General features: G+C 32.1%; 1 protein-coding gene across 1 annotated transcript; it reads right to left on the reverse strand.

The window, feature by feature from the left end:
- Window positions 1–104,312: 104,312 nt before the first annotated feature.
- On the reverse strand, window positions 104,313–243,362 carry LOC142319664 (uncharacterized). The gene is made up of 16 exons (XM_075357217.1): window positions 242,543–243,362; window positions 163,738–163,883; window positions 159,623–159,802; window positions 153,740–154,030; window positions 142,838–143,012; window positions 138,651–139,545; window positions 134,959–135,176; window positions 132,845–133,024; window positions 126,785–126,965; window positions 123,512–123,616; window positions 121,998–122,071; window positions 119,168–119,319; window positions 117,679–117,873; window positions 113,424–113,561; window positions 110,317–110,449; window positions 104,313–107,762 (listed from the first exon to the last, which is right to left on the reverse strand). Exons 1-16 carry the CDS (start codon window positions 243,294–243,296, stop codon window positions 104,644–104,646), a joined length of 6,936 nt encoding a protein of 2,311 aa, XP_075213332.1. The 5' UTR covers window positions 243,297–243,362; the 3' UTR covers window positions 104,313–104,643.
- Window positions 243,363–264,373: the final 21,011 nt, after the last annotated feature.

Genomic DNA, 264,373 nt, shown 5'->3' on the forward strand with positions numbered 1-264,373 from the left:
AGACGACAATTTTGAATTTAAAAGTTTGATATACAGTACAGAAATTTTATCGCGCCCATCATTTATTGAGATGAGCATACTGGATAATGTGTCTTTTAGTGATTAAGCATTACCGGTTACATCAATAGTCAGAACAAGAGATAGATATTGGTCAACACAAAATCCACACACCTAACATGAATCGATACTGCCCTTACTGAAGGTAAGGGTTTGATGTGCAATTTCTCGACGATGAATAATGGTCCCGATTTTTTTTTTTTACGAAACACTTGACAGTCACCAGGATATAATTATGCAGTTTGTAGCTCTTCTAAACGCCTTGTGAACGCTATTGTTACCTGCAACAAGACGGGGTAACTTGTCATACATCCAAAAACACCATGGAATTTTTGAAAGAAATATTTGGCGATCCCATGATCTCAAAAAGTCTGTGGCCCCCTCAATCCGCTGACTTATCGTCACCAGACTTCTTTCTCTGGGTTTTTTGAAAGGACATGTATATCGAGCAAACCCACATACTCTACAAGAACTGGAGCAAGCCATTACTGCAGAGATGAATTCCATTAGCTCTGATCTCCAACGGAGGGTGTCAAAAAATATGGTGCAAAGGGTTTGGACCTGCTTTCAGGTAAATAGTAGACATTTGCAACACTTTATGCAAGATATTACCATTTCTGCATAACTACATTTCATGAATCAAATCAAACGTGAGAATTATGTTTCTTGTATTATATATAGTCTATAGTGGAATTATAGTACACACTATTATGATGTGCATGATAAAACGATCGCACTGTGTAAGTAATATGAAATTTAATAAAAACACCATTAAAAGATTTAATTTGTAATTCAAAGTAATAAAATTTACTTTTAATTTTTTTAAATTTATTTAAAAATTAGTATACATACAAATAATAAATCTATAAGTAATCAAATTATTTACAAAACAAAATTAAACATATTGAAAACTTCGATTTAAAAATTTCTGCAGAATACTGATTTCGTATATGAAATAATTAGAAACTTACATTTAAATAAACCCACCGGATTGGTCTAGTGGTAAACTCGTCGTCGTAAATTAGCTGATTTCGAAATCGAGAATCTCAGGTTCAAATCCTAACAAAGGTAGTTGCTTTTATCCGAATTTGAGCATTATATCGTAGATATCGGTGTCCTTTGGTGGTTGAGTTTCGATTAACCACACTTCTCAGGAATGGTCGATCTAAGTTTGTACAAGTCCACACATTAACCGGTAGAGTTAAATTTCATTAATAAGCCGGTAATGACTTTAATTGTTGATGCGACTATAAAAAAAAAATATTAAAAAAAAATTAAACTACCGAAAAATATTTATTATAAAAACCTTTTTATTAATTTTTTTTATTTATTTGTTATTAGAGAATTATTTGAATTTGTTCGGTCCAGAAAATGCAAGACTATATCAGAAATCATGTATACCTTTTGTTTTCTTATTAAAAATATATTATTAGTAAGTACAAAAATTAAATTTTTATAAGCCCAAATTCTGTAAATAAATATTATGAAAGTAAAATTTTTTTATTACCATTTATTTTGTTTTAGTCCTTCTTTAATCGCTTTACTCTATTTTATTAACAGCATTCTACGTAAATCTCAGATTTTTTAGTGTCTAAGAAAACCAAATTTGGGGGTCGTAAATTTATCTATAGCCAGACAAGAGAAGTCGTGTTTAATGTTTTTAACTTTATGACAAAGGAAGCACAAGGTGGACCGACCCTCCTTAAACACGTTTAGAAACCTTTAGCCCAAGCTAAGGAATTTCACTCAGTATTGTTCAAAAAAATTTAAACAAGGCAAAAATAATCCCGATAAAGACTTTAGCACTCATAAAAAAATTAACACTAAAAAAAATAAAATTTAACACTATCAAAAAAAAAAAACCTCGTGGATACTTTGTGTCATATCGTGGATAAAAATTATCATTTGTGAAACGATTTATAATTTTCATTTTTATAATTTTATAATTCATAAAGATGATCGCATTACTCTTCGACTGCTACTACCGGTCGTAAAAGAGAAAATCAATTTTCAAGGAACCCTTTGGTCTTTATGGCGCATTATCAAAAGACATGAAGGCACTAAGGTTGTACCTGTCTATCCAGTTTGAAAAATCGATCAACCGTCTAAATTTAGTACCAATAAACATTGGAATAAAGCGTAAAAATAAGAAGGATTTAGATGTAAGCCTGGAAAAAATAATAGAAGATTAAATGGACAGAAAAAGTATAAAAATGAAGTAATCAGGAGAGTGAAAGAAACTAGATTAGAACATTTGAACATTTGAGAATAGGCTGGGATATATCATAAGAGGAGATAGGTTGAACGAATTAAAATCGTCTCACAGAATTAATAAAAACTGTAAAACTAGAGAGGGTGGAAAAGAATAAAAACTGTTGCAATTTTTAATGGAATTGGGAACCATTAAGAAATAAAAATTCTTTCTGGAAATAGAAGGGAATGGAAACGAATATGGTGCAAGGAACGTGCTTCAGGATAGTAACATATAATGATGATATTATTAAAAAAACCAATAAAAGAAAATTTTAAAATATTTATTTTCATTTAAATAGATATAAATAAATAAATATTTTATGAAATTAATGAATAGAAAAATATAAAACAGAGATCACAGTTATTATAACTACTTTAAATATAAAAAAATTAAAAAATGAATAATAATAAATAAATAAATGAAAAATAAAAAAGTGGATTGCTTAATTTTACATAACCTATAAAATGTTATTGTTACAAGTACTTAAGATATAACAGTAAAATGTAAATTTTTAAGACATCTTTAAATTTTATACAGTTCTTTTTGAATAATATTTTATTAGGAAATGTTTAAAATTAGTATTTATAATATTCAGCAATCCTCTGCATTGTTTTATTAACAATGCATAATCTTTGAGAGTTTAGTGCTTGAATTTTATGATCACAGTTTAATGTAATATGTAAAATGCTTACTATATACAAAATAGTGATTTTTATTACTTCTAATAAAATGGTTCTTTTTGCGACCTTATTTTTAATAATTCATCACTCTTTTTAATATTTTAATTACAAAATTTGCATTTAGTACCAATTAAATTATACCTACAACCTACTAAATAGTATAGATTATATACATATACATTAATAGCCTTAACATAAAAAAGTTCGACTAATCTAGAAATTGTCTTGAAAAATTAATGTATAACTGTAACTGTGGGTAAAGAATTCAATGTGAAACTCCTTCTCCCTGTTTTTCTTATAAACGAACCTTGCGATGTGAACAAACCTAAACCACCCTTTTTTTGGAAATGTTTATTAAAATTTCGAGGATGTCATGTCTTATTATCATATTAAAATGTCTTATTATCTTATCACATTAAAATTTCTGTTATATATCATGTCACACGAGTAGTAGTGTTAAGTACCTAATATACGTACTTTACTTATATATTATTAAACTAACCGGTCATGGCGAGCGAAACTCGCTCTTCCCTTCTAGCCAGGGGGATCTTCACTGTGTCCCTTATCCTCAAAGTTGTGAGAATAATACTGATAAAATTTCTAAACCAAGTCATTTCAAAGGAGCAGTTGTAGGCTCTTATATTGTTAAAATATCTTTGGATTTAGGATCGTTTCCATTCAACAGCGCTACAAGTACCTTCGGCGGTTATTAAATTGGAGGTAAATGAATTTTTTCTGACGCACAACATATCCCTTTTGGTTTCCTTTCCCATTTTCAAGCATAACAACACGAACACACTTTTATCATGGCAACAATACGTCCATGATCGGCGTACTTAATGTGTACATTATAGATAAAGCCACTTCTATCCTTTTGTGATCATGGTAGCTCTTCAATGACATCAGTATGAACTCGTGAGGAATTTAAGTGCAAATTTATTTCCACACGAATCTGGGCATATCGCTCTAGGTCAGCAGCAAACCGAGAATCACGCACTTTAGCTATTTAAGAATACCGAGATACTCTCATTCTTTTAGCAGACTTTGAATAATAAGAAAAGTTACTTTTCTTTCTTGAAGGCATATTTTTTTAACTTTTGACAATCCAGTATCGATAACCAAAATAAGCAATCAAAAACCATAAAAGTTCGTTAAATTTGCTAATATAAAAATATTAAATTTGCAACAATAAAAATAATAATTCTATAATAATCATATATTAAAATATTTAAAAATATATAGATCTGAACTCATAGATCTTTTTCTTTTACAGTAACAGAAATGTAATGAATAAAATGATTAATCTTTTTTCTTTAAAGAATATCTTTAACATCTTAATCCGCATTAGAAATATCGTGATAATTCTAACTGGCCACGCCTCTGAGGTATAGATTTGTTTAGATTTATTAAAATCTGTCCAGTAGTTTTTGAATGATGGACGCACTGCATCGAGACTTCTTATCATTTTATTATATGTGTAGATTTAAAAACATTTTGTATTTTACAAGTACCTACTTTTTATAACATACCTAATGTAATTCACCATTCCGTGTCTTCGCTAAAATAGTATATTAATTTTAAATACATATATAATAAAGTTTATAATATAATAAATGTATTGTGGTGAAGGAAAAATAAAGTAAAGAATATAATAAAAGCATTTCATGATTACCAAAAGAACGACCAGTTTAACTGAACACCCAGTCTTTTGTCTCGAGGTAAAAATCGGCTTAAAACTGTAAAACTGAGTAATATACTCTTTATAACTAAGAATCTTTTTTAATAATATTGTATAAGGTTTCCAAACAAGCTCATTATCTATCTGATCCTATTTTTATCTATAACATAAAACCATTTAACTACTTAATAATCCTTTTAGAATACTATACAATTTCTCTCCCTTTAATAATTAAATGAGTAATAACAAAATAATTAGCATGAGATTAGCTTAATCTCACATCAGTTTTATTTATTTATTTAGTTTATTAAATATAATTAACGTGTTGTGTAATACTATCTTGTTATTATAGTCAGTACGTTTCCAAATTACTTATAAGAAAACTGGGTGCTCTTCCATTAACTGTTATATGTTTCTATTTTCGTAAACGCAACGTAATCAATATAAATGTCTTATTTGTTCATCTAGTTATATATTCATAAAAATATTAATATTCTACATTTTTACTTTCGTGGCATCATAGCTCTAGAGCTATGCTGCAAGAAGTATGGTAATCAGTCAAAAAATGGTATATAATTTGCTTTGCATTTCTCGACGTTTAATGATCCAGGGACCCCAAAAGAAAAAAAAAGGGGAGGGTAATGTTCGTACGTGAATATTCCTTCGTATTTCAGCTACATTTCAACCCTCTATTGCAAGGATTTCCTGTATTTGTGCACTTTTATGTTTTCAATTTTTTTTTTGTTTGTAATTAAACAGAGTGTTCCGGAAGGTGCTACCCAAACATCAAAATAAAAGAAGGTTTAGGTAGATAAAATTCTTGCTTTATTTCCTCTCTGTACACCATTTTGTTTTATTTTTAGTAAAAATTTATATTTTAAGAACCGATTTTGGAATTTTTAAAAGTAAAATTTTAAACTTATTTTTTCTGTAGATGTTAGGTAAATTTATTTATTATATTTATGTAATACCTGATTTCAGAGTAGCACAACTCAGTGACTGATTTGTCAGTATTCTGCAGATATGAAGGCATTTGTACGCAATCTGGGGTGTAAGTGTAAATGTACAGGTAAATGTTATTTGAAGAAACTCAGGTTGGCCATTGCTGAGACGTCTGGTTAATTGAACCCCAACCACAAAATAACCCAGGTATATACACGATCTGGTATCCAATTTTGTACAAAAGCAATTACCTTTACTAAGATTTGAACCTTAGAACTCTCAACATTGAAATAAGCTGATTTACGATGACGAGTTTTCCACTAAAGAATCTTAATAGATTAATATAAAAATATATAAACAACCAAATTTAATTAAAATATTTAAATCCGTTCCTACAATACAAATTAAAAAAGGAGAAAAAACTGTAAATGGGATGAAGAGGTAAAACGAAGAACTTTTTTTCTATTTTGATGTCCTATACCGTTAAGTTGGTTACACCCTCTGATACACTCTGTATAAGCTTTTAATATTACTTACAGGCGTTACCTATGATCTATGATATCGGGTCGATATTACTCACAAGTCATTCCAAAAAAGCCATTCTCAAGAGTAACATGATTCTCATACCAGGCTTATTATAAAAAATGAGGTTTAGAGTGGTTTCCCTTTGCCTTTCTCACTTAGCTGAATAGAATATTAGTAGAATTGCAAATGATACTCAAGCTTACAAACTGCTCCTTTTTTTCCTTAGAACTGACTATATAATGAAAATTATTACTCTTAGAAAAACAAATTTTGATAGTGTTTCTTGTATCTCAGATCAGATCCGTTTAATGAATCAGTCATTAGAATAATTGGGGTAATCGTGCGAAGAAATAAATTAACTTACTTCTTTCTTGTGTGAAGTAATTCTTAATTATTTGGTTAGTAACAGAATGTTTTTAAAAATTATAATATAAATATTATTAAACTATTATAAAGTATAAAATTAATTACTACTATAATTTTATATAATAAAAAATCACTACATACAATTTTTCAATTATTGTTTCTTATTTCAAAAAATTATTTTAAGAATACTCCAAACTTATTAAAAAGCCGTATTCGAGAGTGAAACAAATTTTTTGTAAATATATCAGGAATTATTAATTCATAATTCAAAATATTTAAAATTAATCATAACATTATTGTGGAAAACATTAATGTAATTCATTTTGTAAACCTCAACTGTTTTCTCACCTTTCAATTTAAAAAAAATCACAAAAATAATAATTTAGTAACCATATAGCAGAATAAATGAAATTTAGTCTACGCTTAAAATATGAACCTTTTATTCTACCTGAAAAGAACGGGTTGGTGTGAAATACTGTTATTAGCTTAGAATAGTCTTTATTTTTTAATCGTAATTTGATACAGAAGAAAACTTCTTGGTGGGTCCTTTCTGTTCATCATACAATATCCCCTCTGTCTATTTACACTAACATAACCTACTAAGATAATGGATCGCGACCTGTTATCTATATCCTACCGGAAGTATAGTTCTGTACTTTACAATTCTACTCAGATTTTATAACTGAATAAAAACAAAACAAACGTCTTAAGAAAGACATTACTTCTACTTCCTTCATTTCAAATAAACAATTTAAGAGAAATATAAAATAAATTACTTTACTCTATCTCAGTACGTATTTTATATTTTTCATCAATTTAAGTGTAATTTTCTCATTTATTATTTCACTATTTTTCAGTACTTCCTGTTTAGCTGATTCTCGATCTAATTTCCTTATACATGAGTATTTAAACTACAAATTTATTTCTTTATATATAAAATTTGTCACAACTATCTCTTATTCCATTGACATATCGATCTCTTTAAATTTTCTTCTTTCAGTTACCTTGCTTGAATAGACCAAATTTCTGATTTTTATATCGGTGATATTTGTAGAAAATATAACTATTAGTAAAATTTTTATCGATTATGCGACCATAAAAACTCAAACTAGCACTATTTATATATAAAATACTTGTCGATTAGTTTTCGTGCACTAATAAGAAGTAAATAAAATTTTGCTTATGAAAATTGTTTTATTTTGGTCGACTAGCTGTGTTACTTCCTTATAAATATTCTTTTTTGACAGAGGACATTCTTTGTCATAAGGTTTGTCTCTGAAGCCACCGTTAAGTATTGCTTCAGAAGATGAGATGTAATGACAATTTTGTAGCATGTGAAAATGCTATGCCTCACCCTCCTGAAGAAAGGCCAACGTTACCGCTCGTGACATGGAGGAGGGCTTTTCGTAGGTTGGTGTCATTGTTCTTGTTTATGGACTTAGTGATGTAGATAATTTCGGCTGTTTCTACTTTGGTTGATTTTGGTTGTGACCATTTTTTGAATAGCCACGTACGGTGCATTTTACATTTATGTAATTTAAAATATCTTTTTATTTTGATCTTTTACTATAATAAATGAATAACAATATATATAAAACATGTCATGAGTGATTGCTAATCAATGCCCAGCAAAAACTACTGAAGATAAATTAATTAAAATTTTTATACACGTTTTTCTTAGGCGTAAGCGCACACTATGAAAGGAGTTTTTAAAATTCCGAGTATAAAGGCTTAAATTGGAGTAACAATGAAATTTATTACATTTTTAATTTTTCGATAACAAATTAAAACACATCATTCTGATTTTTTACGTGTGTAATCTTCGTGCGAATATCTAAAAAAAATTTATATTTTTCGAAATTCAACCTTGAAAGGGTTGAAGAAAGGAAAAATAATTTCAAACAATGATAGCAAATTCTTTCATTTCCTACTATAGTAGAGATATTCAGTCAATTTGAACCTGCAATACTCTTATATTTTAATATTTTAAGCGTGTTTTTTTTTTTACATTTTTAGCGTTTTATGCTGCCGCTATTGAATCAATCTTTATGAGATTTGGTAACATTGACATGGTAATTTACGTTTGTAATTTTGATTATGAATTTCGCGAGCGAAGCCGAGACGGAAATTTAAAAACCAATTAGTGGGTCCTGTGCTGATCAAATTGTTGCTCTGAAGAAATAACAATGTACTACAAGTTTTTATAAACTGAACAGGCTTTAATTTTTATTTATCATCATTATACTCACAAACATGAATTTAATGAACAGAGGGTTGTCTAGGGGGATGAACCCTCTGTCTAGGCGGAAAGGGAAAGCCAAGCGAGTCCGGTCCGTGACGGGGATACTAGCATAAATATAGAAGTATTACTGTAGATAATTACTAATGTTTTAATGGAAAGATTTGTGATTTTACAATTTCCTAACCTATTTCAACTCTCTGTGCAATCTGTATTTTCCATTTTGTCAAGGAGACCTTTCTAATGCATCCATAATCATCAGACTGCAACGTTTTTAGTCTATTACCAAGAAGATAATTAATATTCTTGGTTATTAATAAGTTATTTATATAAATATAAAACTAAAAAGAAAGAAGAAAGCTTCACAATTTCAACAACATAAAACTAAAACAAAGTTAAAGATATTAAAGAAAATATATGTAAAGAATTTTCTTAAGTGCTAACATTAAGGGGTTGTAAGTAGATTACCCTGAAATGAAAATAATGGTCAAGAAGATGGATATAAAAATAAAACATTTGGAAATTTAATTGACAAAATAAATATAATTACAAATACAGAAGAAGACTTAAAAACAAAATTAAAACGGGTGTAAAACTCCTCAATTTCCATTAAATTACCCAATCTAAAAAAAAGGAAATATTAAAAAAACATATTTTTTTTAATTTTCGATACTTACTGCCTGGCAAAGAATTAAAATGTTATTTTTCAATGTATTAGTAGGTATTTATTTCCAATGCAAATAGCTGGACAAATCGGTCCAAACAAAAATCATTATGATTCTTGGAACAAGAATAAGTTCTGATTATTTGAGGTCACTACTATCCATAAAAATATTAAATAAATTTCTTCTTTTTTCTAGTAAAAGGTGGAACCTGATTTCCGGCCTAGAGGATACCACTGTCAGAAATCATATGATTGTTTCCATTAAGCATTTATCAACAACAGAATATTTTACTTTATTTTTCTACATGTGGGCTGATTTAATTAAATAAAAATTATCACCTATAATAGGTTTTTCATATTTACAGCCAATTTTAGCCCGTAAAATAACGTAATTTAATAATTTTTATTATTAATTATTTATTATGTATTATTACTACTTATTTTATTTGTTATAATTCATATATATTATTACATTACTGGAAAATATTTTACCTTAAACATTGCTACTGCTTGTAAGATTCTTGAATTCATGTTTTGTGCTTTCAAAAAAAACTTCTTCCTTCATAAAACTTTGTGAAAGAATAGTAAAATTAATTTTTCATAAAGTTAGCTGACCATGTAGACGAAATTGTATCGTTTAAACTGAGATTTCTGGTTCGATTCTTGGCTTAACGTTACCCGAGAATTTTAAATGTATTGCCATTCATTAAGAACGGAAGTGATAAAACTCAATTAGGAATTGTTCAAAAAAATGTGTCTCTAGAGTATAAACGTTCTTACGAGAACTTTAGAAAAAAGTCTTATTTTAAAATAATAAAAAAAAAGTAATTTATTGAATAATGTGTTGTATTGTAATGTGTAATGGACATGAATAAAATGTTTAAAATAATTAAAACATATGATTTTCGTTCAGAGTGTGTTTAAGTGATAAGCTTTTAATTTGTTACGAGTATACATATTATAATTAATTATACATATTAATTATATCGTTCAATAAATTATATAATTACTATTACATAATAAATTAGCTTCTAATTATAATTTAGTTCAAAGAAAGCGTATAAAACTATTTCATAGAGTTTAGTAATACACAGCAATTTAAAAAACTGTTTTTTTTTTTTTAATTTTCAGGGGAAAACCAGATTCCCGTATCAAATAAAGATAAGAATTACACACACATTAGTCTACAACTACATACATGATGTTAGTTTTTTAACTATATAATCATTAGTCTAAATAAATAGATTAATATATAAATCTTAGGTATATTATTGTGGAGGGGGTATTTCTTTAAAATACTAACAAGAAAAAATAAATTGTAAAAATCACTTAAGAAAATATCGCAATAAAAAGTAAATTATAATAAATAAATTATAAAGTATTTTTTTTTTTGAAAAAAAATACCATATTCAAAACAGACCTACTTTCGAAAAAATAAAAACTAAGAATGAGGTAAAAGATTTATTACTTATAAAATGGAAACCGAAATTAAAATAAAATAATCTGGTTACAAGTTATAATTAAAACTTATTTTTGTGCCATAACTAAACAAAAAATGAATTTTGTGTAATTACGGCGGTGAATTAAAGGGTTCCTAATTATATTTAAGTAAAAGTTATATGTGGAAATATACGGAAAACTTAAATGAAAAAAGCTTAAAAGATGAATAAAACTAAGTGTTTTCCTTAATGAAAAACTTCGATTCAAGGATCAATTTCAATATGCTTCCAAAAAGGCATATTCTGCTTTCTTCGGTGTTTGGAGTGCAGTTCACCCTGATTGGGAACTTAATTTCAAAATATAGGTGTTCCATATAAATGTGTTTGCGAAGCTATAATACTGTAAGCTGCCCCTATCTGAGCTCATCGAATGAAGAACAAATGCTAGAGGAATTGTTATCTGTGACTGGTGCGTATGGGAGGACTGTCTCTCGTGAGGCGGTCGATTGATATCCTTGCGACTGAGCGCCAATTAAGTCATCATCATAAGAATTTAAGCCAATTTACCTCTAGGCGCATAAAAGAAATAGACGACCAAGGTTTCCATTTACTGCAGGTAGGTGGACTGAATTGTCTGTTGGCCTTATACGCATGGAATTTTTCCTGATGTGAGAAATATACAAGTAGTTACGTGGATTTCCCCCAATCGGCATATAAACGGTTTCTTTCTAGACATAGTGATTTTCGAGATAGGTTGGCCAGATTTGATTTGATTAATTCAGGCTTGTGTAGGGCCATTGCTGATGTGCGCCATGTCTTATATGTCTGCTCCAGGTAACGTACCAAAGTAGCCAGAAAGCTTGCGAGGATCAATTTTGGATTTGATCTACAAGTTAAGTGGAAAACCGATAGTTGTTGGTTTCCTTTGATTCTTAGCCCTGCGGAGGATGGCTAAGGGGGTCTGACGCTGTTATTGATGCACAGATAGAATAACAACTGAGTAGCTAGGAGCCCACCTGGGTGCTTACTTTGCCAAGGTAGGCGTTTTGACATCGAGCCCCGATTAACTGAGATATTCCCTGTTAGGATGACAATGGGTGTGTGAAGAACTCTGTGATGGAGCTGCGTTGTGGAAGAGTAGCCATTAAGTTCCCTCTCGAGAGAGGACCAGAGCAGAAAGAAATAGGGTATGTTTGCATTAGAGACTTATTAAATTTGTGAATCTGTTTCTTGATATTTAAGTAAATCAAGAGACTTTGAAAACTGGTAGAACAAAATTGTCGTTGCGATTTAACACTTGTTTAGTTGACATGAGGACAGTATTTATGGCAGCATTTAAAGACTCAATAAATTAATAATCTGATGCATAACAGTAAGAAGAACCTTTGTAGGAAACCTTCGGTGTTAGATGACGGCGCAGGAACGGCGCTTCAGCGAATCGCTTAATTTTATTGTTGAGGGTCGTAAATTATGATAGGTGGTCGTGATTGGAAGAGGCCATACGAAGACGATAGTAGGTTGTGTAAATACACTGATAGAAATTTCTGCAGACGCATTTGCAGTGGTGGCATCCTTATACAGGCCAAACTGATGACTGTTATCAAGTTTAGAGGGCCTAAAAGACGACCTCCGGTAAAACCCATCAGAGTTGGTGTGGCGACCGGGATCGTCATAAATCGGATATCTTCCTGTACTGGGTTCAGGGTGTGAGTAAAGTTGACTTTAAAACACACAAAAAAATACAACTTTATTCTTTTTACATTCTTCTTTAAATTTATATTTTTTAACTCGGCACTAAACTAAAAGCTAAAAAATACTAAAACTATTTTATTTTCCACCGTTTTCGAAGTGTCAAAATTTTAATAATAACTGAAAAAGGATATATATTTGTCACAGTGAATAACTTTTGACGTTAGTTTGTTTATTTTTAAATTTGTATTATGAAATCGTTTTTCTAATTACAGCAAAAGGCGAGAATTTTGCTTCTAAAAAAAAAATGAAAACAAAAAATATTCACAAAAAAATAAACGTGAATTAATATTCTGATAGGTAAAAACATTATTTAATATCTTAAGTCTCTACTCGTAGATTCATATAAAATGTAAAGTCAAAAGAGTGTTTTTGAAATGTACTTTTAATTAAAACAAAATTTAAGGATTTTGAAGCTTTTGTTGTAAACGTTTTTTTGTTGTTAGTACGCTAAATTCATGAACGTTATTTAATTAAAATTGGTAAAAACATTTAATAAAATCATATGTCATGAAATATAAACCATGTAGCATTATCGCAGTAGGCCCGCCCCTTTTTTCTAGTATTAAATATTAAAATAATATCAGGCTATATTATTATTTGTACCGGTACGCTATAATAATCTAGTACTAAGCAACTATGACAACCAACAGATGACAAACATGTATTTTATTATTTGAAAAAGCTTTCTTTTAAATAAGCAGGATGGCTTATTGCAGAACTATCAAGAGAGGTCTGAAATAATAATAAAAAGAGTTGCATCGAAACCGGTACATTTATTAAAATTAAGGCTTTAATATTTTTAAGTGTATTTATATACAGGTAGAGAGAGATGTAAAATAATAAAAATAAATTCTTTAAAAATAATACCTTCGCATATATTTATTTTATTCTATGATTTAATATTTTCTATAAATTCTGAACGGTCGTAATAAATGTATTACTACAATAAATTAATTACATTAATAAAATTAAAAAAAAAAACTATAATTGCCTCTAGTGAGATGAGATAACCTCCCAAAATAATTTCAGTTTGTGGTACGGTGTTCCTTATTAATTTTTTTTGTTGAATAATTATATATTCCACCATTATTGATTATTAAATCCATTGAACTTTTTTCCCATGGCTTGTTTATATTGGAATGGATTTTCAGGAATATATGTGATTACGTAGATCTCCATTCTGTAGTATATGGTATAATATTATATCCAGAAGCAATATGATTTCAACTTTATTGTATCTTTTTTATTAAACAATAACGGGACAAAGCTAATATCTGTCTAGTAGCAGGTATATCAAGGTGGTCTAAAACTTATAACAACGGAAGCTAGTGAATTAATAGAAAATTGTGGAAGTGGATGTATTTTTCAGTGTCATTTGGAGAACACACAATGAAATAGGGTATACACTTGTAGAAGTGAGAGGGTTGATCGATATGGGTGGCCGACTAAGGGTTGTGTCCCCGGATTAATTGTACAATATTCATTAAAGTGCCATCAGACGAAGGGTTGAACCGCTATTCTATGTAACGCAGCCCTTTATTAATTGTTTCTTATGTATGTAATTATATCCTCGTCAAAATTTTCTTGTTATTATCTCATCTGTTTTACAAAAACTAGAAAGTTTTCAAACAAAATAATGAAAATTATACTTTTAAGCTTGCATGAACTAATAGAAACGCCCTGCATTAATGTTGTATTTCAGTACAGTAGTAAACTATTATGACAAATTTTTTTTACTTAATATATATTATTTAATTACCTTTCTTGAACGCTTTCGAAAATGATTATTATTTACTAAAATGATACGAGTAGTAAAAATCGGTTATCAATTTCATCGATAGTCTTCTATTCAGGTATGTAAATCGTTATCTGGTAATATTTTATTCTTAGGTGAAAAGAAGTACATCGAATAATAGTAAATCAATCGAATGATAGTACACACCACACTTAGTATATATTACCAATATTACGAAGGCGTTAGTTAGTTTACAGATTTTGTTTAACACTATCTGTACCAGTTTTGGAACTGTGACACACATAAAACGCCAAAAAGAAGCAGAACTAGTTGCTTTGTGTAATGGTCATAACTATGTGCTCAGAACCCTGTAATAACCAGATGTAATTTTTAAAGCTAATCGCCTTTATTTATATGAGTTTACCAGGGTACTGTGCTGTAACATATAAGGCTCTCCGCTATTAGTTAACTGGCATTTCTTTCTCCCGCCAACACCCCAATCGGTCGCCCTAGAGCATAGACCAAATGTCAGTGCCAAGATACGGCTACTGTGCCTCTAAAACAGTTTAGCGACCTCGTTACCTAAAAGCACCTAGTGAACTACCTATCAGCGTGAGCGGATTAAGCAGGGTGCTATTCACCACCCGCTTATGCGTCCCAACCGCTCACTTGACAAAGTAAATATAGATCGGAGAGGCGCACCCCTTGTTACTAATTACTAAAAGTCATTAAATTTAATAAAAAAAGACAGCAATTTAGGCTGTCACGCCTCGGTCGCTGTATGACAGTTAGTACCTGTCCACCATTTAAAGCGCTTGGAGCTTGTATCTGGCTGGTGGCCAGCCATTATCTCAGGAAAAACTTCCCACAGCGGCGCTATAGGAATCAGTATAACCCAGATTAATTAAAAAACTCTAGCGACGACGGTTGAACTTCGCATCCTCATCGAGGAACTCCCACACGGTCCGAGAATGCGGCTCTCGCCACACTGACTTGCCGTTTATGAGCGGCCAGTTTTCCCCCTGACCTCAAAGTTCCAGGGTGGCCCGGTCTCTAGCTCCCCCAAGAGCAGGGCAGTCGAACATCATATGCTCGTTCGACTGGACCTCCCCGCAGACACACAACTCATCAGCCGGTAGGCGAAACCGAAACAGATATTGTTTAAAATCCACATGGTTGGTGAACACTTGGACACCCGCTCCCCTTAAAAATGAATACCATCCCCACAGATGGTATGCCATCCCCCCAGTTTCCTGTTTAAACCTATACAAGGATCTTCCCTTAATCGTGGTGTGCCATTCAAGCTGCCATGCCTCCATCACGAGGCTCCGCAGGCGGGAAATGGGCAACTGAACGAAAGTTAGATCCGGTGCATTGTGATCGCCGTTCGGCTCCGGTTCTAGCCCGGCTCAAAACCGCATCCCAAATGCATCGGCTTCCCGACCTCTTCACAACTTCCACATGGCTGCCCGAACTTTCACCACTAAATGGATTGGGAAAGTCTTTTCCAATACGGTAGTAGCTTCGTAGGAGGTTGTTTTAAAAACACCAGTGCATACTATCAAGGCTCTGCGCTGGGCACTCCTTAAATTTTGAAGCAGCGCTCTATTTATATCCAACCTATGCACCTATACTCGCATACGCGGCAAGTATGATCGCCGCGTATGCGATCATACTCTCGAACACACCTCGGTGCACCAAGTACATTTGACGGCCCGACAGCCCATAATCCTTCCGAGCAATCCTTCTAAGTTTGTGCATCACAGAGACGACGTCCGCTGCAACCTGCTTAATGTGGTTACTAAAAAGCAACTTGTCATCAAACAAAACACCTAGGTACTTACAAACCCTTACTCGGCTGATTACACAGCCTTTATACTTAATGTGGGGGTTACGACTGCTTGATAATTTGTCTGTACCCTTCAGAAGCATAAACTGCGTCATGGTCAAAGAAATCGTAAAATTTTGCATGACCATCCAGCCCTCGACGGTTGACAAAGTCGCCTGCGCCCTATTCTCTAGCTGCGGTCGTGAATTACCACGAACTAAAAGCAGACAGTCATCGGCGACAGCCTGGGTCGTGACCCCTTCTGGGAATGTCAACCCCAGAAATCCATCAAACACCAGGTTCCACAGCAGGGGACCGAGAACGGAACCCTGCGGTCTTTCCCTGGTGACGGATTTTTCCACAACTAGGTACGCATCCTTAAACGCGGTTAGACAAATAGTCTCTTACCACGGCTGCAGGGCTTCGGGAACATTGCAGCGTTCCAATTCATAGGGGACAGAACTCCAACACAAGGAAGGAAATGCTGCCTCAATATCAATAAAAATTGCCAAAACGTATTTGCAGTCGGCGCTTTCCACCTCGGCAAGAGCATTTAAGATGCAATCCTCGGTGCCAACCCCTTCCATGAAGCCATATTGGCCTCGATTTAGAAAACAGTTCATATCGATGCTTTCCCAGAGCCGTTCCACAACCAGCCTTTCCAGCAACTTGCAGAGGACCGGCAAGAGGCTGATAACTGCTGATCTCACCAGGATCCTTTCCAGGTTTTAAAAGCACCCTCACCAAAGGCTCCTTCCAGCAAGCCGGAAAGCAGCCCCAGCTTAGGCACCCCGAGAACAGTCTGCAAAGCGGCTCTCTTATGACAGGCAGCAGATTGTAAAAAATATCCGGGTGAAGTTGGTCAATCCCGGTCCTTTCTTCAATGCCATTCGAGAAACCACTCGGTCTATATCTTCGGGTTCCACGGTCCGAACGCCAGGGATCGCGTTTCAACTCGCGCATGGAGTCCTTTCAAAACTTGAGTTTGGCTTCCTTGATGGCGTGAACGTATTCATTACGGGCACGCCGGTAGATCCGAAGACGCTCAGCGCGCACGTGGTTAACGATGGTCCGCAATGGCTTCGACTTGTAATAAGTCTTTGCGAGCTGCCAGGGATCGCGTTGCAACTCGCGCATGGAGTCCTTTCAAAACTTGAGTTTGGCTTCCTTGATGGCGTGAACGTATTCATTACGGGCACCCCGGTAGATCCGAAGACGCTCAGCGCGCACGTGGTTAACGATGGTCCACATTAGGGGGCAGCGCTGGTAACTTATCCTCGCGGACCTCACTCTTGCGCGCAGCACGCTAAGGTCAGAGGACCGCCATTTCTTACCGGGCCTCCGTCTGCGTTCCACAGACGGAAGAAGGGGTCATGACCCCCGGAAGAAGGGGTCATGACGGCTCCAGGCACGCTAAGATCAGCGGACTGGCTGTTTATGATGGATCCATCCATTGGCCTAGGCCGCCGTAGGACCACATCACATCTTAATGGCCCGGCCGATTCGCTCCGCTATCAATTCCACCTCCTCACTACTCTCCATGCGCCACTGCAATCCCTGTAAGGCAGCATCGCATACACGCCTCAGCCTGTGTCGATCCAGGCCCCTTAGGTTATAGCGACCTGAATCTGGTGCTCTTAGACCGACTCCGTAAGCAATATCATAGGTTATAAGCCTATAATCGCTCACACTGGCCTCCGGCCAGACAGTCCAACTACTTGTCTTTCGACGCAAGTCGCCCGTCACCAAGGTGAGGTCTATATAACTTTCCCACAGTTCGCTGGAGAAAGTTGGCGGCTGCTCCGCATCATTAATCAAGTAGAGGTTCCTGGCTTCTGCCAACTGTTCGACACCAGCGCCTCTGGGGTCTGTGAGTGGTGAACTCCAGGCGGTAAACTTAGCGTTAGCGTCCAGAGCAACCAACACACTGGTGCCCGGGAGACTGTCCAGAATCCTACCCAACTTCGCCAGCAAGTCATCGATACTCCATCCAAGCTGGAAGTATCCCGTCACCAGTACGACATCGAGCGTACCCCTCGTGATCCGCACGACGGTGAATTGCTCGTCAGACCACTGGGGCATCTAGAAGACACCCAAAGAGTCAGAGTCCACCATGAAATGACGCAGAGAGCGGCCGCCCCCCACGAGAATGAATCACTTTCACCCCTTGGAAGCCGACCACCCTATCCGCGACCGTGTACGGCTCCTGGACCAAGAGGACCTCGAGGTCGTACTCCTCAAGGAGCCGCATGGCTTCACTCGTGGCCGCCCGGGAATGGTGCAGGTTTAGCTGCCCCAGGCGCAGGCGTTCGAATTGGTGAAAGCTGGGCTTCCTGCCGTTCAGGCGTCGCCATAGGCCGTGTTATTTACAGCTCTAGCCCGAGCGATCTCGTACGCCTTACACTGCCTGCCCCCGAACCGGTGTTCAGGATTGCTGCCTTTCACCTAGGTACAGGCGATGCACTTAGCAGGCGACGACTTGGCAGAGCAATTGGTTGCCCTGTGGCCACATATCTCCTTCTGCGCACGGCATCGGAGATAGGTGTGCCCAAAGCCCTGACACTTATAGCATCGGGCTACCTCTACATGGTCGACAACCGTACAGGCAGTCCACCCAAAGAACAATCTTCCACCGGCCACTAAGACCTGCCGGATTTTAGGCGAGGTCTCGAGAACCCAATGGCTCTTCAGGGATTCCTTCCTCTCCAGCTGCCGAACCACCTTGGTCCCCCGAAGGAAGTCCTCGACCGCCATATCCAACACTGGATTTTGGCTGTGGGTCGCCTTGAGGATTTCGGGCTCCTCTACCCTTGTTGTCCTTGGCATGTCGTAAACAAATATATGCGGCTTACGCTCGGCTAAGAGCTGGCCTTCAGCCCGTTCTTGACCAGAAAATCGGTCTCCAGCAGTTACTTAGCCTGCTGCTCACATACGACCTCCAGGACTACTCCATGATCCCTGGTTTTAGTGACCCGGAAAACTTGGTACCTTTCCTTCCGCCGGTCCAGGATCTTCTTGAGGGTTAACTCCATCATCGCAGACGAAGCCCCCTGACCAGGTTTTACAGGCACCACCTTAACAGTTGACTCGCTTACTTTTAGTTGCCGGCGCCTGGGCTGGCGGCGGCGGACCTACCCGCTTAGGCGCAGGCGCGGCGGTTATCGAGGCGAAGGAGACAGGCTTTTTTACCTTCTCCTCCACTCTCTTAATGGACTTGCGGATCGCGCCCAAGGCCTCACCCGTTACCGGCTTGAAGCCCCGAACTCCCTCCACAACCTGGTCGACCTTGCCTGACAGTCGACTGACGACTGAGTCTAGCGCAAGGTTCGCACGCTGGAGGCCTTCACATTTTAATGCCAGACCCGACACCATCAGTGAACATTCGCTCAGGTATGCGTTCACTAACTGACGAAACTCAAGAGCGACTCTTGATTCCTTTTTGGAGGAGATCTTGGACCATTCGGCCCGCATCTCCTCAATCCGCCCTATGCTTCCAGCCCCAGAGGACACCTGCTTTTCAACAGGCTTCCCTTCCGGGACCTTAGGCCCAGAAGCGGATTTAGCGCTTCCGCTTTCCGCCTTTCTCTACTTTGATGGGAGGCGTACTTCGGACTTGGCGCTCCCCTCAGTGCCATGCCCTTGCTGCACGGGTCCGACTTTCGCCTTTACCGCGCCGCTCGAGGTTGAGGTATCTCGTAGGTTTTTCTGCGATGCCACTTCGCTCGGGCGCTCCACTACCCGAGGGGTTTCCGAGACTTCCTTTGTGGAAGACCGGGGCCGCGGCGGCGACCTGCCGATTGACCTTAGTAGCATGAAGGGGTCACCGAAGACCAGGTCCTTGGCCAATCCAACCAAGTCTTCCAAACAACCTCCTCTCGGTTGCTCCATCGCTAAACTAGAAAAAACTACACCAGCTGTATCGCCAAGCGCTACGATCACAGCTTGTACGAAACTACCACCTGACACAAGACCAGGTGAGCGTCTAATTAGATCTTCCTCGACCGGACCGTCCGTTCCGCAGTCCACTCGAGGAGTCAAAAGTAAAAAAAACCTATTGACCACCGGCGAGGTCGGAGCGAAATCGCTTCCCGAACCTGCCAGAGGATCCAAAACTTATCTGGCCTCACCAACTACGTAAAGAGGACACCGACAATGCAAAGGAAACGTCCTTATTCAGCGGACGGTGGTACTACTGCAAAACACTCCGCTGCTACTTTGTTTTAAAAAATGTTGCAGCAACGTAGGTTGACTAACAGCCACCGATCGTTGTACAGCCCCGACGACGGGTACGTTGGACACTGTTATTGGAGAAATATCACTGGTAATATGCGTGCAATTTCCAGTACGGGGCCAGAAGCCGAGAAGAGATCATATATATAAGGCTCAGTAAAGTTGACAAATAAGGACCTATACATTTCTCATTTTTAGTATTATAACTAGTTGCTGAGGCGTGCCGTAGGCACGTCCTCCGCAGCTAGGACCTCCGGGCCTGTTGCCCTGGCGGGCGAGGTCTCGAAATGGAATTATTAGGTGTCCAAAATTGATTACCTATTATGTAAATTTTTTTTTTTCTAATTTATGAAAATTGATATAATGAAAGTTTAATTAGAAATTTAACTCTAAAAATTGATACTAAGGAATCGGGATTTTCTGCTAGTGATCGTTACATTCTTGTGCCTACTATTTGGTTATAGTTCATTATTCTATGAAGAAAAACAATCATATAAATAAAAAAAATATATTAATATATACTTCGCATATATACCGATATATTATAATATTACAAGTATACACCTGACCACCACAACACATGTACTAACGAATCGGGATTTTCCGCTATTGATCGGTACATTCCGGTGTTAAGCTAAGGGGGACGGACACACACACAGACACACATACAAATGTTCTTTAGTAGGGTAGGATTGGAGTGGAAGCTGTTGCTTCTAAAAAATAAGTAATTATTTTCTATTCCGAAAATAGTTAGTCTATACTATTTTCGAGAATGTCTTGTTCATAACGCCAGTTAGTCTACAGCTGTATCAGTTATGACTCATGCTCTACATTTTCTATAGTTCCCATCAGTCTAAATTAAAGGATCATTACTGGTCCGAGCATCATCAATATGATGATGAAGCAGCGTGAAGGGAACAGTAACAGCAATAAGTAAAATGAATGGATTAAAAGAATAGACGTCCTATCCATAAAATAATCGGTGTAACCGTGATCAAGAACTAAAACAAAGAGTGCCACCCAGAGGATATCAAGGCATCCTCCGGCAGTAAGCCTCATTCTGCCAAAAATTCCTCGTGAGCACAAAGGTTTGGATTTACACATTAACGATCAAGAATTTTTGTTCAGATTAAATTCATATTCAAAAAAATGTCTCTTCCTGCAGAAATTAAAACGCCCCTTGAGCAAAGATAAAGAAGTTCCTAGAGGAACACCATTGCCAACCCCTGGAATTGTGTGGTATATGGAATTCTACACATAGTTTATAAATTCTGTTGGATATTTTCCAACTGAACTATATATCATTTAGTCAAATCCCTGTTAACTGGAGGTAAGGAGATTTGCTTTCTTCAAAGCCATGGTCCTTCTTCCATACTTCTAACTGTATGAACGTTTCACCTTCTAAAGGGAGCTATCTTTTTTTTTATTTTTGATTATGTAGAAAAGAAGACTACCCGTATTAACATAAATAATAAATTTTATGATTTACATGTAATTAAAATCAGATTAAAAATTTTTAATGTTCTTAGAAATATAATTCCATCGAATGATGTAACGTTTTATGACACCGATACTCATAACAAGCTTTTATACATATATAAAATTTATAATATAGTAAGTTATTGACTCATCACATTCCAGTTTGCCTCGTGTGTCCGGCTGTCATTAATTTCCTAGAGATCATTTCACATCATTGATCATTGATAATTGATATAATTCCAATTAATAGTCATTAATTTTCTGGAAATAATTACTTTCAGTAATGTGTTGTAGTTGCATCCTTTGTCTTAATAATATAATTTTTATTCAATATCATTTAAGATCTCTCCGTGTACGGACGTAATATTGTACTCATTCAATACAATAGTATTGCCTTATTTTAAGTTAGAATGTAAGCATAACTTAATTTATTTTAGTTGTACAGGTAAATGTATATTATTTGTAACATTGAAAGTCATTTTTTAGAAAAGAAGGCTTCATTGTGTATTGACATTGCATATATATATATATATATATGTGTGTGTGTTTGTGTGTGTGTGTGTGTGTGTGTGTGTGTGTGTGTGTGTGTGTGTGTGTGTGTGTGTGTGTGTGTGCGCGTGTCTGTGTGTTTTAATATCATGGAATACTTTTAAAAAATATTTGGGTTGATAAAGTTTGAAATGAAAAACTTCGACAAAATAAAATAGGATAAACTTTGAAAAATTATGATTAGAATTGAGGGTTGTATATGAAATAAGACGCAAGACATTACTTAACTGGATGAAAAAGCTGTTGCAAATTATAAAAGCTGAAAGATATTAAATGCATAATACATGAATCTGTAATTTGTGATGTATAAATTTGAAAAATAAGTTGACATAAAATGTAATGCAGAACAAAAAGTAACAAAAATGTGTTATAAATCAATTAAAATATTAAAGAAGAAAATTTTTATTAATATTCTCAGGAAGAAAATATTATTAAAATATAGTCCGTGTAGAGCTGTATGTTTCTGGATTCGAATTCTAACTTGAACTTAGCTTTCTTCGTTAAAAAAAAATACTGGTATACAGTTAAGAATATGGCAGTTTTAAAATATTATATCTTTTGGATGAGATATAATATAGGGTTGATTTAAGGTTAGAGTCAATGATGGACAGTTTTAGTTGTGCACATGGCTGTAGATTGATTCCTTATCTTTCCGCTTGACAGCGCTGATAGCAAAGATAGCGACTCCTGAACAGAGAGAATGCTGTGTTTTGCAGGTTGCTAGTTGTTCTGTAGTTACAGTTCAGCGTATGTTGCGTAGAAAGTTTAATCGTGATCCTGGAAGTGACAATAACATTCGTCGATGGCATAATCAGTTTGAAACCACTGGATATCTGTCTAAAGGAAAGAGTACGGGGCGACCGAATTATCTAAAGAAACTGTTTAACGTTTCTGCATAATCCTAAACAATCTGTTAGGAAGGCCGTTCGCAAACTACCCTCCTATGGCAATACCTCTGATGACTGTCTGAAATGGTTTTAGGAAAAGCTTATAAATGCGTACATACTGTTTATAACTGAACCTACCGATTGCACTGTGTGTGCCAACTTCGCGAACAAAATAAGTTTCTTGATCGTATTCTGTTTAGTGATGAGTCAACATTTCATCTTAGTGGAAAAGTTAACATACATGATATCCATATCTGAGGGTCTGAAAATTTCTAGGTACTTTTACAATGCGAAAAAGACTCCCAAAACTTAAATGTTTTCTGTGTAATATCCTGACGCCCGACGGCAACTTTACGAGCCGTTCTTTGAATCTACCCAATTTCAGGCACAGAATATCTGCAGTCACTTCCATTACTCCATAGATGTTGGTTAAACCAAAGAACGAATTCTCCTATCAGTTGGATGTCTGCTAAGTGACGAAAGGTTCATATTAAACAGTTGTAAGGAAAAACTTTGAGTTAGTTATTCATTTTTTTTTTTTGTGATTCATTACCGAAAATTAAAGTTAATAGATATTAATTAGCTAAAAAATTGTGATATTCTTTTTTCGAAATTCTATAGCGTAGAAATCCCTGAAAGATGATAATTTTACAATTTTAGATACTAATTCTACATTTTTGATACTTAATCTGAGAAATTAATATTTACTTAATTTTATTAATTCATTTCCCAGTTTTTTTAGTTTAAAACGAAAAGAATGTTGAATAATACTAAAATAACTATCCTTATTGACGCTATCTAGTAGAAAATGCCAGGATATACAGTTCATGAGGCTATATTTAATTATTTTTACGATCATTAAAAGTTTTCTTTTTTCATGAAAAATATAAAAATAACAATTTTTAGAATTACATGGTATATTTAAAATCATAAGATTTATGTAACTAACTAAATATATTAGTATATATTCTACCATATAGTTAGTGACGCCTCTGTTAATTACCTAAACATTTATATGAAAATAAAAGAATACTCTAATGCTGTTTTTATAATATTAAAATATTTTTCTTTTTCACTGTAGAAAATTTGAAAAGGACGAAAACTTAATTAACAAATAATGATAAAATTAGTCAAAAAAAAATTCTGAAGACATTAAAATTTGAATGATAGAAATCGTTTCATTAATTATTGAGCTATTCGGGATTGAACAGCAAAAAAATTTGAATAAAAATAGACTAAAATCTTAATAATTAATTATATTGGATGAAAAAGATATAAAATAATTTTTAGAACTGTATTATTCCTATTAAATAAATCATTATCTATTTCTTTCTCCAGTAAATTTTTTAAGTTATAAAAAGTAAAACACTCGGGAATTTAAATGCAAAGTTGATAAATATATACAATCATAACGAAAAGAAAACTTAGATTTTGAAAATCAGGTCACGGGTTTAAGAGTTTCAAAATGTTAAAGAAATAATTAGTTCACTTACTTTCATTGAAGACAAAAATTTTGATCTTTATAATTTTTTCTTGAAATTTAAAATATTACTGAAATAAAATCAAAGTAGAAATAAAATTAAAAAAAATTAGCTAAAAATAATAAAGAGGAAGATCAAACAAAATGAGATTCTGCTAATAATAATAATAATAAAAAAGATATTCTTCTGATTTATTATCACATTTCTGTTGTATTATCAAGAATTAAAAAAAAAATCATCAGTTTCGTATAAGAAGAAGAAAAAGGTTAAAAGCGATTTGACATAGCTCAATTTATCAATGTAAATCAAAATTTAAAAAAAAGCGCAGAAATGCGTGACGAAAGATTTACACGGCTTTTAAAACTACATTCGAAAAATATGAGGAGTTTATAAGCTTTAAAATAACTCTTCATTCAGGTATATTGTGAACATTTTTTATGTTGTGCGTAAAAAATATTTTTATAAAAACAGCTACAAATACAAAATAATTATTTCAAAACGATTTTAACGAAACTAAATCTAAATTTCATAGAGCTATCCAACTAAGTAATTTAATCCATTTCTCTTCTAAATTAATTTACATTTCATTTTATATAACTTAATTTCACTTTAAAAGGAAAACTGAGGTAGAATTGCTGTAATGCATTTTATACAAAACAAATGTAGTCGTATATACAGAATGATTTAGGAGAAAAGGGATATAATTTAGGAACTGATGCTAGAACTTGAAATAAGGAAAAAAGTTCATATCAACATAAGTTCGAAAACGTTTTCTTATTGAGTTACTACTAGCGAAAAATTTCGCCCAGATCCAGTTCCGGCGGTGAAATGAGGTTATACTGATACATTAAAGGAGTTATATAAGGGGTAAACTGAATGGTATCTATGGTTTTTTGACCTGAAAAATCAAATAAAGCAGATCCCAGAACTGCAACCCCCGTAGTTTTCGTGATAACGTAAAACAGAAAAAATTCATTGACGAAAACAGATTTTTTAGGTTTGAAGTACAATAACTTTGTTAAATGAATCATAAGTCGGTAAATTATATTACTAAAACTGGTAGAGAATTTAATTCTGAAAAAAATTAATATAATAAAATATGTTAAAAACAAAAAAAAAAAAAACATTATTAAAAGCAAAACTTAACAGAAAAGTGTTATGATTTTGAAAAAAATAAAAACAGCTATAATTAATAGGCCCTTTCATACTAGAACAAGCTGTTACGTTGGAGAAATTATCTGGAATTCTTAAACAATAAATATTTATTTAATGAAATCTTATGGTGGAACACATTTAGACGAAAAAAAGAGTATTCAATTACCGCCTTACAAGAGCTAGAAGATACGTTGAATATGCCTTTGGAATCTTAACCAATAAATGGAGAATATTACATGGCCTTTAAATGTGGATGTTGATACAGCTATTTGGATTGTTAAAGCTTGGACAGTATTGCAAAACTTTTTCCGTGAAAAGGATGGTTTCAATTCGAATGTCTCCTGTCCAGAACAAGAGAAAAAAATTTTCGTAATTTAACAAATGCACAAACTAGGCGGAGAGGTAAAAAAGCTAATTCCGTAAGGACAACATTCGCTGACTATTTTGTTTCTGAAGCTGGATCACTTCTTTGGAAATATGAAGTTGTCGGTCACAATAATATTGTTCGTAGTAATCGCAATAGTTTGTGTTAATTATATTTCCATTTGTAGATTTCGTTGAAACATATCACACTACAGTCACTGTTTTTCGTGAAACCTCAATTTTAATGTAGAGAAATTAACTTAATACTGTATGCTTATGTAAAAGTATTGTAATTAGGTAAAAAAAATAAAAAATTCAACTTACAATATTGTTGTCTTTGCTATTGCTTTAGAGCCTGAAACACTTCATTCAACGCGATACATATTTCCCTCCACGATGGTTCTTTAATATGTTTGTCCTTATAGTATTCTAAGGACTTATCCCATATTGCAGGTCGTTCTCGTACCAAATCAATCAAAAGTTCCGTATTTATATTATGAATATCTTCCATAGTATATAATGGATATTTTTACTCAGAACTATAAAATGAAGCAACACTTGAAAGGAGGGATGGTTACTGGACAGGAATGATCAATACAATACAAAACACCGACTGGTCTGTCCTTACCGGGCAGTACAAAAACTGTCGTCTGAACAGCGGCACTACGATACAAGCCCCACTATCGACCGAATCGGTAAATACGGTTTCTGGTGGCGAAGCCACCAGAAACCGTATTCTCAGAAATGATGAGTTGGAATTTTTCAAACATTTCCGAATGTCTCAGGCTTCATTTGATTACCTATTAAGTAGAGTAGGGAAGGATCTAACGAGGCAAGATACGACTATGAGAAGGAGCATATCTGCTCCTGGGAAGAAAGATTTTCGATATGTTTAAGGTAAGATTTTTTAATTATTCTCTTCATCAATACAAATTTTATTTCTTAAAGTTGATAACTTACATGTAAACAAAGCGATAAGAAAACCCCAAATTAATTTAAATAATAAAAATCAAGAAAAATATAATCATTTAGAATTAGAAAATAAAATAATCGGATAAGTGCATGAAAAAAATTACAACGAAGATAAATCAATATCCGAATAATTAGTGTCTTGAGTCGTGCTAGACTGCGGTGATGACGCTGACGGCGAGTTACGACTATCAGTTACTGCAGTATTTGACTGAGGTAAAGATGGTTACACGGCTCAGTAAAATAACCTACATTTTACCAACCGCAATAGTTCATATTTTGTTGGTTTTGTAAGTTTGAGGTTGTGAAGAAGTTTGCGGTTGAGAAATATTCGATTGTGACATTGTGCTTCTTTTGATTCTTTGTAACAAACTTACAACAACTGACTGAAATTCCAAAATCTGGTCATCAGTAAGTGACGACAAGGAAGGCAAAAGGCTAGTAAAAAATGATAAATGGCGGTCACTTTGTATTTTAATTGTACCTTTAGTTGAAAGATTCATTCGATGTTCCATGAATTTTATCATTTTAGAATCCAATTCATAGTTCAGCATCGTCCTCCTTTTCTTTGTTACACCAGAGGAAACAGGTTTGGTTGTTGGTTGGTGGTCAGTTTCGCAGTTTTCTTCGTTTTCGGGATATTCGCGCACCTCATTGCTTTCTTCGTTTTTGTTGTCTGTACTTGTGGGTGGCTGTTCTATTATTTAAAACATTCATTTGTTCATGGTATATATAAAAACGTGATGGTTTTGAAGCAGAACCGGTAGTTATTTGTTGGTTTTGTTTTTTTATGGATTTCATCTAAGAATCTCTTGTTTGTGTCCACTTTTTGATAATTAGTTTGCCTATAATAAAATAGATTGACTGTAAAACAATATTACATTACTGTGTTTTAGTTTACAGTAATTTGGTATTAAAAGCGATTCAATTTTTTTTATTTTTTGCAGATATTTGGCGTCTGGTTGTTCATTTAAAGATCTTCAGTATTACTATAGAGTCGATGTTTCAACTATCAGCAACATTGTGAAGGAAGTAACGAAAGTACTATGGAACAATCTGCACAGCGAATTTGTGCGATTACCAGATACATCTGAATCATGGGAGGAAATATCAAACGGATTTCAGACGAAAGCAAATTTTCCACATTGCCTTGGTGCCGTTGACGGGAAACATATCAGGATTAAAAAACTTCCATTCAGTGGCTCAATGTATTTTAATTACAAGAACTATTATTTCTCAATTGTATTGTTAGCGGTTGTAGATTCAGATTATTGTTTTATATATACAAATGTTGGAGCGTATGGTACAGACTGCGATTCTTCAGTCTTTAAAACGACTACTTTTTGGCAGCTGTTAACCGAAAATAATTTGCATACTCCGACAGCAAGGCCTTTGAACGAACACTGAAATACCGATGTTCCGTATGTGCTAGTTGGAGATGAGGGTTTTGCATTACACAAATACTTAATGAAACCTTATAGTGGAACACATTTAGACGTGAAGAAAAGAATATTCAATTACTGCCTAACAAGAGCTAGAAGATACGTAGAATGTGCCTTTGGAATCTTAGCCAATAAATGGAGAATATTTCATAGGCCTTTAGATGTGGATGTTGAGACAGCTATTTGGATTGTTAAAGCTCGCATAGTATTACATAACTTTGTCCGTGAAATAGATGGTTTAAATTTGAATGCCTCCTATCCAGAACAAGAGAAAAATAATCTGCGTAGTTTGACAAATACACAAACTAGACGGGGAGACAAAGATACTAATTCAGTAAGGGCAATATTTTCTGACTATTTTGTTTCTGAATCTGGGTCACTTCCTTGGCAATATGAAGTTATCAAGTCATATTAATAATAATGATCACGTTATTATGAAGTTGTCATAATAATGATATTATTCGTAGTAATCACGCTATTTTTTGTGGAACTATGATTATTTAATGTCGAAAAAGAAAGTTTTTAGTATTATAAAGGCTTATGTAAAATTGTTGTAATTTAGTAAAAAGAATAAAAAACTTCAACTTGCAATATTGTTGTCTTTCCTGTTGCTCCATAGCCTTGAACCCTTCATGCAACGCCATACATATTTCCCGCCAAGCTGATTCTTTAATATGTTTGTCTTTATAGGATTCTAAAAACTTATCCCATATTCAGGTCGTTCTCATACCAGATCAATCAACATTTCGGTATTTACATTATTAATATCTTCCATACTATAAAATGGATACTATTACATAAAACTAATGAAGCAGGAGTGATCAAACTGCATCAACACAATGCAAAACGCCAACTAGTCTGTCCTTGCCGTACAGTACAGAGACTGTGGTGTGAACAGCGCTACTGAGATACAAGTTCCACTATCAAACGATTCGGTTATTTCACCGAATCGGTGAATACGGTTTCTGTTGGCAAAACGGAATGTTAATTCCACCGTATACGATGATTTTTACCGTATACAGTTAACAACCGAATCGTGTGAACGTGCTCATGCTTAATACATGCGCCACTACTATAGACCCTGAAAAAACCTATACGGGAAAACTACCGAAACCGTATCGTGTGAACTAACACTAAGCCAAAATGTGGACATGTGATGAACTGATCACTCGCATTCTCAATGCTGCTGCCCTCATCAAGGAACGCGGAAATGTCAGGTTGGCGACAGAAAATGTAAGAAAACGAGTTGAAAAGTGCATCAATATCAATGGTGAAAATTTTGAATATTTACTGAAAATTATAATACAGTATACACCACAGTGAGTATTATTTTTAAACTAAAAGTATTGTAACATGACCAGTATAAATGACAAAGGTAACGATTTCTTCCAATTAAGAAGAAATAAAGGGAAAATAATAATGAAAAGAAGAATCCAGAAGAAACTAAAAGAGATCGTTTTCTTAGAGTAACGGATCTATTTAACAATTTGTTCTTTGTAATACAAACAACGTTACCTCCAAAAGCTGTTGTTCACCAGAAGGATTACCGGAACGGAATAAGAATTTAATAGAATTTAAATTTGTAAGGACGTAGACGATGAAAATGATTACGCTTCAACAACAAAAGGGATGAGGCGGGTACTGGTTCTGCAGGCCAAGGGATATAAATACTGCCAGAGACCAGCGGAAAGAGTCAATAGTTCTGCGAGACCATGTTCGGCGCAGTCATGATAACAAGCGATAACAGTGAGTAGTTTCGTCAGTCCGAGTTCGAAAGGTTTGCGGTGACGGTGATATCAGCAATCGTGTGGTAAAAACGAGTGAAGAGTACGTCAGGAGTATGCTAGCGTGGACAGTGGGTGAATGTAGGAAGTTGTTCGGTGAGTTAATAGTTAAGAGCAGTGAAAGTGACAATATTCTACACATTCATAAAGTGTAGGGTAGTTCTACTGTAAACAGTAAAAGTAATAATACTTGCAGAAAGTGAATTGTATACTTCAGACTGTTCTATTATCATCTTGTTGTTAATGCAATATTAGTTATGAATTACTATTCTGTAAGTTATATTTATTTAATATTATTATAATTATTATTATTACCCTCTTGAATCACTCTGTATAACTTCAATTAATGTTACCATTACAACACTACAAGTATTACAACAAATGTATTAGGGAAATATAATATATTAATGTCTAATTTAATATTTACTCTCATAAGTTCATGGTATTTTTAATTGATCTTAAGAAAGATAATAGGATCTTGATCGAACTTCTCTTTAGCATAGAAATGTAAAATAATTTTAATGATTCTTCTTTTATTTTACCGCGAAAGTCTTGCTGGTGATCCAAAATACGTTTCTTCCTCCGAATAACGATAATAAAAGTGGAAAATATGCTGATTTTAAGGTATTATTTGTTTATCATCTTTACTGCTTAGTACTAAATTTTAATAGCGTAATATATTCATCGTCATATCATTCTGAAGAACCAGACGTTGTAAATAGTTGTACTTAGTGTTTTTGATTAATATAATTCTAATAAGACTTGACTTTATCTTATATGAATTTATTTCATATAAATTAAATGATAAAAATCAATAAATAATAAAAATATTTTTTTATTATATGCAGTCATCAGCATTTTAGATGATGGATTACACATAATTCCAAAAGGAAATTCAGTATTTGTAATTTTATGTCTATTTATTTTCCCATATATTGTATTAAAACAACGTAATTTTATTTAAAATACGACTGTTTTTATTTCAAGATTCTTAAAAATCCTCCAAATATCTTACACCAGAAAGTGAGCAAATCGGACAATTAAATATTTCAGTTAATGACATTTTTAGTGCGATAATTTTTTTTTTGTAATAAAAGAATTGGACTTGATAAAATTACGGAACGGAACGCAAGAATGGCGGGAGTTTCAATATTTCCCCCTACAGATCGCAGAGCTTGCTGCTGGATCTTTCTATTATCGAGCGGGTTTCATGGGTTATTTAGTGGCGGTTATAAATTTTAAGTTTTATTTATGGACGGATTTGGTAATTTGCGTTCTTATCCGTATGGACCACCGTGAAATTTATTTACCGGGTCTGACCGTGGGAGACTAAGCTTTTAAGCCTTGTATTCCGGCGTGATTCACCTTCAGTCCATCCGCTGAAGTCCTTTCGGTAGCAGCACCTTATGGTATAGCAGGAATACGCCTACCAGGGTCTTAGTTATTTGGAGGGAGCAATGCACCCCCTTCTCCGGAGGGAGTCGCATATGCAGACTGAATTAAATTGTGATCTCTTCGTGGGACGGTGTGGGGTGTTGTCTAGGTTTCTATAAACTTAACAAAATTGTGAAAATGGCCACTTTTGCGGCCGGAAGTTTCGCGCGGTTTCCATTTATAGGTTAGCGATATAGAGGCTCCTAAGCCTGGTTTGTTTTTGACTACCGTGCCGCCTCTTCAAGGTGGTTCATCTAATACGGCATGAGGCAGTTTTCTTATACCCTGTAGAGTAGGATTCTCTCGGCAGATGTCCCGGAGATGGTCGTGTTCGGACACGGCCGCTCTCCCGAACAGTCTGCGTGCCTGCGTCACTCCAACCTACAGTCCCGCATACGGTGTCACCCTCACATACGGTGTTTAGTCCCGCATCGTGGCGAAGAGTGACGTTTCTGACGAGCCAGGGTGCTTCAAATATTCTCCGCAACGCTATGTTTTGCCGTGTCGTATCTGTACAGAGCTGTTTTGACTCCTTCCGACAGCGACATATCGTTGACTTAGGCCGTGTACAAGAACGGCGAAAGCACTGCTCTTTCGAGACTCCAGCGGCTATGACTCTGGTGGAGGAGATTGTTCCCCCTACACGTACAACAAATTGTCGGTCTAGTAAATAAGACCGTATTAATCTGACACAGCGACTTTCAGCTTTTTCAGGGAATCGTCGTATGCGCGAATTTATATAGCAAGCCACCATGCCAAACTTTGTCAAAGGCTTTAGCCACATCTAGGAAAATGGTTGCAGTTACCGCTTTGGTATTTAGGCCTTGATAATATTAGAATAATTTCTCTTTTTATACAATACATTCGGAAAATTTCTGTGCACTGGAATTATGGTAATGTAATGATGAGATTGTCTTAATTATTAATTTGCGTCTTTATTTCATTATTCTGTAGAAACGGATATTACAATAACAGAAATAGTTCACAAAAGGTATTGAAATTACCTCTTCTAACATCAATACAACACTGCAAACGTCTCAATCTGTTTTCAAACACTTTAACCATTTGATGTACTAGAATGTCTAGTTTGAATGACGTTACTACGGTTTTTTGTTCGTCAGTCGTGCGTGGTGTGTTGCGATACACTGCTAGTTTCGGTTCCCCCCATAGAAAGTAATCTGGGGGTGTCAGGTAGGGTGATCGTGCAGGTCACGAATTGTGACCTATCGTGCAGGCCAACTTACGCATTGACTTTGGCGGACTTTCAGCCATAGCATCCGAAATATCAAGCAGCATCTGTTCGTTTAGTTTAGGTGGTCTTCCATTTCGATCCGTGTTTTCGGCCTGTTACCCGAAATTTTTCGATAAGAGTTGAAACTGCATTGCGGTGAGGAACAGGAGTATCTAGAAACTTCTCAGAAAATTTGTGTTTCACTAAATCAGTATACGTGTCAGTTTCATGAAAGATGTTTTCAACAAGAAAAATGCGTTTCTCTACCGAAAGAACCATTATGTTTCTCGCAACTATTGGTTCCGATAAACGAAACGAAACGAAGCACCTTGAATCACAGCTCAACAACTAACGTCTTGGTTTATTACTGAGCAATGTCCAATGAACCCACAGGGTAATCAACCTAATGCCGAAAGAACAGAATGCACCACATAATTCTAAAGCATACTGCACAGCGACTTTTCAAACCAACTGTACTATTTAAAAATATTTAATATAGCTCATTTAATGTTTTTTGTCAAATTAAATAAATAACTTATATAATCAACATAAATTAGCATATCTGCAAAATTCAGTTAAATAATTATTTTTTTTTTTTTTTAGCTTCAACACCGACAGATTTCCCACTGGACAAATCCCATCTCCAGCTAAATTAGAATTATTAAAAACATATTTTTGGAACAAAAGGGATTAATAAATATAATTAATAAAATAAAATTAAATCTTACATAAACAAAGAGAGTGACTGATATTTCCCTATTAGTGACTGGAAGTAGTGCAAAATCACCAAAAATATGCTTAATTCTTTACTTGAACGCCCGCCATATAATTTCGTCAAAAGTTAACTTTTGGCGTCTGTTCAGAAAGTAAGTGTTGCACGTTGTATACAGAATTCTTCTTAGATTACAGTTACAGAATTCTTCTAAAGATAATTTAAATTCGATCCTTTTATCAGAGCTTATTAAATCACATTATGTTTGATAAATAAAGACAATAATAATAATTGATCACAAAATCACCAAAAATAGACATTAACGTTACTTCAGTTACTGAAATATATTCAAACTGCAGAGTTATGATTTCAAGCCACCAGTCAGACGTTTAAAGTATCATTAATATGGGTTTTCCATTTTACAAAATTCTGTTTACTTTTTCGTTTTTTGTACGATTGTTTCGTAATTCTGTTGCAACCAAAAGAAAGATTTATTTGCGAATATATTTTTAAAATATCAAAAGTAAGTGTCAACCTTACTCGTAATATTTCGGACCGTAGTGTATAAATAAAATAATTTATATTTTTTACCAAGAAGTACCGTTATCACCAAAATGTATATTCCTATCAATTAATAATCTTCTGATTTTACTTAATTCTTCGTTTATTTCAACGTATACATTTTTTCTTTAATTATTTATCCAATTTTTCCTCTTCATTCTCTTGTACTTCATCTTCTGTTTTTATTTACTTTCTCATTCCATTACCGTCTTCTATTAACTCTTCTTCTTTTTATCCTTATTTATTCTTTATTTTCTTATCTTTCTTATATATTTTTTTTTTTCATTCTCCCATCTCCACGTTCATCAACTCCTCTCTCAGCTCCTTTATCATAATCTTTTTCTTTCTTCCTTTCTCCTTCACCACTCATCCTTTTATCTTTACCACTTTCATTTTTTTAACCTCCGGGTCTTACCGTTAGGCATTGCTTCAGAGGATGAGATGAATGATTTGTAACGTGTGTGAAAATGATTATGATAAATCTTTACCACCTGTTCTTCTTTTTCTTTCAGATGCTTTTTCACCTTCTTAAAATGAGTTGTTTAAAAATAAAGCTCACATTTAATTTCAAATTACCCGTTAGAAGAGGAATGTAAGCTTTTCTGAGGGCTTCCAATATCCTTATTTCTCTTTCCTTTTAGACTAAAAAAAAATCTGAAGAAATATAAGTACTTCAACACTGCAGTAACATCCTGAATATCTGAATACGAGATCCGTTTTAAAATAAACAACATAACACGTTATATATAAAACAGAGTGATGCAAACGAAAATAATAAAATGTATAAATTATATAAGTTATTTATAAAATTAAATTTATTGGCTTAAAGCCGTGGAGTGCCATAAATTCGAGACGTTACCACTCCATCACTTCGTGGCGGAGTGGTTTACATATACCACCGACAAGCTTAAGTTTTCGCGGCGAAATCATCAAGCCAAAAAACAATGTAATTGAAAAACCATTACATATTAAATATCACTTGAAATGAGTTAATATACTAAGTGTAAAAAAAATAATTACACTCCGGTAATTTCATGAAATAAACACTTTAATTTAAATAAAATTATTAAATGAAAATAAGTTTAAATATACGTAAATTATAAAGATAGTTATGAATTTTTTTTATTACAATAAAAAAATGCCATCGATGTGTAAATTTATAACACTTCAGTGATTAAATTAAGGTGAAATTTGATTCGATGATACAAAGGGTTGAGTTCCCGGAAGCGTATCCACACGATACCGTCACTTCCCTTTCCTTCCTTATTTTACGTATATTAGTGATAAGTTAAACTTATTATGAAGGTAACTGTAAATTTATATATGAGACCCTAATTGTTCTACAATTACTTCTTAGTATTCACATTTATAGTAAAAATATAAACCTGCTTCCTTTAAAAATAATTGTTGGTGAATATACTGTTACACTTTTACTTGAATTAATATAATTATGAGACTGAAATAAAGTTATTACGTTTTAAACTTTTACACAGTTAGCGTTAAAAAAGATAATTCATTTTTTAAGCCTAATTTTAATTAACCGGCCTTCCTACCGGTACGAACTAGTACAGATCAGAAAGAAGGTCTAATTCAAATGTACAAAACATGCATTTATGGCCCGATTTGGCTCACATTCAGAATATATATTAGTTACGTGAAAGGAAAACGTACTGCAAAAACTATACCCGCTAGATGGCGCCGGTGTCGATATATTTACGAAACTAACAAACAAATATATAAACAGACTTTCTTCTTTTATATATATGAAATCCTATGATCGTATGTTCGTCCGCTATAGACTAAAAGAGTATTGGACCGATTTACGCGCGGGTTTTTGCAAAAGAGTCCGCGTTGTCCGAAGAAGATTTAAAGCTATTGAAATTATCGATCTGACCAATAGAAAGAAAGTTAAAGGGAATTTTGAACCGACTCTGTGTTTAGAGAGTAGTTTATCATATATATTATGATAAAATAATAAAGTGACTAGAAAAATTAATTAAAGTACTTTAATAATATTAACTTGGAATCTAAACTAGTTTTAATTAAATAACATCTTATGTATTTTTGATTATAATCATCTATATTAAACTGATAATATTTTCAGTCGGCCTAGTACCGTGCCAAATGTTTGCTGAATGCTAGTATGCTAGTACTTTTTTGTGCAACTTATGTGCCGATAGTTTTACCTGTCTTCAAAACTGAATAATTGCACTGATTACGTAGTATAACAAAATCCCGTCTGTCTTAGATATTTAAAAATTTATTATTATTTGCAAAAAAAAAACACAACATCCAAATAGTTTTTTTAATTATTTCTATTAATAGAGACTATTCTAAAATATACTGTGCAATTGAGCTACCTTTGTACAGTTTCCTAGCCTTAAACTGTCACGTGTCAGCATCTCTAAATTTCCCACACTATTCATTTATTAACTGATAGAGTGATAGAAATAAAAATATAATTTTGATTTCAGTGTAACACAAATAGCTTCAAAAGAATCTCATCCATAAATTTAGATAGTTTCTAGACTATCTCGTTTTTCAAGTGACGGATTCATTCAATCATTCTATTAAAATAGAACTTTGTTCTGATAGAAAAATAAATTCTGTAAAGAACAATAATTTTTATTTTCAAAGAGTATCATTGATATTATTCCTCAACCCTTTTGCAAAATTAGATTCAATAACTTACGCTGTTTATGATTTTTTTTTAAAATAATACATTGCTTTGATTGCATGCCAGTTTTGTGATATGTTTGATTTATTTCTTGTAAGCGTTATGTTCTTATCTAGAGATTTGAAGTTGGTTCAATTCTTATCTAAGAAAGCCTAATTACGTGACAGAAAATGGGAAACTCAAGAAATTTGAAAAAAAATTATTTCGGTGAATCCATAAAGAACACTCCCTGAAAACCTATTGAAAACTTCAAAATTGTTTTTTTTTTTAAATAAATTTTACAGTGAGAATTGGGAAAAAGGCGTTTACCTGATCTAACACAATTTATCCAAAAAATTATGAAAGTACATGATAATATATATTACTTAAAACGTTAATATTGTTATTTGTTTTAGTAATGAGGACGACTAAAATCAAATATTAACTGATGATAAAATCGTATTTGAAGTATGTCAAATTTTTTTTCTATAATAGTCTTAATTTAATTATGTAATAATTTTGTAATTTTAAATAATGTAATTTTTTTTACATTTTTTATTCAACAACTGAACTATAACGTAAAATAAAATGCGAAATTCAAAATATATATTTACCAATTTCATTCAACTCTTAAAACGTTTACGTCAAATCGTTTAGAGCATTTCTTTTTTAAATAACAGGATTTACATATTGTTATTTAAAAAAATAAATATTCCAAACGATTTGAGTAATATAACTTGACGTAATATATGCAGTGATATACTTATGACTGCATTTCACCTGTTTAACCTATAATTTCAAGTATTACTAAATTCTAATTCATACAACGTTCTCACATCGTCTAATTGGTTGGAATACCTAAAATTCTTTACGGTGTTCATTTATTTATAAATCTAAATAAATAAATTTTAATAATATTAAAGAATTATGTAAATAAGTTGAATTTGTGTGAAACTTAATAAAGCGTAAAATTATAAATGAAATATTACGTTATGTTGTGGTATGGAATTGCATAGTAATTTTGATGTAGTAATAATTAGTGTTTGTTAATTAATAGATTAGTTAATAATAACTTTTATAAAAATATTTTATGTTTTGTTATTTTTCTGGCATCATAGCATAGCCCCTCTAAAGCTATTATGCAAGAAGAAAAGTATGCTAATCAGTTAAAAAATGTGGTATGGGTATTTTGCATTTTTCGATGTTTCATGACAGAGGACCCCAAAAAACAAAAAAAAAACATCCAGTGGGGGTAATTTTCCTACTTAGGTATGTACATGTGTTGGCTTGTTTGAAGTTTAATAACTTTTGATTGGATAAACCGATTTTAATGAAATTTTGTACTAATACTCGTACATCTGAGACAATTTGTAGGTAAAACTTTGGGGTTGATATGTTCAGGTGATGGGGTAGGTAATTCCTTTGGTGTCAATTTTCTCAAAATTTGCAAGCATAATCCACTTTATATTGAGCTCTACACGCCTTATCTTACTATTTAAAAAAATGTTTGCCCTCATATTACATCCATATTCCCTTCCCCAAAAATCGAAAAACGCTATCTTTTATCTATTGTATATTTTTTAACCGAAATTTTGTATGTTTTCTTAAGCTTAGTAGTAGTGAAAATAGTCCCAAAAATATACGTTGGGGCAATATTTGGGGTGGGGATGTCGGTCAGATTTAAAAAATACAACTTTTTTTAGTTTATCTAAACTTTTAATAACAATCTTATATATAGGTGCGAAAGTTTGTATGTTTGCAACAGCATCACACGAGATCCAATCGATTGATTGCTTTCAAATTTTCAGGAAGGTTTTAAGACATAGGTACCCTAGTCCCCTTGAGGGTGAAGTTGTAAAATTAAAATTATTTATTAAAGAGAAGCTACACTTTTTACTTCATTATATTTCTGTCACCATGATTACAAAAATAAAATGAATTAAAATGACTATTCTTTTTTTGTATTTTGTAAAGTCTGTAAACTTCCTTCTTTGTCATTTCGTCGTCCCTATTCTTTTCTTGTACACAACTTCCCCTTTCATTACTCATATTTCTTTTTCTTCCTTCTGTGTAGTTTTTCAATCTTTTTCATTGAAGTCCACTAATCCATACAACGTTCTCACATCATCTAATTGGTTGGAATACCTAAAATTCTTTATGGCGTTCATTTATAAATTTTTTATGGCGTTCACTTTTTAAATTTATTATAGCAATATTGTACATAATATATAAATGCGAAAGTTTCTCACAATCATGAGAATAACTAACGCGTCGGGGGTTCAGGGGGTTGAACTCTTGGCTGGATGATCGGGCGAGCTTCGCTCGCCCGATCATCCAGCCAAGACTCGTACATCCAGCCCTTACCTTAACCGGCTAGTATTACAATAAATATTCATAATATTTCACCCCTTATTCCAAAAAATAAATCTTAGGAACTTTTTAGATTCGTTGTACATTTTTCAGGAGAATGTTTTTCGTTTCTTCCGTTTAACATAGTAAACGTAGACAAATTAAAAGATTTTCTTCAAGATGATTTTAGGGACGGAACAGAAAAAAAAATATATAGATTTTTTTTTAATGATTTTGTAAACTTTTTTCATGTATATCTATTTTTCCGTTGTTTAAGAATAAATAACCAATGCCAGGAAAGTATAACAACTTTGTTGTTAGCTTTTTTGTATATTTATTCCAATTTTAACAAATTTGAGGATAGAAAATTGTGCTATTTTACTCTGTTTTAGTATGAATTTTGAAAAATTCATTCAAAATTAGAGCCGAAAAATTAATTTTTACATATACGTAGTTATAGTATATATATATATATATATATAGTAAGTAGTTATAGTATATATATATATATATATATATAGTAAGTAGTTATAGTATATATATATATATATATATATATATATATATATATATATATAGTAAGTAGTTATAGTATATATATATATAGTAATTTTGAATATTCTTAGTCACCAGATTTTCATAGTAGAATTAAACTGTAACGAGATTTTCATTGAAATCTCCTTACAAAATCCTAATCTCCTTACTGCATTCTATTTTCTCAAGTATTTTGACATATCGTTATTAAAATCAAAGTTTATATCTTTAGAAATAATTTTAAATACCATACCATTCCCTCTCAAAAAAAAAAACAATAATTTTTTACACAGCCTGAAAATAAATAAAATCAATTACAGTGCACATTACTGCTTATAAAAGTGAAAACAAAAAAAAATAACACGAAAAATAAATTAACATAAAAAGAAATTGGGTAGTCATTTCACTTAAAATGAATTTAACGGTTTGATGGTGATGGACGCCATTTTACCTGCCAGTGGACGGAAGTAAAAGCACCTGCACGTGCGCGCGCACGCTTCTCACACCATTATATTATAGAAAAGTGTTACTTACATTTCCTTCCAACCGTAATTTAATCCCCTCTTTTTCCTATGAGGCCTCCCTCCTTGGTACTACTATTCATTGTTCTACATAACTTGTCATTGAACCAACTCTATGTGTATTATATAGATATAAATATCTCCACCCACCTTACTGGTTAACCACATAAAGATGATATTGTACAGCACTGCTTTAATTTGAATGGTTACATTACGAATAAAAAATTGCAATAATTATTTTGCAACAACATTGTATAAAAAAATACACATTATAGCTATTCCAGGGACGTAGGCAATTTCTGCTCACTGTAGACTAGACATGTTTTAGTTAGATTACAATATTATTCCGTATAGAGAGCGGCCCGTTCTGTATCGTTCCCCTATCATACGATTCGATCCCAAAGATGTATTATTATGGGAAAATAAGATATTTTATTTAATTTTTAATAACTTTTATTTAATTTCTTCAGTGGTTGGTAATATGCAAAATATTATTTAAAATTCTAATAAGAATGAACCATAATTATCGAAATTGAAGTCATTTCTTGGTGGAGAAATGATTAAATGTAGATAAATAAATTAAACGTTAAATGGCTGACTTCGTAACTGAGTTGGTAGCGACTCGACATTTCATGCGAAGGTCCCGAGTTCTAATCCCGGTCAGACATGGCATCTTCTCATACGCTATCAATTTCCACCGGGCTAATTACCGTAGCTATTGATCTCCGCGCTTCATAACAAAAAAATGTAAACAAAAAACTTGAAATGTAAATAAATTTTAATTGATTTGTTGTAAGAAGGAGATCTTAATTTGATTGGACTATATTTTTTTCTTACATTTTATATGTTCAAGGCTTTTCAGATAATGGATTTTAAAGGTTCTTATTTATTTTCTAAAGGAAAATGTTCTGTTTAAAATTTTTCCCAGATAAATTAAAACTGAATATATTTTAAAAGAAAAATTACATTGCCTACGTAAACGATATGAAGATATCTTAAATGTTTTTGCGGTCGTTATTACTTAGTATTGGATTGATAAAAAATATTCTCTGGAAAATTTAAGATCCCTTGATAAGATCAGGGTAAAAATATAACCCTACTTCGATAATCTAAAGAACTTTGAATAGATTGGAAATAGTACCTTCAAGTTTTTTCTACAGTTTTCTTATTTTTATTACGATTAATGTTTTTGTTATATTTTGTCATACGAGGAGAATATTTTGTAGGCCTGCCCATATTTTAAATTTAAACAAAATTTAATAAAACAACCTTTTTTAAAAAATAAACTATTACGTAAAAATAAAAAAAATAAGTAAAAATTGTAATAACAATGTTTCAATTATTTTTTTTAATTTTCATTTTTTTCAAGTTTTTTGTAGTTGTTTTTACTCTCTACTTTCGCCGACTTTCGAAAGTCAAAATTTAAAGAAGAATTGAAAATAAATATAATCACATCATCATCATCATCATTATCATTATTATTTATTATTATTATTATTATTATTATTATTATTATAATTATTATTATTATTATTATTATTATTATTATATCATTATTATTACTTAAAAATACGTATTATTGCTGTTCTAATTATTTATTTTTTATTAATAATTATTAACTATTTTATAGTTTAGCATACTATTTTATACTTGAGAATATCTGAAGAAATTTTTGTAGTCATCCAATTATTAAAACATGAATTTTTAAATATTTTTAAAAGTAAAAACTATAATAAATTATAAAACTATTGTAAAATAACAAAATTCCTGGAGTAGATATCAAAATTTATTTAAATAAATAAGAATAAAAAGAAAACGAATCACTCTGTAAATGCATCAATAAAATTTGATTTTATTATAATGTGTAAATAAGGTACTAGAATGTGTTCCTTATGCTTGCGAGTGAATATGAGTCCAGTCTGCCCAATTTAGTAATTTATCTAATCACAGTGGTTTAACATTCTCCTGGACTGTAGTGTTTTTCTCTCTAGGGTTATAGTTTTTTTTATTATTTTATTATATGTTCTTCGGTATTATTAACCTATTTATCGTTAAAAAATTAAGAAAACTCTTACAAAAGAACTTTTGTAAATAGCTTTTTGACTATTCTGTTCTCATTGTCACTTTATTCTAATAACCGTTTAATAAGCTCATTCTTCGTATAAATATTACTTTTTCTGTTTTATTTGATATTCCACCAGTATAGCAGCATAGGAAGAGTATAGAGACCGGCGAAAGTTTTCGCTGATCTCTATACTTTCCAGAATCGGCTTTTTTTGCAAATATAAAGAAACATTATTTTATAGAAATTTTCAGAAGATGGAATATATGTAAGTATGTGAGGGCTATATTTTGATTAATATCTCCGGACTAATGGCTTAACATAAATTCTTCGAAAATAGTTTGAAACATTTCTACATAGAGGAGTTAATGGCATTAAAATTTGGGAACTAAACTAATAAAATTATTTATTTTTTTTTTTTCTATTTTTTGTATAATATATTTGTAAAAAAATGAGCCTCAATACGATGAAACGTACTTATTAAACTCTTTAAAAAATTCTAGTTTTATGTCCATCGGATTACAGTTTCGGCCTGATTCTCGGCCTCATTGGATAATTACGGTACCAGTATTTATCTTTTTTAATAAACTAAAATTTTTTTAGCCTTGTTGAATAATGCAAAATTAAACCGGGCCAACTTATTGAAGTAAATTATTATTCAAATGAACAAACTTAAGTCGAAAAAACAAGAGCTGAGTATGATCTGCACCAAAAAACAATCAAATCTTTTTAAAACATTATTTTTCAGAAGTTGAAAATTCAACAGCATCTATATTAACGTAGACAACGTAGGAACTTTTAAAAATTTGGGACTTACAGGATTTAAGAACTTGGTCCTTTTTTTTGGAATTTTTTATAATTAGGAATAATATATTATTTTTTTATTTTTTAAAAATTTTATCTGTTTTTTAAGCTCTGGCTGTTAATAAAAATGTTTTATGAGGTAGCTGTTAAGCTAAGGGGTAAAATGGGACCCAAAATATTTTTATTACAATTTAACTTTCCCGTCTAGTAGCGCTGTAGCAGAGCTATACATCTAGAAGGGAAAGTATTGTAATCAGTCCAATTTGGGCATATGCGGTTTTCACCGGATCTTACGTTTTGGCACGTAAGAACCCAAAAAACCGGGTAGAAATTTTCCGGAGTTATATTTTAAATTAGGCTGACTGTTCAACAAAATTAATAAGAAAATTAGTTTATTATTAAAGCAGTAATATTCGTCTACTTAACATAAACTTTAAATGATATATTTTAGAACACAATTTAATTTGATGTTTATTAATTTGTCATTCAAAATCTCGTATATTAACTTAGCGATCATTCAATGTTGTATAATTAAATTCATTATCAAAGCGCGCGCGCGTGTGTGTGTATTGATACCATTAAATTTTCAACTTAAAAGGTCAAGGAAGTGAGCCTGTAGAGCAAGATCACCTTCAGTATCTCGATATTTTGCCTGATTAAGGTCATATTTTTCTTAGGTACATTTATTAACAATTAAAAAATAACAATATCTGCAAAAAAGAACATTATTTTTGCTAACTCAACCCCCCCCCCCCCGCCCAAAAAAAAGTACGTTGTAGTCAGTCGTCTGCTATGTTGTGATATCACAGATGAGCGGTAGAATTAAATAAATGAATAATATTTCAAATGTAAAAAAGTAACCCAATCTGGCTGGGTCTCGAACTCGATCGCCCGGTTGACTAGGTACCTGGTGCGTTAAGCCTCGAAGTCGCTAGACCGCCACACCCACGCAAATTAAAACGGTATACGCGCGCTTTAGTTAAAATCATCGAATTAAATAAACGAAAAAATATTATATTTAAATAAAATGATAAATATTTTAAATTAAGTTGTGTATGTAAGTAGCGTATCAGAAACAGCCCACAGTTGTCAGCTTTTTATATTTTTCAGCTATTATACTCTCATTTTGATTATAAAAATCTCATTTCCCCAAGTCAACTGGCAATGAACATTTTTTTCACTAAGAATTTTGATTTTGTATTCTTAATTATACCTTATACAATAATTTTTAAGGCGGACATTATTTTTTTTAAGTGAATCAAATCGGGCCCAAATTTATACAATGAACACTTTGATCTTTTTCGCAAAATTACTCCTAATATTACATAATTAATTCATTAATATTTAAAAATCCATGGCGTATTTAAAATAAAAATTTGTCAAGGACAAACCCGAGAAAGATATTCAACCTTTTGCTAACTTTTGGTATATATATTTTTAATTACCTTTGTAAATCACCCCGGAAAACTATTCTCTCGCGCGTGCTCAGACACCCACAGAGATAATACTAGAAGAAACTCAACAAATTTGAACAGAAAGAAATTTACAAAATACATTCTAAATCTTACAAAACAACGTATTCAACAGAAAAATACCCCAAAAATCATAGTACTATTAGACTACATACGCGTCCTGAATATTTCTCAACCGCTTCAAGAATTTCATTAACAAAATCTTTATCACCACACCAAAAGATTTAGTTAATGTTATTTAGATTTTTATTTCAGAAAGATCTCTTAAAACAATAATTTTATTTATTATATTAAGAATGTCAATCCTTTTATCGATTTTTTTTTAAAATCAAAATTGTATCTTTCCTACTGATATAATCAAAATGTATAATTCGTTGTTTCACACAAATATATCATCTCTCACAGATCTATCTCTCTTTGTGAAACAACGCAGGGAGATGACTGTTACATCAACCTTCAAACCATCTGTCCTAATTTTCACTATGTCTGTGGCCCATGTTAAGCAAGTGATGTACAAAATATAACAAACATGTACAGTTGTTTTCCCTGAGAATAATGATGTTCATTGCACATCAAGTTTCTGTAGGGAACAGAAGTGTTATCATTCCTGTTACAAGCAGTGAAGTGTAGGATGTGGTTGCTTTTCATGATAATACAAAATAGTAATTCTGCTCAATGTAGAAGAAAAATAGAAACCACTTCTCTCTATATTTTCCCCTAATGAGCCTGGCATGTGATTCTTGTTACTCTTGAGAAAGCTTACGTTATTTTTTCGAGTAATGGATTACTCATGTCAGATAAAATCATTTATCTGACAAATAAAATCATTTATATATATATATTTTTTTTTTTTTTTTTTTTTTTAGATTTAGTAGCATCGACTGCTGCTGCTGTGATCATTAGCTCCTTTCCACATCAAAAAAAGAAATAAAAAAAGAAAATATTTTTTCATACGCAGAAAAAACAGCGACGTAGGCAGAAGATTAGTCTTGTCAAAAAAAATCATCCAGAAATAGACTTTGTCGAAGGATATAAAAAACCCTAAATAAACACAAGGTGAGAAGGGTGTAAAGGGCACTTTCCACTTAAAAACACTAAAATAACGCATAAAAACACTTCAAAACACATAAAAAAACAGTTAAAACACAAAAACTATTTCTAATAAAATGCTTTCACGATATGATAATAAATTAAAACATTAAATCAATAACTAAGTTAAAAATATATAAAAACTAAATTCTTCTTAAAATCTATCGCCTAGGTTTACCCTTAGATCATCCTTTCTTTCTTCTTTTTTCCATCTTTTGGAAGGATTCGATGTCGAATTCCAGGGTGTCAGAGGCCTTGGAGATGGATTCTTCTTATCGTCCGCAGTTAAGTCATGGAAGATCTCCTAGTGACGACGGCATCAGATGATACCGACTCTGATTGTTGTAACCAGTGTATCAGACTTGAGACTCGATGCGCTCCCCACTAAAGCTTGTGGGGTGGCTAAAGTTCCCACCCTTTCATTTAAAGACCTCCGAGCTTTCGGAGGTTTCATTGTACGTCGTTCAAAGTCTTACTCTAATGTAAGTCTTTACTTCGGATCTCTCAATTCCCTTGGTGGGGATTTTCTGTATTTCAAGTTTTCCTTTGGTACATTTTGTTTCCTTCTGTGTCCTTTACGTTTTGATTGGTTGAAGGCACATTTCTAGGTTGTGTGACAATCTTTGATTTGGAGTGATTTTCTTTCTTTTACATTGGTTTAGGACTACTTTCTCTAGATGGTCGACTCTTCAATTTTTCATTAATGATGCGTTCGACCACACTAGCCAGAGCTGGTGCCAGTTGCGAAACAACAACTTTTGGTTTAACAGAGCTCAGCAACCTGTGCATAGGACGCAGTCCTTGGTGTTCGGCAAAGTACAATTTTTGTAGCTTCTCAATAGCTGACTTTTTGTACTGCCTTGACCTCTTGAACAGCTACTTCTTGCTTATAGATTGGGCAGTTCCAAGATCTCACCGAATGGTGCCCACCACAACTGACGCAGACAGGTGGATCTCCGCACGGGTCATCAGGATGTAACTTCTCGCCACACACAGATCTGCTTCTTCGTACATGTTGCCGCTGTATGTCAAAATCTCTAACATCCAAAACATAACAGTGGAGTCGGGATAAATGGACGAACTTCCAATCTTTGGAATCCAGCCTTTATTTTCACTGACACTTTGGGCTAATGATAGTTAATACATGTGATGCGGAGTGTGAAACTTCTCCGTAGCGTCGTGTTTTTAGTTGCCGACATGCTACAACTCCTTGATTATGAAGTTTGTCGACGATTTCCTCCTCCGTGCTGTTTAGTAAATGCCTGCACACAACCACTCCTTTTAAGGTGTTTCTTCGATGTCCGTGACTCTTATCTTCGTAGTTTTTAGAAGTCGTAACGATTGTTAATCGATAGCTGTTTCAGCAAATAGTCCGACGCTAGTTTTCCTTGTCTCCTTTACAGGCTCTGCTACAACTTCTGTGATGTTTCCCGTTATCAAGAAAGAACTAATCTTTGAGAACTCTCCTTCTTTTCTTTTGATCACTAAAAGAATTCCTTTTACTTCGGAATTGATCCGATGTCGAAATTTGATTCAATCCATCTTTTCCTAGACTCTCCACTCTTCCACATAGCTGAACTCAACACTCTTCCTTCTCTTTGCTTCCGAAGAAAGAGGTTCTCCAAGATGAAGGTTTATATGTGGACCCCCTCCCATGGAAGTCGTATAATTTGAAGTTCCCGTGGCCTATAATCTCGTCAATCAATATGTCATAAGGTGCGGGCGGAGAGAAGGTTGGGCGTGCCCCGAATCATTGATCCTGCCTGGGTTCCCCCAGTCAGCAGCCTCCCACAAATTTAATCCGGGCCGGGGAGTCAGGTGCTGCCTGACTCAGGATACCAAATTCCCAGAGCTCGCACGTAGGAGTAAGGACTCCGACACCCTTACCCATAACACAATCCCTGTCAAGAGTCAAAGTGACAGACCAAGTTGAGCGGCCCAAGACTTTTGCAGAATTAGGCTCACAGCAGCCCACCCTCAACCTGGTTGCACAACCAAGAAGAGGAATGAGCACTTCCCGTTTGCTCTCCGCCCAGTGTTGGCATAACCAGACCACGGTCATGCCTTTTGCCACCGCTGCAAACAGCAGAATCGAGAAAAAACCTCAACCAGCTCGGGACCGCAAGTCCCGTACTTCACAGGAGAGCTCCCGCACACAACCATTACTCCGTTGGCTAACAAAAGTAATAAGTACCAAAGTACTATGTCGTTGCTCGACCCGGACGTGAGTGCAGATGTTAACGCACGGACCTGGGGTTGGATTTAATCCGGAGCATATATATATACGTTTTTGATTGATTATTTCTAAATATGTAAATTTAGAATTAGTTTTTAAAAAATGTAGAAATTTATTTTTTATTCATTTTTTTTATGGAATGCTAATTTTCCATCTTCATTTTGTTCCATTTATTCTACATCTTTTTTTATTTTTACCTGTTATTTTTTAATAGTACTTAATTGTGTAAATAAACCCATTTAAATGAAGTTTTTAAAATAATTACAATTTATTTATTAAATTATTTTATAAAGATCTGTTTTTTTAACTCTAATTTGTTGTTTGTTTTAGGCTATATTTACTATAAAAGCATTTAATGGTACATAATATGAAAGGTTTTTAAATTATACAAGTTTACGACGATTTTTTCCCCCGATAGAAATAGACCTCTACATAAAAGAATTCTACTGCATTCATTCAATCAATCTTTAAACTTAGTAGGAGGCTGATTATTTTAAGACTTTAACTGACGTTCATATAAATACAAAAGATTTTTTTTATTGTTATGTTTTTTCTAGCTAATATTAATACGTTGCTTTCTTCTGGTGACTGTTGGTGTTGAAAGGATAGGGAATATAAAATAATACTATTTTTTAGGTTTCATCGTAAAATGGTTTATTTTTTCTATATTAAAAATATGCGTATATACGGACTGCGTATTCTAAAATTATATTCCGTATTTAAACACTTATATTATATACAAAAATTTTGCCGTAATTATATTTTTAATTAGGCTGACTGTTCAACAAAATTAATAATAAAATTAGTTTATTATTAAAGCAGTACATTCGTCTACTTAACATAAACTTTAAATGATATATTTTAGAACACAATTTAATTTGATGTTTATTCATTTATCATTTAAAATCTCGTATATTAACTTAGCGATCGTTCAATGTTGTACAATTAAATTCATTATCAATCTGAGACTATGACAGCTGTTCTTTGAAAACTACAATTGAAATCTAATTCCGAATAGTCACTTGATAATCCGTAAATCTCCATTAAATAGTACGCAGCTTTATTTAATCGAATCTCATTTTTACTTTCCTGTCTAGATAGCGCTATAGCAGTAGCTCTAGAAGGAAAAGTATTCTAATCAGTTCTTGGGCATATGCGGTTTTCACCGAATCTCGACGTTTTAACAGCTAAGGAACCCAAAAAACTGGATGGATAATTTCCCGATGTTAATGTTCGTATGTACGTGTGTGTATCCGGTGTCGACCTTTAAATCATCTCATATTTCCAGGACTACTGGACCGATTTTCCCAAACTTGTTCAGATTACTTCTAAATATGGAGCATTGATGCTATTAAATTTTCAACTTAGAAGGTCAAGGGGATGAGACTGTAGAACAAGGTCACCAGTATCTCCAAATTTCGACTAATTAAGGTGATACGTTTCTTAGACACATTTGTTAATATTTAAAAAGTAACAATATTAGCAAAAAAAGTTTGCAAAATCGTACCTCCGTCCCAAAAAATGCTTTAAACTATGAAACTTTTTTGTGATGGCTACGATGGTTGATTTTCATTGTGGTTTCTTTTATTGTCATCTAATTATGCATATAAATTAATCTTTACTAAATTGAGAGTTCCAAATTCTACCGGGTGGCCGGTACCAACCAAAATTCATGCATTTTTTAACACTTTCTTCTTTTCCTTTTTATTGTAACCAAGACTGCTTTAAAAAAAAATTATAAAATTGAACTTTGACTCTCACTTTTAGATTCGCGTAAAAAGTAACAAACATGGTCATGTGAAGTATCAAGTATACATTTTCAAGGGCGCTGTAAACGATTTTAATATCTAAAGTTGTTGAAATAGATGATTTTTTTAGTACTACCAGATTTGAAATTAGCGGTTTTAACCTCAAGCCAATATTATTATCTTCTAATTATAACGTAGGATTTTTTCAACATTCAATTATTACATTTTGTTTATAAATAGCCGTGTGACGGGAAAGTCCTACAACTGTGGTGTCAGCTTTTTAGATGTATAAGCGTTAACTGACAAAATAGATGCTATACTTATGTATAGAAGCTATACTTAAATAGGTATCTAATACTTTGAATTCACTCGACTAGTATACGTTAATTAGAAGGCAATAAGGAATGAGTTCCAGGGAAACAAATAAGAAATCAATAACGTCAAAGTTAAACTTAAACTTTTGCGCTGAACTAATTTGACTTATTTAAATACTGCTGAAGATATTGTCACTTATTATTATGTCTATTTTATTAACTGGGGCTAAATTACGACATTTTATCAGGAACGATCCATCGAAGAATGGATACAATAAAAAAAACTTGAATATAGTTTGAATATAGTAAAACTTGAATATAGTTTACCTGTTATAAAGTGATATAATTTAAATATCTTTATATTTTCAGCGATATTGTTAAACGTTTTCAAAATTCAAAGAAACTCTTAACTTCGAATCAATCTTCCTGAAATAATGTTGAAAATTATCTTTTTCTTTAGAGCCGTAATTGTTTTTTTTTTTCATTTAGTGAAAGTTTGTTTTGAAGATGTTCTAAATTGATTTGTTAAATCAATAAAATTTTATAAAAAATCACAAACGTTTTCCTAACGTTGCCGATTTCATACTGTAATATACCCCAAAGTGGTAAGAATAATTAAATTAAAATAACTATATTAGTATAAGACGATATGAAATATTAATTAATTTAAAAAGTATTTTTTTAGAATAGTTAATGTTTTTTTTTTAGTATTTCATTGATATTAATCTTTTCTGAAAAAAAAAAACAGTGAATTAACAATAATTTATTTAATAAACAATAAATTTTATACTAATATTAATTTTAATAATTTACATTAATTTTTTTCTAAATAGACGATTTTTCAGTGTCGCCCTGCTTCTAAAATTCGAGTTTAGAAAAAAATTAATTACTTCAAATCTTATAACTAAAAATTTATGTAAAAAAAAAATGTTAATATTTTTTTCATCAAAGAAATTAAAAATATTGATAAAAAGTTCTAGGAATTCATTTTCTACTGATAAAAGTACTATTGGTCTAATTTATTACTATAAGTTTTGTCATATTCTACTTGAGTTATAAAATAAAAATGCTAATGCAGAATAAATCTATTTTTTTGTGATGAATAAATTCATCACTGAAGCTAACAGAGAAGCTTATATGTGAGAATATGGAAATGGAATTTTGTAGCCTAAGAAAAACGCCATGCCTTAGCAGAATTCAAACCCGGAACCCCGGAATAAAATACCGAGAAGCTACAACTCTGTCATGGAAATCAGCAAATTAAAATTAATTTTTTTTTCACTTGCTACTTTTGTTTTTTGATTTTTTTTATCTAAATTTAATACATTCATAGAGAATTTTGTTTCATCAGAATTAAAAAAAAAAAAATTAATTAAAAATATAAATTAAAATGACAGAAATGTACGTTTATCATCACAGCCATCGATAACAAATAAACCATTAAGCTAATATTATATTTTTTTGGTGAATATTGAAACTATTTTTCTCATACCTTAACTTAAAAATATAATTTTAAATAAAATGAAATGTATTCTTTTACCAATCCGATTATTTTGTTCAAATTTTAACAGTTCATTAATATATTTACATTGTTATTTTTTTCCAGCTATAGCGATATACCAATACAGCTATAATGGAAAATATACAGATCGGTAAAGTAGAAAAAAAAGTAGTAGAAAATTACAGAAAATTAATTGGAAGATTTAGAATAAGAAAAAAGAATAAAATAATATGTATTACCTCATTCCAGAGGGATTTTATTCACGTTTATATCGATTTTCATTTTCTTATTTTTATCAAAATTCAAGTTTGTTACCGTTGGAAATGTTTTTTTTTTTTTAAATTCGGGCTATTGTACATCTGTCCATGTCTAATATAAAATTAAAATAAATCTTTTAAAACAAGTAAGACAACCTTTACAAAGAAATCTCTCGAAAAAAATTAAACAATAATACTTCTTTAAATCTTTTCCTTTTAGAAATTTCCGTCAACTTAAAGGGTTGTAGATGGTTTTTGTAATCGTTTTTAAATTGGCGACAAATTATATAAGACTAAATCTAATTTAGTTTAATAAATCCAAATTGAATAACGAAATGAAAAAATTCTAGTTTTAAGTTTTAATGCGGCTTCTTTTGAAAAAAATATTAATTAATTAAAAAGTTATTAAATATTTGAAATGAATTATTATTTATTAAATAAATTTAAATAGATAAATTTGTATTAACTTATTAAATATTGTTAAAATTTATCTTTGACTGATTTAAGGGTATCATAAAAATTATTAATAACAGTAAAATATCGCTTTAAAATCGCTTTATGAGGAAGCCTATTTTCCGGCGAATTATTGAAATACTATTTCTAATACAAAATGGGAAAAAATTCCAAAGCAGGGTGTACATGTAGTAACTCTAATGTGGTTACGAAAAGCAATAAACCGCGTATTTTTATTTGAATCGGCTAAAACGTCTTAAGAACGCCAATATGTAGTCTGTTAGAATACTATTGTTAACACATACACACATATGCATGTTATTTACAGTCTTACGATGGGCATGTTGATCGGTGGTACATTGTGCACGCAGCTGCGTGAAGGTGAATGCTAGGAGGCGGTGGTGGAGCACGCGCACACGCCAGTTGGTCGGCGCGCGGCGCCTCTTCCAGCAGAGCGGAACACGCGCGATCAACTCCCCTCTTACCACCACCCAGATAAATTGGGCGACCATAGAAACCAAACCGTACCTGTTGCCTCACCTGCAAGTCATCATTTCAATTCAACAGACCACCTCCTCTAATTACTGCAAATCGGTAATACAAAATGCGTGAACAGAAATTGCTTGAGTAAATATTATTGATCGGTATGAAGCGTTAAGTTTATAGTTTCTGTAGAACGTTGTTTCGAATTTTCAAACTAGAAAAAATTATTTTTATATTTTAATAATATATTTTATATTTTCATATTACGTAGTTGCTTACGTGTGTAATTTATTGCATAATATAATGAAATACTACTTTAGCCGATAGATAGTCCAGTTCTCATATAAAACAAGTTAAGTAATATCGGACATGATGAGTAATTGAAAGTCACCCGTAATTTTATATTATGTAACGCTGACATTACGGAGTAACAAATTAAAAAACAAAGCTATCTGGTCTTAAAAGATTATGACAAAAGAAAGAAGAATCTAGGAAAAAAGGTTTTAGAGAAAAAAAAGAATAATGAATCAATAATTACATAACTACGTTAACTCTAATACCGGTAACTCAAATTTTCATTAATTAAAAGTTTCTTTTTGGTCATTTAAAACGTCTTACAAAACAAAACAATGTAAAAAAAATTCTCAATAATTTGATTGTATTTTTTTGTTTATAATTTAGTCAAAGGGAAATATTTGCTAAAATGTCATCGCATTGAAATGAAATTTGTTCGATGGGAAAATTTCCTAAAAGGTACTTGTTATAATTGCATTCAATTAAAAATAGGGAAAATTCGTATATGTGACAAATATTTCTATGGCTGTAAATTAGTCAGTTTTATAATCTTTCTATAAATCTCAGAAATTTCATTTTATACTACTAAAATACTATGTTAGTGTGAAAGACCAAAATTAGAGAATGACAATATTTTCCGGTGAATGTCGACACATACCAAATACATCGATGAAAGATCGAAATATTTCCTTACATTATTATACATTCGGACCTTCGCCGGTGTATGTCGACAAACACAGATAAGTTCTGGTGGGGGTCGAAATGATTAACTAGAAATTAAAAAATAAAATCACCTAATACCAATCTCTAAGGTATATAGATTACGAGAAACCCTTGTAAAAAACCACAGAAACTATAAACTAATAACAGAAACATAAACGAAGCTCGCTTCGCTCGCTAACCTCATCTAATTAACGTTAAATTTACAAATTATATATATTATTCTGCAACATGGGAGGCAATTAATCAAATTCACGGCATTCAGCATTCACTGATGGTGAAATTTGAATAAAAATATTTTTATAAAAAAATTGAACCAACGGCAAACCATCGACTATCTATCTATTTGCATCATTATCATTCATCCATGCAGTTAATGTATTCTATTTATTCTGATTGGTCCTTTCAATTTATAAACTTCTGAAAATTTGATTAATTTATTTAATGCGGTGAATTTGATTAATCGTTTCCATGTGAAGCGAAGCTAATGTAGGTTACGTTTTGCTTAAATTTAAATTTCTTTTTTTTAAGAAAGTTTCTGGTAATCTATTTAAATTTTTTTATTTTATCTTTTTTTTTAATTTCTAGTTATCATTTCGACCCTACCAGAGCTTATCTGTGTTTATCGACATATACCGGCGAAGGTCCGAATAAACAAGTATTTCGGTCTTTCACCAACGTATTTGGTATGTGTCGACATTCACCGAATAATATCGACATTTAGATATCGGTCTTTCACGGTAACATATAAATATCAAAGTAATTGAAAAACCTTTCACTACGCTTTCTTTTTACTATGTTTTTACGATTTATTTTTATTCCGTTGAAGAAACTGACTTAAAATATACCATCGTTTCACCCTGATATTTTAAAGCACATACAAAATTATCTTTTATTTCAGTTTTTACATTAGATCATTTAGAACTTATTATTTCTTTATTATCAATTACACATTTATCTCGGTCTACTTCCCTATGTGGATAAGAATCAAAAAAATGTTTCTTATTTTAGTCGATTTTTGAAACTAATGATTTTTCTGGACGAAGAAGATTGTTTTGTTAAAAAAGCCAAATTTTTATAATGTAGAGAGGTTTTTCCAATATAAAAGTGAAATGTGGATTGTTTGCAATAAATGCAGATATATTTTGCTATAAAGAATTTTAAGTGATACATAACTGTAGGTTGAAACATTTATTTGTACATTCTTTCGTCCATAGTAGTTTTCATTAGTATTTTTTTTTAATTTCTTTTCTTGCTAAATATTCTATTAATTAAAAATAAATTAAACTTTTAATATGTGAAGTTTGTTTGACAGTAGAAACACATTTTTTTTTTTCTAAAAAGTATGTAATATAGTTTTTTTTTTTTAATAAAAAAATTCAAAAAGTTTAGAAGTTGTATCGGATTTCAAATTAATCTGCTGCAAAAGACATTTGATGAAAAATTAATCTCATTGATAAAAAAAAAAAAAAAATACAAAAAAGATGAAATTTTAATGGAAATAATATGAATCAGTTGCAATAAAATGTTCGGTTTCATAAAAATGTTGTGTTTCAAAAATAATTACAAAGTAAAAAGATGTAGTATTATTGATTGAAAATAGTTATCAGATTAATTAAAAATAATTTTAATGTTAATAATTATAGTACATAGACAATTTAAAATAAAAACTATTATTATTACAATTATATTTTGGGTGTAAAAAATATTACATTAATAAATATGGACTGAATAAAAAGTTTACTAAAATTAAACACTTTTAAATATTCATGAATAAGTTATAAAAATTGCTCACGTCTAAATGACTTATACGAAATGGGCTAATTAATTTATAATAAGTATTATGACGTTATCTTTGTAACGTTCTTACATTTATGTTAGATAGTACAGAAAATGCTAAACGTGATTTCCTTTACTTTTGTAATACAATAAAAATTTTCTGTATCTTATTTCCATTACTGTAAATTACATTCTATGTATAAAGTTGCATACATCTTGCATTAATATCCTTAACACAAGATGTAATTAATAAATTTCCTATGATTCAGAGTTAAAAAATTATTAAGATTTATGAGATCATGAAACAGTTACGAAAAAAAATTTTAGTTTTGAAAAAATAGTGATCATACACTTTGATAGGTTAATAGTATTGCCGGCCTCCGTGGCGCGAGTGGTAGCGTCTCGGCCTTTCACCCGGAGGTCCCGGGTTCGAATCCCGGTCAGGCATGGCATTTTTCACACACGCTACAAATCGTTCATCTCATCCTCTGTACAGTAATGCTTAACTGCGGCCCCGGAGGTTAAACAGAAAAAAAAAAAAAAAAGGTTAATAGTATTACCCAACAGAATCTCTACAAAAATTTGCAAATGTTTCATGAATATGAGATTAGAAATATTTCTTATGAAAACTACCAAAACTTAAGGGAAAATTGTAAATTTAGACCTAATTTATGAAATTATGGAAATTAGTTTAAATTTTATTTCTAAAAAATAGACTGTTTTTTAAAATTAAAATTAATTTTATTTCTAAAAATATTATTTTATAATAATATTTCTTAAAATATTACTCTTAAATAAGTTTTTGTTGTTTTTTTTTTTTCCATTTCGCCTAACTGGAACATTTTTATATAAATGTATATTAATACTGAATTATTTATTAATTTTAAACAGAGTTGTTTTTGATTATTTTCAAATAGTAAATATAAAATACTGAAGATCTGCTTAATACCAACTAACTGTAACAAAATTTATATATTACGGTAATTACGTTTTTAAAAAATTTCATTAAAAATACCTAGTAAAAATGTTTTTATCTAGCAATTTAAATTTAGCAATTTGATAAATTCTTTAAACAAAACCATTCAGAAACGATAAATATCGTAAACTTACCACACAACAGCCCAAAGAGAAGTACAATGTACTTGGGTGTATGTATGTATGTTTGTTTCACCATAGCAGCTCAACGGCTGAACCGATTTAGATGTTTGACCCCGCGTTGGAATTCTTACGTTATCGTTACTGGGAGTGTTATAGGCTAAATTTATTTAAACATATATATGTTTAAATAAATTTTAAAAATTTGAAAAAAAAATTATACTTTATACAAATACTATATAAAAAATTTGATGTAGACAACACATGACTTCCCTGTACGCCTATTAAATTGCAATACACTTTACTTTTTTTTTTTTAAATGAAAAGTACATAAAGTTTTATTTCATTAAAAACTTCTGATTTTTTTTTTTGTTACTATTTCTTATTATTATTTTTTTTTTTAATTCATCGTAAATATTTTTTTACATTGAGAGGTTATAATTGTTACTTAATCAATATATATAAATTAAAAAAAAAAAGTTAAAAAAAAAAAAGATGAAGTCTGATTCGAACCGATGTCCCTTCCCCTTAGGTACAAATATTTCATTAATTAAACTTTTATCTGGCGATAACTCTGGAACTTATGAAAATAAGTTCCACTTATCATGTATCGTTGAAAAGCTCTCAATAAGGGCTTATTATTTCAGTTAAGAAAAAGTCCAAAATCCAAATTGTTTTGGATTTTGGATTTTTTTGAACACTTTTGGCTCAGTCGATTCCAGTCAAAAGGAGAGATGCCCAACTAATTTTACACAGTCCTAAATGTTAACAGTCCTAAATACCTTTCAACATCCTGCGACTATTTTTTTTTTTATTTATGTGAGATACATATATACATACAGACGTCACGCGGAAACTAGTCAAAATGGATTCAGGGGTGGTAAAAATGGATATTTCCGTTGAATCTGGAAACCGCATTAGAGTGTATATTAAAGATAAATAAATCTATCATAATAAAGTAAATAAGAAATCTAAAGGTGCATATGAAATAAAGAGAATACTTGGGTAATACACGATGGGAATAAATTTAAAACTGTATGCTTAATTTAAACTGTGCGCTCTGTTAATAGAATAATGAAATGGTTTTATGCACTTTTCTAAACCAATGAAACGCAATGATTATAATATAGTTAGTTATATATACTCCAAAAATCATTAGGTATTTCAGGAAAAAAGTTTCAGAATATTACTCTTATTACAAAAATATGGAGAAAGTCAGTGTTTTAAAGTAGCAAAACATATTAAAAAAGGAAATATTTAATTGATATAAGTAATAGTTTAGAAATATTATAAATAAAATACTAAAAAAAATTAATATATTTATAAATTTAAAAATCAAAATCAGTAAACAACAGAAATTAGATAAAATACATAATTTGGCAGGACTGATATAAATTAAATAATCAGATAATAGGTGTAAAACTTGTATTATGGACGTTTGATAACAAGTAATAAACAACAACAAAAAACTTGAGAATGTGAATACTGATATTTTTTTAACATTATATATATTTAATTTAATTATATCGTTGAAGCGCATGAATAAATTATTTTGACATACATATTCTGACCTATGTTATAGAGGTTTCGAAAAAAATATTTGAAATAATGCATGAGAAACACAGTGGATTAATATATTTGAATATATGTACAAATACAGAGTAATATTATAAACATGGAACCAACTTCATATTTAAAAACTGAGGGATAAATTTTTGTCTTTTTTTTTAATTAGCCATTGCCTTCCTAGACCACCTGAACGCCCCCAATTTTCTGTGGGCCTTCTACCCCTCCCCCCTCTGAAGTTGAAAACGAATGATTTATATCTTTATAAAGTAGACACAAATAAATATTATCTTAAAGATAAAATTACTATTTTTAAATTATAAAAATGGTTTTAAAATATAATACAGTAGAAATTAAAAATGGAAATATTTTAAATAATATTAATATTAATATTAAATTCAGTTCTGGAGCGCATGATAAATTTAGAATCGATTATTATTGAATACTTTACGTTCAATTTCCTATTCAAAATAACAAATATGAATGCTTATCGATTTATGAAATTATATTACCCGCAACGAATTGAAATTAAAAAAATATTTATTTTGATTATGTAATAGACCAATAGAAAAAAATTAAAAAAATTCTTGTCATGTTCCAAATGGAGGCAGAGATGCACATAGGTATTTTATTTTTCTCTTTTTTTTGTTACAAAAAAAAAGAGAAAAATTCTTTCATTACCATTTAACTGTCTACTCTTTGACCTTAAGGGTAATATTTTGTTTTAAAAACAGTCATAATCATAACGAAGACATTTTAAGTTTTCCATTTGTTAGAAGGGGGTGGCCAGCAAAGGGTAGTATGGAAATGGAGAATAAGATTTACAACTTCGGGAACAAATTACTAACTCCTTGATTGGGGTAGTTTGTGCGGACCACCGGGGTTGTCAGTTGTGCAAAACACAACTTGATTCACTTTCACCCCCTTGAACCTGTATAGTGATGACGACATAAACTAACTCTCTTATGTAATTTTGTGGAGGTGTTAGACTCTACGATCAGGTAGGTTATATCTGACCCTTCATGGTAATGCAGAAACAGTCTTTAAAGAACCGCAACATTTAAGTTATTTCTAAAGAAATAAATCATTTTTGTCCATTAGCCCCATGCCACTTCCCATCTAGCATTATCTAACCGTTTTTACAGTAGTAAAGGCCAACTTCTAAATTAGTTCAATATTTCATCTAATATAATAAAGAAATAGAAAGATGCTACCAAACAAATAATTAAGCATGTTTTATTGTTTCTTAATCACTGTGCGAAACGAACGATGGTTTACAAAACCTTTGTACAATCGTCCTCTTTGTTTTGAAAAATTCTTATAATATTTCTACTCAACTTGAATGCTTTATGAAAAAATTATTTTAAAGAAAAATAGGTATTCAATTATTAAAAAAAAAACAGTTGTGTAATTATTATTATCAGTTGTTTTCAATAAAATAACTACCAATAATAATGTAACAAAACGTTAATCAGCATTGTTAAACATAGATGAAAGATACTGAAGTCCCAGCATCACTACAAAAATTATTTTCAGATTTAAAATATTTTATTTTAAATAAAGAAGAAAATAATGAGAAAATATTACAAAAATTTGTAATATCTCCTTTTGATTACTATCAAAAGGAGATATTACAAAAAAATTCAGTAAAAAATTTCAACACCCACTCTTCGCGATTTATACATCTAAGTAAAATAATAGTTAATTTTATGGTTTAATCAAATTTTGTAATAATTTATTAAAAATATAAAAAATATTACTTTAATTAGATTAAAACATTTAATTGTAATCTATTTATTAAAAAAGTGTTTTCGGAGGTTTCTGCTATACTTAATGTAGGAGTAATATATTCTGATGTTAAAAAATAATGAAAAATTGTTACATAAACAAACATCAAAAAATTATTTCTTTTGAATTATAACCAATCAAATGTTCTTAATTATGTTTTTTTTTTTTTTTTCAATAAAAATATAATTGTAATCAGACAACAGGTTATTATTATTAATATGAAGGTTATTTATGTTATAAATTACTTTATATCTAACTAGCCGGTTAGGGCTCACATCGCTCACCCTTGCCGCATAGATAGGAGGCTCGCTCCATGGACCTCTGAAGTGCCTCAAAACAAAATTGAAGTCGGGTTTTTCGCAATATCCCTCACCATAACAGATTGTATAAAAAATATGATCAATATCCTCACCATATATAGAAATATTTGAGCCAATTTGAAGAAAATCAGTTTGGTCAATCCTGAGATACAAAACCAAAAGCAGTGCGGTACACATACGTACACTCATACACACATATGTTTTTTTTGGTCTAGATGAACTAGACGGACCGTAAAACGTAAAAATTTGCAAAGATGTCGATACCCCATTTTTGAATGATCACCGTACCTTTCCGTTGAATATAGTTATTTAAGATCATTTATAAATATATTAGCATCCCCTCGCGGCTTCGCCCGCACTATATGATTACTTTCGTTTCCCGTCGCGGGCAGAGGATGTTTAACCGGTCTGCCTCCTGATAAATAAAAATTAAAGCCTGTCCAATTTATAAAAATTATCATTGTATTGTAATTTCTTCAGAGCAACAGTTTTGTCAGTACAGAACTCGAAAATTTGAGTGATCTGAGCAATACGAGTTTCAAAACAATTGGGGTTTCTTAACAGGTAAAAGTGTATTTTCCCTGTTCTTATCGTTACCTGACAAACAAAAGTAGGAGGTGACCGTACTTCGTTCCTCATTTTTTTTCTTTTTTTTTCTTTTATATTTTTTTAATCAAGTAACCGGAGGCAGGTACAGCCAGTTGCGTTGCATATACAATAACTGGCAGTGGCTCTGTTAGTTCAGCCACTGCGCCGTATATCACCACACCCTTTAGAAGATTTAAATTTAAAAAAAAAAATCGTAAATGATTTTTAGATCAGTAACTCTCTCACAGAGATCAATATCTTTCTCTTTCATCTGAAAGATTCCGGATTTGAATCTTTGTCAGATATTGTGCTTTTTTATAAGCTAAAACATTTCTGTATGATATACCCATGTACAATCTTTTTTTTAAAATAATTTTGGAAACCTTATGTAAAATAAGTAAATAAGCTTTTAAAAAATTTTTAACCATATTATTAATATATTATTTTGCCTTATGGACGTTTAGGTAATTACAGTTATTGAATTTAAGTCAATTAACGCTAAAACGTTCGTCTCTATAACATCCCGCTGATCTATGGAAATTGTCACGAAGTCACAATCGATTGAATCAAAACCGATATTTGATTCAAAATTTTTCTCAATATTGTATCTTCCGACAAGTACCAAAAAGAGCAAACGAAATTACGATTTCCTTCTTTACACATGAACAGATTAACAAATTATGAAAAATGCTTTGTCTGAAGTTGGCTATTGGCAAAAATGTAAGATGTTATTATTATAAATTGAACAATAGATCAAAATTTTAAGTTTCAACTAAATACGATAAAAAAACAATAATTAAATCAAATATAATAAAAAAGTTTAAAAAATGTAAAAATCACCAGATTTTGTTTTCATCCGTTTCAGCTACACATTAAAAGAAAATCAAAGCCAAAAAGATTGTCCTCGTTATTTACAATCTTCTACTTCGTTAGCATAAATAAAAATAAGTAACTGAATTGGTATTTGAAATTAGAAATATTGTAAATAAGTAATAGCAATGTATAAAATTTTGCTTCCAACATCTCGAACAGAGATTCATTATTAAGGGAATTTGATCAATATTGAAGATATCTATCGTTCACGTAAAATTATTCGTGTACATATTGACAGAAGTTTGATCACTCCAGAACACAATCGTTTTTTTTTTTAAATGTGGTAAAATTTATCTTTTTAAAAAAATTTACAAAACCAACTGCATTCAACCTTTGCTATTTGTTATCGTGCATATATTGCGCATATAATATTATATGTTATAATATTTATCTTGAAGTACAGCGTCGTATTAAAAAAAACTACTGACAATTGCCGAATTTCGGATTTCAAAATAATCTAGTGATAACTACTTATGCTAATTCTTTACCTCCTTTACCTGACATACTAAGTCTCACTCTAATCATTCATCTCACCGAGTACCACAAAATAATTTCTTTATTTATCACAGTGATTACAACACATTGAGTGATAATATTAACTGTAATAGTGTAGTTAATTATAATTATAATATTGTTAATAATTGAAATAAAAATTTGCACGTCTATTCAGATCAGCACCAATCAACTGACTCTCCTTTTCGTGGTCTAATTTATTTATTCAACCAGAAAATTTTCATAAGTAACCCTACAGAGATAAATAAAACTACCTGTTTGTATACACTTATAAATTAATAAAAAAAATCTGGTGTGGATACCACATGACTTCCATGTACGCCAATTAAATTACTTATAGAAAATTTTTAAAAGAACATGAAATTTTATTTCACTAATAACGTCTATTTTATTTTATTTATCAAAAACGATTAGCCGTAGGATGTTGAAATTTTGGATTTAAGACTGCTGTAACATCTAGTTGTGCACCTCCCCTTTTGATTGCAATCGACTGAACAATAAATGTCCAAAAATCCAAAAAATTTGGATTTTCAACTTTTTCTTAATTGCAATAATCAGCCCACATTAAGAGCTTTTCAGCGATATATTATAAGTGATACTTATTTCCATTGGTTCCAGAGTTATAACCAAATAAAATTTTAATTAATGAAATATTCGGATCTTACAAGGAAAGGCACATCGGTTCGAATCAGACTTCATCTCCTTTGATTTACTAATTATTATTTATGCATTGATTTATTAATAACTAGCTCTACCCGCCACGCTTCGCTCTGGCACATTGTGGTTGCATGGATGAGAAATGAGGAACAAAACAAAGCATACGTTTCATAGAAGCTTAATTTTGCAATACTTGTGGATATACAATATTTTTTTGTTTTTCCACTGTCTGCGTAGATATAAAGGCTATCTGGTTTGCCGACTCAGGAACACGCAACATACAGTTGCCCATGTGAGAAGCAATCTGCATCTAAATCTAACACACAATTCTAAAGATTGACCTTGAGCTTTATTGATTGTGATTGCAAATGCCAATCGAATTGGGAATTGCAATCTTTTAAATTAAAATGGTGTATCGGTCGGGATTACGGGTATTCGAGGAATGAGGACATCTTTACCTTTGAAAGACCCCGTTAAAATCGTTGCTTCCACTACGTTATTCATCAATTTCTTAACTGCAAGTCGCGTACCGTTGCAGAGTTTTGGCTGATTAATATTCCGCAACAGGATAATTGTCATTTTTTGATCGAACCGTTGCTAGAATCAACTAATGAGGAATGTTTTCCCAGTTCCTCCTGGCGCATCCAAGAAGAAGGTCCCCCCAACTCCGTCATTTATCATTTGCATTATGCGATCATAAATGCCTTTCTGTTCACGCGTTAATTTGGGAATGTTTGATTGGACATATGACTGAAGATCACCAATGTTGTAACTCACGCCGTAAATCCACATCAAATGAAGCAATCGCAGATCGGGTGGGTGCTGGCATTCCCAATTGACTAAGAACTTTATTTGCAATAGCTAAGCACTTGTCTTCAATATTTATCAATGCTTCGTTGTAAATGCCTTCTGTAAATTCCATGGTCATATTGGTATTTTCTAGGCGTACTCTATGCAAAATGTCCTCAGCCATATGCGATCGATATCTTTCCCATAACTCTGTGGGAGATGAAGGGAAGCAAGCGGTCAATATAATTGCGATTAATGTGCGAATTTGGTTTGGATGTGCACTGTTGCACACGTCATTAATACATATATCCCACTGTTGGTCGTTTTCTAATAAATTCAAAGCTTGGTGAAAGGCGCAGCTCAATTACGACACGATCACACAAAAGTACCTCGATTAAAGTGAATATTTAATTCAGATTGTATAATAATCTGAATCAGATGCAAGTGGATACGTTTTTTTTTTTTTTTTTTTTTTTGTTAATAAACAATATAATTGGGAACAGGTATTGTTTCACATATGACTGCGGTTGTCGTTAGCTAGTATGGCGAGTGTTCCCCTCGCTTCCGGCAGATGGCGCGGTCACTGGTACACAGCTGACCGTTAAAAAAACTGTTTTCTCGCGATCGCGGATATGTGACTGTTGCGAAAAATAGATAAAAACAATTTTTGATGCGGGTTATATATCGTGCTAAAATTTGAGCTCAATCGGTGCAGAACATTTTTAGTTTTTGAAGCGTACACAAACGAACTTAACATTTTTATATATAAATATTTGTGGGCTGCGAAAAAAATCCCTTAAGTCGTGCGAAAAAACACATCATTTTAAATGCTTACAAAAGCAGAGTAATGCTTACAAATACCGAATAATCAAACGGCGTTGATTTCAGATGTTTATAAACTGCTAACGTAAGTAGAAGTTGTGCTGCTTCAATGTACAACGTGATTCTCGAGTATGAATCTACTAATGAATTACGGTCTCCAAAGAAAACAAAACCCCGCAGGTCAATTGAGACAAAGGTGAGATTTTGATAAAAACGCGATTCGTAAAAAATTACACGAATTTGAATTATTTAGAAATAGTTTAGCGGTGTATGTCCTTTGGAAGAGAATTCGGTTATTGTCTTCGACAACGCTTCTTATCATTAAACGAAAAGTATTCCAGCCGTGTTATAGAAAAACAATGATATCAAAATGTGGCTTAGTTCAAAAGGAATAATTTTTGAAGAGGTTTAAGTTAATGTTCAATCATTGCAAAGGGTTTCGCGTATTAAAAGTAATTATAGTCCGTATAAAATTGGTTTGACACACAACGCCATATTGGTAAGTCGTGTTTTTATTCGGCTTCTAACGAATATGTTTGCCGGCCTCCGTGGCGCGAGTGGTAACGTCTCGGACTTTAATCCGGTGGTTCCGAGTTGGAATCCCGGTCAGGCATGGCATTTTCATACGCTATAAATCATTCATATCATCATCTGAAGCAATGCATAACGGTGGTTTCGGAGGTTAGAAAAAACAAAAAAAACGAATACTTAGTTGTGTGGTTTCAGTGTTACTATTTGTGAATTTTGTTCTTTGCTTTTACATAGCAAAGAACGCTAAATAACCAAAAAACGATTGTTTGGTCATATATATGTAAAAAAATAACCTAACAAAGGATTTTTTGGTCATTATGTAGGGATATTATTTTCTGTGTATTTGGTTATTTCGACTTTTTTTGTTTGCATAGTCTTAAGTCTATCTGAGCTATAAGAAAGTTGGGTGTTTTAATTTATTTACTGTAATTCATCCTTCTTCGTGGCTTTTCTTTTTGTTTTGGTGTTTTTTTTTTTTTTTTATGCGGGTTATATATCGTGCTAAAATTTGAGCTCAATCGGTGCAGAACATTTTGAGTTTTTGAAGCCGTACACAAACGAACTTAACATTTTTATATATATAGATTATTAACCCATGATTGTAAACAAATTTTTACAATATATAATAATTATTCATTAATAATAATAATAAAATATATGAAAAAATCGGAAGTTATTAGTGAAATAAAATTTTATGTACTTTTAAAAATGTGTATATGTAATTTAACAGGCATTAATACATATGTGTGTATGTAATAGATTTGGGGAAAAATCTGATTATTAATATTAATTGAAAATTATAATTTACAATCGTATTATTTTTGAATTTCTAGTTGAATTTCTGATTAATTTTATCTACATTAACGTTAACTGCAGAGTGACTGAAAAATAGACTCCCACAAGAACAAGTTCAGTTAGAATTAGAATTATTGAATTAAATAAAAGAAAAAATATTATATTTAAATAAAATGATAAATATTTTAAATTAAGTTGTGTGTGTAAACCGTGCATCAGAAACAACCCACTGTCAGCTTTTTTAAATGGGTTTTCATTTAAATATCTAAAATATATACTTTTAACTACATTTTGTAGTACCTGCACAATATGGTTGAATTTACTTGAATGTTTTTATTTAGGTATTCTCTATTACTTTATTTAGATATTAAAGAAATAGGTCAAAAGATCAAAAATGAATTACAATTTTATTATTATTTTTTTTGTTTGTAGTTATAAAAAATACATTTTTAATTTATAAATAATTCATATTTATAAAATTTAAATGTAATAATAGTAGTAACATCTTCAATATTAAGATAAAAAAGTTAAATTTTAAGATCTATACAATTTTTTATAAATTTCTAAAATTTCATTTTTACTACCTCTCCTACACTGACCGTTTAGTGGGTATACGAGTTAGCTGTCATGTAAATGTAGTAGTATCTTTTTTTTAACCTCCGGGACCACCGTTAAGTATTATCTCAGAGAATGAGATCAATGACAAGTAGCGTGTGAAAATGCCATGTCTGACCGTGATTCGAACGTGGGACCTCCGGATGAAAGGCCGAGACACTACCACTCGCGCCACGGAGGCCGGCAAATCTAATGGTATCTCGTTGAACATTTTTTCACCTATCTTTTAATTAATATTCTTGTTAAAATACCACTATATCTGAGATAATAAATAGATAATACTTTTAAAATTATAAAAACAATTTAATAAAGATGTTTTTAAAAATTAAAGAAAAAACTTTTATTTCGTAAATGTGTTTGAATGTCTTTTTATAAATGATTTTTTTAATGTTATTTTGTTATGTTCTTTGATATGAAATGAATTGAGGATGTTAGTTATAGTCAAAAAAATAACCAGTAGCGTACTTCCAGCATTAAATTCCATCTATAGCATAGCACTTATAAAAATATATAAACTATTATTCTTTTCTGTTATTTTTTAAACTTTGTGAATTTTTTTCTTGATGAATTAATTCACCACATAAGCTTAAGCTTGCGCGTAGGAAGATGATGATAGAAATTTTGTAGAATATGAAAAATACCATGCCTGACCGGGATCAAACCAGAGACCTCCTTATGAAAGATCGAGCCGCTACAACTCCGCCACGGAGATCGTAGAAAATTTGGTTGCTCGATATTAAGATAAACTTCATTTTTAAAGATATTTTAAAAATATATTATTTATATTTGTTACTTTACAGTAAATTTATCTTATATTGCTTAAGAAGGGTTACATGACCTTGTTTTGAAGTAGAAAAATATCAAACCGGATAAACTACTGAAGCCCAATTCCGTCCTGTAGTATAATGAACACTATCCTGTTTACCACATAACCCTTACCTGAAAACATGATATTCTACTCTTACAATATACTCACTCATACAGTTCCTTTCAAACAAAAATAAATTAAAACAACCTCATTGTAAAGATGATATTAATTATTATTATTTTTCAGTATTAGTATTTCAATTCAGTAGTTAATCTTTGTTTTTTCATTAGAATGTAGCCTACAATTCTTCTTGGTTGCTTTTTCAAAAGTTTTTTTTCTCTACTGATAACACACTTCATAGGAGCAAAATTTCTAGTTAATGCAACTGGACCCAACTAATCTCAATATGGAACTATTGTAATACGTTTTTGGGAGTTAGCCTTGTAAAAAAGAATATATAGCCTCACAGAACGTCCGAATTGGATATTATTTATACAGGACATTAAAGACAATCAAAATTATTAGTTTTGTCTCATAAAAATTTGTCTTCCAAAACTTAGAAAATGCCGAACTTCGGAAATATTTCCTTGTATGATAAAAATTTTATTGATGTGGTAATTTATTAAAACTAATATTTATTTATTTATTTTCATTCAGTATTAAAATTTAAGAAATGGTCTTCGGATTTCAATGATACACCGTGTGTTTCAAAATTAATATCGGGGTTTTAAAGCTATTTAATATTTCGCTTGCATTAATTAGTTATACATTAAATAAAAGATTAACTCAAATAGTTTTAGTTGTGCGAAGTTCTAGAGTGTACAGATTATGGTTTGCGTGTTAGCTTTGCAAATAAAATGATGCACCGTGACGATGAAGACTTTCTTTGCCGTGTCGTATTCAGTAACGAATCAACATTTCATGTAAATGGAAAAGTAAACACTAATAATTTCCGTATCTGGGGATCAGAAAATGCTGACGAAATATTGCAGTGTGAACGAAACTCCCCAAAACCGAAAGTTTTTGCGATATTTTTTCTTTGTGGAGTTTGTAAAGGATCAAGTGTATCTGCCACAGTTACCGGCTGACCTACCCGACTTGAGACAAAGATTAAAGCAGCTGTCGCATCAATTACTCCATACTTATAGATTAAAGTATGGGATGAACTGTCCTATCGGCTGGACATGTGCCGTGTGACGAATGGTATTCACATTGAACACTTATAGGAAAAACTGTTTGAGTTGCTCTTTCATTTCATGTATAATTTATCAATGTAAGTAAAACTTAAGAAATATTTCATAACTCTAAAACCCCGGTATTCATTTTCAATATATAAAAAGTAGTCGATGAAATTCGTGCGTGCCAGCTCTTGCCAGCAATGAAACCCCAGACGGTTATGTGTAATTACCTAACCATTCCGTCACTGTCCACCAGTTTCCCTCTATCTGTATGCATAGTAACACGTCAAGATATTTTTAGCAGTTAATTAATAAAATCTTTGAATAAACTGAAAAATGATTATTTATAATTTAATACAACTTTAGTCTACAATGTCTTTTTGACCCATCTGCAACTTCTTAACGCAGTTAATATGTATCATCTATTAATCTTTTATTACCACCTGTGCTATATTTTATCTATTATTTAACAACGGGTTGCTAATAGCCCTTTTCCTAATTTCCTTTGTTATATACATGTGCATGTTATATACACATTTATACGATTTTCATAGTTAACAGAAAAATGTAAAGCTACTTCAAAAAAAAATTCGTTTATTTTTATTGCAAGCAGAAATGTTTTTAAAACTAAGAGTAAACGCATTTTCTTTTTTTTTTAAATATCATTCATTTATCTTATTTGATGCTATTCTGTATTTCTTTTTATTTTGTGTTATTCTTTCAATTACAGCGTATTTAATATATTTTATATTCTCAATTACCTAATTTGTATATTATAATCCTTTTTTTCTTTGATAATTATTTACCTTCTACATATATCTGTTATTACATATCTCTACATAACTGTTATTAAATTAATCTAAAGCTGAATGTAAAGAAGAAGTGGTAGATAGCATCTAGGCCTCTCATCCGAGCCGTCCGGGATTTGAATCCCGGTCTTCGGGCCATACGTTACAAAATTCAATTTTTCATTCGCTCAAAAATTCCATTTCCATATTTCCATATTCAAGCTTTAAAGCATCTGTGATAAGTTAATTTATCAAACAAAAGAATAGATATAAATCAATCCATTTGGTGAATGTTTACTTGCTTAAACATAGTCGTACGTAATACAGAAAGAAAAAAGAATCATTAGAAATCGAATTGAGAATCTCTTTCGTTTATAATCTTGGTTAAAATAGAATTTACCGTAATAAAAGTAACACGGTTTTTCAAACGACGGAGTACAGTCAGTTACAAAAGCAATTTTATTAATCAAATACTAGATATATGTAGGTATATGCTGGAAGGATTGCTAGCTATTTAATTATTTAGTGACAAATCACGTAAAAAATAAACAAATAAAAATAAAGTACTGATTTGTTTAGTGAATAAATTGATGACAAACGTAATAAAATGTTAAAACAACTTCTAATAGAAAGTATTTCCTTTCACCGAAAATGTTTAATTCAAATGACAGATACTGTACTAATGTTATGGACTAAAAATTATGGTGGCAGACGATACATATATCTATATTTTTAAATAAATGAATTCTCGTATCAGCTTACTTAAAGTAGTATATGATAATCTAAAATCATACAAATTTTTTTATTGTAATAGTAGCACATCTATATAACCTGGGTGACCTCATGACACCCAGAATTGATCCTCGTAAGCTCTCTAGCTACTTTGGTACGTTCAGCTTCGTACCTGGGGCACACATATAAGACATGGGGCACATTATTAATGGACCTACACTTCGGATACAAGCGTGAATTAATAAAACTGGCTGAATAAACATATTGTTGGACCAATTTGTCCTTAGACCTTCAAATTCAAGAAATACAGTATTACTGAAAACAAAATTACGGTAACAAAAACTTAAAAAAAAAAATTGTGGATGTTCCTTCGTCTTCAGATCCTGTCTACACTATGAAGTTCACCTCTCATTGTCTTAGGAAGAACAAGCTTAGCTGAAATATTACTTACTATAATTTAAATTAGTTCATCAATTATATCTTAAGAATTTTTCGATTCTGAGAAGGTAAAAAAATTAAATCATTTTCATTTTACAGAAGATTCAAATTATACGAATATATAACCTAAAACCTAAAGCAAATAGAACCTAAAACAAATCAATATCTACCAGATCTGAAAAAATGGATTTTTTAGAATGATAGTGAATTTTTTTTAAATTAAAATGTTAATGTTAAATTTATAATTTTTATGTTTTCAAAAAAAGTTTTTCATTCCCTTTTATTTTTATTCTTTTTTAATTTACTACTTTGAAATAATAATAATAATACTGATGAAATTTGCTAAGATTTTTGTTTCATCTTAACAATATACCTATATTTTAACTCTACTTCTGTCGCGGTCGAAATCAAATTAAATTTAATTTGTATAATTTTTAAAAATATTACCTAACTAAAAAAGCAGATATTTCAATATAATTATTATTTATTTTTACTTCTAATTATTTTTGTCGATAATTCTGTTAATGGAAACTATTAAATTACAAAGTCACTAAAAAAAAGATTACATTATTTTATAAAATCTTTTTTTCCACTTAATTTCGATCAGTAGATTCACGTTAATGTTGTGAAATATTTTTTGACAGTTTTTAATAATTTAATTTTAAATTGTGTATGTAAGGAAAGTAAAAGTTAAAGTAAAGTTGTAAAAGAAAGTAAAGTTGTGTATGTAAGTAAAGTTAAAATTACTGAGAAAATTCATTTTATTTGATAAAAGGTTTTATGAAAAAATATTAATCATTATTTTAAGGGGACATACTGTAGTTTTCATCAAATCACGGTACGCCCAGGAAAAGTTGAATAGAATAATTTTTAAAAATATATACATATAAGTCTATGATTTTAACTTATAATTACCTACATAACATGATAATTTTTTTATTATTTTATTTTTTTACTTTTAATAAAGAAAAAACTAATACTTCAAGTAGAATTATTTAAAATTTCAAAAATAATTCCAATTTGAGATCGGTTTGTATAACTTATATCGACTAAATACATTTTTTTTAATAATATTTACTTATGAGGTAATAATCATAAAAAAATCAAGTGTATTATAAAAAAAGTAAAAATATCATAAAAATATATCAGTATATTATCTTCTAAATGTCTACAGAAATCATTAGAATCATTAGAAAAAAGAATTATTAAAAAACTTGGAAATACTTCAACAAACCAATCCTAGTTATTTCATTCTTGCCTTGATTAGATACCATTATGGTTTAGTATTTTATACAGAAAAAAAATGTTACAAAATGGGAATCGCCTAGGGTAGGTGTGAGAACATTATTCATGTCATCATGTAAAATATACATCAACACCTTCTAATGGGGCGGTCTCTTTTGGTCTTTTTTTCCAGAGTTAGTCGCGCTCCTTGGGTAGACAGAAAAACAATAGCAATTGCCTTTGTAAAGAAAACGATTATTACACAGCAGTAGTCCTGAAAAAAAGATTAGATTTTTTTTATAAAATTGTAATTCAATTTTATTTATAACTGGTATACACACTTATCTAATTTTATTTCGATTTTCTTTAAAATTATAAAAACACATTAGTAATATCTTAAGGCAATATTTATTATTTTAATACTTAATATTTAGTATAATACTCTTGGATTGATAAATTATGATTAAAAGAATGCTTAAATAATTAAAATAAATATTATCAAAAGTGCCAAAAATAAAAATTTACTTTATGCATTTCTTTCTGGATTCTGATAAACAAATTAAGCTGTTATGGTTAGGACTGTAATTACAGTTAAAGTTGTTTATTAATTTTTATAATATTCAGCAATTAGTGATTTGTTTTATTTTGTATTTTTTTCGGATAATATTTAAAAATTTAATACAGTCAAGCTATACTTAAAAGGGTATCAAGATCACACTGTAAGCAAACCGTTAGCTAGAGATAATGGTATTTGATGGAAATATGAAAATATTTAAAGAAAATTCAAGATTTCTACTTCTGCTCCAACATAGCCTTTTAATATAAATTTTGATTACTGTTACTTGTGTAAAGTTAAAAATTTCAGTGTTTATAAAAGGTTTACATAACCACCCTTCATGGGGTAGAAAGTTAAAAGAATTTTTGATATTTTACCTCAAAACTATCTCTTGATAAAAAAGAGGGAAAAACTAATGTGAATACTTCGCTTGATGATGTATATTAACTCAATAAACGCTCACACAAAAGACGTTTGATATTAAGGGCGCAAGCTATACTAGAAATAGAAAATTTATCTTAATCTAATTTAAATGTAGATGTCCTACAACAAATATTTTAAAATAAAATCCCGTATTATATAACTTCATGTATAAGTATTATTTTTAATTTTCTATAAAACAAAAATGTTGATTATTCATTTGTTCGACCCCAAATTCACGTTTGTGGCAATTTTAATAGTCTCTGTCAAGTTAAAGATTTTCATCTAAATCAAAATGAAAAGCGTATGATACTAAAATGAATACAAATTAACAAATATTTTTTAGCATGCATATCTTACTCTTTTATAAATTATGAATTATCAAAAATAAAATTTATTCGTATTTTTAATATACTTTATCGACAATGACCAATTCAATTACATTTACTTTCTATTCGTGGTCATTCGATTTTGCTATGCTATAGAGATTTTGGATTTATCGACTTACCGAACGGATGGAATTTGTACTTCTTAACAACACCAAGAATTGATGATATGATCCAGCTTTAAAATTAGATTTACTAAAATATACGTGACCAAAGTAAAAGAAAATCTTTAATTTATTACACGGTAACCGAATTATTATAAAAAGATAATTTTAGGAGATGAATCAACTCTTTCAAGTTTTCTACGATATAAAGGAATAACATTTAAGATAGATGATAACAATTACAAATAAAAGTGTTATAATATAATAGTAGTAAAATTGTTTTTTTTTTGTCTTCAGTCATTTGACTGGTTTGATGCAGCTCTCCAAGATTCCCTATCTAGTGCTAGTCGTTTCATTTCAGTATACCCTCTACATCCTACATCCCTAACAATTTGTTTTACATATTCCAAACGTGGCCTGCCTACACAATGTTTTCCTTCTACCTGTCCTTCCAATATTAAAGCGACTATTCCAGGATGCCTTAGTATGTGGCCTATAAGTCTGTCTCTTCTTTTAACTATATTTTTCTAAATGGTTCTTTCTTCATCTATTTGCCGCAATACCTCTTCATTTGTCACTTTATCCACCCATCTGATTTTTAACATTCTCCTATAGCACCACATTTCAAAAGCTTCTAATATTTTCTTCTCAGATACTCCGATCGTCAAAGTTTCACTTCCATATAAAGCGACACTCCAAACATATACTTTCAAAAATCTTTTCCTGACATTTAAATTAATTTTTGATGTAAACAAATTATATTTCTTACTGAAGGCTCGTTTCGCTTGTGCTATTCGGCATTTTATATCGCTCCTGCTTCGTCCATCTTTAGTAATTCTACTTCCCAAATAACAAAATTCTTCTACCTTCATAATCTTTTCACCTCCTACTTTCACATTCAGTGGTCCATCTTTGTTATTTCTAGTACATTTCATTACTTTTGTTTTGTTCTTGTTTATTTTCATGCGATAGTTCTTGCGTAGGACTTTATCTATACCGTTCATTGTTTCTTCTAAATCCTTTTTATTCTCGGCTAGAATTACTATATCATCAGCACAAATCGTAGCATCTTTATCTTTTCACCTTGTACTGTTACTCCGAATCTAAATTGTTCTTTAACATCATTAACTACTAGTTCCATGTAAAGATTAAAAAGTAACGGAGATAGGGAACATCCTTGTCGGACTCCCTTTCTTACTACGGCTTCTTTCTTATGTTCTTCAATTATTACTGTTGCTGTTTGGTTCCTGTACATGTTAGCAATTGTTCTTCTATCTCTGTATTTGAACCCTAACATTTTTAAAATGCTGAACATTTTATTCCAGTCTACGTTATCGAATGCCTTTTCTAGGTCTATAAACGCCAAGTATGTTGGTTTGTTTTTCTTTAATCTTCCTTCTACTATTAATCTGAGGCCTAAAATTGCTTCCCTTGTCCCTATACTTTTCCTGAAACCAAACTGATCTTCTCCTAACACTTCTTCCACTCTCCTCTCAATTCTTCTGTATAGAATTCTAGTTAAGACTTTTGATACATGACTAGTTAAACTAATTGTTCTGTATTGTTCACATTTATCTGCCCCTGCTTTCTTTGGTATCATGATTATAACACTTTTTTTGAAGTCTGACGGCACTTCGCCTTTTTCATAAATATTACACACCAGTTTGTATAATCTATCAATCGCTTCCTCACCTGCACTGCGCAGTAATTCTACAGGTATTCCGTCTATTCCAGGAGTTTTGCAGTCAACGAGTTGATTTCTAAATCTTTGCTTAACCATGATCTGATACCTTGCAGTATCGCCTGGCTTTTTCCAAGTGTATATTCTTCTATTAGGATTTTTAAATTGGGTGTTGGCAATTACTTAATTATACTTCGTGCAAAACTCTATAAGTCGGTCCCCTTTTTCATTCCTTTTGCCCAGCCCGTATTCACCCACTATATTTCCTTCCTTGCCTTTTCCAATGCTTGCATTCCAATCTCCAACTATTATTAAATTTTCATTTTTCATCTCCTTTTACGTGTTTAATTGCTTCATCAATCTCTTCGTATACACACTCTACCTCATCATCATCATGGGCGCTTATAGGCATATAGACGTTAACAATCGTTGTCGGTTTAGGTTTTGATTTTATCCTTATTACAACGATTCTATCACTATGCGTTTTGAAATACTCTACTCTCTTCCCTATCTTCTTGTTCATTATGAACCCTACTCCTGCCTGCCCATTATTTGAAGCTGAGTTAATTAATCTAAAATCACCTGACCAAAAGTCGCCTTCCTCTTCCCACCGAACCTCACTAATTCCTACTACAGCTACATTTATCCGATCTATTTCCCTTTTTAAATTTTCTAGCCTACCAACCTTTTTTAAACTTCTAACAATCCACGCTCCGACTCGTAGAATGTTATTTTTTAATTTTCTGGTGACCCCTTCCTTAGTAGTCCCCACCCGGAGATCCGAACGGGGGACTAGTTTACCCCCGGAATATTTTACCAAGGAAGGCGCCTCCATCATTGTTATATGAAAATGCAGCGAGCCACATTTTCTTGGAAAAAAAGCAGCTGTAGTTTTCCATTGCTTTCAGCTGCGCAGTACTCAGAGGACTGAGTGATGTTGATATGGCCGTTTAAGTCATTCTGACTCACGCCCCTAACAACTACTGAAAGAGCTGCTGCCCTCTTTCAGGAATCATTCCTTAGTCTGGCTCTCAACGGATACCTCTCCGATATGGTTGCACCTTCGGTCCAGCTACTCTGTATCCCTGAGCACTCAAGCCCCCTCACCAACGGCAAGGTCTCATGATTCATAGAGGAGGTAAAATTGTAGTAAGACAGATCATAAACATTACAGTCTCATCATATATTTTCATTACTTAATTACTTAACTTCAGTTCATTAGTTCCGTAATATAAAATTTAAGCTTGCAGATGTGTATCTATTAATGTAAAAAAAAGCTTTGTAAAAAATTAACTTTTAATTTCTTTTTTTTCTGTTTAGCCTCCGGAACCACCGTAAGGTATTACTTAAGAGCTTGAATAATATGTATGAATGAAGTGTAGTCTTATACAGTCTCAGGTCGACCATTCTAGAGATATGTTGTTAATTGAAACCCAACCACCAAAGAACACCGGCATCCACTACTGTGAACTTTAATCGTACCATTTTACTCAGAATCAAATTCTCTAGAAGTTTTAATTAAAACTTTTATGAGTTAAATACCCATTAAACAAAGTTATTTTTCGACCCCAATAATTTTTTTTTTATTCCAAATTTCTCGAAAACCACTAAAAATACAATCCTGGAACTTTTTTTTAAAATTATTTGGGTTATATTTCATATACAAAGCCAATAAATTTACCCATTAATCTCGTTCCCAAGAATTACAGTCTTTTTTTATTTTTTCGGCTTAAAACACCCCCAAGGCAGCCAGTTCGGAAATTAAGCATCACTCAGTTACCTCAGGGTGTCGTGGCAGCATCCTGCGCTCCCTGTCTAGCCCCTTGCAGGGGCTGTCTATTCGATTGAATCTTTTTCCCATGCGAGGGCAGCAGAAACTATAATGTACAAGATCAATATTTTCAGCCATCTTAGGCAAGTGCCCACCGGGCTAGTTAACTCGTCGTCGCAGATCGGTTATTCAACAGCTATCCCACCGGGTTGGTCTAGTAGTGAATTCGTCATCGAAAATCAGCTGATTTCGAAGTTGTGAGTTCTAAGGTTCAAATCCTAGTAAAGATAGTTACTTTTATACGGATTTGAATACTAGATCATGGATACCGGTGTTCTTTGGTGGTTGGGTTTTAATTAACTATACTTCTCAGGTACGGACGATCTGAGACTGTAAAAGACTACACGTAATTTAGCTTCATACATATCATCCTCATTCATCCTCTGAAGTGATACCTTACGGTGGTTTCGGAGGCTAAACAGAAAAAGAAAAGTTACAGCTGACTTTCGAAGTCGAAAGTTCTGAGGTTCAAATCCTACTAAAGTTTAGTTGCTATTATACGGATTTGAATGCTAGAAAATGGATACTAGTGTACTATTGAGGTTGAGGTTCAATTAGTCACACGTTTCAGGAGTGGTCGGCCTGAGTCTGTAGAAGACTATACCTCATCTTACTGGGCTGTGGGGAGCTTGCTTATTGTTCACTGGTTGAACAGACTGCATTGTATACATTAGAAAATAAATAATAATCTTAGACAAATAGTCGAAATTTGGTAGCTGAGTAATTAGGACGTATTTTATTACGAATGGTGATTTATTTTATTTAAAAATAACGAAAAACTTTGTATTAAATTTTCCGTTAAAAATAGAATAACGTGTAGTAAAATGGTGAATATATGAGTAAAGAAAGGCTTTTGAAGAGGATTTCTCCTCTTCAAACAGAGGAAACATTAAAGATGACAAAATAATTAATTTATACGTCCTAATATATCAACAACCGATGAAAATATCGACAAAATAAAAACTATTGTGATCAAAAATTGTCGAATCACTATTAGAGAAGTTCTTGAACAGATGAGAATGTCTTATAGCTCCTGTGAAACAATTTTGACTGATATTTTTGGTATGAAACGAGCAACAACAAAACTTTTTCAAAACCGTAAAATTTTCAAAAAATACAGCATCGGAAAATATTATCGCAGAACAATTGTTAGTTTTGAGGACTAATATCACTGATAACTCAGGCTTAATTACTAAAGCGTGACATAACGTGATAAAACGTAGGTGTAAGGTAAATATTGAAACGAAAGTCCAATCATCCCAATGGAAGCTTCCTCATGAACCAAGACCGACAAAAGCACTCCGAGTTCGATCGATTTTTAATGTTTTCCTTACTGTTTTTTTCCGATTACAGTAATGTCATCTACTCTAAATACGTACGAATTCTTACCAGAAGGATTTACGGTCAAGAAACAATATTACTTAGCATTTTTACGCCGTTTACGTGAGACAAACTAAGAAAACGACAATGTGTATAAAAATTCTAGGATTTTGCACCACGATACGCTACAGCTCACACTTCATTTAATTTAACTTCACTTCACTTAATTTGTGATTATTTAGCCAAAAATAACATATACTGGGGTCACAGCCTTCATATTCTCCAGTCATGGGGTCCCACAACCTTTTCTTGTTCCTTTTGATTAAGAAAACATCTGCGCCAATAAATCAAATAAATAAAAAATTGTAAGTGAACTGAAGCCTATATCAAAAAACGCTTTCCATTGACTTTTTGAGAATTGGAAGAAACACTGGTATGAGTGCATCTTATCTCTAGGGGACTAGCAGATAAGGGTTCCAGGAAGGGAACCCTTCCCTAGCAGGGAACCAGAAAGGGTTCAATATTAATAGAAGAAGAATAACTAAATTATTTTTGATGAAAATTAAAATTCTCATTATTTTTTTATCACACCTCGGATCATCATTATGGTTATGCCAAGCAGCATGCTTGAAATTTTAATCGAATAGGAATTTTCAGTTGATTGTTAAGATGTTTAGTAAGTGCCAAAAAAAAATATTTATTACAAAGAAAAGAAATTTGTCATAGAAATTTTTCTAGAATATCCAAACCTCATTAACTGCTACCTCTAGTAAGTCATTTCATTATATCCCCGTGATTTTGGTATTCGTTTATATATATATATATATATATATAAGATGTCCAAAGAGAAATCTAGAAAAAAGTTTTTATCGAAAACCAACAAGACATCTCCTCAGGTCAACTTTAGGCTTGAAGATGGTGGAAATCGTAAAATATTTAACATGTAGTCTAGCGAGTCGGTCTGAGAATGGCATGTGATAATAGATCCCATTAAAAGTGAAGAGGAGAAAACATCTTCAGTCTACGACAACGGTGGCTAGACAACAGAAACCTCTTCTTCACCACACCTCTCCTTCATACCCTTTTCGAGGAAAAATAACCGCCATTTTGAAACAGAGAATTTTATAAGAAATCGTTATATATATACATACATATGTACAAGCTGTTTTGCATAATAGGATGGAAGTTAATACAAAATTTTATAAAATTGGTATATGCGTTTGGCTGTAAATTTTTCATAGAGATAAAATTCCAGAAGATCGGGTTAAAAGAGGACCTAGGTATGTACTATAGGACTGATCGTACGCTGAGTAACTTTATTTTATTTTATCTGCTGAATAGGCTTTTTTAATTTATTATTTGCAAGTTAACAAGGTGTTCATTTTTATTATGTTTTTTCTAATAATAGCAATAAGAAGAAGAAGACTTTACTGATTCCATTTACAACTTAAATTATTTAAAGGCCATATTTTAAGAGCAAAACTGTAAATAAAAATTTTACAGAATTCAAAACTACAAATTATTTCAACACTGTTTCTACTTTATATTGAAACCAGGCCTATAATTGAGCATAAGCCTCTCCCATATATTTTCATAATAGTTTATTGTATAACTTGTTTGTAAAAAAAATATTGTTCCCACTTGCTGCATGCTACTTTAACTATGTCATCTTGCTTTATTCTTTTCCCTTTTATCTCCTACCATAAAAGGGGGCCACAAAGTTATATGCTTTATTCATCTTTCATCATCACACCATTTAATAAGTCTACCCTATTTTCACTTGAATCTTTTTATTTTATTTTCTACATCTGAAACTCCTGTACAAGATACTCCTGTTACTCCTAATTTTATATTCTTTTACTTCAACATTCTTACTTACATTGCTCTTTGAGTTGTTTTTAGCTTATTTACCATCTTTTTAGTTAAAGTCCATACTTGTCGTCCACATATTAGCAAAACATTACTCAAGTCTTCAGTATTTTTCCTTTAATATATAATAATATAGATAACGTATAGTTTTTCCAGGCAACCTTACCTTACCTTACAATAACAATATTTTAAACATTTATTTTTAATTCCGATTTACAATCATCCCTATCTAATTATTTATCATTATTTTTACATTTTCAGCATTTCAAGCAAACAACACCAGATCATCAGCCAGTCTAAAATGCGTCGTTTCTTTACGTTAAGAGTAATCCGATATTTATTTTCATTCTATAATATATGTTTTTTAAGTAAGTACCGTTTTGATATATGTTCGCTGCAGCGTGGCTGTTGCCGTTTAGTGTATGTGTACTTAGTAACTAACTACATCTATTAGTTAGATAAGCTATTACAGCTTAGATAAGCTAATCTATTAGATAAGCTAATCTATTAGATAAGCTAATCTATTAGATAAGCTAATCTATTAGATTAGCTAAGTACAGATACCATTATGTGATTGTTAATCTGTTTTCATCTTCCTGTGAATATTAAAAATGCCTAGACTGTGCCGCCGATTGTGAGATACGTACTGTAACTCGTTTCTTAAATGTAAGAGGTATAAAAGCGACTGATTTTCATCGAAAGATTAGTGAAGTATATGGAGATAACGCTATGTCTGATGGAATGGTGAGAAACTGGATTAGGGAATTTAGGGCCATACAAACGTAGACGATCTGGCACGGAGTGGACGACCGTCTATCATTACTGATAATCTGATAACTTTTCCGTTAACATTTTCCATGTTAATGGAAAAGCCCGTAGGAATAGGCGTTTTATGATTTCATCACTATGTAATGAATTTCCGATTTCACGAACTGTTCTTTTTTTTCTTTTAGTTGTGTTGATACGCTTAAATGATCGGAAGTTGGACTCACCCTGGGTACCAAAAATGCTGACTGAGTTGCACAAAAAAACGTTTAGCCAGTGCTTTGAATTTTTCATGATACAGCAATGAAGGCGATTCGTTTTTAAGCCGAATTGTTACTGGTGATAAAACACGGGTGTCTCACATTAAACCTGAATTAAAACGACAGTCTTGGAATGGAAGCACTCAATATCTTCCAAGAAAGTGAAATTCAAGCAAACAATGTCAACCCGGAAAATCCTGTTCATTGTGTTTTGACCACAAATAGATAGGAGCCGTTGCTTATTGATTTTTTCCTCGAGTTGAAACAATAAATACACACACATATTATGAGGCCTTGACTAAACTGCATCACGTAATCCAAAACAGAAGGCGTGCATGCTCAGTACGGTAATCGTGCTGCTTCACAACAATTGTCGGCCACATGCGGCTCATCACCCAAGATCTCATCGCATCATTTGGCTGGAAAAAGATTGATGACCCATAGTATGACCGTAGAGTCCTGATCTGGTGCCCAGAGACTACCACTTGTTCCTGCAAATAAGCAGCACCTTGACAATCAGCGCCACGACGACGATAATGACGTCAAAACAGCTGTTCAGAAATGGTTATCTTTCCAGGCGGCGGCAGATTTCTACGAAGCTGGAATGCAAAAGCTGATCACACGATACGACGAGTGCCTTTATGTAAACGGAAATTATGTAGAACTGTAGATTAAGATCTAGCATTTAGGTGAATATAAATTTTTTCAAAAAATATTTACTTGTTATTTTTTTATATCAAAACGGTACTTATTGAAAAAGCATGTCTCGTACAATTAAACACTTCTTCGAGAGACATTTGAAGAGATCAGGTGATGCTAGATCCCGTTGTTTTATGCCTCTGTATTTTTTAAAAATGGGTCATTTCTTTTCATAACCACTCTAGATCGATTATTTATATAAAACTTAAAAGACTTTGATATTTTATAGTGATATCATAACATTTCAATTCATCAAATTGAAAAGATAAAGTTATTTATAAAGATAATATAAAGTATCTAAAGCCATTTAAAGATGAAGTTAGATAAGGTTATTGAATTAAGATCCACGCTGAAATGGAATATAAAAACTGAGAGAAATTTAAATAAAGAGTTGTATTTCATTTCACACTTTATTCAGATTTCTCTCCGTTTTTATATCCCAGGCAGAAGTTGAAAGAGAAATTAAATAAGAAACAAACGTAGTATTTATTAATAACGATACGGTTGAGAAGTTTATTGTTATCATTACAATGTTGTTTCTTAACTCCTCTTTTAACTTCTGTTATGTTTCATACAAGTTTTAACGGATAAAATACCAAATACAAAGATACAAAAGGAATCAGCAGGTCTTCATACTTACGTAATATAAACTGTATTATTTACCGTTAAAAGGACTTAAATTTTAAAGAGTACTCAAATTACTGAAATTTTACTTTAAAACCTACGACAGAAAATCACCTTCTTTTTTCAAGAAACAAAAAAGAAAAACCAAATTTATTCATAATCATGAGAACTAAACTAATCACATACTAAACTAAGTATGTTTATACAACAAAGTATGTTTATCTAACATGTTTAAAAATATTTATATAAGTATGTTTATCGAATTAATCATTATAAAAATATTAGGATCTATGATCTTTATAATCAGGACATTGTTCTTTCGTCATAGGTTCTAGCAGGCATAACACAACTCAAAAAGTATAGTGTACTATCATATCCTTTACGAAAAAGCCGAAAGAATAATTTTTTCCACTTACGTTCTAAAATCCCATAATTACTCAGCAATATTTTTTTCTTTCTCTTTAAAGTATAACATCAGGAATCTTTTCCAGCTCTCTTAATTTTATGATCGTACTCAGTCTTTCGCCTGCAATATCAGAAGCTAAACCTAAGTCTACCTCATCACAGTCGATTCTTGAGTACTGAATTACGTAGCATGCGATTTTCTGCAATGAAAATTATTCTACCTGCTATTCTAACTCAAATCTATATAGAAACCGGTCTAACACAGTGATATCAGCAGAAAAAAGATATATATATAGGAACTTAGGGTAGTCCGCTATTCTATGCAGAAAATAACTTTTTGAATTGGTGCATGTTTCTATAAACATTACGCAGTCCACCATTAAGTTAAAAAAGAATTATGCTTAAGCGGAATAAAGAATTTTTAAGTTGAACGAAATTTATTTTTGTTCAACATGTTTTTTTTGTTCCTGATTTTTTAACATTTCATTTAGTTTTTTTTAAGTAGCAATTATAATATTAGCACCAGTTTCCATATAGTGACAGTGTTTGTTTGTGAAATGATATTTGGTTTCCTTGGCATTTCTCCCGCCACCACCCGATTCGGTCGCCCTAAAGCAAAAGATCGATTTCTGTGCCACAAACGGCTACTGAGCCTCGAACAGTTTAGATAACAGTGTCCTAAATAGCTCTTAGAGCATACCTAACAGCGTGAGCGGACTAAGCGCGGTAACATACACCACCGGCTTACGTGTCCCAACCGCTGACCGATCATATATTTACTGAAATGGGTAGGCGCACCCCATCAACTACTAAAAATATATATGACATCCACAAATTAAAATTTACTTTGTCAAGATAGCAATTCGCTGCCACGCCTAGGTCGCTGAATGTCAGCAAGTACCTGTCCACCATATTAAGGCGCTTGGAGCCCTAATTGGCTGATGCCCAGCCATAACTCTCGGATAACTTCCCACAGCAGTGAGGTAAGAGTCTCTTCCTTAAATAAACTACTGATGCCGATTGAACAAAGCAACGACATCAAGGAACTCCCACACGGTCCGACAATGCGGCTCTCACCAAATTGACTCGCCGCTTGTGAATGGCCAATTTTCCACTTGACCTCTAAGATCCAAGGTGGCCCGGTCTCTGCCCCCCCCCCCCCAAGAGCAGAGCAGTCAAACCAGTCAAAGGTGTTCATTTGACTGGACCTCTCCGCAGACGCACAGCTCATTAGCTACCAGGCGGAACCGAAACAGGTTCAAATTAACATGATTGGTGAGCACCTGGGCACCCGTGGCCGTTAAAAACGAACTCGAGGCGTACCATCCCTCCAGATCCCGTATAAACTTGTACAGGGATCTTCCCTTAGTCGTGGTGTCCCATTCCAGCTGCCATGCCTCCATCGCGAGGCTCTGCAGCCTCTTCCGCAGGCGGGAGATGGGCAACTGAACGAAATTTAGATCCGGTGCATTTTGATCACCGTTCTGTTCCGGTATTGGTCCGGCCCGAAACCGCATCCCAAATACCTCAGCCTCCCGGCCTCTTCGCAATCTTCACATGGCTGCCCGAACTTTTGCCACTAAATTGATTGGGAGAGCCTTTCCCAATACGGTGCTAGCCTCGTATTGGGAGGAGGTTGTTTTAAAAACATTAGTGCGTACAATTAAGGCTCTGCGCTGGGCACTCCTTAAATTTTGAACAAGTACTCTATTCATATCCAACCTATGCGCCCAAACGGGCGCCGCGTAAGAGATCGTGCTTTCGAAGACACCTCAGTACACCATGTATATTTGACGGCCAGACAACCCATAATCCTTCCGAGCAATCCTCCTAAGTTTGTGCATCACAGAGACGGCGTCCCCCGTTACTTGCCAAATGTGAGAGCCGTACAATTAGACAAATATTCACGTACTACGGCCTGCAGGCCTTCGGGAACATTGCGGCGTTCCAACTCATAGACGACAGAACTCCAACACAAGGAAGGAAATGCTGCCTCTATGTTTATAAAAATTGCTAAAATATATTTCCAGTCAGCGCTTTCCACCTCAGCAAGAGCATTTAAGATGCAATCCTCGGTGCTAACCCCTTACGTGAAGCCATACTGTTTTTTTTTTTTTTTTTTTTTTTTATATATAATATATATATTTATATATATATATATAATATATATATTTATATATATATATAATATATATATTTATATATATATATATAATATATATATTTATATATATATATAATATATATATTTATATATTTTTTATATTTATATATATATTTTTTTTATATATTTTTATATATTTAGAAAACAGTTTACCTCAATGCTTTCCCAGAGCCGTTCCCACACCGTTCAAGCAACTTGCCGATTACTGGCTAGAGGCTAATGGGCGATAACTGCCGACCTCACTAGAATCCTTTCCTGGTTTTAAGAGCACCCTCACCAAAGCCACTTTCTAACAAGTCGGGAAGCAGCCCCAGCTAAGGCACGCGTGAACAGCCTGCCAAGCGGCTCTCTTATGACAGGCAGCAGATGATAGCGTATATCCGGTTCAAGTTGGTCAATCCCCGGTGCCTTTTTCAGTACCATTCGAGAAACCACTCGGTCTATGTCTACGGGATCCAGAGCCCGTACGCCAGAGAAGGGCGTAGCCCCCGCCCCAACGCCGACCTCTGTTTCACCCTCCGGAGCATCTAGAAACAGTGTATCCTTGAATGCCTTGTAAGTCGTCACAGATGTTAAAGTGTGGTCACGACCACCAAACCCGCATTGAACACTGGATAGCACGTGCAATGGCTTTGGCCGGTAACATGATTTTGTCAGCTGCCTGGGGCTGCACCTCAACTCGCGCATGGAGTCTTACCATAACTTGAGTCTGGCTTCCTTCATGGCATGAACATACTCATTACGGGCGCGCCGGTAGATTTGCAGACGCTCAGCGCGCACATCTTCAACGATAATCCCCGTTAGAGGGTGACGCTGGTATCTTCTCCTAGCGGAACTAACTCTTGTGCGCAGTACGCTAAGGTCAGAGGACCACCACTTTTCCCCGGGTTTCCGCCTGCGTTTAACGGACGGCTCCCCGGAAGAAGCGGTCATGACGGCTCCAGGCACTCCCCGATCAGCGGACTGGCTACTACCTAAGGGTCCGTCCATTGGCCAAGGCCGCCGTAGGACCTTATCGCAGCCAGTTTTGATGGCCCGATCGAATTGTTCAGCCATCAATTCTACCTCCACTCTGCTATATGCGCCATTCCTACCCCTGCAAGGCAGCCGCGCACTCACATCACATCCTCTGTTGAACCAGGCCCCTTAGGCTATAGCGTCTCAAATCTGGAGCTCTTAGACCGCCTCCGTAAACGATCTCATAGGTTATAAGCCTATGATCTCTCCACTGGCCTCGGGCCAGACAGTCCAACTACTTGTACTTCGCAGCAAGTCGCCCGTCACCAAAATGACGTCGATGTAACTTTCCCCCAGTTTGGAAGAGAAAGTTGGCAGTTATTCTGCATCATTAATCAAGTAGAGGTTACGGCTTCCACAAACTGTTCGAGACCAGCACCTCTCGGGTCAATGAGTGGTGAACCCCAGGCTGGAAACTTGGCATTAGCGTCCAGAATCCTGCCCAACTTCGCCAGCAAGTCATCGATATTCTATCTAAAATATCTGTTTTTATGAGTGAAGCTACTAATTTTTTACGACTTTTCGAAGAAAAGTATGGTAGGTATACTATATTTCGCGCGGTGGATTGGTGGATTGGTGGTGGGAGGGGGTGAAATTGAATTTTTTTACATTTTGATGTACGAGGAGTACGAAATTCCATTTACTTAAAAAATAATTTCCTTATATATATATATATATATATAAAATTTTAAAAAAGAGCTTACCAAATTCTAGTTTAATTACCTCTAGCGCTTTCGGCTATTCTGCCATCTTCAAGAGGAATATAACTATGATTAAAATTACAAAACTACCATAATTGAATTATATGTATAACAATTGATCGTCATTTTATTATTCGTCAAAAGTTTAAGTTTAAGTCTAAGTTTAAGTCTAATACGTCCGTATTATAATAATAGTTTCTCAATTGTTATTTATAACAATACGTTATAACTGAACAATATAATAGCCTAAAGCGCTCGAAAAAATTAAACCGGAATTTGATAAAATGCTTTTTAAGATTATAGATAATAATTATTATACCAAACGGTGCCATGTTCGAAAAACTAAATATATATATATATATATATATATATATATATATATATATATATATGCATACGTATAAAATGTGTGGCACGAAAATCTCAAAAATAAGTAGATCAATTTCATTAAAATTTAGATATGCTGTAGTAGTGTATCTGAAGTTGTGTATGTGAAAATTTTATGAAGATAGGTTGAGTTGTTCTTCAGTTACGTTCAATTTAAGGTCGACAACAAATAATATAACTTCAATTTGAGGTTACGCTAACTTTGTATTTGGGTATTTTTCACACGCTTATGCAATTTGTCACAGTGGTGGGTCATTTTAAACTTGATGCTTGTGTATAAGGTCTACTCATTATTTTTATTAGTTCATCAAATTACCGTTATAATAGTTTAATTTTCTTATAACAGAAAATATATTTTTATATTAAACAAAAAAAAGAATGTAACCTCTTTTATTTTTCTCATGTAATTTCTATTTTGTATATTTCTTGCGGAAATCGGTATACAAAAAATATTATACAAAATAAAATAATGAAAAGTCGATTTTCTTGGGTGAACTGCACAATTTTTTTTTCTTTTGTTTATATGAGATAATTTTTGTATGTTCAAGATTGCAGAATCATACATTTTTGATAGTTTTATTGTTGAATTCTATTGATTTAAACTATGATGGCATATTGATATTATGGCGTCCTAAGTTCATTTTTTTATTTGACTATGTAAGTTAACATCTGTTACTATAAATTGGATTAAATTTATATAACACTGAATTACATTAACAGTGAAATAATAATAACACTATCCAATCTTTTCATGCGTTGCGTACGTGAAAGTAACAGCAATTCTGACTGACCGTAGTCGGGGTAATTAATTGATAGCAAGGATAGAAGCGCTAGATTGTCTGATAAATTAACTATCGCACTGAAGGATTTATACAAAATTGTCTAGTGTAATTTTTTTTTTTCATTTTATAGAAAAAATGTAATCTGTAATAGTTTTTTTTATTACCTAAAAATTCCTTGAAAGAATAAAAAAATAAACTTTTTAACGTATCTTTGTCATTTTAAATCATTAATATTATGTGTAAAAAAGATTGAATGAATGATTGGTATTTTGATTTTATGAACAGTAACATTTTGTAAGAATGAAATAACTGGAAATTGAGTTAGACGTATTAACCCAATTCATTGTATTATTATTGATGCTGTTACTACATTGTTAATAGGGTTCAATAACAATGACATCGCTGCTGGAGATGGGGTTGGATTATATAATATAAACCACTCCAACAGAGGTAACGGGAACCGACAGTGACAAGCAGCAGTCAAAACATAGCAACAGTACATCTAATAAAGAACACATGGGGTGAACTTTCTTTGTATGTCTCTCTCTCACCTTTCAATCGGATACAGCTCGTTTAGTAGTACCTTCCTATAGCAACTGTTCAGTATACAAAAAGTGTTCGTGAAAAATTGTACTATTATGAAAGAAAAAGAATATTACTAATATTAGTAAATTCTAATGGATAGAGTCTTTCAAATATAACCCATATAATTTAAGTTTTTTTTTCTTTTTAGCTATTCATTTGTATCTGTGACAAATTGCACGCGAGTTAAACTTATTGACTGACATTAAATCTTTTTTTTAAATTCTAATTCTAGTAAAAATTCTTTTGATGGATTATATTTACATTATACAGCACAGCCCAGCTATAACGCGGCTCGATATACCGTGTATACGGATATAACGCGGATTATAACCTGTTCCCCAAAAAATATCTGAATATCTGAAAAAATAAAATAGGACGAAGAAAAAGCTAGTCACTCTACTACTGTATTTCCAACAAAAATATTAGATTCTAAGCGGACACCAAATAAGTCCGGTAAGAAAATGAACAAAGAAAGGGTAACTTTTCTTTTGTGTGCCAATAATTTAGGAAATCATAAATTGAAGCCGTTGCTCATCGGTAAGTATGCCAGCCCATGTTGCTTCAAACACGTTAATATGAATTCATTACCGGTTAAAAATAGTAAAAATGGTGAATGACGTGTAAAATTTTTTTAACGGGATTTAACGACGAATTTGTGCCTTGTGTTAAAAATTATTTACGAGTTTGAAAATTGGAATAAAACGCTTTATTACTTCTCAATTGCCCTGCTCATCCGCTTACTGACTTGCTGAAATCTAAAGATTGGAAAATAATCACAATGTTTTTACCCAAAAACATCACATATTTGATCCAACCATTAGACCGAGGAGTTATTCAGGTATTTAAAGCTTATTACCGACGTGAGCTACAGACCACTATCGTTAACTCAGAATTACAAGTAACAGAATTTCTTAAAACTATGTCATTAAAAAGTGTTGTACACAGCGCTAGAACAGCGTTACAATTAAAGATTGTTGGTCGGTATTGTCACAAAGTAATACAGAAGATATTGAAACAGGAAATGTACATATTTTTACTGACGAACACGCACTGGAATTGTCAAATTCAACCGAGAAACAATTGTGTGTAAGTGATCTCAATGAGTAGGTTCAAGAAGACAATCAAACACCCGTTGCCCATTACATGACCGACGAAGAAATTGTAAACTCCGTTCTACAACCTAACGACAAATTTTTGGAGGAAAAAGGGGAAGGTGCTGCAGAGGTCGCTGTTACGGAGAGATCTACACCCTCAATACAAGACGTTCTGGAAAATATAAATAGTGTAATAACATTGGATGGAGCAAAAAAGTGATAGTGATGATCGTCATTTATTGCATTTACAAAGTGTAAAGTCATATATTATAAAGAATAAACACACAACCGCGAAACAAAAAACAATAAATTCTTATTTTAAAAGATAATTTACATTCAAAGAAAAAATATCGTATCTTCCGCACTTAACTTGTCTCTATGTAAGTACACAGTATACCGTATTGGTTTTTTTTATTAAACCATTATTGCATTATTTTTTCCCTATTTTTTTTAATTGATCTCCTTTGTGATTTAAAATGTACTTCTCAAAACAACGCGATTAGCCTCTAACGCGGATGTCACTTAAGTCCCCCAATAACCGCGTTATAGCGGGGTTGCACTGTTTTATTATAAAATAAATTTTTCAACTGTACTTTTAGTTTATAATTAAACAATATTTGGAATACAGTAAGTTATAATTAAAGACTAGAAATGAAGTTTCTAAATAGGATCCTTCTTCTTCCAGTTTTTCAATTTTATTTTTCTGTATGGTAATTTCATGAAAAAAGTACCAAACGCGCACGGATTCCATTTTATATTAGCGGCAAATATAGTTAGAATAACTGTGTTAAAGGGAAAACTTTATGATCAATTCGAAAATGGGGGATTTTTTGCTAATCTTTACGATTTAGGCTCCAACTAATTCATTTAAATCAGCGTTTCTCAGCTTGGAGCTCGCGGAGATATGAAAGGGGGGGGGTCGTGAAATTATCCTATAACTTCACACGTAAACAGTAATAAAATCGTATGACGAGGAAAAAAAACATTTATTATAAACATTTTACTTACATTTATAAGTACATACGTAAGAAAACAAATTAATGAGATGAGTGCGTTTATTTTTCTTTTAAAAATTTCTCCATACAGGATCTATCTTAGAAACATACAAAAGCAAATTGTTTTCAAGTGATAAAAGACAATTCCTATATTTACTTTTCAGTGCAACCATAGACGAAAACCCCTTTTCACAGAGGTAAGACGTGGCGAAAGGGATTAAATATTTTCAATGCTTCAGTGACTAAATTTCCATATTCACTTCGACGAGCAAGCCAAAACGTATCCTAAATCTTCAGATGTAAATTATAGTTGAAACCTTTTACCGGCACATATTTGGATGAGCTGGTTTTAAATCTCAACTAGTAACTTAGCAACAACTTTTTCACTAAATGGATTCAGTAATAATTTTTTTCGAGAAATCATTTTTGTCTTCCAGGAAATGCTCTGCCGACAGAATTTTTTTTATGTTCGACATGACTTGATGACAGCGGATATTATGGAAGCAGATCAAATTACAAGGCACGTACACATCAAGTGGAAATTGCACACTTGTTTGCACATTTCATACATGCGTGTTCGTACCCGTCGCTATCAACGCCAGTAAATAGTTTTAACTAGGCTTCTTTGGATTGTGGTTGGGGCGATCGCGAAATATTCATTATATATTTTTTTTTTACTTTTGGAGCTAAAAAGATTGAGAATCACTGATCTAGACCAAAAAACGTACGTATGTGTGTTGCACTGTTTTTGGCCTTATATGTCAGGAATGATCAAACATATTTTCTCCAGATTTGGCTCAAATAATAATGTTCTAATGTTCTATATATAGAAAATTGATCATATTATTTTTCTGAGAATTCGTTAAGGAGATAGGGAATATGAGGTAAAGATCAATTTCAAATTTCTTCGGAGGAATATTAGAGAAACATTTATTAAAGCAAATTTGTTACCTACAATGCATGTATAAATAATGAAAAGAGATTATTAAAAAATCAACTCTCCAACTCTTAAAATTAAAATACGAGGGCTATTCAGAAAGTAAGGAACGTTTCCACCTAACGCCGCCAGGCGCACGCCAATCGCGTATATATTGGTATGCTCGTGCTCGGCACCTCAGTTAGCGTCCAGCCGTGACAACGGGAACATCTCCGCACCGTTTTTTTTTTTATATACAAATTTGAAATGTGTGCTGGAATCGAAAATCCAGCCAGTTGTGAGGTGCGGTCTGTGATTCGATTTTGTTGGCAAAAAACTTAAAAACAATAGAAATTCATCGGGAACTGTGTGAAGTGTACGGGAACAACGTAATGAGTGAAAGTTCTGTCAGGAAGTGGTGCATTCAGTTTAAAAATGGCCGAACAAACGTTCACGATAAAGAAAAAAGTGAACGTCCGAGCATTGTGACTGACGATCTGGTCTCCAAAGTTGACGAAAAGATTCGTGAAAACCGCCGTTTCACAATAACTGAGCTTTCTCTATGTTTCCCACAAGTTTCACGGACTTTATTGCTTGAAATTGTTTCACAGAAGCTAGGCTACCACACATTTTGTGCAAGATGGGTGCCAAAAATGCTTACAGATCACCATAAAGAACAACGAATGGGGGTAGCTTTGACGTTTTTGGAGACCTGCCACGGTCATGAAGATGCACTGCTGAATCGAATCGTAACAGGAGACGAAACCTGGGTGAAACATGTGAATTGTGAGACAAAATTACAGTCCATGGAGTGGGGGCACACAAGTTCCCCTAAAAAACCAAGAAAATGTCTGCAAACTTTGTCGGCAAGGAAGATCGGCAACAGTGTTCTGGGACAGGCAAGGTGTTCTTCTTATTGATTTTCTCGAGCGTGGTGCAACAATAAACTCTGAGCGGTACTACCAAACACTGCAAAACCTTAGGAGAGCTGTCCAAAACAAGCGCCGAGGAAAATTGTCATCCAAAATTTTGCTTTTGCATGACAATGCCCGACCTCACACGGCAAACCGTACGCAAGAACTCTTGAACTCGTTCAACTGGGAAGTTTTCCTCATCCCCACTACAGTCCAGATCTTGCTGCAAGTGATTTTCACTTGTTCCCGAAAATGAAGACCTGGCTAGCAACACAGCGTTTTGACGACGATGAGGAGCTCCTAGTACACGTCACTGAGTGGTTGAGATCACAGGCGGCAGAATTCTATGACACAGGAATTTCAAAGCTTGTCCACCACTATGATAAATGCCTGAATTTGTATGGTGATTATGTTGAAAAGTAGTATTGTAGTCCCTCTTCCACATGTATATAATAGAAAGTTTTTCTTGTACTTGGTTTTTAAAATTCCAAAACGTTTCTTACTTTCTGAATAGCCCTCGTATATTTGTGTTTTCTTCTGCTCTACCTCCCTTCAAATAAGATTTTTTAAAGTTAAAATTTTGAACTTAAAAACTTAAACTTTTTGAAAATTTATACTTTATTTCTAGAGCTATCAAGAAATTTCTGTACTTTTTTTAAACTATAGACCCCAAACCAAAAATACAGAAAAGATTTTTGAAAAATTTCCCTTTTTCTTATTTTAGTCTTTATTGAAGGGGGTGTTAGATTTAGAGAAAACTTTATTTAAGCAAACTTTTTAAAGTATACACGAGTAGAGTGTTTTTAGAAAAATCTTTTTTTAAATTTATTCCCCACCTCTTATATATATATATATATATATATATTTTTAATATTTTCATTAATAATAGCCGGAGAAGTCATGAAATAATTTGCCAAATTTTTTAATCTATTGTCAAAATTGTACGAATTAATGCAGAGTAATTTAAAAAAAAGCACATTGTAAATAAACGCATAATTTTTCGATTTCTTCACCATAATAAGATATATATTTTTATGTCATCTTTTGTTGTAATTCCAGATATTTTTTTTTTTTTTTTTTTTTTTTTTTGTTGCTTGATGATATTGCCAAATAAGCTTGGAAAGCTTGTATGTGGGATTTGGAAATGGGATTTTGTAGCGTATGAAAAATGCCATGCCTGACCGGGATTCGAAACCGGGACCTTCGGATGAAAAGCGGAGACGCTATCACTCCGCAACGGAGATCGATTTTTCCTATTTTTATATAAACCTTTAACTCTAATTTATTCTATAACTAAACTTTTCTTATGTATTTTCATAATAGTGGACTTCATGTAAATGTAAAGTTTATTTTTTGTTACTGCGCTGTTTTGCTGACTAATCAGTAAGTTTATTGTTTAATTTCAATTTACATTCTAGAAATAGAATTTTGGTTTTAGATATAATTAGGATTACTACGGTCATTTTTAAAGTAAGAATTGTTTGCACGTGTAATAATAATAGGCTCTTATTTTCTTTCAGTACAACTTAATTATAAAACCGTGAATATGAGCTATACCGTGAATATTCCATTATATATAACCGTGAATATAAACATAACAATTGTTCGGGTAAAAGAAAAAATTTACTGCATGCAAAGGGTAAAATACAAACCCAATATCCACACAGTAATTCAACTTTGTATAACACAATTTAATTTTTTTTTAAATTGTTGAGATTAAAAAATATATATTGTAATACTAAAAAAACACCAATATAATAATCAATAACAATAATAATAATTATTATTTTTATTATTATTATTCATTTAGTATTTAATAATAATGAATCTTAGTAATTCAAATACGAATATTCTATGAAAAAATTTGTTTCTCTAAAAAAAAAACAAAAATACCGTATATATGATGTCAAAAAAAAGCTTTAAATATGATGCCACCCAAGAAACTAGGTAACTTGACCAAAATAAATAAAAAGGTTAAATTAAACATTTACTTAATGAAATACAATTTTATAAATGTTTTCTTGTCTTATATTATAAAATACATCCTTACTAATATTTGTAATAATAAATTAATATAATACGTCTACTGAAATAACGACTTTTTATTTTATTTTTAAAGATTTTAATTGAATTACCAAATAGAGATAATACCAAGATTAAAAATTTAGACTCGAGAAATAAAAATATTTTTCTGAATAGAGTGCTGTTTTGTTTAGGGAGTCGAATCAATGATATATTCGTATTACCCGGTCTCATTCTTGAACAATAATAAACTACCCCCCTCCCCAATTACCATTGATCAATCAAAAAATAATAATTTTACTTACTCATAGCACTTCAAAAACAATAATGTGTTTTAAAGGCATAACTTAAAACATCATAAATAAAGTATAAGATTCTATTAGTCTTTCTCCACTTTTCAATCCATCAGTCAAGGCTTTGATTGCATGTTATAACTACTACCTATTCTATATCTATAGACCTATTCTATTCTATCCTATTTCTATTCTACACCTATTCTAAGGTACATTCTATACTATAATTTAATTTAGAATCAACAAAGGCAAAATAAATATATCTAAAAATGTAATTTGAGCATAACTCCTTAAAATGGTAGAAATTTTGCATACATCTCACCAAATATTCCTTCAAATACTTCACATGATGCTTACACAAAAGCCCACCATCAAAAATTAAACCAAGACACTTAATGCAAACGGTTAGCAATTACACCACACAAACAATCATTTTTATCACAGCTAATCAAACGGTTCCGTAGGTTACAGTTACATTTAAAAGAATTTGACAATGAAAAGTCTTTACATTTAGTTTTAGATTGGTTCAATGTCATTAAGTTAAAATGGAACCGTATATTAAAATTAGCTAGGTCACCTTGCATTTTATTAGACAAATAATTTATATTTGAGTCACCATATGCAATAGCATTGTTATCCACAAATCCTACAATGGAGCTATTAAACTATCTAAATATAAATCATTAATGTTTATTTGTTTTCTCCAACAAGTTTGCCAGCTAATATCGGATTTGGGAGTGTGTTTAGGCAAATGCAATTACAACTACCGGCTTGCTAGGCCTGATATAGCTGCAGTGTAAGTGTAAATATACTGGTAAATATGTAATCTGGAACAGACTCAGGTCGACCACTCCTGAGACGTGTGCTTAATAGACTGTAGTGGTAAAACCAACCACCAAAGAACACCAGTATCCACAGTCTAGCATTCAAATCCATACAAAAGCAACTGCCATTACAAGGACTGAAAACTCGACTTAGAAAATCTAGACTCTAGACTAGAACACTCGACTTCGAAAAGCTGATTTTACGATGACGAGTTTAACTACTAGACTAATCTGGCAGATTAATAAAGTATTAATAATACTGGACCCAAAACGGAGGCATCCTTTTGCTAATTTCTCCTACTTCTTTCTTTACCCTTTCAATTTGTATAAATTATTTCCTGTTGCACAAGTAAGATAATATCATAAATTGAGACTTTATATTCAATCTGTTAGAAACGTGTCTTTTTCTGGGTCGCTGTCGGTTAACTAATTTTTTTAAGTGCATCAGATGTATCACTTTATGATTAATTTATAACACAAGCTCAAAGTTTGTGCGTGGAATGTAAATTGTTTTAGTGTGCGAAAGTTGTGGTACCTGACGGAAATTCAAATTCGTACCTTCTGGGATGAACGACTGAGAAGCTATTATTTTGCTATGAAGGTTGGCGGAGTTTATCCATTATATAATGAATGCAATATCTGCGAAATTATTAAAACAAAAATTCAAAGCATTCTTATGATAACACATAAAATGTTAATGTATATAATGAATAACAATAATAATTATTACGAGTATTATACTCGATTCGCTTTAAGAGCTATTCTGTTTTAAACAAACCGCATGGCGTTGTAATAGACTGTCTCGAAAGTTACGCGTGGATATTATAGGTTTTGATTTTTTGTGTTTGATTTATGATCTGATTTATGTTGGCGCCGACTGAATCGAGGTATTTATGAATTAATTATATGGCAGTTATGTTTAAAGTTATGTCGCTATTGACAAAACCACGATAGACGATAAAGAATCATAAAAGGGTGTTCAAAATTGACGCAATCTCATGGGAAAACGTGTAAGTAACAATTTTCCCATCGTAAAAATGGCCCCCATTTTCCGATTCACATAATTAAATACGACGTTGAATACACACATGTAACGTTTGTTGAGGAACTGCAACGGCACATCGTTCAATTTCACTCTGCGATTCGGAAACGGTATGAGGATGAATTTGTAAGCACCATCTTTAAGGCATCCCACAAGAAACGTCAAGAGGGGATAAACAGGAGACCGAAGGGGCCTCAACCCCTTCGAAATCTCTTATCCATGAAAACACTGATCTAAGAAAGTCATGTTTTGTTGGCTGTATGAACCGTAGCACTGTCCTACTGAAACCACTTGTACTCTAACCGCAGGTATAGTGTTTACAAATTGTTTCATCATCTGTACGTATCGCTTACTGTTCACTGTACCATAAAAGAATGTCATGAAGATTCGCTTACGTGATATTGCACACCAAACACCCACTTTTAGTCCGTACAGAGGAGACTCGTGCAGCTAATTCTATACACCAAATGCGGTAATTTCGTGCATTCAAGAATCCATCAAGGTGAAACCATGCTTCATCAGACTTAAACCAATCATTGAGTTCTTCCCTATCTGCCCTTACGATGACATGAAATACTAACAGAGAGCTAAATGTTTTCCAGTGTCTGCAGGTTACAGCTCGTAAACAACACGAAATCTGTACGGATGCATATTTAAACACTTGCGCAATGTCTAATGGGCACTGTTCATTTGCATATCCTCCTTATTAATGATAAGCAAACTATGTAACTCTTTTCTTCTTATTTACGTAAGGCATATAAATACGTTAATCTAGCTGAGTTTAACAAATGTTTTATAATATATCTTTTGTCTTTATAATAACATTGTTAATTAATCAGTTCAATAAAAGTTGAATTTAAAGTTAATTCAGTTCTGTTCAGAACTGAAATGTGAATCTAAATAAAAATACTTTAATATAATACTTCTTAAAATATAAATATTTTACATGTGCATCATAATTAACCTCAACAATGTGAAATAAGTTAGTAGTAATTCAATATTAAAATAAACGAAATGTAACTAAATCCGTTATAAATTACATATAATAAAAATATAATTAATCACACTAACAAGCTATTTATTGAAAGACATTAATGTTCCAGCGGCATAATTTCTGAATACTGGAAGGTTCATTCACACAGTTATTCTAACAGGCACTAGCAATAGAGAGACAATGGCTAGATAGGTGTCGCACAGAATTTTTGGGACTAACAGTATATGCAGATTGTACGTCGATCAACTTTTCTGGTGTTAGCACTTTCGGCTGCATCTGCCACATTCCCTGTCTCTTTGAACTTGTCGTACAGCCGCTTGATGGAGGACTTGTATGGTGCATAAATAGCTTTATGATTTATTTTAGTCTTCATTTTAATTTAACCTATATATTTTTTCTGGTTTAATTGATATTGTACATCTGATGCTTGAAATATAATGCAAACAAGAGGGAAAAAAATTAAAATCAAAATGTTGAGCCCTAAGAATTTGGGTGTAGGGATTATGTCTTAGAACATTCATTAGCTTCTAATTACCAATCCAGATAATCGTTATTCTAATAATTCATATGATTAATAATTTACATGGAAATAAATATTTTAAATTCAGATCACTAGTTCTCAATAAGATGACATTTAATAGCACGAAACACGTAATAAATACAAGCATATTTTCCCTTGTCCCATGTCGTATTATATACCTAATATGTAAATATAAAAAGGAGAACTATAGCAAACAAATAATGAATGACAAAAAACACACAGATCTCCTGGGGGTTGGGCCATGGGCCACACAACGTTTAGCTTCTGCAGTATCGACGACTCGTAAACATGCATCGCATGTATTCACCATCCCTGCTGAGAATTCTCATCTTATACACTTGTTAACATTCATAAATGAAAAAAAAAGGATATAAAAAAGTAAAATTGAATCGTTAAATTACCATCATTTTGTTTTTGTTTTTGTTTTTTGTTTTTTTGGAGGGAGAAGGAAGAAGGGAGGATATATTTGTTTTCTTAATTAGCTATTATTTTGTACAACGTAGATAGAAGTCACTAATAAAATTTTATTTATATATGTAAAAAATATTCATTCAAAAGTTGCACATTTCTGTCGTTCCTCACGAGATAAGGATATCGTGAAAATCCCCTGATTACATGGAATTACTAAAAACAGTTGCTCGGTAAATTTGAATTTTACATAATTTAGGATTAATTATGAGAATTTTTTAATGCAAAATCATGTTTTTCGGAATGAATTATTTAAATAACAAATATAAACAAGTGTAAGAAGATTCATGACGGTTAATACAGATATACGTCTCAATTAAAATAAAACAATGAATAGTTTATATGAGCGTGCATAAGGGTAGAACATTTTTTTCAAATTATAATTAATTAAATGATTTTTTGTTTTAAGTTGAAAAAAAAATGACTATAAAGTGTTTGCTTTGGGAGAGAATTAAATGAAAATAAATGAATTAAATATTGTCAATATTTTCATGAAAATAACATTTTTTTTAACATTATTTGTTACATTAAAATAATTTTCAAAAGTCCTACAAATCGTGAAGAAAATTAATTATGAAAAATTAAGGTATCAACCATATTCGGTTGCAAACTTGAATAAAATTAATCATATTTTTGGCAGCACATTGAGTTGAAGCTCGCTTTCAGATTAACGTTAAAAAATGTAATGTGGCCTTATTTTACCCCCAATCACTTTTCCAATAATTTAGCAAATTTTATTTTCAAATAAAAATAATACTAATTTTTTTTTTAATTAATTTTTTATTCACTTTATGATTACCTCGAATTTATTTTTTTTTTAACTCTAAAAAAAGCTGGCTTCATTATTATCAAAATAATATTTAAGCATCAAAATTCCCAAATTTCGAATAAAAACATTTTTATTTTAGGATCTTTACTCAGTGGAGAAAATCTAGGAAAAATGTATTTATAAAGCAGTGATCCCTGACAAAGTAATAATTTGAAAGAGAATTATTTAAAAATATTGAAAAATTGAGTATAACTTTTATGAAAGGAATGAAAAAATTGCATCTCATTTTGAATCCAAAATAAAATGCAGGTGCCAAAGCTACTTTAATTTTAATAGCCCTTTAAATTATGAAGAAAAATACAAAATAAGATTATTGCAATAATACCAACTAAAAGAGTTAAAAACAAAAACAAAATATATATTAGAGGTGGGGAATAAGTTTTAAGAAAACCTTTACTAAAAATATTCATATATAGGTTAAACTTAACAAATTTTCTTAAGTAAAGTTTTGTCTAAATCTAGCATATCCCCTTTAATAGAGCACTAAAGTAAAAAAATAACATTTTCAAAGAACTTTTCTAATTTTACGTCTAGAGTCTATAATTTAAAAAAAAAAAATTGAACACATTTCTTTATATCTTTATAGTTCTATATGTGAAGTATAAACTTTCAAAATATTTAAATCGAAGGAAGATAAAACTTAAAGAACAAAAAACATATACTTCAATTTTAAGAGATGGGGGTTGATTTAAAAAAACTGTTTGGATTATTTATAGATGCACAGAAGGTAACATGTTTGTTTTAATGAAGTTTTCTCTAAAATGTCTGAAAAAAATCGAAATTGGTTTATTCACATCTCACCTTTATTAAATTTGAAAAAATTTGCCCCAAAATATGGAAATATTTGAGACAAATTTTAAAAAAATCACTTTGGTCAATATTGAGTTATAAGGCCAAAAGCAGAGCAATACACATACATATGTACATATGTTTTTTTGGTCCAGATGAACTTTTATACAGATTTGAATACCAAATCATGGATACCGATGTTCTTTGGTGGTTGGGTTTCAATTAACCACACATCTCAGAAATGGTCGACCTGAGATTGTACAAGACTACACTTCATTTACATTCATACATATGATCCTCATTCATCCTTACCTTATGGTGATTCCAGAGACTAAACAGAAAAAGAAAAAAGTTCTATATAAACTAATTGAACCCCAAACTTAAAGGTTTGCAGAAAACCTATAACCTTTTTTTTATATTATCGCCATACCTTCCGTTTTAATATAGGTATCATTGGGAAAACAAACGAAGTCCAATATTAATTGTCTATTTACTGCAATTTTTTTCTAAATCTTTTTTCCTTCCACAATTTGGGCATTTCATTTAAATATTTTATTTATAAATGTCAGTTCATTCACATTGTAATATCTTTTTTTCTTTACTTAGATAATCAAAGTGAACAAATCATTTTTTTTTTAAATAACCATCCCTAACATATGTAACATCCTCTTGAAAATAATCAATAACAAAAAAAAAACTATTGTACAAAAAATACTAATAGTGGAAGAAGTTCCACTTGATGTAAAATATATATATATATATATATATATATATATATATGAATACTATGATGAAACGAAATTAGTTATTACACAAAATTATTTAATTAATCAGAAAACAAATATCTCAATACATACGGATTTTTTTTAGAATTTATCTATGTATTTATCATTGATATAAAGTTATTAAAATAAGTTTTTTAAGTGCTAAAAAAAAATTCATGAAATGAGATTGATTGTGTTACCTGAAAAGTAACTGTTTTTACTGACACTATGAAGTGAGTTATCAGTCTTCAAATTCATTAACAATGAAGATATTGGGCTTCAGTTTACAGTACATATTAGTTGTGACATAAATTAAATAGATTTTTTATCTTTTTTTTACATTTCTTGTCTTAGTTTTTAAATTGTATATATTTTTATATTTAATTTGGGTTATTATGATTGAAATTTCACAGCTTCATTTACTTTGCTATACTTTTTCTTTTAGAGTTTAGGACACTCATTTTGATTTTAATGTTTATCTTTTTATTTATATAAATTTTTGCAGCTATTTTTTTTTTTTATCATAGATTGAATTAAATTAAATAAGATGATAATAAGGTTTGGATTCAAAGCAATTGTAAAATATTATGTTTGCATGAAGAGTTGACAGTATGAAAGTAATTAAGTAATAAGGTAAAGTTCACATAACTTTACCTTATTATGTTATGTGATCGGATTATTGGGTATTATAAAGACCGAGACCCGGCCTCGCTGCGGGGTCTGGGGTGGCATCGCCATCCTGGTGCCTTATGGCAGGGTTTGAGGCAGGCAAACTATCAAGACCGAGTCCCGGTTCCCGGCTGGGGGCGGTGAAGCCGGACCTGGTTTTCCTGTCTCGGGGATTAGAGGCAGGCAACAACAAAAGATCCGACCAGGGAGGCTGACCTGCCGTGCCGGAATTTTAGCCGGTGGGCGGGAAGGCCTCCTTAGAGTAAATGGACACTTCCCCGGGTTGAGAATACTTAAATGGATAACCAACCCGGGGAAGAAGGGATAAAAAAAAAAAATAAGGTAAAGTTAGAGTTGCTGAGGAAGCATCATTGAAATATTATGTTTGGAATGCTCTTCTGAATGGATGTCAATCATAGATACTAAGAAAACAGTAAAAAGAAATACCTTAAACTTGAGCAAGGAAGAAACTGGAGAAGATTATATGTACGTACAAAATAAAATATGAAGAAATAATATAGAGTAAATTTGAGTAGAAGCTTAATCAGAGCAATTGAGCATGGGAAAGCTGGGTGGGAGTTATGAGAAAATATTGATCAAAACAGTTCTAGAAGGTGCAAAATAGGTAAGAAAAAGATTAAAAATTATAGAATGTAAAAGAAGATAGAAAATTTTAGCAGGGATTGGAGACGAATAGAGCGGATATGACGCTAAGCATCTGCCTCAGGACAGAAAATCATCATCATCAAACCATATAATGATGATAATGATGGATAAATATATCTGAATTGATATGTTTTCACAGTAGACTATTATGTTTAAAGTAGTATTTTTTCTATGCTTTGAATAAAGTTTATATATTGTTAACTTCTTTGTGGGATAACCTGTTTTAATTAGGTGATTTATAAAGTAAACTCTATTGGTTTATAACTGTGTATCAATTCTTTGTATCTGATTTTATGTGCTTTTTACCTGTCCATTGCAATATTTTATTCAGATTTGTTACTAATTATATAGAGTGATTTGTTTTGTTTTTTGTTCAAAATTTTAACATTTCATAATGTACATGATGATAACATATTTCTCTGGGAGTTCTTAATCAGTATAATTCTTTTTTTAAATTTAAGAAAATTTAGTTTCATAGAAAACCAGTTACCAGGAACTACCAGTTTCAAGTGTTAGTAATTTCATTATGTTATATATGTTGTAATTAAATAATTTTCATTTCTGAATGATAAATTCTTTTAAAGTTTAAAAAATTATTGCGATACTAATTATTTTATCATAAAAGTTAGAAAAAATTGACGTTTGTCTATGATACTTTCCCTCTTAAATAAGTTTCTTTAAGGATTTAAATTTTTTTAATTTTAAAATAGGACATATCATGAATATCAAAATTGAAATAGTTGATTTATTTTTAGTTTGAAATAAAAAGGAATGAAGGAGTTGGGAATGCATTGGAATTGTAAATTCAAAAAACCTTCATAATATAAAACATCAATTTAAATAATTTTTGTATATAGATGGATTGTATTAATTAGTTTAGTGCCACTTATTTTTTTTTTTTCTTTTGCTTGATGAAGTAATTTACCAGATATGCTCAAAGCTCGTGCATGGTAAATATGAAGATGGAAATTTTTGTGGTATATGAAAAATGTCGTGCCTGACCAGGATTTGAACCTGGGATCTCTGGATGAAAGGCTAAGATTCTACAGAGATCAGGAAGAAATTACCTCTGCTGAGTTAAACCAGTGAATATAACACGTTGTTCCACTACAGAAAGGAATAGATTATGTAGGTAGTCTTTCTTATGGATGCGATGCACCTAAAATAGTAGAAGCAACTGTATTTACAGAATTTCTTTCTCTTAGAGTAATGATCTTCACTGTACAGCCATTCTAAAAGAGTGGTAATTACAATAAAAGAATGAATTACAGTAAAGAAATAATTAAATTGCAATAAAAGAAGATTTATGAATTATAAAAAAAGAATAGTAATTATGTGATCTTCATTGTACAGTAATTCTTTTAGAATGGCTGTACATTGAAGATCATTACTGAATGAAGATTATGTTTGGAGTGCACTTCTGAATGGATGCGAAACATAGATGCTTAGAAAACAGTAAGAAGTGGTGCTTCAAACTTGGCACTTCAAAAAAAGGAAGGAAGGGCAAGAAAGAAATTAGAGAAGATTATATATACATGCAAAAAAATGAAGAAATAATGCAGTGAATGAATTTGAACAGAAGCTTAATCAGAAAAACTATCATAGGAAAACTGGATGGAACTTACCATGAGAAAAATATTGATTAAACCTCATATCAGATTTCCTACAATTGTTATTGTTATTAAATCTAACATAAAACATATAACTTGATAAAATGAAATAAATTTGTACCTCTGTTTAAAATTCACTAAAACTAAGTCAGTGACAGTAATCATACAATTTCTGTCCTTCTAATTCGTGCATTTAAGCATTGTGATTGGATCATTTAGTGTTACAATGTGACTCATAAAATAAAAGGTACTGATTATCATATGCAGTGTAAAATACTTGTGATGTCAACATATAAAAAATTTGTTTTATTACACATGCATTGGTTGGAGAAATTAACACATATAGTGTACGTTTATGACTTTTGTTAAATTTTATTTTTATGAATATCATTATTACAGTGTATTCCAGTATTTATGTATGAAATTTAATTAATCACTGAAGCTTATTAATGGATATGCTATTAAAAACTAAAATAATCCTTTGTATAATAAAATTAGCTTATTTATTTTTCAACTATATTTAACTTTTTTAAATTAATGATACAAATAGCACAATTAAAAGAAGTAATATAAAAATTGCACATTTACAATTAGTTTTGTATTTTTTTATTCGTGTGTGGAATACTTATAACATATAAACACATAGACAAAATAAACTGATAATTCAACCATTCAAAGTAATTATAATATGGCATACAAAAAAGCCAATATAAATAATTATTATTTATTAATATAGTTTTAACCCATATAAGACTTAAACAATAAACAACTTATATTGAAATATAAAAATAAATCGAAGAATGAGGTAATAGACATACAATGATGGTTTTTATTTTGGTTTAAATATTTTATGAGTTTTTGTTATCCAACTTGAAGTTGAATCACGTTTTTGTAGAACAGGTGAAGAAGGGCAACTTTTGCTGGATGGTACGACTTCTTTTTTATCAGTTGATCTATTACGTTGTAAATCAATTAGAAGACTTTGCCGGCATAGTGCAGAAACAGTTTCCATTTTATTATGATTGTCTTTGTCTTTTTCTTTATGTCTTCGCATTCGAACTTTACGGAATCTTGAAGCTAAATGAGATAACCCAAACCTATTAGATTTATTTATTACTGTTAATTCACTGGAACCGGATGGGTATGCAGTGTTGCTTGCAGATTCTGGAAGAATGTTGCTCAACGCTGTAGAATCAATATTGATCATACCTGCACTAGCTGATTTAACCAGAAGTCTTGTATCTCTCTCTTTACACTGTTCTTCACCACTGACAAGAATACCTTCGTAACTACAATCACTTTCACAACTAATTTGGCTAAGACGACTTTTAATTCGTGACCACTGAACTTCATTGTTTCCTAGATTTGTAGCATCTGTTACAAATAAACCACAGTCACTGCTCCAACTTCCACCTCCTGGTCCTCTTAGTAAAAATTCCTCCTTTGCTTTTTTTATCCTCAAAGCTCTTATTCTGGATGATTCAGGGCTACTTTGTATATACATACTGGATTCTGTTTCACTGTAATTTTTAGGAGATTCTGTTTTTGGACATTGTGTAGGGGGATTCTGGTCTGAACTCGGTTCAGAAATACTGCTGTTTGCACTAGTAGCAACAGAAATCATTTTATCTGTGTTCTCAATTACATCAATTTTATCACATTTTGAAGGAAGAGGATTACTAGGTTTTATTGAACCTGCACTTGACGATTTCAGTATTCCACGATAATTCAGATTTGGTGGCCTATCCTGAAGACCAACTGAAGGTCTTCTATTAAAACCTTCTTGTAATCCACCTTTATCTGATGCTCTAATGAGACTAGCGCTTGCAGATTTTTTCACTTCTCCCACTAAATCTCTTCGTCTTTCCCCAGAACCCTGTAAAACTTTTCTCACCTCTTCTTGGTATTTTTCCATTTGTGCTTTAACTCTTCTCTCTGTACCGGGTGATCTCCAAGCAACTGGAGATGCACTACCACTTTCAGGTGATTTTGATCCAACTAACTCCTGACTTTCATTTACTTTCCGATTATAACGAGCGATCATCATTCGTATACTAGGTGCTGCTTCTTTATTGGCTATCTTTATATCTCTTCTACTTGGAATAGGAGAAATTGGAGGAAATCCAGCTTCGCTTCTAGTTTTCCAGTTTGATCCTGCTGATGTTAATTTAGACTCAGTTGGATAAGAATGTTCAGATGAAGATTCAGAATAAGAATTGTCCTTGTTAACAGGTTTTTCACATTTTGGAAGAGGAGGGGTTTTGCACATATTTAACTTATTATCTTGTTCATTATATTGTTCTATAAAATTCACTGTTTTGTTTTCAGATATTTCATAATTAGATTTTACATCACCAGTTTTATCAATTCCTATCTCTTTTCTACCATTTTTTTTAAATAAATTTTCATAAGTCTCTGTTTGGCTTTCTTTTCTTTTGCCTGGAAAATTTCTACGTTGTAATGCAGGAGATGCTGATTGCGCTCTAACTTCTCTTAAAATCCAGCAAGGTGGCATTATAAAATTAGCCTCTCTTTTTTTTTCAGCATCTTCTTTTAGGTTTTGAACAGATGTACTTGCTTCATCAGCATCGACCATATCATCCTGTTGTTTTGTTGATTTATTACTTTCTTCATTATCTTTAATTGATACATTACTGTCTATGTTTTCATCAATAGGTACTGATTCTTTAACCACATAACTAATAACTGAAGATGCTTTCCCTTTGCTGTCTCTTCTTACAGGAGAAAATATCTTTCGAGTAGTTGGAACAAAAACATTTACTGTCATTTTTTTATTTGTGCTTATTTCTTCAGTAGAAGACATTGGAGTCCTGAATGTCTTACTGATGTTGCAGTTTTGTTCTTCTTCAAAAAGTGAAGATCTTGTTAAATGGCTCATTTTTGCAGAAAAAGTTTTATGACATGTACTTATATTACCTTCATGAATAAAAGTTGTTTTTTTTAATTCAGTTGAATCCTCTGGTGTTTGATGATGATGATGATGATAATGATCATAATTATCTTCATCATCATCATCATCATCTTCATCATCTTCTTCTTCTTCTTCTTCTTCTTCTTCTTCTTCTTCTTCTTCTTCATTTGATCTTATTTCTTTACTCCTAGTATCAAGACTTTTGTTTAGTTTTAAATCATTTGTTGCAGAACTTGCAGATGTATATTTTACTTTGGATGACTTTTTATATTTACTACTGTACTTTTTATTACTTAAAGTATTGTCATCTTCACCGAGAAAAATCATATCATCTTCTTCATCTTCATTTTTCAGTTTTTTTTCAAAGCTTCTTGAACTTAATTCCAGTGATTTGCTTGATTTTTCATTTGATATAAATCTTTTACTTCTTTTAATTTTCTTGATAATAGTTTCATCGGGTATATCTACATTTATATCATTTTCTTCATTTACCAAAGAACTTAATTTTTGTGAGTTGAGTCTATCTTTATATAATAAATTTTCTTCACCTGATTTTTTACAAGAACACTTAGTTTCAACTGACGTTCTCCTTACATATATTACAGGCTTTTCATCTTGGGTTACACAAGCATGACTCGTTTGTAACAGATCATCTTCAGTAACTGCTAACTGATTACTGGTAGAATTTTCATCATCAGAATTATCTTTTTGATCAAGACTTCCCATTCTTTTTTTTAGCTTAGGAAAAGAAAATGTAAATGTACTTACAGGACTCACTTCTCCCTCTTCATCACTTATAGTTTCTTTTTCTGGGTTTATATTAGGAATATTTTCTCGTATTTGAAGAATGTTATTTTCTGAAGTTGATTCTTCATTGCCTTCTACTTTTAATTCATCATCATTATCTTGATGAACTTGGACATTTTCAGCCAGACAGATTTTATTTTCATGTACTTTTATTTGAGAATTATTAGTTTTAGATAAAATAAATAAACTTTCTGCTGCAGGTGGAGCATCTGAAAAACAAAGATTTTATTAAACAAAAATTTTTAATTAAACAAAACATATGTGTTCTTATTCTTATTTATTTTGTAAATATACATACTACTATCATGTTGTCATACACTGTTCCGTCAAAGATCAACAAAACAGTATAATGTGTTTAATAGAATCATAAAATAAATAGAAGATAATACTGAGTTTTAATTAAACAAAAATATGGCATTTAATATGGTTATAATATAAAGTACATTAACAAATTAAATAAAAATTCTAATTTAAACATAATAAAAAATAAATAAATTTATGACAAAAATAATTTTTGCATCCTTTTAAACTATAATAACATAAGAAATAATATTTTAAACTAACATAAGAAATTTTATTTAAATATTTAGCTAATTATAAAATTATCTTTAAAAATAACTATTAAAATATTTATCAGGATGTAAGGCTTTATAAAATAGATGAGGATAGCAAAACTGTAAGAAATTCTGCATAGAAATGGTAGAAATTTAAAAAGCTTTTCAGAAAAATTTATAGCATTTAAGTATATTAAAACAAAATATAATTATATGGTCACATTAGAAGTAATAAACACACACTTTTAAGTATATGTAGCATGCAAATATAATATCATATGGAAATAAATAACAATAAATTTAAATCTCTTACTCTCAATAAAATACATAATAGAATACTGGAACAAAAGTTTAATTAATGAATAAATTAGTTTAAACGCATTGACTGGATTAGGGAAATAATATTTTTAAAATTAGTTATTCAGATTTATATTTAAATTACAATCAAATTATGATTGTAATTGTAAACAATAATTATATTTTAGCCATAAATTTATAATAGAAGCAGAATATTTCATTTTGTATTAGTGACATAAACCTCTCTATATTTTTATTTATGTACTATATATATATATATATTGTACATTGTATGGTACATCAGATTCCAGTACTACATAGCAAAATGTACATGTACACTAATAAAATTATTCAAAATATAAAACATAATTTTGTATAAAACAACAAAAGAGTATTATTGAACCAATTACAAAAACTAATTATTGGAAATTAATGTGATAAGTTCAACTTATCTAATTACTGTGTTTATATATATACAAACCAACAAAATTTTATTGTGTTAAGTATTTCATTATTAAAGTTTGCATATTTCCTAAAATATCTTTGAACAATTATTTTTGTTCAGTAGAACTCAGGAAATCAATGATTTTTGTTGTTGGTGAGTTATATTTTGTATGTACATAAATAAAAAAATATAAAAATTATCATATTCATGTAATCATAACCATCTAATCATTTGGTTTCAGAATTAGGTAACACTTATTAAATAGATCAAAAGTTATTACCTAAATAAACATTGTAAAATAAATTTATTTGACTAATTTCAATATTTTATAGTACAATACTTTAGTTTTCATTTTTAATGTATTTTATTTTTTCTTAACATTAAATTTTCTTAAGTGTGAATGAAAACAAGTGTAACTCTCCTTTTTGTCACTATTGCAACACAATCTGAAATGCAATGTCTATGATTCTATGTGGTTTCATTTTTACTTCCTTTTATGAAGTAAAGAAAGTATATTGATTGCGAAAAATTTCGGCTTTCAGATTTCAACAGAAATAATGATTAATAAATCATCAGATTTTTGATCATCCTTGAATCCATTTTAACTAGTTTTAGCATGACATCTGTATCTCACATAACTCAAAAATGATTACCGTAGGATGTTGAAATTTTTGATTTAGGAACTGTTGTAATATCTAGTTGTGCACCTCCCCTTTGAGTGCATTGACTGGACCAAAAGTGTCAAAAAAGCACAAAACCCAAAAGATTTGGATTTTAGCCTTTTACTTAATAGCAGTAATAAGCCCTCATTGAGAACTTTTCAGTGATATATCACAAGTGGTACTTATTTTCACTGGTTCCAGAGTTATATCAAATAAAATTTTTATTAATGAAATATTTGGATCTTACAAGGGGAAGGCATATTGGTTCAAATCAGACTTCTTCTTTTTTAATTTAAATGTATTGATTTATTAATAATTATTAACCTCTGATAGTAAATAATAATTAAATAAAATTACAATAAATAATATTTAAATAATAACAATAAAAAAAAAATATGAAAAAGTATCAGAAGTTATTAATGAAATAAAATTTTATGTACTGTTCATTTTAAAAAAGTATGTATATGTAATTTACTAGGCATACAAGAAAGTCATGTGGTGTCCACATCAGATTTTTTTTATCAAATTACATTTTAGATATGACATCAGAAAATATTTGATTGGAATCAATATAATGACCCAACATGTTGAGATATGATTTGATTAAATGATTATATTTTACTGTTTAAAACATTTATTATTTTTAAAATCAAAAAATAATTGAAAATTATTTTAATACTAGAAATAAGGTGGCCGGGAAAGAAATTTGAGAAAAATTTATTAGCAAAGATTATTTGTTAATTATTAATTAATAAATGAAAACTTAAAAATTTTTTTATAAAACTTTGAATTTTTTTTTGTTTACCAGTTACTGCACAGAGATAAGATAATCCTCTCTTCAGTTCCAAAACTTTATTGGTAAGAAGGGCTGGAAGTTTACTCAATTCTTCAGAACTTTGACGTGGCAGTTTATTCAAAGTGGTATATCCAGAACAAGTCTGTAAGAAATTTGAAATTCAAACATGTATGTTTTATAATTTTTTATTGTAATTATTAAAATTCTTATGAATAAAATTGTTAAACTGAAGTAAACTATACAATTAGTTATGTTAACTTTTTCATTAAGTGTGAAAATTATCAACATAAGTCGACTTTTATAAAATTAAAAGTTGAAATGCTTAGGATTCAATGAGTATAATTTTTCACAAAATATCTTATTAATATCCAAAAGCACAAATTTAAAAGTTTTTAAGTTATACTGTTGTTGTTAAATTGTCTTTAATTGTCTTCAACGAAAGAAGTTTCTCCAGTTGAGCTATATGTAATTTTTTTATATATTTTAAAACCTTATTGCTCATTGAATTAATTGTTATTGATGAACTTCTTTAATTTCCTTGTACAAACTAAAGGAAGTATTGCGATCGCAAAAATTTCAGATTTCAACAGAAATATCCATTTTGACCATCTCTGTGTCCATTTTGATTATTTTGGCGTGATGTCTGTACATACGTATGTATGTACGTATCTCGTATAATTCAAAAACGATTAGTCGTAGGATGCTGAAATTTTGAATTTAGGATTGTTGTAATACCTAGTTGTGCACCTCCTCTTTTGGTTGTAATTGACTAACCAAAATTACCCCCAAAAAAACCCAAAATCCAAAAGATTTGGTTTTTGGACTTTTTCTTAACTGCAGTAATAAGCACTCATTGAGAGCTTTTCAACAATATTTCGTAAGTGGTACTTATTTTCATTGGTTCCAGAATTATAGCCAAATAAAATTTTAATTAATGAAATATTAGTGGATCTTACAAGGGAAGGAACATCTGTTCAAAACAGACTTCATCTCTTTTTTTACTTTTTTTTTAATTAAAATTTATTGATTTATTAATAATTATTAACCTGTTATTGTAAAATGTTTTACAATAAATAATAATTCAATAATAACAATAAAAAAACTATGAAAAAATCAGAAGCTATTAGTGAAATAAAATTTTATGTACTTTTAAAAATGTGTATATGTAATTTAATAGTCATTATTACATATGTGTACAGTATATGTAATAGATTTGGTGAAACATCCGATTATTTAATATTAATTGAAAAATAATTTGGAATCGTACTATTTTTGGATGTTTTAGTTTAATTTCTGTTTAATTTTATTTGTTAACTACAGTTAACTACAGAATGACTGCAAAATAGACCCTCACAAGAAAACATACACTGAGGCATACATGCCCGATCTTTAATAAATTTCAATAAGTTCTTATCTTTTAATTCATTACTCCTCTGATATTGTCGGAAAATATTCTCCCTAAGTCGAAGTTGATTATCATTTCATTTATTTGTTTTTTTATTGTCAATCATTTAATCACTCTTTGATTTGATATAATTCTTCTGACCTTAATTTCTGTACACATTCTCTAGTTTTCAAATTTTCTCTCTCTTTATATTCATCATCCTCTCTTAATATTTTTATTCTTTCCTTGGTCTTAACATTTTCTTCCTCTTTATATTTATCATCTTCTCTTAATGTTTTTATTCTTTCTTTGTTTACAACATTTTCTTCCTATTTATTCTTTCTTTGGTTTTAACATTTTATTTTCTTCCACTTTATATTTATCATCTTCTCTTAATTTTTTTTATTTTTTCCTTGATCTTAACATTTTATTCCTCTTCATATTCATCTTCTTGTCGTTTTTTTGAAATATATTTCTTCATGTTATGTTTCTTTTTCCTGTATGATTAGTTTTTTTTTCATTTCTGATTAATTACCAAATAATCCAATAATAAAAATAATATTTTACACTGTAAAGTCGAAATTAACATTTGTAACCAGTTTACAGGAGTTTACTAAACAGAATAGATTAATTATTGTTAACATTTTATTTATGCAACACACCAGAAACCTACAACTTCTGTTAATCAGAAACTGATGAATATACGAATTATACTGATCTAATAATACGGGTAATAAAGGGACTTTTACTCTATCCAAATATTTCTTGTAAGATTGTTGAATTAATAATTGTATAAATATTTGATGTTAATAAAAACTAATATTTCAGCAATTGTGTAATTGTTGTTAAAGAAATGGAGGCTTGTATCTTGCTTTTAAATGAAAAGGTTTAGATGAAGAGCAGCAAAAAATGTGTATATGTAATTTAATAAGTGTACAAGGAAGTCATGTAATGTCCACATTAGATTTTTTCATTTTTATCAAGATTCAGGTTTCTCATATTTGCATTTTTTTCTGGTTTCTTTTTTTATAACAGCAGTATTTTTGTAGACCTAGTCAAATTTTAATTAAAAATAAAATTACAAATTGCAAAATAAAATAAAATAGGTTTTAAAAAATTGAGGTAACTTAAAAAAAATTATTCTAAAAACCAAAATAAAAGTTATTGAAAGATTAAACTTTACTGATTTTGATTTGGCACTTTTTTAAAACCTGGCTTCTACGCGGCAAAATTTAAAAAAGTGTATTATTTTAATTTCTAATGCAGGATTGTCTATTGAAGCTAAAGGAAACCAGATTTTTTTGAAGAATTAAAAAGAATTAATTTTATTAATTTCTCTGCTCTTTTAGTATACTTTTATTGATTTTTATTTAAAAAGAATTGCGTGATCATAAAATCTGCATGAAGTTAAGCATTCTTATATGTAAACTGGTTGGTTGTGTAAGTTGTTCAGTTTACAGATATTCTGAGATGATGTGGACACTTATTGAATCCATTTAAGATTTATTTTGAAAAATGTCAAAATTTAATTTTAATTTGAAAATGTCATCCCAGACAAAACATTCTCACTAAACACTCATTCTCACAACATGAAAGATTGATGATACCTTTCACACAAAACAGCCTGTTTAACAATAGTAATAGCCTGTTTTTCAATATTAATTTTTCTCTGACTATTTAGAACCAAATTAGTTACTAAAAATAGAAACATAAATGATAATGAGTGACTCACAGTTATAGAATCAGTTGAAAAAGAATGATGAGATAATGCAGGCCGATTACTTGAATTTATATCCTGTGGTAATTTTATATCTTTTAATCGCCACAGTTCTTTATTTCTTTCTCCCATAACAACCTCTAGTCTCTCTGCCTAAATTAAATTATAAATAAATTAATTAATTTAAAATAATTTATATGTATTTAAATATGTTTTTAATAAATTGTTTAATTAAATATGTTTATAAAATATTTTAAATATTAATTTTTTTTTTTTAATTTTAAAATATTGCCTCTTTAATAATTATTGATTGTTTCAATAATGCCTTCATGGTCAGAAATGCATGTTGTAACATCAGCAAACCAACCTCCTCAACAAAACATCTCTGTTTGTTAACAATGCATTTATTGTAAGTGCATCTTCTCAAAATTATTCTTGTTGATGTATTAATTTCTACCATCGAATTAAAGCAGATTCAGGGCCTAAAAACAATGTTAATGTTTGGTTTTTTCCAATTAAATCTGTACTGCTGTATCAAAAATATAATTTCAAAAAATATAATATCAACTCTAGGAAGGTGATGACATCTTTTAAATTTTTGTCATTTTTTTGACAAAAATTTAACTCCAGAAAACTCTCATATTTTATGACTTGTTTGAGATTTGTATTTAAGTAAACAATGGTCTTTCTCAGTTTGAATTAGCCCTACAAAAATAATTCATTAAAATAAAATTAATCAGCTTTAGCATATTTATTTCATATTTTTTTTAAAATTATGTTTAGCAAACACAATAATGTTGGAATAAATTACATCACATAATCTTTCAAAATGTAAGTACCCCCCTTAGGTCTGTTTACAACTGGGTGTGGATATAAATACATTTTTAAATTTATTCATATTATCATAATTTAACTATTTCCAGTTAAATGATTATGTTATTTAATTCTCTGATTTATTAAACTGATGTGCCCTTCAGAAACAGTAACAGCTTACTGTTATCAGTTGTAAATATTACTAACAATTTATATTTTTAATTTTATTAATGTAAACCACCTAGTACAGAATAATGAGATAAGGCATAGCTTTCCTTAATTTTACCACGAAAGTACTTTCATGAGATCATGCATCATCCTCAGTCATGATTGAAATATCTAATTAAACTGCATATTAAAAATTAAATATACTAAAATAATGAAAATTGTGTATTAATTTATTATTTGACTGCTACACATTGCTATGGGTGCTGAAACACTCATATAATAAATTCATACACAACTGTCATTATTTTAGTCTTTTTTAATTTTCAATATATAGTTTAATTAAATATTTCAATCATGACTGAGAATGTGGGATCTCGCAAAAGCATTTTCGTAGTAAAATTAAGGTAAGAAATTTCTTATCTCAATATTCTGTACTAGGTGGTTTAAATTAATAGAATTAAAAATATAATTTAATAGTCCACAGGAATAATTTGAATCTTAAAAAGATTAATTTCAGTAAAAGAATCACTAACAATTTATATACTGCAACATAAACCAAGTTTTGTTTTAGTATGTCCTTCCATTCATAATGATGGATAATAAAATACAGTTATTACTTGCTTGATGAGAAATATAATTATTATATAATTTTCAAACTAAAATTATTTTTAAAGCATATGTCTTAAACTTAGTTTGATAAGTGTGATGCTTTTAGCTAGTCTGGTTTGAGTTAATTTCATTCTGCATGGCAATATATTAAGACAAAGAAGAAGAAAAATTCTTCACAGTCAGTTTTTAAAATTGAGACTGACTAATGAACCAAAATTTATGACTGAGGAAAAAAATCAGTATTTACCTTATTTATCACAAAAGTGTCTTCCTTATTTACTAAAAATGTAATAGAACAGGTCAGGGTTGTAGAAGAAATTTCAAAAACATTGTTATCCCATATCAAAAGAATAACAAAAGCAGTATTTCAGTTACCCATGTCATTTCTGTGTGAGTTTTCCATATCTAAAAAACATTCAAAGAAAATAAAAAAAATGCTCTGGGTTGGATGACTTTGATTTCAGTGATATTTGCCTTGTAGTTAACAATATTTAAATAAAACTTTTAATTCAGTAATGTGTTTCACGGTCTTTTTTAGGGGTTAGAAATTTCTTCAAACAGTTCAGTACTAATTTACCTTATTTAAGTTTTACCTTATTTATGTACTTATTTAACTTAATTAAAATATTAATTTCAAAATAGATTCTGATAGAATCTATTTTAGTGGATGTATAGGATTATACAGAGTAAAACTCTTGTGAATAAATGTATAGTTCTGGTTAACTAAATTTGGTTATATTGATTCAGAATAGAGGAAGCATTGAATAAAATATAGTCAGTTGAAAGTGAATACAGAAACAAGTACAAGAAGTTAAAACTTTCATTAAAGGAAATCATTAAATCATTTGTAACAAACTCAGATAATAAGAGCAGTAGTAAAAGTATTTCTGTAGGAAATTATATCAGTAACAAATGTAAAGATGGTATTAATCAAGAAAATCTTAATGGTATGAAAATAATTAATCATATTATTTAAAAAGTTTTATTTTATTTTTATTTATTTATTTTTTTATATTAGGCTAGAAATAAAAATTATTAATAAAAGTTGGAATTTTAAACTACATTAATTAAATTTATTCGTAACGGAAGAGAAGTGAAATCTTATGGTCTATATCAGACCATAATGTATATCATGTCATGTCATGAGTATATCACTCATTAAAATAATTTTTTCAAATTATTAATATTTTTAAAATTTGCTGATGTTTTAGAAACTAATCACAATACAGTGCAATATCTTATTTTTGTTTAGAGATAGACAGAAAAGAGTGAATGATGTTTTAATTTTCCATCTACATGTTTGGAATACTGAAAAGATTATACTCATGTTGAGACAGGTGATAATGATTTATTTTTCAGTTTTGTCAATTGTTATAAGACCCTTGCTAATTCTCACCTTCCATGCATTATGTGAAATGTCATCAGCTATATTATAATTATAATTTAAAAGTATAAACTTTTCTAATCAAACCAAATTATATAATACAATTTTTTTATTAATTTCAGAATGTTTTCAGTCATCTTTGTAATAAAATTTTATAATAAAACATCACCTTTGGTGATGTTTTATTATAAAATTTTTTATACCTGTAACCATAAAAATTTATATTGTTACTTTAAAAAACACTGCTGACCATTATGAATAAAAAAATAATAAATTATAATTTTATTTCTATATCATCTCATAAAACATTTTGTTTCATGAAAGAGGATTGATAGTAACAATTTAACTGATGCATGAATTTATTTGATTAATAAATTGAATTTCCAAAGTAGCATCAGTTGTTATTATATTATTATTCATAAAGATCTACAAGTCCAATATGCAAGATAAGAATACCTCAATCACCACATATATAAGAATCATGGTTTAGTGGTAAACAATTATTTTATAATCTGATGGTTCCACACCATCTGAATTATATCTGGGAATCATATCCTGAAAATTGAAAGTATGCAGTGGTTCCCAAACTTTTCCAGGTTGCAGCACCCATTTTCAATTAAAATTTTTCTGTGACACCCTACCCTAAGTAAAAGTATGACTACTCATAAGTAAGAGTTAAAAATATAATAAAACTCGTGTATCTTCATTATTTTTTACTATATTAACATTAAATTAATAATTATAAATGTCTTGGTTAAATTAATTATGAAGCTTTTACAATATTTCAAAGCACCCATGTGAAGAGACTGCGGCTCCCCGGCGTGCTGGGGCCCAGTTTGGGAATCACTGAAGTATGGATAAAATGCCAGGACCTGAAGCTACGTTAAATAAATTGTTTCCAATCACCAAAGGTTTACAGTATTGATACAATCTTCTTATACACTGTTAGCATTTGTTTGTACACGAAAATCTTAGAAGTAAAGTTGTGTGGGTCAAAAACTTTTATTCATTGTCTCTTTAAACAGACTTTTTTTATCATTCAAGGAAATTTTCTTAATGATTTTTTATAGAAAAGGGAATTCCTTCATTCAGAGGATCTTGGGTTCAAATCCTAGTCAAGTTTAGAAGTTTCCATACTTTACAAAATCTTCTCCCATAAACTTAGAATATATGCAGACAATTAAGTAGTACAAAAACTCATGCCATTCAGACAGTTTTCTTGGACAGTGTTTCCAAATTTTGGAGAATTTTTGGGTATAATCACATACAAAATTTTTGCAATATTAATCTACTTACCATATTAAGTAGCTGAGAAGTGAGATCTTGCACCTTAGCTAATGCTTCTTGCTGTTGTAAACTAGGATTTCCATTTGGTGATGATAAACTAACAGTTGGTGTCATAGTACTATTAACTTCCTGAAGCTGTCTCATCTTATCAACTAGATTTTGTGCTAGAACTGCTTGTTGCTCACTGTGCTCCACAAATGAGTACTGTAAACAGAATAACAGCCTCAATTGTATTTATCAGACACTATTTAGCATAAACTCAATTTATTCTATCTTTCCCCTATTAATTAGAAGCAGTATATGATGCATGCTTTTTATAATAGAAAGAATTATATTATTTTATTTCTTTTCACTTTCTGCTGTCTTTCTCTTGTACAAATGTTAACCTAATATTTGTGACAAAAAAATTAGAGTTCCTTTCTTTGCAAACAATGTTGTTTAATACCCAGTTTTTTCCTATGATAAACAAAGTAAAAGTGGCATTTGTAGGGATGAATATTACCTTTACAATGAACACAAAAAAATGCACAACAGTTATCCAAGAATTAAAACTTTTGGTGTTATTCAATGGACTTAGGGGGTGTTTATGCAAACATGTGACTCAGCATAGAAGGCAAGAGGAAATCATATTCATATTTAACAGTCTCTAAGTTTACCTTGAGATTACGATGTTCTTGGGTGTTGTCTTGGAATTTTCAGGAGTGACATATATATAATTTCAGATTGCATACTACAGTGATAGTGAAAATATTTCACAATAAATTCTAACATAGATAAAACAATTTTTGTAGAAATGCAATTGATAGATGTACTGTGTCCAAAAAACAAAATACTAAAACAGTTTAACAGATGTGTTATTAGTACTGAAAAGATAGAACTATAAGATAGATAAAATTGTATACAGTAAGATTTCAATAATACATACATATAAATATAGTGGTTCTATGCCAATGTTATTCCTTCAAATAATTATAAAAATTTAGAAATAACCATGAAAATATTAACAAAAATTAATTAAAAATAACTTTGAAGATCTATTAATAAATCATAAATAAGAAAATTAATTTAAAGCTATGTTTGTCTGATCATATTTCATGCATTTCATAAACATAAACATAAATTTATAATTTTTAAACATAATGCATTTCATAAACATAATGCATTAATCTAATATCAAACAAAGTAATTTCCAGAAATGGCTCAATCATCCCAAAGAATAACAAATGCCATCTTTCTATGAAGATGCAAGGAATTACTCACTGTCACATATATACTGTTACATATCAGCATGCCAAACCCACTGAAATGCAAATGATGCTCAGCCCTATAAGTAACATGTTACTTTACACTACAAGGATTGGGTGTATTGTGAATACACCTAATCCTTGGGTCTATTCTAGTTATTTATGCTTTCCATTCAAAATATTTATTAATTCATTACCTTATTTTATTCTTTATAAAATGTGATATACTATCAAAAAAATATATATTCAATCACCTGCAAACTTTGTTCTTCATGTAGTAATTCTTCATGATGTTGTTCTAGACGTTGCAGCTGAGCTTTAATCTCCATTAGCTCTCCTTCTTCATCAGTATTCTTATCTGATCCAGTCTTCTGAGTAAGTTTTGGTTCCACTCGTTCAAGAGTTTCTGAAAGGAAATTAAAGAACATTAAAACATGAATCTTTAAAAACTTTATACAGTATATAAATGTTTAACAACATAAATTGTTTTTTTATTATTTATAAAAATTGATTTTTTCACTTACTGTTTTGCTTTTCTTTCACGTAATAAACTTTGTAAAAGTAATTTTTGCAGATATCTCAATTTCATAAAACATTGTATTGTGGAATTAAATTAAACACATAACTTGAAATATTAAAATTATAGAGAGCTAAGTTTACCTACCTTAGTCACTGATATAAATTTACCTATTCTGCTGCTATTACAATAAAAAAATTATTGTTTTTAGTTACATATATAAATATTTTAAATGACTGAATAGTTTAAATGTATTACTTCCCTAATCCAGTCATCATATACTTACTTGTTAATTATAATATTACTTGTTAATTAATTAAGTTTTCATAATTTTTTTTATTACAAATGAATTTTTTGAGAATAAGAAGTTTAAATTTGTTGCTATTGATTTTTAATAATTTCATGTTTTCTATATTAGAAATTGACTGTTTATTATTCCTAACGTGATATGTATAACTAGACTTCTGTTTATTTTATACATTTATATGTTACTGAAGGCAATTTTTTTCAAATGCTGTTTAATATTTCTAAGTAGAATTTTTTTACAGTTTTGCTTTTTACATCTTACTTTATAAATTCTTACTTTGTTATAAATTTTAGAATTAGATTTGTTATTAATTATATATGAGATGTAACCCTTGCCAAAAACTATATGACCTTATTTTTATTAGGGTAATTAGTTACGATGCAGGAGGGGGACCATCATTGAATGTTACCTTAACTCATTTTAATAGACTAGGGTTGCTTTACATACTCTGCTTACCATTTTATGGAAACTCTTCACAATAAAACATTAAGGTTTGGTTTTGTCACAAATGAAGTGAATTTTATTATCCCAAGAGAATTTTTTGTCTAATAAAACATCCAGAAATTTTGCTTTATTGACAACAGAAACACAATTTATTATTAATGGGAATCCTATCTAAGCATCTGGCAATGTTACATCTACCTGAGAAAGATGATGAAGTAGTTTATCCAAAATTAATGTTAGATAGTTACAATCCACCCAGTAAATAATTTTGAACTGCCTACGTAGTAAAATTTGCAAGTCTTTTTGAATAATTAATTATTTTTACTATAAATACACTTGTGTCATCTTCTAAGAGAATACAATGAATTTGTCAAGATTTTGAGACAGATCATTAGTAAACAATAAGAAGAGCAAGGTATTGAAAATGCTTCGCTGTAGCACTCCATATTCTACATCTTGAAGTTAGGACCTAAATTTTACATGTGAAATCTTATCAAATGATGAAATTTCAACTACCTGTTTACAGTTGGTAAGGTACTGTGAACCAATTGTAACCAATTGTAAACAGCTTCGTTGAAACCCCCAGCTACTAAATTTTTTCTCTAGTAAATTTTTGAAACTAAATTTAAACTTCAAATATGAACAATAACAAAATTGGTAATTTAATTTCTGGAATAATAGATAATTATTAATAATTATAAATTAATAATTAAATTGATAATTATTAATAATAGATAATGGAATAATAGATAATTTTGTGAATTACAGTTTTAATTTCCTGGGGATAACAGCAAATAAAAATAGTGATTCATCAACAAAACTACTGCATATAATTATTTGAAATGATCAATACTACTGTTGTAATTTAATATATCAGTATTATTTGTTGTATATTTAATTATCATAATAAAATCTTTTAGTACTACAAATAACTTTAGCATTATTTTGTTTGTAATTTTTAAATAATTTTGGAATTTATCAGTCAAATTACATTTAGATATTTAATGAAGATTCCTCAGCATAAAGCTAGCTTTCACAATTCCTTTAGCAGTTCATTCATAAATATTAGCCATGATACATCTTTCAACTTGCCAATCATGTCATTTTCTTCTATGGGAAATATTAGTAATCAGTAAATAAGTGATTTTTAAAAAAATGTCTTTATGATGATATTACGAGTATAATTTTAAGGAATATGAAAATCATTTTGTTTTTATGTTTTTTTCATGACAGTCAATGATAATATTTATTTAAAAATATGAAATTTTAGAATGACAAACCAATTTTTTTTATAATGCAATGTTTTTAAAAACTTCAAAACATTTTCAGTCTTTGTGACTATCTTCAGTGATTGGTGCTGAATATAAAAGGTTAACATTGAGCAGAACCAGGTAAATTTTTTCTAATCTTTCATCTTTAAAAGTGGTGAATTTTTAAAATTTTATCATTTTTAAAATGTGTCATAGATAACATAATTCAAAACTTTCAGTATTCTTTTAAAAATTGTAAGAGAATGTTCAAATATTCACATCTTACAAATTGATCAAGAACAAAGAAGTTAACAATTTTATCAGATAATTAAAAAAAAAAAAAATTAAATTAAATTTTCAATTCAAAATATAATTGTATAAAAACATTTTGATATTGTTTTGTGGATATTTATAACATAAACAATCTAAATGGCTAATTATTCTTTTATCCTTATGATTTTTAATATAATTTTTTTATAAATAAATCAGTGGAATAAAACAAACATTAATATTAGTATAAATTTTATATAACAAAAATAATAAAACATGAATCAATCCTTTCATACCAAGTTGTTTTTCTCTGTTTCGTACGGTATTATTCATCTCTTCTTCTATGTTTTCCATTTCATACTCCAGTTTTCTAAATAATTTTAAAAAATGAAAACATAGATTAGTAAAGAGAAGGATAGGCATACAAGCATTATGATTATGGCCTTTTTTTTCAATATTAAATTTTAAGACAATAATTTAAGTAAACTAATGATGGAAATAAATAATTCTATGAGAATAAAAATTACAAATATATTATCTGATAAAAAATTCCAGAAGTCAATGGATGTTTTATACGTCTAGTTGAATCAAGACCGACAGCAGGTCTATAGTTTGTTAGCAGTATACTTGTAGCTTGTAACTGCTGGATTTGGTAAAAAAGCTTATTTCCATATGTATGGAGGTATACTTTCAGAAGATCTTTTTATAAACTATTGTACTACTCCTTTACTATTGACAAAACTATTGTTAATTGCCTCTGTCATGATGTTTTAGGAAATCCCTTTATTATGTACTTGAATTATAAATTTGGTCTATCATAATTCATTTGTCATATAAATTTATCAAACTTCTGTCTTTTAAATGTTATGAGTTCTGGTGCAATGTGTTCATAACTATCATGAGCTATGTGTTAAATTTACGTTTGTTCAATATTTTTATATTCAGTTTCCACTGGTGATTTCCAAAAGTTAATTTTGCTTTGCATGATATTGCTTATGCTCATTGTTAAGTGTTTAGGTGTGTCCAGTCTATAAGATAGTACTTAGTCTGGTAATTATATTTAATTTGTATAACTTGAGTTATTATTTTTATCAGAATTATATCCATCTGTTAAATGCAGAGCACATAAACACAAGAAGTTCACTTATTTGGTGGGTATGTAGTGAATTCATAAGTCACAAACTGAAAACACTAAAAAATATCCAAAAGTTGTTCACAAATGGATGAAAACAGTATTCAAATGTTAAACAAACACCAGGTAAATCTAATGTAACATTTCATCACAAATTGAAGGAGCATTCTAACCACTTTTAGACAAATGCCATTAATAATAACAATCTCTGATGAAGAAGATACCGTATAACTCCAAAAAGATCTTCTGAAATAGTGTTTTTACATAATTAGAAAATGATTTTTCTTTGATGTTAAGCTATATTTCATCTTTTAAACAAACAATTGCTATAAATATTATAGTAACTTGTATTTCATGTAAGATAATTTTGTTCAGTAAGGTGTCAAGCATGCTGTAATTAATAATTAATAAAAACCAACTATAAACACCCCAATGTAACAAACTGTTCATAAAAAATAGCAAGCTTTAATAAATTATATTACTTGCTTGTTTAAAAAGAAAAATACATATAAGTTGTTCTTTACTGATTTAGAGCATCTTCTATTTACAACTAAGTATTTAAGTAATATATTATTTGTAGAAATGACTCTTTATGCATGAAATTAGACAAAATATGACTTTTAATTAAATTCGGAATGAATATAGTAATTAAAGTAAGTAATTTAAATAAATATATACCGGCAGATGTCTTCTTTCTTTTGAAGTTTGTCCAACAGATTAATATTCTCTTGTAGAATTATATAACTTGACTGAACACCATCTCCACCGCCCACCTCATTATCACTGTAATAAAAAGTAATACTTATGACAATACTCAATAAAAGCTATAATTATTTTTTAGTGAATTTCAATGCCAATAGATTGATTTCTATTCTAATGATAGACTAAATTATTTTTTTTTAAGACTGGAAGAAATAAAAAGTTTTTTTCAATTTTCAACACCAACTGAGTATCATAAATAACAATTAATTAATTAATTGTGCATTTTCGTTAATTAATGTTTAATGTACAGCACTGCCTCAGGAATAATTTTCTCAAGTCTGGATACAACCTACTTGCAAACCATCATGTCATAAAGTTATCTGCCGCGAGGAAGATAACCTCCCTTGTTCATTTTCATTCTCTTCTATTTCTAGTTAGTATTTTGAATTCTTAATATCTTCTATTTCTGTTTCGACCAATAATAAATTGTTTATCTTCTATTCACTTTCTACTGATCCTTCTAGGACTAATTAAATCAATCTTTCTTTCCCCATTCTATATCCCAGTCAATTAGCTTCCCTATTATGATTTATTCTGATATTAAGCTTCTACCCTTGTTTACTCTACTTATTACTTTTTCATTTTTCACTTAGCCTGTATATTTAATTTTCTACAGTCTCTTCTAAATTCCACATTTTAAATTCCTCCTTTTTTCTTTCTTTAAGTGTTTATATTTCACATCCATGAATAGGTAAACTCAAAACGCAACACTTCACGAGATGCTTCTTCATATCCAAATTCCTCTTGCTACATAATTTCTATTACTATCTAAGTACTACAATTCCTGAACTACTGCTATTCTAATTTTTATTCCATTTTTACTTTTTTTGATCCTCTGTTTTCAAATACGAGGATCATTCAAATATAAACCAGAATTTGTTTACAAAGCTTTATTAATATTAGATAAAATTACCTTATTTTTCTACAAGTTTCCTTTAGCAGAGATACATTTTCTTACTAGATAGTAGTCTTCTTTCACTAGCTAGGTAGCTTCCTAGTACCCTCATAAAAAAAAAAGATGGTTACCCAAATAACCAACTGTGCAAATATAGCTCGACTGTGGCATGGTCTTTAAATCTTTCCCCTCCTAAAGCTTTTTTCAACCAAACATATGAAAACCATATGGGTGAACTGTACAGTGGGTGTTCAAGAGAAATTTTAGCAAGTTCATCATGAGTCTAAGCTACTGCTGTATGCAGCTGTGCATTGTTGTGGAGGAGGACGTTGTGAATTGGTTGCCGGTGTTGTTTGTTATGATAAGGACCTCCAGCAACTACCAGTGGCGTGCCGCATTTATCATCCTTCGTTTGTGCAGGATATCAATCAGCAGCATACCTTTTGAGTCCCAAAACGCAATTTCCAAAACTTTTCCAGTTCATAAGTATTTCTTGGCCTTGATCAGTCTACCCAAGTTTTGTTATCACAATATGGTCCAAAAATGCTCTTTCCTTCTCTCAAAGCAATTCAGAAGCTACTGACAGATGTCTTTCTGGTCATTTCTTTGTGCCTCATTGAGAAGACATGGAACCCACCTCGCTGACACTTTGCTAAATTTAAGAGTGTCTGACAATATTGTATGCACACTCCCACACTTATGCAATTTCAATGACTGTAACAAGGTAACAAGGACATTCCACAAGGTCACAAACGGCATGAATGTTTTCATCACTGACTCTGATCTGCGGGTGATGTTTGTGACTTTCATTCTCCACTGCATTACAGCCATCTCCAAATCTTTTTGGCCCAATCAGAGATTTTACTACTGACGTGGGAACATGACCTACAGGCGTGGCTGAGCAGTTGCTCCTCTCCACTCTTATCCAACTAAGTACCTGCAGTGCCCCACCACATTCACTGCTCTTCCTCAGTCTGCAGGACAAAATTCCAGTTTATATGTGAATGAACCTTGTAAAAGCATCTGGACTGTTTTATTTGTTCAATTATTTTTTCTTCATTGAAGGCTTTCATTGGTAAATTGCCTCCTATCCTCATTAGTTTTGTTTTCTTATAATTCATTTTCATTCCATATTTTGTTATAATATCCTCTAATTTGAAACCATCTATTGAATATCCAGTGCTTCTCCTCCTAAAACTGGCACCATATCTTAAGAGAACCTTATGTAGTTTGTAATCTTTCCTCTTAAACTGATCTCTTCTTCTTTTTGAGAGACAAAATCTTTGGAGAGAGAATTATAGAGTTTGTTTCAACTCTCAAGAGCTAAATCCCCTCTCCAAAAAGCAAATACCCTCTCCCTGCAATATCACTACCAACTTAAGATATTTATATATTATTCAGTCATAGTTTACTGATATAAGAAAATTGTACTGTTTTATTCTTCATTCTTCAAGTTATACAAACTTCATCAGTTTAGATTGTCCCATTACTGCTCACTTTCTTCTTGTTGCCCTCATTTTCTATCATATTATCATCCTTACCCTCAATTCACAGTGGCAACATTTTCAATCTATGAACATACAGTTATTACCCAAATGCAATTTAATTTCACTATTGTTTTTTCTGTTATTTTTGGCTACCAACATAATATTACAAAAAATTGTATCCTGAAATGGTCAGGATTATATCACTAAAAAATAATATTAATATTATTGTAATACATTTCATTTTTTTTTTTAAATGTTTAAATTTCATCAAATATTGGAGTAAATTGAAAAATATTACTCTCCTAAGTTGCCATCATATCTTAAATCCTTGTTTTGCCAAGTATGATGAAGAGAAAACAACTACAATAAGCAAATAATAAAGCAGATGATTTGGATAAAGATATATATATGTATATATATTTTCTAATATGTATTATTTAATTCCTGAATATTCTTTACTCTAACTCTAAATATTAAATCACTAAGCTTTTTACTTGTTAGCTATTTCTCACTCATATTTTCATTAATGGAAAATAGTATGTTATTCAAGGAGAGCTAAAATTTAAAATTATTAATTCAAATAGTAACAATAGGCTGACATCTTATTAGATATCTTTTTTTATGTTTAAGTTAATGTTAAAAGTCGTTTTATAAACACTGATAAAGAACAATAGAGTACGATAGATATTTAAACAGCTTTACAATAATATTAAAAGAGTATCATAGAAAATTTTAGGGATTTTTTCCAATATTTGAGATGTAGAATAGCCAATTTACTTCAGAGTAAAAACTACATTAATTATTAACCTTCCACTAGAATCAATGAGACGTATAACTTCATCAGGAGCATAACAATAGATTGGTGTCTCAGTTATAACTGCTGGTTGTTCTATAAGTGGTGATGCAGTTTCTTCAATTACATCTTCGACATCAACAATTACAGCTCTAGGCTCTTCTGCATCTGATGGACATAACTCTCCTATTGAAGCTAAATTTAAAAAAAGAAAATTATTCAGATCTAAAAGATTGTTAACATGTTAAAAATGATATGTTAGCCTTTTATTTTATATATTTATTTTATTGAAATTATGCACAAAAAACTTACCTATGGGATTTCCACTATCAGCAACCATGTCAGAATATATTTTCAGGATTTTGAAGGTAAATTACATATATACACTCGTATACATATACATAATGTTTTAATATGGACACGGTATGTTGATGATATTTTCATCATAAATAAACCAATAATAAACAATGAACATCTTATATCTAATAATATTAAACAAATTAAATCCCTTTAATGAAAATTTAAAATTCACATTTGAAACAGATGAGAGAACATTAAATAATAATTTATTTTATTTATTTTTTTTTTTGCTTGATGATATCACCACATAAGCTTGAAGCTTGTGTGCGAGGTATGGAAATGGAATTTTGTTGTCTGTGAAAAATGCCATGCCTGGCCAGGATTTGTACCCAGTACCTCCGGATGAAAGGCCGACGCTACCACTCTGCATATATATATATATATATAGAAAACCTACATCTAATAATATAATAATTAATAAAAAAGTAAATCATCCTTGATCTCATAAAATAAAAACTTATTTAAATATGATTAATACAGTAATCCAGTACATACATAACAACAAGGAAAAATTAAATAATTAAATAAATATCATAAAACATATAGCAGTCGAAAATGGATGAAATTATTTTAATTATTATTATTATTATATCTTTTATAACTGCATAGGACCACTTTAGTCAACCCGTTATCCAAGTCTCTTTGATGGGATTGTTTGGGCCTTGCAGTCCTCCCTGTATTTTTTCATATGTTTTCATATGTTTCATTGTTTGCGCCCTTTCTAGTGTTGAAAATGTTCGAGTTGTAAGTTTTTCCTTGTGAGTGTGTAGCAAGTGTTTTTGTTTTTGATTCTCTTGTTTAATTTTATCTTATCTGTGGTGTCTACTGGTGTAAGACCAATTTCCTTCAGATCCTCTCTTATTTCTCTGATCCATCTGCATCCTGTCTTGGTGTTTTTCGAGTTGAGATTGTAGTGTTTCAGAAGTCTTGAATATTGCATCCTCTGGATATGTCAAAAGAATCCTAATCTCCTCTTACGCATGGTATCAGTGATCGGTTCTAACTCTTTGTACATGACTTTGTTGGGTTCAATCCACCATTGCCCATCTTTCTAGTACTTTTTATTGATGCAGGTTCTTCTAATTCTTCTTTTGATTTTCTGGAGTCTGTCTTTCTTTGATTGTTCATAAAGGTGGAAGAGTGTTTCTGCTGCAAGTGGCTTCTGGTTTTATAACTGTGTAGTAGTGTCTTATTTTTGCATTTATTGATAGGCATTTTTTATTGTAAGTGTGACAGGTTAATTTTTTATCTTTAGCTAGGTTGTTTCTTCTTATTTGGATCAAGGTTTTTTTCATTTAGGCTGTTTGTTACTATTTCTCTGAGGTATTTAAATTGGGTTATTAATTTGATTTCATTACAGTTTATGTTTACTTCTTTTAACTATGTTGGTTTTTAGGGCATAATTTATGTCTTTTCGAATGAAATTTTGTGACCAGTTTTATTTGCAATGTTTTGAAGTTCTAATATCTGTGATTTTGCTTCATCGATGTCATTTGCTAGTAGTGCCAGGTCGTCGGCAAGACAGTCAGCCCAAGACCAAGACAGTTTGTTTTGATTCTTCAACCTATTTTTACTTTTAGGGGCATTTTTAAAACTATTCCCTCATTACCATTTCTAGAGCACAGTAGAATAATAGCAGTGAGAGCCCATCACCTTCGTGCAGTTCTGTTTTGATCTCAAAAGGTTCTGAGAGCTCGCTTCTGAATTTTACCTCTGACTTAGTGTATATAACGGTCAGTTTTATCATGTTTATTAATTCAATATGTAGTCCAAGGTGTCTTAGAATTTTTAGTAGGGATTCTCTGTGGGTGCAATCATAAGCTTTCTTGAACTCTACAAATGTTATCACCATGCCTCTGTTTCTTTTCCTGTTGTAATCCATTATTAGCTTGAGACTCATGATCTGGTCTGGACAGCTTCTCCGGGGTCTAAAACCTCCCTGGTATTTTCCTAGTTCTTTCTTGAGTTGTAGACCAATCCTGTTGAGGATGATTCTTGAAAGAGTTTTGTAAGTTGTGTCTAGGAGTGAGATTTCCCTGTAGTTGTTAGGGTCTGTTTTGTCCTCTTTTTTCTCCAGCAGATGGATGAGGGCTTTGTCCAGTGTTCTGGTAGTTCTTTGATCTAGAACGTTGACAAGCTGTTGATGGAGGACAATTTTTGCTGATATTCTTGCATGTTTCCAGATCTCTACAAAAGTCTGATCTTCTCGTGCTGCTTTATAATTCTTCATCTCACTCAGTTCTTGCTAGACTGCTTTTATTGTGGGAGGGTTGATGTTTTCTGGTGGTATTGTTATTGGGGTGTTGGTGTTAATGTTTAGGAATTCTGTCAGTTCTTTGCAATTTAGGAGTTTGTTGACATATTTAGCTAGGATGATTTCCACATAGTTGTTATTGTTATGGGCCAGTTTATAATTTTCCTTCTATTAGTAGAATTGGAGGTTTGTATTTTTGGAGGTTTTGTAGTAGTCTCTCAACTCTGTTTTAGTGAATTCTTCTTTTATTGACTTCAGTGTGTCTTTATGGTGTAGTCTTTTTATTCTCCTACGGATTTGGATGGTTTCTTTTCTTTGTTTTACTAGATTTTGGAACGATGTTTCTGATTTTTGGGATTGGAGAAATAGCCATGCTTGATGTCTTTTTTCCACTGTTTCGTCACATTCACTGTTCCACCATTGTTTTTCACAGGTTTTTATTGGACTAAGTCTTCTATGATTTGTTTAAGGTTGTTGACTAGATCTTCGGGTTTACCCATGATTTTACTTCTTTGGTTGCTTTTTGGTAATTTTCATTCTTCGTTGGATGGGGTCCATTTTTCTTTTAATTTTAGAGGTTTGATTTGTTGCTTTCTTCGAGAAGTAAATTTAATTTTAATTTTGACTACATTGTGATTTGAGTCTATGTCTACTCCTCGAAGGACTTTTATGTTGTAGATCTCAATGTGTGGTGTTTGTCCATACATGGTCTAGTTGCCATTCTCCTTTAGTGTAGTCAGGGTGTTTCCAGGTTACGTTTTTGAGGTTTCGTCTTGAAATATATGGATTAAGAGATTAGGTTGCGGTTTCTGCAGAGATCAACTAGTCTTTGTCCGTTTTGTTTGTTTTCTTTTGGGCAGGCCATTTTCCAATGATGTCCCAATATCTTCTTTCTCTGCCTAGTTGAGTATTGAAGTATGAAAATAAAGTATTGAAAATAGTAATAATAAAATTGTGAAAAACAAACAGATCTTTTAAAACTAGATTTCTTGAACATTATAGATACTATAAAAATAGTAAATTAGATTTATCTCGTATGGAGACAATATAATAAAAAACAAACATTCTATTTTTGATACTGACACAAATATAAAATATTGGAAATTAATAATAGCAAAAAATTAGATATATTAGAAAAATATATTACATATATAAAGACCGTTTTGAGGAAGATATTCTTATAAAATAGCCACAGATAGTAGCACTCTTTTAATAAATTAATGTGTAAATTTCATTATAATATTACTGTACTTAATCAAACAGACATTACACCATGTACATGGTTTTATTTTATTTACAAAGCATATGTTAATATTTAGTATTTTTAAAGTTTTTTTACTTCCTTATACGAAGTAAAGGAAGTATTGTGATCGCGAAAAATTTCCGTTTCCAGATTTCAACGGAAATATCCATTTTGACTACCCCTGATCCATAACTCAAAAACGATTAGCCGTAGGATGTTGAAATTTTGGATTTAGGACTGTTGTGATATCTAGTTGTGTTCCTCCCCTTTTGATCGTAATTGAATTGACCACAAATGTCAAAAAAAAAAAACCAAAATCCAAACAAATTTTGGTTTTGGACTTTTTCTAAACTGCAGTAATAAGCCTTCATTGATAGCTTTTCAACGATATATGAAAGTGGTACTTATTTTCATTGGTTCCCAGAGTTATAGCCTAATACAATTTTAATTAATGAAATATTTGGATCTTACAAGGGGAAGGCACATCTGTTCGAATCAGATTTCATTCATTTTTTTAACTTTTTTTTATTAATTTAAATATATTGATTTATTAATAACTATTAACTTCTGATTGTAAAAAAATTTTTACAATAAATAATAATTCAATAATAGCAATAAAAAAAATATGAAAAAATATTAGAAGTTATTAAAGAAATAAAATGTTATGTACTTCTCATTTAAAAAAAATGTGTATACGTAATTTAATAGGCGTATAAGTTCATGTGGTGTCCATATCATTTTTTTTTAATGTGCACTTTGATAAAATGAATTACTTTCATGATTGAGGATTCGGGATACCGTGAAAGTTCATGACAGAATTAAGATAAGAAATGTCTTATCTCAATATTCTGTACTAGATGGTTTATGTTAGTAGAATTTTAAATATATATATATATATATATTACTACGATAATAATGTTAAATTAATAGAAAGTATTTTAATAATTTTATTGTTAAAATACTAAAATTATTGTTAATAATAATTTATTGTTAAAATATTTATATATATATATGTACTAGTGGGTATCATAAAGTTTTAATTATTACTAAGAAATAATGGAGATATCTGGATAAAATTTATTCTGCATATTAATTGATCCTTATGTACATAATGTTTTAAATTACAGGAAAATTATTCATGAAGAACTCCACATGTCAAAGGTGTCAGCATGCTGGGCTCCATGATTTATGATTCCTTTTCAGAAATAAATATAGAACTATTTGTCAAAGGAGATGTTGAATCTTTTGGAGCAAGACAAGAGGATTTTTTTGGTAACCTGGCAATTATGGATGAATCTTGGATCTACCAATATGATCCAGATACCAAAGAGATGAGCAAGGAGTGGAAACACAACAGCTCACCTCCCCCCAAGAAGACTAAGGTGCAGAAGTCTACAGGAAATATTATGCTGTCTATTTTTTGGGACTGTCAAGGAATATCTTAACAGACTACCTGTAGAAAAGTCGGACCATCACTGGTGTCTATTACTGCACACAACTGAACAAATTGCATGATGCTGTGATCAAGAAATACAATCACCAAAGGCGTCATTTGATGTCTTTTTCATCTTCTTGCCAACAATGTGCCTGCTCATTCATCTCTAGGTGCAGTTAAGGAATGAAAGTGATGGGACTTTGAAATTTTGCTACATCTGCCCTATTCTTTCAGTCTCACCCCAAACAACTCTCTCTTATTCCCAGAACTCAAAAAAAAAGATTATGGAGTGGGAGATTTGAATACACAAATGACGTCATTCAAGAGGTGGAACAATGGTTTTCATTGCAATCTGCTGAATTCTACAATGGTGGCCTTTGAAAGGTCAAGAAACACTGGGAGAAATGTATAACTACATAGAGAAGTCTAAATAATAACAAATAAAAATTAAGTTTCTATTTCTATTAATGTTTAATAATAATTAAAACTTTATGATACCCCCTCCTATATCTTTATTACTACAATAATGTTAAATTTAATAATCTTATTTATTCAGTTTTTTCTTACTTTTTTGGTATTATAGTAACTGAAATGTTTTCATGCATATCTTTTATGACAGAAAATGATTTGAATAAAATGGATAGTTAAAACCACCAAAACCTTGTCAGCAATCAAATCCAATACTACCTGAATCTGGATCTTATCAAAGTATGCTATTACAATAACTGGTTACACAAAATGGTGTAACCAGTTAATACAGAATAAAACAGAAAAAAAATTACTTTGTTGTTCTAATCCACGAGTTAGATCAGAACTTTCAATTTTTTCCATATTATTAAGAGAGAGGCTGGATGGCTGATGAGTGATTCCTCCAGGAGAACTTCCACTACTGACTACATCCACAACACTTCCTACTGACTTTGATCTCATTAACAATGTACCATTCTTTTTCATACTGTCTCCTGAAATGATTAATAATAAAATTATTTCAGAAATAAAAAATCAATATTGTTTATTCTATTAAAAAAAAAAGAAAACAAGAAATATTCAGATAATGACAGTAAACATGATTAATCTAATTGAATTAATATTATTTACTTTACATCAGCGATATTAACAGGTATATTGTTCTGGAAGAGATTCGAGATTCTCCAAAATATTTTCCACATAAAGAAATTTTCAAAATTAATTTAAAGCGAGTAAAAGATATAATGTGAAAACGCCTTTTTTAAAAAGTATTTGATTTAAAAATTGTTATGCATCCTCCTTTTCCCACATTTTCCTGGGCATCAGCACAAGGAATTTGGCAGAACTTTTATAGTTAAGTGCCTTTACCTCATTAATTTACTCTATAGTAGTGCATAATATACATGAATGGTCACCATATGTTTGAACATTGACTGACGTGTGATATATTTATGAATTATACAGCATATTTTAAATTAGTTATACCTTACTTGTAAAAAAACCTTATCAATATGTATCTATGCAAATGTGTGAATCTGCACATTTGACAATCGGTAACCTTGGACCTCATGGAAACATATTTCTCATGGATACAAGGTTTCTTTACAAGTAAGGTTTAACTATTTTAAAATGAACTGTAAAATTTTGATATTATAAACAATACTTGACTACTTGACTTTATGTAAAGCATATAGTCAGTAGTACATTATTGAATTATGATTTACATTATTAAATTATGATCGAATAGTTTGTCAATATTTACTACCATCTAGCCTTACGCTACAACATTATATTACATTTTAAATTATTGTATTATTTCATTTTAAATTGTATTCATTGGCCTCAGAAATTTCCAGAGCTTCTTTAGTCTATTTGTATCAGTGTTCATTTTTTCAAGCCAATATTTTTCATACAGTATAAAAATTATGTAATTTTATGCATTATTTCCTGTTAATTTTTTCATATCATTATTATTATTTTATTCATTATAATTTGTTTTTTTTTTTACATTAAAGTATATAGCAAAGAAAAAAACAACAAATGTATAAGAGCCTTTTTTATGTGAAATAATAATTAGAGTAAGGTAAAGATGTATATAAATAATTGATAATAAATAAATCTGATGATCTGAATAGAAATATTTACATGTAACACGACAGACTTTTCTTTTGAAGAACTCATTAAATTACTCAAATTTTCAGATTAAAGGTAATACTTTAATGAATCAAAACAACAATGAATTTTAAAATATTTTCTAATATTTTACCAAATATGATTAGTCAGAGACTGAAAACTGCATTAGAAGAATAAATATTAAAAATTAAATTAAATTAAAAAGTGTCATCATCTTACTTTTTATTGGCTTTGTGGAGTAGTTACTGCTTTCAGATTTCCATTAATTATATTTAGTAACACTAGAAAGAGTCAGACTGTTCCCAACTCTCTTCACCAAATTAGCTGTTTGAAATTTATAGGACAGATCTGAAGAAAACCAAGATATGCAGCAAATAAACTCAGGTAGTATTTAAGATATTTTAAAATGTCTCATTATTTTTTACCTTCATTATTAAAAATTGATTAATATCAACATCATTTATTTACAAAATAAATCTTGCATGATTTTTTTCGTACCATTAAATTTTACTTGCATCTAAATTACAATGCTCATATCACAATAGTATTTTATTTTTTTAAATTTATTTTGGGTTGTCTGGAACAACAGATCTTTTCCTAACTAACTGGTTACTTCAAGAAGATAATGATGTTCTCCCTACTTTTATACAATTCTAAATATATTTCACTTCATTAAAAAAAAAAAAAATAAGTAAATAAATAATGTATTGTTAAATAGAATTTTATTTGAAAAGTTCTACTAATTGATACAGATTTTTTCTTAACCTATCCCTATAAAAAAAAAACAAAGTTTTACCAGAAATCTCTGATGTCTGTGATGGTGGTTGGTACCCTGGATCTAGTAAAGCAAATGTTGAAGCTTCAGGACCTATCCCTTTTGCTTTTTCCCACTCATATAATTTGCGAGTAAATTTCTGTGAAATACCTTCAAATCTAAAAAGACCAGTCGATGTTGGAATTAGCACCTCTTGTTTTTGCTGAGTTGAACCTATAGCTCTTCTCATTTTTTCTAGTCTGAAAAAGAAAAAATTTAATGTAAAATTTAATTATATATTGTACTTAAACCCGAAATACACAACCATAAAAAAAATATTGACTGGAAATAGTTAATTCCAAACAAGTTAAAATTATTTTAAACAAAATAATGGGTATGGACAATGGCTGTACCTTCTCATGAGAAAGCTATACTGATATAGCATAGCAGTGAGCAATTGGCTAAATTTTTTAGTTAAATAATTTTTTTTACTATATATGTTTTCATTAATTTCACTCTTTCTTCCTAATCATCTACAAATATTTATAAATTGAGACATACTTCAATCTCTGATATAAAATTACAATTTGCTCTGACAGTAATATTCAAAAGGATGCAAGTTAGTCACATGCAAAACAATCCTAAGATTATGGTGTCAGCTAAAATACAGAAAGAACAATCTTTACTTCTTTGATGGTAATATTATAGCTAAAACACATTTTCACATGCTTCACACTTTCTTAAGTGATTTTCTGGATGATGTACTACTATAAGAAGGAGACTGTAAGTAATAACAAATGAAAAGAGTGACAACATATTTTGCTTTCATTTAAGTTAGCAATCATAGTTTGATTAAAGCCAATAATCTTTAGAAAATTTATAATTTCAGGAGTTTATAAATAGAAAATATCCTAACAAACTGATCAGAAATCAACAGATTTCCTAACAACAGATCCTGTTGAGTGGTATCAAGGACCTCACAACTTGAGATGTTTTCCTGTGATGCTATTTACTCTGTTGTCCACCAGATATGCCAAAATTAAAAAAGAAAAAATTACAATGTTATATTAGGAAATAGCAAAATTACAAAAAGGAAATGGTCCACATTATTCAAAAAATAATCAAGTACAGAATTGAAATGTTTTTAGAGATTGAATGTGAAAATTTGACACACTATTACATAAAAATAAAAACAACTATGCTTATGAATATAATACTTTTTAACAATAAAATATATTCTTTTTATTTTTTGTTTTTCCATATCCTGTTGATTGATCTGGTATACTACTATAATACTGTAACAAGATCAGTATAATGGACTTGAGTAACAGATTCCTGCCAATTAAGAAGAAAGTAGTAGAAAATATAATAATTGGAAGAATCCAGAAAGGGACTAAAAGCAACCCTTTTAGTAAAGCTAACAGGTCTGTTTAACAAGCGTTCTTTGTAATACTGCACAATGACCCACCTAAGCAGATGTTGTTCCATGAGAAGAGTTACTGGATTCAGGTTAGGATGCATGAGAAACTAAAAGGACTCAATTGATCATTCTCATGCTCAACCCAGGGTCTGGTCCTGCGGGTCAACAGGATAGGAGTATACCATAAATACTCCAAGGAAGACAAGTTGAAATCAATTCTGCGAGATGTGAGTTCTAAGCAAGGGGTTATTATGTGAGTTCTTGGAGAGAGTTCTAAGCAAGGAGTTATTATGCAAGTTTGAAGCAAGAGGTATGAAAAGGAGTATTCAGTGAAGAAGCAAATTTCTAGTACGTACAAGTTTGACGTGATTAAGGTGACATCATAAGTAATTCCAGTACATGAAAACAAGAAGTGGTTCGGTGAGTTACATTCATAAATTTTTAGGGTAGTTTTATTTGTGAACAGCAAAGGTATTTGCAGTAAAAGAACTTTATACTTGTCTTATCTGTTGTATTATTATTGTTAATACAAGACTAGTGGTTAAAAGTGTTAAGATTAGCGGTCATGCTAATGTCTTTTGTCAATGGAACTGAATTCTGCTTTTCAATATTTAATTACCTGTAAATAAATCCTGAGAATTATTTTAAATTCTGTTTTGTATCTAATCACTGTTCACTATTATTATTGTCATCATCATCGTGGTTGTGAATACTATGATTGTTATTATTATTGACTGAGTTGTCATTATTATTATTCTGATTATTATTGTAATTGTTATTATTGATTTATCTTATTTTATTTATGTTCTTAAACAAATAAATTGTAATTGTATAAACATTTTCAGTTGTCAATCTCTCAAAAAATGATTGAGCCATGAAGATGTGACAATACCATATTACTCTATGGCCTATAAATTCTGACATCATACATGGTTCATCATATATGGTTCTTGCAATATAAACTCAAAGACTAACAGCGTGATAGTGTTTCTGTCTTTCTCTAGTAGGTTCTGGTATCAAATCCCAATCAGACTTGGCATTTTTCAAAATTACAAAATGTATTTCTCATCAAAAGATTAAAAAAAATAAATAGCTGTAATCTGGATTTTGGGTTAAGATTGCTGGAGTGAATAAATAAATAACAATAGACATGATATAAGCTGCCCTCTGTGGTGTGAGTGGTAGCATCTCGGCCTTTCATTCGAAGGTTCCAGGTTTGAATCCCAGTCAGGCATGGCATTTTCACACACATTACAAATCATTCATCTCATCCTCTGAAGCAATACCCAAGTGGTCCCGGAAGTTAAACAAGACAAAAAAAGACATGATATTAAAAAAAAACTATCTCAGAAATAAAATGTACATAATTGTAAATTATGAATTAAGTAAATACAGAATAATAATGTCGAACAAGAATTTTGAAAATCTGAATAAATAAATAAATAAAATCTCAATGAATGGCAAAGAAAGTTTTATGAAAACTATCTTAATATCACTGGAATACTTCATAAAATATCACTACAAAAAAAAACTATTTGTACAAGTTTTATTTTTTCAATTTAAATTGCTTAATAACAAAAACTGTAATTAAAAGAAATTTAACTCTGCATTTACTTTTTTCATAACTAGTTTTTAGTACTGATTAAATTTCTTTAGTATAAGTCCTATAAATAAAAATGCATGGTAAAAATTAATTTAGTTTCTCAAACGTTTTTCTTAGATATCTTCACTTTGAATTATTAATACTTTGCTTCTTTTCGTTTTGAAAACATTCGATTTTTACTAAACTTCATTTTATAAACTTAGTTTGTAAAATTAAATTATGATAAAATAGACTTTTACAACTTATAGTATCCCTCCTTGAACAAGGTGATGAGTGAAGCCTGAAAAATTATATCCTGCAGTTTGAGAAGCACTGGTTTTTGTTATTAGCATATTGATTTTTATTCTAAGTTGATCACCCATGATCCAAATTTTAAAACAATGAGTTCAGACTAAAGCAAAATAAGTTGTTATGCAAATACAGATTATGTAAAGAATGTAGTTCTTTAACATATTACAAAATGGTTACACATTATAATTAAAAGCATTTTAAATTAATTAATTAATTTATCACCTTGTTAGATATTACAACACATGCTACAAAGGTTAATTAATGTTAATCACACGATTATATTTGAAGTCAGAATTTATATATATTACTCTGAAGCAATTAACATGATTAAACTACCTTTATAAACTACACATGAAAATCAGCCGATAACATGACCACAAACAGCAATCAGAATTACATACATGAAAAATCAAAACTGACCTAGCTTCTCTCTCCAAATACTTATCCCTTTCTCTTTCTAACCTTTGTTTTTCTCTTTCTATTTTATGTAATTCTTTTTCTAACCAGGCAAGTTCCTTCATTTCATGATGACTTTTACTCTTTGCCACTTTATGACCACTGTCCAATGATCTGTGTTGTGATTTCTTGGATTTAAATTCTAAAAAGTCTTTTCGTGACATACAAGGGCTTGGTGAACGATTTCCTGCTCTAATAGAACTATCACATTCTCCTATTCCCTGTTTAAGTCTTTCCCATTCTTGTAATTTTCTTGAAAAATCTTCTGGAATATCTGGTGAGTTACTTTGTACTTGATTTTCAGTTTTTGAAGTGGTACCTCCAGACCTCCATCGTTGCCATTCAGTAATTTTCTTTTTGAATTGTGGTTGTACATTAGGAATATTTTCTGAAGTTGGAGATACTGGAATGGATTTAAGTTTTTCCCATTGTTCTAGCTTCTTTTTAAAATCTGGGCTTAGATTCTCTTCACCTAATTGTTGAAGGGCTGACTCTCTTTGTTTTGGGCTTTTAATTCTATCCCATTCTTCCATTTTTTTCCTGAAGGCTTTATCATCTTCCCCTACACTCGAAGTTCCACTAGACATTCCACTTCCTCCAATTTTTCCAGCACTAGGAGGAATGCCTATTCCAGTTCCTGAGTTTTTTAATCTTTCCCATTCACTTAATTTTTGATGAAACTCATGGCTTAATCTAAGCTGAAGCTCTTCAAAATTCCTTTTTATCTCATTATGAATATTTTCATTGCTGATTCCACACTGAGCACTAAAACTTTCTTCCATTGAATCAGGAAAAACATCATCATTATTGTCTCGAAGATTCTCATCAATGAATTCTCCACTGCTTAAATCATCTGATTCTGTAAAAAGTATAAAAACTAAAATTATAATTCCAATCTAATAAATATTTAATCTATTTTAAATTTTGATGTTAGGCTCATGAATACTGCCAGCAATGATCTGGAGAGGGAAAACATACAAAAGTAAATGAAAGATTATTTAAAAGTTTTAACTTATTTTATACTTGTCTACATTATAAAGTAAATTGTGACCTAGAATTCTAATACTGTGTTGGAATTTGACCAGTCTCAAAGTAGATGTAATAAGGAAAAATTCCTGGAATTTTACTTGTAATTCATACAAACAGTTCAACAACTTAACTTAAACTTACATTGTTTATAGTAAGTTTCATCAAAAAAAATTATCATATTAATATACTTTTTTTAAACAATTTCACTTATGTTACTTGGTCTTGTAAATTATTTGGATAATTCATTAAATTTAAATTTGATTTGGTTCAAGAGTTTATAAACTTAAGCCCTTACAATCAAATTTTATTACTGATCTGTTCACAATGGGGAGAAATGTATATTTTAAATATATATATATATATATATATATATATATATATATATATATATATATAATATAATATAATATAATTTTGTCCAAGACAAAAGTATAACACAATCTTCCTCCAACAGTACAGAATTCAACAATGCCTCTTACCATATGCTTATTGTTTTTTTCATTTAATAGCACTTTCGAGGGTTTCTCTCATTGTCAGTTAATAAAACTTTTTTTCTAGAAATTTATACATCAAACTCAAACATAGAATTGTCAACATAATATAAAAATATGTAGTCAAAAATAAAATATTCCATGTGGCCAGTTACACACACAGTATTGTACTAAGATTACTTAATTTTTTATAAATTATATGATGAGCTATTATCTATGGCAGTCCTGATAAGAAAGTCATTATCAAACTCTGTATGTACATTAATCAAGCTAAACTTTTATCTATATTTGTATATATAATATTTTTCTAAAATATTTAAGTTTTTATTATTATCACATCCTTTTACAATTTCAAATATTTTTAAATTTGTATCCGAATCGGTGATTGAATGTACTGATTATTAAATGGTCTGCAAGATTGGAGAAACCTAACTTGTTTTTATAAGATCTGAAGTGTACTGCAAATCTTGCCCTAAATGATCTATTAGTTTTTCCAATATAAATTTTGTTACATCATTGCAGGTTATTTTATAGATACCACACAAATTATTAGGATCATTATAATTATTATGGATTTTCAAATGTTTTATTATATGATAGTATGGTCTATATGCTATTTTATATTTTTTATCATTATAAACATTAACCACATTTTCAATAATCTTGTTAGTATAGGAATATTTTATATAAATATTTTCATCAGTACTTTTATTATTTGTAGGTATCAATGTTGTTGTATCATTAGATTTTAATCTCTGTTTTTTTTATAAATATTATCGAACAATGATATCTTATATCCATTTTTTACTACAATATATTTTACAATATCTATTTCTGAATCTAGTTTTTCCTTATTATTAATGTATCACTCTATTTAACATATTTGTAAATGTATTAATTTTGTTGCCCAAGGATGATTCGACCTTCTGTTAATAGTTATTTTATTAGTTGTTGGTTTCCTACATACAGATAGATTCTACATACAGATTTTATTCTTTTGCTAATTTCTATGTGAACATCTAAAAAATGTATTTTTCTGTATTTATCCATTTCAAAGGTAAATTTTAATTTAGTATGATAAGAATTAAGTTTTTTTAAATTATTAAATGGTTAATTTTTTATTATTATCACATCCTTTTACAATTTCTAATAGTTTTAAATTTATATCCGAATCAGTGATTTAATGTTTATTGATTATTAAATGGTCTACAAGATTGGAGAAACCTAACTTGTTTTTATAAGATCTAATATATATATATATATATATATATATGTTGTTAGGTTGTACCCAGAACCCGTCAAGGTATTCATAGATTTCATCTGTTGTGTTAGAACTGTTTATTTTTCCAAGTAGTAAAATGTAACACCACTACGTTTCCTGGCCAAACTCAAGTTTATATCCCATGCATGAGACAAAATTAAAGGAACAAGTCACACAACTACATGACTTTCTACAGATCTGTATGCAAACACTAACCAGATTTTATGTTACTACAGGCTAATGTTAACCTATTTGATGTGGATATTACCTGAAACTGTTCACTGTGTCTGGCAATTAAGGCTAGGACTTGTGGCTGGTTGTGGTGGCTCTTATTGCTGATGGTAAACACTAAAGTTACATTTAGACTGTTATCATCTTCAATGCTGATTATAACATTTTCTGGATTCTCAGGAATCTCATGATAGTAATGACAGTTAATTTTAAATGACAGCTGGCCTTGAAGCAAGAATTCCATAAGAACAACTCTTTGATTGTCAAAAAAATGAATGAATATTGATATGATTTTTTATTTGATCTAAGAAAGAAAGATTGTTTTCTTGAAATGTATTAAGGTTCTTGATCTTTGGCATTAAGTTTTGGTAGCATACTAAAAAATTCATTTATTGTTACAAATAATAGTTATGAAAAAATTCTTTTTTTTCTGGATTCATTTTAGAAGCTCCAGATATTCAGCCTTTATATTCTTCTTTTGCTTAATTGTGAAGTTTTTTAGAACCAACTTTGCATGCACACTTCATATGGTTAATTCCTTACAAGAATTAACCACATTAAAATTAACCATGTTAAAATCTCATGGAAGTAAACAGTTCAAATTTAGTTCTCTCTACTAAACAGTATACTACCATGCTTGTCAATTGTAAACTGACCTCACAAGGAAAGTCACTTTTTCCACATTTGATAATGTGGAAAAATGGATAATGTGTTTTTAATATGGATGGTCTTCCAGTTTAGAGCTACAATTTCACAGCCTCAAAATTACCCTGCACCACTTAAAAAATTGTGGTCTGGATGGAGCATGATCTCCATAGTTTTATTTTATCATAAATTTTTGTGGTATTTTTACCAAGTTTCAAGCAAAATTTCATTCCATAACATTATTCAACATGTTTTTATTCAATTTTATGACAAATAAAAATGCTAGGATAATTTGTACAAGAAGCTTTTATAGGAACAATATGGAGTTGAAATTTGTACTGGAGGTCAAGGAGATATTTATATGTCCATTCCTGCAAAAGAGATGTCTACAAGTTGCCACTTTGTTTGTTATGGAAGTTGTCTCATTACTTTTATGCCCTATCTTGTAATAAAAGCTTATAATACAAAAAAAAATTATTAACATTATCCAATACCTAAATCATATATGAAGCTGGTGTTTTTAACTGGACTGGAAGGTACTGAATTTGAAACATGATTTAATATCTCTTCTGGTGATGGAGTAGAAGTTAAAAATGCATTTTTCACTTTCGACCACTTTGACTGTCTCCTTGGAGTTGGTGGTGACGTTCCAGCACTGCTACTAGAAACCTAAAAAAAACTTGCTTATTTTACACATTAAATTTTTAAAAAAATCTTTTTGATGCATACATTCAAATTTTTGTCTTTAATATGGAACAAAAGATGGATTGGAGCTAATCATCTCCTACAAGTTCAACCTATACATATATAAAAAATACAAATATACAGAAATAACACTAATACAATAGTTAGATAAATTAAAAATATTTGGTACCATGAAAACAGTGAAATCTTTTTTGAATTTAACCATTCCATGTAATAAAATACTAATTTGTGTTCATAATAATTGACTTATGGCTCATCACAAAAATTTCTAGAAGAATGGATAGACAAAGCCAGCAAACAAAGTTTGCTTGAAAAGTATTTTTGTTTCTATTACAGAGTATTCAGACTTGTTTCGTAACTACTGAATGGTCAGTGCATTCAGACACTGTTTGATCTTGATACATGCTTCTCATGTGCTTCAGTTATAACTCCTTCTCTGCTCCAGTTTTTTATCAAATGTTTAATTGTTTACTACATTAATATGCTCAAAAATGATCAAGAATTTTACAATACATTTTATCAAAAACTTAATGCTTACAAAAAAGATTACTAAAATTACAGAACATTTATAAGGATTACTGTTTGGGTTGTGCATAGTTTTGTTAATGACATAAATCTTTTCAAGATGGTAATAAGATTGGTGAGATTATTGATGAATTTTCTCAGAAGACAACTACCAGCTTAAGTAAAATAAAATGTTGAGCCAAGATTTTGCAGAAAAATACAAATAAACAATATTTATCTGTTACTTCAGTTGAAATCAGAATAACAGTTCTTACTTCATTCAATTAATTCAAACTGATAATTTGGTGTGAGCCAATTTGGTGTCTTAGGTAAAAATGACCAACTTTCAACTGAACAAAAACTGAGTGCATGAAAATGAGAACAGTTTTAATAAAATTAAAATCTACAGATTTTTTTAATTTAGCTGAGTGTGGATCAATGTTTTATAAGGAATTATGATTTCAAAATTAAAACTTAGTCTTTACAATGGAAGATTAAAAGTTCCTTAAGATGAAAAAAGCTTAACAGGATTGCCTCTCAAATCAGGATGATGCTAATTTGTTTTAACATGAGAAAATCATTATACAACTTTACACTACAAACCATACTCAACCAGGAGTACTAATTTCAAGTTTTGCATTAGCAGTTTCAGAACACAGTTTGGCAAAATAATTATTGCCAAATTTGCTTTGCATGAAAATAATTATTGACAATAATGTCATGACAACACACCAATGCACAAGTAGCAACTATGCAAATTTCATGCTAAGTAACACATTCCTTGACAATATCAACTATGTAATTATCAGATGTCAGATCCTTTTTTTATTTTTCTGAAAATAAAATTCAATTTTAATGGAAAAGGTTTCAGGATATTGACAAAATAAACATTAACAGATGCCATTTATTCATTGTTATTTGAAAATAACAACAGTATTTATTATCCTTAAAGATGACATCAAATAGTGTCATATAATGGAAATTCACCCAGTTAAAAAAGAAAATTATGATGAAATAGGAATCACATAAACAAAGTACTGTTATTTAGAGTAATTTGTGAAGAACATTCAGTTTCAAAAGTGCATTCAATTCAATAACAGTAATAAAATCTAATCTAAAACTTAAAATGTAATAGATATCAATATAGTACACTGATTTAGAAGACCCACAAATGATGTACTAATACAACAAATTTTCTAATTGACCAATACAAAATAAATTTGAAAGTTTAACTTTAAATTTAATTTGAAAGCTGATGATTTCAGAACCAAAACAACATTCACTTTCATATCATTATGAAGTACATACAATATGTATTTAGCCAAAGAAGATGGATAGAGCAGAACATTGACAAATAAACACCAATATACATTTTAAAAATGAAACAAGTTCACAGCAAAAAAAAAGTTAACTGTTTTTTTTTTAATTTTGATAAAACTGCTCAAATCATAGTTTCACAAAGAAATCTTATGGCATTTATCACTGAAAGCACTAATTGATTTCAAGAAAACAAACAAAATTATTTATTTATAAGAAGAATTTTATGATGATATTACATATATGCAAGTCAAAGAAAAATATCATTACAAAATACTTACAGGCGATTTTAATACAAAAATAGGAAAGGTAAAAACTTGTGAAAATACAATCAGTCCATATTGAAGTGGGAAATGAGATGGCAGAGGTGACATGCTCATGGATTTTATATAATGATATGTCATTAAACAATGACATATTTTTTGGTTTTAAATTAAGATATAAACAAAATTTTTGGCATTATTGAAATGATAAAATACCTAAAATTATTTATATAATTTAACTATAAACAAATTTCCAATACTGAAGTAAAAATAAGAATAAAACTGAAGTGTATTTTTAGTTAAAGATTGTAATAGTACCCTACAGCACTAAAGAAAATTTTTTTGTCCATAGTAAATTTAAAATTAAACATATTTTGACAGTTCCAAAAATAAAATAGCAAGAAATAGTTCTAGTAGAACTAGTAGTATTAGTATTATAGAAGCCAATTAGTTCAATTATTTTTTGTTTACTTGACACAACATTAAATAAATTTTAAAATACGATTTAACAGCCAATTGAGGTATTTTTACTAGTGAACAATTCAGGTCAGATCTGAAATGTCATTCTTAATTTACAGTTTCAATTATATTGAAAATTACTAATTTGATTTAGTGTTAAGGATTGTACATTACTCAGTTCTTGACAGCAATTTTAATTTTAAACACTTAAAAAATCAATTGCAGTTCAAAATAGGTTTGAACAAATTTAGATTGTATTCATTTTTCATTTCAATTTAAACTGTTTGCTAATTTTCTACCATAGTGCAATGGATACTGGTGATCTGACATAATACATGAGTGTATTCAATATAAAATTAGAACGGAAATGGCTTTTTCATCTGAAAAGATATTAGATTACACATCAGTTCTACAACCCATGAAAATGTAGTTGACATTCCGTACTTTTAATTGATACTTCTACTAAATTAATCACAAATGACCATCAATCCTTTCAGAGAAAGTAACACTAGTTAGTTTCACTCATTCTTCAAATACTTTTTATATTATTCTTAAGCATGATAAAGACTGGGACAGTTGGAGCAAAGCAACCTGTTTAATATAATACTTTATACTGAAAAATAAATTCTTATTTATATTACTTATCAATAGTAAAAATGTTTTTCTCTGTTGATAATAAAATACTTGTGCTGTCAAATATCTTTTGACAACATACAAATATTTAAAATTTTTATTTTACTGTCACTGAAATAAACCGAAGTCTAATTTCATGAATAAGTAAGCTAAGGCTTTCATTTTTTGTATTTTTTACAGGACACGCAAGAAAAACTAAAAGAAAATTTTAAATTGGAGATGTTATCAAAATAAAAACCATTAAGATGTTAAAATATTTAAATTTACTTGAAGATATTTTTATTTTGGCTGAATTAAGAAATTAGGTCAGAAAAGTACAATACTGAATATTATAGATTCATTGCTAGTAGAGAAATTAAATTTGTTGTTAACAAAACTAAACTAACTAATATTCCAAGCAAGTACATTCTTTGCCTCAGTTTTTACTGCTGTTCTAAATAAAAGTATTAAAATACTAACCTATGTGATTGTATAATAATGTCTTCAATTTTCATCTGGAAGTTTCTGGGTTGAAAACAGCAATTCTCATATAATATAAAATCTCTATATCATATTGCATTACCAAACTTTCTATTTATGTGATGAAATAATAATAATAAAAATTATTTATTTATATGAAGAATTTTATGATGATATTACACACATGCAAGTCAAAGAAAAATATCACTACAAAATACTTATGGGCGATTTTAATGCAAAAATAGGAAAGGTAAAAACTTGTGAAAATACAATTAGTCCAGATTGAAGTGGGTAATGAGATGGCATAGGTGACATGCTCATGGATTTTGCAAAAGGACAAGAATTCTATAACCTAAACACATTTTACTGGAAAAAATACAGTTGAAACTGGACATGGCAAAGCCCAGCTGGCTGCGTGAGTGAAATTGATTAGATCATGTCAATCAATAAAGCAATAATATGAGATTGCATTGTTCTCAATCACATCATTGCTGGAAGTGACCATAGAATAGTAACAGCTAAAGTGAAAATATTTTTAAGAAAAAAATGTGTAAATGATAAAAACCTCAAGGAAAATGAAAATAAACATTGAAAAACCACTAGAAAATAAGAGCTATTCTGATCTTAATCTATTGAATCAGTTCTCTCTGCTGTAAGACTTGAATGATATAGACATACCAAAACATAATGAAGGAATTGTCAACATTATACTTGATTTGGCTAAGTCTATAGAACCATTAGACAAACATCATCAAAATACAAAAATCTCAATTGAAACTGTTAGTCTAATGAAAATTGGAAGACAATGAAGAATTCAGGAAATGTTATTACTAACTGGAATATGTTGAACTCTGTAAGACCATAAGGAAACACAACCAGGAGGAAATATGTCAGTTTAACAAAAAACTAGTGCAGAAGATGCTGGAAGAAGGTAAGGAAATTAATAGAACAAAACATAAATATGGAAAAACCAAACAAATGAAATCAAATTTTTCATTTAAAATGAAAAATTTTATTTTTTCATTTAAAGGGGGAGAACCCGGAGACACAGGGGAGCCCATCGGAGAGGCAAAGGGGGGACGCAAAGGGGGAAGAACACCACTCCTACGCAGAAGGGCAACCTTATCCCTAACCTGCTGACGGGACTTGCCAGGAAGGCCGGGCAAAACGTCAGAAGTATACAAACGACCAACCGCAGCGACACAGACGTCTCATCATCACTCCAGACCCCACGATCAGCACACCTACCCGAAGACGAAACAGAACGTCGCTCAGCCAACCGAACAGAAGGGTGGCAATGACGTACATGCTGCGTGAGGCCCTGAGAACTCCCAAAAGCCCGCAAACAATGAGCACACTGGTGAAGCAGCTCAACCGAAGAGGGCCCAGGGCACTTGTCATGATGGCAAGAGGCGGCATGGGGACGAGAATAGCCCTTACCACACCGCCGACAAGAAAACTCGATCACAACATCCGAGTGAAACAAACTGTGATGACGAAAAAGATCACCCGGCCTGGCAAACCACCCCGTACAAAGGGAACACGCCCCAGCAACCCAAGGAACGAAGTAAGAAACCGGACGAGCAGGAGAAATAGAAGAATTACCGGTCATAATCAGTACGTTTAACCCTCAACTCCAAGGCCCGCTGATAGGCCGGACACTCCTGACTGGTAACCGCATGGAGCAAAGACCTCCCAAACCGCAGACAGGCAGGACACGGGAAAGAATCTGCCCGAACAGCACAGGCCTTCAAATCGTGGGGCCCACCACAATGACCGCAAACCTCAGGCTCGCGACAACACTTAGAGATATGCCCATAACCCTGGCAACGAAAACAGCGGGTAACGTCGCCATAGTCCCTAACCCTACAACCACTCCAATCAACGAAAACGCGGTCACGAAGCCGCAACCAGTTACGCACAACAGGGGAACACTCCCCCAACCAATGAGTCTCACCAGCACGGGAAGCGACCACCTTCAGCAACTTAAAACCCGACGCAAACTCCTGGCGAGAAGGCCGACCGGACTCATTCTGGGAAAAGATGCAGTCCAGAACATCACTCTGAGAAAAATCTGAGGGAACATCATAGATCATCACCTTGGGCTTCAAAGGGCGAGGACGCGACATACCAAACCCTCGTCCCGCAAAGCCGCACAACCAATAATCTTGTCAACACCTGCACTATCGGCGGCCTCGACCAAGACATCGCCCCGAGGAAGCTGACGCAAACTACGTACCCCAATGGAACCCTCACGCGGCTTGACAACCTTCTTCAAGGAGGCAACAGTCGCGCGAGAGGCAGCCTGAGGATCGTCCGACGAAGGCTGGGCCGGCCGAACAAAAATGACGTTACCAGAAACGGACGAAGGACGCAACACAGTAGAGGACGGAACGTTCAAAGGGGGCGGACTCGAGGGACGACAAACGGCCGAAGCGAAATCGGCAGGACGAGAGAGAACGCGAGAAACAGCCCCGTCAACAACAGCGGAAAGCCGGTCCTGCTCCATCAAAGGACCCTCCAAAAAAGCTTTGCCAGAATCACATTCGAGGATGGCATCACCAAAATCACGTAGGAGACCCTCAAAATCCTGCACAGAACCACCACGGTTGCGAGCCCCCCGACGCCGAACCCAGTCACCCATTGCCGCATGACAACTACGCAACAGGGACAGACCACGATCCAACGACCCAGGAGAGCACTGCTCCTGCCCAACAGGCCCCGGAACAGGAGGAACAACAGAAGGAACAACAGCGGGGACAGCAGGGGGGACAACAGAAGAACCAGCAGAAGAAGGAGGAACCAAAGGAGGAAAATCCGCCACACCAGGACGCGAGCGTAAGTTAGAGCGCAAAGCAGGCGGGGAACGCCGACGGACGCCCCGAGCCGGACGATCAGAGCCAGAGACAACAGACGCAGACAAAGAAGAGGGCCCCGCAGAAGACGCAAAAACAGGGGGAACATGAACAACCGCAGTCGTAACAACACGGTCCACCTCCTCAGTATCAGAATCTGAACCTGATCCCCCACCACGCAAGAGTAGGGGATCAGAAGCATAAAAGGACGAGGCAGAAGACGCAAAAGCAAAAGAATCGGCAACCAACGCAGCAGGCAAAGGGGCGGAACCGGAAAGAAAACGCCGCAGAAGACTACAACGCCCTTCAAATTCACCCAGAAGCCGCTTATAGTCACCCAAAAAACCACCAGCCACAGGGTCAGGGGAACCACCAGAACAGGAGGCCGTAACAGAAAACAAAAATCAAGAAAAGCAAAGGCAAACACCAGCTACGAAGACACACAAAACAAAAGAAAACAAAGACAGAAAAACAGAAAAACAATACAAAGGCAACAGCCTACCAAAACGTAAACAACTAAATGTAAACAGAGTAACCAAGGAAAACAATCCTTAGCAACCACGGAAACAACCCTTAGCAACCAAGGAAAACAGAAAATATAATAATTTCCAACGAAATAAAAAAAATAAACGAATCAAAACAGAAACACCCCCAACGAAACAAGGGGAAAGAAAACAAACAAACAAACAAAAACACAAGAAAAACACAAACACACAAACAAACCAAGAGAGTAGTAAAAAAAAGGGGAGATAACCCCCTTTTTTGGCCCAACAAAAGGTTAGGCCAAAGCCAAACACACAAAACAGAAAATAAATCAAACAAAAACACTAAAAGACGACAAAACAAACAACAACAACAATAAAAAACAACACAAAAGGAACACCAAAAACACAAAAACCGGCACAAACGAACCCGCGAAAAACACTAAACCAGCAATTAAACACGCACTAACAAAAGTACAACCTAGCGCGACCACCATTAAGAGAGTCATTTCCTGACTTGTTCCATATACAGAACAAGTCAGGAAATATTAAAAATAACTGAAATATTTTATTGTAATTTATACAAGGACCAAAATCAGTCAAAATTAAAATCCCTGTACTAGAAGAAGAACCAGATGTTTTAGTAGAAGTAATACAGCCTATAAAATCAATGAAATGTGGGAAAGCTTCAGGAACAGATAATATTACTGCTGAGATGCTAAAAGCTGGTGGCAAAACACTACACTCAGCACCTGCAAAACTGTACTCAGGTTGCCTCAAAAACCAAAAGCTTCCAAATGCATTGAAAACTGCTGCAGTTTCTTCTATACAAAAAGGAACTCAGGAAGGCCTGAAGAATTATTGACTAGTAAGCCTCTCCTCATTTATCTACAAGGTTTTCACTAAGATAATAGCAAAAAGATTGCTAGCAACACTGAATGAATCACAACCAAAAGAGCAGCCAGGCTTCAGAAAGTCATAGAAAGATATACCATGCCCCTATGTGTAGCTTTTATTGATTATGAAAAGCCAATTGATTTGGTAACAACACAAGCCATAATAACTGCATTGCATAACCCGGTTGTAAACAGGCTACATAAACTTTCTACAGTCAATAAAAGAAGAAGCAGAAGCAACCAACTGTCAACAAACATAAATTATACATAAATATACAAAAAAGTGTAAGACTAGGTAACACTATATCATCCATGCTCTTCTTGGCCTGCCTTGAAGAGAATTTAAAAGTAGGATGGCTAGAAGAGGGCATACAAATAAATTAGTGGCCTATCTAAACTACCTGAGATTCATAGATGACATAGTTTTCTTCTCACAAGAACCAGAAGAACTTCAAAGACACATACAGGAACTGAAGGTGAAGATTTTTTTCTCTGGAGAAGTACTTGAACAGGAAGATCATTACATATATCTTGGCCAGCAGATGTCAACTGAGGGTGATACAATCAAAGAAGTTGAATGAAGAGTTAAGCTTAGGTGTCAGCCATCTGAGAAACTTAAAATGGTTTTCAAGAACAAACTCTCCTTTTGCCTTAAAAAAAGGTTTTCGATCAATGTATGCTGCCAGTACTTACCTATGGAAATGAAACTTTAACATTAACTATTGAATATTACAGAAGCTGCTACCCGCAGCTTCTCTAATGATGGGCAAATATTGCCAGACAGGATAGAAAGACCTGAAAATGGATCAGAGAATAGACAAAAGTACACAACATTACCACAAAGTTAAAGAAATAAAATGTTAATAGGGTGGCAAAGTAGCAAGAAGAACTGATGGCAGATGGACTAAATAAGCACTTGAATGGATACCAACGGATGTTAAATGCCCATAAAAAAACCAAAGGTTCATTGGATTGATGATATTATCAAGTACATTGGACCAAATTGGCAGAAGACTGCACAAGATAGTATTAGTTGGAAACATGATGATGAGGCCTTCATCCTGCAGAGGAACGACAACGGCTGAAATGATGATGATATACAAAAAAATATGTAAGTAATAATTTTATACCAATAAATTACAGAAATCATAATTATAGTTAATAATATAAACAATAAACATTTTTACATATTTTTAATGTAGTTTTTCAGTAATATTTGTTTGTCAGTAAAGGATTTTAGGTAGATTTCACAAGAAAGCTACCTATTGTAATGGGTACTACGACTTGAAAAAATTAACTTAAGAAAATTTTGATATATCTTCGCATATCACATCCCCCAGACCCCTAAAACCACCATCAGTTCAAAAGTTTATATACATTTATATATCTATATACATATTTCACTTTCTTGTGGACACGATAACTGTCATAATTTTGCATCAATCACTTTCAAATTGTTACGTAAAATATAACGACCCAAAATCTCAATCAAGTTTGTTAATGGGCAAAATCAAACCATTTAGATAGAAATGGGGGAGCTTGTTTGGAAAACAAAATATCGCTATAACTTTCTTATTAAGGAAAATATCAAATTTGTTTAAAGTTCCTACTATTCTTTGGATATGGGCCTAAAGCTTATCTAAGTAAAGGTTTTTGATATCACCAACCATTTGGTCCAAAGAGTGGAAAGAATGGGGGTTTCAATGACAAAAAAAATCACACCTCCCTTAACAGACACAGTATCAAATCAGTTTAAAGTTGTTTTAAGTCCTCTAAACATTACCTAAAACATTTGTCTGAAAAAATTTTTGATATGACCAGCCCTTATGGCAAGGGATGATCAAAATGTTGCTGAAATTGTAAGAAGATGGGGCTTGTTTTATGCTAAACATTTGAAACTTTTTTCACATACAACCATTAAAATTTGAAGTTTTTCTTAACTTTAAGTAGGAATTTTTTTTATCCCCTACTTAGTACTGGTGAAACCTACTCGCGCCTTCCAACGTGCCAAAAAGAATTTTTTTACTTAGGTTATTTTAATCTGAATATTCAACAACAAATTAATTTAAACTCTATAAAAACACTCTACAACTGTTAATTTACTTTAAATATAACAACTTTCTTGTAATAATATGATTTGAAACAAAATCAATTATACCATTTATTAGAAATGAAATTTAAGTTGTATATTATAGTGAAAAATCAGATTTTAATTACATCTGATAATTTATAAATTAATTTATCTATAAATTAAGTTTTCTGAATTATTAGGGAAATAAAAGAACTACATAACAAGCTTAAATAAAAAACTTTTCAGCTTTGAAAATGTTTAAAAAATATTAAAAGTTAAATATTTTTTATATTAAGGAGATTGGCATTGATAAATCACTAACTCACCAATTTGGTAATACAGAGTCAGTATGCTACCTTCTAAACTACCTAATCTCATATATAACCATTATAGTCATGGTAATTAACAAATGTACATACATACATACATAGGCCACATACGCAAATATAGTCAAGTCATCTTTATGTAAGTATCTTTAATTCCTAGCAAAAGTATGGTTGGCTTTTTTTTCAGTTATTTCATTCATACCTCTGCTTCCTTTAAAAGTATATTTGTAAATTTGATTTAAAGGGAAAATCATTTTTTTTTTAATGTTTCAGCTATTATTATCTCTAATTAATGGTTAAAATGTTATGAGTATAGATGGTATTTACATATGATCATTTTTATATTATATCATATATCTATCTGTTATTTTATTACCAGATAATATTTTGTTATTTTATTAGTATATTTATTATATTATTATTTACCTGTTTTTTATAAATATCTGTAACTGATGTATCTTCAAGATTTTTTGGCCTGTTTAAACATTTTGGATGTTTTTCTTCTAACTGTGGACTAGGAGGTGGCTTCAATACTTTTGATGATAGAACAGCTGTTTCAGATTTCAATTCATGAGTTCTTAATTCTTCTGTTGATGGTAAAGTAATGGTCAGTACAGGAGCAAGTCTCTTTTTATTAGAATTTTCTCCAAATTTTGATGAAAATAATTCCCCTGTTTCCTGATTTTGTTCATTATGAATAGTATCTGGCAATTTATCCTAAAATACAGAATTAAATTTAATAAATTTTACTGAAATTAAACATAAGCAAAACAGTATTTTACTAGATTGAAGAGATGTTATTTGTGACTTGCTGTTGTCACAGGTTTGCTAGTCACCATTGAGATGTTGCCACTAACTGAATTCCAATTTCAATCATACAATATTACAGAAAAAATAACCTAAAAATGTATTACTGTGTAATGAAAAATATAATAAAGAGAAATTAAAGAATATCATAAAATATGAACATAGAATCAATAACACAATTCTAAGCATGATTGTAAAGCTAAGTAAAACAAATTAGACAACAACTTGAACGAGCCAGTTCACTCACCTACTACCATTGTTTATACAAATCAATAAGTACAATCATAATCAGTCACTATATCATGTTTAGAACAAACAACCTTAAAATGTTTTTACAATATTAATGTTTTGTGAGAACCTATGTAATTGTCACAATGATGTTACTTTCAAGTCAAATAATTTTCAAACTCCATAAAAGACCTTGCAGTACATGAAAAGCCACCACACAAAGTAAATCAGTATAAAAATAAATTTTCATTTATTTACACCACAGGTCTAATAACTTCTATTAAAATCTTATAAGCTATATTTTAATTTACAAGCAAAATAAAATATAATGGTATTTTTTTAAAAACTGATCATGCATTTTTGAAATTAATAAAATGGTAGTCTTGATAATTAAGACTACCAATTAAGGTCACCAAAGAACAGCAAAGAATGGATATTAGTATCAAATCAATGAAATACCTGATGTTTAATTAATTTTAACACCTTTATATATAGGTTTTCCTGACTGAGTGCTGTAGATGATATGTATAATGTATTGTTTCCCACAGAAAGAATACATTAATTAGTAGCTTTCCACTATTTGTCATCCTAAAATAGGTTTCTTATAACTATTATAGACATAATGCAACTGAGTATATGTGGCCATAGCTAGAATTGCTTTACTTGAAAGTAATGATATGTATGATACAACCAGTTCCTCTCGTAAACAGAGCAAATGTGCCACTTCTAAATATCACTTGCATTTAGTGGACTTGATGTGCTATGTGGCAATATATTTGGTTAAATGAAGAAGGCAGCAGGAATACACTTCATTCTGTATTCTCCTTAATAAGCTTTGCTTAGGATGCACATTATTCTTGGAAATGACAATATAATTAATTTTTGAAAGTGACCTTGTTTCTTATCAGGTCACCTACAACCACTATAGTTATACCATCTAATGTATATACATACAATTATGTGAATTGTAGGCATTCACTCAATTATGATATTAAACAGACTAGACTGAAAAATGGTGTGAGCCTGTGGAGACGTAGGTGCAGACCCGTGGGGGTGGGCTTATCAAATAGCAATAAAGCGTTTCGATAAACAATTGCCGTTCTCACAGAGGAGCAAGCGAGCAAACAGATTACCAAACTTTTTCCCCGTGTTATTAACGGTATTAAAGACGTTATTGATTATGAGGTAAAACAATTCTCACAAGAAGAGGTATCTAAGGCTGCAGCCAAATTGAACAACAAGAAGGGTCCCGGCTCAGATGACATCCCCGCGGCCATTTTGAAATTTAATGTAGAAAGGTTTAATGTAGAAAGTATCATCGGAAATGACAGATGTACTGAACTACACTCTTGAGAACAAATGCTTCCCGAGTTGTTGGAAGGAATCGCGCCTAGTCTTCCTCCCCAACAAGCTAGAGAAGGTCAAGATGTCAAGTATCGCCCAATATGTCCTATTAACAATGTCGGCAAATCAGTCGAAAGAATGCTGTTGAACTGAATGCTGTTGAAAGAATGCTATGCGAAGTCTCGCGTAGTTGAGGAGTTGGAGGCGGGCGTCAGCATCCACTCCAACCAATACGGATTTTGGTCAGGAAGGTCAACAGTATAGGCAATAACGGAGGTGGTCAATTCGGCAGTCGCCACGAGACAAGAGACATGGAGGACCAGGCGCATGCCGATGTTCATTATGCTCGTATGGTAGTTCATTATGCGTTTGGTAGTGTGCCATAGAAGATCACGTCTGCGCTTCGCGACAAAGGAATCAGCGACTACCTGAGACGCATGGTCGGAGAATAACTGGGCGACCGTTGGGTGACAGCTAATACACATGGAGGAGATTTCAGCTGTCAGCAGATGTGCCACAGGTATCGGTATTGGGCCCATTGCTGTGGCTACTGGCATACGATGGTGTGCTTCACCTCCCTCTGCCGGACGGTGCTGAGATGATTGCTTTTGCTGATGACATAGCCATACTGGTTAATGGAAGGACGGAGGCTGAGCTGGAGACCAGAGGAAATGAGGCACTAGACATGATTAACACTTGGATGAAGGGGCATGGCCTAACATTTGCTCCACACAAATGCGAGTATACAACTCTTACTGGAAGGAGAGTGGTGGGATAGACAAATCTAAAGCTAGGCGATCAGCCCCTACAATTTAAAAACTGCGTCAAATACTTGGGAATTCACATAGACAGATCCTGTCACTTCAGTCAACATGTAGTCAAAGCGTGTTGCAAAGCCAAAAGGATGCTCAAGGCGCTCAACCAATTGCTGTCAATTCAGGCGACCCCGCGCACGTCCAAAAGACGAATGCTGATGTCCACCGTCACGTCGACGTTGCTTTATGCAGCCCCAGTGTGGGGAATATCCCAGCGGAAACTGTGGAGGTGTATTATAGAAGAACAATAATTATTCCTGTTTTGGATCAAATAATAATAAAACTGAACCAAAGATTAACTAAACACAAAGGTTATCTTAAAAAATTTAGGGATTTATTTCCACAGAAACATTTAAAAGTTTACATGGACAATTTACAGAATTGTTCAAATTTTAAGATCTGCAATGTAATCATTTGATTTTGACATTTGAGATTCAGCTGTGGAAGGCCAGACTTAATCAAGAGACGGAGAAAGATAAATTCAATAATGTAATTCAATCAATACAAGAATGTGATAATAACATATATCCAAATATTCATCAGTTATTATATTTGCTACTTTTCTGTCTCAACTTGTGTTAATGAGAGATCATTTTTAACATTTTGCCAACTTAAAACTTATTTAAGATCTACTATGAGTGAAGACAGATTAAATGGTTTAGCCTTGCTGAATATTCATTGTGAAATGGAGTTCAATATTAACAAAATTTTAGATGAACTTGCAAAAATAAAAAGAAAAATAAATATTAATGTATGATTTTATTTTATTATATATATATATATGTTTTATGTTTTGTTGTTCATTATTTTAGTGTTTTTTAAATCGTGTAGCGAGGTATATTTTACATAACATAAAGAAATTTATTTGAAAAGTTATTATATATTTTTTTTTTAATATTTATTAATTATTACCTGATTTTCATATATGTTGTGGTGGCCCCCAAACCAAATTTCTGGGTGCACACCTGAGTTAACATATGATTTTATAGTAATGTTACTGTAATTAGCCTGGCACACATACACATACTCACATGAGTAAGCTAATTTTTATAGGGCCAAATTTATAGAAAATGATAAAAATCCCTTTGTCAAATTTTCAATTGACATTGTTATCTGTGATATAAGAATTTTTATGAAGAGGCTGAAGCATTTTTTGAAGTGAAAAATATTTTTACTCTATTGAAGAATCTGCATTGTTTCACTAAAGAAAGGTGTTTACTAACTACTCTATTGTTTTGCACTACTTATCCCAGTTTTTTATAAGGATTTTACATATTTGAAGGAGCTGAGGTGAAAAAGTGAAAAAGATACCAGTTAGAGTTGAGAATATTAAGTGAATTTGATCATAGTCCTTAAAATGAAATGAATGAAACTGTCACTTGTAGAGCTGACTATCATCTGCATTTCTGTGGGCTTGGTGTGCAGATATGAAACTGTATATTTAGTTCAATAAAGAAGGAAGTAGCAAAGCGCTTGGTTCTCACATTCACATTTCCTAGTAAGCCTTGCATGGGATGCTTGGTTTTCTTCTAAGTTTGGTAAGTAATTTTTGGAATTGACTTAAGACTCACAAAAGTTCACCTTCAACTAATACAGTTAGGTAATAACAAATAAATCTTTTATTCTGACTGGTACATAATAATACATTATACAGATACCTCATAAAATAAATTACAAATATAAAAACATAAATTATAAAATTAAAAAAGAAGTAATTAAAATTTATATTAATTACTTAAAATATAAACACATGAAATAATGTAAAGTCGTTAAATGTAAAAAAAAAATATTAGAAAATAATTCACAATTCAGGTATAATTAAAAAGTATTTTGAACCCGTTTACATACATGTTGAACTGAATGTAGAAAATTAAGTTTTTTAAATTTGCTAAATTGGTAAATTCAGTTTTTTAAAATTGGCTTATTTAAAAATTCAATGACAGAGTAATATTGTTTCTGTAAAAGAAAAGCTTTTAATGGTAGTTTAAATAAATTGGTAAGAAGATATTTTAAATGGTTCAATAATTTATTCAAAATGGCAATAGAAACAAAATAAGGCTGTTTCTTGCAAGACAAAGGCTTATCTTGTATTAAATTAAAACAGTTTTAAGAAATAAGTGACTCTCTCTTACAAATATAAACTCAAAGGCAACATATGTGCACACATACAATGAAGAATTCCTTTCTATTTCCAGTAATAAATAAGTTGTAAGTAATTCTTGTAGTTAGTTGTAAGTAATTCTTGTAAGTAATTGTATAGTATTCTTATTCTTATTCTTACAGGTTTAGGATTAGGTTAATATTCAATTTTTGTTTCAGCCTACACTCAGTACTTAGGAAATAAAGGATAGTAAGAAATGCACCCTCGTATATAAGTGTTTTCATCACACATAACAAATTTTAATATATTTATTTTTTCAACCCAGATAAGTAAACCTTAAGGAATACAAGCAAAAACATTCAGATGGTATGAAAAAATGTTGAATATGACAGTAAAAGTTTTGTATTTAAGTAATTTACATATGGAAACACACCACATTTTTTAATTATAAATTAATTCAATTTTCAGTTTTTATAGCTCTCTTGAGTTTTAATGTAAAAATGAATACTTTGCATTTCTTTCTCACCAACTCGTTGCTGTATCACTAACAATTCTTTTCAAAAAGAATCAACAAATTTAATTGGAATCTGTTTATTATTATCTTCATGTATGAAACCAACTAAATTATTTTCTTTAAATAAAAATGTTTTTTGGAACTTATAAATTACTTTCTTCTAATAATAAATACTTTTATGAATAAGAATTAAAAGAATACAGTCTTCAAAAGTGTAGTGTTTCAAAAGATTGCTGAAAATTATCATATATTGATAAATTTCTAATTTTTAAACAAGAATCCATACTTTATGGTAGTATCTTATTAAAACAAGAATAAGGCTTTTGCATCATGTTAAATTATGTCATTTAAAATTAACTAATTTTTTATTACAATCTATTTTTGAAGGTAAAGATCATAAAGAATAAACATTACAATAATTATGTGGTAGTCAAAGATTTAAGTTGAGTCAAAGGTTTAGGTGGATTTAGAATGAACACCTAGTATTTTATCTATCTTACTTCTGCATCTTTATTGTCCTCAGATCCACTGTGTTCTTCAGCTGGAACCGACTCTTCATCAAAATCACTTTCTCCTGTTCTTTTCTTTTTAATACTTCCAGTACGTGTCTGAATAATATCTTTTACTTTACTCCAGGGGGTCTTATGACTCTTATGAAACTGCTGGCTTGATTTGCACTCCTATTAAAACAACAATTAAAAAATCAATTCATTGATAAACCATTAAAGACAATGGCTATTAATATTTTTTTATTAACTTAAATGCTTACAAACAAATATACAGTAGATGTTTAAACCTGAAGTCACAGAAAATAAATTCTTCAAGTCACTGACTGAATATACAATTTGTAACCTGTCTAACAAAAGAAGACATTAAAGTTAAAGTTCTACTGCCTTCTTTCATTAGGAATTAGGAGGCTTTAAGATTTATTTAACAAGTTATTGTTTATTAATCATTTATGTATTTTTATTTATAAGAAACATATTTTAACAATCATCTCTTAAATTAAACGACTATCAATACTGGCATTTTTGTGTTTTACCTACTTTCATCTGAATGTCATTATGAATATTTTTATATATTTCATTAAAATAACACTAATAGACAAAAAAACAATTTTAATATTTTTCTAAGTAAGATACCATTTCTTGAATTGCTTTTTTGCACACATTACAGATCTGTAAATACAATTTTTCTATCATCCTTAGTTTTAAATAAATTACGCTTCAAAAAACACATTAAGGGAAAATTTAGTTAAAATCTGTAAAATTTATAACTTTGCATGGCCATACCTGTGTTAGAATGATTTCGCTGATCATTTTTTTTATAAATAGCCTCAGACACATCCCAAATTAATATCCAACAGTAATCGGCTAGCATGTTAGTGTTCCATTTCCCTTTATAGCAGCTTTCCATCGAAATGTCTTTGTGGAAACTTTCACAGTGTTTGTCACTTACGTCTCTGAGGTAGTCCGGGAATAAATCCAGATGTGAGTGTAGGAAGTGTAGTTTCAAAGACATATTACATCCCATACCTCTGTATGAAGTAAGAAGTTGATTAACAATATTGTAGAATTGTTGGATTTTTGTTTGCCGAGAAAATTTTTGCAAACGTCTTTAAATGAAGCCCAAGCTACACTTTCTGCATTATTTAACATTGAGTTAGGTGCATCATCTTTGACCAACTCTCTTACGTGAGGATCAAAAAATATTCACTTTTTAATTTTTCCTTCACTTACATTCGAAAATTTCTGCCTGATGTACAAAAATTCAGGACTATCCTTCATTGCTTTTACAAAAATTTTCATTAGTCCTAGCTTGATATGGAAAGGGGATGAAAATATTTTTTTGGGTTCAACTAAGATCTCATAAATAATATTTTTCCCATTTGCAGTTAAGTTGTCTCGTTTCTTCCACTCTAGTAACATAATGTTTATCTCTAGTACGACTGTCCCATTCGCAAAGAAAACACATGTACTTAGTATAGCCTAACTGCATGCCTAACAAAATAGCTATAACTTTCAAATCACCACATATGTTCTAGTTATTTTTTTTATAATTTATTTTTTCAAGAATGTCTTTCAACGCATCATATGTCTCTTTTGAATTAATACCATATGCAATTGGTATCGAAGGATATTTTAAAAGCCACCAGTCATCAGGTTTATGAACTTGTCCTAAGTGCAACATAAGCTCATCAATATTTGTGCAATAAACCAAATTATTTTCATCAATAAATTACTGAGAAAGTTCTTTTTGTTGCTTTGAAAGCTAAAAATTGTTGTATTTTTTTGAAGTAAATTCCAACCTTGCAGTCTTTATCCTAACAGTTCGCTTGATTTTTTGATAAATTTCAATCCCTAACCAAGTCATTTAATTCACCTTGTGATATAAGATGCAGCTGATTACAAGATAATTCAAAATCAAAATCATTCTTGTCTTCTTCAGTACTGCCTGATTCTTCATCGCTACTTTCGAACCATACGTTCACAGGTGGTTCAGGAACTGGAATAATTTCACTGTGAGATACAGGCCTGATTGCAGATTGTAATGGGGGATATTTTACAGTGCATTTAGATTTTTTAGAAATTCCAGACACACTTGTTAAACAAAAGTAACGATTGGTTACATGATCCTCTGGTTCACGCCAAACCATAGGTATACCAAATGCCAATGCTCTCCATATATCTTTCAGCCATCCTCTTAAATACACAGAACAATTAATGCATAATATATGAGGAGCCCCCACATCTTATCCTGATCATCAATTTTATACTGAAAGTACAAATGATATGTTTTTTTAATTAAAGGAGTAATGTTTTTTTCTACTTACAGAACAATTAGTACATACTATATGAGGAGCCCACATCTCATCCTGATCATCAATTTTACATTGAAAGTACAAATGATATGGTTTTTAATTAAAGGTGTAATGTTTTTTCTACTTGATTTTGCGGTAAACTCACCACATACATAACAAAAGGCATCCACATCATTTACACAACTTTGAAGAATTATGATACTTCCCTGTTAACAAACTTAACACAGCAATAAGACTGAACAAAATTAATTCATTCCTAAATCCAGTGCTTAATACAAACAACATAGCTGTGTTTTCTGCTACATGTTTTGACCTGCACAGACATTAATCTTGTCCATGAAGGCTCACTCTTTAGTATTAGATATGATGTCATAATATGTGACTATATGATTTAATTCTTTGTCTAGTATTGCTTATTTATAGCTTACAAATTATGTTAAAAAAGTTAAAGAACAAAAAATACTAACTAATACTAATACAAATGAGGTTAAAATACTAACTATACGTTGAAAAATGACAAAAATTGTTTAATTAAAATTTAAAAGTTTTTCAAAAATGGTGGGTGATAGAAAGATTCTGAATTCATATTCGTTTTCAGCATCAAAAAACAGATTAAAATCATGTATCGCATGTTAGGAAAAATAAATTGTGTTTATCAGTGTAATTTTTAATTATATTATTATATAACTTACTGTATTACTGATTTGGAATTTTTATGTACTGTATGTCTTTATATGTTTATGAGAACAACTTTCATGTCATTTATAATGCCAATTATCTTATTTTTCGTACTTCTTTTTTTATATTAATCTAATGTCATAAATTATAGCTAGTAATTTATTATATGACCAAATAAAACAAAATTTCCTGTTGTTATCTTTGGACAAGAACTTTATAATCAATTTATAAAACTATACCATTACACTAAATATACATAGATGTAATTTTTAGTTTTGAACTATTAACTGTTGACAAAGGAGACTTTTATGACTCGTATGAACTGTAACCAAACGTAACAGAATAATGAAAAATAATAGTGTTTATGTGTAAATTATATATTTAACGAAAAGAAACAACAGATTAATTAACTTCTTAATTGTGTAATAAAGACAGAAATCTTAAATACACATGTAATAAAAAGGACTTTACAAAATGACATTAACTGTTGTTTTGTTTTTGTTTTTTTTTTATTAGCAGTTTAAAAGTTTCACTGATATAATGAATAAAATAAAACAAAACTTATTGATTCACTGTACTTTATAAATATTTTATCATTTCACATAGAGACACGTGCTGGCATACTTGTTTTTATGTATGTAGTATATATGAATTACATACTGAACTATTTTCGCTGCTAAATTTTTTTCCAAGTAAGGATAGAAGGAAAAGAGAAAATTAGATTGTCTTCCTTATCATTAAATGTATCTAGTTTATAACTCTAGTTAATTCATAATTACTTTCACATTTCTACTTAAATTGATACAAATTTCATAGGACTTTCAGAACTGTTGACAGAGGAGACCTTTATGTCCTAAATACCGTACCTTACCTTACCTTACCTTTATAATACCTTACCTTTATGTTGCTAATAAGTTAAAAATTTTATTGTTTCCAAAACCAATGATGACTTGATATAATGATATCTTTTTTTATTTTAAGAGATTTATTTGCTTGTTTAGTGTAAATATGTAGTTATACTGATTTGCTAAAGTTTATTTATTCTTTTATTTAGTTTTCTTATTAATAACTGTCACTAATCACAATTCTATTATTAAATAAAATTCTGCTACATACCTTTGATGTAGCATGTTGATCAATGATGCATGATGAACCTATGACAGCATCTCCATCTAATGATTTACTTCTTCTTGAATCATGTTCATCAGCTCCTAATCTTGAACGTGATCCACTATCTATACTCGAACCAAACCGCTTACGACCTGAAATTGAGCTATAATTTTAAAAAAGGTCTTTACCTGGTTATTCATTCATTTCAGTGTTGTGAATTCACAATATTAAACTTGAATATAAACAGCAAATTACACTAAAAGAATGCTTTAGAAAATAAAATTATAAAATAAAGCTTTAGAAGAACCTAAAATAAAATTTCTTTAATAGATGTGAAGTAATGGTTTATTATTCATTTGGATACATTTACAAGTCACACTAATTCTAAGTACAGCCATGGATTACTGTCAAGGAAGCTTGAGTCTGTTTTCAGATGGCTCTTTAGGTCTACAGAATAAACAATTTATCTATAGCTTATAAGTTTTATTTATAGAAAAAACAATTTGTTGCAGCATAAATTTTGTTCTAGTTGACACACTGGAATTGATCAACAATGTTTTGTTCCCTTCCTGGGCAAAATTACTTCATTCCTCCTTCTGTCCAAAATGAATGACCATTGCCTGTTAGGGAGTCTTAAAAAGCAGCTGAGGTTTGTCTCACTTTATGGTCTTTTTATGGATAAAAGCTTCCCTTTTACAATATTCACACCTTTATCTTGCATTTAATCTCTTCCTCTGGTGGTGCTTGTACTCTAAGGGTTTAAGCTTGGTGCCTATCAGATTCATGCTAAGTTAGAACAGCAGCCACAGTATGCATGTGATCTGCTAGAGACAGTTCTACCTATGGTCTGACTGGGGACTCTGCTACCTTATCCACCAGTAGATAAGTAAAATTATGTATAAAATAATTAAAATTGATGCGTACAAGTATTAACTTCATATGTTTCAAACTTTATGAGCAGATATGACAAGCTTATAAAGGCTTTAAGAAATGACAAATAATAATACAAGTATTATATCGCAACAAGACCAGTATAATGGTACTGAGTAACAGATTCCTACCAATTAAGAAGAAAGTAGTAGACAATATAACAATGGGAGGAATCCAGAAAGGGGCTAAAAGAAACCATTTTAGTAAAGGTAACAAGTGACCTTCTATGACCAGTTGAAATCAGTTCGGCGAGATGTCAGTCAGCAAGATGAAGTTTGACGAGAGTCTGCAAGACAGTGCAACGATAGAGTTCTAAACGAGAAGTTATTATGTAAGTTTGAAATGAGAGTATTCTGTGAGGGGGTCCGTGAAGGAGCAAATTTCTAGTGCAGGCTCAATGTAATTAAGGTGACATCACAAGTAATTCCAGTTCACGAAAACAAGAAATGATTTGATGAATTACTGTTGACTATAAATAAAAGAGATAATGTACTATTAAATTTCATTCATAAATTGTTAGGGTAGTTTTATTTGTGAACAGCCTAGGTATTTGCAGTAAAGAAACTTTATACTTGTCATATCTATTGTATCATTGCTGTTAATACAAAACTAGTTGGTAAAAGTGTTAAGATTAGCGGTCATGCTAATGTTTTTTTGTTTTTTTTTGTAAATGGGACTGAATTTTGGTTTTCAATATTTAACTACCTATGAATAAATCCTTATGATTACTTTAAATTCTGTTTTGTATGTAATCATTGTCTGTCATTATTACTATTGTTGTGGTTGTGATTACTATGATTATTATTTGTTTATTATTGACATTAATGATTATTATTGTTTGCTGTTGTCATTATTATTCTGATTATTATTGTGAGTTGTTTGTTATTGTTATTTATTATTATTATTATTATTATTATTACTGTTGCCATTATTATTATTATTATTATTATTATTATTATTATTATTATTATTATTATTATTATTATTATTATTATAATGTCCTTAGCAACCTTAAAGGTTGCTAAGGACTGTTAATCTGTTTGTTTACATTTATTTATTTTATTTTTTTTAATTTCTCTTTATTATTTTGCAAAAGTATGGAAGTGTAAAATTTGGGCCTTTTACCTCTTTTAAGTGATTTTCTTTAATTTTCTGGATCATACGTTGTTCACGATGCCGGGCAGCGCGGATCGTTGTCCTCTATGTGATGAGATTTTCTTTGGGAAACAGAAGTATTTTCGTTGTGTGGTGTGCACAGTTCGGTGTCATCAAAAATGTTTAGGACTTTCGGCGGAGGAGGTTAGATTGTATTCTCAGAGCAAGAATTTTAAATGTGGCTCTTGCGTAAAGAAGCATGTCATTATCGATGATAACACTTCTGTTGGACACAACGTTGAATCTGATAATGGTACTGTTGGTGGTTCTATTCGGAGAGATATGCTGTCTGTTAAGGGTGTTGAATGTATTTTGAAAGATACGGGTCTTTCAATGAATCCACCTGAGGTGGTTTGTGATAGCTGTTATAAGCAGAGCGATATCATTGCTGATAAGGATTTGCTTCAATCTCTGCGGTCTGCTGTTGACGAGGGAGTTCTGGAAATAATTCGTGCCCTCCAGTCTGAACTTAATGATATAAGGTTTGAACTTAAACGTCTTCGATATGAGAATTCTGAATTGAAGTCTTCGATTAGCGAAATAAGAGGTGTAGTCGTGTCTGGCATGGTTGTTCAAGATGGAAATTTACACAAGGATGTTCTTTCCTCTGGTTCTTCTTCTCTTTCGCCTGCTAACCTTATTCCTGATCCAGTTAGACCTCGTTGTGGTGACGATAATATTAACCTCTCCTTGCCACCTCACTGTGCTACTTCTGTATTTAATGCGGCTAAGAGGAATGGCAACATGACACGAGTGCGGAGTTTTGATGCTGGGTGTATTCAGGATGCAGTGAGGTCCTCCGGAAACGCTTCGTATGTGGGTTTCAAAAATGCTGAGGGGCTTACTTCTGCTACAGTTGACGCTGTAAATAAATCCGCTAACCCTGTGAATGATGTTTTGACTGCAGCCTCCCATGATGTGGCTAAGAAAACTGTTTGGACTGTTGTTGGCTCTGAGAAGCGTAAAGGCCCCAAAGTGAAGTCTTTTCTTGAGGGTTCCATTGCTCCGTCTAACCCTAAGAAAGGGGTGAGGTCTCGAAATGCTGTTTTTGGGAAAGGCGACGTATGCTGTGATTTGGTTAAGCCCAGGACTAAAGCTCTTTTTGTTTCGAGGTTTAACTCTTCAACCGGGGTTGGTGATATCACCAAGTTGCTTGGGGGACACAACTTTCAACATCTTCAGTGTATTCGTCTGAAGACTAGGTACGAATCGTACAGCTGGTTTTGAATTGAAGTTTGTGCTTCGGATTTTGACAGCTTAGTTCGTCCTGAGATCTGGCCTGTTGGTACGCTGTTGGCTCCATTTTATGGTCCGTTGAGCCCTGATGCAGTGTTTATAGGAAAGGTTCACGGGAGGATGGATTGCAGCTTGGTAGCGATGGGTAAATTGAGGATGATCTACCAGAATGTTCGTGGTTTGAGGACTAAGCAGGATGAAATTTTCGCGTCCTTGATTGATTTTCACTTCGACGTGGTTGCCTTGTCTGAGACTTGGCTTAGCGATGAGCACTGTGATGTCAATCTGTTTCCAGACTGTTACCATGTTTTTCGGGCTGACCGGGATTATGCTGCTTCTTTACTTCAGCGTGGTGGTGCTTTAGCTATTCTTGTAAAATCAAGCATTAGGTGTACGAGGAGGAAGGACCTCGAGGCGTTTCCTGAAGCTGTATGGGTTAAGCTAATTCGACCAGGCATGAAGAATTTGTTGGTTTGTGTTATGTATGTTGCTCCGTTTTTAGCTTCAAGTCTCCTCGACCAATATTTTGATTTTCTGTATATGCACGTAGATATTTTAAGTTTTGATATTTGTATTGTAGGCGATTTTAATGTATCTGGAGTGAGCTGGTCTACTAGAAGTCTTCCTGCAAATATTGGGTTTTATGCTAAATGTAAAGCACGATCGGTTTTTGATTTTGTTGACATGATGAACTTGGACGTTTTTACACACGAATCAACGGATCCTTCCTTCTGTAATAATGGTTTGGATTTAATTTTGACTAACTGCAGGATTTTCACTAGAGCTGCTGAGGCTCTTGTTTGCCCTGATAAGTTCCATCCTCCGTTTGAAATTGGGTTCCTTGAAGTCGCAACCGTTGATGTGGCGGAAACGGGCCTGGTTTTTCGCTATGATCGTGGTGACTATCGTGCGTTGTATGACGATGTGAGGTTTGCTGATTGGTGTAATGTTCTCTTGACCGTCGATTTGGAGGAATCGGTTCTGGGTTTACAGAAAATAATTACTGCAGCGATTAATAAACATGTTCCTGCATTTCGTCCTAAGTCAACCAAATTTCCACCTTGGTTCAATAGGAACATTGTTAACCTTCTCAAGAGGATGAAGGCTGCTCATCGCAGGTTTAAATCTTCTAGTCTGTCGGATGATTATTTCTTATTTTCTCGGCTGCGTAGAGATGTTAAGTATGCGATAGCGGATGCCAGAGTGGTTTGGGCTCGGAAGTGTGAATCTGACTTTTGTTGTAATCCGAGGAATTTTTGGAAATATATTTCTCAACAGAAGTCTATGTAAGGACTCCAGCCCCTATTGTCCATGGGCGGACTATTTCTGATTCTTGGTTGAGTTGTCAGTATTTTGGTGAATATTTTCAATCAGTATACCAGGACTTTCCTACGCAGACTATGTCTGGTGGCGCCTATATCAACAACCATCAGATTCTTGACATTCCGATGGTTTCATCTTCTGACGTATCCAGTGCTATAAGCATTCTTAACGCTAGTTCGGCGGTCGGCTTGGATCGGATTCCTGCGTTTGTTATCAAAGGTTTGAATGAGATTGTTTCTCCTATCCTGGCTTCACTGTTTAATTGGAGCTTGTCGTCTTCTTCTTTTCCTTCCCTATGGAAACACGCAGTTGTTACTCCTATACCTAAGCCTGGTGTCCCTTCCCTGGATAATTTCAGGCCTATTTCTATCATCGGTACTTTTTCCAAAGTCTTCGAGAGGATTCTATTTGGACATGTTTATGACCATGTTCTCCCGATGTTGTCATTTCAGCATGGATTTATTAAAGGTCGTTCACCAGCTTCTAATTTGGCCTCCTTTTTGCAGGATTCAGTTAATGCAATTGAACGTGATATATTTTGATTTTACCAAAGCTTTTGACAAGATACCCCATCATTTGTTGTTAACAAAGACCAAGGGCTTCGGCTTCAGCGATCGTTTTAATGATTGGCTATCCTCTTATCTTCGTGACAGGCGTTTTTCGGTTCGTTTTGGTGGACAGATGTCTGAGAAATCCTTCTTGGCTAAGTCTGGAGTGCCGCAAGGCTCTGTTTTGGGTCCCCTTCTTTTTAATATTTTTAGAAATGATATCTGGGATCTTTTGGCGTGCAATTTTCAGATGTTTGCGGATGACGTCAAAATATATTGTCCGATCAGAAATAGTATGGATCACCTGTTGCTACAATTGAATATTAACAAGGTTGTTGAGTGGGCTGACCGCAATTGTATGCCCTTGAATTTTCGGAAGACCAAACATTTGACTTTGTCTCGTAAGACGTCAAGCTCTGTTTTCAGCTATAGGATTGGTACGCACGCTATTGTCGCTGAGACATTGGTTGAGGACCTCGGGATTTTATTTGACACGGAGTTGTATTTTCACGAATATGTTGTAAAGCACGCCGAGACCTTGGTCTTGTCCTTTGGATTTGTGGACGGTTTAGCAATATTTCCACTTGTAACTTGCTGTACAAATCTTTGGTGAGGAGTCGCTTGGAGTACTCGACCGTGGTGTGGAATAGTACACGACGTTTTGCCTCTGATCTGGTTGATGGTGTTCAGAATAGGTTCTTGAACTGGATGCGTTTTAAGTTTGGAGATTGTTTTGTTGGTGCTAGTAGAGAGGATATGTTGAGGCAATTAGGCCTTTCCAGGTTATCTGATAGAAGAACGTACTTTGACTTGGTTTTCTTTTATAAAGCTTTGCACAACAAACTTCCGACGCGTTACCATGTTGTCTTGCGGAACCAGGCCAGGTCAGTGAGGTCTTTTAGGCAATTTGTGACGCCGGTTGGTTCCACCGTGTCTCCGATTGAGCGGTGTACCAGTGTTGCAGTGGAGTTCCAGGATAAGCTAAGCTTTTGGGAAGATGAGGCAACCTTCATTAAAAATTTGAGAGGGTTACGTGGAGATGGATCATTGTCCTTGGTGTAATGCTCACTTTCATAATTTTAAAATTATTGTTGTTTTTTTTTTTTAAGGATTATTGCTTATAACTTGTTTTATTTGGAATGTATTAGTAATATTGTGTTTTTGTTTTTGTATGTTTTCATCTATGTGTTTTTATTATCACTCCGTAGCTACCGTTTTTAAAGTTTTAATTGTTTTTTTGTATTTGACTGTATAATTTTTATTATTATTATTATTGTGTTTTGAATATTGTATTTTTAATTTATATGTGGGTTGTTGACTTGTGGCTGTTCTTTTGTGACTTTATGTGATAGTGTGCAGCATACAAAGGTTTTGTAACTGTTCTGTGGAAACAAACAAAGCAAATAAAATAAAAATAAAATAAAATAAAAAAAAATAAAAATTATTATTATTATTATTGATTTGCCTTATTTATGTTCTTAAACTAATAAATTGTAATTATATAAACATTTTCAATTGTCAATCTCTCAATATCTACAATATAATCTAAAATTTAAGAAATTTGATACTTGTAAGAGATATTTGAAAGTTAATACAAACACTTAATCTTTTCTATTTATTTATTGTTTACTCTTTTTTGTGATTCTGTTTCTGTAATATTTTGTAATAAACACTCTTACTGAAATAATTGTTTGTTGTTGTTTACTGTCTACTTGGATTACTTTGATTAATACTTTTTTATCTACTGTGATTCACGGAACTCACTGAAGTTTAAGATTATATACATAATTTAAGGAGAGTATTCATCATCAGAATTACCCCATAACTCATGTACAAACTTCATTAAAATTACAAATACATAAAGTAAAAATTAAATAATTATAGTAAGAAATGCCTCCTCTATGAATCATGAGACCTTGCCTTTGGTGAGGGGGCTTGAGTGCTCAGGGATACAGAGTAGCTGGACCGAAGGTGCAACCATATCGGAGAGGTATCTGTTGAGAGCCAGACTAAGGAATGATTCCTGAAAGAGGGCAGCAGCTCTTTCAGTAGTTGTTAGGGGCGTGAGTCAGAATGACTTAAACGGCCATATCAACATCACTCAGTCCTCTGAGTACTGCGTAGCTGAAAGCAATGGAAAACTACAGCTGCTTATTTTCCAAGAAAATGTGGCTCTCTGCATTTTCATATAGCAATGATGGAGGCGCCTTCCTTGGTAAAATATTCCGGAGGTAAACTAGTCCCCCGTTCGGATCTCCAGGTGGGGACTACTAAGGAAGGGGTCACCAGAAAATTAAAAAATAACATTCTATGAGTCGGAGCGCGTAGAATGTTAGAAGTTTAAAAAAGGTTGGTAGGCTAGAAAATTTAAAAAGGGAAATGGATAGGATAAATGTGGATGTAGTAGGAATTAGTGAGGTTCGGTGGGAAGAGGAAGGCGACTTTTGGTCAGGTGATTTTAGAATAATTAACTCAGCTTCATAATGGGCAGGCAGGAGTAGGTTTCATAATGAACAAGAAGATACAGAAGAGAGTAGAGTATTTCAAAACGCATAGCGATAGAATCATTGTAATAAGGATAAAATCAAAACCTAAACCGACAACGATTGTTAACGTCTGTATGCCTACAAACGCCCATGATGATGATGATGAGGTAGAGTGTGTATACGAAGAGATTGATGAATCAATTAAACACGTAAAAGGAGATGAAAATGTAATAATAGTTGGAGATTGAATGCAAGCATTGGAAAAGGCAATGAAGGAAATATAGTCGATGAATACGGGCTGGGCAAAAGGAATGACAGAGGGGACAGACTTATAGAGTTTTGCACGAAGTATAATTTATTAATTGCCAACACCCAATTTAAAAATCATAATAGAAGAATATACACTTGGAAAAAGCCAGGCAATACTGCAAGGTATCAGATAGATTATATCATGGTTAAGCAAAGATTTAGAAATCAACTTGTTGACTGCACAACTTACCCTGGAGCAGACATTGATAGCGACCGTAATTTGGTGATAATGAAATGTAGATTGGGGTTTAAAAACCTGAAGAAAAGGTATCAGATGAATCGGTGGAATTTAGAAGCTTGAGGAAGAGGAGGTAAAGAAGATTTTTGAGGAGGACATCGCAAGAGGTCTGAGTAAAAAAGGTAAGGTAGAAAATGTAGAAGTAGAATGTTAAAAAGGAAATTCTTAAATCAGCAGAAGTGAACTTAGGCGAAATAAAGAGAACTGGTAGAAAACCTTGGGTTTCAGACGATATATTGCAGGTGATGGATGAACATAGAAAATATAAGAATGCTAGTGATGAAGAAAGTAAAAGGAACTATCGACAATTAAGAAATACTATAAACAGGAAGTGCAAACTTGCGAAAGAAGAGTGGATTAAAGAAAAGTGTTCAGAAGTGGAAAGAGAAATGAACATTGGTAAAATAGACGGAGGATACAGGAAAGTTAAGGAAAATTTTGGGTTACATAAATTAAAATTTAATAATGTGTTAAACAAAGATGGTACACCAATATATAATACGAAAGGTAAAGTCGATAGATGGGTGGAATATATTGAAGAGTTATACAGAGGAAATGAATTAGAAAATGGTGTTATAGAGGAAGAAGAGGGTTGAGGAGGATGAAATGGGAGAAACAATACTGAGATCTGAATTTAAGAGAGCATTAAAAGATTTAAATGGCAGAAAGGCTCCTGGAATAGACGGAATACCTGTAGAATTACTGCGCAGTGCAGGTGAGGAAGCGATTGATAGATTATACAAACTGGTGTGTAATATTTATGAAAAAGGGGAATGAATTTCTGTCAGACTTCAAAAAAAGTGTTATAGTCATCACACCAAAGAAAGCAGGGGCAGATAAATGTGAAGAATACAGAACAATTAGTTTAACTAGTCATGCATCAAAAATCTTAACTAGAATTCTATACAGAAGAATTGAGAGAAGAGTGGAATAAGTGTTAGGAGAAGACCAATTTGGTTTCAGGAAAAGTATAGGGACAAGGGAAGCAATATTAGGCCTCAGATTAATAGTAGAAGGAAGATTAAAGAAAAACAAACCAACATACTTGGCGTTTATAGACTAGAAAAGGCATTCGATAACGTAGACTGGAATAAAATGTTCAGCATTTTAAAAAAATTAGGGTCAAATACAGAGATAGAAGAACAATTGCTAACATGTACAGGAACCAAACAGCAACAGTAATAATTGAAGAACATAAGAAAGAAGCCGTAATAAGAAAGGGAGTCCGACAAGGATGTTCCCTATCTCCGTTACTTTTTAATCTTTACATGGAACTAGCAGTTAATGATGTTAAAGAACAATTTAGATTCAGAGTAACAGTACAAGGTGAAAAGATAAAGATGCTACGATTTGCTGATGATATAGTAATTCTAGCCGAGAGTAAAAAGGATTTAGAAGAAACAATGAACGGCATTGATGAAGTCCTACGCAAGAACTATCGCATGAAAATAAACAAGAACAAAACAAAAGTAATGAAATCTAGTAGAAATAACAAAGATGGACCACTGAATGTGAAAATAGGAGGAGAAAAGATTATGGAGGTAGAAGAATTTTGTTATTTGGGAAGTAGAATTACTAAAGATGGACGAAGCAGGAGCGATATAAAATACCGAATAGCACAAGCGAAACGAGCCTTCAGTAAGAAATATAATTTGTTTACATCAAAAATTAATTTAAATGTCAGGGAAAGATTTTTGAAAGTATATGTTTGGAGTGTCGCCTTATATGGAAGTGAAACTTGGACGATCGGTGTACCTGAGAAGAAAAGATTAGAAGCTTTTGAAATGTGGTGCTATAGGAGAATGTTAAAAATCAGATGGGTGGATAAAGTGACAAATGAAGAGGTATTGCGGCAAATAGATGAAGAAAGAAGCATTTGGAAAGATATAGTTAAAAGAAGAGACAGACTTATAGGCCACATATTAAGGCATCCTGGAATAGTCGCTTTAATATTGGAAGGACAGGTAGAAGGAAAAAATTGTATAGGCAGGCCACGTTTGGAATATGTAAAACAAATTGTTAGGGATGTAGGATGTAGAGAGTATACTGAAATGAAACGACTAGCACTAGATAGGGAATCTTGGAGAGCTGCATCAAATGTCAAATGACTGAAGACAAAAAAAAAAAAAATAAGAATAGACCTTCAATTTACAAATACATCACACCATATATTAACTTACAAATTATAATAGTTTTATCTAAATCAGAATCTATAATTTTATATAGCAGAATATATTAAATCATTTTATAAATATTTTTGTTTCTTTAAATATTAGCCATAAATAAATGTTCAAAGCTAAAAGACTATTGAATTAAAAAAAAATGGAATCTTGTAGATAAATAGATAAAACTCATCAATCAACAAAAGTGTATAATATTTAAAACCTTGTCTTGATGCCAACTAACAAAGCTAGGGTAATAAATTTGGTATAAAATAGATCATGCCATTAAAAGTAATCAACAATTTTATTATGTTATGGCTTGTTTTACAATGTAAACTAAAATGCACCAATAGAATGCATAACTAAAGTCATAATTTTTCCCAACTCATGGCAAAACAGAACATTTTGCACCTCACACAAACTGCAGCAACTTGGCCTATCATTTGGCTCACCTAGTTTTAACCTCGTAGTTTAAATATTTCAAATTATTAATTTAAATAACTTCAAAATACACTTCTACAACTATATACAATGAGAAAGAGTAAGATATAACTTTATACTATTTCCAATTTTGCTAACTTAACACTCCTCTAGCAAAGTATTTATTTGCTAGACAAATAATTATCATAAGACAAAGTCAAATATTTTTGCTTCAAAATTAATATACTTATAATTTGATGTAGTTACTACAGACTTTAATTAAAATACAAAAACAAGAGCAGAATAAATATTTTAATTAGTTGTAAAGTTTAAATTTTTTTTTTTTTTTTATAGGCACGGTTATATTGTTGAATTTTACCTTTATTTGAAGGCAACACAAAACTATTTCCAATTGTCGCAGTGTTCAACAACCCTCTCTTACAGATTACTGCAGAATTTTTTCCTCTTACTCAAGCTTCTCTAAATTCCACCAATTCATCTGACACCTTTCCTTCAGGTTTTTAAACTCCAATTTACATTTCATTATTACTAAATTATGGGTGTTATCAATGTCTGCTCCATGATATGCTTTGCAGTCCACAAATTGGTTTTTAAACTTTTGTTTAACCATGAGGTATCTATATGATACCTTGCATTATCACCAGGAGGCTAGTTTACCTCCAGAATACTTTACCAAGGAAGGCACCTCCATCCTTGTTATATGAAAATGCAGAGAGTTACATTTTCTTGAAAAAAAAATACCCATAGTTTCCCATTGTTTTCAGCTGCGCAGTACTCAGAAGATTGAGTGATGTTGATACAACCATTTAAGTCCTCCTCTCTATATGTTTGTTTAATATGTTTCTACATGTAGGTCTTTAACGCTCTGTCTAGAGCATTTAAGACCTACTCTCTTAATAACTACTGAAAGAGCTGCTGCCCTCTTTCAGAAATCATTCCTTAGTCTGGCTCTCAACAGATACCTCTCCAATATGGTTGCACCTTTGATCCAGCTACTCTGTGTCACTGAGCACTCAAGCTCCCTCACCATCAACAAGATCTCATGATTCATAGAGGGAGATTGCAAAATACAAACACTATAAATGACTCAATTTTTTTTTCTAACCCCTCCATATCCAAAGTAGACAACAAACATAGTTCCAGAAAACTAACCACAACTCACAGACATGATACCTACTCACTCTTACAGCACACATATACACACAATATATACAGTATATAAACCATCAAAACACATAACTTATATTAAACTTACCATATTAAATTTTATATCTATTACATTAAAACATTTTTTTTTAATTATCTTTTTATTTGAAATTATATTTTATATTTTGAAATTTTGAATAATACTATGAATGTACATGTAAATTTTGCTGTCCAGAGTGGAATATAAAAGATAATTTAAAATAGATACAAAACAATTAAAAGAATATGTTTTAAAGTAATAGATTTAAAATTGAATACCAACTGAAGGGGGTGGGGTACCACAAAAACCTAGTTATTGGAAATTAATATGGTAAGTTTAACTTATCTAATTACTGTGTTTTGGTGGTTTATATTTCATATAATATTAAATTTTATTAACACACTGGTCAGTAGGTTAATGAATTATGTGAATATTCAAAAAATTGTACATGTTTGTTATAAAATTGTATTATATATATTCAGAATATGTACATTTCATACAGCTTTTTCAAATATGTTGCATCATTTAAGAAATAACCCTCTAGCATATAACTACAGAAAATAATTCAGTGCAATAAAATATCTAGCATACACTTTAAGTGAGATCATCCTCCCTTAAAGACACTCCCATAATATGTTAGATAAAATAATAAAAAAAATTAAAAGTCATGTAACTTACAGCAAACAGTATACAATGTTAATATGTAAATTTTCTATTCATACTTAATTCTCAGGAGAGGTCATTTACATTACTTTAAAAAGCACAAACATCACATTCCAAAGAATAACCTAATATGCACAACATAGAACATAAATTAAACTGCAGTAACTGTAATGTGACACCCATTTCCTGAAGAAGACCCAAGAACCTTTTTCCTAGATAAAGTTGTCTGTCTCATAATGAAGTTCGCTAAGGGTAGATTATCATTTCTTATCACCCACCCCTTTTTTTATCCTTAATCCCTTTTCCCTCTATTTTGGATTCTGTAGGTGTAGAAGTAAGCCTGTTGGTTTCTTGATTATGATACCAGGACTTGGATAATCAGAACGTCCAGTAGAAGAAAAGGATGTCTAAACAATAATTTGCAGGCTGCTATTTCCTATCCTGTGTTTGTAGAAAAACCTAATGACTGAAGTATTTAATAGGTAAATATGGGACTTTAAGTCCCTTCTAAAAAATAAAATACATTGTTACTTATATTTTCTTTGATAGTCTGGGTTCTGAAGTCTGGATCAGGTTCCTGTTAGACTATGCTAAAACTGTAGGGACCCATGTACTTGGTGGGAAGAGGTTCTGTTTCCAGTCAGCTAATTATAGAAAAAGTTGAATTGTCAACAAAGAATTGCTATCCATACCACACTATCCCTTCTACACACAAGTATAGTTTATGAATTAATCAATCAGATATCTGGTCCAAGGCAATATATAGAAGTATAAAAAGAAAAAACAGTGCTAGGTCAAAAATGATCTTATCCTAATAAATCAAGATTATTGCTGGTCAGCTTGTTTACAATGCTACATTAATTAACTAAAAATTTTAATTGAGAAAAGATACTGCTCTTAACTGGATCTGAATAAAAAATAAATGAGTTTCTGTTTTGCTATTTCATAACATAGTATCAGGACTTGATATGAAAAGTAACCACATCATTATTATTTCATAGAAAGCTTAAGTCCCTGTTATAAATTTCACTTTATCAAAAAAATATATAACTTCAATCTTCTGGCAAAAGTTAAGGAACTTTCATTAGAATATTGCATTTAATAAGCTTTATATTGCATTTTAATAAGCTTCATTGAGTTGTTCATTCTTCAATCTTATTTAAAAATGAAAAGTATAAGCCAAACAAATAGGTGTCATTTATCCTATAGAATGGTGGAGGTGGTACCTTTGACTAACTCATGGCTGTCTGCCAGCCTGTTAGCAAGTTATAAATAAAGTTTCACTCTTCTTAGTAAGTCTATGCTAAAAAATAACACTAACCACAAACTTGTCAGTTCCTCTTATCTATGGGAATTATCAATCTACACCAACAGCGACAAACAGTCTGCTTCATTCACAATCCAAGAAAATCAGAAATGAAAATAAACATTCATTCTATATTCATGTACTTATTTCCAAACAAACATGTAAAAACAAGCATACTTTCTAATTTAATACACTTCTATGCATTCTTTCTGTTGCATAGAAAGAATCTAGATCTAAAGCCTAATATTTCTGGAACATGTGTTTCTACACACAGGTAAATAAATTCAATCAGTGTACAAAATGTATATATGTAATTTACAGAAACTCTTTGAACTCTTGATTATGAAATACCCAGTAAAAAATAAGCAAGAGAAAGTCATTGCATTATTAGAAACAGAAACAAGTAGAATTACCAAACTATTGATCTTACTCTGTTTAATACATCAGAAATAATTTCTTAATTTTTAAATTACATCTGATTAGAAAATAACAAATAATACGAAGGTTTACCTGAAGAAAGTTCACTATCTCATTTGTTTATTAATTTTTATTAATTTATTTTCTTCAAAAACAAGCAGATGCTCAATTAGTTTTTATATGATAGTTTAATATTTGTAGGGAATGAAAAACGGAAAACCTGGCCAGGATTTGAATCCGTAAACCATATAAAAATTATACTTAATCTCAGATTTGCAAAATATTTTTTTTCTATAAATTCCATAGTATTGCATTTAAAATTTTAAAAAGAAATGTTAAAATTGTGCTCAACAGTGCAGTCAAACTACATTCTTACTTTACTAATTGCAAAATTTGTCACTGATCATGACCTTACTTTTCCCAAACTTGCATATTAACAAAAAGCGTACTTTATAATATAATACTCTTCTATTCAATTTCTTTATTGCACAGTAAGAGTTTAAAATCTAGTATTTCTGGAACATGAGTTTTATACACATAGGTAAAACCTAGTATCTATCCAGTTCATCTGTTCAGTAAAAAGTAATTTTATTAAACAAAAACATTATGAATAAACTTTAATTTAATTTTACTTTAATTAATGAATTAATTAATTTCTTCAAATATTCAAATCTTCCAAAAGATTACAAAATATAATTTATTTTCACTTCAATCGTATAAAGTATATTTTAAAATACAGATTTAAAATAATAATGATCCCTGTACATTACTAAATATTTCCTTAGTTTTAAGTAACTGAAATTAATAGAAATTTCACTAGCCTTATGGAATTACTACAATTTGTTAACTTTTATTAGATGTATACTTTTGGTTCTAAACATGATGTTTTTGCAAGATGTATGCTCAGTTAGTTAATGAAGTTATAAGTTTGGTTAGCCTACTATGTGATACTAGTTTATAGCTGAGTTGCACACTATTCAAAAGACTCTTAATAGAAATTTTATTTAGATAATTATCATTTCATAACTATAACTTTACATCTCCCTACTTAACAATTAGTACTTAGGTGGGTAATGAACCCTCAGGAATTGAGGGTAATGAGGGACTGATTTTTTATCCATAAAAAGTGATAAGACACCTCTGCTTATGCTTGAGGCAGTTTGCAAAGTTAGTCTGATACTAATTTACCCTAAAAAAGGCAATCTGATCTAATCCAATAGGTTGATCATCTCATTCCTGAACATCTCATTTTTATTTTTAAAATTTTTTTCCTTTGGTAGGTTTTACGAAAATTATGCCAGTCAATGACTTGGCTTCATTTGTAGTGCCATACTGGAATCTTCCAGCAGCTCATGGGATTAGCACTGCTTTATTTGGGTTCAGATGGTGCTATTCTGTCTCTGAGATAAACTAGGGATATTATTTTTCTATCAAGAGAGTTGCTTAAGAAGTTATACTAAAGAAGAGACTTAGATGCTAATCAAACAAAGCTTGATTTCTAAATTCTCTTAAGATCTGAAATTGAAATCTAACATGATGCTAGCTAAAATTGTAATTAAACAGTGGCATAAATAATAGAGAAAGTAATAAAATGATGAAGAATTCTTTATTATTTTGTTACATAACTTAACAAGTTTCTCTTTAAAGAGCTCATACATCTTTCAAGAGTGCTTCTAAGACTGCACAAGCAAAATCTTGAAAAAGTAATTATTTGAATATGGTACCTCAGAAATTATTTTGCTAGTATGGGCCTTTTGTAAGAAGATCTAGTATAGATATTGTGCCAACAGTTCAGTGAGACTGATAATAAGAATTTATTCAAGAATGAAAGATGTTTTGAAACCAAAGAAGTATGATTATATTTCTTACCCCAGAAATTTTTGGGATAACTTCTCTTCTGGATACAGGTTCTGTTCTGTTAGGTTTTGTCCTTTGTTACTACAGTTAAAAAGCTGGACTGAAATAATAAAAAAGACTGAAGTGCAAAAAAATATTTTTAGCTGTAGAGCTTACACCCATCGGGTTGGTCGAGTGGTTAATGCATCTTCCCAAATCAGCTGATTTGGAAAGTCGAGAGTTACAGCGTTCAAGTCCTAGTAAAGCCAGTTATTTTTACACGGATTTGAATACTAGATCGTGGATACCGGTGTTCTTTGGTGGTTGGGTTTCAATTAACCACACATCTCAGCAATGGTCGAACTGAGAATGTACAAGACTAGACTTCATTTACACTCATACATATCATCCTCATTCATCCTCTGAAGAATTATCTAAACAGTAGTTACCGGAGGCTAAACAGGAAAAGAAAGAAAGAAGCTGTAGAGCTTGACTTGCTCTTAATGTTTTCTAACTGCATATTCTGCCCTTTACATAAAGATATATTTAAGCAATTTGTACATGTAACCTGCTATTGAAAAAAACAATGGTTAAATCAAAACATAGTTCCAATGTTATTAAAATTATTTGAATTTGTGGAAGCTTTAGGATCATATCAACCATTCAATACCTACTGTTTAATTTGTAATATTGGTAATCCGGGCTAATATAGATGTATATCTCAACATTTATAATACCTGTCTGAGAGAGGGGGTATTCCCTGAAGCGTGGAAGGCACAGCATCTTCTATTGTTGCCGAAACCTGGGCACAATCTGGTGCTTCCATCGTCTTATCGTCCACTGACAATGATTAATACATTGGGGGAAAATCACGGAGCGTGTGCTCCAGCAAAGACTGGTTCGTGCAGTGGAGGATCCAGGGGGCTTCTCAGGGAGACAATATGGTTTTCAAGCTGGCAGGTCTGCACTTGATGTGGTGGAAGGAGTGATAGGCACGACTCTGATGTATCTTGCAGAGCGTGCATTGGTGGAGTAGGACGTGAGAAACGCATTCAATTTCATTTCTCATGTCCAACTCATATGGGAGACTTATATGGAAGAAAATGGCATAATTGTAAGGACCATTGAAAGGGGTGTGCTGCAGGGGCGGTCCTTGGACCTACCTTATGGAATACGGTATATAATTTACTCCTTCAAATTTCACTTCCGAAGGACGTTGCTTGTGACTACACAAATGACATAGTATTCGTAGTCGGAGCTATGACAAAGAGAAAGATTGTGGACAAAATTCAGGCTTTGTCTAGAATCAGCACTTGGGATCGCTGGGGTTTAGGCCTTGGGATGGCCTCTGAAAAAATGGAGATAGTCGCCTTATCACCTATAAGAAAAGACGTCAAACACTGACATTGGAACTGACTGGAAGAATGGTTGATTCCAGAATGGCTATTAAATACCTTGACATCTGGATTGATGCCCGATTGAGGTACAGAGTCCATGTTATGGAAAGTTGTGAGAGAGCGGAGAGGACAATGCGTGTGGTTGCCATCTTATTTCCGAACAACAGGGAGCCTGGAGAACACAGGAGGATGTCATCAAGTGTGTGGTATTCTTCCCTCTTATATGGGGCAGAGATCTGGGTATATGTTCTGAGGTACAAATACTTGTTGCGCTGCATAGGAGATGCTGCCTCTGAATTTCGGTAGCTTATTGTACAATCTCAAGAGGGGCAGCAGAGGTGCTGGGAGATGTTATGCCAATTTATCTGCTAATTTCCCACAGAAGGAAGTGTAGAGAATTAAGGATGCTTCCTTCTTCGGAGAAGAAGAGATTAATTGTGACCAATTTACAAGAGTTGATGAATACTTGGCAAGAACGGTGGGATGCAGGAGAGAAAGATCGATTTTCTTACTGTCTGTCTGGGAATGTAAGGAGTTGATGTGGTAGGACTCACAAATCAATTGATTATAGTCTTATGCAATTCCTGGCTGGGCATGGTGATTACAGGTCATATCGTTTGAGGTTGAATGGTCTTGACCATTCAGACTGCTGTACGGCCTGCAATGTGGAGGAAACTTTGTACCATGTCTTGTTCTGTTGTATGAGGTTTCAGGATCGTGGAGGTGCATGCTGGATGCCCTGGGTTGGGTGGACATGTTCAGATCTGAGGATTTTCAGCAGATAATGCTTCAGGGTGTGAAGCAGTGGACTATTATTGCAAATTATAATAGAAAGTTGTAGAAGAACTAAGAAACTCATAAGAGATGACAAGCATTGGTACAGGCGCCAGAGGGTGCCGGATTGGCGGTTTTTTCTTTAAATTTTTTGTCTTAGTCTTTCTTATGACTCTTATATATTTGAAGTATGAACTAGAGTTACTTTCTAAGAGTAATAAAGGTCATTATGCATCTAGATTCTGTGCTAAAAAGAACAATGCCTGTTACAGAGCTCATCTCCTGTATTACAGCAAGCTTACATGCTAGTGTTAATCAGTGTGTTTTTCTTAATAAAGAAGACAGAAACCTTTTTCTTTATGATATTCAACATTTTTATGTATACAGAATTAACATGAAAGGAAAACTGGCTGTAAGGAAGGAAGAGAGGGTTTTTTTCTATGTGCTTGTATTCTAGCAGAAGTATCCAGTTTCAGGAGGGTAATCATGCATTATCATTATTAACAAAAAGGATAAATATTGTTCCCAAATGAAATTTATTAGACCAAATTAATAGAAAATAACTTTTTTTACATTTTTACTGTAAGTTGGAATGATTATTTTAAAATTATTAACTGGGGGAATCCCATTCCATAAGTATCTATCTTATGTTAGATAGAATATATTTTAACCATGGTTTATAATTAACGTACACTGAAAATTTTATTAATGTTACATGATAAGAAAAACATTAACTGACAGAAATAGAAATATTTTCAATTTTTATCAATCAAAAATTGTTGTTGGCAAGGAGTTTATGATCTCTGACATCATTGAAGTTTTTCTCCGTCCTTAAAAATGATGTAGGCTGAAAATACTGTTTGAATTTAAAAAAATATATTTTTATTTTTTATCTAGAAGTTTAAGGAAGTATTAAGATTACCTAGGTACAACTCAAACTTACAATGCTAAAATTTTTTACTAACCCACAAGAAACATGATACGGAGAATATAAGTATTGAACACCCTCAAAATACTTGGAAGCTAGAAGAACTGATCCACATGGATAACATTGTGTTTTTTTTTTCAGAAGGTAGAATAAAGTTTTAAAAAACAGATCTAGTATTCTATATTTAAACTTTTGTTAATTGAAGAGTACTATGGGACATGAGCCCTATGAAAGAAAAGAAGGGGTGAACCTCTTCATTTTCTGTGAGATTTAACCATTTTTTTAAAGATAAAGACATTTTTCATAAAAAATGGTTGAAACATTTATTAATTTAGTACCAATGGCGAGGGGAAACAAGAAGTACCAAATCTCTTAAATACGATTATATAATTAAATTTTTCCTTATGCTAGTATATATTCTGAAAAATCAAATCGATTATCACAGTATTTTAAGTTATTTTTTATTGAGAGGGCTAGAAAACATGAACTATTGGATTGCAGGAAGACATGAATGAGATCTGAAGGTTGTCACGTGGATTTAAAATCATTTCTACTCTACACTCTGATCATATAGAATTAAGATTTCAAAGTGGGTGTGTGATAAAGTTTTTTCACATCAAGTTATATTTTTAATCTGATAATATTTGTATAATATTAATCTAATTACCATGAAGGGGTACCACAGAGGGTGAAATTGGTAGGGTATGGGTTGTTACATAATTAATATTTAGCCTATACCCTCACCCACCGGGTTGGTCTAGTGGTGAACACGTCTTCCCAGATCAGCTGATTTGGAAGTCGAGAGTTCCAGCGTTCAAATCCTAGTAAAGCCAGTTATTTTTACACGGATTTGAATACTAGATCGTGGATACCGGTGTTCTTTGGTGGTTGGGTTTCAATTAACCACACATCTCAGCAATGGTCGAACTGAGAATGTACAAGACTACACTTCATTTACACTCATACATATCATCCTCATTCATCCTCTGAAGTATTATCTAAACGGTAGTTACCGGAGGCTAAACACGAAAAAAAGAAAGCCTATACCCTCAACAAGAAGTAGCTTTGAAACAGAATTTTTTTTATATATAAGTAGTTCTTGAGAGTATACTGGACAAACAAACTCTAGATTTTATATAACATTAATGTTTATTGAATTAATTTCTTAGAAAATATACATATGTATATATATATATATATGTATATTTTCTATATATATATATTTTCTATATGTATATATATATATATATATATATATATATACATATATATATATATATATGTATATTTTCATAAATACAGCTAAAATCTGTATGAAGTTCACATACAAAAGAGGTAAACACATATAAATGTAAAAGTACACATATAAATGTAAAAGTTTATTTAAGAACATGCTATTCTGTTAATATTTACTGACATATGTTTTAAATAATTTTTTTTCTGCCAACTAAGAAAAAATCAGAGCTTCTGCAGAAAAATTTTTCTGAAGATCTTTGGTTCCCACTAATTTAACGAAGGTTAACCTTCACCCAAGAAAACATGATGTTTTAAAGTGTGATTTAATCATGGTGAAAAATACCAGAGCTTTTATTTTTTATATTGTTTTTCAAAAATTTATTATATAAATAATATAGTATATAGAAGTGTATTGTCCTCCATGGCAAAGTAATAGCAAGCATCTCAATCTTTCATTTAGAAGGGTTTGAATTCCAGTTTATAAGAATTCCAGGCTTATATTTTCCACACATCTTAAATTTGCTTATCATACTTCCAGCACAAGGCTTGTTACTTCCTGGTATGATAATTCAATCAAAAAGAATACAAAATCAATTTTGATGTGTCTTTGTTCATAAAATCTAATTGAATTACATGAACTCACCCTTTTACACACCTCATTAATATTTACTTGGAAATCAAACTGAAAAATATCATTAATTGCATAATCTGTAGACTCCAACTTATGACAAAAAGAAATAGCGTATTTCAGATGTATGTAAACTTTAATAAAATTGTATTCCAAGTTAATACATTTCATACACAGAGCAAACAGGCAGGATATTATAAACACACTTTTTGGGATATACACTAAGTACTAACCAAAAATAATTACAATTCAACTTCATTGATCATTTCACAACAAGACCTCACACATATAAAAACACAGAAAGATCATATCCCTTACAAACAGATAACAGATCAAGTTCAGTAGAATAATTTTAAATATAGAAATACAGCTATGTTCACAATGCAATACATCATCAGTATTTCTTAATCAACAACCCGATTTAGATAACATGTGCACAAGCACTTACATACACATCCACACAATTTTATGTCATTCCATACAACCTACTGATTCCTGCATCTTTTAAATATTATCCACCAGTAACTTTTATATTTACAGATCATAATTAAAGAGTATTAAAAATTAGGTTAATAAAAATTATTGTAAATTACAAGAAAAACCTCTCTAAAGAACTTTATTTTTAATTTAATTATGTTGAGAATAATATAAAATGTTTAACTAATGTAGGATATTAGATTATAAATTTATTTTGATAGCAATAATGCTCTTTAAAAAAAAATCATTTTTATCACGTCAGTAAAATCTTTAAAAAAATATTGAGGTTATAAAATGTATTTATTACCATAAAATTGAGGTAAAACTATGCTTTGAAATTTCCTAGTCCTGCAAACAATTAAATAAACCCCAAGTAGGTTATGTTCTTTATACTACTTAGTGGGAATGTATGTTGAATAAATAACAAATATTCATAATAAAGAAATAATTATAAATTTGTTAACTTCCCAGCTAGAACCTCAAATAGAATAAATCTCAATCAATTTTTGGAAGCATTCCAAGAAAAAGAAAAACAAAAATCTTAAAAGAACTGAAAGAATAAAGAAAGATCTATTAATATTCTTGTATGGAAAGTTACTAATAGAAAATTTTAAAGTAAAATTTCTGTGCAGTTAAAATTATGTTCTGTATTACATTGAAAAAAGAACAGTTGAGTATAGATTGTTACTCCAACAAGCCATGAAACAATATAACAAAAAGTTCTGCTCCATATATGAAGTAAAATTTCAATAAACCAAAGGTTTTAATTTTTTTTATAAAATAATTTTTTCTTGAATGCATGCTGAATAAAATTATATAATTTTATTTAATATAACCTATGAATTTCCAAGAGAGTTTTGAACCCCTTCAATTTCTCAAACTATAAATTTCTCAAATATTAATATTAAATTTGGTTGAAAATTTCTGGACTTAAGTATGCATTATTTTACAAGAATTTCATTTTTTTTACATTTTTGGTAGTTTAAAAATCTGAACTATTTGAAGTGCTAACACATTTTTGAAACCTAAGTAAATGATTAGATAAGAAACCCAAATTTAAAAATTTATCCACTTAATTTTATGCCAATGATGAGTATCATCATTATCATCATCATCATAAGGCAAATTCATTCTTCATAAGTGCTTTGAAGTTAATAAATTGGTTACTTCAATAAATGAGTAATATTTTTTTAAGTAATGAATATATCAACAGTAACAATAATTCTATTATGTAATTTTACAGAATAAATGGAGTTTGTTGAGGATCAAGCAGATAGCAGCAGTATGTGTTTTATGTAGTTCTCATCCTACCATATTCAGTTACCAAAAGTCATTATGATTGAATTTCTTGTACTCTTTAATTATTTTCCATGTTATTAAATTTATGATGTTTGAGAAGACATGTCAATGTAGTAGTAGTACTAATAGTAATATACACTATTTTTTTATTTAACATTATTTGTAAAAGACCTCTTATTGTATATATTTGTATATATTAGAACATACACTTATTTAAGAGTGAGCATTTCCCATTCAACTGGCAACTGGATATAATAATGTCAATTTTTTTAAGTTTAAAAGAACCGTTGATAAATGTTTCCAATTTACTTTCCAGATGGTGATGGCACCTTTCCAGCTTTGTTGCAGAAAAGTCTGATACAGTCTCACTAGGAAATTATGCATGTTTTATTTGAACCAGTATACTTTTGGCTACATAATAGTGGTCTAGAAAACTTGACTGATAGTATCAAACCTAAGCAGGTTTGGAAAGACTACTCTGACCAAACCTATGAGCCCCTTTTTTGCTTATTTAATACTTTTCAGAGGCTGATGTAATATTTTGTGAAGTGGGACACTGATGGATGATTCATACCTTGCATTTTAATCAATTTGCCTATTAGACATAGAAATTCTAAGAAATGGCATTTCATCAGCTGGTCACCAGGATTGATGACTTGAAAATTATACTCTACCTTACTGTTATAAGTTAATTATTGTTACAAAACTCAGTCAACGTTAACATTTTCTGCTTTCTATAAAATATCTACACTACATCTAATGCATAGATTCAAGCTTTTATTCAAACTCACACATACTTTTTTTCTCATTTCATCAATATTTACTTAATAATTTATTCACATAAGAATTGTAAACACAGAGCTAGTTTATTCATAACACACGTGTACACTCAAGTATATATATATATATATATATATATATATATATATAAACATGCATCTTTATCTCCTTTTTATAATGGTAACAATTTACATATTCCAAATGTTGGAATATGTAAAAACCTTTAGAGTGGGAATAGGCTTGCAGATGAGCTCCACTTTATATCTTTTACACCAGTAAATAATATGTGAAAATAGATTATAAACATATTTTTATTGTTAAAATATTTTATTGCACAAGAACATTTATTTTAATTTAAATACAATTGGAATTGCTACTTTAAACAGTGAACAGATATTCATCGACTCACTTAACATCTGTTTGTTAAATTATATAAACACCTTCAGAATAGTAACAGATAATTAAATAGAATTAAACATTATAGAGAGCAAGAAAAATGAAACAAAACTGTAAAATTTAAAACCTTAAATTGAACCATAATATCTAGTACCAAATCACCACCCAACATGAGTATTAAACAGATAAAACTACTTCTTTAACAAATAATTAAGTAGATAAAACTTGCTAATGAAAAGCAAAGAATAATGTTAATTTTCTTTTAAACCAAATGATGTTTAATTATACTAATATAATAATTTTAAGAATCTCTTATGAAAAAACAGAAATTATGGCCCCTGATCCTCTTTGCACAAATAAAGTCAAAATTAATGCAAATGAAATTAAACTAGTTCAGCAGTTCAAATATTAGGGGAAATCATCAATTGCAAATTAAAAGAAAGATCCACTTGGCAAAGCAGAATCTCCAAAATTAGAAAAGCATGAGGTTTAACTTCGCAGATCTATAATAAAAAAAGCCCTTCAGTACACTCCAAAATTGGTCACAGAACCTGTTTAAACAAAAATTACCAGAAGAATGGGATCTGGCGAATTCCCATTAACGAAATCATACACAAAGAAATCGATCCAAATATCAGCACGATGAAGAAGAGAAGGAGTTCTCATTTTTTCTACATCTTAAGAACGCCTGAAGGCCAAATTCTGAAAAGTACTGGCAGAACCGGAAGATTAAGGGAGTGCACTCTTTGAAGAACATTGGAAATTGATTGACTAAGTGATCCAATGTGGCCTCAAAAGAAAAAAAATGTTAAAGCAATAATAGAAATGCCTTCAAGTTATCATCTATTATAAGTTAAACCATTCATTTATTCCAGTAAAAACTAAAATAATTTAATCAGATAACCTTTTAGGGACAAAATAAACCATTTTATAAAATACAGAATTTTTTAAAGTTATGCCATTATACCATACTGCTCTCAATTTCCCCTTTATGCACTATATTTCCAAAAAAATAGGACCACGTCATAATGCAAACTTTGTGACCTTTTTTAATATACACTTTTTCTGTTTAGCCTCAGGAACCACTATAATTACTTCAGAGGATGAATGAGGATGATATGTATGATTGTAAACAAAGTGTAGTCTTGTACAGTCTCAGGTCGACTGTTCTTGAGATATGCGGTTAATTGAAACCCAACCACCAAAGAACACCGGCATCCATGATCTAGTATACAAATCCATATAAAAGTAACTGCCTTTACTAGGATTTAAACCTTAGATCACTCGCTTCAAAATCAGCTGATTTGTGATGATGAGTTAACCACTAGACCTGCCTAGAGGCTACCTTTTTTAATACTGTTTGACCACATTCTAAAAATGTGTCTGACTAACTTAAAAAAAACACACTATCAATAACATCAGCTGATACCAAAGTAAGAAGAGCAGTGGGTATAAAAGTGAGTGAAAACATTTTGGCATGTTTAAAAAACTTTGTGTTCAATAAATTTCATTTAGTTTATCATTTAAAATGTTGACAATTTTTAAGTAATTTAAATAGTACTTATCATTAATTGTCATGGAAAAAGTAGCAACAACAAAAAATTTATCACCATTGCTTATTTGGCTTTCTTATATTCCTCTTCCTCTTTCTTCTTATATTCCTCTTATATTACTCTTTCAAACAAAATGATAATGCACTGATGATTTTGGAAGTTGGTACATTCCTTGATCATATTATTTCTAATGTTCTTTTGACTGTATAATGTATTTTATAAATTTCTTTTTTGTTATACTTATGTCATTATTAAGTAATTTATTTCAATTTTTAGAACATTCTATAAAAAGATAGAACCTCCCATTTTACTATGATCTATTTCATTCCTTATTTTTTTTAATCCAGGATCTATTTCTAAAGATTAGATAAGACTATATAAAAAATTATAGGATAAATTTAGATTTTGCAATTGAAATTTAAAGATTATCAAAACTTAAAATAAGCATGATCGATCCTTCAATTATGAAAATTAATTTTAGGGAATTAACTCACTAAAGTTACAGTTTAATAAAATATTAAAAAGATCAAGTTTATATGCACAAAAATGTTTGAAACTTTTTGTCAGAAAAATATTTGTTGGTTTTGTACAGTAACTCCTCTCCCTCTTTCTCTGAAGAGAGTTATGATTTCTTCTTCCCCTAGTATGGGAAGGAAAACAGACTTTTCTAATCATATTACTGAGATTCATTTTAGTAAAAAATATTTTAGTCTATCTGCATAGTGGAATAGTAGCAATTCAGCCTTCCATCTGGGAATCCTGGGTTTGAATAACAGTTAGCTATGGCATTTTTCATTCTCTGCAAAATTCCATTTCTATATTCTCATTTACAAACTTCAAAAAGCTTCTGTGATGAACTAATTCACCAAGCCAAAAAGTAGAGAAAAATAATTACAGAAAAAATTGTGTATTCTTTTTTTTTAAATAACTGGGAACTGAAATTTATCTTTTGTAATATTTTTTAAGATAAAAGTAAACCAAATGATATTTGAAACAGTTTTATTTGCAGAAACAACATTCTTTTAGAACATGACCAAAGGTTACCTTCCTTCAAAATACAGGATAATTTCTCATTAATTAGGAAGTTAACAAAATCCAATATTATTTTACAAATAAAACTTTCTGTTATATTTTTGATTGTGATTTGGTTTTATTTTCTGATTTCATAAAAAAGCTTACATTACATGATAATGTCAATATACAAGCATTAACATATAAAAAAACAGCAAAATAATAATTAAGAAAAGAGAAAATAAAAATATTTGCAATGAATAAGTCCTTAATCTACACATATGACTATTAAGATCAAATCAGAATTATAATTTTAATATTTATAATACTTTCAATAAATCATATTCTCAAAAAATTATTAAATTAATTTGTTTGAAAATGTAGGGATTTAATATAGAACTATTTTATATAAATTCGTTTTTTTTTAATTAGTTACTAACTTCACTCATTATTTCTTATATATTTAGTTCAGAGATGAAACTTTTTGAATGTAGTAGAAAAGTTAATTAATTTCAAGATGTTTCAAGTATGTTTCCAGTATAATGATGATATCACCATGATCTTTAATTGAAAACAAAGTATTGAGCTGTAGATTTGCTTGTGATTACAAAAATGGTGAAAAATTATATTGTTATGAACAAGTTTGAAACATTTACATTGTTAAGAATTATGTGGGAATTGATCCAAGATTATTAAAAAAAGCATCACAACTAAGGAACAACAATATAAAATATTTTTTACCTAAAGTGCATCTTGCTGAAACATTTACACAAAGTTTAAAATAAAGAAATGGAGTGTAAGATAATTAAAATTGAAAGTATCCATAATTAAATTTTCCCTAAAAAATTCTTGATTGAATAAAAAAATAAGAATATGACAAAAAACTATTTTCTACCAGGAAAATGATAAAATTCCAACTCAAAAAAAGTTTTTGATCATGGTTTTAAATTGTTTATATGAATGCTAGGTGTAAATAGTATTAGACAAAATCAGTTCAAAGAGCATGGGTGTAAGGGAGGCCAATCTTGCCCTCCGATAATCTTAAAAATTAAGCTTAAGATAGTGGTTCCCAAACTTTTCTAAGTCGCGGCGCCCTTTTGCAATTAAAATTTTTCCATGGCGCCCTACCCTAAGTAAAAGTATGACTACTTGTAAGTAAGAGATAAAAATAAATAAAACTCATGTATCTTCATTATTTTTTTTACTTTATTAACATTAAATTAATAATTATAAATGTCTTGGTTCAATTAATTATGAAGCTTTTACAATATTTTGCGGTGCCTCTGTGAAGAAGCCGTGCCAAACCAGGCAGCCGCAGGGTAGAGTTTGAGAATCACTGACTTAAGAGGAGTCTGTACCATATATCTTGACAATGATTTATTTGATAAATTTGTGAACAGTTTTCTCAGGTTTGGTTTACCTTGAAAAATTGTAATTTCATACAGCTTTTCTTCCATATCTTTTGAATATATTGGCATTTTATGAAGTTATTTCATTGTTTCATTTTTATTTAAAAAATATATCATTATAATGATTTTCAATTCCAAAAATTTTGGGAATTTTTATTTTTTTTAATTTTTCTTTTAAATTTATATCCATAAAAATATGTACATTAATTTGCCTATCTAGGCAAATTAGATTAGTGGGGAAAATTTCAGATATCTGAAATCATTAGTTCCTGAGAAAATTGGTCATACACCTGGAAAATATTAATTTTTGGTAAATGGCAATTAATGATATTACTTGCAATTTAGTGCATTCCTGGACCATTTGCACAGTCTTCAGGAGATTCTTCCTCCATTAGCCAAACATTTTTGTTTTTGTTTGTTAATTTAGCACAAACAACAAAATCACTATAACTTTCAGTTTCATAAACTAAAAAAATTACTATGTTTTTCATTATTTAACAATTTACTTACAAATAACCAAACTTATAATTAAAAAATGCTAAAAAAAACTGTACAGAAACTATTGATAACAATCCTAAAAGAACAAGATGGAAATAAGAAAAAGTGGTCAAACACTAGATCACAAAAACGATATATCACAAAAGTTTTATTAGAAACACGTGGATAGTAGAAGCAGTAGTGATGTAGTACACTAATAACACAAGATATCTCTTTAGATAAAATAGTAACAAAGAAAAATTTGTAACAAAGAACAATGTATAATTTAGTATCTCATAAAACAAAATTTTTCATTGTGACATACCCTACAAAAAAATGAATAATATCTTGGTAGTAATTATTTCTGGACCATAAGGTAAGGTTTTCTGAAAAAAGAAACTTCTACCCTAAAATAACTGCAAAATCAAAAATTTGAATTTTTTACTGAACACATGGTACAAACAACCCTTAAGAAAAATGAAATCAGCTAGATGAAATTTGTAAAACTGGAGAAGTCGTTTAATAATGTATAATCAAAATAAATAAATAAACATTTTAAGAACACTGAACAGAGATAGCCTATAAGGAAGAAGACTGAAAGAATGCTTATAACATCTATAAAAATCAGGTTGCAGTGATAGAGTACAGGATAAAGAAAGCCAAGCTCTCATTCATAAATGAGTGAGAAAAGTTGTAGTCTTTCTCTGTTGCTTTTTACGTACATCTCTTAAAGAAGCAGAACAAAAGCTGAAGAACAAATTTAGGAGGAGAGTAACCATTCAAAGAGAAAAAACTAAAATATTAAAATTTTTCCGTTTTGGTAAAAACCAAACTTTCCAACAAAAGAGGAATAAAGTAGTATCACCATTTTACAAATTTTATGTATGGCGGGTTCTTTCAAAATAACATTTAACATTTTTTTTCTCAATTTAAAATAAGTAAGAAAATAACAAAAAGCAATTACTGAATCAGTTGGTCATTTTTCTCAAAATATATTTAACCAATTACTGCTTCTGATAATTTAACAATTTTTTGAAAGGTGAAATTTCATTTGTATCTGATTCTTAAGTTACAAAGACAAATTCTTTTTTCTAAAAATGATGAAATCATCTGTTACCTGCAGATTGCAAAATAAAATTTTAAAAAATTAGATAAATGACATTGTACAGAGACACTTTTGTGAACATTAATGAACTTTTTTTAAAAATGAGCAAGGTTTTTTTGGCGAAAAACATTTTCATGTTATCATCGGCCGGAAAACAAAAATATGAAATACAGAAATGAGATAAAAATCTAACACAACAACAAAATTAAAATAAAATAAAAACATAAAGTAGAAATCTAAAAACAAAATTAAAACTCAAACTAAAATACTAAAACCAATGAAAAAACTTAATCTAAAATGTAAAACAGAAAAATATACAACTACCGTACAAAAAAATTTAAGAACACTATTAAAAAGTTTGTAAAGTACTAATAGCTCGAAGAAATAAAAATACGCGGTCCAAAACGTCTTTATTATTGCCCAAGATTTGACGAAAATTCCTGGGCAATTTAAATTTACGACGCAAGACCGCATAACGTATGTAATTCACAAGGATGCGGCACCCAGTCAAGCGACACTTGCATCGTACGATACGCATATAGATGTTTTTTCTGCTGACATCAGGTACCCGTGAGTAGCTCTCGTATGTCCTATCCGCAATCGTCACAGGACTACTTCCTCTCAGTTAGATTTCCTGTGGGAGGAATCCCATGGCAACACAGTATCTTGACATGTCGAAGTTTGCTATCTACTGTGGCAATCCAGTCATCTTGCTACCTCGAGCGAAGTGCGTATTTGACATGGTTAATAAAGTCTGATGTAGTAACAAGGATAGTGAAGAATGATTGACTCATGCGTCTTTAGCAGCGGAATTTGCACGTTCATTACCAGGAATCCCCACGTGGCTAGGAATCCAGCAGAAACTCACTTGTGTGTTGCGATGGTTCAACTCGGCGATTGCATTGTAGATTTCGGTGACGATAGGATGTCCAGAATAAATATTTTCTAAGGCTTGGAGAGCACTACACGAGTCGCTACAAATAAGGATATGACGTTACTTAGGGTTAATGATACTCAAAGCCTTATGGATAGCGTATAGTTCAACAGCAAATACACTCGTGAGACTGGGTAGACCAAACATGTAGGTTTGGTCATTAAAAACAATCGCGCATCCAATGTTATCGTTCTGTTTCGATCCATCCGTGTACACCACGGCGTCCGGGTTTGCCTTGGAGAGAATATGGTGAAACATTTGCTGAAAGAAAACAGGTGGTGTTGATTCTTTATTGTATTTCGTGAGGTCAAACATAAAATTTATAAGGTTGACTATCTATGGAAGATATAAATAGGAAAAATAGAAGGTGCGTCAACATTCATAAGGTGCAATAAACGTCGCGTTCGAACACCTACCGGTGCAGTACAACGTGGACGGTCCTCATATCTTCGAAAATAAGTATTTCCAAGAACTGCGTCAAAAGCCGGGTGATTTGGCTGTCTTTTAAGGCGGGTAAAATAAGATGCTAATACCTGGTTCCGTCTATCACAAAGTGACGCCTTACCGCAATCAACAAGGATGCTTACGACAGGGCTTGATCTAAAGGCACCTGTAGCAAGCTGAAGGAAAGCGTGATATACAGCATCTAACATTTTAAGCACGGTATTACACGCTGAGAAGTATGTGACACAACCGTAATCCAAACGGGAACGAACCAAGGAGTATTAAAAACCCAACATATACGACCAATCGGCACCCCAATTGGTATTGCTAAGGTCTCGCAGCATATCTAAAAGTTTGGAACACCTCGTTTTCAATTCTTTGATGTGTTTGATGAATGTAAAGCGGCTATCAAAAAATAAACCTAAAAATCCGACAGAAGGAGAGATATTAATTAGCTCTCCACTGAGAAAGACTTGTGGAATAAAGGGGACCCGCAGGCGAGAAAAGATTACATATTTTGTTTTCTCAGGTGAAAATGTGAAGCCGGTAACCTTGGACCAAGCTTCAAAGGAGAAATAGTATTCTGTAGTAGCCTCTTGGCTGTGGTTGTTGAACGGGACGCAATATATACAGCAAAATCATCAACAAATAAAGAGCATGAAACAAGCGTCCGCACACATGTTATACCGTTAATGGCTATAGAAAATAAGATAGCACTCAATACACTTCCTTGAGGTACTTCATTCTCCAAGTCGGCGCTACCCGAGAGAGAATCTCCAACGTTCGGTTATTCAGGAAACCCCTAATAAAAGCAAGCATATTGCCCCTGACTCCCCATTCTTTGAGTGTGTTTAGAACAACACCACGTCGCCAGGCTGTGTCGAACGCCTTCCTGGTATCAAAGGAGATGGAGACGAGGCGCTGGAATAGGAAAGCGTTTTGAATAGTTGTTTCCAACGACGCCAAATGGTGAATGAGGGATCGTCCTTGTCGGAAACCACACTGTTCTAGAGATAAAAGGCCTCTTCAAGTACCACGTAAGCCTACGGTTTACCATCCTATCCATTAACTTGCATAGGACGCTTGTCAAGGAGATAGGACGGTAGCTTGAGGGACTCGCTTCGTCGTTACTAGGCTTAAGTACTGGTATGACAATGGCTTCCGACCAGACGAGTGGAAAGACTAGTGCAGAGAATAGATCATTATAAACGTCCACAGATGTTGTAATGACGTATGAGAAAGTTGCGACAGCATACAGAGACGAACGTTGTCAGGTCCACGGGACGTGTCACGCGAGTTTGTAAGTGCGAGTGATAACTCATTGAATGCGAATGGAGCATTTAATTCACCGACCGAATCACCAGTGTTCAACGATAATCTTTCCAACTGTATCTTGTATCTCTGAAATTCGTTACCATATGATGAAGTGAGAGACCGAGCGTAAAGTATTCGCTAATATAGTTGCCACTGCAGAAGATGATGAAAGGGGTTCTACTTTATGCAGAAGCCCGAAAATAGACTGTTTTGGTAACCCACAAATCGCACGGATCGTTTTCCATAAAGTAGTCGTGGACTAGTGCGTGAGATGGTGTCTGCGTATTTCCTCCATGATGTCCTCCTAGCGTCCAAGAATACCCGACGACATAGCCTTAAGGTACAAATTTAGATGTTCATCTTTAGGCCTGTGGTTAAATTTTTGCAATGCATGTCGTCGTTTGCTAATAGCGTTCCGGCAATAGTCATTCCACCAAGGAATGGAAGGACGTGTAGGGTTTCCCGATGTTTGTGGGATACATCTGTTAGCATTCTCAAGTATCATGGAGGTAAAAGAGGAAAGTTGATCAAGAACGCCCGCGCCACAAACATACTGTGATGGGAAGGCTTTATGATAACCGTTCCAATCCGACTTTTCAACAATCCATCTCGGTCGCCTTGTTCTCACCTCGCAGTCGACACCAAAAGTAATAATAATTGGCCTGTGATCACTGCCGTGAAAGTCATCACAAACAACCAATTAAGACGAGGGTGTAAACTCGGCTAGCATAGGAGAGGTTGTTGTTGGACAATGTACCAGATGATAAGGACGTGAACGTGTTGACCCATCATTCAGCAAACAAAGGTTCAAGTCTTATCTCACTCTGTTTACCACATTTCCTCGAGAGAAGCAGAAAGTTGAGCCCCAGAAAATATGGTGGGCATTGAAGTCTCCTCGCATTAACGACGGCGATGGGATTTGCATGAGGAGATTTGACATTTCTAGAGCACTGAACCCCTAATTCGGTGAGAGATACATATTGCAGATGTGCAATCTGAAGGGGATAGAGGCCTTCATAGTAACAGCAAGAATAAGGGTAGCTAGTGGTATCCTTATAGACCACCCTTCATTCCGCATGAAAATAGCTACTCCACCACTCACTCTACTTCCATTAGACAGTCGTATCTCTCACAGAAATAGCCTATAAGCGTTATTGCATTGCGTTGTAGAAGATGCGTTTCTTGGAAGCATATGATTAGTGGTTCATGCGTGCGCGCCAATATCCTAATATCCTCAATGCGGGACCGAAGACTTCTAACGTTCCACTGAATAATTCCTGCCCGAACAGGTAAAACTTTTGGTACAGGAACGTTCAGATAGATTCCATGATTGGGTTCACTAACCGCAAGTAACAACTTCTCGTTCAATTTCGTCAGCTCTGAAATAGTGGCCGTAAGCGAAGCGACCTGATCAGATAACATCTGAACAAGGGTTTTAGTCATTGCAGGATCCGCACTGCTGAATACCTAAATTCGTGAGAGCTTGTTTTGACGCAGCGGTGACAAAAGATACATCTGGTTTAACTAGGTTCCGTGAATTAAGTGTTTTCCTGTATTTTCTGAGTGCAGCTGATAAAGATAGCTTCTGTTCCGTAGAGATTCTAAGAATTGCCTTTTCTCCTTTAAAAGTTGGGCAATCTCGGGAGCGGGTTGTGTGTGAACCACTACAGTTCACTGTTAATTTTTCATTCTCATGGCAGTCAGTGTCATTGTGGCCTTCCTGAGCACATCGAGCACAGATCTTCGTCTTCGAGCAAGACGTTGAAGTGTGACCATAACCTTGGCATTTGAAACATCGACGCGGATTGGGTACAAATGGTCGTACCCGAACCGACAGGTAACCCACTTTAACCCGCTCTGGTGGTACCGAGAGTTTAAATGTTAGTATAAGAGATAGCGTTGGTTCTTCCGACTCGCTCTGGCATTTCATGATACGATTCACACTTTACTTCTTGGGTTCGAAGTACATCATTTATTTCTGTTACGTCCAGTTCCAGAATGTCTCTGCAAAAATTTACTCCCCGGCTGGTATTCAAAGTTTTGTGGCATGTCGTACCCACGTGTATTCCGCCCATATTAGTAATACGAAAGTGTACTCTGTTCATTCGTTATGGGCTTCAATTAATATCGATCTATCTCTTACTTTTTTTATGTTCTTCGGTGAGCCACATGATCCCGTTAAAACCTTGTTGATCAGGAAGGGTACCTTCACAAGATACCTTGTGAAGGTATCGCCCTTCTTCCTGAATACTTCGCATAACAATAAATCTAATGTTTTAACCTGTGGTTGGGCTGCTTCAAAACTCGCATTGTTTACCCCATTATTGATATCCTCATCAAACAAAGCTGATCGAGGCCTTTTCACAAGATTGGATTTGGTGGTTTTTTTCAGATGAACTACCAACCATCATAGGGGTTTCTTGTAGGCTTGTAATTTTGGTCCCACGAGTACCGGCGATATAACGGAACACTCCAGCAGAGCGCACGTGTACTGGAGCTAGAGCTAAATACAACTAGATTCTAACACGTGCAGAGGACATTGTTCGAGACTCACTAAGCACTACGTGCTTATGGGAGCCATTCACCCATAAGCATGATAGTTTCCACTTTGGGTTACGGTTGCGCTTCGTAAGGTGTCAAAATATCACCGATTGTACGTGTAGGAAGAAATAGTGTAGAATGTTATAATGTAGTTGTGTAAGGGTACATGTAAATTGTGCAGTGTTATTTATGTGTACAGCGTAAAGTGTTCTGCAGCTCGGTGTGTAGCAGGAAGAAAGCTGCAGCAAGGTAGTGTATGTGTATGTAGGGTCATGTGTGCTTATTAATTAATTATGAATCGTAATAAATCTGTCAAACCGACTTCTCATAAAATGTATGCTTAGTCACTTCTTTTTTCTAACCTCCAGGACCACTGTTAGGTATTACTTCTGAAGATGAGATAAATGACAATTTTTCTAGCGTGTGAAAATGTTATGTCTGACCGGGATTCGAACCCGGTACTAACGGATGAAAGGCCGAGACGCTACCACTCGCGCCACGGGGGCCGCGGCTAGTCACTTCTTAAAGCTGTAATGTAGCTGTAAAGTAAGTAAATTGTTAAAATATATCAAGCTATTACTAACATCCATTCACCTTACCTTACTAATTTATTTACACACATACACACTTCATACAATTTACACTTGCTAGAAATGTTAAAAAAGATATTCTTTGTATTTTGTTCTCCTCTAATAAATCATAATAATTGAGAAAATTAATTCATTAATTATATTAAAGCAGGATTCCATATTTTTATAATTAAAGACCAAACCAAACCCACAGCTGAAAAAATAATAATGATAGAGCAATTTGTTTTATATTAAACAAGATACAAAATAGTATACCTATCTGCTTACACTTTATTTTTTTTAATAATAACAGCAAAAACTGTTTAATTATATGATTTTGGTATACATATTTATAATAGATGCTCTTACTTCATTTTTTTAAAAACACCCATATAATTGAATCTGCCTTAAACAAAAGACAAGGAAGATTTTCTTATACTTTTAATTTATACTTAAAAAATAAAAAAAACTGATGTTGGAGATACCTCCAAAAACATACTCTTCATAAGAAATTATTTAAAAAGGTAAGAATATTTATTTGTATTCTAATGCATAAGATGAATTAATTAATTTTAATGTTTTATATAATCTTTATATATAAAAATGTTAAGTTCGTTTGTGTACGCTTCAAAAACTCAAAATGTGCTGCACCGATTGAGCTCAAATTTTAGCACGATATATAACCCGCATCAATGATTGTTTTTATCTATTTTTCGTATCAGTCACATAACCCGCGACCGCGAGAAAACAGTTTATTTAACGGTCAGCTGTGTACCAGTGACCGCGCCATCTGCCGGAAGCGAAGGGAACACTCGGCATACTAGCTAACGACAACCGCAGTCACATGTGAAGCTGCGTGTCAAGCTCTGAATTTATTAGAAAACGACCAACAGTGGGATATATGTATTAATGACGCGTGCAACAATGCACATCCAAACCAAATTCGCGCATTATTCGCAATTATATTGACCGCTTGCTTCCCTTCATCTCCCACAGAGTTATGGGAAAGATATCGATCGCATATGGCTGAGGATATTTTGCATAGAGCGCGCCTAGAAAATGCCAATATGACCATGGAATTTACAGAAGGCATTTACAACGAAGCATTGATAAATATTGAAGACAAGTGCTTAGCTATTGCAAATAAAGTTCTTAGTCAATTGGGAATGCCAGCACCCACCCGATCTGCGATTGCTTCATTTGATGTGGATTTACGGCGTGAGTTACAACATTGGTGATCTTCAGTCATATGTCCAATCAAACATTCCCAAATTAACGCGTGAACAGAAAGGCATTTATGATCGCATAATGTAAATGATAATTGACGGAGTTGGGGAGACCTTCTTCTTGGATGCGCCAGAGGAACTGGGAAAACATTCCTCATTAGATTGATTCTACCAACAGTTCGATCAAAAAATGACATAGCCTTAGCTTTTGCTTCGTCTGGAATAGCTGCGACATTGTTACCAGGTGGAAGGACTGCGCATTCAGCTCCGAAGTTACCATTAAACATGCAAATCATCAAGACTCCCACGTACAATATTTTCAAAGCATCCGGTATGGGAAAAGTATTACAAAAATGTAAACTCATTTAGATGCAGATTGCTTCTCACATGGACAACTGTATGTTGCGTGTTCCCGAGTCGGCAAACCAGATAGCCTTTATATCTATGCAGACAGTGGAAAAACAAAAAATATTGTATATCCACAAGTATTGCAAAATTAAACTTCTATGAAATGTATGCTTTGTTTTGTTTCTTATTTCTCATCCATGCAACCACGATGTGCCACAGCGAAGCGTGGCAGGGTACAGCTAGTATTAAATATTAATTAATTAAATTGTCTGAAACCATTTTAACTTTCTTGGCTATGTAGTTATAAGTATATAACTATACTATTACTATTACTTATTACTATTAGTATTAAGCTATTACTCTGTAACTATACAATATAATACACAACTTTGCTAATTCAGCCAAATTTCGTGATTTGGCTTTTACCAGATCTTGACATTTCATAGCCCACTATAATAAAAAAAAGAATTTTAGAACTGAAAAAATTCCAGAAGGATGCAGGTTTTTTTGCTTGAATTTCTAGACTGAATGGACCGATTTGGATGAAGTTTGGTGCAATTATTGGTCAAGGGGACAGGAAGATATATGGGTCCCGTAACAAAAAATTTTATTTAAAGATTAGGTAAATTTTTTCGTATAATTTAATGTTCCTGAGTAGCTAAGATACTTTCTGATGATATTTGGTCTTAATCTAACTCCATAAAAGGGTAAGGGCAAAAACGTTTTTCTTTTTGTCGTTTCTGGATTCAAAGCCATATTCTTGAACTGATTACATGGTTTCATTACATTAGTATGTCACTTTGTTTATGTATTTTGGTAATTTCATTCATGGATGAGGAAAAAACTATTGATGTAAACTATTTTTTAGATCATTTTGCTTAATATTTTCAGACTGAATTAATCAATTTTTCTGAAATGTTGTATGATGATTCCTGAATAAGGTTGACTGATGTCATTAAGTTTACTTACAACTGGTCAAGGAGAGGGGGAGATATAGTCACCATGAGTTCCTTATTTCAAAACTTTGCTAGTGGAATAATTTTGCAACATAATACTTATATACAAGTAATTTACTGTTCCACTTATTTTTTCTCCTAAATACTAGTCTGTTAAGGGTGAAGCCGTTTGTAGTCAGAGTTGTAATAACTTTCCCCACTTCACTGGGAGTGTCAGTAGCCATCCCCCAGTTTATGAAAAAGATAAAAAACGTTTTGTATGGAACTGTGCCCTTCAAAGTTCCAGTGATGTGGTGTTTGGCTGTTGTGTGAATACGCACATAATAGATGTGAATGCGCAGCTTCCTATCTCTGTTAGATAGGAAGCTGCACGCAAGGCTGTGAGGGAGAAAGAGCACTGCCACTCCCACAGTGCCGACTCTGGCGAGCTGATGAAAGTTTTTTTTTACACCGCATGTGTACAGAAAGTTCCTTGTCATTCCTTTTCTAGTTTAGTCGGTGGAAGGAATATTGAAGTGATTTATTGTTTTTTTTCGGTAGTGATCAGAAGATGGCAAGGAAAGCAAGGGCTCTTTGATTCCCAAATCTGTCCAGAAACATGCTGGAAGAGCAAAAGAGAAGCTAATTAATAAAAACTAATTATGTATTTGTTTTGGGTACATAGAAATTTAAATTAAGCACCACTGAACTATAATATTTTTAAGTGGACATTTTATTAAGTTATTATCTAATAGTACTAAACAATATTATCTGTATTGACATTTTATTATTTATTCGGTTAAACCAAATACAGTTTATAAGCACAATGTGCTTAAAAACTGTGTACTATATTCTTGAATGTAATAAAGTGTAGAATTAGATTATTATCCTGCTTCCAGCTACTCTATTTGATTCTTTTTTTTCAGTTCTTTTATTTTACAGAAAACTTCAACCATGGCCTTCAAAATGCCCAAAAAAAGTTTTCTTGAGCAGCGCCCCTACTAATTTTAGCTATGAGCTGCCACTGATTGCAATTCTAATCTAATCTGATACTCCCATCTTATTAAGGAGTAAAATAATTAAGCTATTTTAGTTTTATACTTATTGACTTTTATTTTATTTATTATTATTTATGATCTATTCTCATACACATATTTATCACATATTCTGTTTATCACATATTTTATATGTATAATACATGTAAGTAACAAATTGGCTTATGCTGCAACTTTAATATTGTTCAATTACTACACTATTAGAATTTTGAATTTTACACTGTCTTTGGAGGTTATATTCATTTAGAATAATTACACTTTTCATATCACCACTGTTCATTTCTATTCCTTAATAACTGCACCTCCTTTTACACCACCTTCATTCTATCCCAAACTTTTGTATCTTTCATTAAACAATACATTCTATACTCCACACACTTTTTTTTAAATTCAGCTTCTCAACTGTTAGATTGTCTTCCTCTTTTTCAATTATACTTCCTTGAACACATCTCTCCTACTTTCTTTTATCATCTTTCACCCCACTGTTCTCATCAGATGTCCTGTCCAGTTCCTCTTTTTCTAATAAATTATTTTGTTCACATCATTTAGCACCAATTCTTTCTTTATCAATTCATTAGTCTTTTTGTCACTTCTTGAAAACCTCAGTATGATTTTTTTTATGTGCTTCTTACTACAATCCTCATTTTATTTATAATTTTGTCCATCAAGGCCCAAGTTTCTATTCCATATAAGGAGTAGAGCACTCCATATAAGTATTAGCAAGTCATACATATTCTATGTTTCCTCTTGAGTCAAACTGCACTGTACATTGTTTTTATCTACTTAATATTTATTTATCAGAACGTGTATCAATAAAAAATACCAAAAAGAAGGCCAACGGTGGATTGTGCCAAATGAGGTGGTGTATCGATAAATAGAGCCTGTTACTGATACTATGCGGCAAAAAAGAATCTCTTTCTTTGGTCATCTCATAAGGACACCGGAAACAAGACTGTCAAGAAATATCATTGAAAAGCTCTGGTTCCAAAAGCTAGAAGTAGGATGGATCAAAGAAATTAGAGAAGATATGAAAGAATTGGGATTTCCCTGACTGACCTACAGAATAAAACTGGAAAAATTACAAAGCTAAAAGACAAAAACATTAGATTTAAACAAAAGACAGACAAACGACAAAATACAACTAAGATTGACTTAAGTGGTCCCATGTTGGCCGTAAAAGCATAATAATAATAATTGCAGCGTATATTTATTTTTTTTGTGAAAGTTATGTATCAAGATTTGAGGTTACATTTATTTAAATATTATTTTTTATGAATAAATTATATTTTTTAATGACACAAAAAATAGCACGCATCAGATAAATTCTTGATTTTGCATAAATAATTTTAAATTTACCAAAAACATTTTTTTTTGTTGTAAAATACACTATTTTAAAATAAAACTATTTGTATCATATTTTTCATATCATAAGCCGCTGATAACCCTCGTGCTTATGCAATCGTCATCCGAAGAATTAATAGTAATAAGCTAATCGAAATATATTCGATGAACTTTGTTACATGACAACGATCGTTTACGTCTATCGATCGTTTAACTCAGTTCAAATTTGTTTAAATGCGTAAAAACTTCTTTTTTTATTCACGCCAAAGAAGTATAACTTCTTACGTGCGTACATAAGTAGTACACACGAGCTTTTTTTTAGTTTATTTTCTTTTTAATTTATGTTCGTGTGAAATTTCAGACAAATCTCTAAATAAAATACCAATAATACATATTTCTTCCCGGAACGCTTTGTATTCGCAAATATTACAATTGTTTTGTTTTTTAATTTGTTCATTTTTCAGTAGAGAAACCTAGCATGCAGATATATCATTATATGAAATCTTATTTATTATATTTTCGAAGTCGAAAATTTTGAGTTTCAAATTCTAGTAAAAGTTAGTTGCTTTTATGCGGATTTGAATAGTAGATAGTGGATACCGGTGTACTTTAGTGATTGGGGTTCAATTAACCACACGTCTCAGGAATGATCGGCTTGAGTCTGTACAAGACTACATCTCATTTATATGTCATACCATACTCATCTCTTTGGGCTGTGGGAGGGGTTGCCTGTTGTAATTAGTTAAACAGATTGTTGCAACGTACACGTCGTACTCAGTTATATATATATATATATATATATATATATACTCGTACGTTCTATTCAAAACATAAATGTCGTTTTCCAGATAACGAAGTTCCGAATAAACAGGTTCTAAATTATTATTATTATTGTTGTTATTATTAATAATAATTATTTTAAAAATAAAAAATATGAACCATGAAATTCGTAACACTCCCTATTTTATACACCGGTCTCATAATAAGTATGGCTATCGTACGTTGTCATATCTTGTCCTAAAAATTTTCTCAGATTGTCATCGGGCACATTAAATTTTATTTCTTTGAAGAAGCTGAAGGATGAAATTCTTAATTTTTATTTAAATAATCTTAAGTAACATGAAGAAGAGAACTGGAGAGCAGAATATTAATGTTTATGAGGATAAGGAGATTTTTTGTTTGTTTTGTTTATATGTTAATTAATCATTAGTTATGAGTTTTGTTTTATTTTTCAATGGAATTTTTTCTGTCTTTTGTTTTAACTCTGTATTTATTATTATATAGAAACCCCTGACAAACTGCTGTGTCAGTTTAGGGACCATATAAAAATGTAAATTGAATGAAATAAATAAAAAAAAAAAAATATTAAATTATTATACTATATGGATGACATTAAAATAATTTTTATAGTATAACGTATTATATCAAAAAAAAAAAAAAAAAAAAATCAGTTTGTAACTTTTTCAACAGCTATGTTTGTGTGCAGCAGATTTAATTTTGGAAGAGAAGCCTATATTTAAACGCCAGTTCAAACAGACGTCGCTGCTAGCTCATGTTAAGAAGTCGTTGTGTGCGTTAAGTACTTAGTTTGCGTTCTACTTAGCAAATGTAAAAAGAGGTCAAATATGCAACATATTAATGATAAAATTTAACCGTTATAATTGTAGGTGTGTTGTGTGATGAAATTTTTTTAAACGTTTTTTTGTATCAATACCAAAGTAAGAAAAGGGGAAATAAGCGATTGCGTTGAACCAAGTAATCAAGTTATTTTTGGTTCCTTAAATTGTGGCATGTTTGACAAAGAATGCACCTAACTTGCCGTTTTATGTAAACTAAACAGATAAAATAACTACCCTATCTTGACCTTGGATTTTTCTAACTCTCTACAGTAAAACTATGGTTTAAATAACAACTAAGTCTCAGAATATATCAAACCTAATTATTTTAAAGATTTTTATTTCCTTCAATAATTAAATAATCTTTTAAGATTAGAGTAATAAATTATATCCGTTTTCTTTTATTATAATAAATACATTGTGATTTTTTTTTTAATTTTGCATAAAATGTTACTCTTCTGTCAATTGTAAAATTAATTCTCTCAATAGTCAAAATGGATTTAGGAATGGTCAAAATGGATATTTCCGTTTAAATCTGAAAACCAACATTTTTCGTGATCACAATACTTCGTACAAGGAAGTAAGAAGAGAGAGCTTTTCAAAGCGAAGATATTTCGATTAAGATATTCTTAATTTCGATATTCTTATTTCGATTAAGATATTCTTGCCAGAAGGGCAGGTTTGGAGAAGTTCCTTCTCCAAACCTATTAGTAAAGGCGGCAGGACAAAAATGTTGGATGCAGACGAAATGATGGGAATTATACCGATTGTCTGAGGATATGGAAATCAAGTTGGTATAATAGGGCATTACCACCTTAACATGAACTACGCTAACTTCTCTAAATGGGTTCAAAATAAATTACTTCCTAAACTACCTGAAGACTGTAATTCTGAAAGACAATCCGCCTCATCACAATGTAAAAGTTAATAAAGCTCTTAATTCAAATGCTAGAAAGGAAATTATGGTAAACTGGCTTCAGTTTAATAAAATTCCAAAACCTCAAAACGCCTTGAAAGAGGAATTATCAAGGAAAACAAAAAGCGCTGCGAGATATATGCCATTGACTAGATTGTCAAAATGATGTTTTTAAGACTGCCTCCCTACCATTCCGAACTAAATCCCATTGGGCCATGCCTCCCATTGAACTGATGTGGACAGATATGAAAGACTGGGTTGCATAGAACAACGTAACTTTCATACACGAAGACGTTGATAATTTTTGTTTGCATAAATTTACTTGTATTGGGCCTGAACAATAGAAACCAAAAAATCATAATTGCTTACGATATGAAGATAAATATAAAACCGAACTAGGTATTTTAAAAAACGCAGTGGAATCTTTTATAATATGTTTAAACGAAAATAACGAAAGTGATAGGGATGGTAGCAGTATCTACAACATTAGTCCGATTACTTGTACTGAAGCTGTGAGTGGAATAAAGGAGTTCTGATTTTTGTATGGTGTTATTTTTTTTAGAAGTTAAATCAGAGATATTTCAGAATTGCATTGGACTAAATACTTACAGTATAAAGCGCAATCCTACATCATTTTCCAATAAATAAACCTATTATAAAATACAATGAATACTATTAATAACATAAAATATTAACTGTAGGTTTTTCAATTTAAAACATTTTAATTAAATATTAACATAACAATCACCTCACCGAAAGTGGGAAAGGTCTACCAACTATTGAACCAGCCTGTATGCAGTCTATCTCTCCACTCGCCAAGTGAAATTCCTACAGTAGTAATTTTTTTTTTTACTTATTAAAAATTCAAATATTGACTGGGATTTAACAGATATGCTACCGAACCAATAAATCGATATATCTACTTTTATCTACTAGCTTTTATTTAATATTTCTTCATCGGAAAATAGTTTTAATTTTTTTTATTTTTAAGAAACACTCTTTATATTAAAAGAAAATATTTTTAAAAATTCAGATAAAGTTAATCTTACAAAATGTTTTCTCATGTTTTGTTTATTAATAAATAAGAGAAAATTATACTCTAACAATTAAACACTGCTAAGACAAATACTTGCTTATATCTTGGCAATTTATTTCTACTTCTTAAAAGACATTGTTTAAATCTTTTAAATAAAACTTTGTTACTATTTACCTCACACTCAATTAACTGCTTACAATAACCTCTAAACCTATTACAATAACTGTTTTTTTTTTTTTTTGTGTGTAAAGTGGAACGAATCCAGGAAATCATTTGTTTCAACTTATATAAAATAAATTGTTTAATACTGTGAAGAAAAAAAATTACTTTAATCAGTCATAAAAAAAAAATGTTATTATAAATATATATTTTTTAAATAATGGTGATTAATCAGTCTTTTTTCGGAAGATTTTATCTGTAAATCAGTAAAGAGCAATTTGTCCCGTTTTTTTGCATTCTCGCTGTGTTCAGATCCAGCACAATCGTTATTTTTTGAGTAAAAACTCACTAAATTTCTACGAGATAAACGTACTTTTTTAGTTTTCTATTTTTTTTTTTTTTTTTTTTTTTTTTTTGTAAATTTGCAGTAGCTCCAAAAGTATAAATAAACAAGTCCTAAAATTATTTAATTCTTCTGTCTTTAACTCACCAGTTTTTCCATTATAGTGATAAATTACCAATATTGTTAACAGCCTCCAAAAAGGAAGAAGGGATTTACGCCAAACATAAAATACTGTGTTTTTCGATCCCAACCTTTTGTCTTTTACCCCAGATTTCTCGAAAACCACTAAAAGCATAGTTTGGGATCAACTTTTTTTTTCAATTTTTCAGGTCAGATTTCGAAAAAAAAAACCATTACATTTACTCCTTAATTTGGGTCCTAAGAATTACAGTCTGGCTTAATCTTATCGAAGGCGCAGAAGTCAGGGCGAAATCTTTCGCTAGTCAACACTCGTTAAGGAAGCTTTTTCCAAACATATGTTTATATGAGATTTCTTCTTTATTTCACCAGTAGAACATGTCCTGAGAATTTGTTATATTCTTCGTGAATCACTCTGTATTTTAGTTCAACCTACACCCAGACCAAATCCACCAGAAATCGATAATTATTTTTTCATTTGGTAAACAAAATTCCTATCATATCCTGTAAAAAGTTTCTTCCTGATAATATCATTGGAAAAATGTTTTAAACAAAATATTACATGATCGAATGAAATAGGAGATTTTTTTGTCGGCATCGTTATTTAATATTCAGTTGCAATGGTGTAATAATACATAGCTTGAGTCATTTTCATAAAGTACTTTCATATATAAGTATTATTACTAAATATAAACATCTTTCATATATAACTAAACAAAAACATGTCCTAAACTTAAGATAAAAAACTCTGTAGAGCCTTAGTACTCATGTTTGATAATAGTTATTTAATGTTGTTTCTTTAAATTGCTTTTCTTTTACTTTCCCATCTAGCGCTATAGCTTTAGAAGGGAAAATATTGTAATCGGTCCAATTTGGACTTATGCGGTTTTCACCGGATCTTGACGTTTTGACAGCTAAGGAACCCAAAAAACCGGATGAAAGTTTTCCGGATGTTAATGCTCGTATGTATGTGTATTCGGTGTTCTCTAAATCACATTATATCTCCAGACCGCTAGACCGATTTTAACCAAACTTGGTCAGATTACTTCTATATATGGGGCATTAAAACCATTAAATTATCAACTTAAAAGGTCGAGGGGGTGAACTTGTAGAGCAAGGTCACCCTTAGTATCTCGAGATTTCATCTAATTACGGTCATATTTTTCTTAGGCAGGTTTGTTAACAATTAAAAAATAACAATATTTGCAAAAAAAATCTTTGCAAAAAAGCACCACCACCCCAAAAAATGTTGTTGTAGTCGTCTGCTATGTTAAACGCAACAGGTGAGCGGTAGTATTAAATAAAGTAAATGAATAATATTTAAAGTGTAAAAAAGTAATTCGATCTGGCTGTATCTCGAACTCGATCGCTCGGTTGACTCGGTACCTGGTGCGTTAAGCCTCGCGGCTATACCTTTTTGCCGACCGTACAAGCAAAATTTGTTCTTTGTAAGTTGTGAAATTACAGAGGTTTGGTTAGCAACCGTCGCCGCTAGTACCGCCAGACCCGAGCGAATTAAATACGATATGCGCGCGCTTTAGTTAAAATTATTGAATTAAATAAACGAAAAAATATTATATTTAAATAAAATGATAAATATTTTTAATTAAGTTGTGTATGAAACCGAGCATCAGAAACAACCCACAAACTTGTGTCCTACATAATTGTAGGACTTTCCCGTCAGGCAGCTAATTTCCCGGAACGCTGCTTCAGCCGCGTGACAGAAAAGTCCTACAACTGCGTTGTAAGATTTTTTTATCAAGACGAAATTTCTTGCCTTTTATGGTTATTGTGAATCGAGTTTTTTTTTATATAGATGGTGAACCTTTTTATACGACTGCCCAAAAAAGAGTGTAATGTTTTTAGGCAGTATGTATGTATGTATGTATGCAGTTTGTTTTGTTGTTCTACAGTAGCAGCTCAACGGCTGAACCGATTAAGATGTATGACCCCATGTTGGAATCCTAACATTACCGGAAATGCCATAGAATATATTAATATGTGTATATTTAGATAAATTTTAAAGATTTGAAAAAAATAAAAATGAGGACTTTTAAAGTACTTGACAAAAAGGTTTTACTGCAAAATGTTATTTATTTAGGAACTCTATATTTATTCATTAACTATTTATTAGCTACTCATTAATTTGAATACAAGTAGTATTTTCATCTCCAATTATCTGAAGAGTATAGATTTAACTGACTCTGTGTTAGAGCTATTTGTAAATTTTGTTTGTCACATTACTTTTATATTTTATATTTACCTAAATTAGGGTGTTGAATATTATAACAATAATACATATTATAAAATAAATGAAACTGGATTGTAATAGAAGCCGGATAAGTTAAGGAACTGAATTGTGTTTGAATCCATAATGTATCCCTGAATCATCATGTGATCGTACACCCAGTTCCTACATAATAACAAGGTTAAGTAGCACTGGGCGTTAATTTTATCATTAATTTTAAATGCGCATAACAATTCAAATTATGTCTTGTACTTTTGTCTACCATCTGTTTTCCCTGTTTAGCTGAAGCAGCGTATACAACCCTTACTTTACTGTAAAAAAGGATATATGAATTTCTGTTGTTCCACACTGTCTACCTAAACTTTTTTTTATAGCATGTAAAATAGCTGAAATATAAGATGCACCAGTTAGAGTTGTTTACTTTGAGACTAATATTATTCACGATACAGTCAAACCGATGGGTGAGCAGAATGACATGACAATTGTAGGGGATACACAGAATATGACTTGCATTTTGAACGGCTTAGCGTGCTGATATTCAATTGTATAGTAACCTCAGTGAGGAAGACAACGGGAAATCATTTCCATCCTAAATTTCTCTAGTAAACCTGACATGATATGATTGTTATTCTTTACGGCTGTCATTTTTGGAGAGTGAATTGTACGGTTCATACCAGGTCTCCTACAACCGTAGGAGACCTGACCAGAGCACTTAACTTATCTACTTACATACATTTTTTTTTTTAACTCTGATTTATCTATCAAAGAGAATCTGGCGGTACTTACGTATTAATGCCACCGCAGCTACAGCTTTATTTAAAAACAAAGTAGTCAATCGGATTTCGGTGGAACCTTGACTAATTAACAGGAGTGTTTTGATTATTTAAATAATAAATAATTGCAATAATTATTGAATTTATTAAATAAATACTCAAAAAATTACGGTGTTAATTAGTCAAGGTTAGCGAGCGAAGCGAGCGTAGGTTAAGTTTGGTTAAATTATATTTATAAAATAAATAAATATAAGTAATCATTTATTATAATTAATAAAGAGACTGTTCATTTTCCGAAAATTATATTTAAATTGATTTAATTGATTCAAATAATTCCTGAGAAAATAATAATAATGTTTACCTTAATAATAATGTTTTTGTTACCCTTAATATTTGTTTTAATTCAATTACATTCAAGTAGGTTTTCTTCTTATTCATATTTTAGTTAAATTAAAACATTAAATATTTGGATCACTCAAATATCTCGAAATATAAGTAATTATATTACAAGAACATTAATAACATTTTTATTTTGAATTATAGACGAACACGAAGTGAACACATCTCTTTAAGCTGAAAATAAACAAAAATTACAAGAAGCCGACCTCCGTGGCTGAGTAGGTTTTGTGCGGAAATTTCTCCGCACAAAATGAGAAATTTTGTGCGGAGGTCTCGAGTTCGAAACCTGGTCAGACATGGCATCTTTTCATACGCTACCAATTTCCACCGGGCTGATGAACATAGCTGTTGATGCCAGCTCTTCATAAAAAAATTAATAATCACAATACTTATGGAAAAATATGATGGATTTATTGTTTAGCAAATAAATTAAATATGATAAAACTGAAAACAAAAATTAGAAATCCAATATTTATTTTTTATTTTTTTATTTAGAAAATGTAATTGCAAACAATGAATGATTAAATAATACTTATATTAAAATATTGATATTAGCGAGAGAATAGCTTTCTTGTATAAAAATATTTACTAGCATCCAGACTTAAGATTTTAGAATTTTTAAAAATGTTTTTTTTTAATCTTAATATTTTTATGACAGAAAAAAATAACAGTAAGAAAGTCATAAAATAAAATATTATACGATTTTTATGGTGTTGTATGTAGAAGAATGTTGAAAAATAAGACACTTGATTTAACTCCGATTGAAAAAATTATATATCGAACCAAAGAAAAAAATATCCTTGGAAATTTTTCTCTAGACATTAGTGAGTCATATATTAAACACAAAATTGTTTTTTTTTTTTTAGAAATGGAAGGAATCTAGAAGACATAAACTGTAGCGAACTCAAACAAAAAAATACATTAAATAAATCAATAATTGAAGATACAAGGTGTAGGAAATTAGTTAAAGATTAGGAATAAGCTTAGAACGATTAAGAAATTAGCGAAGATTAGGAGTAGGAGATTAGGAATTAGAAAAGTAGACGGGTGATGGGGAAATTCATCTAACTATTCAAATTATTTGATGATATGATGGCAAAAAAGATGCAGTAAGTCATAAATGAATCTAGTTTCTTATTTAAAAAAATAATAATATAGAAAATAACTTTATTTAACAAGGCTAAAAAATTATGAAATGTTGATAATTCTTTTTTTCTCAAATTCCTTAACAAAAAAATTCATTTTGAACGTTAAATCCCTGTCATCCTAGAATCTTAAGTAATTTGCTAAATCCTAATGCACTGTCGCAATAAACAGATTTTATAGAAATGTGAACTCATTTTACATTTCTAAAACTTTATTTAAAGAATTTAATATTTTCACTTTTCTAATGAAAGTTAGATAAACATACTTGGAAAACATTTGCCAAGTATGTTCTCGTCAATCAAGAACGAAAGTTAGAGGAAAGATAAACAAAATTATGAAAAATCGCATAAATATTTATGTAATAAAAGATATAAAAAAAGGAATCCGATAAATAATAACAAAAGTAAACTAAACTTGAACGATACTTTCTTAAAATCTGTAATCACTCAAACCGAACTAATGTCTGTTTTTTAGTAAATCTCTCATCGAAAGTAGGCCAACTAATAACGGAAGGGAATCAGAACAGTTAGATGTTATAATCTGAAGCATGTGTGGTTAAGATAAATAAAGATAACTATTTTCCTCGCTCAGTATTCCGACTTTTATAACTGAAATACCAATTTTCTAAACTAAGATTGACTGCTGTAATGAATCGCAGTTTTTTTTTTTTTTATTTCATGGAGAAATTTTTTTTGATAAACAAGCAGTAGAGAAAATCTTAAGTAAACTATAAACATATGCGCGTGCACGTAAAAATACGTACAATATATACATTTATCCTATAAAAACGCGCTCGCACTAATGCTTCTACAATAAATATTTCGGCTAAGTATATTTATCAATACATTCGGTTAATATAAATATTGTAAGTAGCATTAGTCGTTTTATTAGTCAACAGTTTTATTTGTTTACTTTTGTAGTACTAATTTTTACATTACTAAATTCATCGCCATCTTTGTCGTCTGAATTAAGGCTTTCCATGTCTCAATATTCCAAAATGTTTAATTTCCCGCAATTCTTAAAACCCTTTAATAATTAGTATTAAATACTTCATCCCATACTGTTGTGAGACCTAGAGACAGTTTAAATTGAAATAAAATTTCTTAATTTAATCTGCTGGAATTAAACAGTGGTTGTTATTCGTCATCCGATTCATCGTCATCATCATAATCATTAACAGTGATCCTCCTCTCATCTCTGAGAACTGGTCACGCAATTCATATCCCGCTGACAATTCCCCGCCATAACTCAGGTGCTCTCCCATTCGAATCAATGTGCCTAAAACATTTCTCCAGTCGCCTCTTCGATTTGATCCAGTTATCTTTCCGGCAGTTTTCCGTATGATCTGCTGCCCTCGATTTTTCACTGTATAGCTTCTCAAGATTTTTACCGAGCCTACGGATTATATAGCCGAAAAAGCGGAAGATAGGTTGGAACCATACTGCGGACAACTTCCTCTGTATACCCAGCTCGTTTGTAATCGAGTTGTTCTGTCCTGTTACCGTCCATGCGACACGGAGCATTCTTCCGTAGGCCCACATTTCGAATACATCAATTCTCCTCCAGTCTTCTTGATGGTCTAGGTCTCATATGGTTTCCCATAAAAGATGCACCAGTTTTAACTTCTTTAAAAAATGATTTTGTCTTTTCATTGGTGTGCACCAAAAACTCACTAAAAGTAATAAATTTTACTTTAACAACATTTTTTTTGTTATCGCTGCATTCAGCTTAACTCTCAATAAAGTTGAAGTCAATCAGATATATTTTTTGCGATCAAGAAATCCGTTTTCATGTTGCTACTCCTGCAGGACTCAAGGTTGACCGACTTGTTAATATTTACTGTGGTTTACTGTTTGAGGTGCGCCATTGCAATCATATCCACATAAATAGAAAATTTTAAGATGAATAAGACAATTGATGCTGCCGCTAGTAATGAAATTTATACGAAAATGGTTTGTGTAAACAATATTAAGAGAGAAATGAAAAAATTATATAAAAATGTAGAAAATGTTTTTAAATAATAAAAATAACATTAATGATAAAGGTTACCTTCCAAGCACCAATAATCTTGGAGAAATCATTTGAATACTTCTATTGTAGTTCATTGTGAATTTCTTTAGAGAAAAAACTCATTTAAAATAATAAATTAATTTTTTCAACAGTAGCGATGTTTTGTCTATGTTTGGTGAATATAAAATATTCTTTACCGTTATTATGAAGTTATTAAACTTTACTCTTATCAGCAAAGATCTACTGAAGAAAATTTATAACTATTATGTAACGTAAATTATAAAATAATTGGTTACAGATTAAGAAGTAAACAATGGAGTTAAATCATGTTATTATTACTTGTACATTATAAGGACTAACAATTATGCATACATACACATGTATATATATTTTTTTACTCACATGAATGTAAACAAGATACAAAAAAAATTATATCTTAAGGCCTGTAGTAATATTAAAAAAATACTGGTATTGTCATATGAAATGAAACAGGTAGCCTACAATGTTGCCACGACGAACATACGCTTTTACTTCGATTATGTGGCAACTACAATTAGATAAACGTAGATTCATTATTATTATTATTATTATTATTATTATTATTATTATTATTATTATTTATTATTATTATTTATTATTATTATTATTATTATTATTATTATTATTATTTATTATTATTATTATTTATTATTATTATTATTATTATTATTATTATTAATTATTATTATTATTATTATTATTATTATTATTATTATTATTATTATTATTATTAATTATTATTATTATTATTATTATTATTATTATTATTATTATTATTATTATTATTATTATTATTATTATTATTATTATTCTCTTGGGCAAGCCCAGTAAAAAACATCCTGGCCGGCCCATAGGCAAGGCGCAGGAGCTTAACTATTATTGTTCTGACGTGCATTGTATATGGTAGCATGAACTATTGAAAAAAAAAAAAAAAAAAAAAAAAAAAACTATGGGTAAAATGTAAGAATGAAAGATAAAATACCAGACATAACAACTTATGAACTGCCGATGTTAACGGCCATTGTCCCCCGTCTGCAGTTCCATCTGATGACGATCAGGTGGCCCCTCAAGAACAGGCGTTATCTTTTCGCTCGAGCTTGTGATGTACCGACGGACCAAGCGGCATGTATCCAGCAACACAGCCTTCTGCATTGGTCGGAACAGATTTGCTGGTGCTCCAACGGATCTTAATGAACCATGCAGAGAACGTGGAATCTCTCCCATCGCGCCCAAAACCACCGGGACCACTGTTACGCTCTCCTGGTCCCAAATCTCCCTGACTTGTTCTGCAAGATCCCTATACTTCACTAGTTTTTCCGTGTACTTCTTCACTATGTTGGTGGACAATGGGATTGTGACATCAATCAGGAAGGTGATTTTTTCCTGCTTCTTGGTCAGAACGATGTCTGGCCTATTATGCTCCACTGTCCTGTCCGTCAGAACAGTACGATCGTAGTACAGTTTATACTGATCGTCCTCTAATACAGACTGAGGAGCATACTTAAAATACGGGACTGAAACGGAGAGAAGACCCAGGTCCAAAGCCAGTCTCTGATGAAGTATCTTCGCCACGTTGTTATGTCGGACTGTATATTCCCTTGGAGCTAAAAACTGACACCCGCTAACCACATGTTCGATGGACTCGTTGGTCGATCCACAGAGACGGCACAGGTCAATGGTTACAGCAGGATCCTTGACGACATGCTTTCTGTAGCTGAGTGTGCTGATGACCCTGTCCTGTATAGCAAATACAAGGCCCTCCGTCTCAGCAAACAACTCGGCATACTTCAGCCAGGCCACAGACGCATCTCGATCAACCGCTTCATCCATAAGCGCCGCATAGTACCTCCCATGCAACTCCCTCGAACGCCACCTATCCATCACACTGATTTCGGAGAAGGTATCCTCAAGGGGCTGAAATTTCTCATCACCGAGGCGCAATGGGGTTAGATTACTGTCACTTTTTACTATAACCCCGTGGAGCAAGCTGGATTGGCTCTTCTCTAGGAAGTATTTCCGGAGATTCAGCAGTTGTTTTGCATGAACCTCCCGCAAATCCACAACGCCTCTTCCTCCTCTATTCCTGGACAGGTGAAACCGCTCGACAGAGCTGAGCGGGTGATGGGAGCGGTGTCGCGTGAACGATACACGAATCATTCTATTAAGCCCTTCAAGGTCTGTCTGCGTCCAATTTATCACGCCAAAGCTATAGGAAATCAACGGAACGGCAAACATGTTAATGGCCTTTACCTTATTAGAACCACTCAACTGGGAACTCATGACGGCTCTTACTCTACTCTTGAAGCCAGATGTAAGGTCCTCTTTCGCTCGACTATGGCTAATTCCAATATCCTGCAGGAAACCAAGGTACTTATATGTCTCACCACGCTGCATTGCATCGTGGTGCATCGTTTTATTATTATTATTATTATTATTATTATTATTATTATTATTATTATTATTATTATTATTATTATTATTATTATTATTATTATTATTATTATTATTATTATTATTATTATTATTATTATTATTATTATTATTATTATTATTATTATTATTATTATTATTATTATTATTATTATTATTATTATTATTATTATTATTATTATTATTATTATTATTATTATTATTATTATTATTATTATTATTATTATTATTATTATTATTATTATTATTATTATTATTATTATTATTATTATTATTATTATTATTATTATTATTATTATTATTATTATTATTATTATTATTATTATTATTATTATTATTATTATTATTATTATTATTATTATTATTATTATTATTATTATTATTATTATTATTATTATTATTATTATTATTATTATTATTATTATTATTATTATTATTATTATTATTATTATTATTATTATTATTATTATTATTATTATTATTATTATTATTATTATTATTATTATTATTATTATTATTATTATTATTATTATTATTATTATTATTATTATTATTATTATTATTATTATTATTATTATTATTATTATTATTATTATTATTATTATTATTATTATTATTATTATTATTATTATTATTATTATTATTATTATTATTATTATTATTATTATTATTATTATTATTATTATTATTATTATTATTATTATTATTATTATTATTATTAATTATTATTATTATTATTATTATTATTATTATTATTATTATTATTTATTATTTATTATTATTATTTATTATTATTATTTATTATTTTTATTTATTATTTTTATTTATTATTATTATTATTATTATTATTATTATTATTATTATTATTATTATTATTATTATTATTATTATTATTATTATTATTATTATTATTATTATTATTATTCTCTTGGGCAAGCCCAGTAAAATGCATCCTGGCCGGCCCATAGGCAAGGCGCAGGAGCTATAACTATTGTTCTGACGTGCAATGTATATGGTAGCATGAACTATTGAAAACTATGGGTAAAATGTAAGAATGAAAGATAAAATACCAGACATAACAATTTATGAACTGCCAGATGTTAACGGCCATTGTCCCCCGTCTGCAGCTCCATCTGATGATGATCAGGTGGCCCCTCAAGAACAGGCGTTATCTTATCGCTCGAGCTTGTGATGTACCGACGGACCAAGCGGCATGTATCCAGCAACACAGCCTTCTGCATTGGTCGGAACAGATTTGCTGGTGCTCCAACGGATCTTAATGAACCATGCAGAGAACGTGGAATCTCTCCCATCGCGCCCAAAACCACCGGGACCACTGTTACGCTCTCCTGGTCCCAAATCTCCCTGACTTGTTCTGCAAGATCCCTATACTTCACTAGTTTTTCCGTGTACTTCTTCACTATGTTGGTGGACAATGGGATTGTGACATCAATCAGGAAGGTGATTTTTTCCTGCTTCTTGGTCAGAACGATGTCTGGCCTATTATGCTCCACTGTCCTGTCCGTCAGAACAGTACGATCGTAGTACAGTTTATACTGATCGTCCTCTAATACAGACTGAGGAGCATACTTAAAATACGGGACTGAAACGGAGAGGAGACCCAGGTTCAAAGCGAGTCTCTGATGAAGTATCTTCGCCACGTTGTTATGTCGGACTGTATATTCCCTTGGAGCTAAAAACTGACACCCGCTAACGACATGTTCGATGGACTCGTTGGTCGATCCACAAAGACGGCACAGGTCAATGGTTACAGCAGGATCCTTGACAACATGCTTTCTGTAGCTGAGTGTGCTGATGACCCTGTCCTGTATAGCAAATACAAGGCCCTCCGTCTCAGCAAACAACTCGGCATACTTCAGCCAGCCCACAGACGCATCTCGATCAACCGCTTCATCCATAAGTGCCGCATAGTACCTCCCATGCAACTCCCTCGAGCGCCACCTATCCATCACACTGATCTCGGAGAAGGTATCCTCAAGGGGCTGAAATTTCTCATCACCGAGGCGCAGTGGGGTTAGATTACTGTCACTTTTTACTATAACCCCGTGGAGCAAGCTGGATTGGCTCTTCTCTAGGAAGTATTTCCGGAGATTCAGCAGTTGTTTTGCATGAACCTCCCGCAAATCCACAACGCCTCTTCCTTCTCTATTCCTGGACAGGTGAAACCGCTCGACGGAGCTGAGCGGGTGATGGGAGCGGTGTCGCGTGAACGATACACGAATCATTCTATTAAGCCCTTCAAGGTCTGTCTGCGTCCAATTTATCACGCCAAAGCTATAGGAAATCAACGGAACGGCAAACATGTTAATGGCCTTTACCTTATTAGAACCACTCAACTGGGAACTCATGACGGCTCTTACTCTACTCTTGAAGCCAGATGTAAGGTCCTCTTTCGCTCGACTATGGCTAATTCCAATATCCTGCAGGAAACCAAGGTACTTATATGTCTCACCACGCTGCATTGCATTCATGAGTGCAGGAGCATCCATCTGCGGCACTTCACACGCCTCAATCTGCGATCATTTTCCTCTCTTCATAGCATTGACCCTACACTTGTCAAGACCAAAACTCATGCATATGTCGACACTGAACCTCTCGACTAATTTGACAAGTTGCCGGATCCCTTTTTCAGTGTCAGAAATAAGCTTAATATCATCCATATACATGAGGTGGCTAAAACTGTACTGCCCAAGAGAAACCCCTTCTTGGACTTCTGTAAGATGGAAGACAGAGGGTTCAACGCTAAGCAAAACCATAGAGCGCTCAAGGAATCACCCTGAAAAATGCCTCGGTTGATCTGTGTTACTCCGACCTTAACGGGGTTCTTATCTGGAATAGTCAACAAAAGATTTGTGCACCACTTACCCATAACGACACTTAGGCACTCAATGACAACGGGATCGACTTTGTAGAGACGTAAGACCTCTATCAACCAGGAGTGCGGAACCGAGTCAAAGGCCTTTCTGTAGTCTATATAACCAGTATATAGACTGCCCCGACTCTTCTTTGCCGTTACAGAGATAACGCTATCAATCACTAGCTGCTCTTTGCAGCCCCTACTACCCTGACGACACCCTTTTTGCTCCTCAGCTAAGATCTGATGCCTCTCAAGATGCTTATTGATTTTGGCAGTGAGAACAGAAGTAAAAAGCTTATATATTGTGGGGAGACAGGTAATAGGTCTGTACTTGGACGGATCTGCCTTCGCAGTAGAAGATTTCGGGATCAGATAGGTCATCCCCTGGGTGAAATAGGTCGGCATTAGACTTGCATCTCGCAAGATGGCAGAGTAAAATTCTGCAAGACGCCTGTGAACAGAAGAAAAGCGCTTGTACCAAAAGTTATGCACTCCATCAATCCCAGGCGCCCTCCAATTATGGGTTTTCCTAATTGCCTCCTGTACATCTTCTATAGTGATTAAATTATCTACCATTGTCTGGACTCTATCAACTCGTTTTCGCTCCTCACGAATCCACCTTTCCCCACTGTTATGCTGTGAGGAACACGACCAAAGCGGGCCCCAATAACCCAAGACCTCCTCAATAGTAGGGGACGCGTTCGCCTGAGGTTGTTTCTGAGGTGAAACCTGCAACCGCTTATACAGCTCCTTTTGATTGGTACGGAACAAGTGAGCTTGTTCCCGGCGCATGTTACTCTGCCGATACCGCCACAGCCGACATGACAGTACCATCAATCGTTGCTTTAACAAATCCAGGACTTCATGGCCGGTGGTGTTTTCCGGATTCTCATATGTTCGGATTATCGACTCCGCCGCCGATCGGATCCTTCCACTGGGGTTAGCAGATGTTAAGAAACTGGACAAACGACCAATCTCTTTTCTCAGCTTATCGACCTTCCTACACAGTCTCTCCTACCAAGGTGGACGCTGGGGACTCTTACGGATTACAGAAGCGACGATTCGCTGGCCATTCGCTTTGACTGCCGTAATCGCACCGATGTACACTAACTCATGGAGCTCAGTTATGGAGGGTACCAATCTTACTTTTTCTTCAAGAATCTCATTAATAAGGCTCATTATGTTCCCCGTTCCGCCATTAACCCTCAGCCTTGGTATACGCTGTCTGGCCGACGGATCCATACCACCATACAGCATCTCGTTCTCAGCAAATTGATCGGAGAGGGGATTGTCGGCTCTTATCGTTTCTTCTACAGTACTTTCATCTGAAGATGGGCTAGACAACAACCCTAACTCCCTAGAAACATCAGCTCGGATTAACGCCACCACATCCGCAGGAACCCTATTAGACTTAAAAAGGGATCTGCGCTGATCCAGGATGTTTTGGACAGACTTACATCGTAGCTCAGGGAACTTCTCAACCATCGCTTGGTACAGCAGAACACTATACGGTTTCATGTCCGATTCCATTTTTGTTATAGTTAGGTAGGTACGGTAAAGGAAGGCATTATGTTCATCTGTCGATTTAAACCGCTTCCTACCCCGGGGTTCTACAGCACTGGGTGACTGAACTTCAGCCACAACAGAAGCCACAGAAGACGTTCCAGGCCTTGTGGTACCATTAGGTGAGGCGCCGCCACTCGCTCCAGAACTCCTCACCCCAGACTGAACATCACGACGGCTCCGAAGGGTGTCAGCCCGCAACACCCTACCGCCCCGGCATTTATTCTCATCGTTGTACTCCATTAATTTTCAAAACAAATGGGTAACAGGATAAGCTCCTGCGGGCAAGGCTCCGACACCTCTAGAAACGGCCGTCCCTAACATGGGAAACAGACGCCGACCAAACGCCGCCCAATCTGGAACAGACGCGTTGGATTTAAAGTACCTGTTATGGTCCGCGGGTGGGCCTTTGAAGAACACCACCTACCCTGTATATCTACAAGGCCTTCCTCTATCCGCCACCTTGAGGACGCGCCCAGTAGGGGGACAGGATCCCCCCCTGGGTTATTATTATTATTATTATTATTATTATTATTATTATTATATTATATATATATTATTATATTATAATAGATATTATATATCTATTTTAAAATTATTTAAGTTTAAAATAAATTTTATAGCTTAATTAATAATTTAAATAATGCCTTATAACTTAATAAGAAAATTTCTTTTAAAAAATAAAAACAGCCAAAACCTGTGAGTCTAGGTCCAATATGTTTTTTTTCTTTTTTTTGAGAGAGAAAGAAAAAGTAAACAAGTTAAAGATTACAAAACAAATACAACTAAATAACAACGTAAAAAATCTTTAAGATAATGAAAAAGTGTAACTGAAAATATAATATGTAGCAATAGGTTCACACCGAAAACCTTTCCGTCTTAGGAACAGCGCACGCAGATTATGTTTAGAATTTTAAAGTTTTTGATGGGTTTCCACAAGGCGCAGCAATTACACAATTACTCACTTGACCAACTGTTAACATTATTATAATTTACTTTAATTTAGTTGTGTGTGTGTGAATATACACACAACTATCTATCTATATATATATATATATATAGTTGTGAATATAGTTGGTCATAAATTAAACTCTACATGTATATTGTCGCCGAACGGCTTCAACGGCACGTAATTCATAACCTTGCGGTGGCCCTGAAAAGAGTATTTTTTAGCGTTAGCTCTGAGAAGAGCTATTGGATCCAGAAGCAGGTCTCCGGCGAAGTCGGGGAGTTGCGGCTCGTCCATTGAAGTCCGACCGGGCTTTCCCTCAGTGGCAGTTGGATCCCCCCTACAGCGTGGCAATGGTGGCCCCCAGAAACCCGCAGTGTCAGGTCGGTCAGAAAATAAATGTCTATTATTATAGTAATAATAGACATTTATTTTCTTCCAATATAACCAAAAATAACAAAATACGACAAATTTTCTTATATTAGCCTTTATTGAAGGGTGTTAAATTTTTAAAAAAACTTTACTTCAGCAAATTTGTTAAGCTTAACCTCCACATGAATATTTTTTGAAATCTTTCTTAAAATTTATTCCCCACAACTACAAAAAATATATTCTGTTTTTTGGCTGTAACTTTTAATTTTTGTTATTAATAGTGGAAAAGTCAAGAGTATTTTTCCAGCATTTTTAATACGAGAACCATACATGTCTTTGAAAAAAGTATTAAATATGTATCTTTATTTTTGTATAAGTAGTAAAATGCAGTCAATTCGAAATATATCGTTTTTTCTAATAAAACCTCCTTGTCAATAAATTTAAAAATAAAATCATATCACTTCTGCTATTTAGTAGTGTAAATAATTTTTAAATAAAATGAGATTTAAAAAAGAAAAAACAGAGTGCAGGTATCAAACTATTGGGTACTGTCCAATTGTATAGCTTATAGCTTAGAGCCGAAAGCATGTTATTCCTAAAATTTTGGCATTTGGCCAAATCAGTAGTTGATTTCTGTACTTCGTAAAAATGAATGTTACACTGTTTTGAAAAAAATGAGACACTTAACAATTCAAACTCCAACTGCATTCTAAAATAAGTAATATTTAATTATGGTATATTGTGTACATTTATTACATAAAATGATATGATTCATTTACATATATGTATAAATAATACAAAATCAAAAAACAATTAAAGTTTCTTGGAAGACAAAGGTTTTTATCATAAATTACTGAAAGATATTACAGAATTCATGGCCATGATTTGTCTGAGAAGTATTTTGATAGAAATCTTACTGTATAACAAACACAAATAAAAAGCGATCATTTGCATATATATATATAAATGTGTGTGTGTGTGCGTGCATGCGGTGGGGGTGGGTTGTGTGAGTGTCAGTGTGTACACCATGAAAATTTACTTTGTAGTAACAACATTTTCACTGTATAAAGTATAAGGTATATCTTTATATAAGTATACCAGGTGTGTAGCTGAACACTTTCACAAATCTCATGTGGAGAAAGGTGGAGAAATAATCGAACTACTAATGTCTTTGACCACGAATCTGTATTAGTATTAAACTAAATCAAATACAAAAGCAAATTAAATATTTTGAAAACCACAAATTTTGAAAATTGATAAAAATAAATTTCTAAATAAAAATGATCAGAAGAGTTTTCATAAAACTTCATTTTTGATTATTTATAAAATTTTAATGTATATAATTAATGTCAGAGAAATTTTATTAAAAAATATAAACACTTTTAATAATTTATAGAATAAAAGATAATTTTAACATAATACCTATTTAAAAATCAACTTTTAGATCTATAATTTTTTTAAAAAATGCATCTTCAATAAAAAAAGATCATAAATTTAACATTAAAAAATTCTGTAATTTAAATTTTTATTTTATCAGTTTACTGATAAAATAAAAAGTTTAACTGTTTATCAGTAAACATTTAATACAAAATTATTGAAAAATAAATATTTCTTTAAATTCAAAAAAATTTCCTTTATTGCAAATTGAAAGAATTAATTTAAACAATTCATTAAATAATATGAATTGTTCTTGACTGAAATTTATGTTAATCTAATGCTTTACAGTCAGTGTAAACTTTAAACTATCACTCAAAGTTTTCTTATGTCTGTGACGCATGTGATGCACATTAAGTACATGTAACAGTCATGTTTAACTTCTCTGAGAATAATGATATTATTTGTATAGCCATTCCTTGGTAATAGAAAGATTAAATGTGATTGAATAAGTGATTTTTAGAATAGAATAAAATAAAATTTGTATACTCATTTGAAAAAAATGAATACCTTTTAATTCTTCAGTTGTGCTAGTAATGCATTGAGTAATTTCTTTTGGTAAGAATACGCATTATTAAATACTCATATAAAATTGCCTGCTACCACTGCTGTTATGACACCTAATGAATAACATCTTTTGTAAATGTAAAATTTTTAAATATTTAAAAAAATCAAAATTGTTACTAGAGCTCTTTCATTTTTTACAGCATTTTCTTTAGATATGAATGATTAAATAAAATCTCATTTATAAAAGCATGAGTTGGAACTACATCATCACACAAATACATACATATGAATTTATGAGAAAGTATTTAAATAGAGTAAGCTTTCAGATCTCTAAAACATATATATATATAAAATAACCACTTTAGGAATTTACTTTTTAATTGCAGCTATTACATATTTAATAAAGTATTAGTATCTTTATTACCGAATAATTAACTTAAACTTGCATCTATTTTTAGCATCTTCATATTAGTTAAAAAAATAAATACTTTTTTCAATGGAAGAGGCAAAACTTTAAAAAGAGTAGGTCAGAGGAATATGTTTATAAAGTTCATTTATTACAAGAAGAAATTGTCAGGTATTTATATACTCGTAGGCTACCTTGACACCTAAGTAATGTGAAAGTAAGCTCTTCTATTGAGAAGGAATAGAACAATCTGAGCACAGTGATTAGGAAGACAGTGAAGAGCTCTTGGTACCAAGAAACGAAATATGAGCAGGAAGAGTCTTCATATATGAAATGATGAAATTAAGAATGCCATACATGGAAAAAGAATTGCTTTTCATAAATACTTACAGAGTAAAATAGTATAGGTGTGTAACAGGGCAAATTTAATTATAACAGGGCAAGAATGATAGTGGCTAGAGCTCATAAGGAATCTTGGTAGGAAGCTGAGTAGAATAAGATGTCTATGGAAGATAAAGTATGGCGTACAAAGTTTTAAGACATATGAGTAGAAATGAGAAATATATGCTGAATTTTAATGCAATTGAGGAGGATGATTGGCTGAAACATTATAAGGAGTTATTTGTTGCAATGAGTTCCAGGATGATGGTTGGGGTGATAATGATTTGGAACATATCTGTAGATGAAATTTTATATGAAGAGTTAGAAGAAGCCCTATTTACATTATGGTATAAGAAAGCTTGTAGTTTAGTTAATGTGAATGGAGGGCTGTTTAAATATATATCGGACTTGCCTTCATGAAAAAATTTTAAACTTGGAAGAGAGCATGAGTAACAACTTGTTGAAAAGACGCAACGGTCGTCAAGTCATGGTTTCAGAAAGGTGATAGGAATACCTACTCTAACTACTGAGGAATATGCTTATTGAATAGTGGTTATAAGGTATATTCCAGGAAAATGAATAGCAGATTGACTAAAATTAGTGACACTATTTTGTTGAAAAAGCAGCAGAGGTTATGGAAAGGGCAGTCATACATTGATGCTGTCTTTACACTTATGCAGGTCATTGAAAATAGAGTAGAATTTAATTATGACACAACGTAGCTTTCCTCAAACTAGAGAAAGCAGATTCTCCTGTAGGGTGAACAGAAGTCTCCTTTGGAGCATATTAGAGAGAAGTTTCCCTTCTCATCTAGTGAATCATTAAAAATTGATATAAAAAAACTAGTATATATATATATATATATATATATATATATATATATTAACATGGCTAGGAAATATTACCAAGATTTTAATCTTGTTCTTGGGTCTTGAGTTGTCTTGAGACATGGGTGTAATATGTCACCAGCAGTTTTTAATATAATGTCAATGATCTAGTTGGAAGATGGAAACAATGTGTAGAGCCTGGAATTCAATGGGAAGTGGATATGTATATGAATATTTTAATGTTTTCTAATGATCACGTTATAATTCAATGTTTGGAACATCAGCTGCAAATGGCAATTTATATATATATATATATATATATATATATATATAACAATTTGGCTAAAACACAGTCTTAAAATCTCAACTAATAAAACTAAAATTTTAGCTCACCGAGGAAAACAAATGATATGTTCTAAGATTGAACTGGAGGATAAAATTTTCGATCAAGTTAGTCACTTTAAGTATTTGAGCTGTGAAATTACTATAGACGATGAGCCCAATATAGAAAAGAAGTTAAATAAGTATCAAGGCATATGAGGAATGATTAGCACGTATTTTAAAAAGACTGTAAAGTGAATCCAAGTACATCTGTATCATGTTATGACACATCCACTCCTGTTATATGGAAGGGAGACATAGGTCAAGACTAAGCGAGATGAAAGTCATTAGAAGCAGCAAGTTGAATTTTTTTAGAGGAGTGAAAGGTGTAACCTGTCTGGATCATATTCAAAGTAGATATATTGTACAGAATTCCACATAGATATAAACAGAGAATATAAACAGAACAGGTTGAAGCATATCTACAGGATTGAAGATTAGGCTTCCCTAAAAAGCACTGGATTATTGTTCAGAGGGTAGTCAAGATTGGGGTCAGCCGAGAAAAAAAGGGTGGAAGACAGGTGGAAGGGTGAAAAAAAGAGCTTGATGCCGGAACAATTTTTGAATCCTAATTCATGATAGCTGAAGAAGAAGAATAAGTACCTTTTTCATTTTAAGTGATTTAAAGTATAGGTTACCATTTCAAAAATAGTGAAAGTAAGAACTTATTAACACAATGTCGATTTTCTACCTTAGCAATTCATTTAAAAAAAACCTATTAAATCCATAAGAATCGCTGTAGGGTTGGATACATATACACAGACACTCAAGTGCATGTGCTCGTATGTACCCACACATATAAAAAATAAAATATTTCTGAAAGATAGTAACTTTTTTTTGTATATAATGTATGATCTCCCCCCCTCTCTCTCTCACTCTCTCTCTCTCTCTCTCTCTCTCTCTCTCTCTCTCTCTCTCTCTCTCTCTCTCTCTCTCTCTCTCTCTCTCTCTCTCTCTCTCTCTCTCTCTCTGTGTGTGTGTGTGTGTGTGTGTGTGTGTGTGTGTGTGGGCATGTATATACATGTGCATATATATATATATACAAATTACATGTACAGTAAGATTCACAAAGTTTTATCGCCACTGTCTTTGGGTGTATTCCTGGGATTCATTTAAAGCAAGAAGTTCATAATGTAAACATGTATACAGAAACGCTTTGTTTAAGAATTGCAGTTTACAAAAAATTTTTGTTCTGATTTCTAAAATTTTAAAACAAAAAGTAGTTTTGCTCCAAAGGTAAAAATACTTGTTAAAATCCTTGGTATGCAAATTATAAAGAAAAATAAATTGTTTTGAACAATATTTTACATGAATATTATTTCTGCCTTAAAATAGACCCACTGGATCTCAGTAGTTTTTCAGAAAGTTTTAAATCTGAAAACAATAAAAGTCAAAGTACACACATTTTTAGACTTGGTGTAAATTAACTTTGTTACCAATAAACACACAAGCAGCTGAATTAAGATTTAATTGTGAGAAAATTTATTTAAATTAAGTGAAAGAGAAACAAATAAAAGTTTGAAGAACTTAATTATTATTTGCAAGAAAATACTCCAAAATATGACAGAAAATGTCATGATTCTAAGCCAAATTAAAAATTAATGTTACTAGTGTTCAACCGACTAAAAATCATAATTGATTTACATTAAAGACACTGTTTAATGACCTCCTTGCTTATTTATACAAAATCTAATCCAATCTTAAAAGATGTGCTTAAAAGGTGTTATCCTTAGCAATATGACTTCCTAACAAGTTCACATGGCTAAAATTCAGTTTAGCATTTCTGCCCTCTCTTGACCTAATTTATAAATTAATATTACTATTCAAAAATCCTCCTCTATGAATCATGAGACCTTGCCGTTGGTGAGGGGGCTTGAGTGCTCAGCGATACAGAGTAGCTGGACCGAAGGTGCAACCACATTGGAGAGGTATCTGTTGAGAGCCAGACTAAGGAATGATTCCAGAAAGAGGGCAGCAGCTCTTTCAGTAGTTGTTAGAGGCGTGAGTTAGGATGACTTAAACGGCCATATGAACATCACTCAGTCCTCTGACTACTGTGCAGCTGAAAGCAATGGAAAACTACAGCTTCTTTTTTCCAAGAAAATGTGGCTCTGCATTTTCATATAGCAATGATGGAGGCACCTTCCTTGGTAAAATATTCCGGAGGTAAACTAGTCCCCCGTTTGGATCTCCGGGTGGCCTACTAAGGAAGGGGTCACCAGAAAATTAAAAAATAACATTCTACGAGTCGGAGCGTGAAATGTTATAAGTTTAAAAAAGGTTGGTAGGCTAGAAAATGTAAAAAGGGAAATGGATAGGATAAATATGGATGTAGTAGGAATTAGTGAGGTTCAGTGGGAAGAGTAAGGCGACTTTTGGTCAGGTGATTTTAGAATAATTAACTCAGCTTCAAATAATGGGCAGGCAGGAGTAGGTTTCATAATGAACAAGAAGATAGGGAAGAGAGTAGAGTATTTCAAAATGCATAGCGATAGAATCATTGTAATAAGGATAAAATCAAAACCTAAACCGACAACGATTGTTAACGTCTATATGCCTACAAACACCCATGATGATGATGAGGTAGAGTGTGTATACGAAGAGATTGATGAATCAATTAAACACGTAAAAGGAGATGAAAATGTAATAATAGTTGGAGATTGAATGCAAGCATTGGAAAAGGCAAGGAAGGAAATATAGTCGATGAATACGGGCTGGGCAAAAGGAATGACAGAGGGGACAGACTTATAGAGTTTTGCACGAAGTATAATTTATTAATTACCAACACCCAATTTAAAAATCATAATAGAAGAATATACACTTGGAAAAAGCCAGGCAATACTGCAAGGTATCAGATAGATTATATCATGGTTAAGCAAAGATTTAGAAATCAACTTGTTGACTGCACAACTTTCCCTGGAGCAGACATTGACAGCGACCGTAATTTGGTGATAATGAAATGTAGATTGGGGTTTAAAAACCTGAAGAAAAGGTATCAGATGAATCGGTGGAATTTAGAAGCTTGAGGAAGAGGAGGTAAAGAAGATTTTTGAGAAGGACATCGCAAGAGGTCTGAGTAAAAAAGGTAAGGTAGAAAATGTAGAAGTAGAATGTTAAAAGGAAATTCTTAAATCGGCTAGAAAACGTTGGGTTTCAGACGATACATTGCAGGTGATGGATGAACGTAGAAAATATAAGAATGCTAGTGATGAAGAAAGTAAAAGGAACTATCGACAATTAAGAAATACTATAAACAGGAAGTGCAAACTTGCGAAAGAAGAGTGGATTAAAGAAAAGTGTTCAGAAGTGGAAAGAGAAATGAACATTGGTAAAATAGACGGAGCATACAGGAAAGTTAAGGAAAATTTTGGGTTACATAAATTAAAATCTAATAATGTGTTAAACAAAGATGGTACACCAATATATAATACGAAAGGTAAAGTCGATAGATGGGTGAAATATATTGAAGAGTTATACAGAGGAAATGAATTAGAAAATGGTGTTATAGAGGAAGAAGAGGGTTGAGGAGGATGAAATGGGAGAAACAATACTGAGATCTGAATTTAAGAGAGCATTAAAAGATTTAAATGGCAGAAAGGCTCCTGGAATAGACGGAATACCTGTAGAATTACTGCGCAGTGCAGGTGAGGAAGCGATTGATAGATTATACAAACTGGTGTGTAATATTTATGAAAAAGGGGAATGAATTTCAGTCAGACTTCAAAAAAAGTGTTATAGTCATGATACCAAAGAAAGCAGGGGCAGATAAATGTGAAGAATACAGAACAATTAGTTTAACTAGTCATGCATCAAAAATCTTAACTAGAATTCTATACAGAAGAATTGAGAGAAGAGTGGAAGAAGTGTTAGGAGAAAACCAATTTGGTTTCAGGAAAAGTATAGGGACAATGGAAGCAATATTAGGCCTCAGATTAATAGTAGAAGGAAGATTAAAGAAAAACAAACCAACATACTTGGCGTTTATAGACTAGAAAAGGCATTCGATAACGTAGACTGGAATAAAATGTTCAGCATTTAAAAAAAATTAGGGTTCAAATACAGAGATAGAAGAACAATTGCTAACATGTACAGGAACCAAACAGCAACAGTAACAATTGAAGAACATAAGAAAGAAGCCGTAATAAGAAAGGGAGTCTGACAAGGATGTTCCCTATCTCCATACTTTTTAATCTTTACATGGAACTAGCAGTTAATGATGTTAAAGAACAATTTAGATTCGGAGTAACAGTACAAGGTGAAAAGATAAAGATGCTACGATTTGCTGATGATATAGTAATTCTAGCCGAGAGTAAAAAGGATTTAGAAGAAACAATGAACGGCATAGATGAAGTCCTACGCAAGAACTATCGCATGAAAATAAACAAGAACAAAACCAAAGTAATGAAATTTAGTAGAAATAACAAAGGACCACTTAATGTGAAAATAGGAGGAGAAAAGATTATGAAGGTAGAAGAATTTTGTTATTTGGGAAGTATAATTACTAAAGATGGACGAAGCAGAAGCGATATTAAATGCCGAATAGCACAAGCGAAATGAGCCTTCAGTCAGAAATATAATTTGTTTACATCAAAAATTAATTGAAAGTATATGTTTGGAGTGTCGCTTTATATGGAAGTGAAACTTGGACAATCAGAGTATCTGAGAAAAAAAGATTAGAAAAACTTTTGAAGTGTGGTGCTATAGGATAATGTTAAAAATCAGATGAGCGGATATAGTGACAAATGAAGAGGTATTGCGGCAAATAGATGAAGAAAGAAGCATTTGGAAAAATATAGTTAAAAGAAGAGACAGACTTATAGGCCACATACTAAGGCATCCTGGAATAGTCGCTTTAATATTGGAAGGACAGGTAGAAGGAAAAAATTGTATAGGCAGGCCACGTTTGGAATATGTAAAACAAATTGTTAGGGATGTAGGATGTAGAGAGTATACTGAAATGAAACGACTAGCACTAGATAGGGAATCTTGGAGAGCTGCATCAAATGTCAAATGACTGAAGACAAAAAAAAAAATTCAAAAATAATATTTTAAGAAATAAATAAGTTAAAAATAATGAAATTTTTTGTTAATTAGAAGAAAAATCTTTATTATTATAATTTCTGTAAATAACTTTATTGACTGGGTGAAATGAATCCATTTTTGTTGGTATTTGTGTACAATTACAGATTATTTTACTACATTACAGATAAAATGCCTTTTTTTCTATAATTAATATTATTTGTTTTTTTTATAAATATTTAAAAAAGAGACATCTAATTCAGGTAGTTGTATAAACGGATTGGTTTAAAAATAAATAAAAGCTAAAATATAAATGAAAATTTTGATCAATTTTAACAAATTTAAAAAGTGTGGAAACTTAGAAATTTTAGCAGTATTGTAACCAAAAATGTCTAAGACAGTTTTGGAAAAAAAAATGTTAAATTGGTATAAAAACTAAAATCTGATTTATTGAATACGACTGAAAAACATAACATGCATGAAGCAGATGACAAAACAAGAATAATAAGCCAAATAATACACCAAACTGAAAACCTTACTCTAGACTTACTTATAGAATAATTATTTGAATTATTATAAAATAAATTTTATTGTGTATGGTGGGCCAAAAGTCATTTCCTCTGCATATAATTTTAAAATTGGTAATAACCAGGTGACATAATTCAATTGATAATTTTTTATTGTTCTTCTGTTTCTTTTTTTTATAAAACAGGAAGTTTTTATGATTCCTAGAAAAATAATACAGATACTGCTGCTATTAATGAAGAATTTCATCCGAGATTTCTTATTTCCTTGCTCCTACCAACAACATTTACCTAAACTGAAAAGAAAATTTAAAAATGCTGAAGATTTTGGAGGTGCTCTATGGTCAGATAGTAAGCCTAGAATTAGTTGCATTTCAATAAACAAAAATCTTACTGCACAAATATTAGTAAAGAGTCCTCAAAAATTAACTAGAAAGGCTTGCTATAGTCTGAAATATCCAGAACAACTTCACTAAATTTTCTAAAGGAATTGAAGCTAAAGAGTTATGACTAAGATTACATCATGCTATTCATGAAAATTATTTTAACATCTCTTCATTTAAGATTCATTCTTAATTTTCAACTTCTTAATTGAAAACTAAAAGTTCAAAGTAGAGGAATATTACTGTGAACTTCCCTTCTCTTTGTGAAACAAAGGGAAGATTTCATGATACTTTCATGAGAAATTTATTATTCATGGTAAAGTAGATACTAATTTCTCAAAGTCAGTGATATGGTGAGATGAATCATGCTTTAAATTTAAAGACCTAAATCGTCATAACAGTGTTTATTATTCTGATGAAATTCTTCTCATAATTATGGAGAAGGACCTTAATATACCTGGGGAACATGTTCGTTGAGGGAACAGAAAATAAGGAAAATTGAGAGGTCTTATTTCTTCTATGGAACTCTAACAGACAATTCTTATCTTCATAAATTAGATTTTTGTCTCTGGATTAGTAAACAACATTGTTTTTGATATCGTCCTTCTCTTTTTGGGGCTAAGATGGAACATTTGTACAATATGCTCTTTAATTTAAGGATTACCTCGTTTAAAATTTTTCTAAACGGATTAATCATGGTCGAAGTAATTGAATGGCCACCGCTTAATGTGATTTGACAGCTTTTTCGTTTTGATGAAATTAATGAAACCATAATTTCTTCAAAGCCAAATTATGTGAACCGTCTCAAAACTGTTGATTAAAATCTTAGTTGATTTTATAAGTAGGAAGAAAAACTTAATGGGAAAGATTTTTAACTGTGTGATTAACGACTGCCACAAATGCAATGAGGATAGAAGGACGAGACTTTAGATCTCCTTAATGTTTATTATACATGTTATAATAAGAAATATTTTTTAACTGTTTTATTATTAGTAATTGAGGAAATTTGACTGTTAGTCCAGGAGACATTTTTAAAATATTCTACCGCAGTTCAGCGCAAGAAGACCGACTTTCGTTACTTTGCTCCACTCAAATACAAATACGTAGTCATCATTACCCTAAAAGTATAGGTAACGCTACCTGAATACAACAAACAATATTGCTAATAATAGATACCGCAGATAAAGATACGTCAACGTTCCAACGTGCAGCATCATAACGAATCACGCTTCTAACTTACCCCGCTCAAATTGTTCGACTTTAAATTGAGTCAACTCAAGAACTACTCAACCAATTGTTCTAGTAGTTTTGGAGATTTTTGATCCACAAATTTTTATGCTTAGGCGTATAAATAAATAAATATATAAACGACAATTTAATTTAATGGTATTTTCGTACTCCTCATACCTCAAAAGGTAAAGAAAATTCATTTCACCCCTACTCTCACCATGCTATCGAAAGTAATACTGTATTTTTCTTCAAAAAGTTGGTAATAACACATCTTAAGAGAAGAAATATTCCTTAATTTTTTTTTTGGATGTGTAGGTTGGTCTAAACATTTGGGAGGCAAATAAAAATAATCTTCATTTTATGAAAAATTAATAAAATAGAACAAAGAGAAAATTTGAAACTTAAACACAAAAATTCTTTTTAATATAATTACAGTTAGTTATTTGTTTAAACAGTTGAACGCTATGAAAAGTTAGGCCAGACGTAGACAAAATATTTATAATTATCAACAGGCAATCGTCAAATTGTTATCGGATATCAGTTTGATGACTTTTAAATTCGACGGCTGCTTTCATTATGTGAATGACTAGATTTTGTATCTTTTTCCAGTTTGCCGTTCATAATAATTAGTTGAAAATTTTATATTTGTAGATAAAATTAACTATTACTTAGCATAGTTGGCGGTACAGAGTTTTTTCTCTTTTTTTCTTTAGTTTCATATAAATAATCTTACATCATCCATTTAAATAAACCAGAAAACAAAAAGCTGAACTTATATCTCGTATAAATGATTCACCACTGGCAAAAAGTCAGTAGCTTTTATTTTGCAAGTGTTGTACATATGAATAATTTAATGAACTTGTACGTATAATTTATAATTAAAAATGGTCATTATATGTTTCACGCAAAAATAACAAATAAAACTGGAAGTGAATATTACATTTTAAGTAAATTAATAGATTAGTTATTTAACTGATAATTTGATTTTATTTTTAATATAAATAGATATGGTTTATTATATACAATTTGACGTTTATTACTCTATAATTTTTTTTTGGTAAATTTTTTCAAGTTGTAACAAATATAATATGGAAAGCGTGTATGCTTGATGCCATAATCATAACAGTTAATGGTGATCTGATATTAGATACTAATAACTCCTGGTATAATAATTTTCAAGAATATCATGAATCCCATACCAGGCTTAATAAGAAGATGAAGAATGAGTTTTGCCTGTTGCCTTCTTCACTGAACCGAATATACTGTTGCAAATCAATACTCCGAGCCCAACTAAATTCAAATTATATTAAGGTCTAAAAGTTATACCTTCAATCGATAATTTACCACAGGGATTAGTTATATAGCGACTAAAAGTTTTACTAGGCTAAAAGTTTTTTTTAGCCCACACTTAAGTTAAAAAAAACTCTCTTTAAACCAATAAACAAATAAATCGTCAAACCAAAGAAAAATAATAGTCAAACAAGAATAATATCACTAGATTTGGCGTTGTCATTTATCAAACTGTCATGAAGTAGCCACTACAAGTCAAGCACATAGAGACGTTTCAACTACGAAAGTCCCTGCTGTTATCAAACAGCTTGATTGCTAAGTGGTTGACGTGATTTTTAAGTCGTTGCTAGTACTTAACACTGCGCTGTCTCATAACCTCTCGAACCGTCGGAAGCTCTAGATATTCATGAATTTCATCATTCCGTGTGAACCATGGTGCCTTTGCAACTTCTCTCGTTACTTTATTCTGGAAGCGTTGTATGATAGCTATGTTACTATTACTTGCTGTTCCCCACAACTCCACGCCAAAGTTCAGATTGATTGTAGGGTAAATTTGTAAATCAGCATTTTACTGGACAACGTGAGGCGTGAGTTTCTCCGTAGCAGCCAGAGCAGTTCCCTATACTTCAAGTATAGTTGTTTTCTTTTTATCCTCACGTGACACTTCCAGGTCAAACGCCAATCTAAGTGAAGTCCTAGTTACCGTACACTCTCCGTTTGTGGGATCAAGATACCATCAATGTACACACTAGGACAGTCACCTTTCTCGGAATTTCAAAAAATCCTTTCTTAGTGTGCCCTTATACCGTAAGAAGGAGTATAAAAATTTCATCTATTTATCTTCAGTAGTTTTTGCTAGGAGTTGATTACACCGTGTATGAATTACTCACGACATGTTCTTATATATATATATATATATATGTGAACATGTCGTGAGTCTATATATAAAGAAACCGTTATTTAAGTGAATATAATTTTCCTGTACTCCTCATATTTCAAAACGTAAAGAAAATCATTTTTACCCCCCCCCCCCCAAACCAATCACAACATGCGACCTAAAGTAATACATTTTTCTTCGAAAAGTTGGTAAAAATCTCTTTCATAGTTTTTTCCTGACATGAGTATTTTTTTCTCCTCAAGGATTACAGTGTCCTTTTTATTTTCGATTAACAGAAATAAATACCTAAATCACTGTTGTTAAAGATTTGTACTCATCCAATAATTATGTTGTTGAGATTCACTTCAATGTTTGATTTTTTATTAGGAAGTATAATTTAAATAATTCATAAAAAATAAAAAATTCTACATTACATCATACACAATCACAAACAATTATTGTATAATTATTAAATGCTTAAAAATGATAAAAAGTGTTAAATTTAATACTAGTCACGAATTTTCTGCTAATTAGCTCCAAAGAGAAATTTAAATATTTTTAAAATTAAACATCTAATGAATCTTTATAATTTTATACGTCAGGGTGTATTATTTCATAACTATGAAATTGAATTTTCATTTTCATTTTAGTATGAAATATATTACCTTAACTTTAAGTTAAGTTTTGATTTAAAGAGTTTATGGTTAGGTCAACATATTCCTTATATTGTTTATCAACCGACTACTTATAAAGTTAAAATATGCATAAAAAAATTAAAACAAGGTCGTTTATCGTATAAATAACATAAATTCGACGTTTTTTTCAAATATAACTCCGCACTTGAACTGACATGATAACACAGTCTCAGCAAGTCGGTGACAGGAACATTTACCGTCGACGTTTATTATGGACTGAAGTAGGCGCCACGTGGACCTTTTGACATTAAGTACTTTCCACTACTGATGAGAACTAAAAAAGATTACTTTTAAACCTTCTGAGATGAGCAATCATTAGCTTTAATGCATTTAATAAATTTTTGAATAAATCAGAATATTCTGCAATTTCATATAAACAAAATGTTTTTTTTTTTTTTTTTGTTATTTTTATCGTTATTATTATCATAAGCAATTGAACTGCTGTTTACAATGTTACATTAAAAACTCTTCCTCATGAACATGAACCTAAATTTTGTACTACGTAACATACGTTAAAACTCCCATTGTATGAAAACTATACTGAGTTTTTCACAAACAATCGTAAAAAAAAATTCAGGTCATGCTTTTTAAGTGATAATAAAGAAAAAACTTCATATAAACATGGGTTCGGAGACCCTTCGTATTCGAGTTATAGCTTGCGAAAAATTTCGCCTTGAATTCTGCTCAAAGGATAAAATAAGGCTGTACAGAAATTTTTTGGATTTTAAATGGTAGCTTTTACGTATATTAAACGTAATACACAGTGTAGGCATATACACATAGAGAAGTGTTTTTAATTTAACATTGTAGACAGTAATTCAATAGCTTATGACAATATGAATAATAACAATAAAAAATAACTATTTTGTTTATATGCAATCGAAGTATATTAAATTAAAAATATGATTGTATTGGATTAAATTTGATGGTTTCATATGTTTATTGACCTAAAAATTGATTAAAACAAGTCCCAGAAATTAAAAATTTTAAAAGAAATTATGTGTTTACTTTTTCTTAAAGTTTATTTTTTATTTTTTATTTATTTAAAAACTAGATTAGAATTTTGGAAAAATTATGCCCACATGAAAAACAGCCGTTCGTCAAAAATACAAAAAACAAGAAACCTGTATTTTAATTAAAAGAAAGGATTCAGGAAAAAATCTTTACGACATCACAAAGTGATACTCTTACCTTTAATCTTCGTTCCCAACAGTAAAAATCATCTGACTGCTACCGATGCAAAGCTAAGGCTTTTTACTTTGATTGAGTTACTATTACATGTAACGTTTTAAAATAATCATTTTGAATTTTCAAGCGGAAATACTTTTAATATCAGAATGACATAAGGGTGTATATAACTCTTTAACCGTAAAAATAATATGTGTAAATAATTCATTTAAAAAATTTTCCGCCAACTTCATGCTGAAAAAGCTTACAACAGGAAAATTAGATGAACTACCTGCACAAAATAAAAAAAGAATAATCTAAATCGAACCATTCTGAAAAAACAGTAAAGATTGAACATACGAAAAAATATTACAAACGGATTGAATTGATAACCTACTCTTTTTCTTTCTTTGAGATTACTTAAAATGTTAACATTTTCAGAATGTAGTTTTCACATATATTAGTAAACATAGTTGTTATAACTTTTATTAACTGACACCACAGCCAAAACAAGTGGATGACGGCGAGAAGTATGTGAAAGACACCGCCGAAACAATGTACTGAAAATCGACATCTGTCGTGGACCTTTTGACAAAATGCCAGTCAGAAAAGGAAAAAAATTAATTTCCAGTCTGATGCAAGGAGCAATAAATAATCATTACTAAATGATCGATACCTTAATTTATAGTCCTCAAATTAATCTTAGAAGGTAGATTTAAGAAAAATAAAGATAGCATTGGCATTTATAGAATTACTTTTTCTAAATATCTGTATATAATATAATATGTTTAGGATTTTAAAAACAATAGAATTAAAACTAAGAGAAAGAAAATTTATTTATTATAATCTATAGAAGAATCAGAATTCTAAAATAAAAAGTATTAGAGAATGAAAAAATAAAATCTGCAGTAGAGAAAGGAATGAAACAAGAATGTTATCCTGCTCCTTTTTATTACTTCCTTGTACCCAGTAAGGAAGTATTGTGATCGCGAAAAATTTCGGTTTTCAGATTTCAACGGAAATATCCATTTTGACCATCCTTGAATCCATTTTTACTAGTTTCGGCGTGACGTCTGTACGTACTATGCATAACTCAATAACGATTAGCCGTAGGATGTTGAAATTTTGTGTTTAGGATTGTTTTAACATCTATTTGTGCACCTCCCCTTTTGATTGCAATCGACTGAACCAAAAGTGTCCAAAAAAGCCCAAAATCCAAAAACATTTGGATTTTGGACTTTTCTTAACGACAGTAATGCCCTCATTCAGAGCTTTTCAACGATATATCATGTGGTGCTTATTTTCATTGGTTCCAGAGTTATAGCCAAATGAAATTTTAATTAATGAAATATTTCGGTTTTACAAAGGGAAGGCACTAAAATAAAATTATCTTACTTCATCTACTTTTTTAACTTTTTTTTAAACTTAAATATATTGATTTATTAATAATTATTAACCTCAGATTGTAAAAACATTTTACGAAAAATAATAATTAATAACAATAAAACCAAAAAAAATTAAAAAATATCAGAAGTTAATGTAATAAAATTTTATCTACTTTTTATTTTAAAAAAAATGTGTATATGTAATTTAATATGCGAACAAGGACGTCATGTGGTGTCCACATCAGATATTTTTTTCTTGTATTTTTAGAGGTAAATTTTACTTATAAGAAATTGTTACGTTTGTTAGTCTCTGAATATCCTTGTCGAACCACGAACACTCGACAATACATTTAGGAATTACGAGAGAATTCTTAAAAATATTTTTTAAGAGGTTTGTGCTTTTAGATAATGAACTATGAAAAGTAAATATGTTGCTACATTTAAATTTTGAAAGGCAAATTTAAAAGCATATTTGTCAGATGAAAAACAAATTGTTTTACAAAAAATTATTCATTTACTGATGTAATACCTAAAGAAGATTGAAATTTTCACGACGGTTTTAGAGTAAAACTAAGTTAATAAATTATAAGACAGGTCTGTATTTAAAATTTACGTTAGAAACATGAAAATTAAGAAAAAAATACAACTAATATTTTTATTAAAATAAAACAGATTAATACGTAATTATAAAAAAACACACTTTTTTATTCTCTCCTCAGTAACTGTATCCAGATTTCGAAAAAATTAAATTTTGTTAATGTTTAACGATTTCGCTCAAGTTACAATTTAAAAATCATTAATTCTACTTATTAAAAATACGTAAGAATAAAATTTAAATTTATTTTAAAAGAAAAGAAAAATTTTATTTACCCTAACAACTTTGGTAGTTTGTCTTACATAACAACTTCATTGTAAACGTGCATAAAAATGACTCTACCCCTTTTTTACTAAAACTATTTTTTGTTTCCACTACCACATAAAAAAATGAAAAGGTTGCTGCCTCATCTGAATAAATGATTTTTACTTTCCCGATAATGTAGTTTAACTATAATTATTACATATTACGAAACGTATCCTAATAGGGTCAAACTTTGCATGTCAAGATTTTTACAGGTCTTGACGTTTCATCACTCCCCTATAATCAAAAAACACAATTTCAACACTGAAAAACCAAGAAAGTTGTATTTACACAGGTGTGCTGTCACATCTTATGAAAAGAGGCAATGAGGTCTGTATCTTCAGATCTTATTGGTCCTGTATCTCAAAATTTTATTTTTTTCATATAATATAATGCACCATAGGTATCTAAAATAAGGGTTTGATGATCTTTGGCCTTATTCAAATCCCTATAAAAGAGTGGGGGCAAAAAAAATTATTTTTTTTTTTTTCTTACTCATTTCTGGACTCAAAAGCACATCCTTTTACTGATCAGATGATTCCATTAGGTAAGATGTCACTGATTTTGTAATTCGGAAATTTCATTCAGGGGTGGAGAATAGTAAATAACGTTTTTGTTTGTTTTTTCGCCAGTTATCGCTTTGTTTTTTATCCTTAGATAGGGTAAACCGATTTTTATGAAGTTTGTACGATTATTTCTAAATATAAGTAACTGGCATTTCATTTCGGTTACAATTGGCCAACATGATGTCACTCTACTAAAATAATCAAAATATTTTCATATGAATATTATTTAAAAGATTGAGATAAGAAAAGAATCTTCACATTCTAAACAGATACAGCTTAAGTTCGATTAATAATAAAATATTTTTAACAAGTTTTCTATCAAATTTGCGTTTACCTTCATTCTATCTTCACGCATTAAAGATATGTATATATATATATATATATATATATATATAGAGAGAGAGAGAGAGAGAGAGAGAGTAAAGAATTATTTGATATCAGTTCCATTAAAACCGGTACAGTTGTTTTGGAGTTATAGGAGCACAAAGAAACTCATAATCGGAAATAAACACTAAGAAAACATAGATAACTAATCAGAAATAATACCTGAGTCCACCCGATACTTTTTATGTGGTGAACTCAGGTAAAAAATAATATTCCACATAACAACAAAAACATATTGAAATTTTAAGAAAATATTTAGTTTTTTTTTCAAAAAACTCCGAACAAATGTTGGGTGAATTACTTCTGGTTCAAAATCAGCCTACGTAGTAATTATTTTGAATTGTACCAACTCACAGAATGTAAAAATTTGACAAAACAATACAATAATTTATCTTTATATTAATAACATTAGACATCTAGTTACCAAAATCAGAAATTTTACTATTCATATGCCGGCAATACTGAACGTCCTTAAAACAAAATCAGGTTTTTGTCTTGCCGGCTACCGTGACGCGTGCGGTAGTGTCTTGGCCTTACATCCGGAAGTTCGGGGTTCGAATCCCGTTCAGACATGGCATTTTCACAGCTACAAAATTGTCATGTCATCTCATCCTTTGAAGCAATAAGGGTGGTCTCGCAACAATAAATAATCGTAAAGTAACTTAGAGAAAATATATATAGACACAAACCACCCTCTTTTATTTTTTTAAATCGGATGAAACGGATTTATAAATATTAAATATATATAGAACATTTAAAAAGATCAAATCTAGAACAAACTTGACGATTTTAATACACGCATTTATCAATTTTACGTAAAATGACATTATGAAATTAAGAAAATTAAAGCTTAACAAAGATAATTTTGTGATTAACCGTGCTGGTTTCTAGATCAAATAAGTCTCGGGTTTAGTCCCGGAGAAGGTGTGGTAGTTTTTATCTTTAATTTTACCTACCTCATTTTCTTCATTAAATCAATATGTCAGATAATAAAAATAAAAAAATAAAGAATGAATAAGATTGACTTACCGGCCTCTGAAGCTTGAAGGACATCTAGTTCCAGTTCGTCTTCAGAAGTAGAAGTAGAAGAAATAGGTTGAGGACCACTTAAAACTGAATCAGCCGGGCTGACACTGAAAGAAGACTGATCACTCGGTACACGAAGATATTCCCCACCTCCCAGACCACTATCCTGCGATGCGGCTTCGGGTAAAATAACTTTCTCCCACCGAAACGCTTCTTTCACCTTTGTCCACTTAGACACTTTACTTTTAATACCTTCAACTTGCCTAGACTTTATCATTTCATCTACACCGACCGATCTACTTCTTTCCCTGGCACTTCGAATTAACGATTGCCGTATTCCATAACCGGATGACTTACATTTGGTACTACGTTTCCTGCGGGATTCCATTCTACTCGAATCTTCGCATTCGACTTCTTGCATTTCCTCTTGAGCAATGTTCTCTAAATATTTCACTCGTTTTTGTAATTTAGAATTTTGTTTTCGTAGTTGTCCCAGATGCTCCATTAATTTATACAAGTTTTCTAAATGCTCTAGTCCGCCTCCAAATTCCGACGTCGATCTCATTAATTCTGGTGTTTGTTTTTTCTTAAACGCTTCTATGTTTTCCGATGACATAGCCGGTAAAGACATTATATACTCGAGGAATGCTTCTTCCTCTTCGATAGCTTTACTAATCCGCTGATCTACTTTACATTTATCGGGTTTACTGTTTTCAGATGCGGATTCGACCCGACTGTTATCCCCCGATTTCTCCATTGCGATTTACGACATCATAGAAGCGGATCGGTCTTGGCACCTATCCTGGTGCTATTTCCGCCTCAATCTCTGACCCTCTTATAGTAAACAGTAGTGCATTGCAGCACTGCTTAAAGCGTTACAAAAGTTCCCTAATTTTTTATTTTTTCCCTTTTTCTTATTAATACCAACTACGAATGTATACATTCACAATACTTCTACTTCTGAAACTGTTTAAAATTTTAATATAATTATTTATTTATCTTTTTACAAACTCGGTTTTTAATGCAAAAAATAATAATAAAGAACCAAAAAATAAATAAAAAAACAAATTTTAAATTTAGCATAACTTTTTTTAAATTTAAAAATATAATAGTATGAATAAAAATGCTGTAAGGTGTTAGTAAACAATGTTTTTATTTTAAACCTCAATAACACCACTATTAAATAGTAACCATTATATAAAGATAGCACTGAGATCTGAGATACAGCATAAGAAAATATTTAATGAAGAGCAGCCAGTTGCTTTCCTATTTTTAAGTGTATTGTAACAGAAAATAATCAATGCAATAAATAAATTACTTCAATTGATAATATTATTAATCTATTTCCACAATACAGTAACTAAAATCAAAATTATCAATAATTTTAGCTAACAGCAGCACCAATCACTGAAGATAGACACAAGAATGACTGAAAATGGTTCGATGTAACTTATTAAAAATACTGTATTAACAAAATATGGTTCAATTTGTATAAAAGTTAATAGGTTTTTATTTTCCTGGCTTCTACATAGTTTTACTGTATAGTATATTACATAAGGAGAAGTATGCTACCGGTACAGGATCAAATTTTACAAGTTAGCATTTTTGTAGGGTCTTGATTTTTCATTTCTGTAAATGTAGAATTGATGCTATTTAATTATAATCACAATCATTCAAGAGGGCAGTTAGATATATTCCTTTCATCTCTCTGCAAACAATATCTCAAAATTTTACTCAAAAGGTAGGTAAATGTCTTCATATAATTTAATGACAGTTAAACAGCTAAGGTATTTTCTGATGGTGTTTGGTCTTATAAAAATCTAAATAAAAGAGTTAGCAAAAAACAATTTTTTTTAATCTTTTTTTTTAGCATTTACTCAGTCACATTTTGTACTAATTACATTACATTACATTCTAACAGCATGTCACTTAAATCAAGTGTTTCAGCAACTTCATTCAGGGGTAGGGAATAATAAATCTAATTTTTGGGGGTTTTTTATCAGTTATTATTTTCTCTGATATCATCAGACTGATTAACAGAGTTTTTTTAATATATAAGAATATATTAATTAATAACAAACTCATCAGTAACATGTAAAAAAGATGAGAATTTTAACAATAAACTAAAAATTGGAAATTATTTAACATTTTAAAATGTTAAATAATTGGAGTGAAATCCAAAAGACAATAATTAATATTGCTGAACCTATCCCAGAACTTAAAAAAGAAAAAGCACAAATCATGGAACACTGAATGTAAGGACACTAACAAGGACAAAACAACTACAAAAATTACAAACTCAAGCTACTAAAACTGGATTGCAGATCTCCTTTCAGAAAAGCATTTTTATGACAAATATTAAAAATGCCCCTAAAGAAATAAAATGCATAATGAATAAACATTTATTGAGTTAAACATTTTAAATATCTTTGCAAATGGATTTCTAAAAATCTCACTGAAGAAAAGCCCATAAAAACTAGAATTGAAGAAATGAATGTGACGTACTGCCTAACTAAAAATACTTATAATAAAAAGGTATTTATCCTGGAAAGTTAAACTCCAGCATTACTCTGTTGCAATTCTTCCTGAACACTCTACACAGCAGAAATCCCCAATTGCAAAAAAATAAACTTGAAATAGTAGAAAGACAAATTGCAAGAAAAAAAGGCCAAAGAATTATAATAAGAACTATATCACGATAAGATCAAAGGAAGAAATCTACAGTAAGATAGAGAAAATTTCAAATGTGATTAGAAAGAGAAGGAGAGTGCTATTTTATGGACATCTCCTTAAAATGGACAAAGATAGGTTAACAAGACAAATCTTTAATAAAATGGATAATCTAAAATCGAGTTCCAACTGTTTTAAAGAAATCAGAGAGGATCTTAAAGAATTAAAAATCACAAATAAAATCGTTGACTAAAGGAACAAATTTAAAGATATGGTTAAAGCGTAAGAAGATTTTCCAGAGAAAGAAAAAGGTGGTATTGAAAAACACAAATGGAGCGAAGAATGCAAGCAACAGTCTCTGAAAAGATGGAGAAGAACTGGGCTGAGAGAAAAGGAAAGGAAAAACATCTAAGAGGAAAGTGAAAAAGTGAACTTTCAAATGTTGATTTATCGTAGCCTCCAGATGACTGAATAAAGAGAAAAAAAAAACAATAAATTAAATTAAGATGTAGAAAAACAAATTTTGAACCACATTTGTGAACAGTAACATAAAAGATATATTTGTAATTAGAAAAATCCTAGCCTCTAAAAACATGCACATTTTAAGTTAAAAAAGAATAAGAATATTTAACAAAAAAGTATTTTAATTTGAAATAAATCACTGTACAAAAATTTTACATGATTTGTATTTCTTTGTTGTCCATAACACTAAAAAAAAAAAAAAAAAAAAAATAATATAATTTTAAGAAATGGTAATGAAAACATGATTTCTCTTGTTCTTCTTTGTCCTTTTAATGGCTTAAACATTTTGAAAGTTTTACATTTATCCAACTTATCACTTATGAATTATTTTTTTTTTGTTTTGGAAAAAATAATTTTCTTCAACTGTATGCCCAATTTGATTATTGAAAAATCCATATTCATTAAGTAAGAAATTCATCTATAGATTTAATAGAAATAAGTTTAAAAATTGTTATGAAATATAATTAATAATTAAACCATATTTATAAGTTACCACAAAATGAATATTTCTACTTTCAGTCTTACAAAATAAAAAAGTAATAAACCTACTGTCAACCAAAAAACATATAATATATAAATATATATTTATGGAAAGGTACCAAGCATTTTTCAAGAAGTTCCTTATATATTTCCTAATTATATTTCCTTTATATAAAAAAGGTGACATTTCGATAGTAGGGAATTATAGGGGTATTCATGACTAAAACAATGGGTATTTTAACAAAATTTAAAATGAAAATCAGGCAGATTTTAAAAGGATTATTTGACTATGAACAATATTTTTAATTTAGTAAGTATTTTAAATTTGAGCTTTAAAAATAAAGGTAAAAAAGCACACCTTATTTGTAGATTTTATAGCTCCATATGATAGTATATTATTAAGTTATTTTTCTATAAGTTGTACAATATGGGATTATCATTTAAGTTTATTAATGTGATAATGCATCTATACAAAGGTACAATGTCCAGGTATGTTGTGATGGGGACTCTCGTCAGAATTCAAAACTTCTAATGGGGTCAAATATGGCATCTTGGCATCTCCTTTGCTTTTTGCTCTATTTATTAATGACCTCCATAGGTGTTAGGGGATGGTATGGAGATAAACTAATTATTGATCTGGATATTGCTGCATGCATAAAACATTGTGCTATTAAATTAGCCCAGAAACTCTGCAATATATGATCGATAACCTGAAGCAGTATTGTGATAACTGGGAGTTAAGAGTAAATTTAGACAAGTTCAAAATCATTGTATTTAGAAGTTGAGAAAAAATAAATAAACAGTGGAAATGGACAAATGAATGCCTAGAATTTGTTAATAAATATAAATATTTAGGTATAATTATGACACCATTGCTGTCCTTCAGTACCAATGAGATGGATAGAGTTTCAACAGCTAAAATGGTATTAAACAATGTTTGGGGGTAATCTTTGTGTCCAAAATAAGATTCTGATATCTGCTAAGTGGACCACATATAACACTGTCTCTAGATCAAAAGTGGCATATGGGATTTAAGTCTGGGGTTTTTTAAATATGGAAGATTTTGAAGTGTTCCAGAGATTTGTCATTAAAATGTTATAATTAAAAAAATACCTTTTAGGGAGCCTAATTATTATATATACCTTGAAACCAAGGTATTATATATACCTTGAACCCATTATATATACCTTTAGTTATCGAATAACTAAAACAATTTTTTTTTAATTTACATGTTAACTATATACTGAAATTTTTTGAAATACCAGGTCACAGATTGCCAAAAAAATTAGCGAACTTAATGTAATAAAAGAAACTGATTGGTTTAAGTTGTGGCAAAACTGATAAATAATTATATCTGTTATCTAATAATAAAAAGGAATGGAGAGATCAGATAAATTTTATATTTGGAAGGATTAAGGAGGAAGTAAGAAGTAACTGGCATAAGGGGAAAGGGTACAATGAGCTGAACATATTTTGTGTTAAAGTCTGATTTCAAATTTAGGGAATAATTTGAATATTATGGATGAGTATAGTAGGTTATTTATAAGTGTAATTTCTAGAGTTAGATGTGAGCAACTTAATTTAAACAATGAGCCACATGTGGAAAAAGGGAAGTGCTTGTGTTTTTGAACACAAGCACTTCCCTTACACATTAGTGTAACCTATGGGAACTTGAATTTACAGCTCATTTTTTGGGCTGTAAGTGTAATTATTTATCTAATTTTAAGAGATATTAGAAAAAAGTAATTTGGTGTAAATGTGTTGGATGTGAATGAGGTTATTAATTACTTGAATAGTAAAGATTGAGAAATATTAGTTGGATATGTTTGTGAAGCAAGGAAGCATAGAGGATTTCTGGTTGTGGAATTTAATTAATAGATTTTTTGTTTTTTTTGTTTTAAAAAAAGGAAAAAAGAGAGGAAGAAGAGAGGGGGAAATAGATAAAATATGAAAAAGGGAAAGAAAGGGGAAGGTGAGGCAAAGAGAAAAGGGAAAAATAAAATATAAATCTGTGTGGAATATGAGTAAGATTATATAGTATGGTGTGAGTGAGTGAGCGAGCGACATCTATCTGATTAGCGAGCATTAAAATTGGAAATTGGAATTGAAAGTTTAGCTCTAGTAAGCTCAGGACAGCTGATAAAATCCATTACATTACATTTTACTTACAGATATGATTATTTACGAGTATATTAAAGTTAAAATAAATAAGCGGATAATTGAAGTAATAATTTGTTAAGTGCCAAAAATTTTACATCTTATTGTGTTCTGGAAAGGATTTATAATGAAGGAAATAAATGCTAATAGGAAAATATGGTTCTGAATACTGTAGTATGGAAAAATTATTTAATTATATAATTTTTAAATCTAAAATTATGAATGGAACAAGATTGTTATATGTAAATCTTGTTATATTGTTGTTTTTAGTAACTGTTTTGATTAGTTATAGATGCATTGAATTATGCCACTTTTGTTATTCTATTTTCTAAGTAATCTATCTGTTTGTAATTATTTTATTAATCAGAAGATTCTTTTTGGCCTATTATTGTTATTGTTTTTCCTAAGTGTGTAATTGCAATTTATATTGTATTTAATGCTTGCCTTTCTAATAATAGACCTGACACTTTTAATATCTGTAAATAATGAGCAATTGTTCTTGTTTTTATAAAAATTATTAAAAAGTTATTACAGTATATTTCAATTTTTACATTTCCTTTCTTTTTTTGGAAATATGTACATTGCTTTTACTTTTTAAATTATTTGGGGGTCTTCAGATAACCAGAAAGATTTTATTTTTAAGAATCTGGCAGACTGCTTTGGTCATGCCATTGTGTGCTGAGGGTAGCTGTTTTATGTATGTGTTTATGTTTCTTGGTCTGATTTTTTATTGTTATTATTGTATTATTTTCTATTAGCATATTATTATCTAAAATTTAGTTTTTTAATATGTTTATATAATTCTGTATATTATTGCCTAACAAAGTACACTTTATTATTATTATTATTACTATTATCATTATATTTATCAATACCATTATTATTATTTTTTCGTTGAGGTTTTAAGGACATCGACTACTTTGGTCATTAGCCCCTTTCACTTCAAGCAATTCGCTGTCACGCCTGGCTTGCTGAATGCCAGCAAATAACTGTGCATCATATTAAAGCGCTTGGAGCCTTAATTGGCTGGTGGTCAGCCGTATATATCTCTAGGTTAGCTTCCCAATACAGTGCGGTAGAAGTTTTTTCCCTTAGGTAAACTACTGACGTCGGTTGAACAAAGCAACCGCATCAAGGAACTCCCACACGGTCCGACAATATGGCTCTCGCCACATTGACTCGCCGCTTGTCGGTGGCCAATTTTCCCCTTGACCTCTAAATTCCAGGGTGGTTCGGTATCTGGCCCCCCAGAGAGCAGGGCAGTCAACAAATCTGAGCAAATCACGATCGCCGTCCCCCACAAGAATGAATAACATCCACCCCGCGGAAGCCGACCACCCTATTTGCGACCACGTACGGCTACTGGACCAAGAGGACCTCGAGGTTGAACTCCTCAAGGAGCCTCATGGCTTCACTGGTGGCTGCCCGGGAATGATGCAGATTTAACTGCCCCAGGCGCAAGCGATCAACATGGTGGAGTCCGTCCTCAAAGGCTTTCCCCAATTCAAGCGTTGCCATAAACTGTATTTTTCACAGCTCTCATCCGAGCAATATCATACGCCCTGCACTGCCTACTCCCGACCCGGTGTCCGGCAACGCTGCCTATCCCAAGATACAGGTGGCGCAATTGGCAGGGCAATTAGCTGCCCTGTGCCCCGGAAGAGCATAGTGACCACACATATCCGACTGCGTTCTTTAGCGGAGAGAGCTGTGACCAAAGACCTGACATTTAAAGGATCGGGCGACCTCTATATGGGTGACAACCCTGCATCAGGTCCACCCGAAAAACAAACGTCTACCGTCCACCAAGACCTGATTTTTGGCGAGGTCTCCAACACCCAGTGACTCTTTAGAGCTTCCTTCCTCCCCAGTTCCCGAACCACCTTGGTTTCTAAAAGGAAATCTTCGACGGCCATATCCAATAACGAATTTTGACCGTGTACCGGCCTTGAGGAATTCGGGGTCCTCTACCCTCGTCACGCTTGGCATATCATACACCAATATCTGCGGCCTTCGCTCAGCCAGCAACAAAACTTTCAGTCTTTACCAGAACGTTGGCCTCAGCAGCTGCTTCGCCTGCCGCTCACTTACGACTTCCAATCGTTTTCGGCCTCTGGCCCCGTACTGTGAATTGCAAGCATATTACCGGTGTAATATGCTTGCTTGATTCAAGGTACGTAGAACACTGCAAGGACAGTGTTCTACGTACCCGTCGTCGGGGCTGTACAACGATCGGTGGCTGTTAGTCAACCTACGTTGCTGCAGCGTTTTAACAAAGTAGCAGCGTAGTGTGTTGCAGTAGTGCCACCGTCGGCTAAATAAGGACGTTTCCTTTGTTACTGTCGGTGTCCCCAATACGTAGTTGGTGAGGCCAGATAAGTTTTCGGATCCTCTGACAGGTTCGGGAAGCGATTTCGCTCCGAACTCGCCGGTGATCAATAGGAGTTTTTAACTTCTAACTCCTAAAGTGGGCTGCGGAACAGACGGTCCGGTCGAGGAAGATTTAGTTAGACGCTCACCTGGTCTTGCGGCAGGTGGTAGTTTCGTACAAGCTGTGATCGTAGTGCCTGGCGACACAGCTGGTGTATTTTCAGTAAGCTCGTCCAGCGATGGAGCAACCTCCCCCAGCGATTGGGGAGGATGTTGTTTGGAGGACTTGGTCGGATTGGCCAAGGACCTGGTCTCCGGTGGACCCTTCTTGCCTAGGAGGTCCTCGTTAGGTCGCCGCCGCGGCCTCGGTCTTCCGCAAAGGAAGTCACGGAAGCCCCTCGGGTAATGGAGCGCCCGAGCGAAGTGGCATTGCAGAAAAACCTGCACCTGCATGACACCTCTGTTCCAAGCGGTACGGAAAAGGCGAAAGCTGGATCCGTGCAGCGAGAGCATGGTACTGGGGGGGGGGGGGGCGCTAAGTCCGAAGGACGCCTCCCTGCGAAGTCAGGGAAGGCGGAAGGCAATAGCGCCGATTCTGTCCCTGGACGCGATTTTTCTGGGGGGAAGCCTGTTCTAGGGGAGTGACCTCTGGAGCTGAAGGTCTAGGGCGAATCGAGGAAATGAGGGCCGAATGGGCCAAGATTTCCTCAAAAAAGGAAACTCGAGTTGCGACAATTAGTCGACTCGTACTTGAGCGAGTGTGGTTTGTTGGTCTCGAGTCTGGCTATAAAATGCGAAGGCCTCGAGGGTGCAAACCTTGCGTTAGATTCAGTCGTTAGTTGACTATCTGGAAAGGTTGATCAGGTGATGGAGAGATTTCGGAGCTTCAAGCCGGTAACGGATGAAGCTTTGGGCGAATTCCAAAGATCTATTAACAGGGTGGAGGAGAAGGTTAAAAAGCCTGTCTCCTTTGCCTCGGTAACGGCCGCGCCTGCGCCTAAGCGGGTTGGTCTGCCGCCGCCAGCCCAGGCGCCGGCAAGCAAAGTTAAGCGGGCCACTGTTAAGGTGGTACCGATTAAGCCAGATAAGGGGGCTTCGTCAGCGATGACGGAGCTAACCCTTAAAAAGATCCTGGGCCCGAGGAGGGAAATGTTCCAAATTTCCCGGGTCACAAAATAAGGGGCATGGTGTTGTCCTGGAGGTGGTTAATGAGCGGCAGGCTAAACAACTGCTGGAGGCTGAAGTTCTTGTTAAGAACGGGCTGAAGGCTCAGCTGCTGGCCGAGAGTAGACCGTATATATTGGTCTATGATATGCTGAGGGCGACAAGGGTAAAGGAGCCCGAAATTCTCAAGGCGATTCACAGCCAAAATCCAGTACTGGATATGGCTGTCGTAGACTTCCTTAGGGAAGCCAAGGTAGTCGCAGCTGGGGAGGAAGGAATCCCCAAAGAGTCACTGGGTTCTCGAGACTTCACCTAAGATCCGACAGGTCTTAGTGGCCGGTGGAAGGTTCTTTTTCGGGTGGACTGCCTGTAGGGTAGTCGATCATGTCGAAGTAGCCCGATGCTATAAGTGTCAGGGCTTTGGACACACCGCTCTCCGATGCCGGGTGCAGAAGGAAATGTGTGGCCACTGTGCCGCTCCGGGACACAAGGCAGCCAACTGCCCTGCCAAATCGACGCCTGCTAGGTGCGCCGCCTGTGCGCAGGTGAAAGACAGCAATGCTGGACACCGGGTCGGAGGCAGACAATGCAAGGCGTACGAAATTGTTCGGGCTAAAGCTGTTAAGAACACAGGTTATGGCGACGCCTGAACGGCAGGAAGCCCTCGAGGACGACTTTCACCCATTCGAACGCCTGCGCCTGGGGCAGTCGAACCTGCACCATTCCCGGGCGGCCACGAATGAGGCCATAAGGCTCCTTGAGGAGTATGACCTCGAGGTCCTCTTGGTCCAGGAGCCATAAACGGTCGCGGATAGGGTGGTCGGCTTCCAAGGGGTGAATGTTATTCATTCCCGTGGGGGGCGGCCGCTCTCTGCGATTGTGGTGAGCTCTGACGCTTTGGGTGTCTTCTGGATGCCCCAGTGGTCTGCCGAGCAATTCACCGTCGTGCGAATCACGAGGAGTACGCTCGTTGTCGTACTAGTGTCGGGATACTTCCAGCTTGGATGGAGTATCGACGACTTGCTGGCGAAGATGGGTAGGATTCTGGACGGTCTCCCGGGCACCAGAGTGTTGGTAGCTCTGGACGCTAACGCCAAGTCTACCACCTGGGGTTCATCACTCACAGACTCAGAGGTGCTGGTCTCGAACAGTTTGTAGGAACCTCTACTTGATTAATGATGAGGAGCAGTCGCCAACTTTCTCTTGCGAACTGCGAGAAAGTTACATAGATGTCACTTTGGTGACGGGCGACTTGCTTCGGAAGACAAGTACTTGGACTGCCAGGCCCGAGGCCAGTGTGAGCGATCATAGGCTGATAACCTATGATATTCCTTACGGAGGTGGTCTAAGAGCACCAGATTCAGTCGCTATAACCTAAGGGGCCTTTTCTTTCTTTTTCCTGTTTAGCCTCCGGTAACTACCGTTTAAATAATACTTCAGAGGATGAATGAGGATGATATGTATGAGTGTGAATGAAGTGTAGTCAGTCTTGTACATTCTCAGTTCGACCATACCTGAGATGTGTGGTTAATTGAAATCCAACCACCAAAGAACACCGGTATCCACGATCTAGTATTCAAGTCCGTGTAAAAATAGCTGGCTTTACTAAGACTTGAACGCTGTAACTCTCGACTTCCAAATCAGCTGATTTGGGAAGACGCGTTAACCACTAGACCAACCCGGTGGGTTAACCTAAGGGGCCTGGATCGACACAGGCTGAGGCGTGTATGCTATGCTGCCATACAGGGATTGGAGTGGCGCATGGAGTGTAAGGAGGAGGTGGAATTGGTGGTGGAGAAAATCGGCCGGGCCATCAAGACTGGCTGCGATGCGGTCCTACGGCGGCCTAGGCCAATGGACGGACCCATCACAAGTAGCCAGTCCGCTGATCTGAGCGTGCCTGGAGCCGTCATGACCCCTTCTTCCTAGGAGGGCGTCAGTGGAACGCAGACGGGCGGAGGCCCGGTAAGAAATGGTGGTCCTCTGACCTTAGCGTGCTGCGTAAGAGTGAGGTCCGCGAGGATAAGGTACTAGCGCTGCCCTCTAACGGAGACTAGCATTAACCACGTGCGCGCTGAGCGTCTTCGGATCTACCGGCATGTCCGAAATGAATACGTTCACGCCATCAAGGAAGCCAAACTCAAGTTCGGGCAGGACGCTGTCTCTGTGATGCACAAGTTTAGAAGGATTGCTCAAAAGGATTACGGGATGTCGGGCCGCCAAATGTACTTGGTGTACCAAGGCGTCTTCGAGAGTATGATCGCATACGCGGCGCCTGTTTGGGCGCATAGGTTGGAGAGAAATACAACATTGCTTTAAAATTTAAGGAGTGCCTAGTGCAGAGCCATGATAGTATGCACTGGTGTTTTTAAAACAACCTCCTACGAGGCTACTACCGTATTGGGAAAGACTCTCCCAATCGATTTAGTGGTGAAAGTTCAAGCAGCTATGTGGAAGTTGCGAAGAGGTCGGGAGGCCGAGACATTTGGGATACGGTTTCGAGCCGGGCTAGAACCGGAACGGAACGGTGATCACATTGCACCGGAGCTAAATTTCGTTCAGTTGCCCATCTCACGTCTACGGAAGAGACTATGAAGCCTCGCGATGGAGGCATGACAGCTTGAATGGCACACCATGACTAAGAAAAATCCTTGTATAGGTTTATACAGGATTTTGGGGGATGGTATGCCTCGAATTCCTTTTTAAGGGCAGCGGGTGTTCAAGTGCTCACTAACCTTGTAGATTTAAAACAATATCTGTTTCGGTTTCACCTAGCGGCTGATCAGTTGTGTGTCTGCGGGGAGGTCCAGTCAAACGTGCATATGATTTTCGGCTGCCCCGCTCTTGGGGGGGGGCAAGAGTTCGAACCACCCTGGAATTTAGAGGTCAGGGGGAAACTTGACCGCTCACAAACGGCGAGTCAGTGTGGCGAGAGCCACATTGTCGGACTGTGTGGGAGTTCCTCAATGAGGTTGCGATATTCAACCTTCATCGTTAGTTTTAAGGGTTTATAAATGTTATATGGATTCCTATGGTGCTGCTGTGGGAAGCCTTTCTTGAGATAATAACTGGCCACCAGCCAGATAAGCTCTAAGCGCTGTAAATGGTGGACAGGTACTAGCTGGCATACAGCGACCGAGGCGTGGCAGCCAAAATTGCTGTCTTTTTATTTTTATTAACTAATAGTTTTATTAGGAACAAGGGGTGTGGCTAACCGATCTAGTTTTATATTTGACAAGTTAGCGGTTGGGACACATAAGCAGGTGGTGCATAGCACCCTGCTTAATCCGCTCACGCTGATAGGTAGCTCACTAGGAGCTTATAGGAAACGAAATCGCAAAACCGTTTTAGAGGTACAGTAGCCGTTTCTTGGCACGGACATTTGGTCTATGCTCTAGGGCGACCGAATGGGGTGGTGGCGGGAGAAATGCCAGTTAACCAAATTACGACTTCCAAAACGACGCCATGGTCCCTTGTTTTTGTGACCTGCGAGACTTGGATCCTTTCTCTTCTCGGGTCCAGAACATTCTTAAGGGTTAACTCCGTCGCTACCGACGAAGCCACCGGACCAGGTTTTATTGAGACCACCTTGAAAATGGCCCGCTTAATTTTGGCCGCCGGCGCCTGGGCTGGCAGTGATAGACCAGTCCGCTAGACGCGGGCGCGGCAGCTACTGCGGAAAAAAAACACACTTTTTCACCTTCTCCTCAACCCGTTTAATAAACTTGTGGAGCTCTCGAAAAGCTTCACCCATCATCAGCTTGAAGCCCCTAACTCTCACTACCTGGTCAACCTTGCTGAATAGCCGTGACATGATCGGATCCAAGGTAAGATTGGCGCCCTGGAGTCCCTCACATTTAAGTGTCAGACCCGAGACCAACAACGCACATTCACTCAAGTACGAGTCAACTAACTGTCGAAACTCCAATGCAACCCTCGACTCCTTTTTACAGGAGATTTTGGACCATTCTGCCCTCATCTCCTCAGGGCATTATTTTTTTTAGATAGGTGCGAATAAATGCGCATCCAACAGTATCATTCTGTTTCGTGCCATCTGTGTCTACTACTGCGTCTGGGTTTATTTTGGAGAGAATATGCTGAAAACTTTACTGAAAGACAATAGATGGTGTTGATTGTTTCTTGTATATGGTAAGGTCAAAAATAAAATTTATAAGGTTGATTCTCCACGAGGATATCAAGAAGGTTACGTTGTAAAAATAAGAAATATGTCTCCGTTTAAAAGCTGTAGTAACCGCCAGGTACGTACACCCATAAGTGCAGTGAAACGTGGGTGGTCTTCATATCTTTGCAAATTAAATTTGCAAGAACTGCGGTAAAAGCCGGGTGATTCGGTTGCTCTTTAAGATGGGCAAAGTAAGATGCTGGAAGTTGGTCACGTCTATCCCAAACTGATGATTCATCGCACTCAATACGAATGCTAGTGACAGGGATTGATGTAAAAGCCTCTGTAGAACAAGACGGAGAGAATCGTGATGTTCAGTATCTAACATCTTCAGCGCGGTATTGAGTGCTGAAGAGTACGCAATAAAACCATAATCTAAACGGGAACGAACTAAGGAATAATAAAATCGCAACATACATGACCTATCGGCTCCTCAATTAGTGTTGCTAAGAACTCGTAGGTAATCTAGCAGTTTTGAACATTTTATTTTTAAATCTGTCATGTGTTTCACCCAAGTATGGCGGTTAGCAAAAAATAAACCTAAAACTTGATGTCGGGTGAGATAGTAATTAGCTCTTCCCGTTGGGAAAAATTTGCGGAATGGAAGGTTCCCGCAGCCGAGAAAAGACTACACATTTTGTTTTCTCAGGTGAAAATGTGAAGTTTGTAACACTGAACTAAGCTTCAATGCGGGAAATTGTGCTCTGTAGTAGTTTCTCTGTTGTGGCTATTGAACGGGACGTAATATATATGGCAAAGTCATCAAAAAATACCGAACATGAAACAGGTGGTTGTACACATTCAGTAATACTGTTGAAGGGTATAGCAAACAAAGTTTTATTTAATACACTTCCATGAAGTACTCCATTCTCCAAGGTGACGCTACGCGATAAGGATTCTCCAACACGAACACGGAAAGTTCGGTCATTTAAGAAACCCCTGATAAATACAAGCATACAGCTCTTCACTCCCCATTCTTTAAGGGTGTTAAGAATACCACGTCGCCAGGCCGTATTGTACGCCTTCTTGATATCAAAGAAGATAGGGGCGAGGCGCTGGCGGAATAGGAAGGCGTTTTGAATAGCTTCTTCCAGTGACACTAAATGGTAAATGGAAGAACGCCTTGGCGGAAACTGCATTGTTTTAGACATAAAAGGCCATGTCTCTCTAAGTACCATGTAACCTTACGGTTCACCATTCTCTCCATGACTTTACATAAAACGCTTGTCAAAGAGATAGGGCGGTAGCTTGAAGGATTTGCTTTGTCTTTACCAAGTTTTTGTATGACAATGGCTTCAAACCAGACTGAGAGGTAAACTTGTGAGGAGAATAGACTATTTTAAATATACAATAGGTGTTGTAGCGCCGAATTAGTAAGGTGTAAGACCAGACTGAGACGAATGTTCTCGGGTCTAGAAGAGGTGTCACGTGAGTTTTTAAGTGCGTGTGACAACTCGTTGAATGAAAATGAAACATTTAATTCCCCGACCGTATCATCAACATTTAACAGTAGTACTTTTATCTGTAATTTGTATCTCAGAAATTCGTTACTGTATGATGAGATGAGAGACACCGAACGGAAAGAATCTGCCAAGTTACTTGCCACTGCAGGTGATGTAAGGAATTCTCCTTCATGAATGAGTCCGAGAATGGACTATTTGGTGATCCGCAGATTGTACGGTTCTTTTTCCACACAGCAGACGTGGGAGTAGTACGTGAGATGGTGTCCACGTATTTCTCCATGACTTTCTCCTAGCGTCCAAGAATACCCGACGACATACCGCTCTAGCCTTACGGTACAAATCTAGATGTTCATTTGTAGGTCTGCAGTTAGATTTGCGCAGTGCTTGTCGTCGATTGCTAATACCATTTTGACAATCATCATTCCACCAAGGAACGGAAAGACGTCTGGGGTTTCCCGATGTTTGTGGGCTACATCTATTAGCATTCTCAAGTATTAGAGACATAAGAGAGGTAAGTTCGTCAAGGACGTCTGCATCATTGTCATACTGTGATGGGAAGGCTTTATGGTAACCGATCCAATCTGGTTTTTCAGCAGTTTATCTCAGTGACCTTTTATTCACCTTGCGGTCGACACCCAAAGCTATAATAATTGGCCTGTGGTCATTGTCGTAAAGGTCGTCACAAACGAACCAATTAAGACGAGAGAGTTAATTTGATGAGCATAAGGTGAGATCGATGTTTGACAGTGTACCAGATGATGAGGACATGAATGTGTATAACCCCATCATTCACTAGACGTAGGTCCAATTCTTGTTTCACTCTGTTTATCAGATTTCCTCGAGAGGAGCATATTTCTAGGACACTGAACTCAGGTTTTGGTGTGAGACAAATTCCAGATATCCAATTTAAAGAGAACTGAGATTTTTACAACAACAGCAGTAATGAAGGTAGCTAGTTGTATCCTTGTAGCCGACATCTCATTCCGCATGAAGATAGTAACACCACCACTCTCTCTACTATCTACAAGACAATTGTATCTCTCACACGTGTTCTTTGATGGATGAGTTTCAATTAACCACACATCTCAGGAATGATCGAACTGAGACTGTACAAGACTACACTTCATTTACACTCATTCAAATCATTCTCATTCATCCTCTGAAGTAATACCTGAACGGTAATTCCTGGAGGCTAAAGAGGAAAAAAATAATAAGGGGAGGTGGTTGAGTGGGCTCCCTTAACAGGGAGCTTATTTAGTGGCTTACCACCAGCTGTATTTACTCCTGTCTGCAAAGGTAAAACTTTAGGGACAGGAACTTTGAGAGGGATCCCACTAGTGTTAATCTCACTAGTTATAACTACTAATTTCTTGTTCATCTTCATTAACTCAGAAATAGTTGCATTAAATGAAGTAACTTAATCAGATAACACCTGAACAAATTTTTTCAGCTCACTGCACGATTTGCAGTGTTGGTCACCTGCATTTACAGGAGCTTTACTTGATGTCGCAGTGGCGAAAGAGACATCTGGTTTAATGAGGTTTCGAGAGCTAAGTACTTTTTTGTATTCTCTTCGGGCGGCTGGAAGGAAATCTTTTGCTCGGTACAGATTTCAGTTCTTGAACAAGAAGTTGTGGTATGATCATAACCTTGGCACTGGAAACATCATTGTGGGTTGGGCATGAAAGGTCGCACCTGAACCAACAGGTAAACCACTTTAATCTTCTCTGGTAGTACAGGAAGATTAAAAGTTAATATAAGGGAAAGTGTAGGTTCTTCCACTCTGTTCTGTAGTTTGTTTATTCGCTTCAACCTCCACAGCTTCTTGGTTACAAAGTTGATCAGCTATTTAAATTTTATCCATCTTCGCAAGGTCGCAGCAAAACATTATTCCCCGGCTGGTATTTAGGGTCTTGTGGCATACTGCACTTATGTTTAAGCCGCCCATATTGCTAAGCTGTAACAGAAAGCAACTCTGCTCATCATTAAAAGTTTCTATTAGAATCATTCAGTCTCATAATTTTTTTATGTTCTTCAGGGAACCACTTGAAATGGTTACAACTTTATTAACTAGGAAAGGCGATATCTTTTGGAGGGAGCCACCTTCCTGATTATTCCAAAGAACAACAAAATGAAACTTTCTGTATTTTAGAATTGATGCTTTAGAATTTAACGTAATATCTTTGGCAGTGCTAGTATCCTTGTCAGACAATGCTGACCAAGGCCTTTTCACTAGACAAGAATTGGTGGTTTTTTCAGATGGACCACCAACCATCAAAGAGTTAATTTTTGGACTTCAAATCTTGGTCCCATGAATATTGACAATATAACGGACTACTCCAGCAGAGCACACATGTACTAGAGCTAGAGCTAATTACAAATGGGTTTGCACAGGTGTCCAAGGACATAGTTCAAGACTCAATACATAAAGCCATTCACCCATCAGCATGGTAGTTTCTACCTTGGGTTACAGTTGCATTTTGTAAGGTGTCGCAACATCATTGAGTGTAAATGAAAGAGGAAATAGTGTAGAATGTTGTTGTGTAGTTATGTAAGAGTATATGTTGTAATTTGGGAAGGAATCTTGGTATAGCATAAGTGTATAGTGTAAGGTGTTCTGCAGCTTAGGTTGTAGTGACCCTAGCCTCTACAGCTCAAAGCTGTAGAGGCTAGGGTCGTGGGAATGCCAACTTCCAAAGTCTTAAAGAATAAGACTTTCCACCAGGGATATTAGAACTAGCCCAGACATGCTTCAAAGACTTAAATTAGTGTTACAGCTGAAGCCTGCTTTTCTGAACATTGTCCATTCAGAAACTTAATAAACATAAATGGTTTTTTTTTTAATATTATTTTCTATTTTTCAACCACATATACTTTTATGCTGTCTAAATATTGTGTTCATTCTTTAACTGATTTTTTAAATGTAAATAAGAAAGACATCATCTACATAAGTAATCCAAATATTTATTTAACATTAAAATATAATATTTCACGTATATTTTGAAAAATATCTGACTCTAAAATACATATTTGTGAAACAAATAATAATCTTTCATTCTTAAAAATAATAATCCCTTAACGATAAAAAAATCTAACATTGATTTATAATAGTGATAATACCTAATTTATTAAGATGTCCACCAAGCAACTTCAAAAAGAAAAGCAAATTAAATAAATAGTAATTTTTTTAAAAATGTGTAAATAAACTTCCATAGAATCATTGTAATAAGGATAAAATCAAAACCTAAACCGACAATGATTGTTAACGTCTATATGCCTACAAGCGCCAATGATGATGATGAGGTAGAGTGTTTATACGAAGAGATTGACGAAGCAATTAATCACGTAAAAGGAGATGAAAATTTAATAATAGTTGGAGATTGGAATGCAAGCATTGGAAAAGGCAAGGAAGGAAATATAGTGGATGAATACGGGCTGGGCAAAAGGAATGAAAGAGGGGACCGACTTATAGAGTTTTGCACAAAGTATAATTTAGTAATTGCCAACACCCAATTTAAAAATCATAATAGAAGAATATACACTTGGAAAAAGCCAGGCGATACTGCAAGGTATCAGCTAGATTATATCATGGTTAAGCAAAGATTTAGAAATCAACTTGTTGACTGCAAAACTTACCCTGGAGCAGACATTGATAGCGACCATAATTTGGTGATAATGAAATGTAGATTGGGGTTTAAAAACCTGAAGAAAAGGTGTCAGATGAATCGGTGGGATTTAGAGAAGCTTGAGGAAGAGGAGGTAAAGAAGATTTTTGAGGAGGACATCGCAAGAGGTCTGAGTAAAAAAGATAAGGTAGAAAATGTAGAAGTAGAATGGGAGAATGTTAAAAAGGAAATTCTTAAATCAGCAGAAGCGAACTTAGGCAGAACAAAGAGAACTGGTAGAAAACCTTGGGTTTCAGACGATATATTGCAGCTGATGGATGAACGTAGAAAATATAAGAATGCTAGTGATGAAGAAAGTAAAAGGAACTATCGACAATTAAGAAATACTATAAACAGGAAGTGCAAACTTGCGAAAGAAGAGTGGATTAAAGAAAAGTGTTCAGAAGTGGAAAGAGAAATGAACATTGGTAAAATAGACGGAGCATACAGGAAAGTTAAGGAAAATTTTGGGGTACATAAATTAAAATCTAATAATGTGTTAAACAAAGATGGTAAACCAATATATAATACGAAAGGTAAAGTTGATAGATGGGTGAAATATATTGAAGAGTTATATGGAGAAAATGAATTAGAAAATGGTGTTATAGAGGAAGAAGAGGAAGTTGAGGAGGATGAAATGGGAGAAACAATACTGAGATCTGAATTTAAGAGAGCATTAAAAGATTTAAATGGCAGAAAGGCTCCTGGAATAGACGGAATACCTGTAGAATTACTGCGCAGTGCAGGTGAGGAAGCGATTGATAGATTATACAAACTGGTGTGTAATATTTATGAAAAAGGGGAATGAATTTCTGTCAGACTTCAAAAAAAGTGTTATAGTCATGATATCAAAAAAAGCAGAGGCAGATAAATGTGAAGAATACAGAACAATTAGTTTAACTAGTAGTGCATCAAAAATCTTAACTAGAATTCTCTACAGAAGAATTGAGAGGAGAGTGGAAGAAGTGTTAGGAGAAGACCAATTTGGTTTCAGGAGAAGTATAGGGACAAGGGAAGCAATATTAGGCCTCAGATTAATAGTAGAAGGAAGATTAAAGAAAAACAAACCAACATACTTGGCGTTTATAGACCTAGAAAAGGCATTCGATAACGTAGACTGGAATAAAATTTTCAGCATTTAAAAAAAATTAGGGTTCAAATATAGAGATAGAAGAACAATTGCTAACATGTACAGGAACCAAACAGCAACAGTAACAATTGAAGAACATAAGAAAGAAGCCGTAATAAGAAAGGGAGTCTGACAAGGATGTTCCCTATCTCCGTTACTTTTTATTCTTTACATGGAACTAGCAGTTAATGATGTTAAAGAACAATTTAGATTCGGAATAACAGTACAAGGTGAAAAGATAACGATGCTACGATTTGCTGATGATATAGTAATTCTAGCCGAGAGTAAAAAGGATTTAGAAGAAACAATGAACGGCATAGATGAAGTCCTACGCAAGAACTATCGCATGAAAATAAACAAGAACAAAACAAAAGTAATGAAATGTAGTAGAAATAACAAAGATGGACCACTGAATGTGAAAATAGGAGGAGAAAAGATTATGGAGGTAGAAGAATTTTGTTATTTGGGAAGTAGAATTACTAAAGATGGACGAAGCAGGAGCGATATTAAATGCCGAATAGCACAAGCGAAACGAGCCTTCAGTAAGAAATATAATTTCTTTACATCAAAAATTAATTTAAATATCAGGAAAAGATTTTTGAAAGTATTTGTTTGGAGTGTCGCTTTATATGGAAGTGAAACTTGGACAATCGGAGTATCTGAGAAGAAAAGATTAGAAGCTTTTGAAATGTGGTGCTATAGGAGAATGTTAAAAATCAGATGGGTGGATAAAGTGACAAATGAAGAGGTATTGCGGCAAATAGATGAAGAAAGAACCATTTGAAAAAATATAGTTAAAAGAAGAGACAGACTTATAGGCCACGTACTAAGGCATGCTGGAATAGTCGCTTTAATATTGGAAGGACAGGTAGAAGGGAAAAATTGTGTAGGCAGGCCACGTTTGGAATATGTAAAACAAATTGTTAGGGATGTAGGATGTAGAGGGTATACTGAAATGAAATGACTAGCACTAGATAGGGAATCTTGGAGAGCTGCATCAAACCAGTCAAATGACTGAAGACAAAAAAAAAACACTTCCATAAGATCTTTTCAGAGTTTTAATGCAGCTTCTTCATCATGTGGCACTGTTGTTTATGTTGTCCATCTTCAAGTTCTTAGAAATCCCATTTACTTAATATAAAATGGGATATTTGATTTGTATTATATTTGTTTATTCAGTTTGTAGTTTTGTCAGATTTTGTATGTTTATAAATTTAATATTTTTCAATTTGTTGAAATCATCGCTTTTATTGTTCTGCGTGTAAAATGTACATGTAGTAGTAGCTGCTGTCATAGTATGATGTCCTGATTCTATAAGGTGATTGCAAAAATTGATTCTGTTATTGAGTATAGTGCTTGTAATCTGTACTTTGTATCAATGGGATTAATAAATAAATGTACATCCAATCTACTTCATGTAGTATTTAAAGCATTTTCTACAGTTTAACTATACATTCCTGGGTTATTGTACTTATTAGTGTGCATCGTATTTGTCATTTGTAAAATTTTACATTTCTGAAAGTTATGTAGTAATGTTCTACCTAAAAGTGAAGTTTAACCTGTTTGCAACAAACTGGGTAGACTGACACAGATATACTTCCGGATTATAAATTCTACATCCTGCATTGTTGATCTCTGTAAATCACCTTATAGAAACAGGATTCTTACAAATACAAATTACAAATTACCAACAATTTGCAAGTTTTACATATATATCACTAAAAAGCCATGATAAAACATTCTAAATTAAATTTAAAAAACAATATATAGACACGTTCTTTATAGTATTTGACTACATATTTACATATTTCTTAACAGTTTCAATAATGCTATATATAATACCATTGATAAAGTAAGTGCACTTCAGCCTCTGCAAAAATATTTTTTTTAAATTCCATGTATTTAAGTCATACCAGTTTCCACATATTTCATTACATTTTTAATGATAATGAAATTATTATGTAATTTTTATTTACATCTGTTAGTTTATATTTAAAAATATTTATGGTATTAGAGTCCTTTTGGATTGTC

This window comes from Lycorma delicatula, chromosome 1 (genome assembly GCF_047948215.1).
Source record: "Lycorma delicatula isolate Av1 chromosome 1, ASM4794821v1, whole genome shotgun sequence".
NCBI lineage: Eukaryota > Metazoa > Arthropoda > Insecta > Hemiptera > Fulgoridae > Lycorma > Lycorma delicatula.

Excerpts from the sequence above, each read along its gene's own strand:
- LOC142319664 (XM_075357217.1), bottom strand. The coding sequence starts at position 243,296 with ATGGAGAAATCGGGGGATAACAGTCGGGTCGAATCCGCATCTGAAAAC. Across the intron at positions 159,803-163,737 it reads ATCAACATGCTACATCAAAG|GAGTGCAAATCAAGCCAGCA; the intron begins GTATGTAGCAGA and ends TTGTTTTAATAG. Across the intron at positions 107,763-110,316 it reads TTATCTCTGTGCAGTAACTG|ATGCTCCACCTGCAGCAGAA; the intron begins GTAAACAAAAAA and ends TTTGTTTTTCAG.